A 285,045-nucleotide genomic window follows, 5' to 3' on the forward strand; every position below is an offset into this window, starting at 1 on the left:
AAGGGACCGGTGCCGTATTAGCACCGGGTCTCGGACCCCCCAAAAAAAATAAAAACTCTTCGGATCTACACGATTCACGTGGATGACATTTTCCCATTCAAAACGGCGATTTTCGCCGAAAAGCGACTAGTTTGCAGGTATGCTGTATTGTGGATCTGGAAAAAATCTTCCGATGACGTAAAACGACGATTTTTGCGTCATTGGAAGATTTTTTGCCCAGAGGCAATGGACTACAGCCAGTAGTAGGAGCTACTTCCGCATGTTTTCAACCGCCCATAGGGGGTTGGACTGTCGTCTTTCTCCGAAGATTTCTGAAGCTTGCTTCTGAGCAGAAAACTGATTGATTGATTGATTTATTCATCCCGAAGGAAATTTTAGAACAATTATGTGCATTCAAACTACTGCACACGTGTACCACCGGGATACATTGGTACAGATCGGAGAATATGCAAGACACTTTATTACAGACGGAATACTCAACACACTATGCAAGCTTCGCCCGTCTGCTATGGAGACCAGCGGTGTTGCTCGTTGCTCGGTACATGCCTCTGGCCGGTAAAGGGACATCATCAGCGGGGAACATTGAACGAGTGTGCCGGTGGAAAGCTAACGCTAGCCGGCCACCTGTTCCATCAATCCTGCTTGCAAGTGTCCGCTCATTAGACAAAAACTGGACTACATCCAACTTCAACGAAACTCCCAACACGAGTTCAGAGACTGCTGTGTTTTTGTTGTTGTGGAAACATTGCTGAAAAACAGTGTACCGGACTATCCAGCTACCAGGCCGGCTTCTCTGTCGCCGGGTAAGATAAGTCGAGGTGGGCTGTGTTAACACGGACTGGTGCAGAAATGGGCTGCTTGTATCCAACTAACTGCTAACTGCTGGTAGAGTTTGTGACTGTTAAATGCTGACCATTCTACATTCCACGCAAATTTATGGCTGTGTTTATACTCAGTGTGTGTTTACAGCCCACCAAGAGCTAATGCTAGTAGCTATGTGTTAGCTGAACTTTACGGAGCATATAACGCGTGTGCACTAAATGTAGCCTGTTTCATATGTCGTTTTATATAGGGTCGTTTTTATATATTTTAATTGTGTAACCACTTGAGCCACGGTGAAACGTCGTTTTGTGTTTATGGTTGAAATGATGATAAAACACACTTGAGTTGACTGTCTCTCTGTCTGTCTGTCTGTAAACGGTAGGCGTGGCTTGGGAGTAGACTCTAAAGCAGTGAAGCAAGTGCATTCTGGGATTTGGTGTCTTTCCACGAGCAAAAAACACATTTTCTGGCTTTTCTTGGCCTAGAAGCCACCAATTTCTAAAAAAAATAAAATAAAATCACATTTCTACTACATAAGTGACCCAATTTAAAGATATATTCATCTTTCCAACTGTGAAATATCCCTTTAAACCTGTCAATTTTTGTCTCTGTTTTTGTGCGTCTCACCTCAAACTTTTGTCGTAGCTCCTCATTACCGTCTTCTCCATCTGGCTGAACGGGAACATTGAAGTATTCTCCTTCTTCCTGAGACAGCATCTTAAACCTAAACCCCAAAATAAAAACAAAGAGATAATATCCAGGATTATCACTACACTATGACAAATGAGCCCTTAAACATTCACACCCCTGTTCCCTCTGCCTTTGTTATTTATGTCTACAGCTGTATAATTGTTCCAGTTATACACCATATCCTGACATCTTACCATCCATCTACCCCTTGTTTCTGTAGCTCTGAGATCCCAAAGGACAGGGATCCCATGAAGTCATTCCTGCTGGTCAAATCCCAGTCCCAGATCTCCACTGACAGACGGCGGTCCTTGTCGGTTTCTTTTAGGTTGCTAAGAAATGAGAGATAAAAAAGGGGGGGGGGGAACACAGTCAGATGAAGGGTGTTCTAAAAAATTGTTAAAAAATGAAAACCAAGATCACAATTTGATTTCAAAGCCACAGTCCTCACATCTATCTATATGAACTGGTAAACACCTCAGCAGGTGACAGTTGGTTCATGCCAGTGCCTTTCCTAGCAGACACACAGCAACCCAGAATAGCTTGAATAGCAACAAGCAAGAACAGGAAAAGGAATGGGGACAAGGTCACTTTCTCATGAGCTCCAGTTAGCTTTGTGCTTTTGTGACTGAAAATGGGGCCAAGAGAGTAACTTATAACCTAAACAAGTCAAGTTCAAATGATGCCGAATATAAGTTGAAGCCTCAAAACTCATCTGAGATATGACTCACAAAGTGAAGGTCTCGTTCCAGGTGGGGTTTAGGCAACATTTGATGGTCTTGGTCTTCTGCTTGCTCTCACTCTTGGGATCTGGAATCAGCTTGAGCTTGACATAGGGGTCTGACAGGCCGTTGGGGTCCATGGGCACCAGGTTCCTGGCCTCTTTGACTGCAAGGGGTTGACGAGGACATGGTTACAAAAAGTGTCAGATAAAGAAAACATCCCAAGATAATACACACTTTAGTGCAACGTCTTTTTCTGGAATTTTGTCCTTTCCAGAGGTGTTGGTGATGCGAGTCCTGTCCTAAATAACTCTGGCTACATTTGACAACACTTAACAAAGAGTTTAGTTTCTGTTCCATAATCAATACACGGCTGTCTGTGAGAGGATGAGCCGGCACGTGGATGCATGTTCCAGCGGCCATTTGGGTCAATCGTTGGATCATTGATCAACTAATGGACTTTCCAGTTCTGGTCTTAGGCTGATAGTTTGAGAGACACTCAGAGTGTGTGTGTGTGTGTGTGTGTGTGTGTGTGTGTGTGTGTGTGTAAAGAGACAGAGTGCACTCACTGGTGACAGTGAGAGTGTCGTCAGCGATCTGGGCAGAGATTTGGAGGCGTCCTCTCCTCTCGGTGTGATCTGTCCCACACAGGCTCGGGACGTTGGTCACACACCGCTTGTGGATGTTCATCATACAGTCTGAACGCAGACACACAGAAATGCACAGGTTAATTATATTTATATAGCCCCAAATCACAGTACAACCCTCAATCCTTAAAGTGTTCATTATCACGATGCTTTCAGTACTATATAACCAGATTAAAGACTCTTCAGTAATTCAGCGTTACACTTTGATAAAATGGGGGACTCACAAGAGAGAGAGATTGAAAAAAAACAAAAAATGGCCAAAAATGAAGCAGCAAAGGCTGAGAAACCTGAACTTTAAGTCCCAAAAATACTGGATCCTACACTTCCCATAATGCAACTCAATGGCATCGTTTCATTAGACCCTCCCCGCCTGATAAACACAATTTTCATCTTAGATTGCTGTTGATTCATTTGCATTGAGTAAACCTACACAGGAAAACATAAAACACTTTAAATAGTGTATGTCATAATGATGAACACTTAATAAAAAAAAATACCCCAACAGTCCCCAACAGACATCTGGTGGTCAGTCCACCAGATGTCAGACTGCTCTGATGTACAAAGCTCCACAATTTACTCCACTCAGAGGTGGAGAGTGAGAAGGTAATCCTTTGTATGTTTGCCTCTCCATGATGACCTTTTTTTTATAACATCTTTTGATTCATTGTATTTTATATTTCCATCAGACAGAAGAAATCAGAAATATACATACACATACATACATACATATATATATAGCTTATACAGTCCTATCTGGCTCAACTCAGCAACACTCTCCATTAAAACTTTATAGAGGGAAAAAAAACAAGTGTATCCTGTGGCAGAAGAACACATTTCATCATGGTAGCAAATCTAAAATATATGAATCCCTTGCTTGTGTATTGAGAGCCTTGGGACACTGTTTTAGGTCCCTCCAGTATAAAGTCAGCAGACCGAAAGTTGGTAGGGACTTGATTCGAGTTGGTGACAGATGAGAAAACCACTGTGGCTTCCTACAACTCAGAAACTTAAAATAAATATTGACCCTTCAAAGAGGCAACTCCTGTCAGCCATCAAGAGGCATGTCGTCATACCGTTTGTTTTCCAAGTTCAAATTTAACCAAATCATGATCGTAACCAACGAAAAGAGTTTTATTGTGCAGTTCCAATTAAAAAAAAAAAAAAAGTTTGTTTGTTAATATGAATACAATTTACCCTAGTCAGATGTTTATGTGATTAATATACACAGGTGCTGGTCATATAATTAGAATATCATGAAAAAGTTGATTTCAGTAATTCCATTCAAAAAGTGAAACTTGTATAATGTTTACATTCATTCCACACAGACTGATACATTTCAAGTGTTTTTCTTTTAAGTTTGATGATTATAACTGACAACTAATGAAAACCCCAAATTCAGTATCTTAGAAAATTAGAATATTACTTAAGACCAATACAAAAAAAAGGATTTTTAGAAATGTTGGCCAACTGAAAAGTTGGAACATGAGAAGTATGAGCGTGTACAGCACTCAATACTTAGTTGGGGCTCCTTTTGCCTGAATTACTGCAGCAATGCGGCGTGGCATGGAGTCGATCAGTCTGTGGCGCTGCTCAGGTGTTATGAGAGCCCAGGTTGCTCTGATAGTGGCCTTCAGCTCTTCTGCATTGTTGGGTCTGGCGGATCGCATCATCCTCTTCACAATACTCCATAGATTTTCTATAGGGTTAAGGTCAGGAGAGTTTGCTGGCCAATTAAAAACAGGGATACCATGGTCCTTAAACCAGGTACTGTGTGCAGGTGCCAAGTCCTGTTGGAAAATGAAATCTGCATCTCCATAAAGTTGGTCAGCAGCAGGAAGCATGAAGTGCTCTAAAACTTCCTGGTAGACGGCTGCGTTGACCCTGGACCTCAGAAAACACAGTGGACCAACACCAGCAGATGACATGGCACCCCAAACCATCACTGACTGTGGAAACTTTACACTGGACTTCAAGCAACGTGGATTCTGTGCCTCTCCTCTCTTCCTCCAGAATCTGGGACCTTGATTTCCAAAGGAAATGCAAAATGTACTTTCATCAGAGAACATAACTTTGGACCACTCAGCAGCAGTCCAGTCCTTTTTGTCTTTAGCCCAGGCGAGACGCTTCTGACGCTGTGTCTTGTTCAGGAGTGGCTTGACACAAGGAATGTGACAGCTGAAACCCATGTCTTGCTTACGTCTGTGCGTGGTGGTTCTTGAAGCACTGACTCCAGCTGCAGTCCACTCTTTGTGAATCCCCCCCACATTTTTGAATGGGTTTTGTTTCACAATCCTCTCCAGGGTGAGGTTATCCCTATTGCTTGTACACTTTTTTCTACCACATCTTTTCCTTCCCTTCGCCTCTCTATTAATGTGCTTGGACACAGAGCTCTGTGAACAGCCAGCCTCTTTAGCAATGACCTTTTGTGTCTTGCCCTCCTTGTGCAAGGTGTCAATGGTCGTCTTCTGGACAGCTGTCAAGTCAGCAGTCTTCCCCATGATTGTGTAGCCTACAGAACTAACTGAGGGACCATTTAAAGGCCTTTGCAGGTGTTTTGAGTTCATTAGCTGATTAGAGTGTGGCACCAGGTGTCTTTAATATTGAACCTTTTCACAATATTCTAATTTTCTGAGATACTGAATTTGGGGTTTTCATTAGTTGTCAGTTATAATCATCACAACTAAAAGAAATAAACACTTGAAATATATCTGTCTGTGTGGAATGAATGTATACATTATACAAGTTTCACTTTTTGAATGGAATTACTGAAATAAATCAACTTTTTCATGATATTCTAATTATATGACCAACACCTGTATAACCTAATAACCCCTTTGAGAACTGTATTATATAAGCTACCACAGTATTTTCAGCACCAAACACTTTAACACCAACCTATTTCCTTTTCCTTTTTGCATACATCTGGTGACTACATGTAAATGTATAAAAACTGCTTCAAAGGCCAAGTCAAAGTCCATGAGACACTGTGTACTACTGCACACTGGTACAACGAACTGTCTACCCACTAAATAATGTTGGTGATTGCTGGAGATTGCATTACAGTGATGTAGAACACTTCCTGTTAATGTCTTTGTTGCCAACAACAGGGAAAAGGTCAGCAATATGTATGACAACAGCATTTACTTACGGTTATGAGAAGCTGATAATATCTATTTAACTGTCTGTCTGTCATTATGCCTCATGAGCAGGTTAATTATTTCAAATGATGTATGCAAATGTAACTCAGAATGTGTTTTTCATTGAAAAGTTTTAGCTGAACTACAGTCCACATATCACAAGCAAGGAAAACAGTATTAATTGGAATGCCTTAAATTACATTGTAAGCAGTCATTTCTCTGATGTCCGCCCTATGGCCTAGACACACATTCAAGTTTTAAATCTATTGTCAATAAGTGTGTCAATATGTGAAAGAGTTCAAGGTATTTGTCTAAGAAGTAAATAGTTTGAAATCTATACATTTGTGCAGCAGGCAGCATACGGTCAAGAAAGCAGGTAAAATGACAATTTCCGTTTATGGCCCTCTAAAGCACAAGCTTTCATGGGTGTCACATGCTCAATCTGTGTGATCACACACACACATTCACAGATATTTGTGTACGTACGGTCACATTTCATGCCCTGGTGTATCAGCCCGTAGAGAAGGGAGCCACAGTGGTCACAGAACGTCGGGCTGGAGTAAGTGTGGACCTTAAACTTGTGTTTACTACGGGGATCCTGCAGAGGCACAAACACAGAGAGGAGAGAGAAGTCACTTAAATTCATTATTTAAAGTAATTCCGGTCATTTCATTTCGTTGTGCTTAGACCCCACTAAACGATTAAAAACTGCAGTTTCAGTTGTTCCCAGTCGTCTTGTTAGGCGGTTTTCAAGTTACCAAAACAAACATGTCCTCAGTTACCACTAGTGGTATCTAACCATACTAAACAATAATGCAACTGTATAACGTCCACTCTTCTGGAAAGGCTTTTTACAACATTGTGGAACCTGGCTGCAGGGATTTGCTTCCATTCAACTAGAAGTGCATTAGTGAGGTCGGCTAATGATGATGGGTGATGAGGCTCAAATTCATCCCAAAATGTGCTGGATGGGGTAGAGGTCAGGGAGGTTTTACCACACCAAAGTGGGAAAGAATGTCTTTATGGACCTGGATTTTGCACATGGGTATTGTCACGTTGAAACAGGAAAGCATTTTCTATTGCCATAAAATTGGAAATTCTTCATTGTCTAAAAAAAAAAAAATTGTATTTTGCATCATTATGATTTTGAAACTTTTTACCTACTTGTCCCTCTCCGAAACACCTGTCTCATGTTATAGATGTGCAACGTATTTTTCTGTTCTGTATCATTATGATTTACCTAAGGGGACCAGAAGTACACTCATACTATACCTTTGACCATTTAGTGTGTGATGAACCGATCCTTTAAAATGTTGTTTCCATTATGACAGAGAGCAAAAGTAAAATGATTGAGAGAGAGAGAACGCAGTACTGATTGTGTGAGTTTGGAGGATGCTTAGAAATAGGGAATGATGAAATAGCTTTGGTGATGTAAGAGACTGGAAGGAGTAAGAGATTAATAAACATCAGTTATACGACTTCAAAATCTATGCTGCTGACTCACAAAAAATGTGCGTGTGTGTAAATGAATGAGAGATGTTGTCTCATTAACTTGAGGCAGCCAGGCAGCACGTTCTCTCTCTACTGACATTTGTCAATGTGATATGGGGCTGACCGCTCAGCAGGAGCACGACTGTGTATGTGTTCATCTAGCAGCAAATACAGGAACTACACACGCACGCACGCACGCACGCACACACACACACACACACACACAAAGCTGACCATGCTAATGTTATTAATAAACATCACTCAACAGCAAAAAATAATCACTTACTGTGTGTTTAATAAATATCTAACTTGACCACCAGCGATCTGCTTCACTGTGGACTCCCATTTTCTGTACTTACATCGGAGGCAGGTCCCTTGTCGGCCCCCGGACAGGAAAAGGTGACAAATTCATGACAGCGCTTATGGACCACAAAACAGCACACTGGTGGAGGGAAAGAGGGGGGAAAAAAGCAAATGTCAAACTCAGGCTTACTTGCAACGCCAAATGAGGCGACACAATAGCAACAAAGAGATGAATCAATATGTCAATTATGTGGCATTAGTCATTGCACGACAGGCTACACATATTTCAGCAGTTCCCATTCGTTCCTTCCTTGCTGCAGACATCTCTGTTTAGTTTTATGGCTTCAGTTTAAGACGGTTTTAAATTTAACCACAGCATGGTGGGACATCTCCTGATCACACCTCATAACATTAAAGCTGCTACAGGAAACGTCTCGCGGAGGCAGCAGGCTCCACACACCTGGTGACTGTTTGTTCCTGCTCGCTGCTTGAAGTTGTGCTAAAATCATTCAGTGTTGTGACGGACCGAAATAAATACCCTGCATTCTATCAGCATAATATAGCACGTGGTTGCTGACTCTGAACCCCTTTGTAAGGAAATCATTTTTATAAGGAAACTAAATAGACAAAAAGATCTCTGGATGGGTGCTCTTTTGCTGGCGGTTAAAGGGTAGCTACCGTTTTTTCAACCTGGACCCAATTTCCTATATTTTTGTGTCTAAGTGACTGATGGGAACAATCTTTGACATTGGTCCATTATTAAGCGAGATCTCTGCAGTCGGCAGCAGCCAAACAAGCTACAATGGAAGTTAATAGGGCAATTGTGCAGCTTGTATTTATGTTCACAAAAGTGCTCGTTTTGCCTCTAAAAGGCTCAGATTACTATTCTAAGTGTCTGACAACATTATGGAAAGGATTTCTAAGGAGGTCAACCTTTCTGTTTAAACATAAAAACATCCGTGAAATTGTGGTCGCTAAACCCACCAGACTGTAGATGTAAATAAACAAAGTCATTTTAGCATCGTAAAATACACTCGATTCAAAGTCGACAGCAACTAAATAAAACTATAAAAAGCCATTTTGGGTCGTCTTTCCACTTTTCCAACCATCACAACTCTAGTTTTGGTTGAAATAAGCACATAGTTTACCAATTTACATGTGAAAATATGTTGGCTCTATACACGCTAAAAGTATTGTTTTTTTTAAATGGAGTCTGCTGGGTTTAGCGCTAGCGACTTAAGAACCATTTCTGGTTAAACAGAAAGGTCTTAAAGCGGTTTTAAAAATGTCTATCTCTGTAGGGATTCTTTCCATAATGTTGTCAGACACTTAGAATAGTAATCTGAGCCTTTTAGCGGAAAAAACAGCACTTTTAGTGGACCAAACTGACGCTGAACATTTGCCACATAGGGTAACATTGCAGCCCGGTCTGTAAGCTGCCGGGTTACAGCGGTCACGCTCAATACTGCACCAATTTCAAAGACTGTTGTTCCTATCAGTCACTTACACACACAAACATAGGACAATACCAGGTTGAAAAAAACGGTAGTTACCCTTTAGGACAGAAGTTTTGGGGAAGTCTACGTTTTCCCCAAGAAGTTAATTTGGCTGAGTCGGGGACCGTCTATTGCGCTACAATCAAGTAGAAACTCTGCTCAAAAGCAGGGAAGTACATTAGATAAGATGGATGGGAGCTGAAGCAGTGGTGGAATGTAACTACCGTACGTGAGTACATTTACTTAAGTACAATGTTGAGGTACTTGCACTTAACTTGGGTATTTCCATGTTATGCTACTTCATAGTACTTCATTCATTTCATCACTTAACTAGTTACTTTGCAGATGCGGATAATTAAAACAAAATATAAATCAACTAATGAATGATGATGCATTGTTATAGATTAGGCTACCCAGCAGTATATAAAGTAATTAGAATTAAAATAAACAGATATTAGGGTGTATTCAGTTCTGCTGCTTTGAATTTACTTTTACTTAATTTACTTGATATTGCGATGAAAATACAATATATTATGCAGCCCTATTTGACTTGTAACAGAGTATCTTCACACTGTGGTATTACTATTTTACTTAAGGATTATTATACCTGCTGCTGTAACACAGTCATTTCCCAGTTTGGGATTAATAACATCCATCCATCCATCCATCCATCCATTAGATCCAAATACTTTTTCCACCACTGAACTGAAGTACATATAATACATGTTTCTAAAATGGTCTCGGGCTGCATTCTTAAAGTTGATGATTTAAATCGTTGGTCAGGGAGTTTAATCATTTCTTAGCTGAAGCATCAGACTTCTCGCTTGCATCATCGTCCACAGTTAACTGTGTGATAAGAGCTCAGGCAGACTAATGAAGCAATAAAAACCCAAATCTTGTCTTAATAATAGGGGTGTAAAGATACGAGTCACAATTTTAAGTTCTCAATACGATTTTCTCACGATTTTTTTAAACAGAATGAGCTGCAGACAAATGACTGGAAGTATTCCTGTATTTATAACAACTGTACAAAACAACATACTTATCAAAAGTTCAACTGAAAACGAAATAATAATGAATTGAATAATTGAATCTATAAAACAAATCCCACACCCCGACAGGCCTGAGAAGCTGAAACGCAAACTTTGGTATCAAGTAAAGTAAACATTCCAGATGTTTTACATGGGAGCACACACAAAAAATTTTCGTGTGAATTTCTGTGAATCATTATTTTACACGTGATACATATGAACATTTCAGACAAGACGTAGATGTTTACAAGACATGTCTTATAAATGCTGCAGACAGAGATCCAAACTGCTACTGTTGACAGGAGTTGAGTAGGAGAGAGGGACAAGCTGGTCTGATCAATCGCTGTAAACTTTACCATGGCTGGAACTAACAAACCACATTTTCCCAAAGCCCAAGCTGACACACTCAAATCGCTTGTTTTATCCAACCAACAGTGCAAAACCCAACGAGATTCAGTTTGCTGAACGACAGCAAATATTTTCACATTTGAGAAGCTAAAGTCAGTGAATGTTTGGCTCGCTTTTGCTAAAAATGACTCAAATAATTAACCGATTATGAAAAGCATTGTCATTTTCTGTGGCTCAGCTAATCGATTAATCAACAAATAATTTACAGTTGAATGTAGCGTTAAAAAGTTTGGAGACATCAGTAATAACATTACACTAGAATGACAGCCTTGCGGTTGTATGCCTCCGCCAACCAGTGCAACTGTTACAGTTTACATCCATGTCCGTGCAGACATAATATACAGTGCGTAGTGAAGACTTTGAAGGAATAAAATAAAAAAGGTATATGTAGGTGTACTGTCTGGCAAAACGTGGATGCTTTACACACATCTTTAAACCGGCAGCACAGAAGATCTACCGTAAACAATCACCAGTTTCAAGACTGGTGTCAACAACTCAGTACCGGACCAAATGTCTCCCCTTCTATTCCCGCGTATAGCGCTTAATAATAGACAGAAAAGCGTTTTTTGCTGAACATTATGATGTCACAGTGAAGTTGACCTTTGACATTTTGGAAATTAAATGTCATCACTTCATCATTTTATCCTATTAGACATTTGTGTGACATTTTGTTATAATTAGCCAATTCATTCTTGAGTTATGGCCAAAAACGCGTTTTGTGAGGTCACAAGGACCGACAACCCAAACACAATGCCTCACAGCAGAACATTTTACTAATAAGAAATAAAACTACATAAGTCGTCAAATCCACTTCTTGTTTAGATGTGAAAACAGCCACAGCAGAAACTGTTCCAAACTATATGTAAGCTGTTAAGTTATTAATTAGATTAATCACAAAATGAATCAGTAACTATTCTGATTATGCCTTAAGTCATTTATCAAAAACACCACACATTGTATTGTTCTAGCAACCTAATGGATATGTTTTGTAGCGTTGGTTGAACAAAAGAAGCAATTTGAATTATTTGAAGATATTTCAATACATATGTGATATTGTAGAGATAAATCAATAATGAGAATTCCTGTAAGCTGCAGCCTACAGGAATTAAAAAGTGACAGTACTAATGAGTATTAAACATTCAGAGGTGGAGAAGGTATGTTTGATATCTTTGAGCAGAGCTGCTACTGATCCGTTAGACATCCAGCTGAGCAAAGATCAGATGAACCTAAACCTGCTAAACCTTTAAACTGCACACTCTGGGTCAGATGGAAATACAGTGCACTCCATCCCTTTAAAAATTTTAAAACTTTCTACATAGGAAGACATGAACATGACCAACACCAAAACTCCATTTAGATAAATAGGGCAAATCAGTCTTCTGTACTGTAGCCAGACTTTGTGGTTCAGCCTCATATCACTGGTGTAGCAATGCTCATTTAAACCACTTTACAATGAACTGACGTATCAGGAAAAGAATTAAGACATCAATACGGTTCACATTTCAATACTACTATGACAAGATTATCCCACATGTTGCAACAACAGCCAACACACACACGCACACACACGCACACACACACACACACACACACACGGTGGCATTAAGCTCTAGTTTAATCTTAATTATTCACATTGTCGTTACATTTTCATGAGACACCGTGGCAACTGGCAGCACTTTCCACGTCTTTCTAGCAGTTAAGCAACAGAGTGCTTATGTTTATTCATGCGTGCGTTTGTGCAGACGAGAGGGTGGGTCACATGCGTGGACACCTGGACTTACTGTAAATTTAGAGTAGTGGAGTTTCAACTCTAAGGCCTCAACATATCAACAGATGAACACAGATAAAACAGAGGCTGATGATAAACTGGGTACAACATGGAACTTTGTCCATCTGTAGTGCTGCACAATGCAAATAGAACGGATAAAGACAAGAGGAAAAGAAAGAAAGAGTGAAGAAGAAAATAAAGTCAAACAGAGAAATACACGTGCATGTGTGTGCGTGTGTGGGCAGGAAGGGATGGGGCACAGCTGGGTTTGAGGCGATGTGAGGGGGTGGAGGATTCATTTGTGTGTTTGCAGTGTGTCAGAAAGACAGAAAGAGAGAACTGGAGCAACAGAAAACACAGTGAAGGACAGTGCAGTCACACTTCATAGCTTTTTGTTCATAAATCTGCTCTGTCACTTACACACACACACACACACACACACACACACACACACACACACCTGTGCACGTACACACACACTACTGAAAGACAGGCCTAGTGACCTGCCGAGGAGGTCTTGCTCTGTTGCCTAGCAACCACGCTGAGCCCTACAGTCGAGTCCACACACACACAACCCCGTTTTATCCGACTGACAGCGATAACAGCAAATCAGAGCCGATCCAAAAAAGACTCCTGCGATGGACTGCCAGGATGACAGCGGGCCGACAGTTTCACACCAACAGGAGCATCAGGAAGTTCCTCCATCTTGGATGATTACCAGTCCACAAACCACAGACGGAGACACTTGTAATAATCATCATTCAGGCCTGAGCTTGCCTGAATAAACTGAACCGCAGAGATAAGATCCTGCTAACAAACAGCTCTCTGAAGACTATAATGCTAACGTTCACATCATATCGTTTAGACCAGGGGGTTTCAAGCCAAGGACCCCTTAACTGAAAGAAAGATGGAGCAGGGACCCCTTACTACATATATTGTATAAACTGAAGTTGCATATTAAACTGGGCCTACAATAACCTGTGGGGCCACCTAAAACCGTTATACATAGATTTTTGCATAGAATACTAAGATATTATAATCGCTAATCATTTTATAAATCATGTTTTAATGTTAAACATACATGTGGCACTGTATCTGTGGATGGCCTTAGTGACTTCCTTACCTATAGGCCAGTAAGCCTATCATCAGTGGGGATTCATATTTGATAATAATATGTTGAATTCATTTTAGGACTTTTTAATTTTTGAAAAAAAACATAACAATAATTTGGACTCTGAGGACCCTCCAGGGGTCACGGAACCCCTGTTGAAGATCCCTGGTTTAGACCATGATTACGAGCAACTGAGCCGGACAAAACGTTCACGTCAGCCTTTTAGTCGTGAATTAGTCGGGAATTTCTAACAGTGACGATATCGCCCACTTGGTGAAAAGAACTACATTAGTGTCAACACACAAAATCGCTGTCAGTTACATGTAAAAGAAAATTCAATATTAATAAACATAAATGGGGCGGCCTCTAGCTCACCCAGTAAGCGTGTTCGCCCCATGTTGGCTAAGTCCTGCAGCAGCGCAGGGTTCGAATCCGACCTGCTGCCCTTTGCTGCGTGTCATCTCTCTCCCCCTTTCTATCTCCCTTCTCTATCCCCTATCAATAAAGGGAAAAGCCCCAAAAAAATAATCTAAAAAAAAAAAACATAAATAAGACCAAGTTAGTTGATTTAAAAAGAGCTTGTTTGTATCTGGTTCTACTTCTTAAATAACTGCCACAAAAACGTAGCAGTAAAAAAAGAAACCAATCTAAGGTTATTTAAACCTAGCCTGGCTCCGCCCTCCTACGTACTTCCGCTCAATTTTCATTTCAGTACTTGCGGTATATTCTTGGGTTTTCTCCGGTCAAATATTTGGCTGAGAACGATGACATTGAGGACGTGCACTAGAAAGATGCGAGTGAAGCCATTCGGTCCGTTGTGGCAACGCTGCCGAATATCCAGAAGTTAAAGCCCGAGCAAGAACAAGCTTTGCTGGGTTTTGTTGGTGGCCATGATGTTGTGGCCCTCCTCCCCACGGGGTTCAGGAAAAGTTTGATTTTACAGCTCTTTCTGTTTGCTTACCAAAGCTAAAACAATGGAGTTTGGACTGCTTGAATGACATCCGTGTTAGCTGTTCTGCAAAAGGGTGGGGAAAATGTGTCAATCCAATGAGAAAGGGTTAACACATTTGCAAGAGGTGTCTTCTGCTCTGTTGAGACAGTGATGATGAAAACCGAGTGGATCCCAGTTTCTTTAAGCAGGTCAAAGCAATCAAGACAAACTGTAACCAGATTTGTTTGGCCACTTGGGGGCAGCGGAAACGAGCTTTTCTGTGTGCGTTGTGAAGACTTGATTTTCACAATCGAGACTTTTTACACAAATGTGCGAAAACAAAAATTCTAATTGATTTTTTTTCGATACATCGCCCAGCCATACTTGAGTATGGGTACCAAAACGTGGTATTAAACGAGCACTGGGGCTAAATTATTAAAGACCGTAGTATTGATAAGCTCTAGCGTTACTGGTTCTGTTATCGTTACTTTTTAACATTTTGGTGCAATTGATTATCACGCTGCAGCATCTCCTTTGCTCTCTGTGGCGGAGCTGAGCTCCTCCAACTACGCTCGGTACCGTAAGTGCAGTAAAACCTTTGACCTCTCTCTCTCTACCAGCGGTACCTGCAGACAGTGAATCACCTCGGCAGAGGGAGGACAGAGGACAGGAGGACTAATACTGACTGATGTCTGTGCTCCCCATTCTTTCTAAACTCCGTACTGGGATGTCAGTTTATTGATATTTTAGATTTGTTTCCAGTGAGATATTATTGAGCTTTTAAAGTGACTTTGCTGTTGTAAACTTTACTGTTACTGCTTTAGAAACATTTTGTTATATTTAAAATATGAATAAATTCCAATCCTGTTCTGAATGTATTCTTTTTTTAAATATATATATATTTTTAAAGCAATTATTTAGTTATGAAAACTAACCGATAAGGAGTATCGATAAGAATAGCAGTATCGATGACATCTACAATACCCATCCCTAGCCGTACTTTGAGACCGAACAGAAAACACCTGGGCCCTGTTCATATACTAATCTAAACTAATCCCCACTAACATGATTCTGTCAACGAGACATTTCAAATTAAATATTTTTTATTACTAACAGGAAGACAAAAAAAGGTCTTTGGAGATCCATCATCTCATCTCAGTTATAATGGATATCATATCCATCATAACTGTAGCTTGCAAGCAATGAACAGACAGTGTATTCACTGTTGTTTTTTTCCCCTGGTGGTGATCAAGGAAACAGGAACATACCAGTTAGACACACCTAAAGACTACCTGAAACCTACAGAGACTTTACAAACCACACAAGATTGGTTCCACCAACTGTATACAGTGAAGAGTATTAACGGCTATATAACATGCACAGTGCTTGTGACATGACCAGGGTCAGTTGAGCTCATATTGACAGTTATCGGCACGTAAATCACTACACTGTGTGTGTGTGTGTGTGTGTGTGTGTGTGTGTGTGTGTGTGTGTGTGTGTGTGTGTCAGGAATGAGATTATTGATAATTGGTCACTTGTTTAGGATCAAGCTTTCTGTGTTTTACTCTCTTTGTAAATTAAATGTTTGGTTTTTGGACTGTTGGTAAGACAAATTAAACAAATTGAGGAGAACATAAATAAATCTATATAAAGAAATGTAAGTTGAACAGTAAAAACAATAATCTGTCTATCCCTAATACAGATTTTCTTTTTTAAAGTCATATCCTTAAAATTATCCTGAACCCCAAAAACTGGGTGATGCTGAACGTCAATCTGTTGTCGTTTGCTGTGATTTGTTCATTTCATCGTCATCTCACAACATTCTGTGTAGTTCTGTAGACATTTTAACATCCAGTCAGCCCATCCTGACATTTTCAGAGCACTGGCGCTGAAAAGATCTGTCGCCTTTGCATCGTGAAGGAGTATACTGACGAGCAGGCGCTGGGCTGTGGACAGGCATACTCTAAAATACGCACTTGATTTCTCGGCCACAGTGTCACAAACGTATCTTGTAATCAATATATTTAGACTGGCTGGCCTATCATCCAATCAATATGCTTTGGGGCGTTCGGACAGCCGGGCAGGCAGTGAAACAGCGAGACTATCAATTACAATTTACCAAATGATAAAGTGTACTAATTTCTGCATTTCTACTGCTTTCAGTATTCTGCTAAAATACAACACATTGCTTGTTGAATTTAAAACAAACGTAAGGAAATCATTTCCAACATTCTTTTATTGAACATTGAATTGAACGTAAAAGGCACCACTAAAAAAGAAAATGACAGTTAACATTTTAAAGTGCAGTTTTCTACTGATAGTCTCTTTCAACTAACACAAAAATATCTGTGTGTCTTTCTCGATATGTCGCAGCCTTTCACAATGTGTATATTGCGCCGGTTGAAATCGTGATGGTGTTAAAAAAAAAACTATATATTGTGCTTCAATAGGGAAATAAGTCTGGTTGTACTGTTCAGTAATTTGGGAAACAGCCTTAAAAACCAACATGAAAAAGAATTGTGATAAGATCGTCAATCGTGATCCTGCCTGTAAAAAAATAGTGAAATGATATTATATAGTTCCCACTCCCATTACAGAGCCATAATTAAGGTTATTGTTAACATGTGCAGTTTTCAAACTATAAGAAATGAAAATGTCTGCTGTGAAAAAAGCCTTTATAGAAGCGTAATAAAACCAACCACTTCTAAAAGCTGGTTTCTTGAGAAATGCTTTTTGTCCACATCTTTTTTCAATGTGGAGGAAAAAAAGTGGTTTGTACTTTCCAAAATCAGAAACCTTCTTGTGAAACTTTACCTCAACTCATCTGATATGAAAACCCAGAAGACAGACATCTGGATCTCTATTAAGCAGGAAATGACATGAGAGTAACTTCCCCTTTTTCCTGTCAGTGCACAAAGGTGTGCACACACATACAAATGAACACCAATAAAAAGAAAGCAGAAGGCATGAAAGGAAGGAGGATGAATCTTAACCCGCAAAGCAGGTATTCAAAAGCACACCCAAACACAGATATAACCACAATCTGCCGCACGAGTCAGAACAAGTCTCTACCACATGCCTGACATTCCTCCTGACCAAGAAGTGTGTGTTGATGATTTGTATATGAGTCTGTGCTCCTCCCATGCATACTGAACTATATCTACACCCTTCCAGGTTCTCTAACTCTCTTTAAGACACCACTGTTCACACAAATCTTCAAACTTTTTTTTCTCATGTTAGGTACAATAGAGGGAAAGAAAAAACACTGGTATGTACACGTTTCAAATGAATATAATAGTTTTCCACTGTTTCTGGTGGTTCAAAGGCTGGTCTGATGACAGGTTGAAATGTGAACCCTTTTGTGATTAAATAGCATTTAAATTACCATATTTCAACGTGAAGTAGGTCTGTACAAGTTGAAATATAGTCATCAAATGCTGTTTAAACAACGGCACAAAATCTGCCCGGTTTAATTGTGTTATGATCTGCAAGTCACCAAATCAAAGCCTCATGCCACAACATGTTCAAACAAACATTACCACTGAGAGTTTCAAGAGTGAACTTCCAATCTCAACTTTAAAGCAAACATGAGTCATTGAGGGGACACAGAGTACGTTTACATGCACACCAACATTCCACTTTTATTCCGAATATGACAATATTCCGAATTTGATGCAGGTCATGTAAACAGCATATTCCGAATAAGGGCTTTTTTCTAACATAGCATTTTCCGTTTAAGACGTGTGGGATATTCTGGTATTATTCGGGTTTTAGAGGCATTGTTTGGACAAGTATACAGCGCATTCAGAATATGCGTCTCAATCAGGGTTTTTACCGCAGGCTTATGGTTAGCTCTGAGCGTTGCTATGGTTGCTGTACACAAATCAACCAGCCAACAGTTCACAAGGCTGCAGACCCGATAAGAAGGAGAAACACAGCTTTTAAACCTTATCAAAGACTTGGATATCAACAGGTTTGTGGATATAAGCACACATCGCTACGGCGACCTTTTCAAAAAGCTGGTTGAAGAAATGAAAGAGGGAGGCTGTGTTCGCACGGTCCAACAAGTCTGCCGCCGCTGGTAAACTTATTTTGAAATCGTATTTTGCACGTCTCCATGTAAACGGGAATATTAGTGGAATATTCACTTCCATTAGCCACGTAAACAGCTTAGTCAGAATATCGTCTTTTTCGGAATAAGGGCAAAAAAACGGAATATTATGTGCATGTAAACGTAGTCATTGTTTTACCAACCAAATCCTTAAGTTCTTGTTTACTAATCTCTCTACCTGACTCTCAAATTAAAGGTTCTGTACTCGATATTTAAAACTTTCATATAGCAGCAAACAACCGTTTGCTACTGTATGTAAAGATATAGTGGAGTAATGGCTTCCTGGGCAGAGAATGAAGTCACACTCTCTCTGTGTGTTGTAATCAGAGTTTCTCTGTAGACAAAATAGGATTCACAAGCTGTCTCTCATTGTTTCCTACTTATCATGACAGTGGAATCACATTTGGTGAGGGTCTGAAATTTGGACCCACCACTGACAAAAATCGTCAGGCCATCCAACAGAAAACCATGTTTAGTAAGATTAGCGTATGATTGGACAGCGCTACACATTTGAAAGTCGCTCGCAACTGCTTTATAAAAGCAACAATATCTATTTGTTTGGTTAGTCAAAGTTCACCAAATTCTTACCAATACCCATCAATAAAAAGACGTGCACACACTCATTACTGTATCAACTTTACCAGCTACATCACATATCAGTTTCATCTGAAGGAATAGCTCAGTGTATAGCGTGTGTGGTCGAGCGACAGAGTGGCGATGGTTGCCCTCAAAGCAGACAGGAAATTAACAAAGTTATCTAGTGGTAGTAAATATGTTTGTTTTTTGTTGGCCAAGGTCTGTATGAACTGAAATGTATTGATGGTATATTCTTGCACATAGGCAGGCATATTCATGTATGCGCGTGCATGTGTTCAGTACCCTCCAACCCTCCAAAAAATAGGGTTCCCCTGAAAAGTCAGTGTAATTCAAAACACTGTGAACTACCATGCATACAATGCTTTTTTTGTAAATATACAGTATCTAACATTGAACAACAACAACATTCTCTACAGTAAATGATGTCTAAATGATCTAAAAGCTATTCCTTCATTTAGCGCTTAGATTTCAAAAGTGGCAGATAAAATGTCTGAGTGGCAGACAAGTACTTACTACCTCAGTAGCAGGCACTGAAAAAAGCTATTTTCCGACCCTGGATTTGGTGATTTGAAGGTTAAAGCTTAAAAGGTCTTTTTATATAGGCCTCAGTGGTCCCCTAATACTGTATCTGAAGTTTCTTTCCCGAAATTCAGCTTTGGTGCAGAATTACAGCCAGTAGAGCCAGTCCCACAATGAGCTTTGCTTAGGACGCGCCATTTCTGTGTCTGTAGCATTTCCTCAATAGCATTTAAAGCTACAGAGGTGGGGCAAGGTGGAGGGTGCGGGTGTGGCCTTGACCAACTGCCATGCTTCGCTCATTTGCAAGCCATGATGTCTCTCTCTGGGCGGGCAAAGTAGAGAAAGGGGAGGTAACCTTTCCCCTTATGGGGGACCATAGGCAGGCTGGGGGAACTCATATTAATGTTTAAAAAACTCATAAAGTGACATTTTCATGCCATGGGACCTTTAAATGCTGCTTCAACAGCATATAAGGGTTAATATTTCAATGTAAAGAAGGACTGCAACTAATGATTATTTTCATTATCAATTAATCTGTTAATCTGTCAATAAGACATTTAGACTATAAAATGTCAATAAATGCCCATCAGTTTGGTTGGCATCTTGTTTTGTCCAAAACCCAAAGATAATCAGTTTACAATGGTATAAAGCTGACTCAAACGATTAATCTGTTATAATAGTTGACGATTAATTTTTGCCCTATCAACTAATCTATTAATCGACACGCATCAATTTTTTTTTAAGTTGTTTAATTTGCTGTTAAAACAACAGTTAAATTAGTTAATTTGTTTCTGTGTCATGCCAAACATTTGGGATTATAAGAAACTGCTGTATGTCGGACACAAAAACAGACATCAATCCTCAAAACATTATATTCACATGACCATAACTTCAGGTATTATAATATTGTATATTTATGTACACAATTTCCAATCAACTGTGCACCGAATAGCAGAAGAAAGAAAAACAGCTGCTTTTATTCTGGTAAAAAGGTTTTTTTCCATTATTGCCCAGGATTTCTCCAACTACAATGTTTCAGTTTTGTAAGTGAACAGCTAACTCAGTCTTTGTGCAGCATCCATGTTCAAAAATCTATTTCTGTTTTTATCTAACTGAACAATATACTAATACTACTAAAAGGGATCAAAGCAAACATAATGGTCCTCATTCAGTGAGACTGCACATTGGACACGTGTGTTTTTTTTCTCTTCTTTTCAGGTCAACATACAGTTACAGCATGAAGTGGTGCTCAGAGCTCAACAGTGTGAGTCCACATGTAAAAATCCCATTGATTTTCTCCATAAGTATTTTGATTATCGGCCATAACGTCTAAACCATCCGAGGTAGACTGACAATGACCTACGTGGTTGTGAAACGAAAATTTCCGCTCCTGTACAAGCTAGAAGTCTGTATGAAATCAACCTTGTTTTACGAAAAACATGTTTTATCCGCGATCTTATGGAGAAAAACTATACTCCCCACAATCCTAAGTAACAGCAACGTCTGTGATTGGTCCAACTCGCTGTTACCACAAAAACGTTTACCGTACCCGCGAAACCGTGAACGGCTAGGGCGAGCTTCTGCATTTGTCTTGTACCTTTGCCCTTTTTGCCGTTTTCAAAATGTTTTTTACGCCGAATCAAATGTTTTATGCTCACTATTCATCTCGTAGCTGGTTGGCTTGGTAAAACCCTTTATATACTGTAAGTAATTTTTGAAACGTCAATGAAACAATTGAATGGGGAAAAACACTTCCGGAACCAGAGCCGTTAAAAAAGTGGGCGGTCACTGTTGAGCTCTATACCAGATCTCAGTTATATGTAACCTTAATATCTAAGTTTTAACCTACATGTCTTTTGTAAATCACCAAATCAACACTTACTGAGAACTTAAGATGAACACGTTTGTTTTTAACATCTTATAATTTTACTCTTGTGTTAGGTTTCCCAGGTTAAAACTCACAAGCTGTGGCCGGGTTGGTTCGGTGGGTGGAGCAGGCGCACATATACTGAGAGGTTTATGCCTTGACGCAGAGGTCAGGGGTTCGAGTCCGACCTGTGACAATTTCCTGCATGTCTTCCCCCCTCTCCCTCCCCTTTCTCACCTAGCTGTCCAGTCAAAAAATTAAAAGGCGGAAAAGCCCAAAAACTTTTTAAAAATAAAAAAAATAAAAAGCTGCTCTCACAAGCTTAACTACATGACCATGTATCCTGATTTGCACATCGCCAAATCAGTTCTAAATGGGAGGTGATGAGTTGTTGACCTATATTTAAATGAAAATGATGTATAGCTTTTAGCTTCAATATAAACAATTAACATTTTGACATGTTCACAAAATCTTTAAAATCTATACCATTTCTTGTTTACTAATCTTCAACTATTTTCTTAAATTAGATTAAATTACACCTATAGTGCGCAACTATAACGTCTGTTACATTCAAGCCATTGCCAAATGAGTCGATACAAAGCTAATTAAGACTATCAGCTCCACACAACTCTCTCTGTATTTCTCAGTATGTTTACAAAATGGTGTAGTCTGGCGACGTTCGCGCGCAGCAGCTCGAGTGATGCGTTTTACGTCACCGCTGACATAGGACAACAGCAGCATTCGACTTTGTAGACGACAAGGACACAAAAAGTACAAGATAATTATCTCTCCTTAATCCTCCGTGTTCTTGATTTGATGGGCTAAACGCTACTAGCAACTGTGTGGAGGAGGGGTGGGTGTGGTGCACCGAAGGCTCGTATCATGTGGATGCGCCGTGTTGTTGTCATTACTTAGAATTTCTCATGGAGGTGACAGAAACTACGCACTATAGCTTTAAGGCCTCTTTTCACTTTTCTGACCAAAAAACTCACTTTTATACACTTGTTATACTGTAGCTTCAATTTGACCATTGATTTACAAAATCACAAACAAGCTTTTGACCCTCTTCATGCAACCAACAACAGCAGCAAAATCCCAATTTATTATGAAATACTACAAGTAGCAAGTTTTCACATTTGAGAACTACTTTTTTGGACTTTGCTTGAAAAATTACATAAACAGTTAATCATTTATCAAAATACTTGCCAATTAGTTTTATTTCAATGAATTAATCAACTAAAGGGCAGAGTCGAGACTGTCTGCACTACAAGTGCACCAACTACAGATACAGTAGATTGGACGCCTGCTTGTATTCCCCATCCATGGTCTTATTCGTTACTGTAAGCGGACACACACACACACACTTTTTTGACTTGTTCAGAAAAATACAACAAACAAGGGAGCTCTTTTTCTTGCTGTCAGGAGGTCGCCATCACGTTTATTTCTATTGTGCATGTGTGGAACGTGTCTGGGTAAGCACACCCAATCTTAGTTTGTATTAGGGCTGGGCAGTATATCGATGTTATATCGATATCGTGATATGAGACTAGGGACGCAACGATTATAGATTCTGTTGGTACAATCACCTGAAGATTAGTTAGTCTGAAGAATAATCACGGTTTCAGGATTATCACGATTATTATGCATTAATTAATTTCACTACTAATGTATGAAATCACATGAACACTCTAGATTTGAATGTGTTATTTATTGCTGCCTTTTGAAACAGAAATAACACAGTAACAGAATTGATAGAGCAGTAACAATTTCTAATTTTGAAAGGTTGTTTAATCAGCGGGTTTGTCAGGCAGATTTCTGACCAGAAACACAAGCATGTTAAATTTCTCTGGCTTGAGTCAGCTACGCGTTATTATGGTAACTTCTAGGCAAGTCCAGCTCTACGAAGCAGCCCGATTGGTTGGGGTTAGGCATTGACCTTGAGAGGTTAAGGTTAGGATAGCCGATTGGCCAGGCGTCCATGTTTATGTTACCTAGCGTAAGCATGGACGCCTGGCCAATCGTAGTGTGTGAATGCTATTGAAGGGCGGGCCTTGCCTCGAAGTTGTGTGGGTTCCATAATAACCATAGACAGTATATAAAATGGACCAACAGATCTCGTTGCTCTGGACGGAGACCAGTGAAGGATATTAGAAGCACTTTTCCAGTGAGCGCCGAGCGTTACTGCGCAGCCTCCAACTGAGAGAGACGACATAAATGTGACGTGAGCAACCTGTCTGAATGTTGTAAGTCTTCTGGTAGCTGTGCCAAGAGAAATCTCAATCATTCCCAATCTTGCAGAGACGGAGAGCGTAGGTATATGTAAGGAGATAACATAGGCACAGGCTAATTATTGCTAACTAAAATGCTAGTTAACATTAGTAATTACACTTAAACAGCTAATGTGAGACGAAACTGCCTGCGAGCTTCTCCTGTACTATACGGTAATTCCTCTACTATGCGACAGTAGGTCGCGTGGTTATGACACAATCGTTAGCCTATTTTTACAAAAACGTCTGCTACGGAGCCATAACGTGAGGTACAAGGTAATGGAGCCTTTTACACATTGTTGTTTCTTTAGAAATAAACAATGGATAAATAAAGTCTTTAAACGCTTCAGATGTAAAGTTATTTGCTGTCAAAGTCACGTCAAAATGAATGGCAGTCAATGGGATGCTAACGGGGGGTGAGTGCTTGTTAGCATCAAAATGGCGCCATAGGATCTACGCGTTGTGAGGAGAAGCTTACCTCCTTGATAACAACGCGTCAGCTACAGCCCAGGTTGTTTGGAGTTGCTGTGGCAACAAGTGAATCCCTAATTATTGTCATAGATTTTGGATATCGTAATATGGTGATTTCTTTTCCTGATTTTAAAGGCTGCATTACAGTCAAGTGAATTTTCTGAACTCTGAAAAAAGATAGTAAGAGGGCCTGAGTTCACCACACACTAGCTCACTATAGTCCAGGAGGCAGTTCCCACATAAAGTGCTAATTTTCTCTAACCACCCAATGCATTTTCTGTAAAAAACACCAAGCCTGTAGCCTGAAGATATGAGAGGACTTTTTTTACTGCTAATACAATTACACAACTTTGCACAACTCTTCCCAGTAAATGAAGTCTTAAGTAAGAGCACAGTGTGGAAACTTTGGTCATTTTCTTCATAAATCTCACATGACTGGAGCCAGATGAGTTCAGATGGGTGTCTGAGATCAGTACAGAGGAGGAAGTAATACTGCCACAACATTTGCTGCATTACTGTAGCATGCATGTCATTGAGGGGTGTCACTATATTGTGAGGTTTATAAAACCATTTTGTGCAGAGGTCTGTGTCTAGACTGCCACCCCTCACCATGAGCAGCCGCCCACCCACGGACACACATCACCACCCACACACAAACCCACCATTTTACAATTCTAATCAGATGCCAGGCTCGGTGTTAGGGGAGAAAAGAAGCTAGAGAAATCTAACTTCCTGGTCTGTCTTCCTCCCATTCTCCTTAGTCAAAACCAGACATGTCTGCTTTCACCACTCCACTGACTCTTCTACTCTTAAAGCTCACACTCTCTTCAGCCTGAGCCTCTTCACAGTGTTCTCACTCTCATTTATTACTGTTGGCAAGCACCTGCTTTGAGTTTGACACCTGCCTGCCAACACCAACACGCTGTCAACAAAAGAGCCCACAGGTCACTCTAACAGTGTGCAGACCTGCGGCCCCTGAACACAACAAACACACAGCAACACTCCTTCAGACAGTGAACATCCGTCCACACACCCACAGCCATATGCAGCAGAGGGATTTGTGAATGAGCCACAGCTCTTACCTTGGCACTGGAATCCCTGTTTCCCAAAGCCCCTGTGGACAGAAGACAGGAATGTGAAATTTGGGGAATTCACAAGAGATGCACTGACAATGATGCATGCACACACATACAGATATCGAAGCACACATGGACAGACACACACACACACACACACACACACACACAGCTACAGCAGCAACAACAGTGGGGCCCTGTGTCTCTGTGTCTCCAGCTGCATTCCTCCACCAGACCCATTTCAGAGATGGGTGTCGGGTCGATGCGGTAAACGCCGAGCAGCAGCGACTGCTCTGCGGCTGCCGACAACGCATCCCCAACCCCCTTGACAGGCCCGCGGTGTTGTCGCATTGTGGGAAAACTGGGGGAATGGCGCATCGCAGTGTTTTTGACAATGACAATAAATGAAACACTGCGGTGTCTGAATACTGTCAGTGTGGCAGGAGGCCGAACGGAGCCGCAGCAAGTGATTCACCTGTGTCCTTTCCCCTCACTCGCTCACTCACTCACTCACTCACACACACACACTCACACTCTCACACTCTCACACACACACACACACACACACACACTCACTCACTCACTCACTCACCAGATGAAGTCCGTGCAGTGGCTGCAGAAGGTTGGTTGCTTGAAGAAGCGCGCGATAAACTTGTGGTTCTTCACCTCGTGCACATTCTTCTGGCGGAGAGCTCCCTGACGGGCGAAGCCGCGCGCGCTCTCCGGTGCCTCTCCGTCGCTGCTGGGGTCAGCCATCTTAACGAGGAAGCGGCGGCGGCGGTCCGAGAGGAACGAGGGGCGAGGAGAGCGAAGAGAGAGAGAGAGGGGGGGGGGAGAGACGACGGAGGCAGCGGAGGAGAACGAGTCGAGGTGCAGGTTCCTCCTCCTCTCCGCCCCGCTGACCGCCTCGGTATCGCTCGTTCTGCCGGTGTTTTCTCGGGCTGTGTCCAGCTCGCGCTGAAGCTGCTGCTGCTGCTGCTGCTGCTTCTTCCGGCGGGTCCCCGTAACGCGCGCCTGCTGCTTCCCTGTTCTCTCCAATGTGTTGCTGCTTACAACTCGCTCTCTCTCTCTCTCTCTCTCTCTCTCTCTCTCTCTCTGATACCCGTGTCAAAACTACCACGAGTGTGCGCGCGCAGTTGTTCACACACCTATGAAGCAATCCTTGTCAACAGCAACACAAGTACTGCATATTTTAGGTGAATGATGACTATCGGACGGACACACGCACGCACGCACGCACACACGCGCACACACGCACGCACGCACACGCACGCACGCACGCACGCACACACACACACACACACACACACACACACAAGGCTGGATCACTGACCTGACAGTGGCCCTTTCAATTGGTTTTATAGTTTGATAAATTACAAATTAGTTTAACTGGGACACACACAGAGGCAGAATGGGAGTCAGTGTGGTTTCTTTTTTTTTTTTTTGGAGCTACAACTGTAATTAAAGGTGTAAAAGTGTTCGATGCACCAATTCAAACGTTTTGCATGATTTCTTACGCCATCATCTGTGTAATGTCACAATTAAATTTGTGTAAAACATTGCTGGTATGATTGCTTGGCGTTGTGGGCAGGTGACAAATGACGAACACCCTTTTAAGCCCCTTTCTCACATTAAACCTGAACATAACAGGTTCAAATATTCGCTTCTGTCATTCACACATAACCTCCTACACATAACATGACCATTCCAGAGACATTAAAGGCACAATCCGTTACCTAAATGTAATCAAAAGGGACACCCCAGCACCTAAATTCATGACATATTGGAAGACCTTTTAATAAAACAGATTAACTCATTTTTAGTTTGTAAGAGGAATGTGTCATTAACCTGGGATTTTTACTTGGCCCTGGCTTTATGTGTGCTATTTTCAATTAACCACGAATTAATTTAGGAATATGCAACTAGTAAGGACACAACTTAAAAAACAGCAGGTCTTAAAACTTTTGATAAAAGGACCCTCTTTACAACAAAGCCTCAAGATTAGAAAATAATGCTGTGCTGACTTTGAAGCCCCTTATCAGTTGATATTCTGCTTTTGTGTTGCATATTTCCAAAGTTTACTGTCTCAAAACTATAGATTAGGTTCCTATATAACGTTGTAACAGGATTTGGTTGCTGCAATCATTCCTCCTTTTCATACAGGTCATAAAGTAAACCCTTCCTAATGCACTTCCAATGTGATGGGGAAAGAATCCACAGCCCTCATTCTGTGCAAAAATACACTGTTTATCTGAAGTTAATATGAGGCTTTAGCAGTTTGATACTCAAACTGCTAAATATATATATATATATATATATATATATATATATATATATATATATATATATATATTAGGGCTGTCAAAATAACGCGTTCATTTCGATTAATTAATCTGAGAAAAAAATAACGCGATAAAAAAAAAAATTAACGCAGATTAATCCATTCCATATTGACGTTTGCATACAGACGAAAATGAAAATCTGGTTCCACTGATATGTCTGCGCTTCTCTCTGCTGCTCTGAAACAGACGTTACAGGAAACACAAACACCGCTGCACGTGAAGCTAGTTAACACAATACTCAACAGCAGCTAACGTTAGCCTACCGCTAGCTAGTAGCTGGATTAAACATGGTTACAATGCTGACAGCTAACGCTAAACGGTGTAAAGTTTGACTGTGTTTTACTGTAGAGGATTCAACACCGGGATGTAACAATCTGCAGCTGCCGTCGGAGAAACAACACAGACGGTGCGTTCAATGAAACTGGTAAACTACAGGCTCATGGTGCATTTGAAGTTATTGTAAATGTCCTTTTCCTATCTGGTTGTTGTTTTTGTCGTTCAACAGCAATTTACTAGTGAAATAAGTTATTGTTATTGTTATACATTATTATTAAATAATTTAATTTTGACCATATGGCCTTAGCAATAAACAAGCCGTTCTTTAATTAACTGTTGTTTAGTACCCTTTTTTTTTCTTTTCTTTTTTTACTTTCTTAAAAAGTATCGGTTCAGGTACCGTTAATTATGTATGCAATTAATTTTGATTAATTAATCACAGAGTATGTAATTAATTAGATTACATTTTTTAATCGATTGACAGCCCTAATATATATATATATATATATATATATATATATATATATATATATATATATATATATATAATATACTCAAATGGTCCTCTTCTGAAGTTAGAGTCTTTTTAGTACAAATCCCCCTCAGTTGTTAGCAGAACCAAAGAACAATGTTCCATTCTTTAGATAAAACTATGCAGTATTTCACAAGTCAAAAATAAATTCTTGAGAATGAGATAAAATACACTTGATTGTTGTTAATTATCTCAAGACCACTCTGATTTGTCTTGATACAACTGCAGAGGTCTCGGGGTCGACCACCAATTTCCCCGGTACTCGTAATTTCCCCATTGGGAATCAATAAAGCGTATACATTATAATTATATATATATATATATATATATATATATATATATATATATATATATATATATATATTAGATTTTTTTTGTATTGATAATAAACAGGAAAACTTTCAATAATAGTACAGGTTTAGACTTTTAAAAAACCTCACAAAACCTTATACCTCCCAAATACAGAACAAACAACCCCACCCTCCCCCATCCCATGGCGACCCCTGTCCCCGATCTCTCGACCTCCCCAAGAAATAAAAAGGAAACAATACAAACATACAGGTATGATACCTGACATGATCAAAAATTTGTCAAATACATTTATGCTGCACTCTTTCTTTAACCAAGGTGTAAGCTTCATCCCATGCATGTAGAGTTTTCTGACTAGCTCCATGTACCCGAGCCACCGATCTCTCCATCATAACTATGTCTAGAAAAGAGTTGGCCCACTGCTGCCACGACAATGTTTGAGGCGGTTGCCATCGCAAAGCCAACATTTTCTTTGCTGCACTGAGACCAGCCCATAGCTTCTGCTGTAGAGACAATGCTAAGGCAGAGTCATCATTAAGTAAAAGCTAGGTCGGTGACAGTGGAATGTAACTCCACGCAGATCACTAAAAGTGGGACATATACAGTATGTCTCCAAAAGGCAAACACATTGGGACACTCCCAAAACATATGTAAAAAAAGACCCTGAGAAATTAAGTGTACATATGGGATGATTTTTATAGCATGACGTTTTCTTGGAGTAAGATACATTCTGTGTATACATTTAAAATGTATTCATTGGTGATCAGGGTTGTTGGAGGTATCCTGTAGATTATAATTATAAATTACAATATTTTTTCCAGATTTGTTCCTGATTTTTTCAAATGCATTGTCAGGGACCAAGCAGTAAGACAATTAGGAAAACAGGAGTTTGTTGAAAATAATGGGTTTTTATTTACCCAAAAAAATGCACAAACAATATAAAACCAAGAACTTAATATATAAACCTCTAAAATAGGTCAACTCAATATAACTTACACCAAACATAACTACAATGAAAATAAATGTACTCCAAAAAAAAAAAACTGCTCTCCCTGAATGAGACAAAAGGGAACATATATATATACTAACTGGGCCAAACCAAATAACACACACAGGGGAAAACCAAAATGGACATATTTGAAACTAATACAAATAAACCCAACCTAAACCTAAATCCCCCCTCCAGCATGGCATCTGATGGTACGGCCCAATTGGCAGGCCATAGTATATAACAGTCCTTCACCCTTTTCTGCACTGGAAAAGACTATTGCTGGCTGTTTAACCTGTGTGGCTTAGGCCATCACATGCGTTTGACTACTTTTCTGATATTTTACAACAAGTTAACAAACTAAGTATTAATACAAGGTATTTGTAGCTGTTTGGCATTTTTCTGAGGAATTTAATTTCCCATTTGTTGAGAAAATGAAGGAGTTCATAGAGAGAAAGAAAAGATTCAGGTGAATGCTCTTCAAGTCTTCATGTGCTCACCGATTTGTAACTTTGGGAAAAACCTCCTTAGTTAAAGTAATGGAAATGAGCTTTTTCACTGCTTCAGACCTTCGGTCTTCACTTTCTGCTGCATGTAACAAAGCAGAATCTTTCAGTTTCGACCTGTTTATTCACAAAGGATATTATCTTTCCACTTTTAGAACTAAAAGTTTCAAGCTGAGAATTTCCTCTTTTTTCACAAAGCTGCTGAGAGAAACTTTTAGTAAATAACAAAGAGGATATCCTGGTCCTACCAGACTCATTTCATCACATTTCATTTGTACGGAGAGTCTGGCCACTCTGACAACGCAAACTGGCGCACGACCTCAACGTCCTCGTTCTCAGCCACTCCCTCTGTTCGCTGATTGAACCAGTAAAGATTTGATCGAAGAAAACCCGCGAATATACCGCAAACCTAGACGTAGTACTGAAGGAAAATGAAAATTGAGCGGAAGTACGTAGGAGGGCGGAGCCAGGCTACAAAGAGAACTCCTAAACTAAGAAAAGAGATGGTGTTGACCCCCCTGCTATATGTATGACATCATATTTCATGAGTGAAATTCCTTACAATTGTGTCCACAAGGATTTGTTGCCAGGTGACTGGTCCATGTCAGTGAATGCAATATTAATTGTAAATCCATCAAATAGGCTTTTGAAAAGGTTTATCAATGTTGTAACAATACTACAGTGTGAAAATACCCTGTTACGAGTAAAAGTTATGCATTCAAACTCTAAGTAAAAGTAGGGGAGACCGGGGATAGTTGTAACACGGGTCAGTTGTAACACGTCCAATTTCTCCAATCAGGAGGAACACGTTTGGAATCATCTTATTCAATCTAAATATGCTCTGTATAGTCCTTATTCCACATGTGAAGAAGCAGCACCCTGTAACAGAGACTGCATATATTAAAAATAAACTAATTTTTAGGTAGGAAAGTATTTTTTTTAAACCTAATTAATTTTTGTGATAGCATTGCCATCTTTGTAGTAAAACTCAACAAACCTAAATCTTGTTTGTGTGTCTATATGGATATCTATTAGATATTAAGAGTCTGGGTTACAAAATGTTACAACCTCCCCCTACCTTGTATTTATGTTTTTTCTTGGAAAAGAAAGACAGACCGATGGGTGCCTCTCAACACATACACACACAGATATTATGTTCAAAAGTCATTTAAAAGGTGCTCTAAGCGATGTTGGGTGACGGCACTTCTTGTTGACGTTCAAAGTATTTTCAAACAAAACGAGGCTAGCTCGCCCCTCCCTCCTCCTCATCCCGTCCCCTCCCCCTCCCTTCCGTGCTTCCGCGCACTAACCCACCAAACCCCAACCCCCAAAATCCTTCTTGTCGGTTATTGGCTGGAACACTTTTTATGTTTGGTGGTGCAGGTTGGCCAGCTTGTTTTTGTTGCCGTTTGTGGAGCCTGGGCTGTCTACAGAGACCGTGTTTTTTTTTTGTTTTTTTTTACAGTGTGTTCAGGGGACAGGCAGCTAGCAGATAGTGAGTAGATGTTTGCTGTATGTGACAAAAAAATGTTGCAACCTAAGAAACGCGTGACATCACTTAGAGCACCTTTAAGTGTTGAATAAAAGTGTCAATGTCAGGTTCTTGTCACAATCCTAATTTCATGATTTTACATTTCACCCCAATGTATATCATAATGTTACATTTTACCTCAGGGTATGGTACAACTAACCCGGACTATGGGGTAAATTGTAACATCTTACTCCTTGTCTTGGGAGTAAACTATTCATTTTCTGTAAGGGTTGCAGATATAACAGCTACACAATTTAATAGCAGACACGTGTCACTAGTTTGTATCACATTTTCAGTGCACTGGCTTAAAAGAGCTCCAAGATGCGGACAGAAATGTCAAAAATGTTACAAATATCACCGGTCTCCCCTACAAAAGTATTACCATCTAAATATATTTAAAGTACCAAAAGTATTCATTATGCAGAATGGCCCAGTTGATTTATCCTTTGTATTAAAAATCTAAATCTTTAAAGTTACAAGTAGCTAAAGCTGGCAAATAAATGTTGTGGAGTAGAATTAGAAAATAGCATAAAATGGAAATACTCAAAGTACAAGTACCTCAAAATTGTACTTAAGTACTGTAGGCCTACTTGAGTAAATTATACATTCCACCACTTGTAATTATAGGCTAGGAGTTAAATAAATGTAGTGGAGCAAAAAGTACAATATTTCCCTCTGAACAGTAGTAGTAGTCATAGCGCACCCCCACCCTATCTCTGCTTCTCCCCATAGAAAGCTTACATATACTTAGGGAGTAATGAGTCGCAGCGTTAGCCTCGACCGATGGCGGAAGGTGTGTAGCCACAATCACGGAACACAGCCTCCCTATCTCCCCTTCTCTGCAGCTCTTAGTTATGCGGTTATAGTTTTAGACTACCGGGGTACCTCCTTGGACACACTGAGCTTCTCTCTCCTCTCTTTTTCCATCTGTGTGTATTCGTGTCACAGAAATGCTTGTTACTAACATAGCTCCGGGGAGCGTATTCCCAGGAGTCCTTATGTTCTTGTTCCGTCCAGCATCATCATCTTGGATCATGATGGCACCTACATCATGGTGGCAGCTGTCGCCGTGGTCATGCCCTACGCCCTGCTGTGCCCTATTACACCCTGCTACGCACTACAATGCCCAGCTTCGACTTGCCATGTCCGGCCAACGCCCTGCCACGCCCTGTTACGCCCTGCTGTGCTCTACCACACCATGAACTATTATAACTATTACAATATCTTTATTGTGACTATTATTGCCATTGTTCATCATACCCCCAACCGGCACCTTCAGACACCGCCTACCAAGAGCCTGGGTCTGTCCGAGGTTTCTTCCTAAAAGGGAGTTTTTCCTCGCCACTGTCGCACTTACGCATTCATGCTTGCTTTTGGGGGAATCACTGGAATTGTTGGGTCCTTGTAAATTATAGAGTGTGGTCTAGACCTACTCCATCTGTAAAGTGTCCTGAGATAATTCCTGTTATGATTTGACACTATAAATAAAATTGAATTGAATAGTAGAGTTGAAGTATAAAATATAATATAACATGGAAATACTCAAAGTAAAAGTAGGCTACCTTTAAAATTGTACTTTAATACTTGAGTAAATGTGTTTAGTTACTTCCACCATTACAGTCATTTAAAAATAATCTATGTTGGGGCGGCCTCTAGCTCACCCAGTCAGAGCGCCCCATGTTGGCTGATACACACGAAAACGTTTCCAGTGTTGGTGTAAATTACAGGTTATCACAATGACTGATAAAGCTACTACAAATGACTTATCCCCTTCCAAATAATGAACAGTTAAGATGCTGCTCTCTATAAAATAATTACAAACATTTCCAGAAATTGAGTAGGAAAACTCATGGTAGCCTACTCATACTCAACGTGTGCGCAGATCAGAAAGACATAGCTTGTTTTAGTAACTTTAATCTTGCGCCCTCTTGTGGCGGAGTAGAAGAATGACAGGTAGATCTGTGGTTTGTGTAACCAGCTGCAAGGCCCGCCCACCAGACCACGTCCTATTGGTCAGCACAACGCATAGAAACACGTTGATTGGACAGCGTGTGCTTTACGTCAGAGCTCCCGGAACACAATGTACACATGGAAATATTAGTAGCCTACTGTCCGTGTTTTGCTTGTCTCCAACTAACAGAGCAGTAAGAACTAGCCCTCACCTTCTAAATGTTCATTTAAATGAAGTCTTAGACTGTGGAGTGAATGTGTGAGGCAGGATAAAAAGTGTAACGTAACATTGTCATTCAAACTGTCTCCAGGTATGCCGACGTCTCCTGTTAAAACGCGGATCCCCCTCACCAGTTTCGGTCATCTCATAACAGAGATGAAGGTGAGAACAGGATTTGACTTTTGCATGTCCAGGCTGCTGTAGTGGGATGAAATCAAATATGATGATTGAGATGATTAATAGACTGGAAATGTATCAGTTTTGACAAATCGATTAATTTAGCAAATACTTATTTGCATGTCCCTGTTTTATAGGCTATATCCTATATTGTAAATTAGGCTTCAATAGCCTACCTTTTGTTTGACTCATGGTCGTGTTTCTGCTGGGAAAATGGGATATAAGGAGATGGCATATGTTACGCGAGGCACAGAACTGTTGTCACTTTGTAACTCTGTTCATTGTGAATTGCTGTTCTTGTCATTTTTGATTGTTCTCTCGAGACAATAATTAAACCCTTCCACCGAATACCTAAACTTTTAATCCAGTTTGCAGCCTGTCTTTATTTTGTTTCAACAAGGTCTCTTCTTCACCCAAATTCCTCCCTCGCTGAACAGAAACTTCCACCACAGGTTTCGAGAAAATAAACCCCTAATATCACTCTCTCTTTTTTCCTTTTTCTTTTCCTCTGATGAATTTACAAATGTGGAGCATCTTTTAGGCTACGCCCTGAAAAAAAAAAAAATCTTTATTGATACGATAAATAAGATAAGGCTTTATTGATCTCCAGAAGTGAAATTCGCTTTGCAGCAGTACAAGACACAGTCTAGAGGTAGGAAACACATATGGAAACCATAAAATAGCAACTATGTGGGCAAATATATGTACATAAGTAAGGAAGGATACCAAAACAAGTATATTGAAAGGAAAAGATGTAGGCTAACATTAGATAGATATGTTCTCTGATAAATACAGGCATTTGTCATATTGTTAAAGGTATGAATTACAAAAAATAAACTTAATTGAAAACCCAATTAATAAAACATTAATTGTTAGATGCAGCTGACCTAGACTGACATTAGGGGTGAGACCAGCAGGTATCCACCCTGCTAGGGAGGTAATGTAGCCTATTCTTTTCATGAATTCATGAAATGTAGGCTACACATTTCACTTGCTAAAAAATAAATCTTATACCGGCCCTAACTGATTTTTTTTTTTTTTTTTTTTTCGGCCACTTGAGGGCAGCGGAAACCAGTTGAAACCATAGGTTTCAACCATAAATGCAATTCAACCTTGAACTCTTTTCTCTTGTAAAATAGAAAAGTAATTTTTGAAAACCCTTCTGATGAAGTATAAATCTCACCTGTCTGTCAATTATCCAAGTACGTTTTCTAGTTTTGGCTTCTACGTTGCCTCATTGTGTAATGGGCACCGTGCTTCCCCCCTGAGGCAGAAGGGCGGGGAACACCCACTGCTACTGTACGGTTGGTGAGAACTGCAGTTGTAGCGGATGGTTTTATGGTTAGAAATCTGCTGGGTAGATTGTGAATCAAAGTTTAAATAATAATAATAATAACAGAAATATGGCATCACAATTTATTTGACTAGCCTATAGTTAGTATTATTAATCAGAATCTGCAAAGTAGCCTAACTAGTGGGCAAATTCATGTTATCGAGTAAATGTAGTGGAGTAAAAATGCAGAATATTTGCCTTGGAGTATAAAGTAGTAGAAAATGGAAATACTCAAGCAAAGTACAAGCAGCTCAAATTTGTACAGTACTTGAGTAAATGTAGCATACTCTTGTTTATAGAGCCTTTTCACTGAAGCAGCTGCCTACTGTGGGCAGAATCAACGCTATGAGACCTGGGAGACTTTTCACTTTTGAATTCTTTCCCTAAGCAGTCTCAAACACAGAAAAGAAGACTGGAAGTTTTCAGGATACTTAACAAATATCTGTCTATAAATATTACTATTTCAAATATTATGGGTATATCTTAAAGGTGCTCTAAGCGACGTTGGGTGACGGCACTTCTTGTTGACGTTTGAAGTATTTTCAAACAAAACAAGGCTAGCTCGCCCCTCCCTCCTCCTCATCCCGTCCCCTTCCCCTCCCTTTCCGTGCTTCCGCGCACTAACCCCCCAAACCCCCACCCCCAAAATCCTTCTTGTCGGTTATTGGTTGGAAGACTGCTATATTTCGTGGTGCAGGTTGGCACAATTTGTTTTTTGTTGGCGTTTGTGGAGCCTGGGCTGTCTACAGAGACCACTTGTTTCAGCTTGCAGATAGTGAGGAGATGTTTGCTGTACGTGACAAAAAAAATGTTGTAGCCTAAAAAAACGCGTGACACCGCTTAGAGCACCTTTTTAAACATTGTGATCTGTGACCGAAAAATTGCTATACAGAACCCTCATCCAGTGATGATTCAAAGCACTCCACCATAGTGACAGATGTGGGTGTTAAGGATTTTTAACAGAGGTGTTTGATATGCTCATTTAGAGCGTCTGATTTCAGCTCCATCTAAAAGGAGACCGTCATTGTAGAGTATCCATGGTGATAAGATTAGTCAGTTACTAGTAATTTAGAAATAAAGGGTAATTATTACACTCTCATGACTGAACCTTCTCTCCCAGCATATTTAAAATAAAAAATTAAATAAAAACTCCAGCCTAATATTTAGCGCACAGCCTCGAGTGGCATCGTTTTTCCCCATCCAACTCTTGACAACAAAGGGAAGCAGAAAAAGCATGTGTCTTGTTGGTAAAAATCACCTGTGTTAACATAATATGCCACAAAGAAATGTGATTACTTTTACCGTGCAAAAAACGTGATATTAAAAATAAATATTTAGTGTGTAGTTTGTCTTTTAAGAAGTGCCCTTGAGCAAAGCGCTGTCAGCTGTAGGGCCACTGCTCTGCAGCCACTGCCACTTAATGTGGGTGTTCAAGGTATCAGTTTGTCTGCCAAAGTGGGACACAGATTTACATTTCATTAAACTGTTCTCGATCAAATCTTAATAGAATCGGGGGGGGGAAACGAGCAAAGCTGCTTTTTTTCGAAAGGATTTAAACAACCGTATTCCAGCCCATCATGCTCCAGTCAACAACGTGGTTTCACGTAGATGAATCTGTATCAGGCTTGAGGGGGAGAAAGGGTTTCCACTCTACTCGGCTAATAACCAATGCAGAATAAATCAGCATTACTGAGCAGAGCAACCTCGTCAGCACTCTGCTTTCGCCCATGGCACGCTTCATGCAAGTGTAATGTTCATAATGCAAATTATTCCTCCGTTTTCACATGAATCTTAATATTCTGCATTCTCCCCCTCATGTATCAGATGTTAAGATGAACACTTCACTTCATGGAATTTAGTGTTCTTAAATTTGAGGGGCAACGTAAGAAGATGACAAGCGTCCAACTACATTTTTAAAGTGATGATTTCTTTTCTTCTTCTGTCATGTAGTAAGGTGGAGCAGGGTCTGGCTACACCACACATACATTCTGGGATAGGATACTCTGGGTTGTTTGCATTTCTTTAAACCAATCACAATCGTCTTGGGCGGAGCTAAGCTCCAGACGCAGTGGCGGTGGCTCTGCAAAACAGTCTCGGGAAGGAACTTGTTCTGGTGGAACATTTGCACCCCGCAAAAGAAAACACCACATACAATATTAAATGAAGTGAACTGTCCGCTGTGACGGCCCCTGTGTGATCTGGTGGGGCCTCTCTGTAGGAGTGATACCTCTCTGGTCTTATCCATCTTTGTTTGAGTTGATTGCAGAGCTGGTGCACCTGGGAGCTGTGAGCTGATAAAGCTCCACCTGGTCAGACTACAGGCTCTCTTCGCTGCAATCCAGACATCAACCATGGCCTGATCATCCTGCCTGCCACATCTTGTTTTGAGTTCATTTAAGTTACAGAGACACACTTTTGCACATTACAAAAGATATGTTTAGTTTATTCTTTTGTTAAATAAATCACTTTTGATAATTTACGATGCCTCGCTCCCTCTTTTGTCATGGCCCTTGAGCCAGGTTATGATACCGCACAATACAGTAATGTGAGCTATTTAAATTAGCTGGATATATATATAAACTAGGGCTGTTAAACGATTCATTTTTGAAAATCGCGATTAATCGCTGAAGTTCTATAGTTAATCGCGTATTTTATCACATGATTAAAATTCTATTATTTTCCATTTCAGAACAGTTTTTAAGTACATATTAACAATCGAAAGCAATTCTTACCAGTGTATCTTGATTGGGAATCAAATGAATGCAAAGAAAGTTACTTTATGAACTTGATTTTAAGATTTGTAATTATTTATTTACTATAAACAAAAGAAAAATGTGTGAATCTGTCATTATTGCCCAATTCCTCCAAGTACCTAACTAAAAAACTCAAAATCCCTATCCTTACCAGAGTCGATATAGTGTTTAGTAACTCCTAAATGTTGATTATTCACTGACGTGATCACCGGTTAATGAGCAGCTCATTTCTGCACAAGTCCGTGTTAACGCAGCCCATCTCCACTCTTACCCGGCGACAGTATAAACAGGCTGGGTAGTCCGGTACACTGTTGTTTCCACAACAACAAAAACACAACAGTCTCTGAACTCGCGTTGGGAGTTTCGTTGAAGTTGGATGTAGTCCAGTTTTTGTCTAATGAGCGGACACTTGCAAGCGGGATTGATGGAACAGGTGACCGGGTAGCGTTAGCTTTCCACATAGCTAGGTTATACTCCAGCCCCCGTTCGCGTTTCACTGCTGAGGATGTCCCCCCGTGATCGCCCGCTCCGGCCGCTGCCCACTCCGGCCGCCGCAGCTGCTACATTTTTTGTTTTTATTTGAAGGCTGAGGCTTCATTAATAAACACAACCCCAATTATCATCATTGGTTTTGAGATGTTACTTGCTGTGAATACCTTGTCTGATAGGCTACAGTATTGTGGCATAGTGTCAGGACTTCCTGGCTAGTGTCTGTCGCACGCGGCTAGGGACGAATGGCCGGATGATGGGCCTGTTTGGGAGAAAGTCCAGGGCTGTTTTTTAAGTTAGATAGTAAATACCGTAAACTTATTCTTTGTAAATCTTTACAATCCTTCCCCGAAAGAACCACGTTTTCTTCAAGTCTTGCCATTTTCAGCGTGTAGCTTGCTATCTCTAAGTTTGTTGTTGTGTCCCGAAACGAACGGAGTTTCAGAACAGCAACACGCAGAGAGTGGAACATGATGCCAGGCAGTTATTCTGGAAATATACTTCTGTAGATCCAGACTAACTGTCATGTAGCATACACATAGAGATCATTTACAGGAATAATATTACATTTTAAGGAATGCACTTTTCCCTTTATTGGTCAGAGTTCGCAGCTAGCCTGGCTAAAAGAAAGCTTTAAACACATTCTTAATTTTTAGTGACAGGATTTAGATAAATATATGTTCAGCAGACAAAAGCCTGGCGTTCGTGATTTTTTTGTTGCATCTGACGTTGGAGAATTCAAACTTTATTGCCATACACCATTGTTGTTAAGTAGCTCAACACAGAAAAAAAAAAAAAAAAACAATTGCAGCATAACAATCAAGACACATAATAAAAAAAAAAAAAAAAACATAACCCCCCCCCACCCCATAAAACATTACATACATCCATGCATGAAGGATTGTAAGAGTCCAAGAGGAAAGTCTGGTGCAAAATTGAGATATTTTGTTAATAAACTCAGCATATGCATTAAAAGAAAAAAAAACGTCAAACTCTTCAGTCAAAGGGAATTACAGCTTTAAGCTTTTATCACAAAGCTAAACTCTCATGGCAAAAAAGACTGTGTAGCGTCTGTGGAGAATGAGCTCTGTGCTGCCAGCGAGTCCAGATGATTAGCTGGAGCTGTATGAATAATTTAGTTTATTCTAATTCAAAAGTGTGGGTTGAATGTGACTTGCATGACCACAAACCAGTTTGTCATCCCAGTTCTGCCTGGTCATGCCTCTCAACAAACTGTTTAAACAAGCGAAAGTATTTAAAGTATTACTTCTTTTTTGTGCTTGCAGCTCGAACTGGCTCTGACATTTGTGAAGAAATGGCTCAATTTCTTATCACATAGTTTTCAAATTAAGTTTGTGTTTTTGCCTTAGTTATTGATGTTTTATAATGTTTGATAGACTGATTTCCATCATTTTTAGGTGCTACTTTTATTTTGACTCTGCATAGCTCTCAGGCTACCTGATATGGGTAACTGATGTTCTGCTTTCATATTAGAGCCCAACCGATAAAGGATTTTTAAGGCCGATATCGATACAAATCTTTGGTGATTTAAAAATCCGATATATCGGCCGATATATATATATATTATTTTTTTTTTAAATCCAGAAACGCATAACAAAACAAACAAAAAAAATAAACTTGTTTGTTTTATTGTCACAACAGAACAGAGGAACATCAAAATATATTAAAGTACTGATAAATAAAATATACAAACTTATGATATGAATCTTAAAGGGTTAAACACGAGTGTGGCCAACAGGGACGTTGTAGAGCGCCCTCTGGTGGACAAACTATGCAACACCAACACTCATAACATGGTTGAAGGGTGTCGGCCATTATAAATGCCGATACCGATAGTTTAGAAAATGCCTAATATCGGCCCGCCGATATATCGGTCGGGCTCTATTTCATATAGCACTTTTCTACCTTAACAGAGGAAGCTTTACAATTTTGCCTGTCATACATTCACCCATTCACACTTTGATGACAGAGAAGCCATTGGGAACATAGGGTTCAGTGATTGATAATTGATAATCAAACTGCCAAACTGCGTTTATTGGACGACCCAGCCGCCCAGGGTTCATTGACGTTGCATTTTGTGGTTAACTGCTTTTACTTTGATTTTAAAATGTGGCTTTTTTCATTTACTACTTGTTTTGCTACATTTATATCTTTGAATGCACATTAAGTTTACTTGCAATGCAAAGTGGTTTTTTAAACCACATTTGTCTATAATATCCTTAAAACTACATTCTGATATATCTTTAATATCATCGAGCCCTGTGTGTACAAAAGAAAAAAAATCAAGTAGTCTAGTTGGAGTGCTTCCTCTTATTGTGTGTGGGTGAGCTGTTTGGCATTGAGGCCCCGGCTTCTGATTGGTTGGAGGAAATACTTTAATAGCTAGGGTCGCAGAAATGTACATCATACACACACATATACACGCACAGGCCCCATTCAGTATGAACATTTATTATGTTTTTATATATCAAGTGCCCTCAGTCAGAAATATGTCCTTATCCGCTTTCTTACAGTGTGTCTTGGCTACTTATGGGATCTTTGCTGTAACAGCTGCTGCCTACTGGATGCACAGACAAAACAACAAAGAAAAGCAGGCGTCCAGCTCCATGGGCTGAAACATGGACCTCTAACAGTCACGTTCACTAATGATCAATTATGATGTGAAGAAACAGAAGGAGACGACATGACACTACTTCCGAGCGTGAGAATGTAGCTGCAATCTACTTTGTTAATAAATGCTTTGTTAAAGCTCAACACCGTCTGATCATTATTCAGTGATATTATGAGAAGCTGGTTACCATGGCATCAGAGAGAGAGAGAGAGAGAGAGAGAGAGAGAGAGAGAGAGAGTGTGTGTGTGTGTGTGTGTGTTCAAAAGTGAACTGCATCCTTGTATCCTGCACATGAAATGTATTTTGCATTTAATAGTTAAGATAAGTACAGTAAATTTGCCTATAAGCTGCATGCAAAAGTATTGAACTACTTTTGTGTCCAGGGCTCAGCTGTCACTGACTGACTGACACTTGTTTGGCGAAACAATATATTGAATTATATTGAACATGTTCCAATGCATCAATCATAGTTTCACATTCATTTTGACATTTTGCATAGGCTATTCATTTCTGTGACGTTCATTCCTGTGTTTTGCATAGGCTAGTTCAAAAGTAAAATGTGTGAGAGATCTTTTAATGATGCACATTGAATGCACCTTGCATTTAATCGTGTAATTAAGTTAGAGTTAGAGAAATATGTAAAGAACTGAAGAGGATCAAAACACACACACACACACACACACACACACACACACACACACACACACACACACACACACACTCCGTCTGCTGGCAGATCACGTGATTTAAGAGAATCCACTGGTTGAAGTGAAAGCGAAAGCAACAGCACCTGGACATTTGTGTGCGTGCGTGCGCGCGCGTGTGTCTAAATGAATCTCTCCTGTAAGATTGGAGAGTCGCGCTGTTACTAAAGTAGCAGCCCCGCCTCCAGCATAGCACTATCTTTAACCGAAAGTAAGTTGTTTCTTCTCATGAAGAGCTGCGACCTCCGGCAGGAAAGAAGCTGACTGAAGCTCACTGCTGCTCGGACTCGACTAGACTCTGACGGTCAGTCATTGCAAGTAAGTGAGCTGTTTCATGAATACACATTTCACTGCAGCCTACAAAAGTTTTTTTTTTTTTTTTTTTGTGTGCCAGTCATGACAAATGTTTCTCCTTCATTCACGTAAACTCAACAGGTTACCAAACTAGAATCCAGAAAACACACACAGTCATCTGAACCCGACGCTCTTACTGTAGGCTCTATAACTTTAAATGGGTATTGGATTTGAAATAAGCTAATCAACCCATTCTGATTTCCGTTAGTGGTGGAAAGTTATGACAACCTCTCCCAGTCACATCAACTCATATTTTTAGATTAAACCAGACCGATCCCAGTGTCATTAACATGTCATATCACCCCATTCAAATTCCATAATGACATATTCCTTTGTTTTTGTTTTTTTTAGCACTTTTTCTTTGATGTTTGCCCACTCTTTGTTCTGAATTCTGAATTTTTTTGGACACATTATTATACACGTGGGGAATATTTTTCTGATGGTTTCTAAATTTCAGCACGTTGGATATCAAGTGAAACTACTAGGTAAAGGGCTGGCTGACTGACTGACTTGAAAGTCCACGTTGAGTCAAGAGTTAGGTTACTTAAGCCAGAGCTAAAGCCGTGTCCATTCCCTGCTGCCCTGATTCAAAAAATCTATGCACTGTTCATTCAACATTGAGTGTAAACCTGCTCGTTCCGCTAGAAGTTAGTCATTGTGTCCTTTTAAATCCAGTGTGATTATGTACACAACAGAAACAAAAGAAAGTGTTATAAATGTTCTAATACTATCAGACTGCACTGTGTGAGCTGAGAAAAAAAAAAAAAGATCCCGGAGTTACACGACTTACTGGAAATTGATTACAATTTGATGCAGCCTTCCTCTTCACAAAGGTGACCAATCAAGTTCATGAGATTTAAACTGAGATTGAGATGTTTGGTCAAACAGCCAGATAAAAGAGCGATATATTCACGTGAACTCTTCCAAGTCAGCAAAGAGGTTAAGTAAAAAGTAAAATAAAACACTGACTTTAAGTATCAAAGGAACAACCAATAATTACCTTTGAAGCAGTCTTGTTGTGAAGCATTTGAACCTAAAGTATAAATAATATATTAAACTTTATTTATACAGTAAAGCATTTCTTCACAAATGTTGTAAAATGCTTTAAAACAAGGCAGTGCATTATAACAGAAAACAGAAAAAAGATGCAACTATACTTATATCCTTATATAGTACTTACACTATTCAGAAAATCTAAGGATTATTAAGTACAAAAACTTAACAAGTTAGGTTTATTGTGTTTGTATTTTCAGTCTGCTGCTTTTATCTTCTTTTTTTTTTTTTTAGGCACTTTGTGTCTTTGCTCTGGAAATAAGCTTTTTAGTAATGCACTTTTTAAAACTTGACTTACTTTTTATGATAATTACAATGTGTGTATACTAACATGTTGGAATATTTGTAACACACAGGAAAACAGAGGAAATCTACAGAATTTCTTTCTTCTTTTGTCTTGCTTGACTGAGAAAGTGAAAGCGTTTTTGCTGTCATCTATTTTTCGTCCACCCTTCCCACTGATTAATGATATAAAAACATGTCACGTGACCTGATCATGCATTGGGCGCACACACACACACACACACACACACACACACACACACACACACACACACACACACACCAAGGGCCTGTAATTGATATATTCGTAGTAGAACTGTATCAAATGATGTTGTGAAACTGGTTGTTTGTAGTGATGAACCTACAGAGAGTTATCAGCTGAATGAATCTGCAGCCCCTTTTGGCTTTACAGAGTTTTATAGTGAGTTCCAGTCGCATCATCAGTCGTGTCATTTTCTGCTGCAGCAGAGCAAAAAAGCTCTAAAGCCCCACTGAACATTACCTGCTCTGCACCAAACAACAGACAGACACAGTTAGAAACTAACTGGTAAACATAGTGGAGCATAAAGAACAGATACAATTCCTCTGGAGTTGGTGAAGAAGGAAAAAAACAGAGTTTTAAGAGAATGAGTAGTGGATTTAGAGCTATAATCTGGCCAAAGAATCAGGCTCAACCTAGTCTATATGCACGACCTTCCACTTCCGGGATTGCTCCGGTGCCGTTGGAAATTCCACCGTAAATCCTTCTTCTCGGTCGGATGTCCGTTACCTTCCGCTTCTTTTGTGTAGTAATTCTAAACTCTGGTGGATTTCTGAGGACTATGGTTAACTGCTCCTCAGATCTCTGCAGGGTAAATCCAGACAGCTAGCTAGACTATCTGTCCAATCTGAGTTTTCTCTCACACGACTAAAAAAACTTTTGAATGTACACATGTTCCACCAAAACAAGTTCCTCCCCGAGGCTATTTTTTAAAGTAAAACTATGATTCCAGATTCTTAAATGTGAATATTTTCTAGTTTCTTCACTCCTGTATGACAGTAAACCGAATATCTTTGAGTTGTGGACAAAACATCATCAAATAATTTGAGGACGTCATCTTAGACTTTGGAAAACACTGATCAACAATTTATACTATTTTCTGAAATTTTATAGAGCAAACAACTAATTGATGAATTGAGAAAATAATCAACAGCTTAATCGACAATGTTAGTTGCAGCCCTATCATGGGATCTTAGAATGTGATATGTCAACGTTGTGTTAACTGGTTTCCACCATCCTCAAGTGCCCAAAAACATGACTTATTGCAGGTTTAAGAAGCTCATCAGTTTCTTCAGTGACAGTCCGTCGAGGACAGATGGCTGAGCAGCTAACCCTCCAGAAGTGTGTGATGATTTTGATAAATCTTGATTAAAGCCACATGGAGTCTGTAAGAGGACTGAGCCACAGATGAACAACCAGAAAGGCGTCAGGGATGGAGGATCTGCCAGTGAAAAGTGGAGGAACTGGTGCAACGGGTGGTCAAGAGGAGGATTCTCCTTGGTAGGATGGTCAGAGACAATCACGATAGAACAGTAGTACAAGGCCAAAAGCAGAGCTGCACAGCTGAGACACAGAACCAAAGTCAACCCGCTGAAGAACCTGCAGGACCAGAACAAGCCCAGATCCCGGAGACAGTTCCACCGGAGAGCCGAGAGCAGACAGAGAGGCAACCAGATTTACTGCACTGGAAAAAACTCGAGGAAGAAGCTGAAACTTGGTGCCAGGTTAGTACTCAACGTTTGCTCACAGTTTGTAAATTGTATTGCTTTGGGATATAGATTTTTAAACAGTGCGCAGATGGCTGGAGCGAGATAAAGTCAGAAATCAAACACCAAGATTTCATTCTTAAATGTTACTTCCAATTGTGGAAGAAGAACTCAGATTGTTCACTTATCACATAAATGGATTATACTTATTGATGCCTAATGTGAAAGCATCACTTTAATGTTGCAGCTGCTAAAGTTGGAGCTATATTTTCTTCTATCTTAATGGTGTTTTCTATGAATGATATGAATCTGCAAAGTAACTACAGCTATCAAGTAATTGTAGTGGAGTAGAAGTAGAAGGTAGCATAGAATAGAAAGTAAAAGTACCTCAATATTGTACTTACGACAGTACAGTTTCCACTACTGGTTACATGTTTTCTGTTTATTTTTGGAGGGAAAACACAATATCATACTGTATATGTACATTTTTTTTACATTTGGAAACACTTTTTTTAAAACATGGTTATGAGATGATTCATTACTTTTTCACTGACATAAATATAATGGACATTCCATGTTTTGGCTAAGCATTTGTAGATTTTTGTTCCAGCCAAACACTACATAACAACAACAACAACAATACTTTATAGTATTGATTTGTTATCATGCAGGTATGCGTGTGTGCAGACATGTTCATATGAATGCACTGTTTTGAGTGAAAAGTCAAATGAGTTTATCTTTGGACTTTGAATGTTGGCATGGAAACTTTGTGGCTTTTCTTTTTTGGAAAAATCTGACCGCAGCGTCTGAACTTTGTGAAGTTTCAGAAACTTGCAGATTACATAATCTGCAAGTTTCTGTCACAAAGTGACAGACTAAAAGTGACTAAAAGTGACTAAAACAATTTGCAGAGCATTATTATTGTTAGTATAAATAGTACGAATACATTATAATTGTTACTCATACAGTACAGCTCTCAAAATAATGGTTAGAAATTATATATATAAAAAAAAACTGTGGTAGGATAACAAAAACTTGCTAAAATCAGATAAGTCTTGTTTAGACACATACTTAACTTTCTGACAGATTTCATTTAATCATCTGCAGTCCTTGGCCAGATTTTACAATAGTCTCCCTAAAAAGCAACGATAGGCATCCTAACATCCATCCATCCATCCATCCATCTTCATCTGCTTATCCGGGGTCGGGTCGCGGGGGTAGCAGCTCCAGCAGGGGACCCCAAACTTCCCTTTCCCGGGCCACATTAACCAGCTCCGACTGGGGGATCCCGAGGCGTTCCCAGGCCAGGTTAGAGATATAATCCCTCCACCTAGTCCTGGGTCTCCCCCGAGGCCTCCTCCCAGCTGGACGTGCCTGGAACACCTCCCTAGGGAGGCGCCCAGGGGGCATCCTTACCAGATGCCCGAACCACCTCAACTGGCTCCTTTCGACGCAAAGGAGCAGCAGCTCTACTCCGAGCTCCTCACGGATAACTGAGCTTCTCACCCTATCTCTAAGGGAGACGCCAGCTACCCTCCTGAGGAAACCCATTTCGGCCGCTTGTACCCTGGATCTTGTTCTTTCGGTCATGACCCAGCCTTCATGACCATAGGTGAGGGTAGGAACAAAAACTGACCGGTAGATTGAGAGCTTTGCCTTCTGGCTCAGCTCTCTTTTCAGTCTAACGGTGCGATAAATTGAATGTAATACCGCACCTGCTGTGCCGATTCTCCGACCAATCTCCCGCTCCATTGTCCCCTCACTCGCGAACAAGACCCCAAGGTACTTGAACTCCTTCACTTGGGGTAAGGACTCATTCCCTACCTGGAGAAGGCACTCCATCGGTTTCCTGCTGAGAACCATGGCCTCCGATTTAGAGGTGCTGATCCTCATCCCAGCCGCTTCACACTCGGCTGCGAACCGATCCAGTGAGTGCTGAAGGTCACAGGCCGATGATTCCATCAGGACCACATCATCTGCAAAAAGCAGCGATGAGATCCCCAGCCCACCGAACTGCAACCCCTCTCCACCCCGACTACGCCTCGATATCCTGTCCATAAATACTACAAACAGGATTGGTGACAAAGCGTAGCCCTGGCGGAGGCCAACTCTCACCTGAAACTAGTCCGACTTACTGCCGAGAACCCGGACACAGCTCTCGCTTTGGTCGTACAGAGATTGGATGGCCCTGAGAAGGGACCCCCTCACCCCGTACTCCAGCAGCACCTCCCACAGTATCTCCCGGGGCACCCGGTCATACGCCTTCTCCAGATCCACAAAACACATGTAGACTGGTTGGGCATACTCCCAGGCTCCCTCCAGGATCCTTGCGAGAGTAAAGATCTGGTCCGTTGTTCCACGACGAGGACGGAATCCGCATTGTTCCTCTTCAACCTGAGATTCGACTATCGACCGAACCCTCCTTTCCAGCACCTTGGAGTAGACTTTACCGGGGAGGCTGAGAAGTGTGATACCCCTGTAATTGGCACACACCCTCTGGTCCCCCCTTTTTAAAAGGGGAACCACCACCCCGGTCTGCCACTCCTTAGGCACCGTCCCAGACTTCCACGCAATGTTGAAGAGGCGTGTCAACGAAAACAACCCCTCCACACCCAGAGCTTTAAGCATTTCTGGACGGATCTCATCAATTCCTGGGGCTTTGCCACTGTGGAGTTGTTTAACTACCTCAGCAACCTCCACCAGGGAAATTGATGCCAATCCCCCCTCATCCTCCAGCTCTGCCTCTACCATAGAGGGCGTATTAGTCGGATTTAGGAGTTCCTCAAAGTGCTCCTTTCACCGCCCTATTACCTCCTCAGTTGAGGTCAACAGCGTCCCATCCTTACTGTACACAGCTTGGATGGCTCTCCGCTTCCCCCTCCTGAGGTGGCGAAAGGTTTTCCAGAAGCACCTTGGTGCCGACCGAAAGTCCTTCTCCATGTCTTCTCCGAACTTCTCCCACACACGCTGCTTTGCCTCTTTCACGGCAGAGGCTGCAGCCCTTCGGGCCCTTCGGTACCTTGCAACTGCCTCCGGAGTCGTCTGGGATAACATATCCCGGAAAGACTCCTTCTTCAGTCAGACGGCTTCCCTGACCACCGGTGTCCACCACGGTGTTTGTGGGTTACCGCCCCTTGAGGCACCTAAGACCCTAAGACCACAGCTCCTCACTGCAGCTTCAGCAATGGAAACTTTGAACATTGTCCACTCGGGTTCAATGCCCCCAGCCTCCACAGGGATGCACGAAAAGCTCCGCCGGAGGTGTGAGTTGAAAGTCTGTCGGACAGGGGCCTCCTCCAGACTTTCCCAATTTACCCGCACTACCCGTTTGGGCTTACCAGGTCTGTCCAGAGTCTTCCCCACCCCTGACCCAACTCACCACCAGATGGTGATCGGTTGACAGCTCCGCCTCTCTCTTCACCCGAGTGTCCAAAACATACGGCCTCAGATCAGATGAAACGATTATAAAATCGATCATTGACCTTTGGCCTAGGGTGCTCTGGTACCAAGTACACTTATGAGCATCCCTATGTTCGAACATGGTGTTCGTTATAGACAATCCATGACTAGCACAGAAGTCCAACAACAAACAACCACTCTGATTTAGATCAGGAGGCCGTTCCTCCCAATCACGCCTCTCCATGTGTCTCCATCATTACCCACGTGCGCGTTGAAGTCCCCCCAGCAGAACTATGGAGTCCCCGACTGGAGCCCCCATGCAGGACTCCACTCAAGGTCTCCAAGAAGGCCGAATACTCCGAACTCTTGTTTGGTGCATATGCACAAACAACAGTCAGAGTTTTCCCCCACAACCCCGCAGGCGTAGGGAGGCGACCCTCTCGCCCACCGGGTTAAACTCCAACGTAGCGGCGCTCAGCCGGGGCTTGTGAGTATCCCCCACACCCGCCCGGCACCTCACACCCTGGGCAACTCCGGAGAAGAAAAGAGTCCAACCCCTATCCAGGAGTATGGTTCCAGAACCAAGACTGTGCGTAGAGGTAAGCCCCACCAGATCTAACCGGTAGCGCTCCACCTCCCGCACAAGTTCCGGCTCCTTCCCCCACAGAGAGGTGACATTCCACGTCCCCAGAGCCAGCCTCTGCTGCCCGGGTCTGGTCCGTCGAGGCCCCTGGCCTTCACTGCCACCCATGTGGCAGCGCACCCGACCCCAGCGGTTCCTCCCACAGGTGGTGGGCCCATGGGATGGAGAGATGTCCACCACGTAGCTTTTTCGGGCTGTGCCCTGCCGGGCTCCGTGGCAAACCCGGCCACCAGATGCTCGCTGACGAGCCCTCCATCTGGGCCTGGCTCCAGACGGGGGCCCCGGGCTTCCTCCAGGCAGGGTCACTTCATCCCTTCCTCGATGTTTCATAGGATTTTTGAACCATTCTTTGTCTGGCCCCTCACCTGAGACCACTTTGCCTTGGGAGACCCTACCAGGAGCACAAAGCTCCAGACAACACAGCCCTCAGGTTCACAGGGACACACAAACCTCTCCACCACGATAAGGTGATGGTTCCCGGAGAAGATCCTAACATGAGCATGACATTAAACACAAATATAAATACATGTACATAGTGTTGTATTTGCAGCTCGATGACTAAAAACACTCTGCATTATTGTTCAATACAAATGTCTTTTTAGGAGAACAATAATGAATGTTGGCAATAACTGTATTTATATTGAAACTATTTATTTATAATACCTTCTCTGCTTCTCTGTAGCCAGTCACTGGAGCTGATGCTGAGAGTTTGCCCACACACCTCCGTCCATTCAGCAGCGCAGCAGAGTACAAACTAGTGAAACAGACTTACCAGCGGCTTCAACACAGCGGTTACTACTGGGGATCCATGACCATGGAGGAGGCACACGAAATACTCTCACGGGCACCCCTGGGTACCTTCCTCATCAGGTAATCTACCACTTTCATTAGAACGTTTTTGTGTTGTTTTACAGTATCTTTTCGACAGATGTTTTTGTCTGCAAGAACACCTAACTGGGATTTATTTGGTTAACCCTCTTCTATCAACTTGTCCTTCCGGGTCAAAATTGAAAATTAGCTTTTTTTGTCGCTTTTTGCTGGCGTTTTTTTGTCGCTTTTAAACCGTTTTTCTCACTTTTTTCAAAGTTTTTTTTTTTTAATGGTCAATAAACCTAATTTATATGACATTGTACCTTAAAGGAATACGCCACAGTTTGTTGAAATAGGGTTATTCACCGTCTCCTCTATATTTATATAGGTGGGCAAATGCATTTTTGTCTCAGTGCGTGCATTGTCTATGTCCGGCAGCGCCGCTGCTAGCTTAGCTTAGCATAGTGAGTGGAATCCTATGTTGCCGGTTAGCATGTCGTGAGTAAAAGTGACCCAACAACAACAAAAACAAAACCTAATTACTTCTTGTGGCCTGCGTATTCACAACGAGTACAAATAGCAATGCAGATTAAGAATAGACGATTTCCTAGGCAGATATTGACTATATTGGGTGGAAGGAGGCTACTGCGAAGCACTGCCATTTTCCTCTACTGCATGCCCAATAAAAAGCAATACACACAAAAATAAACTACATGAAGTGTGCACACAGTGATTGTATGTATGCTGCTGTGTTTTTTGCAGAGACAGCGGCCAGCCGGATGTTTTCTTCACTCTGAGTTACCAAAGTGATGACGGCCCGACTAGTGTTCGTGTCCAGCTGAACAACCTGCTCTTCAGTCTGTACGGCAGCCACAGGACTTTTGCTTCACTCTTTGCTCTGCTCACTTATTATACCAGCTCATCCTGTAAGCTGACAGTGCCCTATCGCAAGCAGCGTCCGGAGCGCCTGAAGCAGATGTGCAGGAGAGCTCTCATGGGCTCTTATGGAGCAGAAAATATAAGCACCTTACCTGGACTCAGCACTCAAGTTAAAGACTATGTTAACGCGTACCCTTGTTGTATATAGACATGTGTGGACAGAGCGCCTGTCACTGTATCAAGATGTTGTTTGTGATTTAAGTTAAACAAATATTCAGTATTTGTGTTATTTTTTTTTTTTATTTGATAAATAACACAGGCACAGCTTAAGTATTTCTTCTGCAAGTTTACAGAGTTTACAGAGAATTCATGGTACAATTTTCTGAGTAATAACAACACACAAATGTGTATCTGCTGCATTACTGTCTCCATGATACATATCAGTTGTAACATCCATATAAATGTAAGATTTGCTGCTGTTTAAAGCTGCAGTAATTGTTGTTTGTCCATTAGGGGGCACAGAAAACATCAAATGAAGCTGAAATATCCCCGACTCAGCATGTTATTACTGAAATATTAACAAACATTTGTTCCTGGCCACATGAGGGATCAAAGTCTAACAGAAGCCACGAGTTGCCCGAGTTCCAAGCTTTGAAATCCGAGCTCAGTGGGCATGTTTCCGACTTTGACCTCGGAAAATCCAGGTTCTGAGTACAAATGGAACGCGCTATTTTCATGAGAGAGCAACTTAATCTGTTTTCTTGAGATTAAGTTATCACAAAATTAGAGCCCAACATCTACATATTTTGTAATTGAATTAATCTCATACAGTATTCTGTCAACAATATCTGCGGTATTACTGAAATATGCACGCCTCGTTTCGCGTATCATAAGTCGAAATAATTAACCTGTTATAATGACAAAACAATTTTGTTATTCCAAGATAACATGATAAAGTAGCGCAACCACATTTGCTCTCAGCTTCTGTAGTTTTGGTCTTTACCCCCTCCTAAAAAATATCTGTTTCTCGCTAACTTATTTTCCTAGCTAGTGAGTTACTTTAGGTAACTTTGTCTCCTGTCTGCCTGACGGCTAAGGGTGATGACAGCAGTGGAGACTCAATAAGTGCTGTAAAACCAAAACAATCTGCTAATTAGGCTAAAAAGCTCCACAGTAGACACAATAGAGTTGGTGATTATTCTCCGTTGGTTTGTCACTAAGAACGAGCCCTTTCCCATTACTTGTACCCATTTGATTTAGTTTTATTAAAGCAATATTGATTAATGCAGTTTTAAAGTTTGGACTCCGATCACCTTTTCATTACCGCTTGAAATTAATCATTAATCAATCAATCAATAATCAATTCATCAATTTTATTTGTCACAGCAAATCTTACAAGGTACAACAGTCAAATGTTATCCCATCAGCTGCTGAGTGAGCAATGGAAAGTGAGCGCTGTATGTGGCCGTCAGATCATGTGTATGTATGTCTTCAGTTCTGTGGTACAACCAAGAGTTGTACAAGAGTGTGATGCTTTGCGAAATGTTGTTCATGTTGAATAAATTAGAATCTTTACTATAATGCATGTGAACACAGGCCAGGCTCTCTGAGTATTTGTGTCCCTGATTGTGTAGCAAATAATTTGAGGTATTAAGATTAATTGTCTTTTTATTAGGGCTGTCAAACGATTCATTTTTTTTAGGGCTGTCAGCATTAACGCTTTAATCGCGATGCGATTAAGGGTCGAGCATAACGCGTACATTTTTTTTAATCGTATTAATCGCATGCCGCCATTTATTAATTTATTTTCACTTCACTCGGCTTTGCGTCGTGCCTAACGGGCTACTATTTTGCCGTACTTCCTCGTAACACATCCTGCTGCTGCAGGAATAGCAACGCGGATTTCGGTGCCTCATTCTGGTGCCAATGATATGTCTGCACTTATCTCTGCTGCTCTGAAACAGACGTTACAGGCAACAGAAACATCCTGCACGTGACGCTAGTTAACACTATACTCGACAGCAGCTAACGTTAGCCTACCGCTAGCTAGTAGCTGGATTAAACATGGTTAAAATGCTGACAGCTAACGCTAAACGGTGTAAAGTTTGACTGTGTTTTACTGTAGAGGATTCAACACCGGGATGTAATAATCTGCAGTTGCTGTTGTCGGAAAAACAGTGCGTTCAATGAAACTGGTAATTTACAGCCTCGTGGTGTATTCAAAGTTGTTGTTAAATGCCCTTTTCCCATCTGGTTGTTGTTTTTGTCATTCAACAGCTATTTACTCGTGAAATAAGATATTGTTATAGTGATTACATTATTATTAAATCATTTAATTTTGATGCTAGCAATCAAAGCAATAAACAAGTCATTCTTTAATGTCACCAACTGTTTGGTACCCTTCTTTTTTTAACTTTCTTAAAAAGTATCGGTTCAGGCACCGTTAAGGCCCCGGTACCGTTTTAAAAGTACCGCTTTAGCACCGATATCCAAACCAAACAATACCCAACCCTAATATTGACTCTAGATTCAAATGTGTGACTAGATTAAATATATAATAAACAAATACAAATCTTAAAATCAAGTTCATAAAGTCATTTTCTTTGCATTCATTTGATTCCCAATCAAGATACACTGGTAAGAATTGCTTTCCATTGTTAATATGTACCTTAAAACAGTTCTGAAATGCTAAATAATAGAATTTTAATCATGTGATAAAACGTGAGAAATTCAACGATTAATCGCGATTAAGAAAATATATATCTTAATTGGGACTCAAATGAATGCAAAGAAAGTTACTTTATGAACTTGACTTTGAGATTTGTAATTGTTTATTATTTATTTCATGTAAACAAAAGAAAAATGTGTGAATCTGTCATTATTGCACAATTCCTACAAGTACCTAACCTAACTGAGCTATAACACTAACACTTTGCTTATACAATACAAACAAAATGGTCCAAAAACCGGTTGCCACAGCAGGACATTTGTAACCTTTAAGTTTTTCTAATAAGGAATGTAACAATTCTCCTGGACAGAAAAGGGGGTGGACAATGTCCCAAATGACAAAAACAGTCAAAAAAAACCATTACAAACGACACAGTCCTAAAACCGAATGCTGATATACATAGTCAATATAGTGTGCAGTAACTTCTAAATAATTTTGATTACTCACTGACGTCCAGTGATCACCGGTTAATGAGACAGCGTTTGCAGCACTCTGCAGCAGTTCCAGTTGGGCTGCTTTCTCCGTGGAGTACAGGCTGTGTATGCGTGAAACTACTGTCCCCCTCGACAACTTTTTAAAAGTAAACTTTCCATTCAGAATCTTATTGGCATCCATTTTGGCGTCTCGCGCTCACCATCCACTCAAAACGTAAGGTTAGCCTGCTACTCTTTGGCCGGCTCGCAAGCCCAAACAAGTGTGTGCAGCGTGCCTGTTGTTTTGTTTCCGGTCTAGCTAGATCCAGTGTGGTGTTGTAGTTTTTCTAACGTTACTAGTTGTGAAAAAAACTACGTTTGCTAGGCCAAAAAGATCGTTAATCTCGCAAATAAAAAAATTGACGCCGTTAAAATGGGTTTGCGTTAACGCCGTTAATAACGCGTTTAACTAACAGCACTACTTTTTATTTCTAGCCATGTTAGTGGTGGACGGCAATGTCGGTCTGTCAGTCCACCACTTTGGTCCAGACCGAAATATTTCAACAACTATTGGTTGGATTGACATGAAATTTGGTACAGACATTCATGTCTTGACTAGCGCCATCTTCAGGTCAAAAATTTAATTGTCAAAATTCTTCCGTTTATGACCAAATACCTGCAAAACTAATGAAATTCATCCGCCTCAGTTGTACTTAGTCTTTAGTGTTAATTAACAAATGTTGGCACGCTAACACGCTAAACTAAGATGTTGAACATTCCTGCTAAACATCAACCTGTTTATTTTGTCACTATTACCATGTTAGCATGCTTATTTTTAATTTTTTTAATTTTTTTTAATTTAACCTTTATTTAACCAGGTAGGCCGTCGAGAACAGGTTCTCATTTGCAACGCCGACCTGGCCAAGAAAAGCATAGGCGTGCAAGACAACAAATAGTTTCACATTCAATACAGTACAAGAATACAGAATACAATATGCTACATAAAGTGCAGAATAAGTGGGCAATTACAAATGCCCACTTATTCACAGACTCTTCACAGACTTGTTAACATGGCAGTAAACTCAGTCACAATTTTATAGGCCTAGATAGTTGTATAAAGGGTGTATAATATACTTATCTTTAAAGTATGTTTTTGGCAGTTAGCGCACAAGAAATCAACACATTTTATTATTTTATACTAACAGGAAATTGCACAATAAGTGTGCCATTGGAAGTCAATTGAAGTGTGACTTTGGAAAGCCGCTGCATGCCAAAGATTTAATACTGATTCATTTTTTGTTTACCTGGATCTTCCCGGAGCTGTCTTTTTTGCAACTCCTCCATTGCAGCACACCTAAAATCAAGCCTTTTTAGTGCTTTAGCCTATATGCACACTGAGTTTTTACCTAATCATTTTTCCAGTATAAAACACTACACACTTGCTTAAAATTACATAGTATGGCATAGGATACAACGTTAATTTGGTTATTCCAAATAGCCTACATTTTGATTAATCTCATTGTAAACAATAGGTTGATGTGGGGGGCTGAAGACGGGATCCATAGTGGGTTATTCCGGCCATGTATGAAGCTGACTCTCAACTGAAGTTTCCCAACACAAATATACACAGCTTAAGCAAAGTTACAAATATACAGTTTTGATTGAGTATAGTCATCTGTCATTTGTTCCACTTCCTGTCCTAAATCTGTGTGTCAGTGGCCCCTTTAGTCTAAATTAGCTCTGCACGAGGGACACACACACACACACACACACACACACACACACACACACACACACACACACACACACACACACACACACACACACACACACACACATGTTTCCTGTCCTCAAATTACCCCTGCCTTTTTTAAAACATATAAATGGTAGGATAATTATGAAAAGATGTGAAAGTAGGCTAATATAAATATAGGCCTGGCCTATATATAGGCTAAATGGTTTAAAAAATTAAATAATTTGAATAAAACTAAATAAAAGGGCGTAACCAGTATGAATGAATAATACCAGATTTAGTTAACAAAAGCCAGTGTTAGTTAGATGTAGCCTATCTATCTGAGTGTCATGGATCCGCGCGACTGAGTATAATTTTATTACGATGTCAAACGACCTCTCCTGACTTGTCCGCACGCACGCGCGCAGACACGCGGAATGGGATTACAACCACTGGAGTGGCGCGCGCGCAAGTAGCTTGTGTTTATGTAATGCCATATTTGACTCTGTGTGTGTGTGTGTGTGTGTGTGTGTGTGTGTGTGTGTGTGTGCGCGCGCGCGTGCGCGCGCTGGAGCTGGCGCTTGCTGGTCCACCACCGCGAGAGCGGTCACACGTTAACCATCGGCGACCCGTGCGTTTTATTCTGCGGATTGAGGGCTCGTGAGATTTCAGGGGTGCGGATTTGACCCAGTTTATAGGAGGGCGCTCGAGCTCCACCGTTTTCACGCACGGTACGTACGTATCTATAGACCCGGTGAAATCGTCACGCGGATAGAATCATTGGAATCTGTCGCGAGTGTGTTCCTGCGCGGCCGGACAGCATCCCGGCAAAGAGCGAGGTCCGGTCGGTCGGTCGCTGGTCGGTGTGAGCCGGTAGCACTGTTAGGAGGGGAGGTAGAGCGGGACGTGCGCTGGACTCCTGGCCGAATCGGAGCATCCCACTCCCGGCAGCATCCATCCCTCCGCGCCTCAGCTACAGCGGGAGGCCCGGAGCGGCGGCAGGATGTAGCAGCGGATTAACGGAGGAGAGAGGGGCGCTCAGAGGAAGAGAGCGGGACCGAGCGGACCGAGGCGGGACGGAGAGGACATGGGGAAGGACCAGGAGCTACTCCAGGCCGTGAAGACCGAGGACTTGCTGACAGCTCAGCGGCTTCTACAGAGACCTCGGCCAGGGAAAGCCAGTCAGTATCCCTCCATTCTCCTATCTCCCACACACACACACACACACACACACACACACACACACACACACACACACACACACACACACCCGTCATTACCAGGTCAGGACAGTGCAGGCTAAATATGATGTGATGCCATTTAGCCTAAATGGTGCACTGTGTGTGTGTGTGTGTGTGTGTGTGTGTGTGTGTGTGTGTGTGTGTGTGTGTGTGTGTGTGTGTGATGATGTTGCACAAGTATGAGAACAGTCATCAGAATGAAATTTGAAATTAGGAGGATGTTTTTGTCAATTATTTTACACTATTCAGTGTGTGTGTGTGTGTGTGTGTGTGTGTGTGTGTGTGTGTGTGTGTGAGAGAGAGGTTGAAGAACACGGAGGTCCTCCTGCTCTCGGGACAGGGGGATTATTGGTGTGTGAAGATGCCAGATGTTAGTGCTAATAATGTGATGATTGTAAATGTACACATGCAGACATGTGCACAAATGTGGCGTGTGTGTGTGTGTGTGTGTGTGTGTGTGTGTGTGTGTGTGTGTGTGTGTGTTGTAAATGTACACATGCAGACATGTGCACAAATGTGGTGTGTGTGTGTGTGTGTGTACATGTGTGTGTGCGGGTGTTTGACGTTGAGTCAGCTGGGACTTGAGGTGATAATTAGATTTCAATTACAGCCTTGAAACTGCTCTCCTCCTCTCCCATTTCATCACCAGGCCTTTCCTCTTGTTTCCTCTTGTTTTCCGCCTTTTCCCTCCCCTCCTGATGCCTACACTCCTCTTCTCTCCACTCAGCTCCTATTTCCTTTCCAATCTCTTATTTCCTTCTCCTCTATCCTTGTCTCCTCTCCCCTTCTCCCCTCTCCTCTATCCTTGTCTCCTCTCCCCTTCTCCTGTCTCCCCTATACTTGTCTCCTATCCTCTCATCTCCTCTACTCTATCCTTGTCTTCTCCCCTCACCTCTCCTGTATCCTTCTATTCTCTCCTCTCCTTTCCTCTCCTCTTGTTTCCTTTCATCTCCCTTTATACTTGTATCTCTTCCCCATCCTCTCCTCTTTTCTTTTCCCCTCCCCTCTATCCTTGTTTCCTCTGCTTTCCTCCCGCTTCTCCTTTTCTTTCCTCTACTCCTCTCCTCTTGTTTCCATTGCTCTCCTGCCTCCTCTCCTCCCTCATCTCCTCCTCTCATGTATTTGTCTCTGAACATTCCAGCAGTGCCATGGAAAAGAAAAATGCTGCTCCTCAAATGCCAAAACAGATCAGCTCTGAGTGCTCAGTCCACTGCACACTGACAAAGAGAAAGGGGGAGGTGGGTGGAGGGTGAGGGAGATGAGGGGTGAGGAGGAGGGCTAGAATGGGAGAGAGAAAGAATGAGAGTGCAAAACAGAAGGAGGAAAACAGCGAGATATAAATGCAGGGATGTAGAGACAGGAAGTGATGGAGAGAGGTTAAAGGGTGAGTTGTGGAAGGTGTGTGTGTGTGTGTGTGTGTGTGTGTGTGTGTGTGTGTGTGTGTGTGTGTGTGTGTGTGTGCCTATATGTGTGTGTGAATCCAGGTTTATGTTTGAATAATTAAACAGGAAGCTGGGTTCCTCTGCTGGAGAATCACACACACACACAAAGACCTCTCACACAAACATTTACAGGCAAGGGTGCACAGAAACACACTCAACACATCAGTATGCTAATGATGTTCCAAGCAGCAGGTGAGAGTTGCTGTAGTAGTTGTTTGCTCTGTCAAAAAGTCACAATTTGATGAAGGATGGTTTAAGGAATTGAAATGGTGACCGAGACGGTGACGTAAGGCCACTTCACTTCACTGTCGGACAGTGGAGCTCCTTCTCCAACTAATTAAAGCAATAGTTTGACATTTTGGGAGATATACTTATTCGCTTTCTAGCCAGGAATTAGATGAGAAGATTGATACCACTCTAATGTCTTTATGGTAAATATGCAGCTGAAGCTTGCAGCCGCTTAGCTTAGCTTAGCTTAGCATAAAGACTGGAAATAGGGGGGAAAAGCTATCCTAAATGAAATAAACGTGTACAAAAGACGATGGCCTTCAGGAAATGTGTGAACAAATCTAGTCTATAGAAAATCCCCCTCAAAAATGTCAGAATTCCAGTCAAAATACTTTCTAAATAGGGCAAATACACTGTAACAATACTGTGAAAATATGCCCAAAAATAGGGTTAAAATACGGCAGAAATAGCCTACATGATGATACGCTGATATATCTAAAACACAGCAGTGACTCCTCTGCAAGAGAAAACATAAAAATGCAAAACACTGCCTGTTAGCATACAGTATGTAAAACTGCAAATTGTTGTTTCCTACACTTTTGTTTTTATATTTCCCACAATGTTTAGCTTTTTCTTTAAAGTAACAAACACAGCTCAGTCTAAACTGATATTTCCTTGAGGTGTCTTCAGGATCTCATAACCAGCAGAAAGTTGTAGAACAAAATCAACTTGAAACAGCTTCTACTTGCCTTTCTGATGCCAATAATAATATTTTAGTAATTTTCATATTAAGACACCTGTGTATTGATAACTAACATGTTTTAGACATTCAGAAGATGTAAGTTATTTAAACAGCTTTAAAGATAGTGCTGGTGTTATTTTTTCTTACTGTAAACAAATCCAATTAAAAAAACAAAACCGACAATGTGATAGTCCGTCTCAGTACTTTCCGACATCACTCAAATATATAGTTTCTTATTTTGAGCGACAGTAATTACCTAAACAGCTGGATATTGTAGTTTTTCACAAACGTTACTGAAATGAGAGGAAATTATATACTACTACTTGTTAGAAGCATTAATTCATTGTTCATTCTGGTGTTTTCGTTGGATTTGTTTTCAATAAGAAAAATGTAGAATTTGACCAGACTTATCCTTTAAGTCTATAGTCTTGCTACAATCACTGAACTCACTGTTTGCTGTCTGAAGCTTTCACAAGTAAGGCGTATTGCTAAACCATTTGGTAATGGTTTCCTTATCTTTGGCTCAGTTGCTATAGAGCTCTTTATCTTAGAGATATAAGAACATCCTTATCATAATTGTATCTATTTTATGTAGCAAGCAACTGAAATGGGCACTAAGTAATTTATATAATACATATGCCCCTATCGACGATCAAGGAAGTGCAACAACATTGACCGTTTTTTGGCATAGCCAGTAGTTCATAAAGTATTAAGGTCTGGTATTCCCATCACATCAAGTAAATATGTATCTAAACTCAGCAGTACTGTGATAGACCAAGAGTAAACCAGCAGAAATATTGAGGGAAAACAAAATACTTTTCATTAGCTTTTTTTGACTGGGCAACAACAGGCGTACATAAAGTGTTACCTCCTTAAAATACTGTCCTCCAACTTTAAACTTAAAGAAACTAAAATGCACTGAGGGGCGGTCTGAAATAAAGTAAAAGCTGCAGTTATCAGGGAGTCATCAGCACTGAAATAATAGTTGCAGCCCTTTTACTGAATGCACCATTAATTGTGTTTCATTTCCTTAAAAGGTAGCCACATAGATAGGAATGTGAAGGGTGTAACTCACAAGAAGGTACATTGTCCTTCTCTTGTCATGTTATTTTTTGTGTTTGAGAAACAAATCATTTTAAAAAGCTTTTAAAAATGTCAGGGTCTAACAAAGATTCTTATTATTATTATTATTATTATTATTATATATTATGATACTACATTACATTCTAACATATATCCGCACATTGCTTGTTTGATTATGGCCCTTGCAGCACTCTCATCATGGCATTTTGCACTTTTGATGAAAACGTGCTATAGTTCCTGCACTATTAGCATAGTGTGACCCTGAGTCCGGTCACTTTAACATATGTGTGCAACCGTCTGGAAACAGAGAGAGAACAGAGTCAGCGATGGCGTTTGTTTTAGGCTACTTGCAACACTGAAACTCTAAATGCGTAATGACAGGCGGAAGTCAGAGGGGATAAAAACTGGACTTCAGAACATTTCTGGTAATGAGAACCCTTGAGAAACCCTCCACTTCACCTCTCTGGAGGTTTGGGAATGTGCTCTGTTACAGTGAAGGTTGCTTTGCCAGCAGCTGCAGTAAAAGCTTGTTTGTACTCTCTATTAAGACTGAAGGGTTTCACATTAAATAGTGAATGACACAATTTCATGTCATATAAACTCTTGAATAGCTACAATTTGAGGGAGATGTTGCAAAACAATATCATAGTAATCCCTGCCAAGTGATTGATACGCTGTGAGAATGGCACTTTAAGGGGTTACTATGGTAACCGAGGCTCGGTTGCAGTGTTATGCCCTAAAATTATCATAAAAAAGGCAACAAAAAAAAAAGAACCCTGGTCCAAGGACACCATCGGAGACACATTATGGTAGTGATCTTAAACAAACATTTCATGTCAAACGAGGAAAATACATAAATCTTAAAATTGAAGGTAATACATTTAAGTAACTGATACAATTAGGCAGACGGTCATGAATGAAATAAGTTTTCAAGAGTTTCAAGATGAAAATCAGTTTCGAGAGCGATCCTAGAGAGCAGAGGGATACCCCCGTCTCTGTCAGCTGCATCTGAGTATTTTGTATTAAATATACATCGTGGTTTTGGGTCAGAGGGGAAGTGTTATTAAGTAACGTCATGATCTAGACTCCATGTAGTAAACAGTATTGAATAATTCTGGGTGTTGGATGTTGTGGATGGTGACACAGATATCTGCACTCATTGATTCATCTGCTGGGGGTGGGGATGACTTGTATTTTTAATCCGAGATAGATAGGGGAAACCTACACATGCACGTTTACCAACACACACACACACACACACACACACACATGCAGGAGAATGATGTCAGCTGCAGAGTGTAAACTGAAACAGCAGAACTACCAATCAGCACGCGCTCTTTAGCAAATTACAGTGAAAATTAGAGTGTGAGAGCAGGATGAAGGGATGAAGTGCAGATAGAGCTGCAGAGAGAAGGAGAAGCTTTCCCCCAGATTACAGAACAACTACAGATTACGGCCTGTGGATTAAGAGGGTTTGACCAAAAAAAAAAAAAAAAAAGTGTTTTCATCTGTGTTCTTTCCTTCCTGCTGTCTGGTGTCTTTATCTTTCTGATTCTCCAGTCAAAGATCAAGGTTATTACATACACACATTTGCACATTCACATAATCACAAGCACAGTGAGACCCATATATTTACACCCAAACATACTACAAGTAGTCTCGGAGAGAAAGCAAATAAGCATATTTCCCCAAATTTTGAACTATTCCCTCAAGTGTACTAATTTCTGGAGGGCAAAATTCAACCTGACTCCACCCTAAAACTTAAAGTCCGAACTCTTGATAGAAAATGTGTATCTCTCTCGGGTTGATTGACAGGTCTCAACACTCAACAACAACTAAATCAAAGTTATTCATGTTTCTGGATGAAATAGGTTTGTTTACACAAGTATAAGATAAGATAAGTGTATGCCTAACACTGAGGGAAAACAAGACTATATTACAATTATTATCAACTGAGAAAAGCATACATTGCAGATGTTTCATGTAACTTAGGCTCAATTACTGAGCATGTGAATATACCTCGAAAAATACAATTCCTGATGAGTTTTCCAGAATGACTCTTTGTCTTCCTTACCTTGTCACTTCTCATTGACCTCTGCTGCTGAAACTTGTTTTAGAGCGCTCACAGGTATTAAAGTGTAGCTGTCAACTCTACCTGCAGGGAATGAACTATTAGAATATGCACAAAGACAAAGAGAGAGAATACATTCATCACTGGATTCTGAATAGATTGTAATGAGTTTGTTACTCCACTTCTTTGCTCTCTTTTCTCTGTTTGTTTCAGAGCTTCTCGGAGCAACAAAGCGAGTGAACGTCAACATCCAGGATGCAGATGGGTGAGGGATTACAGCTCATTTTGTTCATGTTCTCCGTGCTATTGTTCCGCATTGTCATCGTTTTTCTTCTTTTCTTTTTTTAAGGTTAATTTTCTTCATCCTCTTTTCCAGTCTTTCTTTCATTGTTTCCTTCTTTCCTTTCTCTTTGTCTTCTTGCAGGCTATTCTATTACAGTGTTCGTACTTGTACTTATGAAAAGTAATGCACTGTTTAATGCAGCTATAACCCACGTAATCTTAAGCCAGGATGTGCAGGGCTCCCTCTAAGGAGGAAGTCCTAATTTTAACCCATAAGCTTGCATAGGCGCACTGATCGCATGTGTTGCTGGACATTCGTAGGATATGCACGTGCATTGTGCATAACTTTTCATAAGATATCATACAAACCTGTATAAGGATACGTTGCTTCTTGACATCATATCATGCCGTTACGTTTCATGAGAGTGTTATTCATTAAATTGCATCGTAGCTACAGAGTTGAATCCCTGACTCGATGCATTAGATTTGCATAGATTTTTCAACGGTAAAAAACATTCATATTTTATGGTGTTGTGGGACAATACGACCTGTTGCAAACACAACACACTATTTAGAGAATTGGTTCCTAACTTGGAGGACAGAACCCCCCAACAATTACAATATGTATCTATAATCAATATTTATGATGCACTATACTAAATGACAACATGAAAACAATGTGAGCATGTGAAAGGGGTCGCTCGTATTGCATGTTATTGCTAACAGGTTCACCATATCTACTTAAAGAGTAACTTAACACCCTATTTTGTGCTGACCCTACAGTGGTTTCACTTTTGGCCTTGCTGAAGTGATGTACAGGAGCACTGCAGGACCCCGTGACATCAAAACACCAAACTCTTACATGCATCTGAGACTTTATTCTGTAGCTGACACACATTTTGATTATTCAATTGTCAGAGGCAAGCAAAAAGGACATAATCTCCTTCTGAGATGGATATAATATCACCCATATCATTTTACACATTACCCTCAGCCTAAATCTATCTTTGAAACATGTAGCCAGCTGAAGACCTTAAAGGAAAGCCAACATCTCTCAGTTCTTAATTTGCTCAGAAATGTTCCCTTTACAACTCTGAATGTACTACTATGGATTTTGGCTACATTCAGACTCTAATGTTAAGCTTTTTATGTGCACATGCTTGGTTTGTGATTGTATTCCATTTGGCTCTATCAGAAAACAAATATCTTTTTATTGTGTTGATTGGAATCAGATAATTGGACTTAACGCATTGTGTAATGACTGATGATTAGTTGATATGACTCAAGGGCCCGGCCCTTATATTCACCAGGGATCCATTAGACACACACACAGAGGCGCGCTTGGCTCGGGGGTAGAGAGATTGCTTATTAATGGAAGTAGGTCATTTGCCCCCTCCCGTCGCTCACACAGAGCTGTGGGGCGGAGCTGCTCTACGCTGAAGATTATTTCGGCAAAGTTATGCTCTGGTTTTACACTACGTATACGAATATATGTATTTTTAAACCTAATCTGTGTCTGTGTGAAGGTTGGCACCGCTGCACCATGCTGCTCTGAGTGGTAACAAGGAGCTGATCTCTTTGCTGTTGGAGGCCCAGGCAGCAGTGGATATTAAAGACCATAAAGGTAAAAACACACACAGATTTACTCAGAATACAAGTGTCCTTACAAGTCACTATGTTACCATAAAACAGGTACAAAGCAGACCCGGATGGCCAGAAAACAATCACACAAAAAACAGGGAAACAAACATTTCTGGCTTCCCCTGCGTGACTGATAATGCCTCTTGTGCAATAAAAGGTGAGCTTGTTGGAAATGCAAAACAATTTCTCTCTGTGTAGTACTCTGTATTTATGAGAGGTGACAGATTTGTGTGCACAGCAAACAATAGACATTAAAAGAGCTTCCTTGCTGCAGGACTGAGAGCCAAATGGAGGCAGAGCAGCAAATATTTCCATCACATATTGCCAGATTCCAGAAGAAGAAATCTCAGGGCAGATGGGAGATATAATCCCTCCAGGATGTAGGTCTACTGTCTACACATTCCCAGTCAGCCCAGTATGGCTCTAAATAGAGGGATACAACTGTCAGGCATCCTCACTAGGTGGGCCCACCTCCTCAACTCTCTCTGTGAAGGTGGTAAGGAAGAGGAACTGTTTTCTGGGATTCTGAAGTTCTGATCCTTACCATGTCACATCCATCTACAAAATGAGCTTGTGCAAGATGTCAACTTAAGGATATCCTGCAGGCCTGTGCTTCTAGGCTTGATATCCTGTCCAAAATAAACAGAAAGGGGGCAAACAACTGAGTTTAGTAACTCTGCCAGGTCCTGAGAACACAGTTGAGGGAATTTCCAAAATCAGAAAACTCATTTGGTAGGGATTATGAAATTTCTGTGAGAACTTTATTGGTTCAAAAATCAAAAATCAAATAGGTCCACTGTTCTATGATCTGCTCATGATCCACATACTGGCCACCACTGCCTGCGTAATAAAATCCTATTCCTGGAATTCACACAGGACATATGAATCAAAATATCTTAATAACTGACTGAGCTTTCAGAATTTCAGGATGAGCTACCACATTGACCATTGGAAAGGGAAATGGGCTCATATCACTTTCAGCAATCCTTCAAAAGAACCTCCTTAATTGAGGCAGTGTCCATTGCTGAGTTCTCCCCCCATTTACAAACAGGTCAAGTCCAGTGTCGCTTTTTCCCTGCGGTAAAATCCTCTCTTCTGCGTTACATGTAACTCCTGCAGCTGCTGTGTCTCTTTCTCCTGTCAGTACCTTTCTTCTGAATCAGTACTCCCTAACATAGACAGTTAAAGAAAGCTCATTCTGAATTGCTACAACACAGACAAGTTCACCATAGTCTACAAAAGAACTACTTACATGTCCCTTGTCTGCAGGTATTCCACGCAAAGTTGGAAGAAGTCTCCTGGCTAATCCTGCCTTGTACTAACCAAAGTTGTAGAAACAAACAGCTATCTGATGTGATCCTTACCTAGGTACTGCGCATGTGCGCCTCCCAACAAAGATGGGGTAGAAGTGCGATGCCTCACTCTGTAGCTAAAACAGAGACCTGAACACACAGGATGAAAAGAGGAGCTGCAGCAATGTGCAGTACAACAAAAATATGGTGTTTTTTGAAAATTAAACCATGTAAACCTATTCTGGTGCAACCTCAAAATACAATTATGAACCTGAAATGAGCATAATATGAGCACTTTAACTTGACGATTGTGGCTCATCGCTGGTATTAAGACTGGGGGTCTTGGGTCGCTGCCATGAAAAGCATGCTTCCTGCTTCTTGCAGCCACTACTACAAAGTGGGGTTTAATGTCTTCTATTAGAGGCCTTGGCAATGACTCCATGGTGGATTTTTGTGCTGTGCTCGGTTGTACTTTGCATCGCCTTGCATTCCTGCAAGCTTCTCTAAGGACATTTTCAGCCACTTATAGGGGATTTCTTGTCTTGACCTTTTGTCTGAAAGCAGTTTGTCTGCAACGTCCCATGAGGATGACGCCTGCACAAACAATTCTCCGACGGTCACACAGGGTCACAAGCATGTCAACCACAATAACATTGCATTTCCAGGAGGGGTACTGAGAGTCTTCGCCTGTAAAACAGATATTACAGAAATGTTTGCAAAAATTGCATTCACATTATGGGGCTGAAACTAACGATTGTTGTCATTATTAATTAATCTACTGATTGTTTTTACGATTAATCCATCCATCATTTGGTTTATAGATTGTCAGAAAATGGCAAAAATGCCTATCAGAAGTTCCCAGGGCCAATACTATCATAGAAGACTATAAAACAGAAACATTTTACATTTGAGAAGCTTGAATCAGTAATTACTATTTTTTTGTTTGAAAAAATTACTTAAACAAATAATAGATTATCAGTATGGTTGCTGATTAATTGTCCGTCTATGACTAATTGTTTCAGCTCTAATGCATAAAACCATTTCTATATTTATCACATCTTTATTTTCAATATCTGTGGCAACAATGGAGGAAATTAATGAGTTTAATAATTGAGTTCATCCTGCTGGATGGCCACTAACAAACTGATCTGTCTATAAAATCACAATAACAGAGTGTGTGTGTATTTGCATGCATTTATGTGTCTTTATATTCTCATGTTCTTGTATGTATCTGTGTGCATGTCCTTGTGGGGTCTTGTATGTCTGTGTTTTATTGAGCTGTCATTTTTGTGTGTTTTTGTACGTGTGTGTGTGTGTTTTGTGTAGGGATGCGTCCTCTGCATTACGCTGCATGGCAGGGGAAGACTGAACCAATGAAAATGCTGCTGAAGGCAGGTTCATCAATCAACGGACAGTCAGATGAAGGACAGATCCCTCTCCACCTATCCGCTCAGCACGGACACTATGACGGGGTAACTGTGTTTGTGTACTGTAGGTGTATGTGTGTGTGTGTTTTGGTGTGTTTAGTGGCCATGTGTGTGTGTTTTTGTGAGGTGTTTGTCTGTTATGTGTGGCTGATGACGCATGTGTGATTTGTGTTTGTTACAAGCTAGGAAATTCAGAAGCGGCAGTAAGATTTGCGTGTGTCCGTGCATGCGTGTGTGTGTGTGTGTGTGTGTGTGTGTGTGTGTGTGTGTGTGTGTGTGTGTGTGTGTGTGTGTGTGTGTGTGTGTGTGTCTGTTATAGTCGGAGATGTTGCTACAACACCAGTCCAACCCGTGTATCTCAGACTCAGCTGGGAAAACACCGCTGGACCTCGCCTGTGAATTTGGACGTGTTGGAGTGAGTAGAAAACCAGAAACAAAAAGATACATTTTTATTTCGTTTTATTTAACCTTTATTTGACTAGGAAAGCTTCACCTACAGTGGCCCTGAGAGCTTAACGCACTGTATCTTAAAAGAATACATGCAAAGTGACAAAACACAACCAAATATAGAAACGTGCTGCAACAATGACTTGCCGACATATAACATATGACAGATAACACAAGATATGCCTTAGAATTAAACAGAAATGTATTTATAAAATCATGAACAAAAGTCTGCTACGAATCATATCAAAAATTAAAACATAGAAAATAAATAAATGACACCTTAAAACAACCCATACACAGTCTACTATACTACTCTAAGATATCCCAAAACTTCAGCAGCCAAGGGAGAGAGCGCACAGTTTCAGTAGCAATGATTTGAATTCACAGAGAAACCAAATTTTAAATCTAGTATTGCAGAAGGTTACTCAAATTGGGAGAAGCACACATAAAAGCTTGGTTACGTAGTTCACTGCAGACTTTGGGAATTGTTCATAGAGATGACTCTATACATGAATGTATAAGTTATGTGTGTGTCTGTCTGTGTTTTAGGTGGTCCAGCTCCTGCTCAGCAGTAACATGTGTGCAGCCATGCTGGAACCAAAACCCTCTGACCCCAACGGAGTGTCCCCTCTTCATCTTGCTGCCAAGAACGGACACATTGATGTCATACGGTCTGAAAAACTTGTCCTCTTAGTCTGCCTCTCTTATTGTGTGTTTGTCTTGATACCTACTTCATGTACCTGTCAGTCTATCTATCAATCTGATTCACTCATCTAATCTAACCTTAACTCCAGGGTCACAATTATGATCTAAAAATCTGTTTTTGTATTATATAATATAAGCATTTTAATTAAATGATGGTTATGAAAGATGCCATATAGATAAAGGTTAATACTATTATTATTATTTTGTGCTGCAGGTTGCTGATTCAGGCTGGTATAGATATCAACAGACAGTCTGAGTCTGGCACAGCGCTACATCAGGCAGCCCTCTGTGGGAAGACAGAGGTAGTGCGCCTGCTACTGGATGTAAGTCCATCTGTCTGTCTCTCTATCTCTCTGTCTGGCTGTTTAATGTGTTTACAAAAGCAACTGTTGTTAAAGCTGCCTCCCTCTCTCCTCAGCTGAGCAAGTTTTACACCTCAGCACTTGGCATCCATCCCACTGAGCTGTGTGATGAAGCCTGTGGGATACGTTGTTACATAAAAGTGTAGCAGAGTATACTACTGCGGGCATACTACTTCTCATGCAATATTAAAACCAGCTCTGTTTTGTTTTTTTAACCCTTATGTCACCTTTTTGATGTTGTTGCGGAGCCAGCACACACACAACCAATGTTAGCAGCAGGCTAGTACACACAGCCAGAATGTACAGTATATCCCTATTATTAATTTCCCATTCCAGCTTTAATCATTTTTCTTCTCCACTTCCATCCAGAGTGGCATCAGCGCAGGGGTGAGAAACACTCTGAGTCAAACTGCCCTGGACATTGTAAACCAATTCACCACCACACAAGCCAGCCGAGAGATCAAACAACTACTTAGAGGTGAGTGCCACCAGTACTAACTCTTAATTTATTACACAATCCAATAAATAATAAGTAATACTATGCCCTGAATGACCACATGATTCAGTTAAACATGAAAAAGTGGTTAATTTACTATGATGTATGGGAGAGTCATGTGTCCTGATTCAATCACTAATACCGGTAGGCAACTTCTGAGTTTCATTGCCACCAAATAGTCAATAAATTAAGAATTTATTTTTATTTTAATCTATTTATGAATTACTACATTACAGGACAATGTTAATTATGTGAATTTTCTGAACTAATTAGGTTTTAATTACATGCATGCATACATTTACCAGCAGCAGAGGAGCAAACAGTGCATGCACCTACCCCTACTCCTTCCTTTCCATTGTCTTCTGCTCCCTCCTGACTTTCTGCTCTATTTTATCCCAACTACCTGAAACTCTCTGCTGGTGCTCTTGTCCTCTACTTGACTCCACTCAACTCTACTGCTACACACGTACTATACTCTTGTCCTGTAGATGCCTCGGCTGCGATGCAGGTGCGTGCGCTGAAGGATTACTGCAACAACTACGACCTTACCAGCCTCAACATCAAAGCTGGAGATATTATCACGGTACATAGATCTTACAATCGTCCCAAAATACAATATATATTTCTCAACCTGTTCTCAAAGTGCTGCACATCTGTCTACTGAAATTCATCAGTAAATACAGAAAATATGCAGTGTAGTTAATTATAATCTTTATAGACATATCATCATAGTTTATAACCTTATAAGTTCAAACGTAGCCTAGTTACCGTATAACATAGCTAAGTTTAATAAGTGGAGATAAACACATCACTGAATTAAAATGGATTGCACCACACAAACTAGTTTTTACGTAGTTGTGACAAATTACTTAAAACCATTAACTGCTGCATAGCTAACTAAACTGAAGTAACTGACAAAGCTAACATTAGCTTGCTAATATATGTGATACATTTAGATTGAAGCGTAAATGAGATAAAGATATATTTGACGGGACACTTGATAAAGTGCTGTTTTTTCTATGGGCCTTTCCACCTTTTAATGATAGGACAGGTCAGACATGAAGGGGGAGAAAGAGGGGGAAGACATGCTGGAAACAGTCACAGGTCAGAGTTGAACGCTGGACCTTCTGCAGCGAGGAATAAACCTCTGTATATGTGTGCCTACTATACCAACTGAGCTAAATGGCCACATAAAGTGCTGTTTAATAATGATGTAAACTGGGAAAACTATGTTTCACAAGAATAACCTCAAATTGCAATGTCTAATGTAAATTTGCTAATGACGTTAGTGTCATTTAGGTTAGCATAATCGGATATCTCCCACTCATTTTTTAACAGGACAGTGTAACAGTGTACACAATTTTGCAGTGTACACATGATCACACATGTTCTTGTTGGCATTTGATGTTAATACAGGGGATTTTACATAAAAACTTCCTCTGCACAAAGTTAGCTTGTAAGGCCACATCTTCTACAGTCATTGCTCCCCCACCCCTCTGTAGAATTTTTTAAATATGATGGGTAGAATTTGACGAGGGTGTACACTGGTATCCCGAATTACCGGTAGTTGACTTTACTAGAAATTTGTGTGGAAACCTGTTGCCTTAAACCATCTAAATTTTACACAAGGTTTAACTTAACAGGTCAAGTTGTATTAACACAGAGCGGTAAGTTGATTCAGTAGACAAATCAAGTTTACATTAGTAGTCATTACTAAAAATCATTACTAAACATAAATTATTTTTTGTTGTCTAAAATTAGCATGTTAAGTTTAAAGTGCCCATATTATGAAAAAATCACTTTTTCTGGGATTTGGGGTGTTCTTTTGTGTCTCTGGTGCTTCCACACGCATACAAACTTGGAAAAAAAACATCCATGCTGTTCTGAGTGAGATACGGTTTCTGAATGTGTCCTGCCTTCAGTCTCCGGGTGAGCTGTTCAAAATCGGCAGGGCTTTTTACGTCACCAGCCGAAACAAGGTGGCTAACCGTAGCATGCTAGCGCATTCCGAATGGCAAAACACTGCTACAACATACTATTCCCCATAATCTACAAAAGTTGGAAGTGCGCCCTCGTTTAGAAGAAGTCTCCCGGCTAATCCTGCCCTGTACTACTGAAGTTGTAGAAACAAACAGCTAGATGATGTGATCCTTACCTAGCTACTGCACATGTGCTCCTCCCAACAAAGATGGGATAGAAGTGCGATGCCTCACTCTGTAGCTAAAACAGAGACCTGAACACACAGGGTGAAAAGAGGAGCTGCAGCAATGTGCAGTACAACAAAAATATGGTGTTTTTTGAAAATTAAACCATGTAAACCTATTCTGGTACAACCTCAAAATACAATTATGAACCTGAAATGAGCATAATATGGCCACTTTAAGCTTTAGTGCGTAACTTTTTTTTTATTAATGAACATCCGTTACATTCAAGCCATTGCCAAATGAGTTGCTACAAAGCTAATTAAGACTATCAGCACCACCAAACTCTCTCTGTATTTCATGTATGTCATGGTGCAACAATAAATGTAGATAAACATGAACACTAAATCAACCATACAAAACTAAAATCCAGTTGACATAAATGCACACCCAAAACAGTAACGGAATATTATTAAAACACACTTCAACTAGGACAGAAACCGTTCAGAACATATATATTGTTTCCCGTGAGCCTTTGCATCGCTTCAGCACAGTATAGTTCAAATGACCCCGCCCCTCTCATACAGAAACTTAACATCCTTAGTTGTCTCTGCTTTATATGATCTGTGCACTGAATGCTTAAGCTGAGTATTACAAACACCTAATGTGATTTAGTAATGAATATGGTTTATAACAAAACATGAAAGAATAAGTAGTGACCACTAAAAAGTTGAATTACAACTAAACAACTAAAACAGTAGTTACCATTTAACTGCATACTAACTCTGAAGCACATATTTCTTCATTTATGCAGATATAAATTTAACAGTCGTACCTACGTGTACAAAGGATGCCCCTCTAAAACTGTTTTTTTTGGAAGTTAATTACAGCTCATGACATTATAGTACATTATAGTACATTGACTTCCTGTTTACATAGCTGATTGCTTTTGACTGTATGGCACTTCCCTAGTGTTTCCTAGCAACCTATTTACAAATTACTAAGGTGCTTAGCTAAAGTTTTAATGCTGCTACCTGATTTAGTAGTAGTAAAACCAGGTTGCACTATGAATTTAGGTGGTGTAGCTCAGTCCAGCTATTGTTTTCAAACTGTATACAGGTTTTAATCTTTTCTTTGTAAACTGTATGTGTTGATAGGTTTTGGAGCAGCACTCTGATGGCCGATGGAAAGGCTGTATTCATGACAACCGCACAGGAAATGACCGTGTAGGCTACTTCCCCTCCAACATGGTGGAAGTCATCAAGAGGGCAGGTGACCACCCACATCACAGCTGTGTGTGTGCGTGCGTGCGTGCGTGCGTGCGTGCGTGCGTGTGTGTGTGTGTGTGTGTGTGTGTGCTTTTTGTTTAGCAGCTGTTTTGCAGCTATAGCTGATCATTAGCTAGCTGCAGCATCATCGGCATCTTTAGGCTGTTTTTCCCAACCTGTCAATCATCTCCATTGATCAATACTGTACCCTTTTGGCTGTCGACCCCCCCTCCCTCCTCCCTTCCTCTATCCTCTGTCACCCTCCCGAATAAATAAACCCGTCCAACCAACCCGCTCTGCTAGATTGTGATGCTTTTGTTCATATTGTTTGTTTGCTTTGTTGCTATAGTGATATTATATTTTAATTTATAGAGATATATTCCTTGTGGATATATGGATGTAATCTTTTCTCATATTTTGATTTTAATCAGTTATTATTTTGACATTTTCAGATCTGATTAGATTTGTTTTATTTCAAATGACTGATCAGTTGTTGTTTTGCACCTCCCTCCCCCTGGCTCGTGTCCAGGTCACTCCCCCTCCCAGCAGTGCCACACCCTCCTGCTCCGCAGGCCCAACCCCTGTCCCATTGCCGCAGTCAACGGACACTCATACCCCCCCTCCAAAGTCCTCCCCCTGCATCTGCCTCCTCCTCCTCCCCTTCACCCCAACACACAGTCCCTCCCTCGGTTCTCCTCCTTTGGGTACGTTCCTCTTCCCATCTCTCCTCCTTTTCTGTCTACTCCTCCTCTGTCCACTCCTCCTCCTCCTCCTCCTCCTCCTCCTCCTCTCTCCACTTCTCAGGAGCAGCAGAGTCAGACAGGTACATACTGTAGGATCACTTTAAATCACAGTTAGCATCCTTTCCACGCTGTTTGACAAGACCATGTATAGAATATATTATCTATCGGCTTGTTCCAACACTTCACTGCAGCTACGTGTGTGTAAATGTATGTCAACTGTGTATACACATATATATGTCAAAGGATCAGTTCACCCCAATGACAAAAAGGTATATCTTCCCACTTACACCAAATGCCGATAGAGTTCTGCTGCCTATTTTAATAGGAACTATTTGGAAAATGGAAACCAACCAGCGATAAATGTATGGATTATTCTAATCGACCAGGACATTTTCTTTTCAGTTTTTATATATGTACTGTGTATATATATATAATTTTTATTTTTTTTATTTCAATGTGGCATCAATTTACTTCAATTGTACTGAAATAGCTTTCTTGTAATTTGAGTGAACTGACCCTTTAACTGAAATAAGCAAATTTATGGCATCATTTTTATAACTTCACATACTTTACATATTATATGCAATTTGAGAGCCATTATTCACCATTTTATACATGTTCCTATAATTTTGCTTGAATCATTGGATGTTTTATTTAGAATAAAGTAATTTTGTTTTAAACAGTGCTTACAATCCTTATGATGAACTTGCCTAAGGTAATTATGGGGCTTTACAAGTCTCACAATGATTAAGACTTAGAGAGAGACTTAGAGACTGTGAATAATTCTGTGTTTATGAAGGTGTAGGTGAGTGAGTGTATCTCTGTGAGTGTTTACTGGCGTTCATTTAAGAGTTAAACGTGTGTGTGTGTGTGTGTGTGTGTGTGTATGACAGGTACGCGGACTGCAGAGCTGAGTCCTCAAGGCTCTCCAACTCTGGGACAGCAGAGCAGCACCAGTGAGGACATCTGGGTGCTACGCAAACCGCTGGCAGGTAAACTCACAAGTTTTCTTTTTTGGTTAACCGGGTAAAACTATGTATTTGAGGAATTTTCTCTATATAATACTGCGTCCTGCAATATGTGTGTGTTTCTATGTGAAGGTGGTGAGCGCAGCGGCAGTGTGGGCAGCATTGGTAGTGTTCGGTCATCCAGCAGCTTGCAGAGCTCTGGAAACACACATGTTCTGACCACCCCTGCACCCAGTCCACACCCGGCACCCACAACAGGAGTCAACACACATGGCCTTAACGCTCCTGGCCTGCACGCACAATCTGAAGGGGTGAAGGTGAGAGACTTGTTGCATTTATTGGTGTGCATGTGTTTGCACAGGTTTCCATCACATTGCTTCTTGATCTTCACAAATCAAAAAGCACCTGTTTCTGGGAAACAGCAAAACATGTTCAGGAAACAAACCCAAGTCTTGTTACCAGGTTAACCACAATTTTGTTTCCTGCTCAGTTTGTTCTTCCGTTGGAGAGATCAGCATCGCTTTCTTTCAAAAGTAAACCAGGTGCATTAGGATGGTGGCCTCCTGGTTTTTCCTTTTTATCAATCACAGGGAAACCTTTTCTACCTAGACAAACTGTAACAGCTTAATTCTACTGTATCTATCCCTGAATATCATTTGTGTTAGATTAGTTTAGTTAGATTGGCAGGTGAATAAGGGGAATGTTGCCTGTATCTTGGTATAATGATGAAATATGCAAGTGCAAATTGTCAATAATAATAAAAAAAATAATGTTTATTAACCAATGCTGTGTGGAAAGTTTACAACAGTGTAAGTTGCCCTTTGACTCATTGGCCTGACGTCAGCTGCACTAAATTGTAATTTGTGTAACCTTATACTGTTGTTTTTAGTATTTGTATGGTTTGAGTCTGATATTTAATTATTATTATATGTAAGTGCCCCATGACGTGAAGAAAAGCTTGCATGTGTCATGCATGATATTTAAGTATTATGTATTTTTAATGAAACAAATGATCAATATCACATGCAGTTGGCTCCCACAACAACAACACAAACTTGCCAACTAGAGTCAACATAGTGAAGTGTCTTTAGTACATTTTCTGGTCCGTGCATGATGTTGATTTTTTTCTATTAATTCTTTTTTTTCTTATAATCTGTGGTGTCACCCTGCAGGTCTGCTATCTAACACCTTTAGCACATTCTAAATTTACTTTTATCACCGGATATAACTGGTCTATTTTTACGTAGTGCCTTAGAAAATACTGAATTTGCAATTAGCCAAATTGGATGGAGTTCCCATATTGGAGTTAATTATTAGTAGTTATTTATTTGAGGATTCCTGCTGCATTTATCTTGGTAAACTGCAATAAATACAGGAGGAAAAGGGTCAGAAGCCAGACTCTGTCTGTTATATGTGCACTTAGTCCACTGAGCTGAGTCACAAGGCAACTATGGGATTTAAATGATTATGCTTGAGTAAATGTTTCATTTTGTGTGTGTGTGTGTGTGTGTGTGTGTGTGTGTGTGTGTGTGTGTGTGTGTGTGTTTTAGCTCCTGGCCACCGTGCTGTCCCAGTCGGTAAAAGCCAAGGAACATCTCTTAGAGCAGTCACAGTCTGTTGAGCAGTCAGCGGGTAAGCACACAAACCCACACAAACACAACATAAAAGCTTCAGCGATAATCTGTGCCATTTTTCATTTCATTTAAAAGTCTGTTTTGCTGCTGCCTTCTGCTAATTGATCAAACAGCAGTGATTTAAATGGATACTACAAAGTCTGTCCTCACTTGCAAATAAAAAAAAATGTTATACCACTGATCCAGTGATTCAAAAAACATTCTCTCTGTAGTAAAGTGAAAAGAATTTCAAAAGCTCAAGGCGGTGTTCGCCGGTACAACAAGTGCCCCAGGGCTTGTTTTGATTGCTGTTGTTATGAATAATTTTTTCTTCATTTCACTTTTAGTCAACCTGGGCCTCTAAAGACCACCTGTCTGTTCATATCAGACACAAGCAGCATTCCCCGCCCCTGCCCTTGTATAATAGTAATTTAAGTTATGCTTTATTTATAAAAGCTGCTCTAAAACGCTGTTGTAAACAGCCAGGGACAGGTCGCTCTGTCTGGGGATTAATCCTTTTTGGTTCTCAGGATGGTTTTATACTATGCTCGTAATATGCAGAATAAAAACTAAAGTGTAATTAGTTACTGAGCAGCGACAAATGCTTTACTGTAACATCCAAAGAGAAAAACATAAAAAAGAGGAAAGTGCAATAGGATAACATTGACCTTAGAATTAAAGGAACAAAAAACATATAAAACCAGTAAATCTAGTTTAGACTGGCAAGTTTTGCAATAATTTATTAAACACAGCCTATTGTAATAACTTTATTAATGATTATATTGGATCAGGGACCACAGGTAACGTGTTAGTTTTTACATATATACAAGTTCACATCAGTCTAAGCAGCTGCACACTTCTTCTTCTTTGAGTTTTTACTTGGGGCTAAGGAAAGTTGTACATTTGCACAGGGTCTATAAAACATGTTTGATGTATTTATGTACACATACAGTGGCATTAATATGGTGTCTCAGGTATCCCACTTAAACATGGGCACTGTGCTTGTAGTTGTAGTGCATTTGTTAATCTATCTTTGAAAGAAGCATATCCATTAGCATATTTTAGTCTGCTGTCATTCTACTGGTTTAAGTGATACGTGGGAAGTGTAGTGCTAAAACAGCACCATAGAGCCAGCCAACCCTAAACGCTGTTGCCAAAATTATAATGGACTACACAGGCAATATAAACCTGGCTTGATTTAATTCCTCCACCGATCCTCATCCTGCACTTAATCACTAGATAACACAATTGCTTGGCTTTGCAACAAGGTACCATTTCAGTTTCAGTTCCTTAAGTTGTTTTAATCATTTATTAGAATGGAATCGTAGTAAGAATTGATGCCAGGGGAAGAAGCTGTTCATTAACCTGTAAATAATTAACTAGAAATAACTGCAAAAGTTTGAACTCATAAGTAAATGGAAACACCACACAAGCGTCTTCCATTTTCTTTGATCAAGGAAGTACAGTACTTGGTTCCATTTTCCTTATAATTTGTATATAAGTACATGTTTCTTTGTAATAATCAGTGACAAACTCTGTTCTAAGAAATTATTAAGAAACTCCAGGATCCAGAAAGACAAGCATTTTATAAATAACTAGTTTGATGCATACCACCACATAAAGTCACCAGCTAAAGTCTACTGAGGGCTACTGGGGCTGTATTTGAAATACACTATGTGTGGTTAATGGCTTATGTAAAATGGATTTCATTAACAAAATATAAAAGAGTAAAATAACAAAATTGCCCTTTACTGCTAAAAGTAATATATTTTATTATTTTTCTTCTTGTTTCTCTCCCTTGTCTCACCTTTCATGTCCACCCTAAGGCTCCTCCAGTTGCACAGTTCATGAACAGCGGTCGTTTGAGCGGAAAGCAGAGGAGGATGATGGGAAAGTGAGTTCTTGGATGGCAGATTGGTTCACTCTGGAGCCTCCTCTTTCTGTTCTTTCTGTTTCCTCTCAACCAGTGCCTTTGTTTAAGAGAAAGCCATCTACAAGGGTGGGTTCAGTGGGCACATGTGGTGTCTGCCAGGGTGGTTGTGTTGCACCTGAACAGATGACACCCTGAGGATGGGCATGCAAGTGTGTCACCATGGAGACAGGCAGAGTGACAGACACATTGAGTAGTCAGTTGCTGTCTTGCCTTCTGTTCCTCCTCCCACCCCCTGTCCTCACACCACACTGAGACACCCACATGCTGCCGCTCTGCTCGAGAACCAGCACTGTGTTCTGTGACGCTGAGGGTCAAATTCTCTGTGTTGTAGAAGCAAGCAGACGCCGTATATTTATTGGTTGCCAGGCGACAGCAATGTTCCATGACGGAAGCAAAGCAGTAGTGTTCGTTCCTGATTGGTTGATCTCATCCAACAGTCTTTGACGCGTAATTAATTCACAAAATATAGCATCGATGCCAGTGGTTTTAAAAAAAAAAAAAAAAAATCAAATTTGACCTGTAAAAAGGTCCGTCAACCCAAATTAGAAAAGCACTCTTTCCCACTTACTCTAAGTGGAGTAATGTGTATTCTAGAGAGATCCATTTATAGTATTAAAACTGAAAACCTGAAGTGTATTTTAGTAGCAGTATGTAACAAACAGTATTAAACAGTTATGTTTTTGAGCATAAATATAGGCGGTATTGTTCTTTGAATTTGTGCTGGCATTGTGCACCTTGGTTATTGTTCTGTAAGCTAAAGACAGCATTACAAGTTGAACTGCTCTCTATAATGTGTTCCAGAACAGGTTCCCTTTCCTTGCTGGTGAATGCTTTCTAGATTTTGTTGTAGTGCAGGGTTACATTTTGGGATTACAATGAAATTTACTGTGCTGGTTTTCTAGAACAGTCTGCTCCCCTGTCCTCTGTTCTAGATCAGGCTGCTACTGTATGTTCTGTTCTAGAACAGTCTTCTCCCCTGTGTTCTAGAGCAAAATGCTATGTTGTGTTCTACAATAGTCTTCTCCCCTGTGTTCTAGAGCAGAATTAGCCTGGTTGACACCAGACCCCGAGGAACGTTCATTAATAGTCCTTTTCCAAAGGGCCGTCACCAACGGATGCCGCTCAAATACCTCTGGGTGCAATTGGATAGTCCTTCAACCAGTCAGACCAACGATCCGGGTGACGTAGCAGCGACAGCGGCATCATTGGGTTGATTCGGTGGCCGTCATGTTGAATGTAAACAAAATGCTGCTTGCCGTCGCTGCACTATCGTCATCGTGTAAAGCCCGCCTCAACGGTTGTGATTGGTGCCTTGATTTGGAAAAATTGGAAATGGGCTTGAATGGGCTCTTGGCCAGACTGACAAGCAGAGCAAATCTCAAATTTGCCGGGAGTTCGTTAGAGTTTTCCCAGGCTAGAGCAGAATGCTATGTTGTGTTCTACAATAGTCTTCTCCCCTGTGTTCTAGAGCAGGCTGCTATGTTGTGTTCTACAATACAATATGATACAACTTTACTGGCAGTTTACACTGAAATGTATTTTGCGTTCCAGCAGCTCCGCTCAAAAAAGGAAAAGAAAAATACTATAGTCTTATAATATAATATGTCTTCTCCCCTGCGTTCTAGAGCCGACTGCTATGTTGTGTTCTAGAACAGTCTTCTCCCCTGTTTCTAGAGCCGGCTGCTATGTTGTGTTCTAGAACAGTCTACTCTCCTGTGTTCTAGAGCCGGCTGCTATGTTGTGTTCTAGAACTGGTCTGTGTACCGTGCTCTAGAAGAAGCCTGTGGACTCTTCTAGAAGCAGGCAGTAGTGTTTTGTGTTCTGTGTTCTAGAAGCAGGCAGTAGTGGCGTGGCTGGGTGAGTTTCAGCTGCAGTTCTACACCACCCACTTCCTCACCGCGGGATATGATCTAGACACCATTAGCCGCATGACCCTTGAGGTAAGGTCATGACCCCTGACCCCCTCACGCCCCGCCCCTTGTCTGTCAAGGCTCTGCCCAGCACAGCTCTTAAATCAGCTCCCCACTGACGTGGATGATGTCATCATGACCCTCCTGTCTCTGTCACCTGATCCTCCGGTGTGAGTCCTGAGCCTCAACCAGTCACTTCTCATACTCTGTCTGCTTCATTTACATACCTGTGTTCACACATGGCCGTGTGTTGCTGTCTGTGCTGTAAACACTACCCCATGTTTGTCCTTGAGTGTGTTTTTAGTACCAGTGTGTATGTGTGTGTTTGTGTATTGAAGCAGACACAGTGGTATGACGTAAAGCCCCTAAGGGCAGGGGATACTCATCAGAGATTATCCAAAGCAAAAATATTCCTTAAGGCATATCACACACAGCTCATGTACATGTAAGAGAAAAAACACCTACAGTAGTTGTGATGAATTCCTGATGTGACTAGTAAGTGTGCTTTGTATTGTATTGTAAGGACCTGACGGCAATTGGGGTCATGAAGCCTGGACATCGAAAGAAGTTAACATCAGAGATCAGCAAGCTGCCCTCCACAGACTGGCTGCCAGACCACAAGCCTGTAAGGCTCTCACGTGTACTACACAAATTAGAAAAAGGGGGAGATCTTGAGTTTAGGCAGCTGCACTAACACAAGCATACAGTATATGCACACATGCAACTGTTCCAGTCTGTAAAGAAACTACTTTTTCAGAATTCTACTCTGTGTCTTGTAACCTGTGCACAAGCATTTTATAATGTGCCCATGTTTGTGTGTCCTTGTGTCTGTTTTAGGCCAATCTGGCAGACTGGCTGTCTCACCTGGGTCTTAATCAGTACTACCAGGTTCTGGTGCAAAATGGGTATGAAAACATTGACTTCATCTCCGACATCAGCCTTGAAGATCTGCAAGAGATTGGCATTACTAAACTCGGTGAGGCACAACTACATTATTAAGAATAGAAGTAAGCACCCTTTGGACCCTGACCCTCACCTAGATCCTGAGACTTTTGCCCCTGTACCCCAGCCCTCTCCATTGCGTGTCCCCCCCAAACTTAACTTAACTCCTGATCCCCCTTAACCCTCTGGCCATCAATGGTGAATTTGGAAGGGACGGTCCGAAATGTGCATGACACATATCTGAAAAAGCACACACAACGCTCACATTATAGTGCAGTAATAATATAATGCCTTTATTGTCATTGCCCATTATACAACTAAATTTGCAGTGCACCTCCTGATAAGGTTACATGATCATTCCACACATGCTCGCAAACTTACACGCCACATACACACATATGCGTACCTGTCATGCAGAAAAACTAATAATAATAAAAAAGAAAGATAAAATAATAATAAAATTAAGCAATTAAAAGAAGTGCCATTTTGTACATTATGGAAAATATTAATCCAGTTTTAGTCCTGTGGTGTGGAGTGTTGTGATAATGTTGAGGGGCGTGGTGGTAGGGGGGGCCATTGTTTTGTGGAGTTCACTTCAGTGATGGCTCTGGTGTAGAAGCTGTAATAATATGTTATATTTGTATATGAAGGTCATAATAATTAGTTGTCATTTTGTTACATTTTGTAAGCTCTCTCCAATTATAGTAGTGGGGTGAATAAAATATTATAATAACAAGGCAAGAAGAGATATAAAGCCTTTGATTTAGTTCACTTGATGATTGTCAAAGTCACAAGTTGTCACAAGTATGATTGTCAAAACTTATAAGAATAAAAGACAGAAGTCCTCATCCCACTTGTTACCAATCGTTTTGTGCGCTCCACAAAACATACCGTAACTATTCCTCTCCTCCACACCTCTGCCTCCCCTCAGGCCATCAGAAGAAGCTGATGTTGGGAGTGAAGAGACTGAAGGAGCTACAGAGGGTAGGAAGTAGCTCTGAGCCTCCTCAGAGCCCCTCTACACCTCCATCCAGCCCAGGTGGCAGCACCGGTACAGAGCCCCGTAGGGAGGTGAGGAAGCAGAGGGACGGTGCCCCCAGTCCGCTGGCCAAACCTCGCCCAGGTCTCACACATTCACAGACCTCTCCCCACACACCGACACAAAACCCACCACAAACCCCCCCACATGGCCGGACCCAGCAGGCCTCCCCCAGGGCTCGACCGCGCCCCTCCACCCAGATGGTAGCAGATTCGTCAGTGCCGCTGCTCCGCCTGCCCAGTGAGGAGGAAGAGCGACGGAGAACTCACAGTCTAATTGGCTCAGAATCAGACTCTAGATACGCCACTGTGTGCCGCAGCAGCTCCGCACATACTGCCCCTAATGATGCCACTGTTAACCGCAGCCAATCATCTGTCACCCTCCGTCCCCGTCGGAAAGGTCGGCCCCCAACACCACCTAAACGGTCCTGTTCTTCCATTACCGGGGGTGACGAGGAGGAAGTGGGACAGGTGGAAGGGCTACTCGGGCTGCCAAGCTATCGAGAGCGGCGAGCCAGTGACTGCGGCAGCCTGGGATCAGCTTTAAGATCTCAGGACTCAGCGGGCCTGGAGAGATCAGAGGGGGCTTCTGGGAGTGTTCGCAGCCTCGCCGCTATGCTGGAAACATCTATCGTGGGTGGAGCCAAAACCCTGCCGAGGAATCTGGGAGGCAGCACCAACTACCTACAGGTGTGTGTGTCTTTGTGTTTGGTTTGGACTTTGAGAATCAGATTTTAAAATGTCTATTAACTAAGTGCATATGTAACAATCATATGACTTCCAGGTGAGTCCACCTGTACTTCGTCGGCAGGCAGGCGCAGGCGGTCTTGGATCTGAGGAGGATGATGTCTTAAGTCGGCGCAGGACCATCAGTGGAACAGAAAGTCTCCTTGGTGATCAGATCAACCTGTTACCTCGGCAACCAGCCCAGCAACGTCCAGAGCCGCGGCCCCGCTCGACTGTGGTATCCTCAGCATCAGAAGTCACAGACGGCACAGCGACGCTTCGAAGGAGGCCGCGTCCTCTGGCAACAGACTCTGAAGCGCCTGCATCCATGGATACCAATGCTGTTACTATGAAAACTGGCTCTGACACCATACGCAGGAGACAACGCACGTCTGAGAATACAGAAAGTGTCATTCAAAGCAATAACCAATCAGACTCTCCCGGCAGTCAAACGGATAGCCAGAAAAACGGAGGCGAGCCGCAGCAGAACGGCAGTGTGGTCCTGAGGCGGAGGCCTGTGTCTGAGCTCTCTGATAGGACGGAGGCAAACAAAGAGAGCTGTGAGTGGATGGAGGCTAGGAAGTCTCTGAAGCCGCCGGTCTCACCCAAACCATCCACAGTCACCCTGAAGAAGACACAAACTGACCCCCCAACCCCGACTCGCAGGGTCCCCATACCAGGGCCCGATAATACTGAGACAGCTCAGAGCCCTGGTGAGATACACATACATGTACACACTAAACTGATGATTTGGCATCTAGTCTAGTGAGTTTAGCTTCTCTGTGTATTAATGTGTGTAGTCCCTCAGTAGACATATCACTTTAAAGCCACTATGTGTAGATTGTTAAGGTGATTATAGTGTTCCGATGATATTGATTTTTGTGTTTCCTTTTAGTCCTTTTACATCAGAGTCCTGGTGTTGAAACTGTGATGTTAAGTAATGGGATTATTGATCTCCATTTCTATATTTTATTGGCATTTTGCCTCTATTTGATAGAAATAGTAGAGATACAGATAGGAAATGCAGGGAGATAGGGCGATGACATGAAACAAAGGCCCCCAGCTGGAGTCAAATCTGGGACGTCGCAGTTATATCGTATGCGTCTTTACTACTACATAGGCGCTTTAAAGCAATAATTTGTAATGAGTTTAGTCAATCGACAGAAAATGAATCTGCAACTATTTGATAAGCAAATAATTGTTAAATAGCTTTACAAATATGTAGCTCTGCTGCTTTTCTTTTCTCAGTTTGATATAATTGTAAACTGAATGTTTTGTGTTTTGGACTGTTGTTCAGACAAGCAAAATATGAAAAGACATCACCTTGGGAAATTGAGATCATAACATAAACCTACAGTACTTTTATCGAGGAGACTCCCGTGTTGCTATGTTGAGCAACAGGGAGGATATCCTCAAAAGAAATGCGTGATAATTCTTCATCTGATTCTTCTGATCCCTAGACGATCTACCAACATTGCAACATGGAACGTCGAGGTTGTTATCAGAAAGTTAGTAATTGAAGGTTTTGTACTGCTAGCTCAACTAAGTAATAATCAGAGCTCTCCTGAAATGTTTTGTTATTGGTGACATTTGGACCAAAGATGCTCTTCATCCGTATAATAGATATCTTGCTAGATATCCAGTACCAATCTCCTTCTTGTCTTTTAGATGTGTGAGTATTCCAGTCTATAAGAAAACTGACAGCTTTCTCTCTGATTCTCTCTGACCAGAGCCGAAGCGTGTACCTCCTCCTGTATCCCCGAAACCCCGTGGGCCTCCAACAGCACCTAAACCAGGCAAAGCAATAGTAGCTTCAGCTGCCATGAGCCCAAGTCCTGCTGCTACCAGCCCAGCTGCAGCCAGCCCCACCCCGGCCCCCAAACCCTCCTCTCCACTCTCTGCCGCCCCTCTTCCAGCTCCTGACACCCCCTCTGCTCCCTCCCTCTCTCCGGGACTCCCTCTGACTTCCCCCTCTCCGGCTCAAAGTCCCTCCACCCCCTCGCCACACCCTGTCAAACCTCCCCGCTCCTCCATCGCCGGCCTCTCCATTGACCTGCTGGGAGGACGGGAGGTGGAGGAGGAAGAGGAGAGGAGGAGAGAGGAAGAGGAAAAGAGGAGAGAGAGAGAGCACAAGAGGCACGAGGAGCAGGAGGAAGAGCGGAAGAGAGGAGAGAAAGGGAATTTGATGGAGCCGGAGAGTCAAGTAGAGGAAGTGGAGGAAGAGGAGGTGCAGCATCGTTTGGAGGAGACCAGTGCCTCCTTGGCTGCAGCTGTGCAAGCTGTTGAACATAAATTCAAAGAGGAGGACGCACAAAATGAGTGAGTTTTTATGAAGTTAATTATCAGATTTTGCCATTTGAATGTACCATTTATATCCAACAACAATCTCTTGGGACCACTTGTTGGCATCCACATTGATGAAGAGAGGATCCGAGCATAAATTAGCTTCTCCTCACACAATGTGGAGCTCCGAAGTGGGAGGACTTGTTTCAGGCAATGGTGTTGGGGAAATAAAAGCATTTTCTGCATAGATATTGTTTTGATAACTGACAGTTGGGTCACATCCAAGGCTTGGATTGATATAATACTCCATAACATCTTAATGAAATATTACAACATTTTGGAAAATATGCGTATTCACTTTCTTTCCGAGTTGGAAATTAGAAGATCGATACCACTCTAATGTCAGGACGTGGTTAGCCTAGCTTTGCATAATGACTAAAAGTGTGTGTGTGTGTGTGTGGGGGGGGGGGGACAGCTAGCCTGTAGCTACAATTACAACAACTGTAAAACTCATTAATTTACACATTCTATCTTGAATCCATGCAGTGCCCTGCACATTTACATTTGCATGCATGTAGCCTATACAATTTTATTGTATAGTTTCTGGTATGTACATTTCACATCTATTTCTATTTTTTTGTCTTCGAATTTCTATCATTTATATTTCCTTTTTCACACTGTCTATTAGGTGGGCCCTCATGAGTATGCCACTTTGCATTTCATAACACATATTGTTTATGGATGTGACAAATATAACCTTTAAAGCAGAAGTGTAAAACAAGAATTTGTGGTTTCAGGAGAGTCCCCTACTGTAACTGTTGTTTGGGGAAATACAGCTGTGGTTCAGTGGAAATGGCAAGAGAAGAGACCTCTACCAAAACCTCTGCTTACACACAACTATTTTAACCCTCACCTCAGTAAGAAAGTGATTTAAGCATATTTATTTTAAATGTTGAAGTGTTCCTTGAATGAGAGAAGCCCATTACAACGCCCACGAGTCATTCACTGAGGTTAATGCAGCTGAATCTAAAGTTTACACTTTGTAGAAACCTGAAAAACATCCAGCGTTATAAATCACTTGATAATTCTGGGTCAGTTGTAGTTTTGTTCCCATTTGAAACGATGAACTGTTCTAAATTTTCCACCGCTCTGATTTGTGCCTGTGGCTGGCCTCTGTGCCATAGCAACGGTTGCTAGGGCTGATGTGTACTGTAGAATTTAAAGCCTTACGTCAAAACAAACAGACAGAAACAAGGTTGGTCGATGGGGTATTTATAACCGATTGCCATGACGTAAACTTGGTTAATTTGGCAAAACCCTTGATTACCGTGGTAACAGCCAGGCCGTTTTAAAATACTTTGAGCAGCTAATTTCTCAGAAATACAACAGAAGAGCAACGGAGTGTCCTTTTACAGCACAACCAAACAAACACATTGCATTTCTTGTGGCTGCTTAACAGTAATGTTTCTGATGTGAAGCAGCGGCAGCAGGACTTGTAATGCACACCATAATTAGAATCAAAAAGGGGGTTTTGATTTCATGTGTGAAGTGGTTTTAATCGTTCCGTCGTTCATGCAACAGGCAGATGTGTTTAGCTTCAAAGCTCTAAAAGCTCACCGTACACTACCTGGCCAGCACCAAATAACAAACGGACAAAATGATCAAACTAGCTGGGGAACATAGTGAAGCATTAAGCTGCTTGAGAGCAAGATATTTCCCTCAGGGGTTGGTAGAGACCAATAGCAGAGCTAAAAGAGTCTGGTTATTTGACTTATATTTGCCAGGTGGCTAGAAACATGACTGCAAATGAATGCTAATGTTGCTCCAAAACCAGCTCACACTCACTTTACATTTCTAAACTACTGCTGTGACTGTGCTGTGTCTGCCTCACTATCAGCTAAACTCTTCTTTCTTTTGCTATCCATCTCCCAGCTCTCTTTCTAGCAAAAAGTCTACAGTCTCCATCTTGGACGACATCGGCACCATGTTTGACGACTTGGCAGACCAGCTGGATGCAATGCTCGACTGATCTCTCGCCCACGTCTCATCTCCAACAAGCCCTCCCCCCCCATCATGTGTAGGTGTATTAAGAAAACTCTCCCAAGGCTCGACGCTGGCGCTCTGAGAGTGTGTGCGTGTGTGTTTGAGCATGTGTCCCTCTTGCGTGAGCGCTTCTCATGTAGCCTTGTACAGTATACCGAGGAGGGCGTCCTCTTCGTCTGGCGCAGTAGCTCTAGTACTCCTCCCAATGCGAGGAGGCCGCTCCCACACAACCTCTGACCTCTGCAGCCCAGCGAGTCGTCCCCGCCGCCCAGCCTCAGATGGCTGTGTGGAACCAGAAGCACAATCATTTTCCTCATCCTTTTATCTCTACAGACTCTGACAGAGATGCTAACTCAGTCAGACAGAAAGGGAGGCATACAGATAAGCATATTGCTTGCAAAAAAATAATAAAAAATAAGCACATAAACTGACTGATAGACAGATAGCTAGATAGATAGACAAGATGCATACAGATGAGATACCAGAGAGCGTTTTTAAAAGCACATGGAGAGACAGGCCGCTTTCTGAGTCTGTCCCACTCCTGCGATGTCAAAAGGATGCATTTTTCCAGATGAATCGTAGCCTCTATTTCTCTTCTGTGTGAGTGGAGGATTGTGGTTAGCCGGACTTCCTGACCTGTGTGTTGTCTCTCTTCACGTTGTTGTTGTTGTTGTTGCTGTTGTTGTTATTGTTGCTGCCGTCGTTGTCGCTACGAGTGTGTGTAGTCCCTGCTGATGCTCACGTCAACGTCCTCCCACTCGTACAGTAGCTATTCTAATGATCAGAACGACAATATAGATGTGTGTCCATGAATTTTGAGACACTCGCACACAAACATACACAAACATACACACACACACACGCACACACACACACACATTACATTACATTACATTACATTGGTTTTAATCTCGCTGGTGTTCCGCTTTGTTGGTGTTTAGCTCCATCTATGGAGGCTTGCTTGGAAATGAATCTACACATTTGCATACACACATTTACATGCAAAGACACATATATAGAAGCACACTCATGCGGTGTATCCCTTTGTCCTGCTGCAGTGAACAGTGTTTTTAAAAGATAATCCTATATTTCAATGCTTTATATAGTACATCCAGTTACATACATAGTTTATAATATACCTGGGTATTTGAGCTGTTAGAGCTCTCTCTAGTGTTGGTTAGTGAAACTGCCTCTAATCTGTCCACCTTCCATCTTGTCTCCCCCCAGCCCTTTTTTTATCCCTCTGTGTCCGTTTTACTAAGTCTGCATCTCTCTGTGCCTTGGTAGTGTTCTTTTATATATTCAAAATTATTTGTTGTCTTCTTTTTTTCTTGTTTTCCACTCCAACATGTTAATGTTTTTTCTTACAAACCCTCGCTCCTTCCTGTGTCTGTTACGTCAAAAGTAGCTTATAGGTTGAGTTGTGAGTCCTATATGATCCCTAAATCCATCAACCTGTCTGCAGTCCTCCTGCAACCGTTGAGAAACCTTGTATGAGCCTGTATAAGCCGCCCCCCCCGTAAGCTGTAATAAAATTTGCTCTGCTCTTCCTCGGCTCCCCAGTTTTCAGTGGTCCCCCATGTAGGCCAGACGGTGGATCAACCACCAGTGTTCATCCCAATGAAGAGTCCAATTGTATTTTTATGCTCTTTGAAAACAAAGATATATTTGAGAGACAGATTGTTCTATGTGAATAATAATGATGATAATTATAGACATTGAATTGAGGTGAGCTGATTGAGCCTGTACATAAATTCATGGTTGAGTTCTGGATGTGTTGTGATGGCTGTTGTGCCATGGTTGGGTTAAGGTTGTGTTTCTGCTGTGATGATGCATTCCTGTACAGCTGTGATCAGAATAAATGTATAAATTAAACCTTACATGACTGTTTAAGTCTGGTTCTGTTAGATTTCATTTGCTAAGGAATTGCCAGAAACTATTTGTAGACTCTTTGTCTTCAGCAACCTCTGTTTTACATGAATTGCACTCTTAGCATCAACATTTTTCTATTCAGTCACAGTAGATTTAGTGAGGTTGGATGAAAAAAAAACACTAAAATAATGTTAAGTGAAATGAGGAGTTTACATTCTACAAATATTACACTGTTTTTTTGCGTGGAAAGCAGTTGCCTTAAACCGTTTAAGTTTTTAGACAAGGTGAAACTTAACAGATCAAGTTGTATTAGCACAGACCGGTAGTTTGATGCAGTAGACAAATCAAGTTCATATAAGTAGTCATTACTAACAATCATTAGTAACCATATGTTACTCGAAATTTAATAAATATGAAACATTAGGCTCTACTTACCAAAACTATGATAAGAATTAAAACTTATAAATATGTTTTTGTCTTTATAACAGTATAATACTAAGAAGAATGTATTCAGCACATTCATTCCAGTAAAACAGAAAGGATGACATTGCATAGACTGTAATTTCCAACATGCTCTGCATGGTTGTTCAACCGTACATTTCCTCACTGTCCAGACCACATCAGTCCCCCCGGGTCTCAGTCATGGTGCAACAATAAAAGTAGATAAACATGAACACTAAATCAACCATACAAAACTAAAATCAAGATAACATAAATGCACACCCAAAACATTAACAGAACACTTTAACTGGGCCAGAAACCGTTCAGAACATATATATTTTTCCCATGAGCTTTTGCACCGTTTTTAGTCAGTTTTAACAGTCAAATGACCCCACCCCTCCCATACAGAAACCTTATGTTCTTAAGTTATCTTAGGTCCAATATGTAGAAAGTTCTCCCATCTAGCGTTGAGATCATATATCGCAATCAACTCTCTCGCACCACGCAGCTCAAAGTACGTATTACAGCTACGGTAGCCTTCACGCTTCAAAAAGCCGGTCTCTTGCTCTTTCCAATATCCTTTTTCTTTTTCTGGGCGAAGAAGAAGACTCCTCTTCCTGAAATTTGGATTTTGAATATGTGTGGTCCCCTCCATGTTTCCTTTTTCAAACTTTTTTTTAATTAATTTTTTTTTTTTTTTTTGAGAATTTTTTTTTATTTATTTATTTTTTATTGCAGAATACATTTTTTACAATTTGTCAAAAAAGGAAATTGAACTTGTACAACACAAATCATTTTGTTACAGACCATGTTTTCATAAAGAATAAAAAAATAAGTAAGAAAGTAAAAAATAAAAATGAGAAAAAAATAATCAGTCAATAGATATACAGATGAAAAAAATATCATATAACAAGTAGTCAGTAAAAAATGATAAACAACAAAAGTACATAGCCAGAGTATCAGACAGTAAAAATCAGTCAAATTAATTATAAAATTAAATCAGATTGCATACATTTTGATGCTGATTTACCCTCTAATCCAGAAATACAATCTATACATTTTTTTTAAGTCAAGTTTAAAAACATTGAAAAGGGGTAAGGTGATGATCCCATGGGGTATAGCTCTGGTTACAATATCACATTCTTTTCTTGGAGGATAGAAATTAAATGTATGGGTGAAGTCGTCATAAGTTCAAATTTGATTTGAGTTATTTAATAATTGGGTTACCAGTAGAATATCATGTTTAAACCAGTTTTCTATAAAGAGAGTCTTGTTTCCATATATGATGTTCATGTTGTTCCAGATAAAACATTTGTGAGGGGAGAAATTGTGTTTGTATAGAAGAGACCAATGAGTTAGAGCCTGTTTATGGAAGTTTGACAATGTGACAGGCAGTCAAATGTTAATGGAGTATATGGGCATTGAAGCAAGAATGTGATTTTACCAAGTTTTTCAAAGATAAAGTTTGGCACAATGTTCCACAAACAAAAAAATTCTTTTAATCCAGTTGATTTTTAATATCTCATTGAAGAGTGAGAAGTCAATAACCGATAAACCCCCCTCCTCAATTTTATTAGTCAAGATGTTTTTCCCAATTTTAATGGGGCTTCTTCCTCCATATAAAGTTATATAATAGTTTGTCTAGATTGGCACATTGTAACTTAGGTATTTCAATTGAAGTAAATAAATATGCTGCTCGTGAGAGACGAGCCACGTATTTGACCCAAATGTTTATTTTTAAAAGAAAACAGCTCACATTTTGAAAGATTTAGATTCAAGCCTGAGCTTTCAGAAAATTGGTTTACAACATTTAGTGCAACTCCTATTTGGGATTCATTTGTTTAGAAACAGGGTTGTGTCATCGGCCAACTGTGAAATTTTTATTTCTCTTTCATTTAATGTAATTCCTTTGAATGTACTCTTGTGAATTAAATCACAGAGAATTTGAGCTACAATCAAAACTAGAAGAGGCGAGGTGGGGCAGCCTTGGCGGATACCTTTGTTTATGTAAAATCTGGGTGAGGTTCCATTAGCCAATTTAACACAACTGTTTCCTCCCATGTACAGAGTTTTAACAGCATTAATACAATTCTTACCAAAATTTCAAAAGTTTAAGGTGTCAAAAATAAATATGTGGCTTACCGTGTCAACGGCTTTTTGAAAGTCTAAGAATAAAATAAGGTGTTCATCATCTAGAAAGTCTTTGTCCTTCTTCAAACTTGCTGGGGCCGGGAAGCTACGATACCCATTAGCAGCATTAGCAGCACCTGTGAGTTTATCATGTGACAGCGAAAACGCGAAAGGTGGAGCAGTATGTCCTGTATGTCCCTTACCGGCTAACGTATTTCAAGATGGCGCATGAATATGGAGCAAGGGGGTCAAGGCATAGACATAATATAGAGTAGACGCCGCATCAACCGCTACTGCCTACTGGCGCTGATGAGCCGTGGGGCTGCCATCTTGGACCGGTCACCCGCTCCACTCAGTGTAATCTGTTCGGCGTATTTTAATATTCACATATTAATAATATTATTCGTGACCAGATGTCCGAGATCAAAACTGGGAAAAGGGAGAAAAACGAGGACATTTCCAGTTGTGACTTCAAAAACAAAACGGGGACAGAGGTAGTTTTTTTTCTTTATTTAGCCAGGGACAGGCAATCAAAAACGGGGACTGTCCCCTGAAACCGGGGACGTCTGGTCACCCTATGATATGTGATGTAGGCTATGATAGGTATTTTGCAAATCACACACTATAAATATGATAGAAAAGCAGAAACAGTGTTATACTATATTATGTCTATGGGTCAAGGGGATAAGCTTTGCTTCAGAACTCAAACCTCCTATGGCGCCATTTTGATGCTACCAAACGATCACCCGCTGTTAGCATTCCATTGACTGCCATTCATTTTGACGTCACTTTGACAGTGAATAACTTTACATCTGAAGCGTTTAAAGACTTTTTTTGTCCATTGTTTATTTCTAAAGAAACACGACAGTGTAAAAAAGGCTCCATTACCTTATACCTCACGTTATGGCTCCGTAGCAGACGTTTTTATAAAAATAGGCTAACGATTGTGTCATAACCACGCGACTTACTGTCATGTAGTAGAGGAATTACCGTATAGTACAGGAGAAGCTGGCAGGCAGTTTCGACTTACATTAGCTGTTTAAGTTTAATTACTAATGTTAACTAGCATTTTAGTTAGCAATAATTAGCTTGTGTCCATGTCAGCTCCTTACATATACCTACGCTCTCCGTTTCAGCAAGATTGGGAATGATTGAGATTTCTCTTGGCACAGCTACCAGAATACTTACAACTTTCAGACAGGTTGCTCACGTCACATTTACGTCATCTCTCTCAGTTAGAGGCTGCTGCTGCGCAGTAACGCTCAGCGCTCACCGGAAAAGTGCTTCTAATATCCTTCACTGGTCTCCGTCCAGAGCAACGGGATCTGTTGGTCCAGTTTATATACTGTCTATGAAGGGGGTAAGCCCATAGATAGGTCTTTTTTATTTATTTACATGCAGTTGCACATTTGGGTTCAGGGTTTCAAAGCTATCCAGATAGGCCAAGTGCTGAATATTATACTGGCATTTTGTGTTGTTCATTTTCTTAGCAGATTGCTACACACTACTGTAAATAAATAAATAAATCAACATTTCCCCATTTTAACCAACATCAATGACTATTATTTTGGTAGCATTCAAAAACTGCAACTACCATGAGGCTTTCACGTAGCTTCTGTGTCTGGACTTTAGATTTATGGTATGGGAAAATGAGAAGCAAGGGTGACACTATTCTCTGCAACCACAGGTTTAAAAAGCCAGGTATTGTTATGGTGAGAGATTCTGTTAAAATATATAGGCTAAGCCTTTACCCTAAGGGAAAATTAGCCTATAGGAACTACATTTGATCGCAAAAGTAGTTTTCAGTTTTAGGGTGAGAAATGAGTCCAGCCGTACACTCTTGGAAAATGAACCAAGAAGAACATGGTCGTTAAAGTGACTTCCTGAGGAGGGCAGTAACACGCCTAGGAGCGGCTAAACTGACATCATTTTACACGAAGAAGAAGATTCACGGTATATGTTTTGTTCAATGCTAACAAAATCAGAGTTGTTTTATCTTTATTAAAATGACTAGTTGTTCAGATAATAGTGTCCAGTACATTAACGTTGGTCAAATAAGCAAATAACATGGCTTGAACATCCTGTAACTATTTGTCCGCTTTTCAAAACGTCCGACGAACGATGTAGCTAGCTAACAGTTAGCTAGCTAGCGATGTGTAACGTTCATTGACATATTAGGTAACGTTAGCTAATTAGCTAGCTAACAAAGGCCAGAAAGGGGAGGGATTTCCGTTAGACGGAAGCCGTATATGTTCATTTTGGCCTCTTGTCCATACAGCCATGCTCTCGTCCTCTGGTTCATCAGTCCTCCGCATACGGCACGACAGAAGAGATGAACCCTCATTTCACTCTTCAGCGGTGTCTCCAAACGTTAACGTTACCCCTGGCAGCAAAGACAAACCGAGCGGGCCACTTTATCCGAAAGAAGTCTGACCGGTGAGTGTTGTGTTGCTAACATAAGGAGGACCTTGTATACTAACTTAATTTACCACGTTGGTCTGAACAGCAACACGTGCAGAGGTTCTGCAAGGGCCAGAGCTGCCACGTGGTGTTTCCACTTATAAAACGGAGGAAAAAAAAGTGATTTGGAATATTAACTATGAATATTTTAATAAGGAATCTAACTTTATTCCACAGAACAAGTCTTTGCTAGGTCGCGTCTCACATTTCAGCCCTATCTTAGTTTAATTTTCTCGCATAAGAATTGGGTGTTGAATAATGGCCTTTCGAATCGGTCGACGTTATCCCTCACATTGCGTTAAGTAACGTTACCTGAAAATGTTATGTCTGAATTGCAGTAGACTATTAAAATCGTGTCTTTTGATGCCTAACGTTACTGTAATAGGTTGGACATGGGAGTTTTGGAACAGGGACTTAAAAGCATGTGTTTATTGTCCAAGTTGTGCGGAAATGAAATGGCTGAAAATATCTTAACTGGTGTCGGAATTTATTCATGACCCTTGCCTTTTCTTCCATCTTTCTAGTTAGCCACATGGAGGCCTGCTGGAGCTGATGCCTGCCTGGATGACTTGCATTAAGTCAAAATGCAAGTCACGGTTGAGATGAAGAAACTGGAAAATAAATTTGCCTTAAAGATGGCCTCCACTGGATAAAAGCAGATGTGAGTTAATCTGCATCATTAAGTGCAATGTGAATACATTAAAGGATAAGATTTACTGTTACTACTTAATATGTAGTAGGGCTGTTGGAACGAATACCGAAATTCGAATAGTAAAAAAAATCAATACTATTCGAATGTGATATATATATATATATATACGCACGCTAGCTAATCTTCCTTCTCGCCATGGCCTACCCGCATGTGTGATTCATGTCATATGAACAATAACTTAGCGGGAGTGAGAAACAAGGCATTGTGAGGTCTAAGCAACATTACGGAGCTAACGTTACGTACCGAGTAACGTTAGTACACGGGGGAGTGACAGGCTGCGGCTAGAAATCGTAAGGACGGGAAATAGTTTTAACATGACTTTAAAATCGACATCCACCGAGCCAAAATGCTTAGGTTAAGTTAGCTAGCTCGTTCTGGTTTCCTAACTGCGTCGCGAGGTATAGTAACGTTAGCTTAGCTGGGAGCTTCATGGAGAAAGCTAAAGTTTATGTTAACTGCCCTACAGCTGTAAATTAGCTTCCACGTCATATTACCTTCTTACAGCTGTATTCTCAGTAACGTGACAATCTGCTGGAAACGGGTTGCTTATAAATCGCTAAAATAGTGATAGCACGGTTTGGCTTGGTTATTAATGCAGTTAGCATCGTTTGTTACTTACCTAGTTTATGACAAATCGTTTCGGCTGTGCTTCCTAACATGATGATATTGTGCTAACCGAGCACCGTTAGCCTTTACAACGGAGCCACTTCACTACACTTGTTAGATAACGTTTCATTACAGAGTTCTCTGTTGATTTGTGTTTGTTGCTGTGCACTCGTGGTGGAAAATGAATGTAAACAAAGTTGCGTGCAGGTCGCCTCAAGGCCAGGCTAATGTTAGAAGTCCCTCTAGGGGACATAACGTGTAACAACAACCACATGCTTATAATGGCATTGACAATGCATGAGCCTGAGTAGTACGTTATTTAACAGGCTGCAATTGAGCATTAAATATTTGAATATTAAAAAAAATATATCAAATGGAATTCGAATAGTATTATAGAGGAAGATTGACAGCTCTAATATGTAGTGTCCTGGTGACTTGCCCACACTATCGATCGTAAATGGTTTTGACTTCCAACCCACATGTAATCTTCATGTTTCACAGCCAGTAATGCCACACAACCTTTTTCCTACACCTTATGAGAGCTCAACGGCAGCTCCTCATTTTAAAAACATCTAGGGCTCCATTTGATTTTTAAAACTTATGTAATTTTTTTGTCTTGCAGTTGAATCTGGTGCAGGTGAGAGTGGGGAGACTGAGGGATGAATGCTGTGTTTGAGCAGTCGGAAGACCAGGACCTCACTGGGTCTGAGCTGGTGAGTCCCTGCAGTTTTTTTTTTTTTTTTTTTTTTTTTTATATTAACTTATAGCCTGTGATGACAATATCAAATAACTTTTCTGACACCTACTATGAGAGCTGTACTCCAGCTCCTGATTCTATCTTTATTCTGAGGCTCAGTTATCAGTGCAGTCTTCGCATCATAATTGTCCATTTTCACTAACGTATTCCCTCACTGTTACAGGTAAGAATGTGAAGACTGAAACCATCCGAGCTGGCTGGACAAAGATGTGAGGTCGCTTTGTTTCAGGTGGTCCTGAGATCAAGTCTGTTATTGACCAGGACCTCACTGGGTCTGAGAGCTGGTGAGTCCCTGCAGTCCCTCTGTTTTTTATTAACTTGTAGCCTGTGATGACAATATCAAATAACTTTTCTGACACCTACTATGAGAGCTGTACTCCAGCTCCTGATTCTAACTTAATTCTGAGGCTCAGTAAAAAGTATTGGTACAGTCTTCGCCTCATAATTGTCCATTTTCACTAACGTTTCCCCCCCTAATGTTACAGGTAAGAACAAGGAGACTGAAAACGTCCGAGCTGTCTGGACAAAGCTCTGATGCCGCTGTGCTTTTAGATGGTCCTGAGATCAAATCTCTTATTGACCAGGACCTCACTGGGTTTAAGAGCTGGTGAGTCCCTGCAGTATGTCAGCATTTGAACAACGTGTAGCCTGTGATGACAATATCAAATAACTTTTCTGACACCTACTATGAGAGCTGTACTCCAGCTCCTGATTCTAACTTTATTCTGAGGCTCAGTAAAAAGTATTGGTACAGTCTTCGCCTCATAATTGTCCATTTTCACTAACGTTTTCCCCCTAATGTTACAGGTAAGAACAAGGAGACTGAAAACGTCCGAGCTGTCTGGACAAAGCTCTGATGCCGCTGTGCTTTTAGATGGTCCTGAGATCAAATCTCTTATTGACCAGGACCTCACTGGGTTTAAGAGCTGGTGAGTCCCTGCAGTATGTCAGCATTTGAATAACGTGTAGCCTGTGATGACAATATCAAATAACTTTTCTGACACCTACTATGAGAGCTGTACTCCAGCTCCTGATTCTAACTTTATTCTGAGGCTCCTGCAGTAGACTTACAGTATGTTTATGTGAATTAAAACCGATTTTCTCTTTTACAGGTCGATTCATGACTCGACAAATACAGAAGTAACTCTGTGATCCTGCTGATGATTTGATCTAGTTATTTTAATGGTACGTCTGTGTGTATGGGAGCTCTCAGCTCTTCATTCTAACTTTTATCTGAGGCTACAATTATCATATTTCTGTTTGTCAGATTGTTCCAGTCTGATCTGTAGTTGTCTCTTTCCAGGTGCCTTGCGTTACTGGCCAGAAAACTGTTTCCAACGCAGCAAACCTGAATGAAGAAACAACCATTTAATACTCAGAAAGTAATGGGGGTTTTGTATAATCAAGCTATTGCATCGAACGGTCACCTTGTATTTGTTGAATAAACAGTAATTCAGTTAACCATTCTCTCACTGGTCTGTTGTACTTGGAAACTGTGGTACTGTTGTGTTTTATATATGCGTTTGATGTATTTATAACCATAATGTGGCTTATAAAAGTTAGTCTACTGGCTAGAAAAGACTAACTTAAAAGATGTGAATTGTATGGTCCAGTTGGCCAGACATGCTTGTCTTAAGATGTGTGATCACAACGTGGAATTAGTTGACACCACTCGTTTTCAGGATATATTTACATTATCTACATAAGAGTTTCCAGTTACAAATGGGAGTTAGGTTATTAGAGGGATGTATTTCCCCTATAACTAGTGTTAAACAAAACTAGGACAACTTTTAATCTGTTTTATTAGCTTAAATTTGGGAGGTCCAAATATTGTTTTGACATTTGGCTCAAAGATTGTGCCTTTGACAGCATTGTTACACCGCTACATAATTACACCTAAAAACAGCCTGCATTTACATAAGAGATGTTCAGGGAAGAATCAGGTTTCACACCTCCAGACACGTTAGTCTTTACAGCACAGTGAGTAGATATAACACTGATGGGTGTCAACCAAATTGACCGAGTTTTCTTTTTGTGAATGGTCTTTAACCTCACATTTCTAATTTTACCGGAGATTTCTCTGGGGAATCTGCTGTACCCTACATAGCAGCCTTTATAGTTTCAACAGAAACCGACATCTCGGGTCATCTGAAATAGTTTTCCCTTGGGCACGTGTCCTCATTTGCGTGTTTCCTGCCTCTGCTCAGCCTCCGCGCGTGTCCGGATTTCCATACAGGTGCGTCCTGGGCTCCAGCCCTCGTTTGACTGTCAAATCAGCGGCGCGGCTCCTTTTCTCCGCCCTGCGCATCCCGCATCCAGTCGCTAGCAGAGAGGAGCGCAGGGGAGTGCCCTGCACCGCGGCCAGCCGACACACACACACACACACACACACACACACAGCCGCCTCCTCCTCCTCCTCTTCCTCCTTCTGCACTGAAGCCGGACTCCTCTGCCCGATAAACTCTACCGACTCTCAGCTCTTAACTGTCGCTGGCAAAGCCCCTTCTGCATCTTCATCAACCGTCTGCACACAAATCGACCCGCGGTCCTCTCCGGTAGGCCTGACGGTAAGAGCGGTTGTTTGTGTGGGGGGTTTCATGCGTTTCCATTGACTTATAATCACGATACAAATGCGTTTGAACTGATGTGTCGATGTTTTAGCCACACAGTGACCATCTTTACTCACTATGTCCTCCTATTGCTGATGTTTACGTTAATAGCGACCTAATTAAAATGTAAATGTGTGAACAGCAGCCTGAAATAGCCCTGATTGCTGAGTGATGGAGGCTGATGTCACTGTTAACACATTTGGAGGTTATTCTAATTAAATGAAGGCCTTTTCATGGAACAGCTGGCTGCTGGTGAGCCACAGCAAGGTGGATGCTGGTGGAGAAAACCGGCACCATGAAGCCGACTTAGATCCATTAAAATGATAGATGATAGAGGATGAGAGAGGAGGAGGAGGGAGAGAGAGAGAGTTTCCAGTAGAGAGGACTAAACTGATCGCTGCTCGGTCTGAACTCTCATCTGGGCCTTCTCTTTCTCTCTCTCCTCCCCGTCTTCCTGCTGTAATATGGCCTGAGGCAGGGTGGGGCACACTTTACAATAAGTAGGCTACAAATAAATAAAAAGCAAACACAGCCAGCGTACTTTGTTTTTACATCTCTGGCTCCTAAAAAAAAATAACAGAGTAATCCAGTGGATTTCGAAAAGTACTGTATACTTAAGTTGACTATCAATACCTTGCAATTGTATTTGAGTATTTTAATATGGTGCAACTTGATAGTTTTACTCCACATTTACAGTAAGCACATATAAACAAAATGCATTTCGTTAACAGCTGTATCTTCAAGGTACTGTATTTTAGTGTTTCCATTTGGTGCAATATTTATTACTCTACTCTGACAGTTACTCTGCAAATATACAGCAAGTATACACTCAGTCACCAGTTTATTAGGGACACGGAGCTAAAACCAATGCCGCCTAATACTATGATAATTCTCCCATGAAGGTTATAATGTTGAGTTTATTGTTTGAACTGTTGACTGAAGTGTGATAATTTGAGGGTTGTCTGTTATTTAGCCCAGGGGTCTTCAATGTTTTTTTAAGTCAAGGACCCCTTGACAGAGAGAGATGGAGCAGGGACCCCCTACTCCATATACTGTATTTTATAAAATGAAGTTACATAAACTGGGTTTTTTAACTGTTAGGGTTATGCCTAAATCCTTTAGACATACCTTTCTTGCATAGAAAACTAAGCTCTTAATGTTTTTTTTTATAAATCATGTTTTAGTGTTAAACATACATGTGGCACAGTGAATCTTTAGGATGAACTGTATCTGTGGATCTTAGTGACTACCTTACCTATAGGCCAGTAACCTTACCAGTCAATGGGGATTTATAATTGCTAATATGTTGGATTTATGTTTAGACTTTTACATTTTTGAAAAAGAAATTAACAATAATTTGGAGGCCCCCCTGCAGTAACTCTGAGGACCCCCTAGGGGTCCCGGACCCCCTGTTGAAGATCCCTGAACCGCAAACTAAACCCTCCAAAATGATCACAGTTGAATCAACTCCTCTTTAAAAACAGTTTGAACAAAAATTCAACATTAAAACCTTCATGAAGGTGGGATTTATTGCAGGACTGTATATTAGACTGCATTAGTTTTACTTGGTGGGCCAAATAAACTGGCAAATGAGAGTGTGTGTGTGTGTGTGTGTGTGTGTGTACATTCACACACAAACTATACATATTTAACATATAATCATTTTAAATAGTTGTATTTAGAGCAATTAACCATAACAGCAATACATACAATAAATTGTTTTCAGTTGAGCACCAAATATTTATTAGTCCGCCAGTAGTCTCTCATTGCCAGACCTTTCTCTACAGCGCTAGTCCGCCAGTTAAAATAGTCCCCCAATAAATGGGCTTATTAATTGAGTTTTGGTCTTTTTCTGGGATTTCCTGGCAATAAGACAAGTTACACTTTGTGTGCAACTAGAGTATTTCTACTTTTGCTTAAAAGGTTCAACAACTTCCTCCATCAGTTACATAAAAGACGATGTCCTTCACTAGTAGAAGTACTGATACTTCAGTAGTTAAGATTAGTTTTCAAAAAAACAAAAAGTTACATATGGTCTCAATTAATGGGTCGACGTGGCATTTCGACAGCAACTATTTTATTATGGATCTGTCCCACTTCCCTCTGGTGTTCAGGGAAGCTCTCCAAAGTGGTGACCATCTGGTCCTTATAACGGTTTCTCAGAAATGGTCATAAATCTATCAGACAGAGAAGTGGTTCCCACCAAGGGGGTCACAAGATTTTTCTGAAAAGGTCACAAGGTGACTTAATAAGGGAGGAAAAAATATATTTCTGCTCAGAAATAAGCTTTATAAAACCAGTTTATAAGACTCAAGTTACTCTTATCTGCTCTTCTCTTCTTTAACTTATTAAAATAATATTTAAATAAAGTGAAGAGAAACACTCTTTGGTTGCATAAACATTTGATTCATTTGGATTTCCACTTAAATTTGCATGTGGCATCTGTGTGTCTGAACTCTTAATCTACTTGAGCTGTTTTTGTTGTTGTTTTGAATCCGTTTTTCTTTCGTGTGAACAGCAGTAGCATCATGGAGGAGTTAGACGTTCCACAGATGAGGAGAGAAGTGGAAAGCCTTCAGTATCAGCTGGCAATCAACAGGGAGAAATCCTCCATCACTGTTACTGAGTGAGTGTGACGCGCACGCACACACACACAAAGGGGTACAGAAATATTGTACGCTTACGGTGTGTTTTTTTTTTTTTTTTTGTAGGCTGGTGAAGTGGATCGAGGGTTGCGTTTGTGAAGATCCATTTCTGAACCCTGAGCTGATGAGAGCCAACCCCTGGGTGGAGAAGGGCAAGTGTGTGATCCTCTAATGGTCACACATACTCACACACACACATAAAGACTCACAATCACGGATGCATATAAACTAAAGAATCATGCACTCCCACACACAGTCACGCTGCACTAACTCACCCATTCTCTCTCTCTCTCTTCCTCTCTCTCTCACACACACACACATTATTGCTATAATCATGTTTATTTATTAGGAGACTCCTGAATGCTTTTAATTTATGTGAAGACTACTGTGTGTGTGTGTGTGTGTGTGTGTGTGAGAGTGTGCAGCACTGAGTAGCTTTCTAGAGGTTTGTTTTGATGGACTGCTGAGAAATGTTAAACCACACGTTTTTATTGGCTCTTTACACTGTCAAATCAAAATAAAGACTGTTTTGAATTTAACAGCTGGATTTTAGATTTATTCAGATGCTTACATATAACATACAGGCAGAGTGTGTGTGTGTTACAGTAGTTCTCTGATGCAGACATTTCGTCTGACAGCGTTGGACATGCCCTCGTTGAACCGGAACCACACGTCACTGTTGCCCACTGCCGTTCCCATAGAAACAACCTCACAAATCTCACCTACAGAGAGGGAAAGACCATTTTTAGGTGTTTTATTTTATTTTTTTCAAACTCAGAAACAGGTTTATTGCCAAGTAGGTAGAGATGGTCCGATACCATTTTTTGCTTCCCGATACCGATTCCGATACCTGAACTTGCGTATCGGCCGATACCGAGTACCGATCCGATACCAGTGTGTCATATATTTTAACAACTGTATTCTACTATCACTGTATGGATGTGATATGATTTCTATCTTTGTTGTCGGTCTGGCTCAGGTTAAACTCTTTGTGAAACATGAACAAACACAAACAATGAACGCCCCAGAACTTTCTTTTATTCTCCAGTTTGACAGTCAGTTATAACGGAAAAAGAACATAAATAAACTACTTTAACGTAGATTTTCTTTAGGGCTTTATTACGTGGTATCGGATCGGTGCATAAACTCCAGTACTTCCCGATACCGATACCAGCGTTTTAGGCAATATCGGAGGCGATAGCGATATTGATATCGGAACATCTCTACAAGTAGGTTTCCACATATAAGGAATTTGCCTTGGTGATTTGGTGCATAATGAAAAACAAGTACTGAAAAAGTCAAAGACAAATATGAAAAAAATGCAAAAAACTGTGAAATGTTTTTTTTTTAAAGTAATATACATAAAGTTTAAAGTGGCCATATTATGCTCATTTTCAGGTTCATAATTGTAATTTGAGATTGTATCAGAATAGGTTTACCTGGTTTAATAAAAAAAAACACCATATTTTGCTGCACACTGCAGCTCCTCTTTTCACCCTGTGTGTTGAGCTCTCCGTTTTAGCTACAGAGTGAGACCTCGCAACTTCTGTAACATCTTTGTTGTCAGTCGCACATGTGCAGTAGCTAGGTAAGGATTACATGAGCTAGCTAGCTGTTTCTGCAACTTCGGCCTGTACAAGGCAGGATTAGCCGGGAGACTTCTTCTAAACGAGGGCGCACTTCCAACTTTGCGTGGAATACCTGCAGAACAGGGACATGTAAGTAATTCTATACAATTTATTTTGTAGATTAAGGTGAATTTGTGTGTGTTGTAGCAGTGTTTTTGCCATTGAGAACGAACTAGCATACTAGCGCTAGCATGCTAACGGTTAGCCCCCTAGGCCCCTCGTCTCGGCTAGTTACATAGAAAGCCCTGCCGATTTTGAACAGCTCACCCGGAGACTGAAGGCAGGACACATTCAGAAACCCGTATCTCGCTCAAAACAGCATGGATGGATTTTTTTTCAAAGTTGTATGCGTGTGGAAGCACCAGAGACACAAAAAGAACACCCCAAATCCCAGAAAAAAAAGTGATTTCTTTCATAATATGGGCACACTACAAAAAAAGCCCCTCTAAAGTGACCACTTGACCAGTGCTCAAAAGATTAGTCACTTCATCAAACAGTTACTTGACAGGAACGAGATTGAAAACAAGTAAAATCATTGTTTAATCTTAGGCTGCAACTAACAATTATTATAACAATTATCTGGCGATTGTTTTCTCAATGAATTGATTGGTCTATAAAATGTCAGAAATCACAATTTTCCAAAGCCCAGTGTCACGTCTTCAGATTGCTTGTTTTGTCTTGAAAGATATTCATTCATTTTCATAGACGAGTAAGAAAACCAGCAAATATTTAGAATCTGAAACCAGTGAGTATCTGTCTGTAGCTTAAAGCACGACTCAACAAACCATAAACTGATTATCAAAACTGTTACTGATTAATTTGATCAACTAATCGATTCAGCTCTAGTTTAATCCTCTGAAGTGAAAAAAAAATAATGACTTCCCCAATGTGAGGATTTGCAGCGCTCTTATGTAATTAGAAAAAATACCTTTAGTGCTTTTTCCAGTTTCACCTGCTCATCAGCTTCACTCAGGGAACTTGAGAAAGAAACCTTATTTTCTGACATTTTATAGACTAAGCAGTTAGTTGAAGAATCAATAATGAAAATGATCATAAACTGGAGCCCTACGTAGAACACAAATTCTCCTCTCTGCTTTCACATAGCCTTAAGAGTGGGACTCAAACTTTTTGAACACATGTACTTGTGCACATGAACTTCACATATACATCAAAATGTCCATTTATTCAGAGACAGTGTACTGTACTGTAGATCAGCGACTTATCTCCACTCAGTGCATAATAAAAATGAATGTATGATCATCTCTATCAACCACAGTCTCACCAAAGATTGTCGCTTCAAAATTGCAGATACAGTTGCGTGCCCCACAGGACTCTCTGATGCTTAGTAGGGTTGGGTACCGAACCCAGTACTTTTAAAAAAGGTACCAACCGAATCACGTCGGTATTACAGAGTATTGGTTCATGTAAAATCAAACGATGCCACATTTCGGTACCTGAGAGTAAGCTCAAGCTTATCTGTCCTCTCTGCATATTGACAGAGAACAGAGGTCCGACACACGCGCGCGGTTAATAGGTTGTAGGGACGGGTTTGGGAGGAGAGAGGGAGGGGTTTTATTTTTGTTTAATTTCTGTCAGTGTAAAATATTTTAAATAAATAACAATGTTCTAAGTAAATAGGTTTGGAATTATTTTTACAACAGAATTTTTTTTTTTTAATTACAGAGAAAAAAAAATAAAACCAAAAAAGTACTGTTGGGTACCGGGAACCGAATTTCAGGTACCGGTATCGGTACTGGTTCAGATGTGAAAGGTACCCAACCCTAATGCTTAGGAAAGTATGTTGTTTGCTTTGATTAATGAAACATGTCAACATTAACAGGAGAGCTGTGCCTGTTTTAGTCAGCAGAACCCTGTTGTTCCTGCTTTGACATACAATACGGCATTTCCATCCTGATTACTCTGTTGATCAATTTCTAGAATGCAGTGCGTTCAGGCAGGTAATAGGATTTTAATGGGTCCACTTTTCCACAAACACGAGCACTGAATCTGGGCCGATGTTAACAGAATAAAAAGGTATAAGTATTTGTGCAAAACATGTTTTGAGTCACAATTACAGCTATCATCTACCTGCACACCCGTGAGCCAGCAAAATAAGACTTCAGAGATTTAAAATGAGAGGCCTTTCACTAGCCTGGGAAAACCCTGACGAACTCCCGGTAAATTTGAGATTTGCTCTGCAAGTCAGTCTGGCCAAGAGCCCATTCAAGCCCATTTCCCATTTTTCCAAATCGAGGCACCAATCACCAATCAACCGTTGAGGCGGGCTTTACGCGATGACGATAGCGCAGCGACGGCGAGCAGCTTTTTGTTTACATTCAACATGGCGGCCACCGAAACGCAGCAACTCGTTGATGCCGCTGTCACTGCTACGTCACCCGGATCGTTGGTCTGATTGGTTGAAGGACTATCCAATTGCGCCCAGAGGCATTTGAGTGGCGTCCGTTGGTGACGCTCCTCTTATACTGAAGTTGCATGAAACTGTATGAAAATCTATATACGCATATAAAGAGAAATTAAAAAGTAAGAACGGTGGGACCGGCCCGTTCTGGGAACGGCAAGGATTGCGGGTGGATTACGTGTATAGAGCAACGGCTTATACATTGTCCCATACTAGCACCATAACATTTCGTATTTTATCTGCTTTTATATTTTTAACTGTTTTTAACTGCTCTTGAATGTTTAATTTCTTATGCTGCACTGTAACTTTTATTCTTGTATTTTAATTGTTTTTATGTAAAGCACTCTGAATTGCCCTGTTGCTGAAATGTGCTATACAAATAAAGCTGCCTTGCCCTTTGGAAATGGGCTGTGAATGAACCTTCCCCAGACCCACTCTCAATTACAACCAGGCTAGCCTTTTTCACAGAATATTTGTAAAACACTTTATGCACTTTATGTTTATGTATATTTGAGAAATACTGCATGTAAACAAAAGTAATAATGGGGTGTCTATTGCTGGATATTAGTCACAGAGGAATATTAATACGGGTTTCCCCAAGTTGTATGCACTTTAACACTGCAAGCTAAACTGGAAAACACTATTCTGAAAATATTTACGTCCCCAGGTGGCCATGTTGAGAACAAGCTACACAATTCTGCTATTGTTTATCCAAATGTGCTATTTTTGGTGCGATGCATTTGAAAAGTCAGTCAGCAGTCATCTTTGTTTCCAATGACACAAAGCTACGGGCAGGCCAAACCACAGTTACTTATCTGCTAACTCTTATTACGTTTCTGGAGCAACAATGACTATATAATAACAGTAACAAACTAAGCCATTTAGGCAGAAATGTACATTTTCATACATAAAATATGAAGATTGCTTGTTTTATTGGCTGGTGTCCAAATATATGAAGGAGGCTGTAGATCAGGTCGCGTCCAGCCTTTTATGTTGCTGATAGAAATATGATCACACCAACATAACGGAGGGAAAATGCAGGTGCTGTTGACAGTTCAGATCTTCTCCCTGCAGTGTGCCACACTCTAAATCGGAAGCGTTGCGTAACACATCGTCAGTCATCACCTGTGGTGCGTTTGGACCTGATGTGCCTTCAGGCATGTTTCCCTGAACAGCCCGTGTTCTCAAAGGGTTTGAATAAATTAAGCTTTATGTCACATAGCACAAAGTCTCTACAGCAGTGATTCTTAGAGTGGGGCCTGTGTAAGGTTTTCAGATTCATTCATTTAAATGATCCAGATAACTTTTCTTTTTCTTTTCCAAAAGGTTTAATGGTTCAACAAATTATATTTTAATTCTTTTTAAAATCTATAATAGTTCATGGATTACATTCTAATCTAACAAATCTATAACTCTTAGAATCTGTTTAATACATGTCTAATATCTTTCTAATAAATTTCTCAATTATACAGAGGGACAGACATGAGGAGGTCCCCGCCTGGTATAGACTATCTTGTAAGGGGTCCTAAACCGAGAACCTCTGGTCTACTGTACCTGTCTCTGAAGTGGTCTGCAGTCTCTGAGGTTTGGGGGCAACAGCTCGACCAAAGAAATCCACCTCCGGCTGCAAAACACAAACACAGAGTGCCGAGGAGGAAGAAGTTAATAAGGAAGTTTCTGAAACACTGTCCTCAATAAGCAGGTCCTCACACACACACACCTCATTAGCCTGATTTCCTAGTTTCACCATTAGGGACTCTATCCCAGTGGCTTGTCATTGTCCTCATTTCTGCCCTCTAGAGGTTCACTCTCTCTATCGCTCCAATACTGAACTAGTCCAACTGTGCAGCTCACCAGAGAGGATCTGATGGTCAGGGCAAACAGATGTTGGCTCATCCACACATACAACTATGGGAAGCTCAGTACTGGTAGAAAGACAGTGCTACTACCCCATACAAGGTGCTTAAATAATCAAAGAACCACCACGTGAGAACTACATGTAGAAATGGCTGCCTTGTAAAAAAGGAGGAGCACCAAAATGTTTTTTTATGAAGACATGTTGAGCAGCAGCGAACACCTGCGTGAAAGCTACACAATGAACTGCTACTCATCCTGTGGTGGCTTTGTTATTTTTTTTCAGGAAGGTATGTACTTGTATTAAATGGTATTGTGGACAAAACTTTCACACAGTCAAATTATGGAGATTCACTTCCCCATGTGTGGATAAAAGGTAAACCATCACTTTTTATTAAGATTCAGTTTTTGTTTACGGTTAATGTTGGGTTTAGGTGAGTACTGGTTGTGGTGTGGGGGGGTGTGTGTGTGTGTCTGTCTCACCCTGGTCTCCACTGTGGTCTGTTTGACAATGTTCTCCAGCCTCTGTTGATGGTTCCTCACTGGTTTGGGACCAGCTCTCTTTTTTTCGTCCTCTTTGTGCTTCATATAGACACGGCAGATTATAAATACATTAGATTATTAATACACACACACACACACACACACGATGAGCTGATTATCTACAGGCTGCAGTGCATGTCAGTCTCACCACTACAGGGTTTCGTTGCAGCATCAGTTGCTCGGCTCTCCTCATCTTCTCCTGCTCCATCTCTCTGCTGATGGTTTGTTTGGCCTGATACGTCAGCTGGCGGCGCGGAGGAAGGCCCGGAAACCTCACTACCTCCTCAACACGCCTGCAAACACACACACACACACACACTCTAAGTAAATAACTTTACACAAACCAGAAGAGACACACACATCGTTGAAACACAAACATTCATAACAGTGTGTAGCTGACACAGAGGTGAACCTTGTTAGATGACAAACATATGAAGCTTCCTCCATTGGTGCTATGGTTTATGTTTTCCAGAATAAAACCCTGAATCTCTCATTCTCTAAAACCTTAATCCTCTTACAGCTGATCTCCATCTCTCTCTCCAACACACACACAGTGCATGCCAGTAAACTCTCTCACTCAGTGACTGCTGGACATAAATAAGACAACACCAGTATTTGTGACTGTGAGCTATTTATTGCAAGTTATCACTATAAAATATCAGCGGTGTTATCATCAGAACTTGTCAAACTCTAATGAAGCTGCTCAACTCCTCCTTTAACATGATAGATTACTCGCTATGGAGCTTATATTAAGTAGTATAACCTCATAACACAATTACAGCATCAGTATATAGTAGTTTAGTTATTAAAAAGAACCGTCCAATTAAATAACCCTGTTGAGACTGGGGGCGTATCCGCTGTCTGTGATGTTTATAATGTTTATATCCACAATCCAAGTCTTTATCCATGAGGTATCAGAGTGAGGTGTTGTGGTGAGCCAGAGACGGCAGGTACAGGAAGTTGTAGACCAGTAGAAGCAGCAGTAGAGCAAACACTAGAGGCAGGCACCAGTCATTGGTGACCAGCACACTGTCACAGCGAACCTGCAGGAAGGAGCTCCTCTGGGCACCTGGCTGCTTCATAATCTGGGTCTGCATGGCTCAGCTAGTTAACAACCAACACCAGAGTTACTGCTGTCCTCAGTAGTCACAAAAATAAAAAAAGGTCAAATGAACAAAAGGTCTCCCAAGTTGAAGTGTTTGCACCAAAACCTGCTGAGTTCTACTCGCTCCTTTCAGTTTTTTTTTCTCAATATTTCAGATCATCTCCTGTTTTCTCTAAAACTTCTGTCCTCCTAAATGTTACTGCTCTGTTTCTCTATCCACCTGTAACCCACCGCTGGGGCTTTGCAGCTCGTAACTCTGCTCCCACAGCACTACAATCAAACACACACACCTAAAAGGTGATAAGGGGATTACTAAGCCACCATGCAGAGAACCACAGAGCAGTGACCTTCAACACCCCAGAAACACACATCTGCCCAGCATGTGTCTACATGCAATATACAGTTGAGTGCAGGTGTGTGTGTGTGTGTGTGTGTGTGTGTGTGTGTGTAGGTGTGTGTGTGTGTGTGTGCACAGGTGTGTGTGTATGTGTGTACTCACGGCTCCAGCATGTATGTGTACTGCCCCTCTGGCGTGCGGTCCTGCCTGTAGGAGAGGTTGTATGCGAGCATGGTGTTGATCAGCTCACACATCTGTTCCTTCTCTCTGCTGCTGAACAGCTGCGGATTCACCTGGAAGAAACGCACAGGATTTGAGATTACTGTCACTGAAAGTTTTGCCGACATTTTATGGAATACATTTAACTCACAGACTTCATTCAACAGCTTTCACCATTTTCAATATTTGGTAAAAGACACTCCCTGAGTATACATTTGAATACAAATGTTCTGTCACAAAGGAGATTATAATGCTCAGTTTTTGTTGACACTGTCAGAGGAAACAAAGCTGCAGTAGATAGAAAGCAAGCTGTTGTATTGGATTGCATTAGATTTTACAGGTGTACCTAATAAAGTGGCCACTGAGTGTAAAACTGGGTACCTTAAGTAACCAGGATGTTACTAAATGCTTAAATGCAATGCCATAGGAAAATAAAATTGACATGGCTCCATTGGTGTTGATATAAATATGGCCTTGTCTAATTGTTCCTACATTTACACACAGACACAGGTTTACTTTCACTGCTTTTACATACAGGCCGTAGTTTGGGACAGATGATGTCGAGGAGCAGTGTGAGAATATCGAGGGACAGGCTGAGCTGGCTGATCCTCGTTCTGATGCATGCTGGGATGTCGGCCAACATGGTGGCCAAAGCGTTCCTGCTGCTGAGGAGTCTGGTGGAGGCCTGGAGAGAACAAGACCAAAGAGAACACAATCATCTCAACTGTTTTTTTATCTAGACTTTCCTGCCTTAAAACATGTCTTGTTTGTTTCTATTGAACCCCTATTTTATTTGTCTCCATTCAATATAATTTGCCGTTTCCTCTGTTTTTCTATGTGAAACACTCACTATATTGTGTTGCTACGTACCTCATGCTGGCTGTGCGGATAGCTGATGCGGGGCACGTGTGTGTGGGCAAACAGGAAGTGGAATGTGACGGACAGGAAGGGCAGGTATCTCATCAGGGTGAAGTTCTGGCCGTGCATAATCACGTGGTTCAACCTGTCTGCGAACGACAGCCAATCCAGAGCCTCACACACACTCTGCAGGTTGGGGTCCCTCACACGCATGGACAGATAATTATCATACAGACCCTGAGGAAAAGAGACAGGGAGGTTAGGGTTAGAATATTTTTAATTTAACTTCTGCTAGTAAAGCATGGGTCAGTGTACTGTATGCGTCCTTTTCTGTGCACTGATGAATTGATTAAAGTGAAATATTGAGAATGCGTGTTCATTACCTGAGAAACCTTCTCATACTCTCCACTAGATGAAGCCAAGTGTAGAATGTGCTGAAACCTCTGAGCTCCACCTCCTGAACCTGGCGCCTCATCAAACTCCTCACCAATACGTTTCCTGAAAGAACAGATGTGAATGTTTAGTCACCGTGTAGTTAGTTAGGACCCAAGAGGCAGAGAGAGGTAACAGATGAGACAGTAAGGCTGTAATTAAGATCATGTCACCTTGGATTTGTACGTGTAACAAGCTAATGTTTGCCGCCCTCTTAAACATCCAATATACCTGCTGAGCCTTTTTATTGTGCCAATGGTTTTACTCTTTAGTCATGAACGTGGCCTTGTTTCATTCATGCCCATAGATCAAAATACAAAATAACTGTCGCAGACAGCAGAAAGGACAGGCTTGTGACTACAATAAAGCTCTTTGTCTTGAAACGGGGTTTCTGCAGGGTTCACTAAGTTAAGACCTTTAAAGACATTTTAACACCACAAAGAAGGGAATTTAATACTTGTTTCATGATCATACAGTCCAGCCAAAGTATGTAAGATATCAATGTAAACCAGTAGGGATGATGAAGCTTATAATTATTCACATATTTGTATCACACTTTTGTCAGATTTTCCCAGCAGTATATAACAATAATCCCTAATAATATCTTGAAACACAACTTGAACTTATCTGGATAAGCAGTAGAGAATGGATGGATGGATAAATTTAAAAAAAATAACTAATTTTTGGCTCACATGTTTTACATAAAGTCAGGAGGTCTGGAACAATAATATACTGGGAAATTTGTCAGAAAGATTTTGCTAACATCACATAAAAAAAAATAAAAAAAACATTTGTATAACTAACGTTACTGCAGCAGGCAAGAAAAAATATATTTTTAAGACTTTTGTAAAATATTTAAGATTTTTTTTAATTTTTTATCAATACTTTAAGACGTTTCAAGACCTACGAGTACCCTGACAAATTTAGCTTCCAGGGCTTCAGCTTAGGCCGCCGCCTTAACAACTCTGTCCTGTTTTCTCCCTTTCATTCCAAACCACACAGTTGACAACCTGCAGGTGGAGGCGGTGGAGACAGGCTCAGACATAAACGCCACGTGCCGTTGTGGACTTGTCAGTCTCACAAGTGGTTTCAGGAAAGTGGCTGCATGTGTCCGACAATGCACAGAACATTAACCGGTACAAGCCTACAGCTGTCCGCGGACACGGAGTGCGGAAAAAGTGTCAGAGCCTCCCGGACAGGTGAACTGAGACTCCGTTTCCTGCTTATCGGTCAACGGTTAAAGATCGGTTAACATTTCATTTCATTGTTCACCATCGCGCAGTACTTACATACTTTAAGACTGAAAAACAGAACTATTTTGGTACAAACATTTACCGGCCATGTGGCAGATAGCCACATAGATATAGATTTATATAATTTATTAATTATATATTATTATTTCAATTTAATATTTAGGGTTTAATAAATAATTGTTAAATGTAGTACAGAGTCTGTAGTCCCCCCGGTCTGACGGCAAACCCCACCCTACCACCTTCACTAACAAATTTTCTGCGGGAAACCCTGGTTTCCAATTTCCTGTTGGTGTTAACAGTAAATACAAACTTAGAAAACAGTCACGTATCTAACCCTTACCCGGACAATGCAGGGACTCTGACTATTGCATTGTAGTGGCAGCACCAATCTCTTGTTCTTTTGCAGAACATTTGCTTCATTTCAACATTTTTGACTAAACTTAAAACTTTGGCTGCCTTTAGTAAATGTAGCTGTTTTCTGAAAAAGGTCTCGGCATCTAGAAAATACAGCAAAACATTCCTAATTTCATGACAAACTCCAAGAAAAACGGTGGCAGGACATACTATACCGTTTTGTACGTTGTAACTGGAAGATTTGCTGCCACAAATGGAATAAGCCTTTGTTCTGGTCCTTCTGCCCCACAGAGATGCACTGGATGGTCTTTGTGCTCAGCTGCTTGTGGCCGCGACGGTTGAGGAACTGTGCAAACAAGAACACATATTGTGATATAACTACACTGTATATCACTGCTCATGCAACAAACAGACTTCCCTTAACAGTGCTGCCACCCACCTGTAGTGTGTTGATGCAGGACCTGATGTCGTTGTCAGTCTTCTCACACAGTGACATCAGAGTGCCCGTATCTGTCTTCATCCCCTGCTGGAGTGAAATCTGCAAACAAAAACTCAACGTAAACCTGGATTGTTGGTGCGTTTGCAAAATATTTCTGTACCCTTATGTGTGATTGTGTGTGTGTGTGTGTGTGTGTGTGTGTGTGTGTGTGTGTGTGTGTGTGTGTGTGTGTGTGTGCTGACCTCTGCCAGTCTCTGTGCAAGGCGGGAAGGCTGAGTCTGGGGGAAAACTAGGAGGAAGGCCTGCTGCCTGAGAGGTCTGAGAGCTGGAACATAACTAAAGGAAAGGATAATATATACTCTCAATAATAATAATAATAATAATAATAATAATAATAATAAGACTCAATATCCACAAGTAAGACAATTTATATATTTAGCAAAGACCATTCAGTTATAAGAAAAATCTATTTCCACTTTGTTGAACTGTTAAACACCACAGTCTCTCTTACAGGTCATTACAGATGCAGATGATTGGTCGAAGCAGGATGGACTCCTTCTTCTTTTTCTTCTTCGCAGTCTCCGTACCAGCATCCCCGCCGTGGCCTTCTTTCCTGTTCAGAGTTGCTAACAGGATGTTGATGGCAGCCTGTCACCCACCCGAGATAAAGAAAAGAAGAAGAAAAAAAATTTAAAAAAAAAAAAAGTATAAAAAAGATAAAAGGAGTGCATTAACACGGTTAGTTTTCCTTTTGCTGTTGTCCAGAACGTACCGCAGGTGCTCCGTCGATCTCATCAATAATGAGGCAGTTCGGCCTCTCATTGGCTCCCAAAACTGACTTCATCTGTGTTGCCGTGTTGATGCGTTTTTGGAACACCTCTGCACTGCGATCGTCACTGCAGAAACATCAACACAGTAACTGAGGTTCACGACAGGGGGGCCTACTTTTTAGAATTTACTACTATTACTGGGTCAGTTTTAAATTTGGTTCGTCTAACCTGGCATTGATTTCCACCACATTGTACCCAGCATGCTTTGCTATGACATGAGCCAGGGTGGTCTTCCCCAAACCTGGAGGACCAGACAACAATGCCACCTAGAAAAAGACCAAAATAAATGAGATCTGGTACTATAGAACATCTTTAGGTCTTTAAACTGAGATTGTAATGACAGTTAGTATGCAGGTGTATTAACCTTATATTTGGGTCGTTTGTACTGGTCCAGCTCAGCCTCCAGTAGCTCCTCAGTCACCTCAATCTTGCTCTTGAAGCGATTTGGATTCTGATTGGCTTGATTGGGTTTGAATGAGTTCTGGTTGGGAGCCTGTCTGTCAAACCGGGCAGGGCGGGACTTCCTCTCTCTTCCGAACACAACGGTGTCCCAAAGTTTCAACCACTTCAGCAGACAGCGGTTGGTAAACTAAGATGAAACAGTCGCACACAGCTGGCATCAGTATGGGATACATGGGCTTATCACTACTAAAAAAGGGGTTTCATTCACTTTATGTAGACGTAAAGTTACACAGAAACACAAAATGCGACGTACATCATCACTGAGAAGCTCTGTGTAGTGTCGGGGAGAGTAGCGGTCCACCCAGAGTCGAGAGGTTTGGCCCTCTGGGTCTTCGGGATTGTCGTTCTCTTCATCTTCTCTGCTTTCGGGCTGAACAAGCACATCGTTCACACTGCTGGAATGTGACGCAAATTCAAAAAGGAAAATCAAAAACCCATGTACTGCTGCATGTAAATCAGATTGTCGATGTGTCAGTGTGAGAGAGACAGGCGGCGAGTTACCTGGCCAGCAGATCTGCAAGCCGCTGAGATTCTTCTACAACCTGCTGGTGGCGCTGCACGATTTCAAAGAGACAAAAAATGTAACCAAGTTTGCAATCCTCATTCTGTTGTGCAATGAATTTACTAAATACATTTCAAAATATAGGACGTCTGAAATGCATCGTACAGGTACATCCATAAATAAAGTAAATTACACAAAAGGGGTCCCCGATATATTTTATTTCAGTGTAGGGCTGGGCAATATATCGATATTATATTGATATTGCGATATAAGACTAGATATCGTCTTAGATTTTGATTATCATATTATCGTAATATGGCTTAAGTTGTCCATTTCATGGTTTTAAAGGCTGCATTACCGTGAGGTGATGTCACTTCTGAACTTACCAGACTGTTCTAGCTGTTCTATTATTTCCCTCTAACCACTTAGTCATTATATCCACATTATCGATGATTATTTATCTAAAATCTAATTGCGAAGATATTTTGTTAAAGCACCAATTGTCAAGCATACAATATCGTCGCAATATCGACATCAAGGTATTTGCTCAAGAATATCGTGATATCTGATTTTCTCCATATCACCCAGGCCAATTTCAGTGCTTACATTATTATCTTATATCATCATTTTTTTCCAAATTAATGAACGTATGAATAATAATTTAAAGTTACGGATGCCATTGTGTAAACATATCAAGCATTTTTGCTCGCGGAAGTATGCACTGTTTTGTATCAGACAACAATATAACAACCATGCTGCAGATACAATAAATAATTTGTTTGAAAATGGCAGTTATATTCTCTGTATTTGGCTAATGTTTGTACTGTTTGGATTTATGGAAAGTGATTATACTTTTAGCATGTGCGATTCCTGAAAAGTCAACAGTGTGTTCCTGTGCAGGTTATTTGGCAGATTATACACAAACAACAGCGGCCTGGTCACTCACCCTCTCTGCCTGTTGATCTCTCAACACATCTATTGGCACTGACAGCAGCCCCAGTGAACCATAGGAGTTTGGTACCAATCTCAAGTCCACTACCTGAAGATACACCGGTAAATGCAAAGAAATGAAATGTACAGAAGTACAGTATTACATATATAGGCACTGGATCCCGGCGGTATGTATGCTGACAGTGAATCAGGATTTAGGAAAAGATGCTGCCCAAAATGTTTCATCAGCATCATTCAACATGGTTTCACCTTTGACCCTGGGTCTTCGGTTTGTTTGAGGTAGACCCGGCTCCCCGATGAGTCTGTCACACTGACGTACTCGCCCTCTAAAGGAGGCCGCCTCAGCACATGCCGCGATGCTGACGCCGCTGTGGGAGGTCGCCTGGGCGTCTCTGGGATCGTAGCAAAGCCACTGATATCCAACACGGCTGGGGTAGACCTGAAACACACAAACGTGTTCAGAAGTCTGTGTTTTTTTTTTTTTTTCAATAATAGATATATTGTTCAATCTATCAAATGTGAATAATGATACAGTAAATGCCCCATAATATGTTTCAATAGTCCAATGTTAGGTCTTTAAAATTCCTACTTTTTGTCTGAGCAACAATCAAAACAGAAAACGGTATTCAAATTACTATCATAGAAAATAGAAAAACAAAAAATCCTCAGATTTGACACACTGTATTAAGCAAAGGTTTGATATTTGAATTTGATACATTCTCTGAATTATTAATCTAAATGCCACAATTCTCATCAATTGATTTTCTGTCAATGAAATGATTGACTGAATCATTTCAGTATTTCAGTAAGGAGTGCCTGAAAAGCACTAGAATGCAAAAGATTGTTTAAAGAGTTCAAAATAAATAAAAAATGTACATAAAAAGACAAACTTCAAAGGAATAGAACAAGAAGATGATTTAATAGTCAGTCTACACAGGTGTCGTGTCACCAGCTGCAGTTCTTCCTCAGGCAGGTAAGTGCTTTTGTGTATCTATAAATAGTAGCCTGCCATGTTTCATCCTTGTGATGTATTGCTTGGAACTGCCTCTTATTTGTTTGTGATTTGAGTATTAGAGAAATGGGGATGAAATGGGGATGAAATGCCCCATTGCTTATTTTGTTAAACTTTTTTTTGGCTTTTAATAAAATGTTCTACATTCCCAATAATGCACCAGATAAAAAAACAACAAGTATTTAGTGTAAAAAGATCTAATGCACAAAATGTCTGCTCTATACTGATGTCTCCTTTCCCCTCACCACGTTCCAGGACATCAACAGTTTCCCCTTTCAGCTCATAGTGTGTATAACACCAGCCCATGCATCTCTCCTACCTGAAGGTGTCAGGGGGTTCATACTGCTCTGGAGAGGACGGCGGTGAGATGTCATCACTCTGTGACGGGGCTTTGCTCTCTTGAGTCTGCACTGACTTGAAAAGTTGCTTGGCCACTCCGGCATCCTGCTTCTGCCGCTTTGCCTTTGGGGCTGCCAGGGCAAAGTCAGATTTAAGGTACAAACTTACAACATCAAGCGAACACAACAAGGACATAACAGATACTGTACTCTCAGGGGGAACTCACTGATGGGCTGATCATCCAGCAGATGCTCTATGTCAGAAATGTCACCTCCTGGGCCCTGCTTCTGATGTTTCCCCGGCTTGAAAGATTCTTCTAAGCCATTCAAGAAAAGACATCATCTTGAATCTTGACATTGTGATGGGCAGGTTTGACCACTTTCTGACATTAGACTAAATGTTTCCTTGATTTACATAAATAAACAGCCGAGAGATGAATCGCTCCGTTATAAAGGAGAATGTCACATATCGTAAAATGAATGCAGACAACATCCCATAATAGGCTTGGACATTACTTTGCAGCTTCAGTCCCACTGTCCCAAACAAGGGCTGCGTGCAGCCAAAAATGATTGAAATATTTCAAAAATGGTTAAAACCCATTTAATTCGAGCGAAAAATCAAAAAGCTTCCAAAGGATATGTCAAGGCTGAATTTGGATGCACATAAAATCAAATGTATGCACATTTATGATGATGCATTTTGTCACGCGGCCCATGACAAAAACGTGAATGACACAGAATGCCAAACTAGTTTTATATACAGTCTAAGATGCCAAATATAAGTTATTTATTTATATAACAAAAAGCCTATAAAATAAAGAACATATTCAAGTGTGAGATGTGTTAGGTTGAATATTTCTATCTGATAAAATTGTGCAGCAATAAAAAACATGAAATATTGGATTTGAATTGTTCATGTGTGAATGTACACGTTATGTAGCTCGGTGGGAAATTAAAGGGGTGATTGAATGCAAAACCGAATTTACCTTGTCATAGTTGAATAGTGACAGTTTAGTGGGTAACTAGGACATACATAGAACCTCAGAATCCCATTGACACCTCTTTCCTCTGCAAATCTCACAATTTGAAACTGCCTCTGAAAACGGGCAAATCTCAACGAGCCGCCTAGTTGACGTCAACTCGGCGGCTCCTCCTCATTTGGCTCTAGTCTCTATCTTTGTCACGCCCAAACATTTACGTAGGCTACACCTCTGATCTGAGGTCAGCTTAGTCTTCTGAATAGGTCGCGTAGATCTCAGACATTGTAAACATTGTTAATCTGCTATTTTACCACTAAATTCAATTCTGAGACTTTTTTATGCGAGAAATCAACTATATAGAGGTCAAATATGGGCCTGCAGCTCTTCCTGCTAAATGGCCGGTGTGTGTGAGTGAGAGCGCGGTCAGCGAGCTTGTTACGCAAGCAATCTCTTACCACAGGTTCCAGTTAATCTTATAATGTGTGTAATTATAATGTGTTGAGTTATTTAAACAAACGATCGGGGAAATAAACGCCTCTTGTCCTCGAGTCTCATTGATAGAGCCTGCGGCTGGATGGAGCTCTATCAATGAGAGCTAGCTAGCCTCCTCTTAGAATTCCTCTGGAATTCACAAAAATTCATTAAATTGAAATCGGACACCATTGTTAGCTTTATAAGAACTTGGGGTAGATGTTATATAAGTGGCGTGATGAAATTCAAACTGTAAATATAGCTACTCTAGTTATGCCGGCAGCTGGCAGCCAGCCAACCCCCGAGTATTCCAGTAGTCCAGTACCCAGGGAAACGGTGACTTTCACTGGGTATGGAGGTTCCCGCTTTCTCGTCAGACTGTGTGGAGCTCCTAGCTAAAGTCTGACACGTCTTACCAAATTTGCAATTAGCCATAAATTTCCGTAAAACGGCCCATATTTGAGCTTTATATAGTTGATTTCTTGCTTAACAAAAATCTCAGAAGTGAATTTAATAACGAAATAGCCCGACAAACAATGTATAACTTTGCAGTGTCTGAAATATGGGACCTGCTGTCTCATCTCCAATGTGTTTCTATGTGGTTCGCTCAAACCAATCAGCGCGCAGCTCATCTAAATATTCATGAGCATACCATATGTGGAAGAAAAGCTCTTGTTCCAAATAGAGCCATACTCACAGGGTAGTTAAGGACCCATAAAATAGCATTCGGGCAATTTTCAGCCCAACCAATGTTACATACCCTATTAGGAGACCTTAAGGAACAGTGTAAAATACCCTATATAATCACTTAATCACCCATTTAAAGCAAATTGGAGTTAAGGGGTTAATCAGACTGCATAATTTTACCTGCATGAATAATGATCCACAAGTTTGTTGCCTACTAAAGTGAGTGCCAAGTTTTGTCCAAGACGGCTGTGATTGGTTTAAAGAAATAAAAACAAGCCAGGGCGTTTTTTGCTCTATCCCCAGAATAGCTAGGCGTTGTAACGTTAGCCCTTATATACAGTCTATGCCGGTGTAGCCAGACACCAACAGATCAAACAGAGGCAGAGGTACGTGTGTGTGTGTATTTGTACGTAAGTTTATGAGGAATTTACGCTCCCAGGTCAGTAAGTGGTTCGGAGAATAAATTAACACAACTAACTAAATAAAATGTAAGGCAGGCAAACGCCTGCTGTTTGGGAACATGCAATAAAGGTGCTGCTAAAGTTTGTTAACTGACGTTAGTTCCTCACCCTCCATATCCGCCATCGCTTCCAGCTCGTCAGCGAACTGGTCCTCGAAGTCGTCCTGTATCTCGAACAGTTCGTCATATTCGTCCATATTGGCTCGGATAGGTACACGACACAACCAGAGACACAGTAATGTGTTAACACTCTTTTCACGTGAATATGTACTTCGCTATTTGAAGAGCCGCTTTGCCACAGCCCTTGAAGTTTCCCGGCAATTTTTGTTGTGATGCGAAGTATTACTTCCGGGTAAAGCGAGTCTCCCGTCCTCTGATTGGTTATTCATTCATTTCTCGACTCCCGTCATGCACTAGCGCGACATTTGTTACAGGGATGCTGACATTAAAAATCCAAGTTTGACCTGAAGGTGGCGCCAGAGGAAAGACGACCGGTATGTTTATATCTTACTGTAATACTGTAATTGTGCATGCAGACACTAATACATGAAAATAGACAGTAAGCATGTCTTTGTCCCACTATTCGGATAACACTATGACATAATGATAATTGCCATGTACTGGAATGAAGAATGTTCAAACTTTTGGAATAACAAACAAGCAATGCAAGCAATTCCCTACTGAAATTATTCTAAATGACTTACATTAGTACATACACATATCTTTACTATATTTGCTCTTCACATACATATTTATACTCCTGTCCATACTGTTTATATCTCACCTATAGAGTATTTATACTTACACTACTTTCCATACTTTATGCTTTGTATATATATATTTTACACTTTATATTTTGATAACTGCGGCACATGTTTATAAGCTACTTATATATCTTTGTGTATTCATATCCCTCACTGTCTATTCTATATATTACCACTATACATCTGCCCGATACTGCTTTTTGCACCTCTGGTTAGATGCATTTTGTTGTGTTAGTAGTAGTACTCTGTGCAATGACATTAAAGTTGACTCTTATCTAATATAATCTAAAATTGCAACTCTTGACTTTTCAAAAATAACTTTTTGTTGCACGCAAAAAACCTTTGTTCATCTGAAGCTTTTACATCTTTTAAATGTTGTTGTGTGTGTGTGTGTGTGTGTGTGTGTGTGTGTGTGTGTGTGTGTGTGTGTGTGTGCGCGCATCAGCGTGTGTGAGAGAGAAAGAGAGAGAGCGAGAGAGAGAGAGCGAGAGAGAGATTGATGATGATGTGTGTTACGTCAGGGTGTCTCCATCACCACCATCTGCTCCTTACAGTAGACAAACACTGGCCAGCAGTTTGTGTGTGACACTGAGTTAATTTCACATCAGAGAGCATGAAAGCAAAGTCAACATAACAGCCTGTGCCCCTTCCTCTCAGACTTCCTTCTCATGTCCCTCAGCAAAAAATGTCCAGATGTGTTAAGAGTAAAAAAAAAACTTTTAAGTGCATGCTGCAAGGTGCTGACCAGTGTGTGTGCGTGTGTGTGTGTGTGTGTGTGTGTGTGTGTGTGTGTGTGTGTGTGTGTGAAATAAGGTAAAATGTAAGAAGTCACACTTCTCTAGCATACCATGCCTTATTCTGAAAATGTTTTCAGCTATTTAACCTTTTTACGATCATTGAATTAGTTAGTTGTGATTTATATCTGTATGTCTTGAATTTTCAGTCATCAGTTAACAGTAAATGTATACATATGTTAGTGCTAGTATTATATATATATCATAACATTATATTACATATATGATAACACTATCACATACATTACATATTAAAACTACATACTAAACCTTGCTGACTTTGCTGGTACTAATCATGCCACCTTCACTTGTGCCTTGTAATTTTGTCTTTAATCGCTCTTGTATAGTTTCTAATTTTACTTCTATTCCTATTTTAGTTGTATATAGGCCTACCTCTTATTATTTATGTTTTACTTTCTCTATTTATCTGTACTTATTTCTGTCTTTGTGCTGCTGTAGCAAGTGAATTCCCTCTCTGGGGATCAACGAAGGCTTATCTACCTTATTTTGAAAATATAATAGTAATTTATGTGAATGTAAATAGTTGTTATGTGTAGTATGTGTGATCATTTGTAAGTGATGTAAAAATCACATTACTATTAGGAAGGATATATTCAAAAGTCAAAAAAAAAATCCTTAAAACTTTATTACAAACCCCTTCCATCTAAAGATATTTCCCCAACCTGGTACTTAAAAGTATTTCCAAGTGTTTCTCGAGGTTAAATCTTCCACATAATTTCTCAGTAGGGCTGCTGTAATAGTTCCAATAAGTCAAGAACCCAGAGTACTTGCAGTCAAATAGAGTGGATCAGGCTCGATAAGAAATTGTAACACTTGTCCAAAAATACCAGTGAATAGGTATGATATCTGCAGTTATATTGTAGGATTATATTCTAAAGCATTATTTGTGTCCATCGTCAATCAATAATGTGAAACCCCAATTGGATTTATCCTCAAACATTAAATTCTTCTTAAAAAAAGACTAGATTGAAAAACAACTTGTGGCCGCACTCATTTAAGATTAGGTGTCATGGTTTTCAAATATTTATTGGAGTAAAAACTTTTATACAGACTGATTGATTCCTTCCTAAAAGTTACTGAATGAAACTATAAACAGTTAAGAAACTGTTAAACTAATTCTTTCACACACTTTCACAGACCCTACTTAGCACTTACCAGCAGATATGTGTGTGTTTAGACGCTAATGATTATAAATATGCTATCGCCAATGATTGACTGTGTGTGTGTGTGTGTGTGTGTGTGTGTGTGTGTGTGTGTGTGTGTGTGTGTGTGCGCATCAGCGTGGACTGTGGTCCACATGAGTATCTGCTGTACTCCACTGCTCACCCAAATCATGCACTCTTATCCATTATCCCCTAGCACAGTGTGTGTGTCAGCGCTGCAGCTGCCACATTAAGGTGACGTGTTTAATCATCAATTCAACCAGGGGACTGCCCTCTTCACACATCCACCAAACACTCACTTTGGTAACAGCGAGATCAGCTTGTAGTTCAGCCGAGAAGGGACTTTTACCAGGGACTGGAGTGTGTGTTTGACTGTGTGTGTGTGTGTGTGTGTGTGTGTGTGTGTGTGTGTGTGTGTGTTAAAGTTAGTCATTTTTGTATATGTGTTGGAAGGGAAGTGAGCAGTGTCTGGTGGTTTTTAAGTTTTTAGGGAGTGTAAAGTGGTTATCTTGGTGTTCAGTGTCAGGTTATGAGAGGCGGTCAATGAGAGTGACTATACAGGTGTAAAGGTTGAATTCAACAGGTGTGTGTGTAAGTGTGTGTGTGTGTGTGTGTGTGTGTGTGTGTGTGTGTGTCGCTGTAAGGAAAGGCCATTGCAAGTTGGTGTATTTTTAAGTGTGTGTGCATTGTTGTGAACATTGAGGATGTCTAACTATACCATCAACTTCTACGCTATGTCTGAGTCCTTCAGCTCCTATGACATTATTGTCATAGTTACCTACTTTCTTCTGAACCTCGCTGTCGGCATCTGGGTGAGAGTCAGAGGTGTATATTTTTGTGTGTGTTTTTGCCTGTGTGCATGTTCAGTTTACGTGTGTGCGTTGTGGATGCCTGAGTGTAACAGCTTTCTCTGTCAGTCATCATGCAGGGTGAGCAGGAATACTCTGAGCGGATATTTCTTGGCTGGACGGGACATGGCCTGGTGGCCGGTGAGTGAGTGAGTGAGTGTGTGTGTGTGTGTGTGTGTGTGTGTGTGTGTGTGTGTGTGTGTGTGTGTGTGTGTGTGTGTGTGTGTGTGTTCTCTCGCACCATTTTTCATCTCATGACCCCCTTCAGATCTATCTTGTGACCCTTTGGAGGGGGCCCGACCCCTAGATTGGGAACCACTAGACTAAACTAAATGAAGTAGTTAAGTAGCTCCCCCTAGATCTGCGTAGCTACAACTGTAAAACGATGCTTATACATTGATGCATAAACAACAATGTCATGTACAATAATATATTAGCCATTTTTCTGTAGAACAAGTACTTTTACAATTGATACTTTAAGTAGCTTTTAAGTAAGCTTACGAATGCAGGACTTTTACGTGTAATAGTATTCAAACAATACTTCTTCCATCACACAGATTGGAGCTTCTCTCTTTGCCAGTTCAGAAGGCTCAGGATTGTTTATTGGTCTGGCTGGGACCGGAGCTGCAGGAGGCATCGCTGTCGCTGGTTTTGAATGGAATGTGAGTGCACACACACACACACACACACACACACACACACACACACACACACACACACACACACACCTGTCTAATAAACAAAACATTATGAGATGCTATTCTAATTTATCTATTAATAGCAACGCATTATAGTCTGGAATGAAGCAGAGATAGCCTGCTAATCCATGTACATGTTATTTCTTTTGTGGTTTGTATTGTATTAATAGGGCTGACTAGACATAAACTATTTGTGTAAGAAAACAAAACATAGATCTACAATAACTAATCTCCCTTTTATATCAGAAAATAAAACAATTGGCATCAGCACTCATAGCTATTTCATCTAATTATACCTTTGAATGTGTCCAAACCAAAGACATAAAATGAGTTTGTACTTGTTTGTGTTTTACCTTCCTTCAATGGCTGTTGCAGGCAGCCCGCTGCAGGGGGCAGGAGCAGAACGTTTTTGAATATCAAGCTGTATTACATTTTTGTTGTACAGAACATGAGGCTCAAGTCAAAGCAACACTGCAAACACAAGCTTGCACATGCAGAGCACTTAAAGTTTCAGTTTTACTTCAGTTTGACCCAAAAGATTAGGGTAAGGGTTTCTTTATCTCCTGATGCCACTGTTGACAATGACAATCTGGTCAAACCTCTCTGTATTGTTTCCCTCTTTTTCTCAGGCCACATATGTGTTGCTGGCTCTGGCCTGGGTATTTGTGCCTGTCTACATCTCCTCAGGGGTTAGTTTGTGCACACACACACACACACACACACACACACACACACACACACACACACACACACACACACACACACAAATGTGTGCATGCCTGCTTGTTAAGGCTGGTTCAGCAGGTACATTTAGGTGCCAAAAGACATTCTCCTTACCAGCATTCCCCGCCTTGAAAATTCCCCAACAGGGTGTTACACTACACAACACCACACACACACACTATTTATGTCCGTTGGTACAAAATTCTAAGGGAAGTGTCGACTAACCTATGTTGAGAAAAAAAAATGTTTTCACTTAACTTCATTTCAGTGAGGACTTTTGTGTCATTATTAAACAATGTTACAAATAAAGATTGATTGATTGATGAAGATGTGTGTGTGTGTGTGTGTGTGTGTGTGTGTGTGTGTGTGTGTGTGTGTGTGTGTGTGTGTGTGTGGGCTTGTTTAACTATATTCGTGGGGTCCAAAAACCGAGAGTCCAGTATACTTGTGGGGTCCCGACAGCTTTGTGGGGCCAAAATGCTGGACCCCACAAGTTTAAAGGGCTGTTTGAGGGTTAAGACTTGATTGTAGGATTAGGGTTAGAATTAGGTTATGGTTAGGGTTAGGGTTAGGGTAAGGGTTAAGGTTAGGCATTTAGTTGTGATGGTTAAGGTTAGGGTAAGGGGCTAGGGAATTATAGAATAGGCATTATGTCAATGACGGGTCCTGTGTGTGTGTGTGTGTGTGTGTGTGTGTGTGTGTGTGTGTGTGTGTGTGTGTGTGTGTGTTTGCATGCGTGTGTGTGTGTTCAGATCGTGACAATGCCGGAGTACCTGGGCCGTCGTTTCGGAGGAGAGAGGATTAGAACCTATCTTGCTGTCCTCTCGCTGCTGTTGTCCGTCTTCACAAAGATATCCGTACGACAAAGTCACACACAAAGACTCAGCATCACACTCACTATTTGGCTGCATCGGCTTTCCAGCCTTTAACATCATCTATGAGACTGAAACTTTGCTGGCATTGTTGACAGATGTGTTATGTTTCCGTCTCCAGACTGACCTGTTCTCTGGAGCCTTGTTCATTCAGGTGTGTCTGGGATGGAACCTCTACCTGTCCACTGTCCTCATGCTGGTGGTCACTGCTCTCTACACTATTGCAGGTACACAAACAACCATACACATTTACACAATTACATCCTGTAAAACTACTTTCATGTTGTTGTATTTTAAATACATTGAAAAGATTCTCATAACACACACTCACTTCCCTTCAGGTGGTCTTGCTGCTGTCATCTACACCGACACTCTACAGACAGTAATCATGATTATAGGAGCAATCATCCTAACAATCACTGGTATGTACAGTTATCATAAATTATAAACAAACACAACAACTGCAGTTATTTTTAAGGATTTTATAGTTGGAGTTGTGTTCCCCATCTACAGCCTTCAAGGAAATTGGTGGCTACAGCAACCTGGAGCATGCGTACAGCATGGCGGTGCCCAGTAAGATCATTCCCAACAGTACCTGCCACCTGCCACGTCAGGATGCCATGCACCTGTTCAGAGATGCTGTGACTGGAGACCTGCCCTGGCCCGGCATGACTCTGGGGCTCACCATACTGGCCACCTGGTACTGGTGCACTGACCAGGTACATTTATACACACATACAAACAAAAAGCACAAACCACCACTGCTGCAGATGTAGCTTATAGTGCAGTTCCTTTAATGGCCACTAGAGGCTTGCCACAAAACCCCTCACTGAATTGAAGTAAAGTAGGATACTTTAAATTTTTTACCAAAATGAATCTAATAATTTAATCTTTTGATAGGTTTTCTGGTGGCACTGAAAATGATTTATTCACTAAAAATATACAAAAGGATTATTTTAGTGCTGTCTTTTTAACCCTCATGTTGTCTTAGGGTCAAATTTGACCCGTTTTCAAATATCTAAATATTTTCTATATCAGAAATATGGGTTGCTTTAATTGAATTTGGGGTATTTTATTTCAATTTATAGAATCTATTTTCTTCCTAGACCACATATGTGATTATGTGCTGCCATTAAGAATAATAAAATGGTTTCAAAATAGTATCCTGACTCAACTTTGACATCTGTTGAAGTATGTGATAATCCATCAACAAATGTTCCTCTGACTTTAACTATTAGTTTTAATAATTCATAATTTCTGCTTTTTTTAACTCCAAAATGACGTAAAATGTCATGTACATTACATGCATTACATGACCATTGAACATGAATTCCAAAAATAATTGTAAAACTAGTGGTAATAACTTGGTATGAAGTTGGCTAAGAAGGTGTAACACAGAATTGGGTGATAATACTATTTGCTTTATAAACAGTTAAAACAGACCGGGTTCATTTTGACCCAGGAGGAAAAGAAGTACATGGTCGACGGGAAGACAATACAAAGGTTAATAGTTTTGGCAGTGAAAAATACTTTGCACATCTATAACATGAGACGGGTGCATCGGAAGGGGACGAGTAGGTCAAAAGTTGCAAAGAAACTCCCGCACACTGTCTAACATGCAAAGATAAATTGAATAGCTGGCAATGTTGCCAGTTTCTTTGCGGTTGTTTTTTTAACCCACCAACTGTTGAAATCTGTGGACACAGGCATGCAGCAATATCACCACTTTGCCGTACAGTGGTTTGTTTCCTATTCGTAAATTAAACATAAAGTGAGCATGTCCAAAATTGTGTTTACTCAACTTCAAAAAGTGCAATTTGGTCAAAGTTGATGAAGGAAGTTGCTGCAAAATGTAATATGATGTTTCCAACAAACAGTTCTGGTAATTCTCTTAGTCTGTGTCTTTGTCCTCCCCCTAAGAAAGAATGGTAAAGTACTAAATCTCCAGAAAGAGCAACTAAATGGACCTTGTGGTGAGATTGTTTTGACTACTGAACTTTCAATCTCATTGTATAATTTGTTTGGTTTTGTTCATACCACTTATACGATACAACACTCTATTCTAATAATTTGGCTGCATCCACAAATCTCAGCAAAAGGAAAAAAAAAAAAAAAACTCTACACTTCAAAAATCCCCTGAGAAACCTAAAAGCTACCATTATACTTTTCTGCAGTCTTTGAGGCAAAAGCAGACATACTTAAAAACACTTCACTGTGCAAACACACTATGATCCAACTCTTCCGGATTATTTCCAGAATAGTTGTCTGGGTGAAGATGCTGTAGGTTTGAGTTATGTACTTTCCCTTTCAGTATGATAAACTTTCCTGAAATATTGAGATGTTAACTGCTGCATGATTCTTCAATCAACTGTGACCTGGTTGAGGCAACAACAGAACTGGGTCAGCAACAATTTGTATTTTTTTTATTTACAACATTTACTTTTGGTCCCACATCAGTGTTTCAAATTGCATTTGTACCAGTTATCAACACAGAAGCCCTACCCTAACACCAACAGTAACCAATCACAGTGGTACAGTATCAACACCAGAGCCTGACTGTAATATCAGTGGTAAGACATAATCGGCTAATGTCACAGATACACCGCATCTGTGTAGGTTGGATATGGAAAAATACATTTTACAGTGTTCTGAAAAAAGAAAAGCAGTTGAGGTAATTAACAATATTTGTTCATAGGATTGTTAACAAGACTGAAGGGCCTGATTTGGCAAGGCAGAATATCACAGCTGACCAATAGCTGACTGGTTATCATCCATAAAATACCCTACCTCTGTTGGAAATCTTAGCACAACTCTTGCTAAAAAAAAAAACTCTATTTAAAAGTTTATTTCCTCATAATCAGGATCAGCCTCTTAAATTCATTACCCCTCCCGGACACTACTGAAACCCTCCAGTCAGACACTTTTAGCCATGAAGCATTGGTTTTGAAGTTGATGTGATTCATTTACAGACAATACCTCTTAAAACATATAATCAGAACTGCCAACTCTTGTTGACATAGTCAAAAAAATCCCAATTAAATATATCTGTTGTATGTTGAGCCTAAGGGTTCAAAAACAGAAAATGACACACATGCCAGAGACAGAATAGATTCCACACTGAAGAGTCACTACTTTCTCAGCAGGATGTCTGTATCAACAATCATCCTTGTATAGCTGTGCTGGCCCAAAGTTCTACCGGTCAGCCTTGTTATTTTGAGACCCTTTCTTCTGCGGCACTCCACCTCGTGGCCTCAAGTGTCTAAAATTGCTCAGTTTTGAGAAAGATACTCCTAGTAACCCTGATTGGTTGGCTGGCTGCTGTGGCGTGGCGTGATCAGTCTTCCTGTAACTCGGGCTGTGGCGTCGTGGCGACCGGCCGGAGCGTGTCTCTACACGCGAATTAGGCTGCAGCATTTGACCCTGCCAGTAGCGGTGTCCTCCAATCACAGGGACAGCTGCTCGGGTGGGGCGGTGAAAACTTCCTGGTTTGGCGATAATTACTTTAGGTCCTCTCTGTCGGGCATCACGACCTGGAGATTTCGAGGTCTGAAACAACTAGACAGAGAGAGGAAGCAGAGAGATGAGAATGGCATCATGCAATCCAGAAGAGTTACACATGGTTTCTATTTGTGAGGCTACAGATGATGTAGACTGGCTTATGTATTTCACCAAAATATCCTCTTATTTCGGATGAAATCTTTTATTTTGGGGATTTTACCTCCTGCCTGTGTTTTGCGAGTGTGACTGTGTGTGTGGACGTGGTCAGCTCGATGACGAAGGTATGTGTGTGCACGCTTCGGTTCAGAGCCGTTACTGATATGACCGGAGAGGATCTAACCAGATGTAGCGACCACACAAGTTATGGCATGTCTTTTTTGTTGAAACTACAGAATACACAAGGTAAAGCAGAAAATCCAGCACTGTCTCCTGCCTCATCTGTCGCCAGAACACAACGCAGAGATCACAAAAGGGCGAAGCACACACGGATTACATTGGTGAATGTAAATCCTATAAACTACCCATTTAACACAGAGTACCTCAGGGAACAATGCTCGGCCCTTTGCTATTTTCTGCTTACTATATGCTCACATATAAAAACAAATTATGATACTCCTTTAATTCAAATTATGCCATAGGGCTTTTCACACTGTGTTCTCTTAGCTTAGTGGGTTAACAATGTGGTTAACCGAAGCCCAGGGCTATACGATTCACACTGCACTTCTACTAGCCCTGGGCTTAATGTCAGTTGGAACATGTAAGTCATGTTAACATTCAAGAATTATATTGCATACTAAGCATTGTTTCACACTGGCTTCACACTGTGACATTTGATAGTAGTTTGAAATAACAGCAATGAAAAGTAACGTCTTTATAAATCCGTGCTAAAGTTAGCAAGCTAATAATCTTCCACTATCAAAGGCTAGTTTGCCTTAACTTAACAACATAATGGGTCAGACTCCTACCAAGGCTACAGTACCAATGCTATGTGCAATGGCTACAGGGCTATGACCACAAATATGTCTGAAAATGTTTTTATCTTCTTTTGAAATATCGACAAATATTCACTTTAGCTGCAGTCCATTTTTATTTGCAATCCATGCTTTATTACATCCTGATTAGACAACTGTAACTCTCTTGATTCCTGTCTGAGTCAATACAACCTATTCAAGCTTCAACTAGTTCAGAATGCCACAGCAAGGCTGCTCACAAGATCCCAAAGAAGATTGTATAGAACACAAATTTTAGCACCTTTTCAGTAGTTGCTTGTGTGTGTGAGTCAATTAGAAAATGGGGCTGGCTCTTGACTATATTTCCTAACCCTGCTTCTAGAAACACATTATTTAAGAATGGCATTTTCTTAAGTTGTTTTTATTATGTGCTTTACAGCATTTGTTCTTTTAAATGTTATCTGTTAAAATGCACTTTATTTTAATTCTATTTGTGTATATTTCATATACAATTCTTGTCTTTTGAAAAGTGTTGTATAAATTAAGTTAGTACTATTATAGTTATTATTTGTGTTTCTCTTTATGTAGGTGATTGTACAACGGTCCCTGTCTGCTAAAAACATGAGTCACGTGAAAGGAGCATCTATCCTGGCTGCCTATCTGAAGATGCTCCCCTTCATCTTCATCATCCTCCCTGGCATGATCAGCCGAGCTCTCTATCCAGGTGCGTGCACACCCATGTGGGCGGACACACACACCTTTTAATTTGGATTGAGGAATGACATGTTTACTGTAAGCAGGTAGTAGCTTGTTTAGACTCTTCTGGTGAAACACACCCATTTTAAGTGGGATTTATATAAATCTCGTAACAAACTAACATACGGCAGTGTGTGTGTGTGTGTGTGTGTGTGTGTGTGTGTGTGTGTGTGTGTGTGTGTGTGTGTGTGTGTGTGCGTGCGCATCTTTCCTGGAACTACCTACTTGTTCATGTCAAACATTATACCTGGGAACCTCCACCCTTGTTTTGCCGGTGATTACTTATTAATCATTTAAAAAGAAATTCAGATTAAGACGAGCATTGTCTCAACATCTACTTGTCAGTGTTGTCTGCGGCTGCAACTAATAAATCCATAACCGAAAGATATTCATTTTACAGTTATATAAAACAGAGAAACAACATGTTGAGAAGCTGAGACTTGCAATTTTTCCTGTAAAAAAAACTTATATTGATTGATTATTAAAATTGTCAGTCAATGAATTGACTCATTATTTTACCTCAACAATTAACTTTTCTTTTTATTATCAATTAATCTATTGATTATTTCAATTCAAATAACTGCTTAATTGTTTAAATCGTTGTTTAAAATGTGAGTGAACAGTACGAAATGGCCATCACAACAGCCAGCCAGGCAAGCGAACAACCGTCACATTTGACAACCTGGAATGAGCAAATATGTGTAATTTCTGCTTGATAAATTACTTAAAATATGAATTTCTGGCCATGAATTATCCGTCAATTGACTAAGCTATTGATCAACTAATTGTGTCAAGACCAGAGGATTGGAAATACTGTCCTATATAACATAATACCTGTCCTATGTGCCTATGCGGTGATGCGTGTCCTTGTCTACGGAGCTGCTGTGATTCACGGATGAGGGCATTGCTGTCGTCTGACTGGCTGGGCTCCCGTAGATCCAGCATGCTCTGGGAGAAGCGTGCCATCATGTTGAACCCGTCCCCTTGGCGAAGCCCACGCCCTGACCCTGTCGTCACTCCGTTGGTCAACGGGTCACTTGGCCCTGGCTGGGGACATTCATAAAACTCCTCTTCTGATGCCGTGGAGGTGCTTGATGGACCATCATTGGCTGCTCGGTCACACATGACCTTCGTGCTGTCTTGGCTGCCTTCGCCGGTGCTGACAGAGTCCCTGCTGTCAGCCTTTGATGTTATGCGGCCACGGCCTGGCGGCAGATCCTCCCGGGTTCCCTTTTTTTTGAAGCCATCCAGACTTTCCAATTGGTCCGTTTTCATCAAAATGACCTGTGGTTGGCCAGGCTGCTCTGAGGGGGCGGGGTCTATGACTAGCTGCAGGGTGCGGCGTTTAGGAACAGGAGGTGTTGCAGTTTGAATCTCTGGAGTTTGTTCAGTATGGTCTGTTGGTTGTAAATCAGCAGTTACATTGGATGGTGATGGTGCATTTGGTTTGTGTGTGTCTTGTGTTAAAGGTGTGTTGGGCTGCTGAGGAGGCTCCCTGGAACCTGTTGCATCGGTTTGGTCTTTATTCGGAGCTGTGTGCGTTTGCTTTTCGAGCTGTTGGTTGGTTGGACTCACAGGAGTAGAGGCCTCTGCTGTTGTATTCCCAGAGAGATTTTCTGCTGCTCCTGTAGCGTTTGCATCCCGAACTGAAGCAGTTTCCTCAGTCTGTGGTTGAACTAGCGTTAGTGGTGCGCTAAAGCGTATAGCCTGGCTGGTCTCAAACCTCTCCGACCTCTGTAAGTGAACCTGATTAGCTCGCTTTTCATCCCTGATGTTGATGAAGCCAATCACGTCGCTTGGTGGGTCTGGCTCTGGCCAGGTGGGCAGGTACTTGACCAGGTACACTTTCTCCAGATGGGCTAATCCTGGATGTAAGGGTGGCTCTTCGATGACATGCTTAAGACGTCCTTTGGTAATCTTTAGCTGAGTGGGATTCTGGGAGTTCTTGTTGCTTGAATTCTGGTCAGAAGGAGTCGGACTTGTGTGGGTTCCCGCGGCAACAAGGGCGTATTTGGGATTGATGAGTTTTCGAGCAACAGCAGCTGACACCGGAGCAGGAGCCGCATGAGGGATCGGGTCAGGGATTGGTTCATCTACCATGGGGACGTGGTTGAGAGACACACCTCTGGACCCGAGATAAAGATCATGAAACTGCAGGTCGAAGGTCTCCACCGCCTGTCCTGTGATCACAGTGATGAGGTTACGGTCCAAACGAGATGAGGTCCAGGTGAAGCTAGAATAACACAGACATGGAAAAACATAAATGCGGTGACTCCCCTATTAAGTGCTTATCTGACGGGTGCTCAGACTTCTTCTATGTCATAACTCTTACTGAAAAAGCATAGTTTATGGTTTAATCCTAATTGAGCACTGCAGAGGGTCATCAACACTGCACAGAAAATCATCGGCTGTCCTCTCCCCTCACTTCAGGATATTGCACACACCCGCTACCTTTCCAGAGCACAAATACATTGTTAAAGACAGTTCTGACCCTGGCCACCATTTCTTTGATCTCCTGCCCTCAGGGAGACACTACAGGTCCATCAGAACACAAACCACCAGACTAATGAACAGTTTCTTTCCAAACGCCATCAAGACTACACACATAACGTCTCTGCCCCCATATTCACATTTCTTATTAGTGTTTTTACAATCCATTATATTGATCTGTGCAATATATTATTTACTTATTTAATGATATGATGAATGTCGAATGAATGTTGTTGTTTGTCTTAAGTTATATATGGATGTGAGCACTATAGTTTTATTTTAAGCAGCGTTGGGAGGGGCACACGTAATTGAGTTGTATTCATTAGTGACAAAAGGCTTCTTATTTTATCTTAATCATTACACCAGTGGTCATGCATCACATTATGCTCTTCTCATGATTTCCCTCTTCCCTTCAATATGTATTGGTAAATATGTAACTATAGATGACAGTGACAAAACTAAATGTATGTGTGTGTTGAAGTGAACGTTTATAGTTGTGGATGATCTGCCTAGTTGACAAAAATTGGCACTGGCAGATAAAAGTCTACATGCTGCAACAATGCAACAATGTCAGCCTTTTCATCTCAGTGTTCCAGTTGTTATGATGAGCGAGTCAGCTGACAGTTGTTATTTACACATCCAGCAGACATGGAGCATATTGGCATTCAATTGGAGTGGTGTTTCTGGCACATTTCTCCCTGCTGCTAACTTTAACTGTCTGCTGTTTGGCGCTGGGCAGGGAGTGTGCCTGCTGCTGCGGGAAACTGGGTGAAACTAGCTGAGAGCGGAACCAAAACAGTAAAGTTGTGAGCCAAACAAACCAAAACAATAAGCTAAAATATACAAAAGACTCTGTAGAGAATGTGGAACTGCAGAGTCCGGTGACTATTCTACGTAGGTTTGTCTCTTCGTGTGACCCCTTTCACATGTCACATAGCAAATTAAAATATTGATTAGAGTAGCTTTAAATACACAAATAAACGATACGCAGAAGTGCGCAGAGTTCACGCACACTCACAACATACTGTGTAGTACACTGCTCACCTATATGAACCAGAGATAGCTTTGTCTCCATCTACCAGGATGAACTTCTGGCTCAGTGCTCCACGCACCTTCTGTGCTGTCCGTGTGAAGAACTCCACACCTCCACAGCAGCGTACGCGCAGATTCTACACACACACACACACACACACACACACACACACACACACACACACACACACACACACACACACACACACACACACACAGGGTAAATGGTATGTAAAGAGAGGCTCTTGGGGATTTAGTGTTGATCGGAGGAAGGATTTTGGTGAATAAAAGGGAAATAAAAGCCACAAGAGATTAGGGAGACCGAAAATAATGAGTTTTCTTGTTGCTCCAGAACAGTTCCTCTCTATTAACACCACAATGCTATTGTGCTGGCTGACTCTACCGGTTAGAGCACGGACTGTATCTATGTATGTACATGCTTGTACGACACACCCTGCGATGTTTGTCTTTAGCACTGTGATAAGGGTGTGGTTCCTGGCCGAGCATTACCTCGTGAGTAAACGTTCTGTGCGAAATCTCACAGGGGACACTAAGCACAGGAGTCGCAAATGATCATGATTACAGCAGAGATGGCAGATAAGAAAGAGGTTGAAAGAGAGGCGAGGTCAGGCGGTGGAAGCTATGGGGAAGGAAGAAGGAGAAATGAAAGGGAAACATGTTACAAAGAGTAAAGTGAGAGTGTGCATGGTTTATCTAATTGTCTAATGGCATGAGAGACAGGAATGTGCTCAGTGTTTTCCCGGTCCAAAGCATTTAGAAAGCCGCTCATTAAAACATTTCCTTTTACTGCTTAGACCAGTTACTCTCAGAGAGGCAAAGAATACCAAAGATATTCACCCTATGGCAAAACAACTAGCCGGTGCATGCACCTCAATCATGTGCCCTTCTTTCAAATACCGCAATATACGTATTATTGAAAATGTGTCTTAAATGAAACACATTTTATTTGAAATGTTTGAACTGGAGCGTTTTAAAATATACAGTTTTATATTAATTATATAGTTATCAAGAGTAGCCATCTATTCAACTAGCTCATCTCCCAGCTTATCAAAGCATCATCTGGGTGTGTGTGTGTGTGTGTGTGTGTGTGTGTGTGTGTATGCATACCTTTAGGTGTCCACGGTGCATATCAGCTCTGCCACACATGGAAAGAAAGCAGGGGACTGCAGCCGTGTCAATGATTATGTATACAGGGACTTTGCGTTTGTAGGCAGCATCCAGCAGGTCTCGAAAGATATCCACGTCTGTAAACACATCCATCACCACGGCTATCACCTACACGTATGCACGCAAGCGCGCACGCACGCACACAGACACAAAGAAAACACACAGAGGAAATCATTAATGGCGTTAGTGTTTCCTGGTCTGCGAGGGAGGGTTCGATTTAACAATATTACACCCATTAAATCATCAAAGGAAGCTGGGCACTTGTGAAAACTGCACCTAAAAATGCAACTGCATCAATTAAACCCTCAAAGACAAAGAATATCGGACCACAGATGTTCCATTAAGAGGCTGCAAGAAAGAAAGATTGCTTTGCAGAGTGGTGACAGAGTGTGAAGTGTCTGGACAGTGTGGGTTCAACACAATAGTAGTGACAGCGTGGTATTCTTCACACAGCACTGTCTATTCATTCTTCACCTGACCCAGTTTTATTTTTAAAACTAGGCAGAGTTCGGTCCAAAAGAAGGGAATAGGGAATAAGATGGTCAAGAAAATAGCTCTGGAAAAAAAGCTAGTTAGTGAACCTTGAGGTTAGAATATGTTACCATAAAATTTCAAATCAACTTATTGTCATTATACTTGAAGGATGAAACATGGTCTTGTCAAACCTATAGCAAAAGTTAGAAAAAGTAGAAGGTAAAAGAAGATAAATTGTAATATAAAGCAGTAGAAAGTAGCAAATACTACACAACCCCTACATAGGGATACCAGTTTGTTGTAAGCTGAGTTCAGCTGAATAGCAGCTTTGGAAAAAGTTGTTGGCGTAGTGCCTTCCAAGCAAGGAGAAAGTATTTCACTCTGGAACTGGGTCTAATTCATTAAAGTCTTTTGTTGCCGTAAGGCACATCTAGGCTTTTATATGTGCATGTGCCAGAATTCATGTATGTGAGAGGTAAAGATTATGTATGTGGGTTCTGGCATGTAACCTATTCATTTTTTTCCACTGTCGTGTCAAGATCAGACTTGTTTTATTAAAACTTTGTTGTGTGAGTGTGTCACACATGAGAGAAAAAGGGGAAGAAGGTTTGTAAGACAAGACAGAGGCAAATAATGAGGTGTAAATTAGGGAGACACTGGATTAAATTCAGTCCAAAGAAACCCATGTCAGATCATTTTTAGTAGATATGATTTAGCCTTGTGCCCAACTGCAGTGCTGTCAGCAGTGTTTGTGGAGAAAACAACAAAGGAAGTCAAACCTCTGATCAAAACAATCATTCTTAATCTGACAGTGATTTAACATAAAACAATGTAAACACAATTCAATTTAGGGCTGCAACTAACTACTATTTTCATTATTAATTAATCTGCCTGCCAATTGTTTTCTCGATTAATCAATCAACAGTTCCTAACCTAAATACATGCGGTCTCCTATCATACGACAGAGAAAACTGCAAAACCTGACATCGGAGAAGCTGTAACTACAGAACGGTTGGTGTTTTTGAGTGAGAAATGACTAAAACATTATCAAAATAGTTACAGAGTTGTTTCCTCTCGATCTACGAGTCAATTAATCAACTAACCATTTCAGCTATAATAGCTCTGCGATGCCTTTGTGAAGCTTATAAACTGCTTTTCTTTGCTGTGTCAGACAAACACTGCTTTGCAGTTTAGTCTCGTGGTAGTAAACTGCATTATACACTGACCAACTAGAAAAGTAATAAAAAGCCATGATGTATTGTGGTGCATTCAATAGCAATGCAATAAATACAACCTTACTTCATTTTTTTGGTTGAGACTATTACTGTAGTTGTTTGTGTGTTGACTCGGTGCTGTGGTACATTTGCAGTGGTGTTTTTGTAATTGATTGTATATTACATTTAATTCATTTGATTTGTCCACCACATGCTACATATACATGGAAGAACATTCCATTATAATGAAATCCTATTCAACAACACAAGTGTAATCTTAAAAACAAAAAAAACGTCGAATCAACGCCTCTTTGACACAGTGCCAAAAAAAGTGTAAATTACACAATGAGAGCAGGCTATTTAATAGGCCTACAGGGGTGTTTTGCTGGATTATTTTGTGTTCAGTATTTTTTTTTGTTTTCTTTTAACTTAAACTTTGAGGTGTTTCTGATCAGGTGGAGGTCCCCTGAACCCCTGACCTCATTAATCCCTGCATTATTTATAACACCATGCATCATCATCATCATCTTCTTCACTACCTACCCTCTGCGCTGATGCAATGGTCTTGCGCACCACCTCCTTGATGTGCGTGTGCCCTTCGGTTGGAGGTTGGGTGTACACGGTCACGCGCGTGACCCCACGGTATGAAATGGCATCGGGCCAGCCGAGGTCCAGCTCCGCCACTGAGGCTTCCGAGCGATCTGGCCAATACTGGAGCGACACCTCACCGTCTCCCCAAAACTCCCCGGACCCCGGGGTGAGGTTCCCCGGCCCTGGGGTCTCTGGTTTCTGATGATGGTCGTGACCAGGCCGATAGTCCTCCGCTGTGCGTGCAATCCGCTCCAGCTCCGGTTCCGAGAGGAAATCCCGGACGCCACTCTCCTGGATGTACTGCGTGAATGCATCGCGGCCCTCGGTGACTAGAGCCTCGAGCGCCAGCCGTTGGTCCTCACTGTAGAAAAACTCCGGTTTGCCCTCGCTCACGCGCCAGTTGACGTGGTGGTTGTCCAGACACTGGATCTGAGACAACGCCATGACCTCGATATATTATCCACCGGTCAATAAATAGTTAAGTACCGAAACCACTCTGACCCAGTTTGTTTCCACTCGATCGGTCCGTATAGGGTCAAACCTCGAATCTGTCATTACGGTCCATAACGTGTCAGCGTGACCTGGGTCAGTGATGTGATAAACAGATCCCTAACAAACAAGATTTTCATCTGAGGGAAATAATAAACCGCTAGAACAGTTCCTCAACGCAGACTCCCAGCTCACACACACACGCACACACACACACACGCACGCACGCACACACGCTCAGGTGTTGAGCGTTAAAGCACTCCCGCCCAGCGCCACGCCTGTCACCTGAAAGGGTCCGGGGGAATCCAGCTGCGGCCCGGTTCAGCAGCTCCAGCCTCGAGGCCCGGCAGACATGGAGGCGGGCACTGTGTGGGATGATGAATGTTATGTGTGTGTGTGTGTGTGTGTGTGTCTGGTGTCTACCAGTGAGTCAAACCAATAAGCGGAACACGTACTTGAGATAGAGAAAAAAAAGTCATTAATCCTCCTTTATAAGTGTTGAAACTGTTGGTGACTCAAGCTAACTGTTGCGCTGACGAGTCACTTTTCTTCTTCTTTTTTTGTTGTTGAAGCGTCTGTCCGCCAGTTCACAGCTGTTTTAAAGCACCAAACAATGGTAACTGTTGAGTTCCCCGAAAACAAAAAAAAAAGCCAAAAGTCGTTAATAAATCACTAACGTGGCGCGTACGTGTCTCAATTTTCACTGGTTCCGAGTCCACGTCGGTTTGTCTTTCCGTTTCCAAAACGTTCGTGCAGACAGAAAGTTCATCGAGGTGCAGTGTGGAGTTGCCGGTATGTGCCTGCCCCTGGAATTCGGCAACGGAAGCTCTGTCACTGGAGGGCAAAAAGGCGGAGTGTCCGGTAGTTGGTTAGGAAAGAGAGGCTGTTAACTCCACCCTTTTGCCGGCGGGACATAGGGAGAGACATTTGTTTTTTCCTCCCAAAACAGAACATTTACAAAAGACAGAGTAACTAACTATGGTAGGCTATATATATAATTTTTTATCTCTTGCATATTCTGGTAGGCCTATTCGGCCAAATTTCAAAAAAATAAAAGAAAAAGAAAAATCATATCAAGTAGGAGGATGTTAGTTGGGCCAATTTCCTATTTAGGTAATGCAGGGCAGATGCCAAACGTTTGCTAATCATGCCATTAGACTTGTCTTACTATAAAGTCTGCTGAAACATTTTGAGAAATAACATCTACATCAACGTTTATTTTTAGATTAAGAGGTCAAGTTTAGGGTAGATAGAGATGCACCAAAGAGACAGGTGACCCTTGGTCTGAGTCCACTTTTGACCTAATAGATAGTTGAACTATCTAAGAAATAAATTATATTTATAGAGATTGTATCGTTATCTTTTGAAGTCACTGCCTGCAGATCACAGGTGAATTACTGATGGACACTTCTCTCCATAAATCTGATGTCCCATGAAAGAATGTGTATTATTATGTTACAGGCCAGGGTGGTATTTTATATATGTAAGTGATACCGTGGTTGTGCACACACCTGCATGGGGTTTTGTACCTGCACGTATTTTCTCACTGTGCAAGAAAAAAGGGGTCAAATTACCAGTAACTTCAGCGGATTTTGTGTAATTATACATGCAGCCTACAGCTTGTGTTGTTTTTTGGGCGGAAATATTGTAATTTTATAAATTATAATCATAACAATTAGCCATATTTAACTGAGAATAAAATACCAATGATTTAGTTTAATTTACACTCTCTAATGGCTAAATAAATGAGTTCCTTTTGTGCTCGTATTTTACTCCAGATCCTTTACCTCTTCATAAGTAGAAATTAGAGCAAAGAAACACAAATTCTTCATGAGTAGTATATTTTGTTACTTATTCCACCCCTGTGTGTGAATGACCTGTAATTTCATATTTCAGACACTGTAGGATGTGTGGATCCAGAAGAGTGTGTGCGAGTGTGTGGAGCTGAGGTGGGATGCTCCAACATCGCCTTTCCCAAACTGGTCATTGAACTCATGCCAAGTGGTGAGAATACTGTTATTTCTAAATGTGTCAACTGCTTTGATACACTTTCTATTTTTTACCTGAATGCATGTATTTATCTGTGTCATGTATTACAGGCTTGCGTGGGCTTATGATAGCAGTGATGATGGCTGCTCTGATGTCATCGCTGACCTCCATCTTTAACAGCAGCTCCACACTCTTCACCATGGACATCTGGAAGAAATATCGCCAACGGGCCTCGGAGAGAGAGCTGCTACTGGTCGGCAGGTACGTCACTCACAGATGGAGGGCCAGTGGTCAGAGAACATCTGTCCTTAATCCTGGACGGTGCCAGCTGACATATGCACTCTGATCATGCCGTTTAATACCAGGATCCAGAAAGTAAAAAGAGAGTGCCTAGAGAAAGTGAAAGAGATGTACTCTTTGTTCCAGGATCGTGACTGTGATCTTGGTGGTGGTGAGTGTGGTGTGGATCCCCATCCTGCAGTCAGCCAATAGTGGCCAGCTTTATGTTTACATCCAGTCAGTGACGAGCTGCCTCGCTCCACCCGTCACTGCTGTCTTCACCCTGGCTATCTTCTGGAAGAGGACCAATGAACAGGTAACATGTAAATATAAATGGACTGTATTTATATAGCATTTTCACAGAGTACAGGAACCATTAACCATTCACACACATTCATACACTGTGGCCGAGGCTGCCATCTAAGGTGCCACCTGCTCATCAGATAAACATTCAGATAAACATTTATACACATTCACACTCCGATGGCGCAGCATCGGGAGCAATTCGGGGTTCAGTGTCTTGACCAATTACACTTTGACATGGTACTGCAGGTCCAAGGATCGAGCCACCAACCTTCTTAATTGGTAGACGACCTCTCTACCACCGGAGACACAGCCCAATGCATTGCCCACACAAGTTATTTTAATTTTTTTGATTGATCTATCAACAGTTTTGTTTATAAAAAAAAAAGAGAAAAGTGCCCACCAAAAGTTGCCACAGTACAATGGGACATCTTTAAATTGCTTATTTCGATGATCAACAGTCCAACACCTAAAATATAATGAATCCACACTGACACAAAAAAGCTCTCCTCATATTTGTGGAGCTGGAACCAGTGATTGTTTGGCATTTTTGCTTCAATAAATGACTTAAACAACATTGACAGAATTTGATAATCAATCAGTTTCTGTCAGTAGGGTAATCCAATTATCGACTAATCTTTGCAGCACTACTTACAGTCAGAAACAAACAAGTACACGAGTATTATATGATACAAATAAACACAATTAAATCTCATTCCACAACCTTTTTTGGGCTGCTTCAAAGAGATTTTACTTTTTTTTTTAACACATACGTGAAACAGAGATAAGTCTTGTTGTTGTAAACATAACCAAACATAATTCAAAGTTTACTCCATTCTGGAAACCAAACTATTCATGAGAACATACTGGAGTTTTGAGGCTTTCTGGCACTCTGTGTCCTTTCTGGTGGTTTTATTAGCTTCACATTGGATCCAGCTGCCAACACCCCCTCGCTGCTTGGTGTGGAGCCCATGCATGTGTGAATGTCTTTGTGTTACTCTCTCATTTTATGATGTGTATTGTATTTTTTTTATTTCCTCAGTAGGAACCAGCATGAACCTGTTGCTCTTTCACTTGAATAAATTAAAGTGATTGACTGATAACAGAGTGAAAGTGAGAGAAAGTGTGATTATTAGAAGATAAAGATTAACAGAGAGAGGTAAAAGAATACTGCTGTAGTAAAATGGGTATTGACCCAGAGCGAAAAACACTTGTTTAAACATTGTTCAACTGCAAGTAAAGACCAGTCCACTGGATAGTTCAAATTAAATCCCTGTTTTCATAGAGCAAGTCCTGGGTGTGACTGCTCTCTGTGGACACGCTTTTAAGTACTAAAATAAAGAGGACTTTCTCAAGATTTTCAGAATGAATGGGTTTTTCTCCTTTATTGTAATGTAAATATCATCTTTTTCAACTCTGAATGACACTACAAAGAGTTTATTTTAGTTTACTTTATTACAATGTGTTTACAATGAACTTGCATAGGGTTGCAACATGGGTTTCGCAACATTGCAGCTAACAATGAGTCGGCAATTTGCCGATTAAATAAACACCTCTGTTGCATAAAATTGTTTTTAGCCAGGCTAGCTGCTATATGGCAATGCAGTCTGTCGGTCTGTTCCACCACTTTGGTCCAGACTGAAATATCTCAAAACTACTGGATAGATTGCCATACATACAGTATTTTGTACAGACTTTCATGTTCCCCAGAGGATGAATCTTTTTGACTTTGGTGATCCCCTGACGTTTCTTCTAGCTAGACCCACCATCAGGTTGACATTTTTAGTTTGTATTGAACTGTCCCAACAACTATTGGATGAATTATGTGAACCATAACATCTGGCACAGACATTAATGTTTCCCTTTGGATGAACTGTGGCTTTAGTGATCCATTAACCATAGACTGTGGGTTTAAACACAGCTTAAAGGTAACCTAGATGTCTAAAAACTTTCACATTTACACACCAAATTTAGCATAGTTTAAATATATACAGTACATCGATTCTAGACGTCTTTAGACCTGCAAAATCCATGCTTACTGGAGGGATTATAAAGTTCTTGAAAATGGTCAATAGCACTGTTACAAACAACGTTTTATTCAAACACAGTGAGCATAGCTGTAAGAATCTGAATGACGTTGACTCATTGGGTCAAAGAGCACACATTACTGCACAGGATATGACACACGTTGATAAGTTTAATACAGAGAGCAAACAATACAGAACTACAGTATTTAAATGGGGACATGACGTGTGTAGTCTTTGAACTAGAGAGGCAAATGTAACTTGTAAAAATACCAATTAACTCTGCAATTAGTGATGATGAGTTATGATGTATTTGTTTCTATCTCCCTTTTTATGAATCCTAGAATTACACATTTTAGGATTTTAATCCCAAAAACTATATATATATATATGTATATGTATATATATATATATATATATATATATATGTATATGTATATATATATATATATATATATGTGATGTTTTAAGATTTATATGAACTAAAAGCTGAAAAACAGTTGTCAATGTAACAACAAAATAACGGTTAATGTAATTTTTTCCACATGTAGTACTTTCACATCAGAAAGAAAGAGAAATAGTAAAGTTGGAGTAAAGAGTGTGAGGAATGGGAACGGAGAGAAGAGGAAAAGTGAGTAAAATATATTTTGGCAGTAAAATAGAGGTGCAGATGTTTGCGTGCTGTGACAGGGTGATTATTTTCATGTGTGTTAAGTTCAACCACACAGATCACATTTTTTGCTGAAGGCTGAACAGAGACGGAGACAGAGACTTATTTGTGTCACTGCACGTGTGTGTACTTAAGTGACAAGACGATGACAGATTATCATGGTGGGAAAGTGAGAGCGTTACAATCTCGAACACACCCAACACAGTGATGCTTTTAACGGAAGGGTATCAACTCAGGAAGGCATGTAATGAAATGTGTGTAAATGTGTTTATATGTGTGTTTGTGTGTGTTCAGGGTGCGTTCTGGGGCCTGATGGTGGGTTTGGCGGTGGGTGTGTGTAGGATGGCACTGGAGTTTGCCTTCCCGCCTCCCAGATGTGGAGTCGAGGACTTTGCACCTGCAGTCCTACGAGGCGTCCACTACCTCCACTTCGCCATTCTCCTCTGTGGGCTCACTGGTATCGTGGTTGCTATAGTATCACTGCTCACACCGCCGCCCAGCCACGAACAGGTGTGTACGCACAGATACAATAAATAACAGAATCATTAGGGAAGTAATACATATGCATTGGCACAGGTTGGTACACCTGTATTGTTATCTGTTAAAAATGAAAAGGAGTTGACTCTGAGGTAAAAGGAACAGGTTTTATCTGAAGGTTTGCCTCCATGTTGCAAGACAGTCAAAGAGAACATGCCCATCTAAATCCTAAAGATCAACAATCAACCAAAGAGCAAAATCTTACAGTACAGAAGAACTATTGTTGCTCACAATAAAAAAAAAAAAAATTCTTGCTAAAGCCCAAAGTGACCCATTTGTTACATTTGACGTTATTCTGGCCTGTGTGTGAACTCAAAATGCAAACAGAAGCCTTTCTGATATCATAACACATTTCAAGAGAATGTGTGCAGACCTGCTTTGTGCCCTGCAAAACTAGAAAACAGGCAGATTGGTTTAACCTCCCCTGTACACACAAAACTAATCACAATGTTTGACAGTACTTTATATCCATTAACAATGCAGAAAATCTACAGTACTAATAAATATGTGATTTAGGTGAATTTTGTTGCATAAATAGAATCCACGCTCACTGTGATGCCCCTGTGTTATCTAAGATGAAGAATTATTATTAAGAATGAACGTCAATAATAAACTCAAATCACAAATAAAACTGAGTTACACTTCAGATTGGCGTGACTGTCTTGCAAAGAGAGTGTAAAACGCTGGTAATGAATAAATACAGTATATCATTAATGGAATAGTTCAACGTTTTGGGAAATGCGCTTATTTGTTTACTTGCCGAGAGTTAGATGAGAAGATTGATATCACATGTCTGTTAAATATTAAGCTACAGCAGCAGCTGGTTAGCTTAGCTTAGCATAAAGAATGAAAACGGGGGGCTTAATGTTGTTACATTTCCATTTTATACTCTCCTAGTTGTGTAACCTGACCTGGTGGACTCTGACTGAAGAGCCACCAAGAGAAATTCCTCTACAGAAAGTGTCCTCTGTCAGCCACCGTAGCTCCCAGGGTAAGAGTCAGAATATGCACACCACTTGGAATAAAACCAGCCATCATGTGATAATCACAACACACACACAGAGCTGACATATGAAGTTAATCAAATAATAATTACAGCTGTGTGTGTGTGTGTGTGTGTGTGTGTGTGTGTGTGTGTGTGTGTGTGTGTGTGTTGTTGCAGGCCCTGAGCCAACACGGCGGGTGACATGCGGTCGGGGGACAGGATTGTGTATCTCAGCAGCGCGGCAATCAGAGGAGACTCCAACTCCCAGAGTTCAAAATGTTAAAGAGAGTGTGTTCTGGTCCAGGTTCTGCTGTGTCAATGCGATCCTGGTAGTCAGCATTAACATTTTTCTCTATGCATACTTTGCCTGAGTAGAGGATCAGATTTAACATCCTGTCCAACCCTCCTGTTGAGCTCTGCCAATCTCTCCAACATGAACTCCACATCCAAGAAGGTGGGGAAACAAACTGTGATTTTCGTACTGATTGTACATGAATCCTGCAGATGTAGCTTCAGGTGTAAAACGGAAAAAAAAATAATAATAAAATAAAAAAATAAAAAATCACATTTCAAACTAGAAAACACAGAGAGTACAAACCTCTAACCACAAACCTCTAAATGTAGCCTATCATTTTAATAAAAGAAAAAAAACTTTTTTAAACCTGCATTTGGATCCCTATTTATATCAAATTACACATAATCATAGATGACTATGGGCGACACAAGGCATGGACACTTTCAGTGTTCAGAGTTTTTTCATTGAAGGAAATGCAAAGCGTCACACAAAAAAAGTTAGGAAAGCTCCGTCTCAAAATCCGTTTAAAAATCCGGAGCAGCTCAAACTGAGTTCAGTGTTGTCTTTTTAAAAAAATCACTTTATTAGACATACAGTAGTTCTACAGATGTTATGATGTTATCTTTTTACCAGTGCTCCACTAGAGGCTATTCGTTTGTTCATATAACCTTTCCCTCTTATTTGATGTAACCTAGTTTTAAAGTTTTCAAAGGTTATTTACAATGAAGCTTGTGGCTTGTAACAAGCTAACATGAATGTGCAACTAGTGTTAGCTAAAACATGACATCTAAATAAAAGGGCATCACACATCATCTGAAATGCTAAGCATACAAATATATAATAAGATTGAGGTTGTACATTACTCCCATAGTTCCTTTTTAGTCTATATGCTTGATGGTAATTATATAGTTATGTTGTAATGTTTTAAAGTTCTTTCATGCTATTTAGCTTGTTTATGATTATGAATCAGAATGTCTCAATGTTCAACATGTTCATGTTGTCATGTCAATTTAAATTATACATGAATACACACACGTTTGTGTATTTAAAGTGCAGTTGGAGGATCTAAATTATATGGAAATAATCATCCGTTTATGTTTACTTTTTTATTATCACAAATATATCAGACAGAATTCAATGTATCAGTACTGCAAATTGGCTATGACTCCTTTCTGATTAATAACAAAGTTGAGAAACACTGTTATAATATCTGTGTTGTTGTGCATTTGATTTTTTTGATTTTGATTTTGGTGGTGAAACTGATTAAGTGTTGAGAAGTGAAGATGGTTGGATGTCAAGAATCTCATGTCAATCAAAAGATAAAATATCTTGACAACTTGCATATTGAATGTTTTTTTCTTGTTGTATCTCAAATAAATTAAAGGTATGTGCATCACAGCTACAAGTGTTTGTCCACAAATGAATGCAGGTTATAATATTTATAACCAGATAATACCACTCTTTATTTGTCTTCTGCACAGTTTACTCACATTCACTAAGGAGGCGGAGGTTAGGGGCACAGACAATATGGTGAAACAAAGCTAACATAAAAGGTCAATTCCACTTTTAATTAGTAATTTTAATATAAGCTGTTGGTGAAAGGAGGACGTTAGGGCTGTGAAAGTTTCACTCTAGGGCCGCAACAATGATCTTCATTATCGATTCATCCATCTATCTATTCAGTTTTGAATAACTGATAAGTCTGTGAGATGTCAGAAAACTATGGAACCCACAGAAGGTGACTAAATTACCCGTTGTGTATTACACCAACAGTCCAAAATCCAAATGTATTCAGTAAAAAGGTGGAGTCTGCGATTCTAATCCAACACACTTTTTGTCAAATTCAGCAATTATCTCCTAACGTTCCACTAGCTGTCTGTTAATGTGTGTGTGCTGAACAAAAATCCCGTAGTTAAGAGAAACGAACAAAGTGGCTCGGACCGAGCCACACAGCACTATTCTGGATAGAGGACGGGGGAAAGGCCATGTAAGAGAAAGGCAGCGGAAGCGTGAGGGACGCTAAATCTGCCACATGCTAAAATTCAGAAGGAGCACTGACGGTACGGGTGTATTTTGTTTGGTTGTTGAGTTCAAATATCAACAATCCAGAATCACAGACTTCACCTTTAAAAATAATATAAAAAAGAGAAAAACAACAAATCATCATATTTTGGGAGGCCGCAAACATTTTTCTGATACTTGAACGACTAAAGCCCCTGAAAACGTGGTTACAAATCTGCACCTATTTATCACAGGGCATTTAAAAAAAAACTATCAGATATCCTTCTTCCTTGCTCAAAACCTGGCACCTAGATTACCCACAATGCAATTTGACCGCTGACAGTTTAGTTGAAGATTCGGGTGCATAAAGCTAGTAGTGGCTAGTATAGTGTCAAGCAGAGATGAGGAGCGAGTTATAGAGGTCTGGTAAGCTTCTGTCTAACTACACACCCCCAAATTCTTGTCATTTTCAAACTCGTAGTCTTAGCTCACTGACTCAAGTGACATCACTTGAGGCAATGTATCACATTGCACGTTGCTAAATCCTGATTGGTGCAAGTATGTGACCTCACCTTTTTTCCAACTGAATTCCCGCCCACTTTAAACCAGTATAGAAGAGTGCAGGAAAAAAACAGAAACAAAGAAATATTTCATGTGTAATAACAAAAACTGTACCAGCTGAAAGAAATGCTGTTCTCACACAGGACTCTGAAGCTGATTGAGAAAATATGTTTTCGAGCCACCAACAGCTTTATGCAACATTTTTCACATCTGCAGTAGTACTTCACAAGATCTGTAAACAGACGTTTTGATGTGTAAAATCGCTGCAGTTCTTCTTTAAAGGTCCCATGGCATGAAAATGTCACTTTATGAGGTTTTTTAACATTAATGTGAGTTCCCTAGCCTGCCTATGGTCCCCCAGTGACTAGAAATGGCGATAGGTGTAAACCGAGCCCTGGGTATCCTGCTCTGCCGTTGATAAAATGAAAGCTCAGATGGGCCGATCTGGAATCTTACTCCTTATGAGGTCATAAGGAGCAAGGTTACCTCCCCTTTCTCTGCTTTGCCCGCCCAGAGAATTTGGCCCACCCATGAGAGAGCGAGAGACATCATGGCTTGCAAACAAGCAAAGTGGCAGTTGGTCAAGGCCACAGCCCCACCCTCCACCTTGCCCCCCCTCTCTCCTCCTCAATAGCATTTAAAGCTACAGACACAGAAATGGCACATCCTAAGGAAAGCTCATTGTGGGACTGGCTCTAGTGGCTGTAATTCTGCACCAAGGCTGAATTTTGGGAAAGAGACTTCAGATACAGTATTAGGGGACCACTAAGGTCTATTTACAAGCATCCAAAAAGCAGCATGTCATAGGACCTTTAAGAATTTCTTTATAAAAATCAATTATTCATAACTAATGTTGCTAAATCCTGATTGGTGCAAGTATGTGACCTCACTTTTTTGCCAACTGAATTCCCGCCCACTTCAAATCAGTAAAGAAGAGTGCAGAAAAAAAACAGAAACAAAGAAATATTTCATGTGTAATAACAAAAACTGTACCAACTGTGGCTGAAAGAAACGCTGTTCTCACACAGGACTCTGAAGCTGATTGAGAAAATACGATTTCGAGCCTTTCAATCAATAATGAAAATTGAATCGGTGGATTAATTGGACTAATTGTTTCATCACTAGTTGGATCATTGCATAAGAAAGGTAAGTCCCTACAGCGTGACCGATACGTGTCAGTGATACAGCGGCTGGACAAATTCTGGCGGAAAGATTCCCACTCGGCCTCGACAGCGCCCTCTCCAGGTCCGTGAGCTCGAGCAGTCCAGCAGGTCGATGATATCACCACGCAGGAAGTGGAGGTGGGCGGTCTGAGGGGGGGTGTAGTCACAGAGGGCGTGAGCCAGGCGGGGTTTCTACACAAAGACAGAGCAAAGACATCAGACAAACCAGTGTGTGTTCAACATAAGCGGTTTGTTATGAGTAACGATGCTCGGTGATTCGTCATACCCCCACAACTGATTCATGCAGACGCTGGGAGGGCTCTCTTTCTGGGTGAGAGGGGTGGGAGTGGAGGCGGGCTGAAGGGAGGGACTCCTGAGAGCTGCTTTTATAAGGGTTGGGGTACGGGTTACGCCCAGGCTGGGACAGCAGGCCAGGGGATGCAGGAGGGTCTCTGAGGTAGACCACTTTTTCCACGCCGATGCTGTGAGTTCTGTAGAAATCCACCAAACGGTTGAGGGAGCAAAACGACTCGTCCCAGATGCAGTACTGACCGCCCCCCTCCAGCACCCGAAAATGTTCCACCCTCTCTCCGTAGCTGCAAAATAAGAGAGGTGAGAACGGTAAAGGGGATAAAGGCAGGAATGCACTTTACTGCTTATTTATGCTCCAACAGCAGTATGAAGATGAAAAGGTTATTCTTCATTCCTCTACCTGTTTCTTTGTTTAGGAATTCATGCAGAGGTGATGTGAACAACTCCGTCATTGTGGGAAATGAGACTACAGTCCACACACCACACACACGCACGCACACACACACACACACACACTCACAAACACACAAAGCTTGCCGTAGTTAAAGGTGCAGTAGGTAAGCCTTTTAAAACTAACTTTCTGTCATATTTGCTGAAACTGATCCTATGTTCCAGCAGAACTACATGAAGCAGGTTTAAAAAGAAATCCAGCTCCTCTGGCTCCACCTACAGCCTGTAGTGTGATTTGCAAAAATCCACCGCTCCCTGTTCAGATGCACCAATCAGGGCCAAGGGGGGGGGGGGGGGGGGGGTTGTCTAACTGAATGTCAATCACGGCTCATGCACACGCATTCGTTCTCCCTTGTGGGGGGAGGGTCTTAGGAGAATGTTTTGGGCTTTAGCGGAAAAGGGGGAGGGACTGAGAAGTTGTCGATGTTCAAATTTTTTGACTGAGTCCTGGATCTTCACAATCCTACCTACAGCAGGATTGCTGCTTACTCACTACTAAGTAGTTTGTTTCACACTCATAGTGTGCAACTAAAGCCTGTTTTACAGTTCTATGGAGGGTCCACGCAGAGCTTTTTGCCATAGTCTACGGTAAGTGGCCTGATGTTTATACTTATGGGCTGGTGTAAAGTGCTCGAGCCGACGTGTGTGTGTGTGTGTGTGTGTGTGTGTGTGTGAGAGGAGTGGTGAGCGAGGGAGAAGTGAGAGAGTGACTACGATCAGCTCCGGAGCGAGTAGCGACTCTAGAGTCATAGTGAGAGAAACAAAGTGTCTCCCCTGTGTTTTCTGACCAAGGTGGGAAATCTGTAGCAGGAAAAGTTAACCTCTCCTTGATTTCATGTTGTTTATGGAGAAGGAGAACCAGGAAATGAGTCAGAGGGAAATGCAACGCTACCAAGCCACGGCCAGCGACGTGCGTCGCCACGACGTGTAGTTACATTTTTCGAGAGGTGCAGTCAGGCTACTGGCTGAGGGTCCGGCGTAGACGCAGAGGGGTCTGCGAGTACGCCGCCGATTCTACGCACGACTATAAAACGGCCTTAACTGAGTGACGATATAAGCAGTACGATCGACAGAAAATATTTGTCAGCTGATCATTGATTAATAATTGCTTCAGTCATTCTTCAAGCAAATAATGGGAAACATTCACTGTGAGAATTAGCTCTGTATCTGTTTTATAAAAGAGCAAACTGAATATATTTAGGTTTTGGATTGGTGGACAGACAAAAAAATGTGAAAGATGGCCACTATTTTATCGCTACGTTTTCACATTTTATAGATTAAAGCTAGATAATCAGCCTTCCTTATCAATTCAACTGCTGTTTATTTTCTCAATTAACCAATTAATCATCCTCTTCATTAGTCTCTTAACTGTGAAACGATATTGAAAAATTCTTCAGTGACCAAATTAATGTCTTCAGACTTTATTTCGACTGACCGAAAGTCAAGTCAAGTAAAAAGGGCAATTGGCTTCCCGTTCTTCCTGTTTTTAACACACTACACTCTCAAAACATATTTAGAGTTATGTAGCGTGGAATTGGGACACCAGTAATGTGTGTTAGCCCTGTGATAAAAGAAAGAGCAGCTAAAGCATGGATAGTTCAGAGGAAGTTCACCTGTCTTAAATCTCACTAAATAATTGACATTGTTGTATTAGTCGTCATGGTGTCATCATGATGAACTGCAGACGCGATGAGGATGAAAAACATCTCTGGAAACACCACTTGTGACTTTTAGAATATCATGTGTGGTTCCTACTTCAACCACACATGTCATTCAACACCCCTAACACACATATCTGTCACACTGCACTTTTTTCTAGATTTTAAAAGGTTCATTGCTTAGATTCTGCACTTTTTGTTATGGTTGAATATTTTATTTCTCTTATTCCAATCCTGCCTTATTTTATAGTTTGTAAAGACATACGTGTAGTCAGTAATACATTATCGCCCTCTGCTGATCATTCTGAGGATTACACTCTGTGGTAATGTTTGAGTATGTGTGCATAAATAAAGCAAACCTCTTATCTCTCAGCCCTTGCAGGCAGGCAGACAGATGTTGTGCTTTAGATCATTAATATGTGCACAGTGTGTACATGCATGTCTGTGGCATGTGTCGATTGCATAATGTACCTGTGTTTAATTAAAGACTGAGCGGTGTTATGCAATGCCCCAGAATATTGGACACATTTAATTTACCCTCAATGATTAAATGTGTCCCACGTCACTTTGGTGACCCAAATTACATCCCCTGACACACACACACACACACACACACACCCACACCCACACACACACACACAAACACACACACTCTCTCTCTCTCTGCAGCTATTTTTAGTGCAGGTTCTCATACAAAAATATGAAAAATAGTCTGACTCTCCCCTCCACCAGCCCTGATACACACTCAAAGAGACCTGGATGCTGTAACTGTAACTTGCTAATGTGCTCAATGGGAAGAAAACAAGCATACTTCTACACAAATAATATAACAAGGAGATGCTGCTGCCTGCCTGTTTCATGCAACCCTTCTGATTGTAAAGTGTATTCTGTCAGCCAGGTGTTACATTTCTTTTGAGGTCAGACCCTGGGGCAGATGCTCACCTCTCCGCTCATTAAAGACACTAGGGAGGTTTGATGGGAAATTACAGCAGTACAGCAGATTCAACACATGCAAATATAACCGCTGCAACACAGCACACAAACATTTTGGAACTTATTAACATCCCGATGTGTAAATAGACAACAGAGGAAGGTTACGTCAGTCTGCAGCATGAGATTTGTCTCTTGTGTCTGTGTGTGGTACGCTCACGGACCTAACGGAGACCGAAAACTCTCCAGGAGCTGATTCACTCTCCCTCACCAGGAACACTCCAGTCTCCTGCCAGCACAGACGCTTTTCGGCATCAAGTCTTGACACCCGTCCTGCAAACCACCTACAAACAGACACACACACACATGCAAATTATACTCTTTTCTTGAGCTAATATATTTTTATATTTAGAATTACGGTTTACTCATGTTACTCTTCAAACTGACATGAGCATGAACGCATTTTGAATGAAAAATCAACTCATTTACGGTTCAGTGGTTCCCAACCAGGGGGTTGAGACCCCAAAAATGGTCTCAGAATAACTCTGAGGGGGGGGGTCACAATGTTTTTTCACCTTTTTCTCATTTTTGCATTTTGTCTTTTGAAATACAGAATACTGTCACCTCTTTAGGCATCGCAAATTCCTTCAAATGAATTGTTTTGGTTAAACCCACTATTGGAGATCATAACCTGTCATGAAGAGTCACAAGTAGACAACACGTTTGGGAACCACTGATGCCAATCCACATCTATAATATTGTGTTTGCAGGAAACAATGGCAGTTTTCTGTCCTAAATTGATTTGTTGTTAAAATATGTGGACCAAATATTATTATTTTTTTACGGATAAGGAAGGAGGGAAATGTAGTTCTCTGGCACGTAGCCACGCTTCCCCTGGATCTCTGCCGTGACCCAGCAAGAATCATCCTCCATTTCTGTCACCTAAAACACACATGCACAGTTATTCTTACTATGTAAACATGCAATCTTTTTGTTACCTTTTAAAACCTCTAAAATGCATCAACCTAAACAATTACACACACACACACACACACACACAATTACCTTGATAATATCCCCTTTCTGAAAACTGATCTCGTCTGCTTCTGATGCTGCGAAAGAGAAAAGAGCCACCGCCTCCATCCTGCAAAGGAGAGTCAAGTCCACCACAAAAATAGTTTCACTTCATGAATGAAGAGACAGAATGGGGCGATGCCACTCTATTACAGGATGGGATAATCTGTGTGTGTGTGTGTGTGTGTGTGTGTGTGTGTCTCTAACATCCTGCTCATTAGTTAATGAGCGGAGTTTTTTTTTCTGCATGTGTCCCTCTGTTCCTCCATGTGACTGAGTTAGAGAGTGTGTGAACACGTGGAGGTGGCGACCGCCCTCTCCATCTCTGATTTCCACACACTTTAAACCCTGGAGCTTTAATGAAGCATTTCCACGTGGGAAATCAGTGACAGTGGATGGAAGACACGAGAAGGAAGGAATGAAAATAACCTCAAATGGAATGTGATGACCTTATGATGAAGTCTTTGCAAAGGTTCCAGCCAATTCCCACATCATTTAAATTAGCAGCTGACATGATGAAAAGAAACGGGGACCACTCATTAAAAAGGTGTCGCCAAGTCTATGTATCATAAACCATCTTTCTCACCAGCTACAGCAATTGTGATAACTGGAATCCTGAGATTGAAACTGCATTTTACTTGCATAAAAAGTTCTTCTTTAGAGTAATGGATTGTATGGATAATTGGTAAGTCTCATTCTAGTACAGGTGAATAATTAAAAATGATCAGCAACAGTCAACACAACAGCACAGGTTTAGAGGAAGCAGTAGGGGATGTGGCTGCTTTTCATTGGTGCGCCTCTTACTTACTGGAAAGTTACCATCAATGCTGCGTTCGCAAAGCCCCCAACCCCCTTCCCACAGTCCGTTTTCCCTCCTGCTGTCTGGGAAGAGGTACAGGAGCATCTGTGCCAAATGTTATTAGTTTGTTTGCAAGGGACAAGTACTGTTCAGAGAAAGGTTGACAGCTGCAGAAGCAGTGTCCGATGTACTGTAGCTAAAGCTAATTTCCACCACCAGTCCCTTGATGGGCAATCCAGCAGAATGCTAAATAGCTTTTTTTGTTGCACTACTATGGACCTCTGCTGGAAGTAAAGACGAGTGCAACTGCATTGTATCAATGTATCTTAAAAATCAATAGAGACATTACATCATGAAAAAGCAAAAAAACTTCCGGTTTGGTATTTAATAAAATTGTAATATTTAATGTTATGTAATTCTCAAAACTGTTACCAGAAACAGTTAGCCTGGATGCCAGCCGAACGTATGACGACATCCGGCTAAGAAACAGTCCAAACACACGTATAAATCAGTCAAATCAGGGCAATTCCTCTTTTACTAAAGTAACAAATACATCACAACATCATGAAGGCAGATGTATCCTGAGTACTCATAACAAACTAACATAAGGCAGTGCAGTGTGTGTGTGTGTGTGTGTGTGTGTGTGTGTGTGTGTGTGTGATTGGGCATCGAGAACAGATTCCTACTTGGAATCGTTTCAAAAATTACGATTCCAGTGGAATCGTTTCTTTATTGGAATCGTTTAGAGGATTTGGGTTCAAATCCGATCATTGCTTCCCAATTTAATATGTGCAAGTTTTGGTTTCCGAAGCGGCCAGGCGCTTGTTGTGTTGCAGCCTTGGAGGACAGTAAGCAGCGCTCTAGTGTGGCTTTATTTTACGTTGAAAAAGCCCTGTAAAACTGCAAAACCACCACTGACTCAAAATAAAACTGCCCTCTTATTTGTGTAAATAGGCATGTGACCCGTTTCAACTCCACCCCTCAAAGAATCGGAATCGAGAATCGATAAGAACCGGAATCGAAAGGAAGAATCGGAATTGGAATCAGAATTGTTAAAATCCAAATGATGTCCAACCCTATGTGTGTGTGTGTGTGTGTGTCAGTAGCAGTCCACTATGACCTCTTGCCCTGGCTTTGTGTCTGGATGAGTGTGAGCGGCACTCGCAGTCAGTATGTCCTGCAGCAGAGAGAGGGGAGAGTTGTGGATGTGGTCGCTGCTTTGAGTCAGGACGTCCAGCCTCTCGTCTAAACCCAGAGACCTCAACACCTCGCACACACTCACAGTCACACTGTCACCTCCCCCGTCTGCTCCGCTGAAACTTCTCTGTGCCGAGATGTCCGCCTCTCTGGCCCGATCGCTCTTCTCCATCCCCAGTATCTTTGTGATCTCGTGCCCCCAGCCCCTCCCAAGCAGTTCACACGATACTGTTGCCATGGCAGAAGTTGCATCCAGCGCCCCTAGCGACAGAGGGCAGATCGTCTCTCTGAGTGTTATCAGCAGTCGACAGGCCTTCAGAGCCACAGGTCTATCGCAGTCAACCAGACCACTCAACAACGCTGAGATGACTCCCTGCTCGACCACACGGGCCAGATCTGACTGCACGCCCTCTGCGTGTGTGCCAGTGTGTGTGTGAAGCGTGTAGGCCTGATCAGAAACTACACCATAGGGGTGCTGTAGGGCACAATGTGCATCTGACCCCTTTCTGTAACCGCGGTGAGCTGAAAAGGCTTGGTCCAGCAGCAGCTCAGCCAGCTCCAGCGTGTGAACTTTGACCTCCCAGTCCAAATCGGCACTGCCTTGGGAGAGGATGGTGCGCACACATTGCATCAGGAGAGAAGTGGAGGAGGTGGATGACGATGGAGGCGAGTGTGAGGAGCGTGAGAAGAACCAGGAGATGAAGTATTGTACGACGGCCCTCCTGGGGAATCCCTCTGTGTCCTGGGAGAGGATTTCAAGCAGCCGGCTCACTATTTCAGTCTGCATAGGAGAGAAAATCATCGATATGTACATCTGAAATCACTGTACCTCCTGTTTTTATTTTTGTCCTTATCTTTAGAGGCCCAGTACACCTACACAGGTAAGTAGGTAGGTATGTTTATTTTGAGGGTGAATACCCTTCACAAAATATGAAAGGAGACTCTTAAAGAAGGAGAGGATAATAACAATGTAAAATATATACAAACTCTAATATATGTATAAACAACAATTATGTTTCTATTGCTTATTTACAGGGATGGCAGTAAAAAAAAGGAACAAAGGTAGCAATTATACAATTAATCATAAGAGCGAAGAAAAAAGTCTTGATTTAAAAATGTGTTTGCCTCTTTGATCGGACAAGGTAAGAAAATGCTCTGACACCAATAGATTGCTTATTAATCTGAGTGTACATGGGTGAATAATAATAATAATAATAATAAACTGTATTTATATAGCGCCTTTCATAACATAAAATGCAGCTCAAAGTGCTTTACAAAAAGAAAAATGCTGATCTCTTACTCAGTCCTAAGAAAGTAGCAGCTTATGTTAATAATCCAAAATGTTACACAATTTTAACCTTTATTTTACCAGGGGAAAAAAATCACATTGAGATTAAATCTCTTTTAAAAGTGAGCCCTGGCCAAGAAGGCAGAATTGACTGAAAGGATAGAAGAAAAACTATAATTTGATATTGTATCCCACACCACAGCAAGTGCTTCCCTGTAGTTTTGTGCCAGAGTCAAATGTACAACAATTTGTGCCTACCTGGTCCTGAGTGAGTGCTGCCCCCTGTTGCCAGCTGTGCGTCAGTGTCTTTGCCAGTGCAGAGATGGCGCTGGCTCTCACATAACTCTCTGTATCCTGGAGGGCCTCCCTCAGGAGAGGAGTAGTACAGCAGCCGCCCAGCAGAGCCTCAGACGCATCACACACCTCCTCGCCTGATGTCACGGAGACGTGCACACCGGCCAGGTGTCCCAGAAACTCCACCGTCGAGTCTCTCACCTCCCAACGCATGTCACACGCACGCTTCTTCACTACCTCCACCAGATCTAATTCATGTATACACATACATATCATTTCAGTGACACATTACTTAATGTAGCCAGTAGAAATACTATAGCCTAGTATTCATGAGCTTGAGTGAGGAGGCTGCTGCTGAACTTTACCTTGTCTGAGCTGGTCTGTTATTAAGGAGAGGTCAGTGCACACTCTGATCCACTTTACTAAGGCCTGGTAGGACTTGTGGAGTACCTACAGTAAGAAACACAAACACAGTCATTTCAATGATAGTAAACAACAACGATTTACACATATTTTGTAGCTAAAGTTTGTAACCCTCATGAGCAGACTCAGACTCTCATTGTGACTTAATGAAGTCAAAGATGGAGCCGTCAGTGGCTAGAGACTCTCATGTGACCAGACAAACAGCCAAAAAGCCAAAGCATACATGCCTGTCTACCCGTCTTTTACTGAGACATTAGCTACTTCCCATTCCTGGAGAGTGCTATAATCTGTGAGGTAACATATATATCCCTGTGTGCATACTGAGGCCCCTACTAATTATTTTCATTATCGATTAATTAGCAGATGATTAATCTCTTGATTAATCTTTAGATCTAACCATGACTAGAAATTCCACCGGATGACACTCTTTTCGGCCGGATGTCCGTTACCTTCCGCTTTCTTTGTGTTGTAGTTCTAAACTCTGGTGGATTTCTGGGGACTAAGGTTAACTGCTCCTCAGATCTCTGCAGGGTCAATCCAGACAGCTAGCTAGACTATCTGTCCAATCTGAGTTTTCTCTCGCACGACTAACTAAAACAACTTTTGAACGTACACACGTTCCACTGAAACAAGTTCCTTCCCGAGGCTATTTGGCAGAGTCACCGTGGCTCCGTCCGGTGCTTAGCGCCGCCCAAAACGATTGCGATTGGTTTAAAGAAATGCCAATAAACCAGAGCACGTTTTCCTCCCATCCCAGAATGCTGTGTGGACTAGCCAGACCCTCCTCCGCAACGCTGTGGAGGAAGGTCGGGCAAAAGCGAGACTACTCAACTAACCATTTCAGCTTATACATTATAAAAAACTCCACCAACTCAGTGACAGCTAAGCAAACTGATAATGTGGCAGAAGGTTTCAGAAAAAGCTACTGTGGAGTGGACCTTTAGTTAATTATTATGTCATACTACTGTTTCACTCTCAAACATATACAGTACATGTAGCCTCTATACATGACAGAATGTGTGCATCAGTATGGAAAAGAAAGATCTAATTACAAGTTTTGAAAAGTTCTTTAAGACTTATTCTTGCAATATTTCAGTATGACTTTATTCTTGAACTATAATGACTTTTTCTGCCAAAATATTTTGACTTTATTCTTTAAATCTCTTTAAACAATCAATGCTGGTGTCTTCTTCTTCATCACTGCTCCCCAGTAGTAGTAGTAGTAGTAGTAGTAGTAGTAGTAGTAGGCACAAAATAAAATAAAAGAAGTTGTAATCAAGCATGTATAGACAGGAAACACACATAACTTACAGTGGGGTCAGAATCAGGATTGTCCAGATATTGTATCAGAATTGTGAACACTTCACTGATCTTCTCCTTCGCTCCTGAAACGCACAAGATGGAGGATAGGTGCTAAATGTTACATCCTAAAAATCCTTCTCTCGTGTGTGTGAAAACACACATTATAATGTTCATATACTGTAGCATTTCTTTTGTGTCAGTATAGGATATTTGATCTAACTTTCTTCTATTTTGTTGGAAAATTCTGCAAATTATTTAGACCAGTTTACACATTTTTTATAGTTATATTTACTTTTATACTTATACTACTCAGTACCGAGAAAATAACTTATGATATTCTGTACTGTTCTGCTGCATGTGTCCGGTATTTACTTGAGGAGTTAGGTTAATAAAAAGACGATTTTAATCTCTTTCCAATAAAGTTTCCATAAAAGTGGTTAGGAAAGGAAAGAGAACAATATTTCTATTTGGATCATTCCACATAAACACACAGTGTCACCTGGGCTGCTGTTGAGAGCCGTCAGAGCCTCGAGGGCACATTTCTGAACTTTGCCACTGCCGATTACGTTCCTGCAAACCTCGCTGCAACCAGTGGATGAGGAGGAAGAGATGCCACTGCAGATCCTTAACAATGACACAACGGCAGTGACAATCAAAACTGGAGGACATGGGAGGACGCCAGGAGGCTGAGAGGGAAAAGAGAGAGAGAGAGAGAGAGAGAGAGAGAGAGAGAGAGAGAGAGAGAGAGAGAGATGTTAGTCTGCTTCACATAAAGAATACAGTTTCCTCTCTGTGTTCTGTTGTCTTTACAGCCTCACCGTGAGTGTGATCTGTGGTGTGTTTGTCAGACAGACACAGATCATAGAGATGCAGGAGGTTTTACTCTTCAGCTGCTCTACCACTGAAAACGGATGCTTGTCTGCTGCAGGGACAAAACATATTTAGTTATAAAGATGCAAATATTTGTCCATTCTTTTTGGTGAACTGTGTATATCTGTGTGTTTTACCAGTGGTGTTTGTGCCCAGTAGAGTCGGACCGGTTATAATGTCGAGGGGGAGCAGTAGTATTCTCACAGCCCGGGCTGTGTGGACAGTATCACTGCACAGAAGAAGAAGAAGAAAACAGCAGCCATGGGTAAATACATCCTGGTTTTCTACGACTTGAACTAATATGTTTGAAAACAAACTGAGAACTTCCAATAGTTGGGAAATGGGAGCGAGAGCTGAGCCCTAAGGGGAACGCAATCAATTGAAAACTAAAGTCATTCCCACTCCCTACTGCACGTTCTGTCAACCTGAACAAACTGGAACTTTCCTGCACATGGTCTGGGAGTGTGAACAGGTGCGTGAGTTCTGGAATAAAACATCATCAATAATATCTGATGTGATAGGATGTCGAATTCCTACTGACCCGATTGTTTTGTTACTTAACGACGACTCTAAATTACACCTGCTTGGGAGACAGAGGAAAGTTTGGCTAGCCGGCTCAACCGCGACCAAGAAAATGATAACTCAGCGCTGGCTCCCCCCCACTCGCTTTGTATAAAACAGTGGTTGGCTTATTTTCTAGACATAGTTATGCTTGAGCTCTCTACAGCAAGGATTAACTAAAACTAAATCATCAACTATCAACCTATGGAATAGTGCAGCAGTACAAATACCAGACCTAATGACCTCAGCGCCACAAGAACTAGAGGAGAGTAACTAGGCAAGGTGGGATTTCTGTTTGTTTATTTGTTGTTGGTTTTTTTTTTGCCTCGAGCCCGCAGAGGGTGGGGGGTGGACGAGGGGTTTTGTTTTTGTCCTTGTGCAGTTTGTATTTCTCTGTTCTGTTCTGTATGTTTGCATAAAAAGAAAAACCAATAAAAAGTTAATCTAAAAAAAAAGAAAAGAAAAAGAAAACAAAGTGAGCTTGAACTGGTGATGGTGAAGCCATATTCTGTATGAGAGTGTGAAATGGTGCTGTGATCAGATGCTTACTGGTGACCTCTGCGAAGCAAAGCAGCTGCAGCATGACAGAGGTCAGCGGCGTTGTTAATGCTCAACATGGACGATAGAAGACGGGCGACGCGTTGGTCTGGGACACGTCCATCAGGGCCGCAGCTGCTGAAGACAAACATGAACATTGTTTAACACTGAAACCACTCATTATACACATGTTTTATATCTATGGTATACAGTGCGTCATTTGTTTCTCTCTTTCTTTTTACATTATGTTCATGCAGCAGGTGCAGCAGTCGATGCGGCTTCTCTTGAACATTTCTCTATACTGTATTTACTGTGAATACACGAAAATGTGTGTTAACTTATCTACAACCACAGCACAATTCTTCTAAACTACTAGTTGTCCACTGTAGAAGCAGTATAAGCGCAAATGTAGTATGGGAAGTACAGTATTATTCACAAGGTAAAGCCTTTGTAACATATGGAGCTTTAAGTAAACTGGCTTGCTGAAACTGCCTATCGAGCCAGTGGGGCCTGCCGATGTAATTGAGCCTAAGCGGACACAATGTAGATATAAAGACTGGCTGCGTATCTGCTATTTGCTTGAGTAAAGGTAGGATTCAAAGACAGTTTAAAAGGTACGTTAGGTTAGGTACGTTAGCTGGAAAACATCATTTAACATTAATACTGGGCTTTCATAGGAGCGCTAAAAACCTTCTGGCACATTTAGATTTTATACGAGAGGATGGAGCCTTGTAAAAAAAACTGTAAAAATAAATGGCAGTGTTCAAATTAACACCATTGCATTGTTAAAGTCATTGTTAAATCCAAGCTCCTTCGGCGAGGAAGATGCCTTCTGTCTGATCTGTGACGATAATGTTAACTTGTGTATTATTTGTGGCCGGGTTGGGTCAGCGGGTAGAGCAGGCGCACATATGCTGAGAGGCTTATGCCTCGACGCAGAGGTCCAGGGTTTCGAGTCCGACCTGAGACAATTTCCTACATGTCTTCCCCCCTCTCCCTCCCCTTTCTCACCTAGCTGTCCTATCCATTAAAAGGTGGAAAAGCCCAAAAAATAATCTTAAAAGAAAACGTGTGTATTATTTACATTTTTTGTATTTAATGTCATTGTATTTATTGGTGGATTTACTTTTAATATGACTGCTGTCTGTAAACTGAATGTTCCCGTGTTACACTGTGTTTGTGTTCATAGGAGAGAACCAGTGTACCTGTTTGCAGCCAGAATGACATCCATCAGAGGCAGCGTGAGCTGACTGCAGCCTGCTGTCACCAGTTCCTCCAGAGAGTCTATGACTGTCTGGAGCAGCTTGTCCCGGAGAGGAGGCCCGGCCTGGGCCAGGAGCAGGGCCAGAAGTTTGAGTATCTGCAGACTCTGATGGAGCTTTGTGTTTTCTTTGGGAATCAGAGACTCCTTGAGGTACTCTGAGATCCCCTTAACAACAGCACTGTACTCTGCGCTGGTTTCCATGGTGATGGCTGGGGGTTCTAAGTCTTCTTCTTTCTTATTGACGCCTGCGGACGAGACTTTCTGAAAGAAGAGCAGGATGTGGGCGAGCATTTGATTGGCAGCTGAGGCAACAAATAGACTCGTGTCTGTCTGGAGTTGTAGGAGCGAATCAATGAAATCTGGAGAGTGAGAAAAACAGATTTCAGCTATGAAGTGGTCAAATTCTTACGTCTTTATTCCTAAATATTGCCTGTCTCCATCTCATCAAATTGTCTTTTATGATATACAACATATGAGGAAAGATGGTCTCATTTCCTACATTAAGTTTCACCTGATTGTACAAAGAAACTGAGAGCCTTTGGGTGTTGCAGTGTGCTCCTTAAGCCCTGGATCCAGCCGATCCGTAAACAGGGATCTTCCCAGAGTCCTGCTTCTTGCCAGTGCTGTAGGTTGAAGACCTGGTTCAGAACAGATCGTTCCTGCAGGTGGGGGGGGGGCATCATCAAAGTCAGAAATTGTTTGTAACAATTTAGTAAAAGTACAAGGTGACACTAACTCTACCTGAAGCATTTCGAAGCCGTCCTCAGTGGCAGCCATTAAGCCGGTGAGTCTAAGAGTGAAGGAGAGGACACCGGGGTCTGAAGCTGTGTTGTGAACCACAGTGGATATGAATTTAAGCAGACATGGGCAAGCCTCCAGCAGAGATCCTCCTTCATCAGGAGAAAAAGGTGGACGTGAGACAGTGGTACAGATCTTTAATATCCATCTATCCATCCACAGCTGGAATAACCCCCAAGGCAGATCCCCCTGTTCCCCTCACTCTTTACTGCATTTGGTATGCATCATTTTGCCTTTGCCAGACTTCACATGACAGCTTCACTTTTATAAATACATTTATTTCGGAATATCCACCATGTAAGTATTGTATCAAGAGAAATGAAAAAGGGTATCAAAACTCAAATTTAGTTTAAAGGTGAAACAATTAGTTGTTGTTTAATCAATTAGTCGACTGACAGAAATGAATCGACCAAATGGGACAATGGCACAGCCCGGTGTGCCCCATGCCACACACACACTACATTGTGTTGTGGCTTTTGTTTCTTTTTCTTTGTTTTTACAGAACGACGTCTATTCAGCCGTTTTTATTCATCGACTCCATACAATACCGACTACAGAATCCTCCCATCTATTTGTTTTGATTATGTTTGTGGTAAATGAATTAGTTTATTATTTAGTGTAGCTAGGTTAACCGTATGTCTCCTGTTTTATCCAAGTCTAAGAGCTTGGCTGTGACACTTTTTTATGACATTTTTTGGACAAACCAGATAACATATGACAGATAACCAAACTATCCCGCCAAGTTTAGTACTAACCAGCCTCGGTGAGCCCTGTAAACCAGTCCAACAGTTTCTCCAGGCTGGTGTCATCGGGCACAGACCTCCCTGAGTCCGCCAGCACCTCACACACACTGGGCAGCAGCGAAGCACACGCTCTGTCCATGGTACTAACGTGTGTGTGTGTGTTATGAGCATTTAAGATAAACTGATAAGTTTACAGCTGAATAGTTACATTGAAGCATAGCTACATAGTTTACTCCGACTCACGTATCTGCTACAGCTAGAAGCAATGTAGTATTGAGTGAAAGGTAACAGCTAACGTTAGCAAAAATAACAAAATTAAGTTATTCCTTCTAGTTTAGCTCAACGTCCATCTCGCGGGAAATTGTTTCGGATGTACCGGTTTGTGGCGTCCCTCATATTTCTTTCAGTGTAAAATGTGAGAGTCATAACAAGGACACTTGCACAGTTTACTGATCTATAAACGTGGGGGCAGGTTAAATCGCATGTGCAGGCCCCAGATAGTACCGGTCCCTATGTTTTACAACTCTAACTTCTTAGCGCAGCGCTTCCTTCCCTCCGAACCAGTTCCGGTGTTGCGTTTCCGTCACATCGTCCATTTTCACATAATCGCACATGGTGCCGCACCGGTCGATGACCGTCAGCCTCTTAGTTTTTTGGGATTCTGCTCTGTAGTGGCGAGAAATCCGTCTCGTAGTACCTGATAAATGCAAGATACGGTGGATATGGTGGACGACCCCGAGTATGACGAGGAGGAGCCTTCCTTCAGCGACCCGGAGGACTTCGAGGATGACATCGAAGATGAGGGTGAGCGGCAGCAGGAAAACTGCCGGCTTTCTGGCCTGTTGCTAACAGTTAGCTAGCTTACAGCCGTATTAACGTTACTAGCTACATATGCTACAAAGCTAGCTATCTTGTCATTTTGCCTTCTCGCCCGTAATGTCTAGCTAAACGTTGAGGTCGGATTATCAGGAATTAAACGGATACATCGCAGTTTTGATTAAAAGTATTCTCAACCACTAACACCGTTTATCGTTAATATAACTAACGTTACCGTTGTAGCCTCACCCAAACCACTCACTGTGGCCTTGTCGCTGTCATTTGGAAAATTGAAACAGGGGGCAAAGCTCACTAAAGATGCCCATTTTCTCGTAATGTTAGCTGTCGGAATAGGTGATTGAGACCAAGACCGTTGCTGCGAACCTGCAGTCGGTGGTTTGCATGAAGCAGCTGGTAATAGAAGCTGTCTTTCACATCAGTGTATCATTAACGTTAATCCTAACGCAGAGAGTGGAGCGGAGTGTGGTCCATATTATCCCTCAGGTCTGCAAATAAAACGCGAACAAATGACACATCAGCAAAATGTATAACACTTACACACTCAGCTGCCAGTTCATTAGGACCCTAGCTAAAAATCTATTAAGTTTAATACAACAGCTCTGCAAAACATTCCCGTATGAAGTGTATAATGTTCAGTTTTCGTTCACATTGGTGTTGGTTCAACTGTAGTCATTTTGAAGGTTTGTGGTGCTGTTGAATTGCATTGTTAATTAAGAGCAGTTTTTTTTTTTTATAAATTATGTCCACCCCTTGTATATCAATGAAGTTAGTCTAAACATTAGAAACCCCTATTAGTGTAAATGAATACAATTCAACAGCACCACAAACTACAGCCTCCAAAATAACCATAACGTTGGATTAACACCTCTCTGAAACATGAGATTGTATTAGTTTAAGATAGATGTACCTAATAAACTGACAACTGATTGTAGTGCACTTCTGAAACGTTATTTAATTCAAGCTGTACATAACTATTTCCATAGTGCACCATCTTTTAACCTGCCAACTGGGCATGTGAAATTTGACTAGTGAGTGGTATATTGGTAAAGGCTCATACTATGTACCTACAATATCACTAATTGAATTCCATCCGAGAACCTTTGTTGCATGTATCAAACTCTGTCACTGTCCAATATAGGCAAAATCATTAATAAATAATAGCTATGATTTAAAAAAAAAAAGAAAAGAAAATGAACCCAGTGGTCGCATTGCAGTTTGAATTGAGAGACATTGGGGCACGCAAATGTATTTGGAAGCCCAGGCTAACACAGACAGATCAGATAAGTTACTTAACGATACGGTTTCCCACCCTGATCTTCTCACCCCTCCCTCTCTTCAGAGTTCTTGGAAGACATCCTGAGAGAGAAGCCCCAGGAGGCTGACGGTATAGACTCGGTGGTGGTGGTTGACAACGTCCCTCAGGTCGGCCCGGAGCGTTTGGAGAAACTCAAGAATGTCATACACAAGATTTTCTCCAAGTTTGGCAAGATCACCAACGAGTTCTATCCAGATGCTGATGGCTTGACCAAAGGGTATGTGTATCACTGTCTACTATGTTATGGCATTATAATGCAAACGTGTTGTATTTAAGATGTAACACGGAGCCATATCTTACACAGGTACATCTTCTTGGAGTATGGTGGTCCTACCCAGGCCCTCGAGGCGGTAAAGAACGCAGATGGATACAAACTCGACAAACAGCATACATTCAGGGTCAACCTCTTCACTGACTTTGACAAGTAAGTCTTCAGTGTCTGATAAGGAATGCAGCAAATGTGACGGCAGATATATGTAAAACAAGTAGATTAATTCAGTTTGCTTATTTCCCCAGGTACATGAACATCAGTGATGAGTGGGAAACTCCAGAGAAGCAGCCATTCAAAGATTTTGTGAGTTATTTTTTTTTAAACAAATACTTCTTTTTTTCTAATCATAAGTAATTTATTACATATAAGGTGTTTTATTCTCAAAGGTTTTACTTCTATGCAATCCTTTACAATTGGCCACTTAATGTCTATTCAGGGTAATATGCGCCATTGGATTGAGGACGCAGACTGTCGTGACCAGTACAGTGTGATCTACGAAGCCGGAGAGAGGACCGCCATTTTCGCAAACGATGCTAAGGAGCCAATCACAGCTGAAGAGAGAGCAGTAAGTAGTTCATCACACTTGGAAATGCAGGGTTAATAGGCTCGTATTAAATGTAAATCAACAGTAGTGGTTGGCTTGCAGACTACCGTAATAACGTTTCTGTGTCCTGATGCAGCGCTGGACAGAGACATACGTCCGCTGGTCTCCAAAAGGCACCTACCTGGCCACCTTCCACCAACGTGGCATTGCATTGTGGGGCGGCGAGAAGTTCAAACAGATTCAGAGGTTCAGCCATCAGGGAGTGTCCCTCATCGACTTCTCACCATGTGAGAGGTAATCAATATTCTGTCTTACCACCACTTATAGACACTTTTCTGTAGCATTAGTCATTACCCGATCAAAGTGTGTGTGTGTGTGTGTGTGTGTGTGTGTCCAGTGGGGAAGTTACAATTAGTAAATGGATGCAGTGTAATTGAAATTGTCATTCTAATGCAGCTGTTTGAATACAACTCTTAACTGTAATTATGAAATGTGGCAAAATTCTTCTTCTGTGGCATCCCCAAGAAGAACCGCAAAGAAACAAAGTCCCCCTCTAACTTATCTCTGCTGTTCATTTGGCACCACCTTATTAAAAATGAGATAAATATGATTCACACTGAAAAGAGCAATGTAGATTTTTAGCTAGATTCACAAGTCTGAATGTTTTGCTTTTTAATGAAGCGAGACATGTACAGATGGGTTTTAAATCTAGCTGCAGCTGCATCAGTGTGAACAATTCTTTATTTAGATTACAATAAACTAGGGATGTCACAATCAGGTTTTTTGCGCTGTGATTATCGTTGGGCATCTGCTGATACATAGTCTGATGCTTTTATCTACCTACATGTTGATGCGATATCCAAATACTGAAGGTCCTGGCTCAAAACTGTTAAGCTGATTATCTTAAATTATTATCAATGTTAGATGAACTGCTTTGTTTCTGAATCGTCTGAAGCTCCATGTGCGGGTTTTGGTGCCTTCCAGGTATGTGGTGACTTTCAGTCCACTGATGGACACCAAGGAGGACCCACAGGCCATCATCATCTGGGACATTCTAACCGGACAGAAGAAGAGAGGTTTCCATTGCGAGAGCTCTGCACACTGGCCCATATTCAAGTCAGTACTCTGTGCCTGTTTCTTTCTCGTTGTAAAAATCACATTTGCTTCAGCGATGCTTTCACATTTGTTGCTCCTGCAGTCACTTGAATATATATATATGATAATGGAACGTATTGGTTCTCAGATGGAGCCACGATGGGAAGTTCTTTGCCAGGATGACCACAGACACGCTGAGCATCTATGAGACTCCAGTAAGTACCCTTACCAAAAATTAAAAAAAAACTATAGTTGTATTTATTCATGTAAAGTGTGCAAGTGATATTAAAGCCATGTTTCTGCTCCTTTCAGTCTATGGGCTTGCTTGACAAGAAGAGTCTCAAGATTACCGGAATCAAGTAAGAGTCCTCGATGATGCTTTTATGATTTTATTTTTTCTTTTCTTTTTTTTCCCAGTTGTAAATTGCGACGGCTTTCTATCTGCCGATATTGACAATGATCTGTGTGTCTACAGGGACTTCTCATGGTCTCCTGGTGACAACATCATAGCATTCTGGGTCCCTGAGGACAAGGATATCCCAGCCAGGGTGACTCTGATGCAGTTGCCTTCCCGTCAGGAGATCCGTGTCCGCAACCTCTTCAATGTTGTCGACTGCAAACTGCACTGGCAGAGAAATGGAGATTACCTGTGTGTGAAAGTGGACAGGACTCCTAAAGGAACACAGGTACACAGGTGGAGAGAAAGAGGGGAAACCGCTGAGACCTCACTGGTAAAAAATAAAATAAAAAATCAATTGCTCAATATATGTTTCAATCCTTTTCAGGGTGTGGTCACCAACTTTGAAATCTTCCGCATGAGAGAGAAGCAGGTTCCTGTTGATGTGGTGGAGATGAAGGGTAATAACATTATAAACACACAGAGTAATGCAGATTGTTTCCCATAGGAACCCCCCTCCCCCCCCCCTCTGATTTATTGTTTGTTGTTTGTCTATCCAGAAGGCATCATAGCGTTTGCATGGGAACCCAACGGCAGCAAGTTTGCTGTTCTCCACGGAGAGTCTCCCAGAATCAACGTCTCCTTCTACCATGTCAAAAACAACGGCAAGATCGAGCTCATAAGTGAGTAAATCGTGCCATCATGCCAACTGTCCTATTGACAGGTGCACAGTATAGGACGCACTGTGAACCTCCACTGAACTTGACAATTTGTCCTCCTTTTTTTTTCTACAGAGATGTTTGACAAGCAGCAGGCCAACAGCATCTTCTGGAGCCCCCAGGGACAGTTCTTGGTGCTGGCTGGTCTCAGGAGGTCAGTTAAATATCTGGGTGTGGGGGTGTATGTGGGTGTGAGACACAAGAAGCCGCTGATGACAAACTAAATAACTTTTCTGACACCTCGTATGAGAGCTAAGCTCCTGATTCTAACTCTGACCTGAGGCTCACAGTATTCTACTGTATATTTGCACTTGTGTGTGTCAGTTTTAAATGAATTTCAGTTTGTGTGTAATCTTCTCTTTTCCTGTGTGTGTGCGTGTGCAGTATGAATGGAGCTCTCGCCTTTGTGGACACATCAGACTGCACCATGATGAACATAGCGGAGCACTACATGGCCTCCGACGTAGAGTGGGACCCGACCGGCCGCTATGTCGTGACCTCCGTCTCCTGGTGGAGCCACAAGGTGCATGCTGCTCCGAAATTCCTGTCTTTTTCTTTCCCTGCCAGACCAATTCACCGTCGGTGGGTGTAAATTCATACTGAACTTGCACTCACATCCTATTCCTCCACTTTTTTTTATGTGCGTGTCTAGGTGGACAACGCCTACTGGCTGTGGACGTTCCAGGGCCGTCTGCTTCAGAAGAACAACAAGGACCGCTTCTGTCAGCTGCTCTGGAGACCCAGGCCTCCTACCCTGCTCAGCCAAGACCAGATCAAGGTACCATTTAACTATATATATATATATATAAATATGGGCTGTCAAAATAACGCATTAATTTCGATTAATCTAAGAAAAAATAACGCGTTTAAAAAAAAATAACGCAGATTAATCCATTCCATATTGACGTTTGACTCGGAGCCGTTCTAGCCACCATTGGACTGTAAAATGAAGGAGGGAGACGAGAATGTTCTGCCTGGATTATTAATTGGAACATTTACTTGTAAAAAATCTTCTTCCTGCCAACCCTGGCTACCGAAATCTGGTTCCACTGATATGTCTGCGCTTCTCTCTGATGCTCTGAAGACGATACCGGCAACATAAACATCGCTGCACGTGATGCTAGTTAACACTACCCGACAGCAGCTAACGTTAGCCTACCGCTAGCTAGTAGCTGGATTAAACACGGTTAAAATGCTGACAGCTAACGCTAAACGGTGTGAAGTTTGACTGTATTTCACTGTAGAGGATTCAACACCGGTATGTAACAATCTGCAGCTGCCGTTGGAAAAACAACACAGACGGTGCGTTCAATGAAACTGGTAAACTACAGGCTCGTGGTGCATTTGAAGTTATTGTAAATGTCCTTTTCCCATCTGATGGTTGTTTTTGTCGTTCAACAGCGATTTACTAGTGAAATAAGTTATTGTTATTATAAAATCATTTCATTTTGACCATATGGCCTTAGCAATGAACAAGCCGTTCTTTAATGTCACCAACCATTGTTTAGTACCCCTTTTTTTTTCTTTTTTTTTTAACTTTCTTAAAAAGTATTGGTTCAGGCACCGTTAATTATGTATGCGATTAATTAATCACATAGTATGTAATTAATTAGATTAAAATTTGTAATCGATTGACAGCCCTAATGGTGGACTCTATATATATATATATATATATATATGAGTGTATGTGTGGAGCCAGTGATGACAAGCTAAATATTTTCTGACACCTCGTATGAGAGCTGCTCTGCAGCTCCTGATTCCAACTCTGATCTGAGGCTCACAACTACATCCTGTGGACGAATGCCACACATACTCGTTATTGTATTTGTCATCTGTTTTGATTTGTTGCTGTGGAACATTCCTTTGCGGTTAATATCCCTCTTCCTCTTCCTGCAGTTGATAAAGAAGGATCTTAAGAAATACTCAAAGATCTTTGAGCAGAAGGATCGTCTGAGCCAGTCCAAGGCTTCTAAGGTTTGACCTGTTCATTTCTTGTACATCTATTATTTTACCTTTAGTAGTTTGTTGGGAATGATGCTCACACAACTATTTTGGCCCTCGCGGTATTTTCTTCTTCCTCATTAACCAGTTATTACGGTGTTTACATACAGTATGATTTATGTGTGTTTAAGCATAATTTAAGTTGTGACTCAATATTTTTTGTCTCTTGTGAAGAGATTTAAAGGATCTCAAGATCTCTGTAGCATAATTGTAGTTTTCATACTAGAGACTAACAAGTGATTTATAGAGCCCCCTTAAACCCTCAGAGAAGTGATACAAGCTGCATGTTTACAAATCACGAACATTATTCTGTTTTCTTTGTGAGTAGGAGCTGGTGGACAAGCGCAGGTCCATGATGGAGGACTACCGTCGCTACAGGGAGACGGCGCAGCAGACCTATCAGGAACAGAAGAATGTCCGCCTGGAGCTCAGAGGAGGTGGGAGCTTTCTCGTGTTCTGTGCCCCTGAACCTTTACCTCTCCTACCTGTCTTTATCTTTTAATAATAATAATAAAAAAAAATTTAAAAATCAATGACGTTTGTTTATCTCGTCTTCCAGGAGTGGACACTGATGAGCTGGATAGCAATGTGGACGACTGGGAGGAGGAGACCATTGAGTTTTTTATCAACGAAGAAATCATTCCCCTCGGAGATCTGTAGTCCCCCACGCAGGTAACGCACACAGACGGTCTGATATGTCCAAATCCTCATTTCTAGATTGTGTCATTGTGTTCATTGTTCGCAGTCAGTGGTTGGTCTCGTCTTAACCGCATATTAGGTCCTGTTTAAAGGTCATATCGGGGCGCCTGGGTAGCTCACCTGGTTGAGCGTGCGCCCCACGTACAGAGGCTCGGTCTTTGAGGCAGCGACCGCGGGTTCGATTCCGACCTGCAGCCCTTCGCTGCATGTCATTCCCCCCTCTCTCTCGCCTTTCAAGACTTCTCAGCTATCCTATTGGAAAAAAAGGCCCAAAAAAATGATCTTTAAAAAGTCATATCACATAAAGAGATCTTCTCATTTGCCCCTAGTTGTGTCTGAACATGTACATAGTTTCAGTTTTATGTGCTCACGGTTTTGAGATGAAAATTCTGCCACTAACTTTCCCAATACAATGGAGGTGATTGTACTTTAGGATGCTGCTCAAAGCACTGAAACTGCTGCTGCAAATCTCCATCTTTCAGCAGAAATGTCTTTTTATTCGATGGAAAATGGCTGCATTGTATAACTGTTATGTACCAACTCATTCATTCTTTGTACAGCTGCTGAATTTGACGAATGCAAGTTGTACATGTTCTGTGTACTCAAATAAAAACATGGGGGGGAAATTAGTCGCATTCCTGTTTCTGCCTTGTATAGTGATTGTAGCCGTTGACATTGTCTGCCTGTCTGTGTCTCTCTCTCTCTCTCTCTCTCTCAGTCCATCCGTGTTTGTGTGGAAGGAGGAGAGAAGAACTGCGTCATTGATTGGAGAAGGTCGACGACCACGCAGTGAATTTTGGGGTTCCCAATCACGAGCCCCAACATTCAACTTTAGTGACATCATCAAAGCACGCCTTGCGGATCAACAACTACATCGGGGGACAAGAGAGGATACTTTGTATTTGATATTTTCTCTTTGTCTCTCACCATCATCCGCCCCATTTTATTTTTTTTTTCTCTGTGGAACTTGATATTTAGTACTGCCTATTTTTTTTTCTATTCATTAATCGCAGTCACTCACTCTAATTCCAGCCCCGTGTCTCTTATCGGACCTTCTTTTTTCCAGGGGTTGTTTTATGAACTAGCCTCACCATGCTAGTGTGTTATCACAGGGCAGCACAGAGTGCCATACCAGTGGGGGGTGAAGGCGTTGTGACTAAACAAGTAGCCTTCTTTATAAATGTGCTGATGTGGCGCTATAGTGCACTGTATCCTCCTCCTTTCAGACTAGGCTTTCACACAGGGAGGGGGTGCGCAGTGGGAATAACTTTAAATAAACATTCAAACACAATACTATCTGACTATGTCTTGTGTTTGGTTCTTTATTGTAAGGGAATAATCTGTTGTCTAGTTCTGTTCTTACCAGCCTAAATGACATGACCAACCATTTTGATAATTATGACAAACCAAAAGCCTTACATTCTCTGGTTCCAGCCTCTCAAATGTGGCTACTTGCTGCTTTTTATCATATTAAATCACTTTAAATGATATCTTTTGGCTTTGGACCGTTGTTCAAATCAAGCAATGCAAAGACGTCACCCACAACTCTAGGAAACTGGTGGGTATGTGTTTAACTAAGGACTTAAATTGTAGCTAAAATGTCCTTGGGTGGAATTTCTTTCTGCTCTGATGATTTATATATTTCTATCTTTCACCATAGTTAAAAATATTTGTAAGTGACGGTCACTCACTGCTTCATATCTACTGTGTATTGTGGTGCTGAAGGATTTTATGCAGCCAAGATCATGGGGTTCTCTTCTTCTGGATAGCTGTCCTGTCATTAAGGTGAAAGTCTTCGTCATCCATTTATCAAGCCATCGCTACCGTGACCCACAAGTCATTTAATGTGCTTTTGGAAAGTAGAATACAGGATAATTTTTGTGTGGAATAAATAAACGTTCCGAAGACTTTTGTTAGGAAGTTTTCTAGCCGGTTTGCTTGACCTATGTCCATAATTACAGTAACACAGTGTGTGTGTTATATTCAACATATTGCATCACTGTTATCAAGACAAACCATTTCTGCAGCATACAGGGAACAGTTAGTTCTTGATGTGCCAGCACCATTTAGCTTCATTAGTTATTCCCGAATGGAAATGTGGGATCAGACAGTGTTGTTGCACTCTATATAGTGACTCTATAGGCTGCAAAGATCTTTTCCCTCATTAACCTAATGACCTAATGCATGAACAGATGTTCACTGTGATGTTTGACAGGGTAGACACCAGTAGCAGTAGCTCAGTCAGTAGGGAGTTGGTTTGGGAACTGGAGGGTTGCTGGTTTAAGTCCCATTACGGACTGGTAGCTGGAGAGGTGCCAATTCACCTCCTGGGCACTGCCAAGGTGCTCTTGCACCGGGGCACCTTTCCATGGGCATCCCTCTGACATCTCTCCATTAGTGCATGAATAGGTACTAAGCATGTGTGTAATAACAGAGTGAAAGCATTGCAGGAGTAATAAAGTATACATTATTATTATTCATAGTTACCATCTGAGCCATGACTCAAATTTAAGATTCTGCAACATTTGACTCTTCTAAAATCTACAACAGGTCTTTTATTTGGATTTAGAGAAGATATAAATCAGTTTTTTGGTTCCACCAGTGGTGGAGGAAGTACTCAGATCCTTAGCTTAAGTAAAAGTATTTTCAGCAAAATGTACTTAAATATCAAAAGTTGTGCATAAAGGCTTATTTCAATTGAAATTGTTATATTATTGTTGTCACTGACAAATACCTGTACGAGCATCTTAATGTGGTAGTCGGCACATTTTAGATACTTTGTATACCACTGGGTAGATAAGTAGTATAGTACTGCATCATATCATGTAAGCATATCAGGTTTTTTGTGTACAAACTGTGTCAAATAGTTGTAGTGGAGTAAAAAGAACACATTTTCAAAGTGTGAAATATAGAAAACTCAAATTCAAGTATTTCAAAATTGATACCTAATCACAGTTGACACGTGCAGTATAGCATGCTTGTGTGTTAAACAGCTCGATCAGAATGAGCTGGCAGTGATTTATCCAAATATTGATCCACCGGGGTGGTAAAACTATCAATCTGATGCTCTTGTTGTGGCACTGTCTAAGACTTTCTACCTTCTGGGGGAAATGCCTTCACGAAAATTTCAGACTGTTTTTTTAGTAACAGGATCCGTGTGGTCTTAACTTTCAGTAGATTGCTGCTGCTGCTGCTGCTGCTGCTGCTGCTGCTGCTGAGCCGCCTGGTCCTTTTGATGTGGAGACAGCGGCCACATCATCATTTTCACATCAGCTCACAGATGTTATAAATACTCATTAAGAGACAGCTCTTCATTCAAACATGATTGATACCATGTTTAGACATGTATGGCTGACAAAATACATTCAGAAAAGAAGAGAGCATAAACACTGAGTTACCAGAAAAATAGAAACACCTGTACCGCATAAGGCAAGTCAGTAGAATAGCCCTGCAATATATCCTTACTTAATAATATTACTTTGGTTGTTGGTGCTTTGACTCAACTTTGTTTAAGCTGTACTTTATGGTGGTGTTGTGTTGGACTGTATTATATTAAAAGTGTTTTTAATATATTGTACACCTCCTTCACTACACATATGGAGGATTATTTGTTGTTTTGTTGGCCCAAAAGTTGTAAAATGGAAACGTACTGAATCAAAATCTACTATCTATGTGTACATTTTTGTTTATGGTTGCTAAAATCCACAAATTCACAAATAAATTATGAAATACCATTTTTAGGTAGGTCAGTGCTATAGGAAAGCCCATTGCTGCCAAGAAGAGAAAATGAAATATATGTATCATTATCATTGATGTATGTATAAGTATGTGGTTATTTTGACTTACTTTCTCATAATAACAACTTACTGTCTTACAATACTGACTTAGTATTTCATATTCTGACTAACTTACTATCTTATAATTTTGATTTAATATCTCATAATGTTGACTATTATATGACTATTTAAATGTCTAATACGTTTCACTTAGGCTACTTTCTCATAATAACAACTTTATTTCATATGTTGATTTGTATCATAATGTTGACTATATGACTTTGTATCAGTTTTTTTTTAACTTACTTAAACCAGTGTCATAGGCGTAGACGGGTTTATGGTTTCAATCTGGGCAGCATCATAAAAACATATGTGGTGTGTAAAACTGGAGAGTGCGTGCGTGCGTGAGTGCGTGCGTGTGTGTGTGTGTGTGTGTGTGTGTGTGTGTGTGTGTATGTGTGTGTCTGTAGAAGAGTAGTAGGCTGGAGAGTTTCCCAAAATATCGCGAGACTTTGCTTCATTCTGTGGAGAGCGTAGACCCGCTACAGTCCTGTCGTGCCCACCCAGTCTCATCACCGGTTTGACGGACAGACAGAGAGAGGGACAGCGAACTAGCGACAAAGGGCTGGCCGAGCATGGAGCTCATCTGCCGGGTAAGATAAAACATTTTCAGGTTATTTCTAGTGTTAGGTTTAGTACCTAGACAGATTCATGTTCAGACTGGTTTAGCCTAAATGTTGCTGTGATGCTCCCGGTAGGGCATAAAGGAAACAGAACCGGCTTTCGTGCACCTCAAATGGAGCATGGTAAGGGTGTTCGTGGGGAGAACAGAAGCAGAGGAGACTGTGGAGGAAAATAAGTTCAGTCGTTCTGTCGTCGGCTGCTGCATGTGGAGTAAAAAAAAAAAAGTATCCGTTTGCATGAGAGAGGGACAGTGTCCGCACCGGCCGGTGAAAGGGCATATTGTAAACTGTGTACTGTATAAATTAAAGTTGTTGTCCAAGCGAGGAATGGAAAGAGGTAATGGTTAGTCCTCTGTGAAAAAGAAAACATAACTGAAATAAACAGTCTGAACCTCCCTTTAAAAACAGCAGCTTTTTCTTTTTTCAAACAAAGTAAAAACGAAGGAGTATAGGCTATTAAAACGTACTAGCTACACTGCAAACTTGTCACTGAGCTCCACAAACACATTACACGTTTACATAGGAACATTTTAACGCGTTTTCCCCCGTTTTGCGCGTGTGCGGGCATGTGTGCTTGTGCAGCGCGTGCCAAGACACGAGAGAGTTTGTGGATGTTGATTTCTCAAAATAGGCCCCTCCAGTCAACGTGGAGTTTAGATTTAAAACCGAGTGGAAAGAACAAAACACCACAGAAAAAAACAATAATTTTCTAAAAATACGAGCAAAACTTTCTGTTTTGCTCCCCCGCCCCCAACTCCCATGTCTGGCTCTTGTTTCTGGTTTTATTAGGACCGTCATTTTTTCCACTATATTCCCCAACAGCAGATGTTTTTATGGGACAGAGATTATAAGGGGATGTGAAACTAAACCCTCCAGCAGGCACTGGACCGAAGCTGCTTCCACCCCCACAGCTCCGTTTGTTCACATCTCTGTGACAGCTGAACGCCCCGGGCGGAGCCTGAGGTTCCCACGGCCCCTGTGCTAATTCACACATGTCACAACCATAATACATACTTTAAATAATATGTTATTAATGCTTTGGACTCGTAAAGGATTAGACTAGGGCGAATGTCCAATCACAAGTTGGATTAATTCATGTCTTACAGTTATATCCCAGGAAGAAGTATTGGGATCTTTTACTTATAGGCCAAGTAAAAAGTATAGCCTAATACAAAACATAAGGTAATGATATTAGGTATTTTCATGCCAAATTTTACTACTTGAGTAATTATTTTTATAAAGTAACAGTCCTTTACACAGGTATTTTAAGCCACTCTGTCATTTTATATTTTTCTTTACATCCGTAAAGCAAAAGCTTTTTAACAAAGTTTGCTTCAAATGTGAAGAATTATGGAACAATAACATAATAAGAGCATATCATCATGGTGCAATTCTGCAGAAAGTCTATACATGACATTATGTAGCTACTTGAATTGTTGCCCGTTTTTTCTACTACATGTATGTAGAATACTAGCTCACACTTTTCAGTGTGCTAGTTTGATCACTGTGTTGGTGTTGCTTAGAACGGTTTTTGGGCTTTGTTAAACCATTTGCATCCAAACTTCTGTTTTAGTATGTCTGTTTTAGTATGTCTTCTCCGGGAACCATCACCTTATCGTGGTGGAGAGGTTTGTGTGTCCCTATGAACCTGAGGGCTGTGTTGTCTGGAGCTTTGTGCTCCTGGTAGGGTCTCCCAAGGCAAAGTGGTCTCAGGTGAGGGGCCAGACAAAGAATGGTTAAAAAATCCTATGAAACATCGAGGAAGGGATGAAGTGACCCTGCCCGGAGGAAGCCCGGGGCCCCCGTCTGGAGCCAGGCCCAGATGGAGGGCTCGTCAGCGAGCGTCTGGTGGCCGGGTTTGCCACGGAGCCCGGCCGGGCACAGCCCGAAAAAGCTACGTGGCGGACATCTCTCCATCCCATGGGCCCACCACCTGTGGGAGGAACCGCTGGGGTCGGGTGCGCTGCCACATGGGTGGCAGTGAAGGTCAGGGGCCTCGACGGACCAGACCCGGGCAGCAGAGGCTGGCTCTGGGGGACGTGGAATGTCACCTCTCTGTGGGGGAAGGAGCCGGAACTTGTGCGGGAGGTGGAGCGCTACCGGTTAGATCTGGTGGGGCTTACCTCTACGCACAGTCTTGGTTCTGGAACCATACTCCTGGATAGGGGTTGGACTCTTTTCTTCTCCGGAGTTGCCCAATGTGTGAGGCGCCGGGCGGGTGTAGGGATACTCACAAGCCCCCGGCTGAGCGCCGCTACGTTGGAGTTTAACCCGGTGGACGAGAGGGTCGCCTCCCTACGCCTGCGGGTTGTGGGGGGGGGAAACTCTGACTGTTGTTTGTGCATATGCACCGAACAAGAGTTCGGAGTATTCGGCCTTCTTGGAGACCTTGAGTGGAGTCCTGCATGGGGCTCCAGTCGGGGACTCCATAGTTCTGCTGGGGGACTTCAACGCGCACATGGGTAATGATGGAGACACATGGAGAGGCGTGATTGGGAGGAAAAGCCTCCCTGATCTAAACCAGAGTGGTTGTTTGTTGTTGGACTTCTGTGCTAGTCATGGATTGTCTATAACGAACACCATGTTCGAACATAGGGATGCTCATAAGGGTACCAGAGCACCCTAGGCCAAAGGTCAGTGATCGATTTTATAATCGTTTCATCTGATCTGAGGCCGTATGTTTTGGACACTCGGGTGAAGAGAGGGGCGGAGCTGTCAACCGATCACCATCTGGTGGTGAGTTGGGTCAGGGGGTGGGGGAAGACTCTGGACAGACCTGGTAAGCCCAAACGGGTAGTGTGGGTAAATTGGGAACGTCTGGAGGAGGCCCCTGTCCGACAGACTTTCAACTCACACCTCCGGCAGAGCTTTTCGTGCATCCCTGTGGAGGCTGGGGGCATTGAACCCGAGTGGACAATGTTCAAAGTTTCCATTGCTGAAGCTGCGGTGAGGAGCTGTGGTCTTAGGGTCTTAGGTGCCTCAAGGGGCGGTAACCCACGAACACCGTGGTGGACACCAGTGGTCAGGGAAGCCGTCCGACTGAAGAAGGAGTCTTTCCGAGATATGTTATCCCAGACAACTCCGGAGGCAGTTGCAAGGTACCGAAGGGCCCGAAGGGCTGCAGCCTCTGCCGTGAAAGAGGCAAAGCAGCGTGTGTGGGAGAAGTTTGGAGAAGACATGGAGAAGGACTTTCGGTCGGCACCAAGGTACTTCTGGAAAACCGTTCGCCACCTCAGGAGGGGGAAGCGGGGAACCATCCAAGCTGTGTACAGTAAGGATGGGACGCTGTTGACCTCAACTGAGGAGGTAATAGGGCGGTGGAAGGAGCACTTTGAGGAACTCCTAAATCCGACTAATACGCCCTCTATGGTAGAGGCAGAGCTGGAGGATGAGGGGGATTGGCATCAATTTCCCTGGTGGAGGTTGCTGAGGTAGTTAAACAACTCCACAGTGGCAAAGCCCCAGGAATTGATGAGATCCGTCCAGAAATGCTTAAAGCTCTGGGTGTGGAGGGGTTGTCTTGGTTGACACGCCTCTTCAACATTGCGTGGAAGTCTGGGACGGTGCCTAAGGAGTGGCAGACCGGGGTGGTGGTTCCCCTTTTTAAAAAAGGGGGGACCAGAGGGTGTGTGCCAATTACAGGGGTATCACACTTCTCAGCCTCCCGGTAAAGTCTACTCCAAGGTGCTGGAAAGGAGGGTTCGGTCGATAGTCGAATCTCAGGTTGAAGAGGAACAATGCGGATTCCGTCCTGGTCGTGGAACAACGGACCAGATCTTTACTCTCGCAAGGATCCTGGAGGGAGCCTGGGAGTATGCCCAACCAGTCTACATGTGTTTTGTGGATCTGGAGAAGGCGTATGACCGGGTGCCCCGGGAGATACGGTGGGAGGTGCTGCGGGAGTACGGGGTGAGGGGGTCCCTTCTCAGGGCCATCCAATCTCTGTACGACCAAAGCGAGAGCTGTGTCCGGGTTCTCGGCAGTAAGTCGGACTCGTTTCAGGTGAGAGTTGGCCTCCGCCAGGGCTGCGCTTTGTCACCAATCCTGTTTGTAGTATTTATGGACAGGATATCGAGGCGTAGTCGGGGTGGAGAGGGGTTGCAGTTCGGTGGGCTGGGGATCTCGTCGCTGCTTTTTGCAGATGATGTGGTCCTGATGGAATCATCGGCCTGTGACCTTCAGCACTCACTGGATCGGTTCGCAGCCGAGTGTGAAGCGGCTGGGATGAGGATCAGCACCTCTAAATCGGAGGCCATGGTTCTCAGCAGGAAACCGATGGAGTGCCTTCTCCAGGTAGGGAATGAGTCCTTACCCCAAGTGAAGGAGTTCAAGTACCTTGGGGTCTTGTTTGCGAGTGAGGGGACAATGGAGCGGGAGATTGGTTATTACATTCAATTTATCGCACCGTTGTGACGAAAAGAGAGCTGAGCCAGAAGGCAAAGCTCTCAATCTACCGGTCAGTTTTTGTTCCTACCCTCACCTATGGTCATGAAGGCTGGGTCATGACCGAAAGAACAAGATCCAGGGTACAAGCGGCCGAAATGGGTTTCCTCAGGAGGGTAGCTGGCGTCTCCCTTAGAGATAGGGTGAGAAGCTCAGTTATCCGTGAGGAGCTCGGAGTAGAGCCGCTGCTCCTTTGCGTCGAAAGGAGCCAGTTGAGGTGGTTCGGGCATCTGGTAAGGATGCCCCCTGGGCGCCTCCCTAGGGAGGTGTTCCAGGCACGTCCAGCTGGGAGGAGGCCTCGGGGGAGACCCAGGACTAGGTGGTGGTCTGTTTTAGTGTCTGTTTTAGTATGTCTGTTTTAGTATGTCTGTTTTAGTATGTCTCTCATGTGTTAATCATGAAAGCTGAGTGACCTTGCAAAGAGCACAGGATGTATCAGGGCAGAGCGCATAATGTGGAGGAAATGCCGGGCATGACCAGAGATAAAAAGAAAAGTTACTGGATTGCATAACCCGAATAACTAACTTGAATCCCAACTCCTTTAAAAAGACACACTGTTGTGAACAATCTTCAGTCATTTCCTGTACTTATGCTGTGAGTGCTGTAAACTTACTTACTTACTCTACTTGCAAGTAAACAAGCTTTTAAGGGAACTCCAGTGATTTTGTCCATTCTTTGATAAATAATTATCCTAACAGTTGGCATTGATAAACACCATCCCCTCATTAATTAATTTAGCTTTGTTATTTTAAAGGTCCCATGGCATGATAATTTCACTTTATGAGGTTTTTTAATGTTAATATGAGTTCCCCCAGCCTGCCTATGGTCCCCCAGTGACTAGAAATGGTGATAGGTGTAAACCGAGCCCTGGGTATCCTGCTCTGCCTTTGAGAAAATGAAAGCTCAGATGGGCCGATAAGGTCCAGGAGGTCATAAGGAGGAAGGTTACCTCCCCTTTCTCTGCTTTGCCCTCCCAGAGAATGTGGCAAGCCCATGAGAGAGAGGCATCATGGCTTTCAAACGAGCAAAGTGGCAGTTGCCCCCCCTCTCTCCTCCTCAATAGCTACAGACACAGAAATGGCACATCCTAAGGAAAGCTCATTGTGGGACTGGCTCTAGTGGCTGTAATTCTGCACCAAGGCTGAATTTTGGGAAAAAGACTTCAGATACAGTATTAGGGGACCACTAAGGTCTATATAAAAGCATCCAAAAAGCAGCATGTCATGGGACCTTTAAGTAAAAACAAACACCTGTCACATAAGTTATGGCCACTGTGTTTAACTCCCCAACACATTAAATATCAGCCTGCTTATATGTTTTTTTTTTTTTATGTCTGTTAGTTTGTTTCTGGTGTGTAAAAATGTCACTTCAGGCTGTTACAAATTATAAGATGAAACGATGCCTGAATGGTTGTTTGATGAAATCCCCCTGACTATACATGTGTGAGGCAGTCATCTGAAGGCCATATGTTATATTTTTTATATTTTGTTCCATCTTGATTTTCATTGAATTAACCTAACCATTGAATATGAGACAATGAGTGCCACTGCTTGCTGTTGCCATGGTAACCTGGCAGCTCACAGAATTATAAGCCATTGTATAAATAAATAAATAACTGTTGGTTCTACATTCTGGGCGTTCTTTATAAAGGGTTTATAATAGTAAATAATTATAAACGAGTATTTGCTAATGTTTTAATGACATTTATAACTGCGTTATTACCAAATAGAAAGAATAAAAACCAACCACAGGGATTTTTCACAACTGAAAAAGTTGTTCTTATTAATGGCTTCGAACTGATTTATAAGCATTAGTACATTATACAATAATTATTAATTAAGCTCTTAATTACTAATTATAAATCCTTTTTTAAGGGTGCCTCATTATAAAGTGCTACCTAATAGTAGGAAATAAAGCTGATAAAACGCAGCAGATGTCAGGCTTTATGCCCACACTGTGTATAATAATACACACTATTAAATTAGTGACTCAGGACTGTCAGATAAACAGCATCAGCTCAAGTTATTAAAGTTTGCTAACATCAGCCGCTGTAAGCTACTGGTCATACCAGACCAAGCAACGCTGTAGCTGCAAAAGTGTATTGAATTGAGCAAGGGTGTGTGTTACTTATCTTGAATTTAACGTTTCATTTTTAAGAAGAAGATTTTGGTATTTCTTCTTTCAGAAGTTACATAGACTCACTTTTTATGCTGGGTAGTTTAATCTGTAACAAAGCATTCGTTTTTATAAGATCACCATACATTTTGTATGCCAAATCTTGGAGTTTTTTTCTCTGAAATGTAGTAGAAGTACAAAGTAGCACAAAAACAGTACTTGAGTAAATGAAATGTACTTGGTTATATTCCACCCAGAATGTGTTCTGTGAGGGAGAGCTACTGTGAATGCAACCTCATCTTTTACTTACGAAGACTAAATCTGGTATTACACTGCTTCTGTCTGTAAGTTGACTTCCTTTAGACTGTGAAAGAACAACATGGGTCTGAGTTACATTTCCTCCTCCTTTCAGTTACAGCTAGCAAGCAGGAAGTTTGTCCTTCCGCAGTAGATGCCACCATGGAGCTGAGATAACATCTTCCTCTTTTCTTCACCAATTACGGCTCTGAAGCAAGAATAACTATGGGAACATGGCGTGGTCTCCGAGTTGCGTTCATCCTTGGGTCTTTGTTTATGATCCTGCTGATCATCGTGTACTGGGACGACGTCGGGGGCTTCAACCTCTACCCGCTTCAGGAGCCCAAACACCAGTCACTGCACTCTAATTCTCACCCTCAGACGACAACTCGGCCCTCACACTCTACGCCCACCGGCAGAGCCCAGACCAATTCTTCCTCCGCCGCCCCCACTACTGCTGCCCCAGAGGAGACAAGAGGGTCGGCTGAGGAGCAAATAGAGGAGGAGGGGAAGGAAAAACAAGAACAGAGGAAGGAGGAAACAAGGGAGGATGAGAGGGTGGAGAGGAGTCATGCTGCTGTGGATGATAGAGAACAGGAGGCGAGGAAGCAGAGGATCATGGATGTGTGTTCAGGAATGGACGCTGTGGAATTCCCCGGGAGGACTCGGGCGTTTGAGCAGATCCCAAACAGGGAACTGGACCACCTGATAGTGGATGACACTCACCAGATTATCTACTGCTATGTTCCCAAGGTACAGCTGCCTTGTGTTTGTGTGTTGTTTGGCAATGGGGCCTCTGAAGCTGGTAATTGTGTGTGTGTGTGTGTGTGTGTGTGTGTGTGTGTGTGTGTGTGTGTGTGTGTGTGTGTGTGTGTGTGTTTTATTTGTGTAAACATGGGGGCGGTGGTATGCATGGGGGCGGTGAGTTAGTTCACTCTGTGTGGATGTAAGTGTAAGAAAAATAGCAAGAAAGACACAAACATCTTAAAATCACAGTTCTTCATTTTTCCTCTAGCTTTTTCAACTGGTCAAGAAGACACACATTCACACACGCGTTTATAGTCCCTCGTCTTTCTGAACATCTCGTCTTTATTTTTCTTTCCCTCTCTCGTTGTTCTCCGTTCAGGTGGCGTGCACCAACTGGAAGAGAGTGATGGTGGTTCTGTCTCAGTCTCTGATCTCGCCCTCCTCAGGAAAACCTTACACTGACCCAGAGGCTGTACCTCCTGACCTCGTGCACAACTCCTCTCTACACCTCACTTTTGCCAAGTATGACACACACTTACACACACAAAGATATGTACATACTCACAGAGATGAATTGATGACAATTTTTTGAATTTTTTTTGAATTTATTTTTCATTCCTCCACACTTCACAGACATAATTCGATGTGGATAAACACTACATCTCTTTATAGTTTGACTTTTATTGAATATTTTGTATCTAAAATGTTCCCATTAGACGTTATGGGCTCAAAAAAGTGTATGACTCAGCTGTAAAAAGCTGCCATATGGTATTTATGTGTAATTGCAGAATGGCGTTGGTATCAATTGTGCCTACTTTGAAATTGAGTTTCTTATTTGCAACACTCATCATCGTCGCATTATAGTGATATTATCGTTAATGCTCCAGGCAGACGTCAATTAATGAAGAAAAGATTTTAAAAGTAACCACAGACATTTATTTTTTGTAATTAATGGGCAGCAGACTGGGAAAACAGACGTGTTACGTCTCTGTGTTCATTGGCATTCAAGCAAAAAATGATTGAGTGCTACTTAAATACGCAGGTGATGGCCATAGTAATCAAAAGGCATCAAGTGACAAATCTCTAAGTATTCTTTATACCAGACATGTATTATGTTTCTAATTAAGAAGAGCACTTGATGTTGTATTTAGTATATTTGAGCAAAAGGTTTGGCTATACCACACACGGACAATGTTTCCACAGCAACATATTGAATTGTATTGCAGAACATTTGACCCGTTTTCAAAGTTTTTTTTATATCAGGGTTTCTTTCAACCAAATTGCCTAAAAAAATAACATGGATGCATGGATGTATGTTGTATTGAACCCATCCTCTGATCTTAACTATTAGTCAAAATAACACATCATTTCTCCTTTTTTTAAACTGAAAAATTAGGTATAATGTCATATGAATTAGGTTTATTGAACAGGAAAATAAAAAGCGTTGAAATAAGTGACAAAGAGATTTAAACATGTATCTAAACAAGACTGGAATGCCAAACAAACCAAACACCTCCATCCCACAATGACAACAAAGAAAGTATCGAGCGGCGAATCGGGGTGTCAAACCAGAACTTAAGAAAGGAAACTCGGTTTGTAAATGACCGCGTGATTTCTCTCTTTAGCAATTCTGTCTCTTACATTGTGTTTCTTTTTTTAGACAGTTCTACAATAACACTTGTCGTTCAGTTACACTGAAACTGTGTTTGAGCAACCATCCGTGAGCTAAAGGAGTTAGTTATTGGACACTTGGAAGAGGAGAGTGGAAACGACAGGCGGGGAGTTGCTGCTGCAGCGCAGACTGACCTTTCTCTGCCTCTCAGGAGTTGTATTTGTTTGGATATAATTATCTAAACATGTGTTATTTTATCTGCACTGATGTACAAGGCACATCATTTTCCCCTTAAGGACTGATCTGGCTTTGTTTCCAAGTAATTTAGTGGCCAAATGTTTTCCATATTGCATGAGACTAAACTAACTCAAAAGCATTACAATCACGACACTAAATATCTGGCTCTCATGGTGATGTGTGCTGTTTGTGTCTTTTACCAGGTTTTGGCGCCATTATGGTTCTCTGTCCCGCCACCTGATGGCACTCAAGCTCAAGCATTACACCAAGTTTCTGTTTGTACGAGACCCTTTTGTTCGCCTTATTTCGGCTTTCAGGAACAAGTTTGGAAGGTGTGTGTCTTATTGTGGATGGTTAGATAGAGAGTGGGTTTGTGTGTGCCTGTGCCAGTGTTTGAGTTGAGGGTGAGGCTGACAAATGGGCTTCACTTTTGATTGAACAGCTGTCCTATCATTCTTGAATCGCTAAAGCGTGTGTATTTATGTTTGTTTTAAGGCCCAACGAGGACTTCTACAAGCAGTTTGGTTCTGTCATGCTGCGTCGTTATAGTAATGTGTCTGGCAGTTTGCCAGAGACAGCGGCTGAGGCGTTTGCAGCAGGAATCAAACCGACGTTTCAGCAGTTTATCACATACCTGCTGGATCCAGAGACCGAGAGGGAGAGTATCTTCAATGAACACTGGCGGCAGGTATTTGTCTCACATGGCACTGTAAGGCTACACTTGATACACTTTGGCAAAATGTATGAGATGAATGGTTTTTTGTGAGATAGCTAGATGCATACTATCCCCTTCTGTTGGTCATATGCCACTTCTACTTACAACTTTGGGGAGTTAATATGCAATAAGTTAATGTATCATTTTGTGTTAATGAGAAAAGATATAAGGATGACTTTGGAACATGACAACATTTCAATTTGAATATTTGACAAAAAGACTAACATTTCATTTCTACTGATCTATTTCTTAATTTGTTTTGTCAGCTGTTGGAGCCATTGCCTTTCTTTTTTTTTCTGGTTGTGAGCAGTTCTTTTATTTTCTCTGTGTTGTGTTTATGCATCCATCAATTCCACATTAAAAAAATCAAACCATTGGAGTCTTCATGCTGGGATGTTTTAGCATACAAATGTAAGCATGAGGACCTACTTAATTGTCTTAGCATTAAATGTCTCGGCTCAGAATTTGCTCTTTTTTTCCTACCTCTGCTATTTATGGAATTATTGATGACACACACACACACACACACACACACACACACACACACACACAGTAGAAACAACTATGGAACAGAGGCAGTTATTACAAACAAAGTCACAAACGGATGCAGTTCTCAAATTGTAGGCCTGCTTTCTCTTTGTTTCAGGTGTACCGTCTGTGCCATCCGTGCCAGGTGAAGTATGACTTCATTGGACGACTAGAAACCCTGGATACAGACGCTGAGCACCTGCTGAAGCTTCTGGAGGTGGATGATATGTTACGCTTCCCTTTAGGGGCTCGAAACCGCACTGCGGCCAGCTGGGAAAGAGACTGGTTTGCACAGATTCCCATAACAATGAGGAGAGAACTGTACAAGCTGTATGAACCAGACTTTGAGCTGTTTGGCTATCCCAAACCAGAGAGCACGCTCCACCAGTAGACCACAGCGAGCTAAAGGAATGGGCACTGCACTGTGTGTAGAGCCCACACCTCAACTACCTGTGCATAGCCAGCAAATGCCTTTAAAGACCAGTATATGATTCTGTTTGTTTTGTTTTGTGCATACCTCAAATGACAGAAGTGCCTGCCGGTATTATTTTATTTTTGCGTTTCTGCGTTATCCCATCTGTCTGTTTTCCCCATGTAAAGGCACTTTGAATAGTATTTTCTGATGAGTATTTTGGTAATTCATCAGGAAAGGACTGACTGACATCAGTCTGAAGGGAAATATGTTGCAGAGAAATAAAGTGTTTTTGTAAATGCTTGACTTTTTTTTTTTACTGTGTATGTGGAAAATATATTCAGATATTTTACTTAGGTAAAAACTGCAATACCACAATGTAAAAGCAATCCATTGCAGGTAGAAGTTCTCTATTTATTTTTTTATTTAAAGGGCTACTCCACAGATTTTACACATGAAGGTCAGTTTAATAGTCTGGGGAGTACTGCTCAACTGTGGAGGACCTTTATCAATGCTGAGATTCTCAATTTAGGCTTGGAGACAACTTATTTTTAACAAAAATCTCAAGAGACTTTCTAATGTTTGTGGTTGTCAATGGCACTGCCAGGGGGTCTGTGAAAAGTTCTCATTTAAAATATGAGAATATCATTTTTTTTTATTTCTTTTTTTTTACAAAAGGCTTCAAAGTTATCAAACGAATAATCTCTTAATTTTTAAATCAAAAATACATCATAGATTACTTTCTAATCTAACAAATCTATCACTCTTAGAATCTGGAAATATGTTTCATACATTTCTCTTATGTTGTTCTTTCACATAACAAAGATATAAAGTGTATATAAGTGTACTGTTTCCAGTATATTCTCTATATTGTATGGGGTCATTGGCTAAAAAACAACTGAGAAGTAGAAGTAGGAGAATATCAAATTTAAGTAATTTGGAGATACATGATTTTCAATGGACAGGAAGGGTATGAAAAATTGTAATCTGAAAAGTGACTAAAGCTGTCAGATAAATGTAGTGGAGTAAAAAGAACAGATGTTAATTGAGGAGGCCTATCCAGGGGAATGTACTGAGTATATGGGTACCAGGCCCCCAGGAAGTGCGCCAGGCTTTAAAGCCAATTTTACATAGTGGCCAAAATGTGCTCCTGCTCTATAGGCCTATTAGTGCAGACGCACAGCTGACCATCCAGGTAATTTTATACGTGGAAACTGAAGGATTTGGCTTGATTTCCCACTGAGCAACTCTCATAGGAATGGAAGGGGCTCCGCCGCCAACGCTGTATCCGGAACAAAGAACACTGCAATATAATAAAGCTATTTGGGTATAAAAAAGAAAACAAATCCACACAATCTGTCTCCCATTTATTGTCTATGGAGCAGCTCCAGACTTTATACATGATGACATCACCAGTTTGAGACTTGCTTCTCTGGTTTCTGGCTTTGAAAGAATAGCTCATGTTCACAAATATTGATTGACTTTCCTAGGCCATGGAAACAACATATTGGAATTCTTAATTTAGGTGCCTTTAAGTACAGAACTTAAGTACATACACTTAGTTACAGTCAACCAGTGCTGTTGTAAGGAGTGTAGAGAGAGTGAACAACAAACAATGACGCCCTCCACTACTTTCTATTGCACAAAAAAAACACTCTACTCTCTTGTTGCGTTCACAACTGTCCTGCTGTCTGTTTCCACGTGTTCCAGCCGTTTCTACAGCTCCTCCCCCTTTGTTTCAAACCTTCTTGCCCATTGGCTGAGCCTCCTGTCACTCAGCGCGGAAGAGGATAGTCCCCACCCCTCTCTCTGCTTGACAGTTCCCTCCTGACGTCACCGGTTCCGTCCCAACACGGAAATATGGAATAGCGACACAAACGGCTGCGCTGCTGTTATTATGGATTGAAAGTGGTACTGCTGTCTTAGCTTTCATCGTGTTTGTTGACTACCCGCACGGCTTCAGCGATGTTAAACGGCCGGTGCTAACTTTCTGACAAGTGGGCGCCCACGCTGGAAATGGAGAGAGAGTTCGACCTCTGTTGTTAGTTCAATAGCTTTAACCCTCCGTTTGTTTAAAGCCATGAAACAAAGTGTTTTGAGGGTCATGGGGGCTCTGGAACGCCTGCTGCTTTCTCTCCTGCTGCTGTCCTGGGAAGGCAAGCTATTTCAGGTATAAAGTTTGTAACGTTAAAGTGTGGTGTTTCTGTTGTTGTTGTTGTTGTTGCTGTTGTTGGTAATACCGTTTGGGTCTTGCTATTTTTGCGCAGCAGAGACCGCAACTGGCCTCCCACTGCGCTTCTGTGTCTATTTCAGGCTCGAGTATAGTTGCCATGTTATGATGATAGGACGTTTGTCCAAATTGCTTGAAGAAAGTTAATACTGTGTGTGTGTGTGTGTGTGTGTGTGTGTGTGTGTGTGTGTGTGTGTGTGTGTGTGTGTGTGTGTGTGTGTGTGTGTGTGTGTGAGTGAGTGAGTGAGTGAGTGAGTGAGTGTGTGAGTGAGTGTGTGTGTGTGTGTGTGTGTGTGCGCGCGCGCGTCTCTGCACGTCTTGCAATCGCTTGCAATGGTGTGCTCGTTCCACGGAGTGCGGTTCAGTTTTCTGTTGCCAGTTGCCACCCCCCGTAAGTGGGTACATAAGGGAGTGGTGAATACACACACACACACACACACACAGTCAGACAAACAGACAAGTTGTCAATATAGGGTTGGGAGGAGGAAAGCAAGCGATAAGGAAATCCTGTTAAGGGAGGAACACAGTATAATTATTAGAGCAGAAACTGTGTGTGTGTGTGTGTGTGTGTGTGTGTGTGTGTGTGTGTGTGTGAGTGAGAGACACACACACGTTAGTCAAGTCAAGGCTGAAATCTCAGATACATGACATGGTGACTGTTAGACAGCTGGCTTTAAGTCTTTCTCTTTGTGGTTACCCATCAGGTTGGAGGGGTCAGATCAGTCACCCTACCAGAATCCCTCCTGTTCGTCTCCACGCTGGACGGTAGTCTGCATGCTGTCTCCAAACAGTCAGGAGACATAAAGTGGACCCTAAGAGAAGGTTCATACAAATAGATGTCAATATTATTTCCTCGATCTTCATTTTCATTTTTCAACATGTCTTATGAAATTGTCCTTTTTTTTCTTTCAGACCCTATTATTCAAGTACCAGTCTACTTCACAGAGTGAGTAACACACATAACACATGTAGGGCTGGACGTTATAGCTACATTTCCTATCCCGATATAGGTCATTTCATATCTCAATAATGATATATATCAGAATATTGTTGTAAATATGTTTTCTGGTAATTTAATAAATAAATAGTCTATATGAAATAACTACATGGTAAAGCCTATGTTTTGTATACTCATGTGTGAATTAAATACTTGACAAATGAAAAGTACTGAGTATTTTCTCATTTAATAAGAACTTTAGTGCAAAATGAACATAATGTGCAAGGAGCGGGATGGAAAGCGTCGTCCAAATGACGTAAATATTGCCGTAACGCAGTCCGGCTGCTGGTTTTTGGTCGCGATAAAAATGCTATATAAAATGTATATATGACAGACATTTTTATAGCGCTTTTTACGATAGTGTATATCGTCATATCGCCCAACTTATGCAAGTACACATACACATATAAACATGCACACAACACATAGGACTGAGTGTTTGTAGCACAGAATCGAAAAAAAACTGTCAAGTACCAAACGTTGGCAGATTTGTAGTCTTGTTTACTCATTCTTGGATTAGTTCATTTCATTTATTTATTCAGTCTTGTACCGCTGCTTTTTAATTATTTAATTTTTTTGTATAAACACATTGATTAAAGCAAAGTTACTGGAAAAAGTATTGGTGCTGAGAGAGGCAATAGTTTTGACATATTTCAAATAATCAATGGACTGATGTATGAATGTTGTTTTTGTAGGCCGGGTTTTCTCCCAGACCCCAATGATGGCAGTTTGTATGTGCTGGGCGGCAAACACAAGGAAGGCCTGATGGTAAAGATGTGTGTGTGTGTGTGTGTGTGTGTGTGTGTGTGTGTGTGTGTGTGTGTGTGTGTGTGTGTGTGTGAGTGTACTTTATGACCCATTGTTTGGATGTGCCTGCAGAAACTGCCCTTCACCATTCCAGAGCTGGTTCAGTCGGCTCCCTGCAGGAGCTCTGATGGTATACTCTATACAGGTGAGGCAATGAGGCCTACTTTATCGGACATGTGTGAGACAGACATTTGTCAGAGACGAAGAATGACCAACGTGACATACTTCAATGCTGTTGGCTAATATTTGTGTGTTTGTGTGCACATGAAGGGAAGAAGCAGGATGTGTGGTTTGTGGTGGATCCTGAGACAGGCGAGAAGCAAACCAGTTTAACCACCTCCTCCTCCGAATCCATCTGCCCTAACACTCCCCTGCTGTACATTGGACGCACAGGTATGTTGTACACACACACACACACACGCGCACGCACGCACAGGTGGCTGAGGTATTATATGCAGCGTGGATTACTGTTTATGAACCTTGCACGTTTCTTTCCCCAGAATACATGGTTACCATGTTTGACACCAAGACACAAGAGCTGCGATGGAACGCCACATACAATGATTACTCTGCTCCACCTTACGATGACAAACAAGATTACAGTACGTCTCTCACACACACATCCCTGGTACTGCACACACATTCAGTCACTCAGACTGACATGGCAGGCTAAAGTAGCTGCATTGCTTCATTGTACATATGAACTGACAAAAAAACATGTATTTGGAGACATCTATGTCTAGAACAGGTGCATTTGACGAGAGTTAGTACTTTGTGGATTGAAACTAGAGATGCACCGATAGACCGGCCGGTGACCAGAATTGGCCGGTTTTCACGTGCTCGGCCATGACCGGCGACCGGCAGGTCAGTCTGACATATGCCGATTTCATGCTGGTCATTGCTACAATTAACGAGTTACAGTTCTCAAGGACGCACGCACACACAGACGCGACAGCACAGTCTCTTTCTCTCAACTATTCCGCCGTGTGTTGCGCGTACCCGCTCGCGCTGTGAAGCGTTTTATAGTGATCCATTATCTGTTCAAAAAATGTTCTGTGCAAAATGTTCTATTAAAGAAAAGATAGAAAATAAATATTTGTGTGTGCTGTAAAGTGGTTAGAAAAAATGAAATCGGTATCGGCTGGCCTAACTCAAAGGAAATCAGAATCGGCCTAGAAAATTGTAATCGGTGCGTCTCTAATTGAAACACTGTACTTCTTCACTTATAGTTTCTTCATTAAATATAACATTTCAATCAATGCAAAGTTTTATTTTAGTTTTTTTTTTTTACAACTTCAAGACTCTTCTTGACTTTAACTTTAGTTGTTCACATCCACCAAGGAGTTGTTTTCAGTCCCGTTTGTTTGTCCGCAGAATGTCTGTCAACAGATTTCAGTCAAATAAGTAACATGTTAAACCATGAGTAATTCATATTTTGATGCAGGTTTGTCTCCAGGAACTATTTTAAGGATTTCCCAACATTTTAAAATAGAGTATTTTGAACTTTATTCCTATTTGCTCATGAACTACTGCACTTACTTAAATGAAAAAAATATGTTCTGTTTCTGATTTTGTTTGAGGTATAGATTTACATTTTTATAAACATTAAAACAATATATGACAAATTTAGAGGATTGCGCAAGCTTGTTGGAGGTATGTGTTCTGTGAGTGCTAGTTGCTGGTTGTTTAAAACAACCAGTTCAAGTGCAAAACCTGCAAGAATGTGTGTGTAAAAACCTCCCAAAGATGTGACATTCCAGCTAATGCAAAATTGACCTGTGACCTGTTACACTTCCAGAGATGGCCCATCTTGTGTCGAGTGGTGATGGACTTGTTGTGACAGTTGACAGAGAGACAGGTAGGGGAAGGTGTGTGGTTTTTACTCTGTGAATATTTTACCACCACTTATATATGTATGAGGTCGATGGGCTTCTTTATTTTCATCTCAACACACTCGTAATGCCGTGTGTGTTTTTGTCTTCCAGGTGACGTCTTGTGGAGTCAGAACTATGGATCGCCCGTCGTAGGGGTCTATCTGTACTCTGGCGACACACTAAGACATGCCCCCCACCTGTCCCTCGCCATGGAAACGCTACGCTTCCTCACCTTCTCCTCTGCCAACGACCATGAAGACGCACACTCTACGTTAAAGTGGAGCTATCAGTTTGTGAAGGAGCAAGCCACCGCTCAAACACAACTCGTGTAAGAGAAAGTGTATGAACATGCACACGAAAGAGCTTTAAGATCCTTGTGATGTTCAGTCCAACAGTGATGCATCTGTCTGATTACACAAATTATGAAAGTGGTAACTACAAGGCTCTCCTTCTTTCAAGTTTGTTTGTAGTCTAGTACTAGTACTAGTACTGCAGTTTAATATACAGTACCTGGTGCACTGATTTACAGTGGTTGTTAAACTCTTGGCTGGAACTATGTTTAAGGTGTCTGTTTATATGTTTGAATGGACACATGCCACTCAATCAAAAAAAAAAGGATTTTCTGTGGCAATACTATGATGAAAAAAAACAAAAACATACAACTTTAATTCAAAACTAGTCTGCATCTTCATTTTTTTCCGTTAATTATATATTTCTAGAAATCCCAAGATCCAATCAGTTCTTTCTAGTCCCGAGACCAATTAATCCATTCCATTTCATTAAAATCTTTTTGTACATATTTGAGTTGTCCTCATAAATAAATTAAAAAGTCACTGGCTGAGGGAATAACGTTACTTTTTTTTTTTTTTACTATTTAAGACCCACTCTCTATGTAGGAAAGTTGGACTCCCACCTCTACGCCTCCACTTCCCTTGTCCACCATGGAATCTCGTTAGTGGTGAGTTTAAATATATAATCAATTTTTTTTTTATCACATAACTGCATTCACACAACCTGTTACCTTTCACATTCAAGTCATGCACCTGTGGTTATTCTCCCTCCTGCTTTAACAGAGAACATTATAAGTTATTACAGTGCATCAGATCAGGTGTGTCGGACAGTGAGGAACTGATAATGATCAAAGCGATAACAAGATAGCTGTTATGTGACTGGTTTGTGCTTCTTGTTGCCATGGCAGCCTCGGGGACTGACCTTGGCTCGAATTGAGGGTCCAGTGACGGCCGGAGTGACGGTCAGAGAGCGGGGGGAGTGTGAGATCACACCGTCCACTGATGTACGCTACCCACCAGGGAGCACAAACAGCCGGAAAAACCACTGGCTGCTAATAGGTACACGCTCGCTCGCTCGCGCGCACACACACACACACACACACACACACACACACACACACACACACGTTGATAAATGGGTGTATTTCACTACTGAGTTTCCTGGTTACATGTGCTTACAGCCACACAAAAAAACTAATATAATTATGTATTTCCAAACCTCAGAGTAATTATCAAGGTTCTGTAAAAAATATTAGATGAGAAAAATGTTAACTTCAAAATGACCATCAGGTATTTAATCCCTGTTGTTGCTGGGTTACATGGGAATCTAAGTTTTAAGAAAAAATAAGCTTCATGTTCAGCTTGAAAGCTAGAACTCTGGCTAAAGAAGAAAGGTCACAAAATTCCCTCAAAACTGAAATAAGTCTTTGATTTATTGACCAGACAGAAAAGTGACCCCTCACCATGCAGCACTCAAGCAGCTCTAAATGCATTATATCTGTGTTTTAGGTCATCACGAGCTTCCTCCAGTGGCTCACACCACCATGCTGAGGGATTTCCCAGTCGGCCTGCAGCGGTCCGGTGAGGCAGTCATCCCCCCCCGCCCTTCTGCCTCCTCCGCCTCCCATGCCTCCTACTACCATGAGCGCTACGTGAGTCCCAGCTCCAAACTACTTGTGTCACTGTGGCAGTCTACATCCGGAAGTCAGTCAATTACAGGAATGATATCAGACAATAATCCTCTTCTATCAGGTTTCTACTGTCTGTTATAGCACACGTCAAGCTGTCTCAGAGCCCAAGGCTTTGATGTGAAAACTACTAAATGCCCCTTTTAACTTCCATTTATTATAAACTCATTAACAGAGTACAATGACGACAAACACAGATGAAAAACAAGTGAAACCTCGTTATATTTCCATTCTTTCTTATCCCTGTTGTCTTGTCGTGTCCTTTCAAGTTTCAGACAGTTGCTGGTAGCCATAGCGACACTAATGCTAATAGAGGAGGGGTTGATGCGAGGACAACTGAACAGGCCCAGAGACCGGTCGCTGTGCTGCCTGTCTATATGACTCCGGACAGTCTGACTCTGGCTGTTCTGACACTGCTGCTGGGAGGATGGCTGGCCTTCGCGCTCACGTACCCCGTTGTGAGTTTGTGTGTCTGTCTGTTGTTAAGATGCATGTGTTTTAAGATGCAGTTTTTTTTTTTTTTTCTCCAGATGTTTTTCTCAATGATATGAATAAATAGTGGCAAACTGCATCGATATCAAGCAATATTAATGGTGCAAGCAAGAGATTAAGGTTATCCTGTGGAGTTAATGAACTCTAGTAGTGCTATGGGGCTGTTTTTCTATATGTGAATCCCTGTTTTGTTTATCTTGTGCACGCTTACAAGGATGCACATGCATGCGTGTGTGCACATGGGTGACACATGTGGGTGGCAAATGGTTTCACACTATTCCACTGATTAGGTGGCAGTAACACTCCTAATATATGCATCAATGTACCAGAAAAGCCAGGAAGAAGAAGACGGATTGCTAGTGAACGTGGATTAAAAGAAAAACCGGCTTTGCAAATGTTATATGAGAAAGGAAATACAGTCAACACATTTTTTTTTTAGACCTTAAGGATACACATAGTGAGTATCAATAAATGTTAACATAACTTTTGTTTGTTTATAAGAAAACTCCCCATGGCGTCTTTAACTGTAGCTGAACTAAAATGTAATCTCTGTTTGGCTGCATTTCTGTTTGGTAAAATTTGCTATCACAACATTTGGGCTAAATGTTAGTTGCTGTGTTTAAGGCCCTAAACTCCAACACAGGTGTTCTCGCTGATTCTACCTGTTCCTAGGACTGTGTGGGTGTGTCTAGACTGATTGATTGATCTCCTGAGGCCTGTACTATGAATCAAGATCAACATGCCCTGGATTGATTTCAGTTACCCGGCTTCACTAACCCTAACTACCGCGGTCCCGCATAAGCTGTTTCACAACGGTGGTTAACAACTAGTTAACAGGCAACACACGGCTCAAGATGCCGATAGCCTATATGTAATTCCCTCCTATTAAAATCTATATATTTCATAAAAATACCCATCAGGGAATGTTAACGGGGTTGTCGGTCTCTAAATGTTTTAACTTTTATGAGCGCATCCCTCCCTCTCTCTCTCTCTCTCTCTCTCTCTCTCTCTCTCTCTCTCTCTCTCCCTTTCTCTCTTTCTCTCCCTTTCTCTCCCTCTCCCTCTCCCTCTCTCTCTCCGTCCCTCTCTCTCTCTCTCTCTCCCTCTCTCTCTCCGTCCCTCTCTCTCTCTCTCTCTCTCCCCCTCCCCCTCTCCGCGCACTGAGCTCCGCCGGATCTTCCAAGAATGGTGACGGCGTTGTCAATCGAGTATTGATTGGTCAGTAGGTGGTGCTTTAACACCGGTTGGTCTCTAATCTCCAACTTAACCTGCTCCCGACCAGGTTAGGTGTTCAGCATAAGTTACCACGGCGATTGAACCCGGTAACAACAGCCACCGTCGTGGTACAGAAAACCTGGGGTTGAACCTGAAGTTACCTCGTTAACGCCAAATCTTGCTTCGTAGTACAGGCCTCCTGAGTCTCTTGTTAGCTTTGTTGCACCTGTTGGGGTAGACAAGATTTGTGACCTAATAAAAGCTCTGACCCACTTCAATCTGAGCATAGGTCTAATCAGCCAGAATATCTGAAATCACCTTTGTGGGTGTTCAGAGGCTTTATCAGCATTGCAAAGGAGATACTTATTACCTTTTTATAATCTTTTCTCAAAGAAGATCATCGTCCTCTTCAATAATCTCAATACTGATCTCTCAAACTCCATCTCTATCTGTGTGTGTTTCTCCAGCGTGCAGCTCATCAGCTGAAAGCTCAAAGGCAGCTGGAGGAGGCCTTTGAGTCTCGCCTCCAGCGAATGCATAACAACATGCAGAATAACACTCAGAACAACATGCAGACGAGCATGCAGACCAACATGCAGAGAGGGACCTCAGTTTCTTCGGAAACAACCCTTTCTACTGACACAAACCCCTCCAGTGGTAAGCATCCTAAAACAAGTTCTCTATTATGCTGTTTCTTATTTACCTTGGGGTCCAGTTCATTGATTGAACATCTTTTCTTTGCATTGCGCAAATGAATAATTATTAAAATGCATAAAGTAACGTTAAAGCATACTTTTTCTCAAAGCCTAGACATCTTGTAACCAATTATTCATTCTTTGATTACATTGGGTACAGAACAAGAGCCCCATTCATACTGTATCCCTTCTCTGTATCCAGACTCTCAGCCTGCATCTGCTGACCCTCCACCAAGTCCTCACGCTCACAGAAGCGGCAGCTCCTCAGATGTCGATACAAATGGCACCACAGGGCACAATCCCACAGCAGGTAAAACACCAAACTGTGTATTCTTTCCTTCCTGTCGCTTACCGTTGAGATGAGATGAATTCCATGCTGCTTCATTCTTCCTGTCCTGTGTCTCTCAATAGGAAACGGTGAGGAAGTGCGGGTGGGTAAAATCTCCTTCACTCCATCTGAGGTGCTCGGACACGGCACAGCGGGAACTTTTGTCTTCAGGTACAGTACGTGTATTTTAAAACGGCGCTATTTCAACAGTTAATGAAAGGAACATAGTTATGGATTTGCATGTTTTTGATCATGAAGTGCAAAACAGGTGTACTTTACCTTTCTGTCAAGCATTTTCATAAGAATGATTTCTTACCATCCAGGAAGACTTTTGTTTATTACCCCCTTTATTTGGTTATTTGTTGTGGTGTTGTCGAATCTCGGATGTTGGAGCATCAGTAAACACAACATCAGATAAACCGTTTTCTAAACAGTCCCTGCTTGAAAAAGGCAAACTTCTGTAAAGAGTATGTTACGTAATCTTTGTCATGGTTCCCACAGGCACTTGAAATCCTTAAAAGTTTGTGAATTTCAGGGGGGGGGAATCAAGGCCTTCAATGTTTTTGAAAATAAATGTAAATAGACACGGGTCATTGAAAGTGCTTGCATTTATATATTTTGTGCAAGAATAGAAGTTGAAGTTTTTTTTTATATATATATATTTTTTTAACCTAACATCAGAATCAGAAAAGCTAATTGCCAAGTACATTTTTTTACACACACAAGGAATTAGTTTTGGTGCTGTAGGTAAGCGTCACACAATCTCTAAATACAAGAGGGCTAAGAGAATAGGTGTTAGAGGCTGCGACCACATAGGCTGCCATCACAGTCATCAGCAGCACTGTCTCGCACCATGCCGTGTTGGGACTTTGAATTTAGGTCATTGGGCCTGAATAGTCCCTGAAAAGTCCTTGATTTTGATGTTGACGAAGGTGTGGGAACCCTGCTAAAAAGACTTAATGGTCACTGTGATCTCAAACAAATTGTTTGCTTCAGCAAAAGACCTTCTGACTAGTCACAGTAGGGAAAGCACAGGTGTTGCTAATAACATTCATAATGGCTGTTCTATTCAATAGTCCCAGTGAGCCATCATGCACAATACCAACACCCTGAAACTGAAGCAGCTAAATGGAATTCAGCCATCATTCATTTGATTATTTGTTTTTTTTCTACTGTGTCAAAATGTCTCTAATGAAAAACACCTAGTTGGTTTTCATACCGTAGTGAAAAATCAAAATAAATATTTCTTAGTAGTTTTGAGTTAATGGGCTAAACCATACAAAACCTGCGAGATAAACCATATTGTTCCGAATCACATACAGTACTGTGCATAATATGTTATGGCCCTCTTTTTTTTCGGGACTATAGGGGTCATTTTGATGGACGCCACGTAGCGGTGAAGCGAATACTGCCGGAGTGTTTCGAGGTAGCAGAGCGTGAGGTGCAGCTCCTCCGAGAGTCTGACACTCACCCGTACGTCATCCGATATTTCTGCACAGAGAGAGACCGCCTCTTCACTTACATCGCCATCGAGCTGTGCGCTGCCACCCTGCAACAGGTCAGCACCTCAGGGCCTTGTTAGTTGACTTTTTACTATTGTTATAAAGCTGTTGCCCATTTGCATCCCATACTTGAATGCCATTTAAAATTACATCCCGTAATAACAAAACTAACATATATTTGTGCATGTTGTTGTGTGTCTGTATTCTCTGCAGTATGTGGAGGATCCGTCTTGCTTTCCTGAGGTGAATCCTATAACTCTGCTGGGACAGACCATGTGTGGCCTCTCACACCTCCACTCGCTCAACATAGGTCTGAGATACACACACATACAGTACATTTACATGTAAACACACAAGTGCATGCACAAATTCAGTTTCGAAGGGATTCCACTGCTTAACTTGGACAGCTAAAAGCTTCTCCTCCTCCTCATTCTGAAAAACGTCTATCCCTTTAGTCCATCGTGATCTGAAGCCTAGAAACATCCTCCTTTCTGGTCCCAGTGCGCTGGGTGAGGTCCGAGCTCTCATCTCTGATTTTGGACTCTGTAAGAAGATCCCAGACGGTCGGAGCAGCTTCTCCTTGAGGTCAGGAATACCAGGAACTGATGGGTGGATAGCTCCCGAAGTACTGCGAGATACTCCGGGCAACAAACCGGTAGAATGCACACACATCACAATTGTCTTTCTTTGAACATTCAAGTCAACTTGTTAGCTAAAATGGTTTGGAAAAAAATGAATAGATGATTAAAAACAGGTTCATATTTAGCTTGAGGGTCTGTGACCCAGTTTTTAGTTTATCATGCGAATTTGAATGGTACTGGATACTTTAATGGATACTTTGGTATTTTAGGTTCAAGAGCATGGACCACATGTCCTATAAAAGAATAATTCAAACCACATTTTTTTTTGTCTAAATAAATTCATATAAAACCAAAAACTCAGCTGACCCCCAAGGTTGAGGAAATGCGAGGTATCATGAGTCTTTTGTGTTTCTCCTCTTCTCTGTACAGACAGCAGCGGTGGACGTGTTCTCAGCAGGCTGTGTGTTCTACTTTGTGATCAGCAGGGGGCAGCACCCCTTTGGTGATTCATTAAGACGGCAGGTCAACATCCTGTCAGGAGAATATTCACTCTCACATTTTATGGACGACATACATGGTGAGAGAGGTCATTGCGCATGTCTTGGCTTGGTTCATGTGTAATCATAATTAATTTTTTTTCCAGAATAAAAGCTAGTTCAGTCAATGCCTCCACAATACTTCTGCATAAAAGAAGAGAGACTTTAAATGTACCCAACCACCTCCATGTCCTGCATTAAAAGATCCAGTCCTGTCCGCGAAATCTTTTTTCCTACTATGGCCACGCTAAGACCCGCCCTTCAATAGCATTCACACACTACTATTGGCCAGGCGTCCATGCTTACGCAAGGTAACGTAACCCGATTTGTACAGGTCCTATCCCCTGACCAATCAGCTATCCTAACCTTAACCACTCGAGGTCAATGCCTATCCCCAACCTATCGAGCTGCTATTGAAGGGCGGGTCTTGGCGTGGCCATAGTAGGGAAAACACATTTACGTCCTGAACCACCATGGTCAAATCGCACCTCAACAATCCAATTTCCTTTAAAATACGCTGAGTAACCCAGTGGTTGTTTTGCTATGACTTGCGCCTCTTGGGTAGAACTACCTTCCAAGATGAGTCCCTTTTAAATAATTACAATTTCTTTATGGTTTACGTGTAATTTTCAGACATTGTCGTAATTGCACAAAACCCCCCAAAAATGTTGCAGGCTGTATTCTGTGTATAATGTCTGCTGCCACTTACTCCACCCTCACCACAGCCTAAACTTTCTGAAACTCGACTGCAATAAGTCAGAAATCCTAATCATTGGGCCAGATTCACTCAACATCAATGGCTCCATTGTCACCCCCTCCACCCAAATACGCCACCTTGGAGCCACTCTTCCTCTCGCCCCTGGGGTGTCAGGACGTTTTCAGTCGCCACCCCAACTCTCTGAAAATCATTACTAAACCACATCCAAAATGCCCTCACACTGTCATCATTCAAAAAGGCCCTCAAAACCCACCTTTTCAGACTCACCTTCCCCAACTAAGACGCTGATCTTGCTATTTTATTTCTATTGCAGACTGATCTCATGAAGTCGCGTATGTATGACACGGCAATTCGTATGCCATTATTAGCGTGTTATCAAGACGCATACTCGTTTTTTAGCGCGTTTATCAACGCCGTTTGGCCTCCATTGACTTGCATTACCTTGCGATTGCGTGTGAATAGACGCCGTAGCGAGTAGTATGAAAGGGCGAAAATCCGCGTAGGGAGATTGGTCGGGGTGGAGGATGGGTAAAACACAGGACTTTCAGCCAGGAGAGCGGGGATTGCGTCCCGCGTGTGACTTTGTGTCCCGCTTGTGATGTTTCCTTTCCACGTTTGTTGTTTTCCTAAACCCAACCCCGTTCTTCTTTTCCTAAATCCAACCCGCGTGTGACGTTTCTTAAACCCATCCGTAGCCTCGCGATAACACGCCACGCGCCTTTAGAAAGTGCCACGTGGCGTGTATGTTTACGCTGTGACGTTGCAGACTGCCGTCCGCTGTATAGAGCATAGACATATACGCGGATAGCTCAAAATGCGTACAGATAACACGCCCCTTGGCTTTAGGAAAGTGGCGTGTATGTTTACGCGAAGTCATGATATCACGTTGTCCGTTGTCTTTATTAAAATGATTACTGCTTATTTGGCTTATATTTGTGTGTAAAGCGTCTTTAAGGACTTTTATATTATTATAGTAATAATAATAATAATAATCATAAAAATCTGCTGATGGCACAAACAGCAAAATAATAAATGAAAATTTGAAAACGGTTTCTCCCTCCAAATCAGATGACGTCATAGCACAGGATCTGATCGAGCAAATGATCAGTGGCGAGCCCTCCGCCCGGCCCTCCACCGCCTGTGTGCTCAAACATCCGTTCTTCTGGAGCCCCGAGAAGCAGCTGCTCTTTTTCCAGGTGTGTTAAATCAGCTGCTGTCTCTCTTGTGATACTAAAAGGTCCTTATGACCATGACTACTAGTCATTATTTTTCTTCTGGTTTAAAAGCTCTTATTAGATGTTTGTTCATCATTTCCCGAGCAGGAAATGTGTAAGAGGAGTATGCATGTATACCTGGGTAGTGTAGTGTTTCCTCCTGTTTTGCTCAGCCCAATCTCTCTCCATGAAACAATGTGTTTGTGTTTTGTGTGCGTACGAATGTAGGACGTTAGTGACCGCATAGAGAAGGAACCAGCAGACAGTCCGATTGTGGTCAAACTGGAGACTGCAGGAAGAGCAGTGGTTCGAACCAACTGGAGGATGCATATCTCTGTGCCTCTACAGACAGGTACACACGTTACACTTAACTTAAAGGCCTTTTTATGGTTCTGCAGAGGCTCCACGCAGAGCTTTCAGCCTACATAAGTGGCCTGATGTTTATACTTGTGTGTGTGTGTGTGTGTGTGGGTGTGTGTGTGTGGGGAGTGTGAGGGAGCGAGAGAGAAGTGAGAGAGTGATGGCGATTAGCTCCGGAGCGAGTAGCGACTCTAGTGTCATAGTGAGAGAAACAAAGTGTCTCCCCTGTGTTTTCTGACCACGGTGGGAAATCTGTAGCAGGAAAAGTGAACCCTCTCCTTGAATTCATGTTGTTTATGGAGAAGGAGAACCAGGAAATGAGTCAGAGGGAAATGCAACGCTACCAAGCCACGGCCGAGCGACGTGTGTCGCTCTGACGTGTAGTTAAATTTTTCGAGAGGTGCAGTCAGGCGTAGGGTCCGGCGTAGACGCAGAGGGGTCTGCGGGGGTACGCCGTCAATTCTACGCAGAAGCATAAAAAGGCCTTTAGTATCACGTAGCTGCACTGTTTACACCTGTGCAGGATGACAAAGACATCAATGGTCCCTTTCCTGTGTACGTTCCAGACTTGAGGCGGTTCAGGACGTATAAAGGAAACTCAGTCCGAGATCTGCTGAGAGCCATGAGGAATAAGGTCAGCATGCTTATTTCAACACGTATGTTTCTTTATACAAGCAGGCCCACTCTGACACGTGTTATGTTAACGTTGCATGTTACAGAAGCATCACTACCACGAGTTGCCACCGGAGGTGCAGGAGACTCTCGGTGAGCTGCCCGAAGGCTTCATCAGCTACTTCACCTCACGGTTTCCACGGTTACTGATGCACACGCACGCAGCTCTGCACATCTGCTCCCATGAGAGACTGTTTCACCCCTACTATCTGCAACCCAACGCCAAATCGCAATAGCATGACTCTGCACTCCATACTCTGTGTGTACACACACACACACACACACACACACACACACACACACACACACACACACACACACACACACACACACACACACACACACACACACACTGGTGAACTTACAGTGCCCCTTTATTGCTTTTGTAAAGCCCATACTGTTTTGGGGGAAGATACAGTGCTGTGAAAAAGTTTTTATATGGCTTGAGTTTTTAGATTCATTAGGGTTTTTTTGCAGCTCTTGATCAAGAAACAATTTTAAGATTAAATTACAAAGCACTCCGACTGCATACCTCCACAGAAGCTGCATACATTTGTCATATTAATAATGGTAAATGTTTTTAAACTACATTTTTAACGTGTAACTCCATCGGAATGTTTGTATTCGGAATAGTTCAGCAACGTGTTTCCTCTAAACAAATTCAGGAAAAAGGCTTTCGGTGAGTTTTAAAAAAAGTCACTGACATGTTCAAGACATTGGGGGATTCTGTTACTGGAGCACTGCCTGATTTTGGTTGAAGGAAACAAACACAGTGCAGTTCTTAAATGAGGAGACCTGGAGAACACGGTCAAAGGAAGAGCTTTTTAATAAGTTGCAGCAAAAAAAAAAAAAGATATAACCATGTACCGTTAGGGCACAGGTTTAAGCTCTGAGTTGGCTGATGTGTGAAGATTCCTGCATCCTTACTCTACATTACAGTCCTTTTTTTAGTTTTTAAAGCAAAGCAACCAACTCAAATTCAGTCCAGGAGAAACGCAGCTGTTTTCTCTCAAGTGCTATAGTAATTGGAATAAAGCAAAAATGTTCCATAATGGCCAAAAAGAATGACTTTGCACGGCACGAAAATCCATTTTGCCAGGCTTCAAGTAATGTGTTTGTGTCCGGACAGCAGTGAACCGGACCAATCGGCGTCCGGTGAGGAGCTACTGGCAGCTCTGTGTGTGCGGTTTGTGTGTGTGTGTGTGTGTGTGTGTGACGGCCTCGAATGTTGGCAGACGTGATAGACAATCACCTGCCAGGTATTTTTTTGAAAGGTGCCTGACTTTTCCCAAACAGTTTCTCAACGACAGCTTCTCACATGGTTCTGTGTAACAAACCATCTGGAGCGTCAGGTTACTAAAGAAATGCCCTAAAATGAATCCCTTGTCCCTTGGCCCATTGCACCAGATTTAATGGAAGTACGTTTACAATTTAGCAGTGGTGGAGGAAGTACTGAATCGCAGTATTTAAAGTGTAACTCTCGCCAAATTTCGACCTAGGGTCTTTTTGTGAATGTACCCGAGTCAAACTTCCGTTTAAAAGCATATTTAGGACGGAAGCGCCACTTTTAAGATTTACCGTATTTTCGGTCAAATGGCCTTTTGAATGGGAGTGCTAGGGGCACTTTTATGCTAGCCTCAAAATAGCTATTTTTAAAAACACTAAGAAGGTTCGACACAACATGAGACTTTGCTCGAAGTATCGCCAGGTGCTCTACACCTTAACTACACCGGTGCACAAGGGATATACTAAATCTGTGGCTACTTGTTTTGATATCGACTCGTTTTGACTGCCGAGGTGTTAGCAGCCGGAAACAACACGAGCTATGGTGAGTTGTTAAAACCTTTCTTTTTAGTAAACTCTGTGTACACAAACACTGTTCTCAACGCTGGAGTTCATGTGTAGAGCCCCTGGAGATACTTGGAGCAGAGTTTCATGTTGTGTCGAGCCTTCTTAGTGTTTTTTGATGCTAGCATAAAAGTGCTCCTAGCACTCCCATTCAAAAGGCCATTTGACCGAAAAACGAGAATACGGTAAATCTAAAAAATGGCGCTTCCGTCCTAAATATGCTTTTAAATGAAAGTTTGACTCGGGTACATTCACAAAAAGACCCTAGGTTGCATTTTGGCGAGAGTTGCGCTTTAAGTAAAAGTACAAATAACCAGAGACACTTTTACTTTAGTAAAAGTAGAAGTACCACAATGACAACCCTACTTAAGTAAAAGTAAAAAGTACCTGATTTTAAATGTACTTTATGAAAAGTAAAAGTACTTGCGTAACGATTTATTCTATATTCTATTATAATAGCCATAACCGTGTTCTTTTGTTACGATTGCTGTATGTCAAGACGCATTTCGCAAGATTGCAAATTTGAAGGAGAGTTCTTGAAGGCCAGCAGCTAATTTTTTCGGGGCAGGCATAGTTTACATAGGAACCGCCACGAGGCGTTTTTTGCTCCTGTGATTTTGAATAATTCTTGTAAATACGGCCATTGGTGGCTTTTTGATTCAGGCTCAGACTCCATCTGCTAAGGCACCACACCAGACTATGCAGCCGTTGGAAAAGCGGAAGGGGCCGGGCTCTAGAATCTTTGGTTAGAAGGATCATACCTGATTTGGTCCAGAGCCTTATAGGGCTCTGATTGGGTCAAAGATTAGCGTTCTAGAATCTTTGGTAGCAACCGCAACCAAACTTCACTGGTGAGACAAACGTGTGACGGTCAGGAAGTCGTTTTGGCAGGGGGAAAAACTGATCCGAAAATGAAACGGAACGTTGTAGAAATGTAGTGAAGTAGAAAGTATAGATAATTGCTGCAAAATGTAACAAAGTAAAATTTAAAAGTATGCACTATTGATTCTATTTAAGTAAAGTACAGATACGTGAAAAATGTACTTAAGTACAGTAATGAAGTATTTGTACTTCGTTACATTCCACCACTGCAATTGAGAGATATCCTGCTAACAAACAGATGGAAAACACACCCTCTTTGTAACTTATTTGAAGGTATTTTTTTTAACTTTATGACTGGATAATTAATAGCGTAGACAGACCATAAACAAGGGGAGAGAGAGAGAGTTATCATGTCCAACAAAGGTCTCCAACATGAGGCACCCTAATTTTTTATTTTTTTTTAAAAACCTTTGTCTGTAATTTATATAATGTTATATCATATGACCTTAAAATCTGACCGGTCTAAATGGAACCATGTTGTATTTTAGGGTGTCAAATGAACTCTGATTTGGTTCACGCGAGCATATTGTGAAAGGTGACGTTCACCTAGTAATAGCTCTGGAGTCCAGATTGAATCGCACCACAAACCACATGTCGGGCGCACAAACTTTGTCATAGCAGTTACACAACACAAACACACTGGACAGAACGTTTTATAAAAAATAAATAAAGCTTGTGTTGCTATTCCAAGGTCTCATGTCATAGAAGAGATCTCCGTGGTCCCTTTGCCAGTTTACTTCCCCTCTGTCCCTGTTGCTGCTGTGCCAAAGACTCTTTGCTGTTTCTTTTTGTATTTGATATGTGTGTCTGAATGTAGCTACACTGACTGAAGAATGTACTGAGCCTTGTTTTTCACTTGAAGCAGTACATGGAGCCTAATAGTTAAATATCATTGGCACTTAAATGTGGGCAATGTGCATATGCTGGGAAAATATGATTTATCACAAATTTTGCCAATTTCATTTTCATTTTATAGACATTTTTTGTTTACCCTTAACAAAAATGCAATACATGTCACCACTCCTGAATGTTGGCATTGCTTGAGGTTTTGAGCGTCTCCAGCTTTACAAAATGTCACTAAATGCTCTCATTGGTCTGTAGTAGGATGTGATGAAGAATCTAACTTTTGTACTTTCTGGAATAAGTGGATTAAATTGACGCTTTGGGTGTGCCAAAGAATGAATAAATCAAGTCTTGTCGTCTTTAGTTTTCCCAGTTTTAATACAAATGGGTTTATGTTGATTGAAAGAAGCAACACGTAAAAAGAAACTTGACAAATATTTATTGACTTTATTGCTGATGTAGACTGTGAATGTATCTTTAAAGACCCTGAAAACATTATTTCTCATTTAGCTTCTTACTAGGAGCGATGGGGTCCTACAGAACATGAACACAACCATTTTTGATTATTTCATGTGAGAGATATCTTGTGTTTTCTTTTTGTCTGAGCTCTTCTTACGGGTTGGGAGGAGGGCTGGGCTCAGTTGGAAAAACATGATGTTGTGTACAACATGCCCAAACAAACTTCATGACTTACAAACTGCATCTTTAAGCAAAGATTAGTTTAAGGATTACAGGGCTGGATGCTTTAAGCTCCTTGAGAGTGATCAATCTCTTTCCCTTTTTACTCTGTCATCCTTTAAGGTCATTAAACAGCATGGAGATGTGCGATAGAGCAGAGAGGGAGAGAAAGACAGAGGGAGAGGGTGAATCTGATTTTCTGACAAGACCTCCTTAGAAATCCTTTCCATAATGTTGTCAGACACTTAGAATATTAATCTGAGTCTGTCAGTGGCAAAACGAGCACTTTTGTGAACATAAATACAAGCTGGACAATTGCCCTATTAACTTCCATTGTAGCTTGTTTCTCTGCTGCCGACTGCAGAGATCTCGCTTAATAATGGACCGATGTCAAAGGTTGTTGTTCCCATCAGTCACTTAGACACAAAAACATAGGAAAATAGGGTTGAAAAAAACGGTAGCTACCCTTTAAAGAGGATGATTTATCACCAACCGAAATAATAACCTGACTCGGATATTGGCAGATGGGAGCCTGTAGCGGTAACTGCACAGAAAATGTCCAAGTGTATGATGCAAGAAGAAGCTCAGGACTTGCAGGAGATGCAGCTTTCTGACAAATTTGACTAGTATAATTTGATGAGTGTAGATTCTAATATTTAAAAATGAAATGCAGAGATGAGATGCGATGCTATACGATTTTTGGTTGAACATTTGTTGACATTTGCCCCAAAAATACCTCTTGTGGCTGTGTGAATTACAACCATTGTCTGTGAGCAGCTAAGGTGGATGCAGGGACATCTCTGGGAATACATCTAATATATATATATATATATATATAAAAAATGAAATGTATCTATAGAGCCCCTGCTTCTTTCAGTCTGTGCACGCTAAAGAAGTTCTTTTTGATACGTACAGCATTACCCCTCACTTTAAAAATGTATTAATAAAAAAAAAAAAAAAGAAGAGGTGGGGGACAAGACAAAATACACTGAGGAGCATGGGAAAGGTCACACTGGTGTGAGGAGTGCAGGAGCAGAAAGCCAGGGCTTTGTACTGCACACGCAGGTGTTTCTAGTTATTCTGGCTGATTAGATTCTTGGTGCGGTGTGGCAGCACTTAGACCGATTGACTACTTCTTCCTGCCTCCTGTGTGCTTTGTTGCAGCTGAAAGGGCAGGACAAAGGACCGCTTTATCATTCTTATATGTAGATAAAATTTGTGACCCAATGAATTCCCAAATTTGCTCCGGCCCACCTTCAACCTGAGCAGAGGTCTCATCAGCCAGAAAGACTGAAATCACCTGTGTGGGTGTTCAGAAGCTGCTGGGGACACAGCTGTAACACAGAGGTTTTTCTGCAGTTAGGGCACAAGTCTTCTACACGGTCAGGCAAACGGTGTTTATGGATGCAGCCCTCATGTAGCTTTTTCCTTAGCTGCTGTCGGCGGGTTGACTGATAGATTATCACTTTCGGTTCTACACAGCCACCTAGAGCCTTAGCCCAGGCAAAACAGCAGGTTGATCTAGCTTCTTATTTCCTCCTTGAATCAGGTGAGGAGCCATGAACGACCACAGATTTGACTTCTTTCAACTCCTATTACTTAATCCAAAATTGATGTTATGCTTTCAGTCTAATGAGCATCACATGTTGCCTAATTTGAATTCAACAAATTCCTTTACATCTTTTTTGCACTTAAAATATTTGGACTATTGGCTTAAGAGCTGCTGCCTCATGTCGCTTTGAAAAAGTATTGTGCAGATATTTTTATATATAGTCGATATACCTGCAATTAATGGTATTCAACCTAGTTTATCCACCTTCACTTAATTTTACTTTATACACACACTTCCTTCCTGGGTTCTGACTACGCATTGTGGTTTGTTAACACCTGTGACTGATCATTTTATTATGAAGTGATCATGGGTTGGGTTATAGGCAGTGGCTTTTCAGTGTGTTCACATGTTGAACATTGACATCTTATTATACAAATACATTTTTTAATTATCTAATATAGATATGTAATGTTGGTGCTGTGAAAATCTGTTCAAAATATTACACAGCAGAAATATTAAAAATATTGTGGGAGCAAAGAATAGTTGACTGTACTTTAGCCATGTTGATCCTTGTCAACACACCCGTTATGTTTTCCATGACATGTTTGCCTGTTGTCTAGTCCTTGTATTTATGTGGCGTTTAAGCACAAAAATGTTTTTGCAGGTGTTAAGTTGCGTTATCCAACAATAGACATACCAGCACCCTTGTATTCTACAAGGATTTCCGTCTTGTCCAATGACTGCTACTGAACCTGACAAAAGACGTAGCCTTTTAAAATGCCATCTCTCTGCAGACACCTTTGTATGAAATGAGTTAGAGCAGACTTCGAGCTTTCACGGGGTTGAATTTTTATTTGCAGTTCTTTACATTTAGAAAAAGAATCCAAGGATTTTGCCTCCTGTGTGTTTCCGTCTGGCCTCTTCGTGGTCCATGATGCCAGCTGAGGTGGTCAGCACAATGTATCTGTGGAAACAAAGTCAGCACGTTACCATACAACCCATAGTAATTCCTGATAATGAACACCTCGGAGGGCATTAACCTGCTTATACCATGGTCACTTGCCAAAGAACTTTTTTTTAGAACATTCATTTTCTAATTTTCATGCATTTTGCAATCAAAATCTGGTAACACCTGAGGATGTAGGGTTCCTATGCAATGGAAAAGTTTCCTGCTCCAGTAAATAGGATGGATCTTAGATACGACCCAGCAACGGGAATTCTAGTCTGCTCAGCTACGAGCCAGCTGTTAGCAAGCTAATGTTATGCTAGCCAGATTCAAAGTCTGAACGGTTGACAAATATAATTTTGACAGTATGTTTAACAAGACGAGCTAGTTATCCAGCCATGCAATTGTCTCAGAATCAAAGATTTTCACAAACAAATGATACACCACGTGTACTGTCGGCGGAAGCCTAAAGAGCGAACACTGAAGGACTACAATGCATTTATTTTTATGTAGCGCATTCATTTAAAAAAAAAAAAAAAAAACGGTAAACGGGCACAATTCAGAGGAGCAAAAAAAAGAGCCCCACCGAACAAACCTACATTACATCGGAAAGACTTCAAAAAGCCACAGAACACCTTCATAGTTGACCATCTGATTAAACCTACTCCGTTTATGAAGAATGGGCCTTCTATAATGTTTGCCAACGTATCAACTGCTATGAAAACCTATTTTATGAATCCCATTTTATTTATGAAATGTATGAAGACAATTTGAACTATAGAGGAAAAGATGGGATGATTCTATTAGTCTGCAGGATACGGTAGGTAGTATACTCTCCCAAATATGATCATTTTCATCTCAAACTGCAACAGTCATATATGCCTCCACAGGTAGTTACTCAAATCAGCTCAAGGGAGGTTGATTAAATGGTGTGCACATCAGACGGAAAAGCTTTTCCGAGTATGTTGGGGCCACCATCAAACCAAACGGAACAGGTGGTAACACTGAAAGTAAGCCAATATTCAGTAGGTATCATAAAACCAATCACTCATTGATGACCATCTACAGGCGACCAAGTCAATGAACAAATCTGAGAAAAACATTTCCGGGTACAAACTTCCTACTTTGATTGAGAGAACATGCGAAAACCATGTTATATCTAAGCATAATAGATGTAATCATCAATGTGAGCTTCAGTCCAGCTCATGACCTTTACATGCCACTCCCTGTTGTCTCTGCTACATCATCTGATAAACAGAAATGGCACTTAAATGACTTCATAAGACCATCCATAATAATCATCTAGGGCAGCATCAATAAATGCTGAGCGCTTAGGCTTTCACTTTCACTCGGAACGAGCCAATTCAGAGCTCCAGACGAACTTCTTTTCACTATATATATATATATATATATATATATATATATATATATACATACATACACACACACACATATATATACATATATACACACATATATATATATATATACACATATATACATATATATATACACATATATACATATATATATACATACATACATACATACACACACACACCTCTCAGGTACCGAAATTTCGACGTTTAATGTGTAAAAAAGGGGGCACATTTACTGGTCGACATGTGCGACTGGATGTAAAATTCAGTCGCACACTCAAATTTGGGTCGCAGTCTGGAGCCCTGCAATTGCTTGGTTCCCAGCATTTGTTCCCCACAACTTTAATTATGAGGGTGGTTCAATCAGGCGCTGCTCAGCTCACCTACAGATTCAGGTAGCTATAGGGCCCGGGCGGAGGAAACAGGGAGCCCGGCTCAGCCTGCTGGGGAAGCTGCTACGAGCACGTGGGCCGGAGAAACCTCAGGCAACGTGCTGGAGAGCCCAAGAGCCTGGGCGTTCATCTAACATGCGTTTGTGTATGATTAATTTCATCATTTACATGTAGGGTAGACAGCAATCAGTTTTTAGCGCATTATTTCTTTTCAGAAATCCGGAAGCCCACTGCAAAAACATGCTTGGGCAACCCCTTCTCATTCCCAATTCGTCAAATAATGACGCTTGGTCAGTGGCTCTCAGCGGCAGATACGGCACAAGCACCCTTTTGCACCTGTATGGGACACACCAGGCATAACAGTAGCTTGACCGGGTACTGTAAGATTACGTAGTAGGAAAGACCGAAAATCCACGCAAGGAAGCAGGTTGGGGTGATGGATGGGTGAAACAGTGCAGGTCTTTCACCCAGGAGACCGGGGTTGATAGCAAAGCCAGCGAACCACAGTCAATGAGCCGTCTAGGGATGTAGCAACTCCCCGCTGCTGTACTGTGCATGCACACACGCACAGATTCCTCGATTTATAGTTAGATGAGCACAAAATCATCAACACTACCTTCAAATCTCTTGAACGAAAAGACGATTAAAACTAATTTCCCAATGCAACAGCACAGGACAACCAAGCAAAAGCAAGCATCACAGCAGGCAAGTTGAGCATGAAACCAAGCCACTGCCGTTAACATTGGGACCAAAATGTCTCCTCAGTGGGTTCAGCACTACATCACTGCCACCCAGTTTCAAAAGTTGGTGTATGCGATTCTCACCCAAACTGTCTTGAAGGCAGCAGGTTGTTCTGCCACTTCTCCAGGTCCTTGAGCTGGAGATCAAAACGCGGACTGATCACACCACACTGAAAGATTAAAACAAAAAAAAAAACGCTGGTTAACACTCCACATTCAAACAAACTAGCAAGCAGGAACTAAATCTAAATACTGTAAGATGAACCACCTGCGATAGCTTTAGTAGTCCTCTCAATTGGAAGACTGTTTCATTTACCACTTTCCAAACAAAAAAAGCAAGGCACACCACTCTTTAAATTAAGGAGTTTAAAAGAAAGTAGCTGCTTCGAAAACATTTTATGTTTGAAGGTCTGTTTATGTCATTTGGAAATGCAGACCTGAGGGAACTGTTGCAAACAGCTACCAACGCAGTGACATAATGGTAACTGCAGAGTTGGGCCGACTAAGAGACTTTACCTTGTTCAGCCTGCCTGTGAGATTGACGACAATTTTTCCGGCTCTGTGGTCGTCAATGATCTCGAACTCACCAATGTAACCTGAAGGTGTAAATGACAAAGAACATCAAATCATTACATCACTTCAAACTATTACCTGATGAGCTTGGTGTCTCAGATATTTACATCTCAGCTATGAGGCACAAAGCTCTACAGCCACGACCACTCTTCAAACCTGTTCAGCTAGTGGCTGACCATACTTCTACCGACTACACTTGCATGTAACTTGCATCTCCTACCAGCTTGACATGGCAGTAAATGAATACATTGACTAGACCATAGCGCTGCCATTGTCACATGGACAGATTGTTAACTTGGTGTTTCATGATAAAAAAAAAACACCACTCACCGTGCTTCATCATGACGGTTAGGAAGCGCACAATAACCTTGGAGCAGGGCCTAAGGAGGACCTGGCGTTTCCCACGCTTCTCAGCGTTGTTGATGCATTTCAGAGCATCTGCGAGAACGTTCATGCGCACCATGATGCCTGCATACACAAAGATAACCATTAACTGATTAGAGTGACATATGTAAGCTTAAACTAAGAAATGAAGCTGTGCCTAATTTCACAACCCACTGTGGGACTGTTTTTCCAATGCCTCCAAACTACTTTTACAGTTAATGCTTTACAGACTATAGAGTGAAGACCTAGCCTGTGATTCCACATCGTCAATTGCTGTCCCTCCATATCTACTTATATCTCCATAGGTACTTTTTTTATTTTATTTTTTAATGTAGGGTCATACACTGACTGGAACACAATTTAATCTCGCATCTCTTAGGTACACATGGAAATAATGGTTCAAGAGGTGAAGCTCAAAGTTATGCCCAGTTAACAAAGCCTAGCTAGCCCCAATTATGGCACGAAACGCAACATTTCAAACAGGTAACGTTATTAGCAACTTCGCTAACATTAGCAAGTTACGTTGTGTAAATACTTTTGATTCCAACAGAGTTTTATTCGCAGCAGTAAACGTGGCGTTTGCTTGAGTGACATTGAAGTAAAACGCAGAGACTCGCCAAAGCATGGTCCTTCATGAGCACACAGAATAGTTAACGTTACCTAGCCTAGCCGAATAACGTTACATTGGCAAAGCATCTCCCAACGCTTGCAGTTGTAATGGTCAACGCAGTGTCGACCATGTACGCTACAAACTGTGTTAAGCACGTATATCAACGAACAGCTTACAGGTCTTATTTGTTCAAAGTAAAAAAAACAAAAAAACATTTATGTGGTCGCAAAGCTAACAGTTATCAAAGCGCCATGAACGCATCGATTCCCAGGGCCGAGCAGAGGGACTGCTAGATGAAATTTGAGGACCAGTTGTGTTAAATTCGTCTTCTCAATCGAGGCGATAATCCTCCCAAATCATTAATATGTACTTTAGCTTCAATATGATCGCATAAATTGGATATTTAACATTTAGATGCTTTAGATACTTAAAAGATTGAAGGTGACAGTGTAAAAAGGCATCTTACCGGTTCTGCAATATGGCGGAAAGAGGAAGTGGAAAAAACAGCAATGCATTATGGGAAAAAATCCAAGATTTTTCAAGTCGAGATGACCCACACCAGCACGAGATTCGACATTTTAATCAAACCACACTCCTATCTGTAATTACATTTTAATTCCATAATAGCATTTCTCATAGTCAAAATTGTTCTCTCACTAGTCAGAATGGTAATTAAAGATATTCACAATAACATTCTTACATTCTTACTACTAGAAATAGTTTCAAGATATCTACAACTTTGATTGTACTTGTCAAAACTATATTTAAATCCTTAAAAAGAACAAGTGTCACCTCCTCCTAGTTTTTTGTTTAAGCTACTCAAATGTTTACTGTTAAAAACAAATTATTCTCTAGGAGTAACGGTTACATATAGTCAGCATGTCTTTCTTTCATACTATTTTATTAATATATATATATAGTTTTTTAATTATTTATTTTTTTTAACCTTTTTAATTGTATTCTTTTCTATATACTAGATGTGCTGTATTATGCACACCAACTGTGTTCCCAATAAAAAAAAGTGGCCTTTTTAACATTTAATAGCTAGAATTGCTAACTGGTTAAAGGTCCAATATGTAATATATTTACTGTAATAAATCCAAAAATGCCCCCAATGCGTCATCCGATATTAAGGAAACGTGCTAAGTTGAAACACTATTTTCTGACAACAATGCCTAATGCCAGTATTTTCTCCTTTTGAAATTCCCATTGACCAGTTTGACAGCCAGGCCAGGTTGCCAGATATACATATACCTGTAAAAACGTAAACCCAGCGCAATACAGCTGTAACGTTAGTACAGCCATGAAAGCAGCAAACAAACGAACAGGATCAACGGAGACAGATTCTACCTGACCTAAAAAAACCCGGCATGTTTCTAACAGTTGCGTGACCAGAGACCAAACCCCGGGTAAATATTGGAAATATTTTGAATACATCTTCTTACCAGAGCAACGTATTTATAGTCTACTGTGTGCAATCAAAGATTTGTTGATGTCCCATAAGACATGCAATATAATTCAGCAAAGCCAAAGGTTTCTTAGTTCATGAACAACACATTTTTAGTGCAAGAACGGGAGGATGTGACCATGATAGCAGCAAAGGAAGGTGGACAAGTTGAGTTTAAAAGATATTTTTATAGGTTCAATAATAGGTTACATCACCCACTCTCCTGTCATTTCTGCTGGTCTCAGATTTGCTAGCAGTCTCCAGAGTCATGATGCTCCCACACAGAATGTGTTCAATCTTCTAAGCAGTGGCATTTACACATAAAATGCCCATTGAAGGAAATGTGCATATCCTACTGCACACTGTGATTAACATATAATCAAATCTAAGAATTCAAGTTCTAAAATATATCAAGCACCGTCTTTTGTTTCTTTCAAAAGAAACATATTTTCTTCTTTTCCTGTTCAAGATTTTAACACTCAACAAGTGTTTTTAGATTGTCACTTTGATTATACCAAGCAGTTGGTGTTGAACAAATAAAATGTCCTCTTTAATCCACATGAATGCTCTACAGACCGTTTGAGTATGTAGGTCCCTGTGGCTCCTCAGATGGTAGTCAATCATAAGAAACTCTGTGCTGCTAGTTCAGTCTGTTAGCTCTGAGGGCAGAGACGTACCAGTGTAAATGTAGCCATGCCCTATGCATCTTCTCATTTCACCTTCCCACATGTGTTACAATAAAGATGTCAAGAGAATGAACAAATAGAATTGGATGAACCACAAAATAATTAATGTTAGAGTCCATTTATATCTTTATTCGCCGTTTCAACATGAGCAACAACTCAGTCTGATACTTGTTACCAGCAGGTACAATTTTTGTCAAATCCTTATCGTTTGACACAGTGATTACAGTACCTAGATGAAAATAAAACATAAAGTAACATCTGTAAATGCCTTGCAAAACATACATGGCATTGTTAAAGAAGCATACATTTTTTACAACATTAAAAGAATTGCAATACATAGTCTGTATTATGTCCACGTATGTCACTAGATATTGACTATCCTGACAACTGAGCGGTGAATAACCACAGCGTTGTTGCTTTTTTAGGGAGTTTTTTTCTATTTATCGCACACTTCACATGTCAAATAGGCAAACTCCTGCTGGTCTACACAGAAAAATATCAATAACTAATCACACTATTTTCTTACGTGCACATGAAATATGTATATATATTACGTAATATATATAAGTTAGCATAGCATCAGGAGCTAAAACTAAGTCACAAAAATCACAATCAATGTATTTGGAACTGTGCAAAACATGATTGAGTTAGTGTGAGTGTAGTTTTTGTGTTCTCTGAGTTTGATTTTATGTAAGAATCAGCAATTTAGCAGATCAGATTACTATTGTATGAAAAGTATGACTGCTAGGTAGAAAGAGCATACATAAATCTTTCTTTGTTAACAACTACAGAACGTGTGGTACAAATGTTTCTTTTTTTTCACGAGTCCTGTCAAAGCAACATGTTTGTTTCCCTCTTTGCGGGAGCCTTTGTTCATTAAAAGTATCCAACGCTACTGCTCTGAAGTTTGACTTTCATGTAGAGTGATTAGGATAAAAGTGTGTTCGAGGAGGTACAGTATGCCGGGTCACCTGGAAAATCTCAAAGCTATTCAACCAGTACAACTGAATCCCCTTTGATTTAGACCCAAAGCTCTTTCCTCTAGTGTCCAGCAGAGGGACAGCCAAACCACTCAGACTCAGACACAGTGACACACCCACCAGTCAAGTCACCAATTTAACAGACACATGAAGCATAATGGAATGCTGAGCAGCACAAGATGTAGTAACCAGATTTCAGTACTAATTCTATGGTTACATTAAAACTTCAACAAATTCTTTCCTCTATTAAGCCTTTTAATGGCTTAATCTCTTAAGCTGCTATCCACGTTTACACTTAGCCACCATTGCTGACCATGCTGGCCAGAGAATCTGCGTCTCCCTGGGGATCCAGCCCCAGTTTCTGGAGGTCAAGGCCCATGGCTACCAGCATCTGGAGCAGCGTGAGCTCCTGCTGAGTGGCCTGGTCCACCAAGGCTGGGCAGGTGGGGTTGCACTGGGGCCACTGGCAGGTGTCCACCAGGTGGAAAGGACAGCCTTTAGCAGGAGTTCTGTTGTTGCGTGTTGCCTCCAGACTCCTGTCCCAGCAGTGCAGGGCCCGTGGCAGAGACGTGCCTTTAACTTGGAAACTCATCCAGTTGCTAGAAGAACAACAAGACAGGGAAGATATGGATCAGAAATAAACAGAGGGATAGGTATAGAAAGAAAGAAAAGGGAAGGGAAGGATTGGGAGAAAGCAAAGGAATTGGTCGCTGAATTGTCTTCAGTGATGTCTTTGCCTGATCACAAGGTTTGTAATTCCCTTTGGCAACTTTTGGCTCATTATCTTGGTACAGCAAATGTTAGATCACAAAACAGCAACTGCTAAATTACTTACACTGACCTTGGACCTTCAGCTCCTCCCATAAAGAGTCATCACCATCAATAAACACACCTAACTTAGCTTGACTCTGTAAACCGATCTAAGACTGCACTGACCCATCAATGCCCATCTGTGCAGCAAAATAATGAGTGCGTTCAAGGGGTACCAAGGGGTTAGGGAAAGTGTGAAATGGCATTTGGTGACATGAAGAATGTAGGGTGATGAACGAGCGAACAAAATCAGCAGCATGAGCTCACTTGGTAGAGATGACTACTGGTAGAGGCGAGAATAAAGTGCGGGACAGAAGGCGTGAAAGTGCATTTACCGCCACAGGAGTCAAATGTCCAATCTTACCTTTTAGTAATCACTGTGTGGGAGAGGCAGGACGGAGCAAACACAGCCCTGAAAAACACACACAGAACAATGCAGCCATCTCTACATGTTAGCCCATCTGGTGCATAGAAGATCTAGTTATCACTTTATGTTTTATGTTGCTCTTCCAAATCCATTTTTGGGAACTCACGTAACATCTGTCAGTGAGTTCTTGAGCTCCCTGCCCAGGTTCTGTATGTACTGCCACTGCTCCTCGGACAGGCTCTGTCCTCCCATGTAGATGTTCTCCACTCTCAGCTGCTCCTCATCAAACAGCCACTGAACGACAAACAGAGGGGCTACAGGGAAAACAAAGAGTTTAGTATTAAAGATGATCTAATCCATATTTTTATTTTAACAATGGGGCATATGATGATATATGTGCAATGTGAAACGGGACGCTCATAGGGATAGAATGTACAGAGAATTGTCAACTGACTGCAGTTCCCCTCAGCTCTACATAGCTTTATAGCTCTTTTCTGCTCATTGTTTTAGTTTTAGTGTGCACAGATTTATTGTTTTGGCTCAGTCTCACGGCTCTCATCCGCCAGAAAAGGCAGCGAGCAGCTGTTTTTAGCGCAAAAGCTCTGATAAACACGTTGTACACTACCTGCTTAGCACCAAACGGCAGACGAGCTAAGTTAGAGTCCAGCTGGTGTTCACCAGTGATGCACTAGTGAAGCATTTAGCAGCTAAGAGCCAGATATTTTTCTCAATAGTTGGTGATGAACAAAAACAGAGCTAAAACGTGAGTGAATATCAGACTTATAGACTTACATCAGGTGGCCAGAAGCATGACCCAAAATGACCCGATAATGTTGCTCTGTGTCTGCTGGATGTGTCTGCTGTTTTGCAAGTTTGCCAAATCAGCTTTATAAGGTGATAATACAGTGTGTCGATGTTTACAGCTTGTGGCGTTGCCCCCAAGTGGCCAAAGAAATATATAATTTTGAATCTTTGTTGCTGTCTCTACAGTGTCTTTTCTGATAGTAGCACTCAGAGTCGCAAAGTCAGAAATTGTCAAATCCCACACATGAGGGCTTTAAAAGTTAGATGTTTTAGTTTTTTTTTTTTCCACTACTGTCATAGTTCAGTTGCTCAGGAATTGATAAAAAAAATGTCTTTCAACCATGTTTTTATACATTTTGTCCTTGTGGGTTTTTGATTCAAGACTTGCAGACGCAACAGTAAAAGCATTAAAATCACCAACATTGGGCATCAGCATTTTTACAGAGTCGGTTCACTTTTCAGCTTCTGAGTAAGCTCACATCTCTCATATTTCAGTGCACATAACTTTTAAACAGCTTAAAGAGATAGTTCGGATTTTTTGAAGTGGGGTTGTATAAGGTACTTATCCATACTCAGTTTATTATCTACAGTAGATGGCAGTTGGCATGCTCCCAGGTTGGATAAACACACACACACACACACACACACACACACACACACACACGATAGATATATATATATATATATATATATATATATATATATATATATATATCTATCTATCTATATATATATATAATATTTTCCCTGCTTTTACCTTGCTGTCAGACACCCATTTTCTTTGGCTCTACATTTTCTCAACCATAAAACATCCGTATTCCTGTAGGTAATACACTGATTATGGATAAGTACCTCATACAACCCTACATCAAAATACCTGATCTATCCCTTTAAGTCAAATATAAAACATACTAATCCAATATAATTAAATATAGGAAGCACCAGCCAGCACTCACAGGTCAATGTAGAGTACAGTTTGTGGCCAAAGAAACACTGCCATTCCTCTCCTCTCTTATAGAGCTGCCGACATCTATCAGGCACAACCCCATTCCACAGCCTGAGAAAACAACATACACTGTCAATACACACAATTTTTTATATATATATATCAATATAGCCAAATATACATTAACAGCAATACAATATACAATAACCAGCACTGTATAGGAAAAGATAGATCATTCCAAATTCTGCATCAGGCCTATAAAAAGTGTTTTGTTACATAAAATCTATACAGACTGACTTTACCTGAGTCCTATCTTAATAGCATCTTCAGGTGAGCAGGAAATAGTCTCGGGGCAGTTAGGTGATCTCTGCTGTTTACTCTCTAGAAACCACCCAGAGTCCACGAGGCCTCGAACCTGAGCCTCTGCACCGAGCTGCTCCAGCTGACTGGCCACCCTCTCAATGTTTAGCAAAACACCTGTTCCACCAGCACTGCAGGAGCCAAGAAAATCAATAAATAGTTTGGCTTTGAGAGTCATTTTCGTTAGGGGTACCAAAATGACAGCATGCCAGCTATTCACATTCAGACAGTGGAGCCTGTTTTAGGGCTTGGGGGAGTCCCAACAACTATGTTGCTAACCTGGGAGGAATGTTCACCATTACAGGGCAAGGCCCTTTAATATACATTATATCATTGTTCACAGTTGACTGTAAACATCTTTATTGTTGACAAGAGGATGCACCCAAAATAGGGCTTCGCTTGTTGAATGTTCGGCACGGAGATGGCCTAGATGGTACAGAGGATGCAGGCTCGTGTCCAAAAGCTGCGGTCAGCATCAGAGTGCGAACGATAAAACAAACTCACCTCGTGCCAGACAGCATGACAACCTTGGCCTGCTTGATTCCTTTGGGGATGAGGTCTTTGATGACCTCGCGGATGATCAGGGATCCCATGAAGGTGTACTCAGCTAATAACAAATACACACGTCAAATGATTGGGAGCGCCGCACTAAACAGAAAGTTAGATCAATCATGTTTTTCACAGATGTGTCATTGTTGTAAGGGACCCTAATTGAAAAAAATCTCAAAGGACGTGAAGAAACTTACTTGCATTTGTATTTCTATCTCTCTCTTTTTCTCTGCCTTGTCGTGGCCTTGGAGGAGGGGTCGGGGCAGGCCCAGTGCCACTCCACACATCACTGGAACAGTACGGGATGAATCTGCAGTAAGGGATACAATCACATTTGTTAGACTAAAGCTTAAGGCCATCAAAACAACTCCCCCTCTCCTTCATGAAAGTCAACTCTTCTGTCATATATCACAAATTAGTAGACCTGTATCAGCCATTATAAGCTACTGGTCATACTAAAACAAGTAAGGCAGAAGCAGCAAAGTGTAGTGAATTGAGCAAGGTTGCATTCACTTGCTTATGATTTTTTTTTAAGAGGAAGATTGTGTTTAAAATTTTCTTTCTTCACTCTCACCATTCTCATAGTGCTCTTCCAGACACAGCATTCTGCACTACAAAAACATCAATTAATGCAGCTTTAAGTAAAACAAAATCAAAAACAATAAGATGCACAAACAAAACTGGGTTCTTGCTGTTTTAATATATAAGTAGCCTTGTATAGAACTTTATCTTGTCCAATGAGGATGGGAAGAAGTCCCTGTCTCACAAACGTTTACAAATGAGGATTGTCTGCACGTGGCACCTCCAGTAGCCACAATAAGACACACAGTGAGGATTTACAAGTACTTACACAATGTTTGCATTATGCCAGTGTGGGTTTTCCTCCACTTGAGAAGACAATATTCCAGTTCCTGGTAAAAATGCAGCAATTTAGAGGTCATACAGATGCCCTAATGTCTCATTAAAGATGAAGTAAAACAAGCAACACTATGACGTGCATTTTAAAACCTGACCTACCTCTTTTTGTTTGGGGCCATCTCGATGAGCTCATTAGTCGGGGTATATTTTGGTACCTGGAATCACAGGTCTCTTTGCTGTGGCAGCACCAGCCACCTAAAAATAATAGAGACTAATATTAGACATTCACACCAGGCACAGCAAGGGAGACCCTTGTTAGCCTATCATAGAGGCCCGTGAGGAATGGAATGCACCTGTAGCCTGGTCTGCTAACGAGACTATATATTCACTCAGAGTTGGACAAAAAAGACAAATTACTCCTCCTTTAATTTGCAAACTGTCAGTCCCTGATTTGTTGATTGACTTTCAACTTGTGCAAAGTGGTTTGACATATTGGCTCTACTGCTCAGAATAATACACTCATAAATCTTACAACCTGTTCAAGAAAGTCCAGGTAAAATGTTTGTGCTTGGGAAATGTGATGCATACCTCTCTTACACACGCATGCACGCACGCACGCGCACACACACACACACACACACACACACACACACACACACACACACACACACACACACACACACTGGTCAATCCACGTATATTTCCCCCATCCTAAGTCTATCAAAGTGACAGGCAGCAACCAAAAAAGGAGAAAAACAGAAGATGACGGGACAAGATGACATCCCCATCAAAATTCCAACAGGGGCGTCACGCCAAAACAAGCTGACCTTTGGGGACCAAGTTAAACAGTTGGGTTTTTAAATACTCACCTTCCAGAAATAACTGCCATCGGCGGCTTCCTCTGAACTCCTTTAGGTAAAACCTGTAGAACCACAAATAAACAGGAATGAGGAGATGGGGAAGATAAAGCAGCTATGTATGGACACACTAATGCTCTATGTAGCTTCTAAAATCACTGTATCCATCTGCAAAACAGACAGAAAATGCCCCCCCCCCCCCACCATAAAAATGTATAATTATTTCAAGTTTCAGGAACAAAGTAAGAAAAAAGATCCAGAACGTCTCACCCAGCTGCTGTTCCATCATTACATGTCACTTGGGTGTTCTTGAGGAAGTGCAGCCTCATATCATCTGTCTGTTGTCCAGCGGCTCGAGCTCCTGCAGCACCCTCCTGTGCTGCTTCAGCTGTGCCTCCAGTGCCTCTCGTGCCTCCAGTGCTTCCAGTGCTTCCAGTGTTTCCATGAGTCAGATCAACCACAGGGAGAGACTGGCCAACATCACCTCCTTGGTTTCCACCAGACTTCTTGGTGGACTTGCCACCAGCTTTAGCATTACGGTTGTTCTGACACCAGATTCCCCCGAGCAAAAGCAAGAAAGCAACCTTGCCCAATATCTTCATCTCTGAGGCAACATGAGATACATGTAATGCATCATTACTCACTCATAATCTCGCTATTTACATACATTATGCAAAACAAGAAAAATCATTGGACCAAATCTTCATCATCTTCTAGACTAATTGTCCATTACTTGCTGTCTAAATGAAATCCATCACTTTTCAACAGGGGAATTTACTTACTTCTCTAAGACGAATCAGCTTTGAAGATTGTTGCTGAGGCACCACAGGGGTCAGGCAGATAAGCGCCGGTGCTGCTATGGAGAGAGTGAGAAGTTCAGATCGCAGGGGCCAGGTGTGAGAGGAGGATGCTAGTCGTGAGTGGGGATGAAGCCTTGACCACGTTTTGATGAAGCCTGCAAATCAGCAGTGAGCTTTATAGTGCCACCATATGGATCAGATTTCCTCCCATTTTCCCTCACAGCTCCAGCCAGGCCCTGAGATAAACTGCTGACGACACAACGCGAGGGGAGGTACTGGACAGCCAGTGGCAAGGAGAAAAGATAACACACGCATCTCTTCAACATATTTCAAGTCTTTGTACACACCCACCACTTAGCTCTCTCCCATCTGACCATGGCTCAGAAACAAGCTCTCCTTCCCCCTATCGTCTCTCTTCTTCTCCCTCCCACCATCCACCTCTGATTGCCAGGGTTTTGATTTAAACATCTACATGGTCAGCAAAACGGCATAGCCCCTTTGCGTGGTATGTGACCCCGAGGTCATTGGCGCACACACCTCAAACACTTTCCGACACGGGAATGAAAAGGTTCCCGCGTGGTCAACAAGTTAGTGGACACTCTCAAGACACAGGTGGTGGACACTCTAGTTAGCTGTGGCACCAAGCTCAAAACTAGTTTTAAAAGTCTCCATATTATAAGTAAGAAAAACTGAAATTTGCCAAATAACGGTTTCCCTTTATGTGTTCATATGCTGGAGAACTTTCATTACAAGTATAAGTACAGGAGTTTGATTAGGTTTCCTCTTTTTAAGCCACAACCTTTTTTTTCCACTACAGGAGAAGAAGCAAATTTAAGATGAAATATCTGTGCAAAATTGTCCATATTCCATCCTTGTGCAGATTATACTATTTAACACTGTCACTGAATCTGTTTAACAAGCTATTGAGAAAATACAGTTGTGCTGTAATTCATTACATAAGCCTTTTATTAACCTTAAACTGGTTCAAAATTAAAATTAAATTAAAGGTATGCTGTTTCTGAGATCCAGAGATAGAAATGACAACAAAAGGAGGATTGTTGAAGCAGATTTATGGAGATGTGCTACCTCCACTCTTAGGCCCTTAGATCCTGTTTACACTTCTAGGCCTAGGTTCAACACTGGGGATAAAAAAATCTCCAAACGGTGAGTTACAATAGAAAGGTAACTTAGTTAGTTAATAGTTCAGATAAATTAGATACCAAGTCAAGTTAAAACAATCCTAACCTGTAGAATGAAAGTTTTTGGGCAGTGTGCGATCAAGTGTCTTTACCTCCGGTTGTGTACCTCTGCAGACTCCTGGATGGCAGGTTAGATTAGTTTACCTCTGGTGAAAAAAAGGGACAGAGCATTTGAAATTGATCTGTGACTGTTCCCCTGCATTGTCAGATAAATCTCCAAGGGGAGGGCCCCAGGGCAAAAAAATTGCTGTTGGGCCCCTATTGACCTCCACTTTACATGGCAGTTTCAGTATATCCACAGGCACTTAGAAACCAACCACTACTGTAGAGCAGAAGGGATTAGTTGATTAGTCTGTTGACAGAAAATTAATTTGCAACAATTTTGTTCATTAAACATTTTTAAAGGTACACTGCGTAGGAATTTCTCCCATCTAGCAGTGAAATTGTATTTTGCATTCAAACGAATAGTGCTCTCTAGCGCCTCGCTTTCACAAATGCGTGTTGCAACTACGGTAGCCGTTATGTACCAAGAAGCTATGACAACATGTCTTCCAATAGCGCTTCATCAAGTTTTCTTTCGGGTGATGAGGTTCGTTATTTCAAACAAACTGCAAACTGCACTGAATCATTAGTGGGAGCAAGTAATTACCCTTGTAATTTAGATCGTAACATTGACTTACCTGTCGAGAAGAAAGCCGGCAACTTCAGCATCCCTTTGAAAGTCTTTCTCCTTCATTAGCTCTTTCCACCTGGGAAAGGCTACCCCGATGTTTACCCTCGTGTTTCGAATTCGCCGGTCACGTTGCCTTTTTAATTCCCTTTTTAATTCCCTTTTTTGGCGACGAGGATTCCTTCTCCTGTGGCTCGGCATAAGTATGATCCTCCGTTATGAACTAAAGTGCAGTGCAGGCTTTCAAATTTGCCGGGGCAGTGACAAGCGCCTCTCACTGATCTCATTCTCAGCTGGTTTCAGTCATGTGACGCTGGCTCTGAACAAAAACGCATTGTGGATTAGCTAGAAAGGTAGGCTTTATGTCCCTCTCAGCGATTATGGGTTTTCAAAATGGCGGAACGACATGGAAGCCTCCTTGGACTTATCTGTCCAATGTAAATACAGATAAGAAATTCTTCGCTTACGAGGATAAGATCACTGGCAGAGGTCATTTTACACCAATGAGGACATATTTATGAATGAAGACATTGATTTTAGCTAATAAAATACTTAAAACACTACATAGTGTACCTTTAAGCTAAAAAGAAGAAAACAAATCACTGGTACCAGCTTCTCAAATGTGACTCTTTCCTGGTTTCCCCTAGTTTTCTATGATACTAAATTCAACAGCTTTGAGTTTTTGATGATTGGTTAGACAATTCCAGAGTGTTAACTTGGGCTTCAGGGAATAATGATGGGCCTCTTTCCACTATTTTCTACCATTTCATAGAATAAACTATCAATCAGTTATTAAAGCAAATAATTGTCAGATACAAATAATTATTGGTTAAAGCCTTTAGTTCTCCTATGATGGATCAATACTACCTTGCCCGAGGTTTTAAAAAAAAAAAAGTAAGCAATTTACACTATAAACACTTTACAACAAACAACGGCAATATAAACTAAAACAATTAGGGTCGTAAAACTAGATTCAGACACAGGGTCCCTCTACAAGACAGGGCCACAAGACCCATCACAGCTGATATTCTACTTCAGTGGTGTGAATTTCTAACAAATTTGCCATTAATTCTAATTGTGTAAATGATATGTATTAAACCGTTGGGTCATTTTGGGGCCACGAGCAGTTGCCTCTGCCAGGTTGGTAATAAAAACAGCCATCCTTTCGCCCCAAGGATGGCTGTAGGGGAGCATAGCACTGACCGCTGCAGGATCACGAGGCCATAGGGCTTTGAAATCAAATATCAAATAATAATAGTGTTGAAGGCCAGAGGCTGCTGGGGCTGAAAGGACTGCAGGGTGGCAGGATAATGAGTTAAGAAGAAGACACAAATCCATTACAATCAAAGCAATACACCTTTAGTTCACATCCTTCTTAGGGGACTGGACACACTGACAACAGCACACACAGTCCACAATCAAACTTGAGATATGACACAGATAAAGAGCCGTACAATGATTTCGATTTTAAAGGCAATAATGACCTAACCATTTAAAGACTTATAAACAAAGCAGACAGATTTATCAAGGTTTGTCTCATTGCATTGGCAGACAGAAAAATGGTATTTCTGTCTCATTTTCAAGCATTTCATGCTATTTTAGTTACTTTCAACTATGGCCAGAAAGAAAACAAAGCTACTCAAAAATATGTCTGTGAGATCGTATGCACCTACAATAAAAATGTACCCTAAGGACATAACTATACTGAATTTGATCTACCGAGCTGAACAATTCTTCATTCCTTCAGTTGTCTTGAAGCATGCACACCACCATCTGTCTTCCCAGAAATCGATGCAACAATCTGTTTAGCAGATACCTCAAATAGCTGAAAAACGAAAGAAGTTGCTGTAAATCTATCAGTATTTCGCTAGAATGTCACGAACAGAGAGATGGCATTGCTGCTATTTTGTTTTTCTTTGATATGGGATTGGACAGAATGATACGTTTTTCACAGCAGGCTTCAGATCAATGGATTGAAGTGAATTTGTGTGCTACACCTCCAGTGATTCAACTCCCACAACTTGTCACAGGTCAAGCATTGTCCCTCTTAGCATCTTTAACAGTCTATTACATGTGTCTCTATACTTTTGAAAAACAAACTTTTTACATAACCCATAAGGGGCTCATGAGACATGTTGAACTTCAACCAGACAGGGGCAACAGCTTGGCCCCTTGTGCAGCATAGGAGGCATTCTTTCTCCCCTTGTGTTGTTATTTTTCACAGCCAATCTCCAAGGTTAGGACACCTAAAGCCCGGGTGGTCCGGGCACTTTGTCTGCTGAGCATGTGTGTCATCACCAGCCTCAAAAGCTAAGGGCCCGGCCGGGAGCTAGAATATTTGTCGGCTGATAGCTTCAAAGAACAACGAACCAGAGACAGCGGTCATGTGCTGGACTTATGCCCCGCACCACAGCCCAGAAAGGTTGCAACTCATAGGTAACAACTTCAAAATTCAACAGTATGAACAACTTATTCAAATCATAGAGTGGTTCAATCAAGAACCTCCTGTTTTAAGACCAATCAAAACATACCACAATCATGCCTTGCAGCCTCCCCTGCCATGTTGCGTGTAATTTGACAATCTACAACAACATCACTCTGAATCTATGTTGTCACCAGCAGTGGAGAGCATAGCTGGGAAAAGAGGCCCATGATTAATAGGAGACAAGAGTGGCATCTTTACAAGCCACATGAAAACGAGCCTCAGGCGAGATATGAGACCTGGTTGGAGTAACACCGCCAGAGCGCTCCATTCAATAAGTGAGGACGACAGGCAGGGTCTTATCGGGATCGGTGTAAAGTGCTGGGCCACTGCAGGAGGCTAGCAGGTGGGGTGCGCTAAACTATCCCTAAAACCAGGTGTAAAGAGGCCTTGCGTGGTAACCTTCTGCAGACTGCCAATGAAACAGTGTGATAGATGGAGGAGGGGTCGATGGCAGGAATACAAGGTGTGGGATTTAGCAGGGGTGGGGTGGCGATATAACAGGATAGCTGACAAGTAAATGTTTTGTGTGCTGCAAGAAGCTGCAGCTCACTCTCACCTCACAACCAAACTATGCGTTCTGTCCACCTTATTGGCGTGCCAGACGCACCTTCATCCAGGCAAATATGTTCCGCCTCGAGTATGAATGCCACAACCACAATCCTAAACAGTCAAAGATGTCTAAAGGACAAGTTGTGACATTAGAGAACTAAGAGCATCATGCACAAATGTTAGTGTGTTGTGTGCCTAAAGTGAAATAAATATCAGGTCATATCAGGTAATGCAACTTGCATATAGGCTGTTTTTCCCCTTTACAATTTTGGCCAATAAATTATTACCTTTTTTCCTCAGGGTTTTGTTCTCTTGCGTAAGTGGGCCACTGGTTCTGAAGGGGGGTGGGGTGGATGCATACTGTGCTTGAGTGCACAGCTTGTCTTTGGGACTCATGACACAGTGGAGCAGCAACGTGGCCTTGGAGTCATGCTGGATGAACCAACATGTCAGTGCAGTGATGGATACCAGTGGTGGGGTCACGTCATGCTAAGCTCGGGCACTCGGCATTAAGTCCTTGACATAAGTCTTTACACCTGATCAACAAAACGACTATCGCACAACACAGAGTGGAAACAGCTGTGCAGGCCTCATCTGATAAGAGAAGATACAGACAAATGTCACCTTGATGTCTGTCTTTTTGTCCATTTGATCATGGTTGTTATTACTAACATTTGAGTACACACATCTGTGATTTGTGAGGAATATGTAGGCCTGGATGATTTAATATCTCACTAAAGTGACAAAAAAGTCTGTGTAATGTTCGCTGGAGCTCGTGTAAAAAGAGTAGGTCTTCCAAAACCGGAAGAAAACAAACACCTGAGGGTGAGGAAGAAGGGTGATTTACCTGAAGACAGCAACAAAAATGTCTAACTGGAGTGACAACCAGATTCTCAACTTCTGCCGGTAAGGGCCGACAATTAAAGAAACATGAGACTCGGTTGTTAATGACCAAATTACGAACCGGCTAAGTGAACGCGGTGTAACTGGCATCATGTCTTGCCTCCTGCACGCTAGGCCCCACCCCTCACCTAAACCAAAAAGAGCATTTCCAGTAATTGAGAACACGTCTGAGACGAAGAATCTCCTGTTGTGTGCTAAATAGAAGAAAGGGCAACTTTGGACATTGTCCGGAGTTCATATGAGAAAACGGCTATACTGATGTTTAGCAAGTATAATGTTTACCATGTTCATCATCTTAGTTTAGCGTGTTAGTATGCTAACATTTGCTAATTAGCACTAAACAAAAGTACAGCTGAGGTGGATGGGAATGGCATTAGTTTGGCAGGTATTTGGTCAAAAACCAAAGTATTAGACACATTAAAACTTTGACCTGATGGTAGCACAAATGAAAAAAGTTAAAGTAATAATCTTTAAGATTTGTATTTAAATGTCTATTAAGCTACAATCTATCGCAGAATGAATTAACACAATGGTGACTGAGCCGATGGCCCACTGATGAAAGCAAAAAACATTCTGTTGCGACATTCCTGGTGAAAAAAATCACAAGTTAGTGACGTGTTTTTTTCCATCACCCAGCAGTGGTTGCTCCACCAGAGAGAGTAGGTAGTGCTAATGTAGCATTTTTATTTTAGCGGGGAAGAGTGTAATGCACTGAAAACTGTTCTGTTTTTCTAGTCAATTTCATCATATCAGTACGCTCAGTTGAAATAAGTTGCTGTATGTACTTTTGTTAATTTATAATCTCTTTATGACAAATGTTGTACTTGCCCATTTGGAAGGAAGCACTTCATCTTTAAGAGAAGCAGAAGAGCATTGTGTATACGCACATAAAGACATAAACATGCTTGTACGGAAACGTGGCTATTTCTTCTATTAAACGTTGCAAAATGAGGATGGACGTGTTCCTGGCAGTTCCTTCTGAGGGCGCAACACTAACTAACTAACTAACTTTGACCTGCTGGTGGTGCTAGAAGGAAAGTAAGGGGATCACCAATCAGGATTCATCCTCTGGGGACAATGAATGTCTGCACAAGATTTACTGGCATAGTTGGGACCAAAGTGGTGGACTGACAACATGATCAGACAGAAAATGTGTTTACATGCCATTTTGTTTGGTGTGTCAATTTAATGTCATGACTTGATTGTATATACCTCACATTTCAATAACAATTAAATCCACACACTAAAAATGGATTTGTTACGTGCACATGCAGAAAAAAACATCTACATTTGAGGTGTAACCTCACTGAAAAGAGCCACTTAAAAATATATAAATTATGACGAGAGTTCCTTTATTAGTTATTTTTTGCATGCCTGTTCTGGTCATATGAAAATTGCGCAACACAGTTTCTGATCATGAAATTAATTTTTGGAAATTTTGTACCGATGAACCTTCCTCCAGGACTGACCTTGGTGTGTTTTTTCTTTCTCCAAAGCGATTGGTAGATGGCACTGTGTGGCAGGCCGTAAATCAAAGATTCCAGCTGAAGTGATGTCAGCCCTTTGCATCATGTGTTGTGAAGACATGTGGACATGTGGTCACAGTCACCCAAAATATTTATCATGGGTTTAAGTAGTCAGATGCACGTGGACATGCACACATGCATCTTTCAGCAGAACAATTTAACATACAGTATAATTTCACAAGCAAGAAACAAAGAAAAAAACGGCGTAAAACCATGAACCCATTATCAACTGTTACACAGTAATCTAAAGCATACACTGACATCACTCTGCAGGTATTTATATGTATAGACATACCACAGAACAGTAAAAATGTTTACTATTTATAGAGTTGCCTGTCTGAGTGTGGCTCATGCTGCTCTATGTGAATAGTTGACCTGGATAACCAAAAGTATATGAAAAGCTCTACTGAGTCTGTTCGAAAAAATAGCCTCTTACTTCTGAGAACTCCTTGTTAAAGGGTCAAGGCAACGCATACTCTTAAGTATGCACATGATTTATGCATCCAATTTATGGTGACATCTGTGTTAGCTTTATCGCCCCAGGCAGTCAACTGGGCTGAGCTCATCAGATAAAACCTAATATCATGATGTCCATGCTTAGTCATATCATGTCAGGATACAAAGCTAGTCTTTCCCAAGGTTGACAGACTTTGCAGCATAATGGGCTTAAAGTAATGAAATCCCTGGCAGAACAAATACAGAAAGTGAATGTGGACACTTATTAGTATAGTTATATACTAGATAATTGTATATATATATATATATATATATAAAGATTATTATTCTCTGTATTTGTGATATACTAGCAGATGTAGTATCAGTACCGAAAAGCAATAGTAAGACATCTTGGGGACTGCGCTTGCTTGCTTTCTTGCCGAGAGTTCTCATTTAACTCTCGGCAAGAAAGCAAATAAGTGTAGTTCCCAAAATGTCAAACCCATAGCAAAAGAATGACAGTAGAATGGACATTCCTATTCAAATCAACACAGCAGGATGGTCAGAGCGACGGCCATTTTTATGCGTACCATTGCCATTGCAAAGAACTGTGACCGTTGTGGTGGGCTACTTCCGCATAAATAGTATAAATAAATCATGAAGAGGTGTGTTTTGTGCACTATAGAGAGGCGAAGTCCCTCCCCTTCCGGTGGATCACCATTTTTAGTTCAGAAAAAAGATGTACGGTAGGGAATGGCATGAGACAAATTATTTTTTGATCCCGTTTGGATTGTGCCATGAACTACACATAAAATGTTTGTCAGTTTAAAAGATAGTTTTTGTAAGTCATGAATGGCGCAGTTTGATGTAAAACTGTTGAAGTATAAGACTGAGAAAATATGTAATTAGAAAGACTTTCTTTTAAATTGACAAACAAGTCATGGCCCAATTCAAACGGGATCAAAAAAATGTTTTGTCTCTTACCATTGACTACGTACATATTTTTTGCAGAATAAGGTCCCATGGTGGACACCGAAAGGGGAGGGACTTTCCCTCTTTATTGCTGTTGCCTTTTTCCTAGAGAGGAATTGAGGATTGCTGTATTTAATTGCTTCAATATTTCTATTGGTAAGTCATCAAGAAAACACTCTACGTGTGTTGTCACTATAACAACTAACAACAATCACCATTTTCTCTTGAACTAGTCAAATGACAACGGCAAACAATTCTATGTCCATTCTACTTCTCATTCTATTTCTATGATCGAACTATTCTTTTAAATCCTGCCAGAGTGGGCCACAGGTTTACACATGATTTTATATTATGGTTGAACATTGAGAAAGCGGTTTAGGTTGCAGAGGACACTCTGGCTGGAATATTTTTTAAATAGAAATATAAGCACTCACATTGAAATACACAAAGATGGTTACAACATGACCTCAAGGAGAAAGGGAACAATACTGTGTCTTGTGTCACTGGGCCTTCACCGTTTCCCTGTGTGCTGTTTTTTTCTTCCAATCTGACTTCCCAAAAGGCTCTTATATCTCATCAACGAACAGGAGATGATTATTGTTAAGGGGATGATTATTCTGTATATTCCACCATTGTGTATTTACAAAGTCAATACTATTTTACGGTGATTCTAAAGTGAAACAATACCTACTAATTCCCCTGAGGCTACTAAATGCTACAGACGTTATGGACCCTATGCTATCTATTAGTTACCATAAACCCCAGAAAGGCCTGCTGACTGACAGTCTGCATATACCCAAGCCAAGAAGCAATACAATCTGTATCCGAAAGCTTTTATGACTTATAAGGATTTGTATTATTCGTGCTGCTCAAAATTTACAACCGCAATTATTCACGGGTAGCAAGACAGTCCCAGTTTAGTTTAGTTTTATTGCCCTTTTCAAATTATTGTTGCCAATTTCTCCGTCAGTGTTTCAGCAGATTCCTTTGAGTGATTCTGAGAAAAGAACCTAAACAGTTCACGTGAACTCCTGATGGCCATAGACGGACGCAGAAAATATGTTTCTGATTTAGTGAAATTAAAAGTGATATAAAAAAAGAATTATGTCTATAGTTAAAACTAAATGGCAGTTAATGTAGATGTAGAGTTGATGGTTTGTGGTTATTAACACCTGCATGTTGACCGAGTCATCACTCCTGTTTTCACTGACCGGTAATTTCATCACCCAAAATGGTGCTACAGATGGAGCTGTACTTTTGATGCTTTATTTAAACAGTTGCACCTTGCTATAAAACTGTCAGCACTATTAATCTGGGGCAGAGAGAATGTATGATGCTCTACCTTTGATTTGCAGAGCTGCCACTGTCTCATATTGCTTATGTATAGTGGGGTGACCTCTTCTGACTTTTGAAGTGACATTTGTGCCTTTTTGTTCTCGTCATCAAGCAAGAACATCCTATTCTTGTTTATTTAGTGCAGGTAATAGTGAGACAGCTTTCATAGCTTAGAAAATATAGAAACAATCACTGCAACACACAGGGACCATAACAGGGACTCATTGCAATGAGCAAAACTAACCAATGAATTAATTCATTAATTAATAGAACAGAGAAATTATTAGTACAATTAAAAGGGCTTAAGGAATTACTAGATGCCCTCATACAGTTGAACTGACTCATTTTGATTAGCTGAGAAGAGAAATGCTAAGAAGAGAAGCCTATGATCACTCAACTAGACTTGCAATACACAGCATTTTATTTCAGGTTTGCACTAAACAATCATCTCATAATGTCCACCATCGTAACAAACATGGCGGGTTTGGGGTTGTTTAACTTCAGCTTTTACTTGGGCTGATGGGCAGTAAAAACAAGCAGGAAAAACCTATTTTTAAGGAATGGAAGCCATACGGCACATTAGGTCTGTTATGCAAAACCACCCCAGCTAAAATAACTCCTCTGACTTCACGCTGGGCAAAATAGATCAGAGCCTGCGAACCTGGGTAACATCTCATCTCCGTGAGACACTTCTAGTACAGACATTGATATACAGACAGGTGATGAATTAAAGGAAAGACCCTGAATATATCAGTTGATCTAACGATTATTTTCTTAATCAGTAAGTATTGGACAAATGGAAATGTTGATCAGGTGATGGCATTATTTGAAAGGTCAGGGGATCACCAGTCAGTACAATTTGTCTGATTAAATGACAATCCGTCCAATAGTTGTTGAGATATTTCACTTAAAACCCATAAATGCTCACCCAGTAGACCGTGTGCTTCATAGAGTCCTTGGCAGCGGCCCAAGTTTGTTTGCTACGTGTCATCTTCACTCTTTCTTCCCCCTTTTCTGTCATTCTCCAGCAGCTCTATCAAATAATAAAGGCTCCTTAAATAATCTTAAAAAAAAAAACAACATAAATGTGAACCTCATAATGGCGCTAGAGCAAAACTCATCGGGGTCAACAAAGTCATCAGGATTCATCCTCTGGGGATCATAAACAAAATGACATGGCAATCCATCCAATGGTTGTTCAGATATCATATTTCATTCTGTTTTCGGCCTACTTTAGTTCCAATGACCGACCGACCATTCGGCCAATATTGCCCTCCCTAGAGCAAAGTCGCTAGTATGGCTAAAACTTAAACTATTCATCGACTTATCAGAATAGTTGCAGACTGATTTTCTGTCGACAGGCTGATTAATCAACTTATTGTTTCAGCTGTACATTGATGAGTATGAAAAGTGAATCATATGCTATGGCCTTCGCAGTCTGCATTGAATACCTTTTGAACCAACATGTCAGACAGGGCTCTTCACTATCATCAAATGTTTTGGAAGAAGTGTGTTTTCATCCCTCCAGATTTCCACAGACTGGTAGATTGAGGCTTATCTTGCGGACCAACCAATTGATACATTATGTTGGTTTTTCTTTAATTTGTCACCCGTCTGTGTTCATATATATTGTATAGGATGACGTTTCAATTTAACCACCCTTACTGCCTGCTAGAGCCAAGAGTCAAATTACCATCAAAAGATTTCATTTGAGTACTATCATCCACAGCCACTGGCCATAAATCATTGCATCATCTTGTCCCCAGTGCATAAAAAAGACCAAACCATGGGTAACAAGGCTTTGGGTCAGAACCCAATGTACAAACTGATATTGACTAGAACTCTTTACTTGACTTGCTAGTGGCCTAATAGATTAGGGGGCCATGGACAAAGTCCCTTGTCAATCTCTCTTTCTCAGTGATCTAATGCACCCACAACAGCTGTGTGAGGGAGCTTAGCAGTTAGGCCAGGATGACAAGTCATTACTCAGCTTGATATATGAACTATTACATGTGAAACAGGAGAGTTTGTTGAAGGGTATGATGGCTGTGTATGCTTGTAACAATATGTCCTCATTACATGTATTTTAGGTATTTATGTTTTGGTGAACGGCAGGCGTATAATCTTTGTCTTTTGTCCATTGCTGCACTGGCAGATACAAGAATATCTTAAGGAAGAAAACAAACATTAATAAGATCTTATATTAGGTTTTTGGAGTATTTCTTCTGTAACCTCCCATTAATTCATTTATTGGATCATCAAAGTGATCTTAATGCAAAGGGGTTTATTCCACCTATTTTCAACATCACTTATCAGGCAGGTGTAGCATTGAGACAAAAAAGTGAGACAGGATTTATACACAACAGTGTAGAGAAAGGGTTACCCATAGAAATTTTATTTCTATGGGGTTACCTCTACCTACCTAAACAGTCCACGTATTATACAATGTACAAAGCAGTAAAATATTTGTTCAAGTAGGTAACTGGGCATGTTTGTATACAATATGTTTAATCTTGCAATAGAAAGAAAGAAAGTGCTTCATTTACAATGGAGCAGAAATCAAACTGTCATTCAAATTCAAACAATTTATACAAGCTGAGTCAACACATCAAACAAACATTGGTGAAATGTTTCAATTATTCTACATACAATATTAGACACGTTGAGAAACAAATATTGCAGCTTTGCAGCCAAGCTGTATTGCATTTTTTATTAGCCAGTATCCAGGTATCTAAAACAAAAACGCAGATCAAACATTCTTAGATTGCGGTGCATTTAATGGCATTCATTCAAAATTGCAATGACAGCTAAATACTAGTATATATGACTACTGATATTTATGTGTTTTGTACTTATTTTAGTGTACTTTGACACAAAGCATCCTTTGATCAAGGTTTTGAGAAATCACAGTATTTACTGTATGTAGATGTTGCAGTAAAAGAGAAGTGATATATACTTACTTTTTCAGCATCATGCTCCAATCCTGTGTCATGATGCTCCAGCTCATCATCTCTGAATTCCTTTATAACCTATTAAAAAACACCCCAAGACCATGCATTAAGTAATTACACTTATTCAGATGTCTTTGCATCATTGCTCTGCTTTAATTAGACTAATGTGCCAAGCTATTTTAACAAGTTTATGATGTTCTTTTTTTTAATTGTTTTATTAACATGGTTCACATGTGAATGTTGTTCCAAACCACTGGTTAAACTGAAGCTATTTTTCCTAGTTCCATTCATATTATCTGCATGATTCAACCATTCAGCCCAGTAAGAAATGTCAATTGCCACCTGGTGATGTAAGTGAAGGCAAACACACTAAAGACCAAATGTCAGAAATCCTACTGTTTAACCTGGGAGATACCAGTTATACTAAAACCTGGACCAGCTCCATGAAAACATGCAACCTACCTTTTAACCCTCTGTTTAAAGGCGACAGATTGTGCTGGCCAGTGTGCAGGAACGGCAACAATCAAATCTATCTATGGTGCATGCTTCTTTATGGACATAACCTCATTGTTCTGACTGTGCAAACACGGCAATCTGGAATTGGTCTGGAGAACACTTCCAGCCTTCAGGACAGGTCGTGCTTTTGAATATACAATCTCAATAATCACGTAGCCATACTTTGACTATCACGACTTTCATTTCATTTTGTTATTTTATTCTTGATCCCCTGTATAACAAGTATGTTTGGCATTTATGCTTTAATTTGTTCAGATGCTTCTTTGTTTCTGTGTAATACTTAACCATGAGTAAAAACAAAATCCACACTAACATTCCTTCACATCCTTAATGAACCATCACAGAAAGGCCTTTGCCAATGGCAGAGTTCCAGTGACTCACTTGTAACAGTTCAGTGTATCTCTCAGGGTCCCTCTCCATCAGAGCTCTTATCTGGCTATTGTAGTGCTCTGAAATACTCTCCTCCACCGCCACAGTGCAGGCCATGGCCCCCTCTTTTCCCAGTAGTGCACTGGACGCACCTGGAGTAGATTTAAAAAACAAAAGAAATACACATTTAGGATTTAATAATAAAGCAACAACTGACTACATATTGCCTAACAACTACAGCAGATTATTGAAATAGTGTTCAAGCTCACCAACCTGAAATAACGTGTTTATACACTTGTAAATACTGTCAACATCAAGTTCTAATATGTGGGTGGACAAATGCAAGACAAAGGCAGCAAAACTGTGGCATTTGTTGTCAAAGTAAGTTATTTTATAACTCTGCTGTATGCTTATGGGCTGTACCAACCTAACAGAAAACCAGCGATGTTCCAGAGGGGTAACAGCGCTGTGGGTCGAACTCTGTTCTCTGCCAGAATTTCATTAAATTTTGAAAGGTGGAGCTTTTCTTGATCCCACATTTCCTAAAGAGAAACAAACATGAACATGGAGTGTCAAATATGATGCAGTTACTCTCATGCTGAACGCACAAATCATTTTTTTTCTTTTTGTGGCTCCCAACAAAGCAGGCAAACAAGGTACAGTTTCTCTATGTCCAATACTGATCATTTTGAATTAAACATTTAAGCCACACTAGTAGGGCTGGGTATCGTTAAACAATGTCCAATACCAATACCGTGACTTCAATACTGGTTCCTAAACAATACTTTTTTTGGTACCAATTTTACAAAATAAAAAGAAATTACAACATTACAGCACAAATCTTAGTATTTATTTCTCAGCTCCTAATACCAGTCTGTGCATAACGTAGAGTTTTTCCTGCGTGCTTCTACGACGTGTAACGTTATACAGCCAATCACCAGCATTATTAGATCTGGATAGAAGCATGCTGCATGTTTATTGGCTCACTGGCGATGATGAGATTTACTCCTTAGGTATTGAATGACGAGGCATTTTTCAATACTTTAGAGGCAATTCGGTCGGTGCCTAAAAAGGTTACTAGGCCAGATTTGTAAGTGAAAATACACTACAACTTTCCAGTTTCACCCTATTACCCAAATCAAATTCTAGTGTCATAACTATTGCTGTCAGTTAAACGTGTTATTAACGCCGTTAATGCAAACCCATTTTAACGGCGTCAATTTTTTAATAAAGGACGCGCTCTGCTGTGGACATGCTGCGTTAGATGTGTCCCGTTTGTGCTCTGTGTATTTCTGCAGTAGGTCTAGTTTTCGGTTTTCCACCTCCGATGTAGTTCAGCCACGTCCCTAAATTTGGTCTCATTCAGAGACCAGAGTCTCAAACGGGGCTCTGTGCCTGTCAGACGGTCTGAGATCTACCGTATCAGCAGAGCAATCACGTAATGCACAGCAGACTATGTTGCGGGTGGATTATTTTCAGAAATATTGTGATTTCATTCTTGTAATAGCATATTATCACTTTATTTTTCTCAAAATATCATGACTCCTCCAAATCTCAGAGAGCACAGATGAGATATATTTTGAATGTGCACAAAGTTTTGAACATGAGTAGAAATATTGCTCAAACACATCTGAAATATTACAGTCCAGAGGTTTATTAATTCCTTAAAATGAATTCATGTAGCCTATCACTGAGGTGATTAACTGTCATATGCACATTAAAGGAGGTTAATTCCCCAACAAAAGACGCAAAAGAGGAGGGAGGAGTAAATGATAGGCTACATGTTTGGTGACTCAGATATAATTAGAAAAGTTGATCCAAAGGAGAATAAATAGATGAAAGCAATACAGATTTCCTGAGAGCCTTACTGCAATATATTCCATTATGTTTTATATTTGGATTGTAATCTATGTTTCCCTTTACATAATGATATTGCCAGCATAAATTGATTCAGAAAAATGTAGAAATAGGTGCATAAAAATTCACCTGAATGCAGGAAATGAAGTGTTTAATGTTCAAAATGTTCAGGGGGTGGACCCCCAGACCCCCCCATCATAAGTCACCATGCACACAAATCTGGAAACAAAACACTGGCCTTTGGGTTGCCAGACCAGTTATGATTAGACCAAATGTTGATGCCATCTAACTTACATGGAAGTAAAATGTACATGCATTGGTACTCTATCGCTGACACAGCACTGTGGAGATCTGGCACTGCGAGACTGGGGGGCGCAAAACTCAATCTCGCCTAGGGCAACCAAAGGGCTAGAGCCGGCCCTGTCAACGATGATGGATTTTGAAAATCAAGTAGGCTAAACATTGTTGCCAGTGCAGACTTTTGTCCTACTTCAAAGCCATGTGTCGCACTCTGTCCATTTACCTGGATGAGAGGTCCAGTACTAGTTCGCCCCAACACTGCCATCTGGCCGGCGTAGATGCGGTTGGCCCCGTATTCACCCGCGTGGTCCACGCGCAGCATTCGGTCCAACATCTCCTTCTCCTCACTGTCGCATGGGGTCGGGACCACACTGTAGGCACGTGAGCTCAGCTGCGGGGGCACTATAATATACAGTCTATGGTTACAACCTTGTAACATTATAAGATAAGCGAACTTTACTGTGTGTTCATTTTAAGCTTTGATCATGCCTTTTGCTATAAGTGTTGTGAGAATTGGTTGCATGTCATAGGCCTATAGATGGAAATGTAGGTTAAATGTAGGTTGCTACTATAGCAACATGGCTGGTGATTTCCGTTTTCATATGTTAAGGAAGTTATTTAAATACAACAAACAAAATCTCAAAGAGCGGGTCCACGTTCAGTTAACTTTCTAGCTAACAAGTGTACTATGAAACATAGTAACGCCCATGTTACCCTGTGACAATGATGACTTATAACACTACAATAATAACGGAAAGAACAGTAGAGTGAAAAAGAAATACACAACATAGCTAACCTTCTGACGTTAGCTACATATAATGACTAGTTTAGATTAGACAAGTGTTTTAGCATTTGCAGCACTCTGTCGCTCATGAAGCAAACAACTGACCAAACGTTACAGTTGAGCTTACCTCTGCATTTCAAACACTGGCGAATCATCGCTGGCCCGAGAATATTAGACCAGTCATACAAAGCTGTGTGCGCGGCTCTGTGCATGGTAGTCACTTTATGATTTAACTACTTAGCCTACTGGTGTTATCAAAATAAAGCTAAAAGAAGTGTGCAGACAGAGTGCAAACTGTCATTGAAAACAGAAGCTTGACGTGGCGCAGACGTATGACGTAACCGCGTTACGACCGTAGGACTTGCGCACTGTCCCCCTCATGCATGTTTGTTGTTCTTGTTTGAGGGGCATACAAAAATGTCATTACCTACTTCGAATGTAGATAGAAGATAGAAACTTGTGTACTATTGTAAACATTTTTATTTTATTACATATTACATATTCACAAAGCTAAATGCTCTAAATCAACCCCGTGTTTTCATTATTCCTAATTGAAATTGTACTTTGAGTCTCTTAAACGTATAAGAAAGGCATTTCATAAATAATATCTATACAAAATATTCATTTAAGGAACACCTGCTGTCCCCACCTTAAAAAAGAGAAAAAAAGTCTGTCACTTTATCATTTACTTTTTAAATCCTATGTCTATCTTATTTGTGTGTATATAATGTATGGTCATGCACTGAGATGACTGACTGTAAATTTAATTCTAAATAAAGAATTTATTTTAAAAAAGTGTATTGACTTTTCTGGATGCTTTGTTTTGTTTTATTTTTAGATGTTACATCCAATTGTGTCATGTGTGAATAAATAAAGATAAGAGAATCCTTTATTGATCCCCAGAGGGAAAATTCAGGTATTGCAGCAGAACAAGACATACATAAGTACAGATAACTAGAGAAGTAAAAATAAAATAGAAAATAGAGTAAATAAAATAGGAGGTACTGTATATACAACTAGTATATGAGTTGAAGTAAAAGAGAAATTAACTATACAAGAGCAATTAAAGACAAAGTTACAAGGTAAAAGGTGACATGTCTTGTGCATTATCTATGTTCCTATATTCTAGTAAACTCACCACATTTGCTGTCATACTTTGGCAGTTGATTTATTTTTTCACATTTTACCAGCCTGTGCAGCTCAAGAGTTTGTCACTAGATGGCATTATGTTTCTTTAATGTTCAGCCTGACTTGAGATGTGCTCAAAGGCCCATGCAGTTCTTTGTGCGTGCAAAATATATGCTTGCATTTGTTATTCAAGGTTAAATTAAACCCAGACACTAACTCACTAAGATACATTTTAAAAGGTATGGGCTCAGTAAGTAAAGTAAAATAGGGATTCATTTGACCTCATATTTTGTAACTCAAAGTGTTTTTCTTTTGTTTTCTTTTAATATGGATTGTATGAATCAGATGAACCCAGTGAAATCTACTGTATAATCATCCATCTAGTCTCCATAGATGTTTGTTGCTGTGCAGGGTCACAGGGTCAGCATCCTGGACAGGTCACTAGTCTGCCACTGGGCTATAACACAACACAAACATATCCACACTTAGTAGGCATTTTAGAATTCAAATAGTTCACCTGGCTTATATATATTTGGCCTGTGGGAGGAAACTAAGCATTTAAAAGAATAAAGTAAATACTGAAAATTACCTTTTGGCCAGACACTCTGCTTTCCTGTGTCAAACAAATCACGAGTGCATTTTTTTGTTTATTTTTGTTATGTAAGACCAAACCTGACAATAAGGCAATTAAGCAAAGAAAAAGAGTGTGTTGAGCAATCAGTCGTTGTTGGTGGGCTGCAGATGGCAGTGTTGCACAGATTAAATGCCTAAAAGCCTCCAAAAATGTATAAAAATGTCAGCCTTATATCAAAATATTGGATGAGTTTACTCTGAGTCTTTGCATTATATGTCACTATTCACTTTGATTATATTAGTCATCATTATTTAGTAATGCCTGTATGACTCTTGTCTTCAAAAAAGCACAGGTCTTTCTGCAAAGCACACAAATAGTGCTAGGATGCAGGAATCTGTGGAATGATGGGGTTGAGTGCTGCAGAGCTGTGATGGTCATGAGTAAACAAGGCCAGGACAGTGAATGGCGGGGTGTGTCTGTGTTGTCTGTGTGTGTGTTTGTGGTGAGACACCGGTTAAGTGTTGCCTTATCTGTCTGTCTGACTGTGGGTGGCTTTGTATGTGTGGTTACTGCACATCGGTACATGTGGATTGCATTTGTCCACTCTGCGTAAGTGTGTGTATAGGCTGGATTAACAACAGGGCAAGGTGGGAAACTTCCCCAGGGACCCAGTCCCCTAGGGGCCCCAAAAGCCCCAGGTGTCTGTCTAGGGGCATAGCACAAAAATCCCCCCAGTCCGACGTCCCTGTGTCTGTCTGCCATTTGTTTCTGAGCGTGTACAGTGTTTTTATATAGCTGCCTGCTGCGGCTGAAAATTAAGTAAAAAATTGAGAGGAGCTGCAGATCCTCTTTAGGTTCATCACTACAAGTAACTCCTTTTCACAATTTGATACATTCATTTAATGTGTCTTTTATAAACCTCCCAACTTTGTGGAAGGGCAGCACATAAATGCTGCAGAAGACCTTTAACCCATATGACGCTAATTTTCAGGTTCATACTTTGTATCTGAGATTTCTACTAAAACATGTTGACATGCTTTAATGTTTAAAAAAAACCACATTATTTTTCTCAAACTCTCTGTCTGAATATAACTGTGTTCACCCTCTGTCTGAAACGCTTTAGCACCTGGCGTCTCTGTTCCGCCATTGCAGCCGGGGAATTACTGTAACGGCACTGTAGCAGCACCTAGTTGTGACATCACAACCGTACGTAAGTTCTGGCTCGTTTAAAGGCACCGTTTATGAATACGGGCTGTGAGCATTTCTCCGTAGTAGATTGAGAGTTTTGATACTTTCACAGTATTAATATAGCAGCTTGACTTTATAATAAAATAAATACATAAAAGACATGGAAATCTCACTTATTACACTAGGGACCTATAAGACCTTGATTATCTTTTTACTTTAATATTGTGCTCATATTCTTATTCTTTATTTATAAAAGGACAACACACATTAATCAACATTTCTGTAAATGTGCCAGTGTTAGCCAGCCGGCTAATTTTCAACTGTAGTCCTTTGACCAGATGATTTTAGACCAGAGCAGCAGGAAGCAGCAAGACATTAGTACAGGTTAAACTATACAGATAGAAGTCAACAAGACATCACATAAGCAGATAAGCTTTCTCAGTTATCCATGCAGAGCTACAGGAAGCAGCAAGACATTAGCACAGTCACACATCAAACAGTATCCACATTCAGTATAAGAAGCCATGCAAGCATCAGAACACAGCCAAGCAACATAGACCTAAGCCATCTTCTAGCACTGTTCAACCATGCAAAGCAGTAACAAGCAATAATGAAAAGATGAGATAGGCTACATCACTCGTGAGGGATGCGTTAATATAGCACAGGTTAATAAGATGGTAAAATAGTTAAAATACAAATTAATTATTCATACATATCCAAGAAATGCAGGGCGAGCTAAAATTGATACCGGGCAAGATATCAAAACATCAAACATGTTAGCAGCAGGTCAGCAGTAATAACAACAATAATATAAAAGATACTAGGAGATTAAAAATGTTCACAAGTCTGAATATCCAAGAGCCAGGCCTTGAGACTTTGTGTGAAGTTATAGTAGGTGGTGCAGTTTCTTGTTTCTTATGGTGCACATTCCTATATAAAATGGTGTTTAATCAAATAATCTTGAATTTTCACACAGAAAACCTGAGGCCAGTAAGTAATACTCCAGCACAGGAATAGTAGTTGTTTTCTGGGTCTCTTGGCTTATTATGAATCTGCGTTTATAGTCTGCTGTGTGCACGTACTCATTGGAGACAAAAAAGTACCTTCACAGTGCACAAAGGAGAGGCAGTGTGGGGGTAATAGAGGCCTAACAGCAGAATTTTGCCTAACAGATTAATCCCGTCATGGGTGTGAGGAGTCAGGGGATACATAACTGAACCTCACTTGATTAGATAGGGTGTCAGGTCTAATGGGCCTTTAAGTGTAGTTTGAGACTGGGGCTTGATGTCTGTGGACAGACCGTAGTGTGTCTGGCGCACTTGAGGCACACAGTTGGAGGATTTGTGGAGAGAAAACTGAGCCTTTCAAGTCAAGTGGTTTTCAGAAAGGCTTTGCAAAAGTGTCTGACAGGTGTAACGTCCATCCCCAAACAGCAAACACTCCCACTCAGATTACTGTATAACGGATATATGAAGTAATCAACAATTAGGTCTTGACTTTGGTTGCGATATTGAAGGACTGAAAGACCAAAAGAAAGTGCATGTTTTCTTGCTCCTGAGTGTGTTGTGAGTGGATTAAAGAGCAAACCGCAGAGCTGGAGAAAGTGTGAGTGCATGTACCTGTATGTATGTGTTTCTGACTGTGTTTGTGTAATGTTTGCATGCATCCATAAACGTGTATGAGTCTGCACACCCTTGCTCCGAGGCTCTGGTCAGACAGTGCATAGCTGTGGTGGGACGCAGGCTCAGCGCCTCTAGACTACAGTGAGTCAACAATGTCTGCTCTCACTGAGAGGAGACATGATAGGTCTTGTCTTGTTTGGTCCTTGACTGGTGTGGTAGGACACCCAAAGCTTGTGTGTGTGTGTGTGTGTGTGTGTGTGTGTGTGTGTGTGTGTGTGTGTGTGTGGTGTGCATGATTTTAAATAAAAATGTGTTATTTACCCAGATGTAGAATATATGACAGCAACATGCGTCAGTGTCTGCGCTTACACACGTAATATTGTTCTTGACAACCCTCTCCTCAAATTAAATTAAAGAATAGAATGGATTTGGTTAAAAGCTTTTTAAACAGGTCCAGTCTTTGCCCTTTTTGAGCCCTGATGATATTTTTCTTTGGGTTCAGCATCTCCATCACCTCAAACTGGAAACTTTGTGGAATTGGCCCTGTGTGTGTGTATTGGGGAACATTTTTCTCACACAGTTATGTAAAGCCCTACAGTGAATAAAGCAATGACAATTTTAAATGTCATGATGGCTAAAATTGTTTTAAAAGGCCCATGTGATTTAAAGGGGTACTCCAATAAGCATTAGCAATAATTAGCATTGCACTGCCACAAGAGAATGACAAGAGTGTTCACATTTGAAGGAGCTTGGGCTAAGAAATCCTGACTTTTGGTCCCTAGTATGGGGGCAAGCTCCAAAAATGCTGGATCATACATTTCCCATGATGCAACTTTATAGCATTTTTCATGAGACCCTCCCTGTCTGGTAAATGCCTAAAAAAAAGTTTGTAACACAGGCTTTTCTGTTAGTTAGTTAGTTAGTTTGTTTGTAGTCTCTTAACTTAAGCTAAAATTAACAAATAAATGACCATCATTATCCATCCATCTGAAAAATAAGACGTCAACAGTTCATTTATGCAATGAGCCAGCCCTGTCTATGAGTGCAGTTCAATTCCTCAATTCATAAATATTCTACATCCTCCTATTTAAATTCAGGGTCACAGTTGAGGGTTGGCCTCTATCTCAGGACGTAAAATGTTCATTGTCACACCTAAGTAAAGGCTTCAGTTCACCAAACCTATGTGTTTTAAGACTGTGAGTAGAAACTGGAGCACTCAGGAAATGTGACGGGAAGAACATGTAGATATGGTGGCTCAGTAGCACCTTCATCTGCGTTTAATTATTAGTCCTTTCTGCATGGATTTTGTTCATTCTGGTGTGTCAGAATTATTGATACTGATGCCCTCTTTATAAGTTTTCTTGTAAATTTGCTTTTGATTTTGACCCCTTAGAAAGTCCCCTTAGTGGCCGGGTTGGCTCAGTGGGTAGACCAGGCGCACATATGTTTAGAGGTTTATGCCTCGACGCAGAGGTCCAGCATTCAACTCCGACCTGTGACGATTTCCTGCGTGTCTTCCCCCTTTTCTCACCTGTCCTGTCCATTAAAAGCAGAAAAGCCCCAAAAAAATAATCTTAAAAAAAAAGAAAGTCCCCTTAGATGGCCTGTCGAGTTCGGGTTGCATGTCACTTTTATTTATGACCTTGGAGGAGCGTTGTTGATACTCACAAATATGGGTTAGGCTGCTCTTGAAAATATAAATTCTTTAACTGCATGGTATTTCCCTCGAAAACAACAGTTATTCAACCCAAATTGTTACCAAATTAAATTTATGCAACATTGTTTAAAAAAGCCAACCATTTTATGGTTTGGTGGTATCCCTCTGGAAAAGGCAAGATGTCTCATAAAATAGAACAAAAAAGACATTCATTTTCTGATTTGAATTCACCAAGGCTCCTAAAAAGCCACCACCTAAGCCTTTTTATAGATGGCTGTACAAGATTGAAACCAGAGGAAAGTGATTTCTCTTCCATTATTGAATTGTTTACACTCGAAAATCTATCTTGTGCACCGTACAGACCTAGTTAAATCACACTCGAAACCGCCTGTTTTCATGGACACTGGAGAGTGTATTTTGCTTCGTCTGGTACAAGTTAAATGGCCCTTGTCTGTCTGGCACTATTCTTTTGGTTATTTTTTTTTTTTACACCAAAGAGATGGGAGATAATGTTTAAATCTGTTCCTTATTGTGGGGGAATTGAAAACTCATGCATGTTCAGGCAATCCTCATAAAGACACTTACAGAGATTTCTGAATGAACCAGTTGGATAATAACTGCTATTTCAGATATAGTAAGCCAGAAAACACATTCATGGCCACCTGAGACAAGACTGTCAAGACTGACAAGAAGGAAGCATGTAAACAAGCTTGGGAAAATGAGTCAAAAGTACAGCTTTGTCAACAGAAATTAGATGTAACAATGGCAAGCTCAGGCATAGCTTATTTATATAAAGAAGGTGTGCTCAGGCCTCAGTATGAGACCTAATCAAGAAATGTGATTTACTAAAAGAGTCATTGCAAATGTCTATCATATATCTCTTGTAGCTTAGGATCATAGAAGGCATCACCGTTTTAACATATACACAGATTTTCATACACAGATGCAGATTCATTTCGGAAACAATCCATTTAAAGGGTGTGATGGCAAACCAAGCAGCCCTTCATTTGTGCAAACCTTTCATTTAACCAGCATTTCCTGTTGGCCACAGGATGTGGCTCTCTTTGCCTTGCCTTTGCGCTCCTATATGGTTTTCCGGAAGTCGTGTTTGTACTCTCTGATTTACAGAGTGCAAACTGTGGGTTACAAGTGTATGAGTGCATACTGTACTGTATAAATTGCCTTGCAACAGGAAGTTGAATGATGAGTGCTACTGTTGAATTTTGCTGCCATGTGGGCAGATACATGATTTACTATAGTGCATGGTGCTAATTGTCCTAGCATATCTATGGCTAAATTTAAATGGAGGAAAAAGTGACAGATAGTATGAACACATGGAAATAATGGCATGACTTTCTGAATGTATAAGCACATTGTTAACTAGTGCAGATGGAGTCCAACTTCAAGCATAAATATGAAAACAATTAGTATATTTCAGGGCCATTTTCAGGGCCTACTTTCTTCTGCTGAGATGGTGACTAGTGAGCACATGTTAACTTTCTTTGTTGCTGTTATTGTGAAACTGCCAGCACTTAAATCAGTGCTAAACAGCTGGACATAAAAGACAACAACAGAACTGACCAGAATTAAGGCTGTGGCTGAATTATGTGGTAGTCAGAACATAGAAATATGATATTATAACAACAGCAGCCAGTGGTAGAAAATCTGCTGGTCATGATTTGACCACATTGTACTCGTCCCATTTGTTTTCCACTCTGAAAAAGACAATGTTTTTATAGCGCGCCGGGAGTGGATGATTCCCTAATAAATGTCACAACCACGATCCAGGCCTCCCCCTCACTTTTTCTTTGGGATATTTTTAGAAGGGTTTGGTCTACAATCCGCAAGTGAAAAGGCAAGGAATTGTTTTTGTTGATGCTCGTCTTACCACTTCAGTGTGGTGACTCGTGATGAGCTGGTGCCTCCATACGTCACGAGAGGCCAGAGTGAGTGGGAGTCAGGCTCCGGGCTCTATTAAGGGGGGAGCCAGTCACCCAGGTTATTGGGCAACTAGTGACGGGGGACCGTCCCGTGGATTTCCACTCGCTGCTATTTTTGGGTAGCAGCAGGTCTGTTTTGAGTTTAGAGAGAAGCCACAATATCCTATTAAGCATTGTTAAAGTAATTGGGTTTGTTTTTTGTGTTTGCTCCGAGAGCATGCCTGGTAAAACAAAGTCTCCTGAGTCTCTGTATCTGAGTCTATGCGAGACAAATTACGGCTGTGGATGGATTATGGATGAATAATAAATGGATGAAAGATTGGATAGATGGGTAGATGGATAAATAGATGCATGGATGGATAGCTGGATGGATTGATTGATGATAGATAAATATGGATGGAATGGATTGATTGAATGAATGGGCGGATGAATGACAGATGGATTGGTGGATAGATGGATGGACTGGATGGATTCTGTGAACGAATGCATGAATTGATGGATGATAGATGCATAGATGGATGGATAAATATATAGGTGATGGGTGGATGGATAGATGAATTGGATAGATGGACAAACTAATGGATGGATTGGGTGGATAGACGGATGGATGATAGAGGGATAGATGTATTTTTGGATGGATGGATGGATGGATTCAGTAAATGGATGCATGAATAGATGGATAATAGCTACTGTCACGGCATAACCACAACCCTGGGAAAAACCTAATCCTATCGTTATGTCTAGAAGCCCTTGGTTATACTCGGTTTGCCAGGCCACAGGTAGAATGAGTGGGCTCAACTGCTGTCATTTGGCTCAGCGTTTCTTCAGCCTTGACAGCCGATCAGCCCTCTCCGTGCTTCGGCACTCATTAGTCTATGCTTCGTTGACAATTTATTTGTAGATATTTAAGAAGCGGACAAAACATAAAAACAACTTGATGGGGGACAAAGACGATTCATTACGGCGTTTCGAAACAAACACATGCTTCCTTCCTGTCTCTACTGACTCCCACATAGTCTGCTTCAACTCTGCTTTGTAAGCTCTGTGATGCAGGTAAGCCACACCTCCCTCAGCCTGGCGGCCAGTAGGAAACGATTGTGCCGTAACAATACATAGATGGATGGATAGATAAAGATATGGATGATAGATGAATGATAGTTTAATCAAAGAAGGATAGATGTATTGGTGGGTGAATGTATGCATGGATAGATGGATAAATAGATTAACAGATTGGATAGATAGATTTTTCATCTGTAGTCCCAGAATTGCACCAGAGATGAATGAGGGTTAACTTTGCCTGCAGCTGCAAAGAGTCCAGCCATGCTGTGGCCTCCTGGCTCACATCCAGCGCCTCCTACTTTGTTTAGAAGCTGTCTGAACTTAGTTGGACTGTGGCTGGGTCAGCTGTGAGGCACAGCCAGGTCAGACCCAACCAAAACTCACCACTGGCTGACATTTAAAGCACAAATACGCAACGTTGTGCCCGGCATGAATTTAGTCTTAAAAAAAATAGGCCGTCCTTATTGTTGTAAAAGAGTGCGTAAGTTTGGAGACTTTATCCATTTTTATTCTATTCACAGAGTAAATGGTGATGGCTACTGATGACAAACCATATTAATATGTTAATTCCATGTGTCTGATATTTTAATATTTTGAAATTATTTGGGGGGCTGGTTTATTACTGCCTGTTTGCCAAACTCATAGAGACGATTACTCTTTACATAGAGAAATAAACCTTTTTTTGGGATGCTTCAGTTGATTTATTTTCAACTAGCAGAGCCATTATACTGACAAAACAAGTAACTTTACATTTGGTTAATATAGAAAAAAATACATCAGATACGCTCACAATTTTAGACTTTGTCTAGTCTCTCATCATCATCATCATCATCATCATCATCATCATACACCTTTGTAGACTTTGTAAGCAAAACTTCTAATCACTGTCTTTAACAGGAAATAGATAGGAACTTTATAACTGCAAAAACTGAATCCTAAAATCAAACTTTGATAAACACATGGCACATGATGTACTCTGAATGGCCGATGCATTGCCAAACAGGTCTGTCAGTCTGGGAATCTGTGATGAAACTCGAGAGGAAGTGGAAAACAGACATTATTTTTGGGTAACATTCATAATTTCAGTGATGACTGTTTATTTGCATTTCCTCTTTTTTCAGTGATAATGTTATAAAAGTCATTGAACTTACAGTATAACCAAGCAGCCAACACAGTATATATAATATATATATTAGCAAGCACAATAAATGGCAAGAGTGACTAACATTGATGTGTTTATTTACATTGTTTGTCTGAGTGCTCCGTACCAATCCTTGGCCACTTCTGCCTCTCCTTTGGCGGGCTGTCATCCCGCGTGGTTTTCCTTCCTCTGAAGGGTAAACACAACACAGTCTCATTCAGACACCTTCTGGTTCCAGAGCAGTTAAGAAAATGATAGCAAGCCATATGCTGTCTGAGAAGAAAAAGAGCATCTTTACTGTGTCTGAGGTTTAGAGATGCCGGCCAGAGATTAGAAAAACAAAACAACAACTGGGGCCCACCAATTCTAAATTGGTTATGCAACCGTAGCATCTCTGAATGTTGCGCAAGGTGACTAACATTTGGAGTAAATATAAATTCCCCACAGACGAAGATGGTGAAGGTCGGATTCAGAGCTTTTCTGGTGAGCTTGGTTTTCTATGTGGCGTTAAAGCAGGAGTTCAACATTTTGAAAGCATGCTTATTTGCTCTTTGGTGGGAAGTTGGATGAGAAGATCAAGACTGCTTTCACATCTATCCGGTAAATATACGAGCAGCCTGTTAGCATAGCTTAGCTTAGAAAAAGAGGAAAACAGCTAGCTAGCAAGCTCTTTTTGAATGAATTTCCTCTCATCTTGTGTATGTTTATACAAATGTAAATTGGGGACTGCAGATGTAAATTAGCCTAAGGCTAACTCTGGTACAATGCTTCAAATGGTAACATTTATGTTTAAAATTGTACATGGTCCCTAATAAATAAAATAAATAAAAAAAAGCAGATTTATGATTTTTTCACTCAAACATTATCTACTTATACAGTCTACTCATGTCTTTGCCTCAGTTTCCGGGTGCATTTAGTGCCGACTTGCATCTTTCCATTGGCTTTATATGCAATCGCTTCTCCTCTAAAATTTGCCTCAGCTTTAGATGTGCTGGAGGCAGATGTTTCTTACCGTTGGACAGGTTTGTGAAGTTAGATAGTCTTCCTGGTTGAACGTACGCTAAGCTTCATTTGTTGTAATGTTCTCATCTAAATCTAAAAAAAGCATATTTCCCAAAACTTTATTGTGCGTATGTGCGTGCATGTGTGTGTGTGTGTGTGTGTGTGTGTGTGTGTGTGTGCGTGTGTGTTTGTGTGAGTGTGTGTAACTATTTCTTTAGCAGTATGTGAATAATCAAGCTGTGAGTATTTGGACTTCTTATGGATGTCTCCTCAGCAGGTGCCAAGGCAGTAAGGTGATAAATGCTTGGAGGCTCAAATCACTCACAGAGGCATGTGAGACGGATATGGTGTCTACACACTGAGGAAAGGTCAGACACACACAATTACACACAGTATCTTCCTCACCATCATATCTAGCAAAGCACAGCAATCCCGCTGACAGACAGGAAGCACGTCAGAGTCAAAGGTCAGTCTCAACAACACAGCGAAGCAGTGAGCACCGATTAAGATGGCACTGTGGGTAAAAGCCAGAGGGAGAGAAGCGGAAGACAGAGCCCAGTTATAATTGCTTGCGTAGGCTGACACAACAGAATTTACAGGCTGCACTGGAGCTATGCCACTCATTTAAGACTGGTTATTTAAGAGCTAAGAGAGAGAGAAAAAATACAGAGCAGATATTTTGTTCACTTGTTTCTTAATCTGTTTTAGACCCCTCCCTTTGCTTTGCTGTTGCTAAATTTGTCTCCCCTTGCTCAAACGTAAAAAGCCTAAATGACACCATTATTTTGACTAGACTGTTTTTCCTCCCAGGGAAAGAGGCCGGAGGAAGTGTAGGTGACCTAGACTGGTTAACCACCGCTTCACCACGAGTTGGCTGGGGCACTGCCACCCCCGCAGCCACCCTTTGCATCCACCACCTGCCAGGTCCACATTACTACTACTACACGCCATGACCACTAAGTGGCTTTGCTCCAGTCCCAGCCTCTCATCGGGTCCATGCTAGGGTGCTTTCTCTCTCCCCACTGGTGTAAACAGTCTAACATCTGGCCATCGGCTGACACGGAGCTCATTTTGGTCGTATTTGCAGGACATATATGTGTATGTTTGTGTATGTTAACCCGACTTGAGCCTGTACCAGCCGTTTGCACAGCTTTTGCTTTTTATTGCATATGCACAACTCGTACGTGCTTGTACGCGTATGTTGTTTTTGTGCTACTTTTTCTCCATATATTGCAACAACCCCAACCTCAAGCTACTGTCTGGGACCAATCAGCTGAGGAGTCTTGGCTGCTGCAAATAAGTTTGTTCTGGACTCAACAGGGGGGATATTGTACTCTCCTCCAAACAGAAAACCCATAGAATATATACACTCATTTACTAACGGGGAGACCACAGTGCACAGGGCCCCTTTCGAGAAAGGTTCTAAAAACCCCTAAACACCCCTAAAAATGTCCTCCTGCAGCCAAGCACCAGATGTTGTCATCTGTCTACTGTTGATTGGAAAACACAAACACACACGGCCACAGAGATTTAAGCATGTCAGCTATGGGAGTTAAAACAGAAAGGGAAGACACATTAAATCTCTCAGTGTTTGGACCCAAGGTGTTATTTGGGACAAAACGGTGTACCGTAAACACTGCAGTTCAGCCTGTGCTACAGTCACACAGACATACACACACACACACACACACACACACACACACACACACACACACACACACACACACACACACACACACACACACACACCACCCAACCCACTGCTTGTGGTACACTGCCTGAGGTGTTTCGGACCATTTCTTGGTGGTAGCAACACTCCACACATGCTGTGGGACTGAGACATAACACAACAGTCGGTTAGACAATGGATATCTTTTTTGTTTACATCTGTCTGACAGCTACATTAGACTTTGTCACACTAATTCATGTTCTCTTAACCATCCATTGGTTAATGTTGAAGCCAGCAGGATAAACGTTGGGGAGAGCAGAAAGTCATTTTGAACTTTCTGACCTTCTGACCACACCTCATAACAAAGCACACCCAACACAGATCATTTCAAAATATTTATTTCTGACCAATATTTTTTACCACAATTATAGTTCCAGGGTCCTGTCCTAATGTCACCTCCAACCATACCATAAAACAACACATTCAAATCCAACTTTTAAAAGAATGTCACATACAAAATGAGTCCACATTACATAATTCTCTTCATTTGGAGCTAGTTGAAGTGCTGAATAAAAAACACGTGCTAGCCTGGAGGAGAAACATAAAGTGATGACTAATTTTTAAAAGAATAATAATCTCGTATTTGCACATGGCAAGACACAGGGCCTGGTGGTGGTCTGCCTCTCTGCCGAACTTTCCATGTTTCTTCTCTGCGGTGTCGTGCTGGTGTTAGTCCCAGTGGAGACGTTGTCATACTTTCCTGCGCAGCTGCTGTGCTGAAGTTTTCCCCTGTGTCTTGACCAGAGTGGCCATCATCACGCTATTCGATGATGCTTTTCAGCAGACTACAAGGACCTTTAAGGACACACACTCATGTTTTTGTGCTTGTAGAGTGCATGGATGTGTCTAAAGGTGGATTTTGCTGTATTTTATTATTCAATAATGCAAGTTTGTTTCTGTAAATCCCTGCATTTCTATATACGTCAGACTTGCACAATCTTATGTCATTTACTGTTTCTACGCTGACAAAATGGCCACAGAGTTTAGAATTTGAAGGGGAACACTACCTAAATTAAAAATTCCAATATGTTTTTATATGACCTAAAGTTCAATCAGTATTTCTGAACATGAGCTACTCTCTCTCTCTCTCAAAGCCAGAAACCAGAGAAGTAATTGTAATGTCATCAAGTATAAAGTCTGCTCCATAGACAATGAATGGGATACTGATTGTGGATTTGTTTTCTTTTTTATACCCAAATGATCTTTATTCTATTATCGTGTTCTCCGATCTGAAAGTCAGTTTTTAGACTGTCTTAGACCATAGGAATACCATGTATGAATTTTGAAAATGGGCGTACTTCCCCTTTAACCCCTCTTTAATTCAACATGACACTTTGTGACAAAGTTGCATGATGATTTCACATTTTCCGATTACGGTGCAAGTTTCAGTCTAATACGATTACCTATTAACCAAATGCGTTCCCTCTCTTCCTATATCAGCAAGTAGTTTTGCAATACATGGGAAGTGCATGTGATGCTTTGTGCCATTGATGTGGCTCCACATTTTCCACTGAAACTCTGGACTGAAAAACATCATTTTGTGACTCACGCAGTATGTTGTAAATTAGTGCTAGTGTCCACCTGCAAAGGACTTCCACACATACAAGCAAATATGTTAAATCTTGCACCATGCTGGTGATACATACAGTATGAATAGCTTTCACACAACAGTGACTAAGGGCTGCCATTATCCTGGATTTGAGTTTAGTGAAGGTTTTTAAAACCATGGCATTTGTCTAAATGTTGCTGGTCTCAGTTTGAAAGGTATGTATTTGCACAAACAGACACTGTATGGTGAGACGATGGTTTGAGATGTGGGGAAAAGGGGGGAAGAAGGAGTGAGAAAGGAGGTAAAGGGCAGTGAGTGAAAGTGGGAGGAGTGTGTCTGGGTGTGGGACTGTCATCCCATTGAGGGGAGTAGCTGTGGTGTTTTGATCGAAATCCAGCAGATGTGGGAGAAGAGAGAGAGAGGGAGAGAGAGAGGGAGAGAGAGAGATATTTCCACCCACCCAACAAGGAGACACACTCATAAACAGCAGACAGACGGAGTGAGAGTCAGAAAGACACAGGATCTTAGGGCAGCAGCAGTTCAAACAGCGAGGCAGACAGAAGACAGAGTTTCATTGAGAGAAGATGTTTTATTAAAGGGGAGGAAAAGTCACGCAGACATACACTCAAACACACATACGTAGACACACACACACTAATAAACATAGAGCGTGCCACCCAGACAGACGGGCAGGAACCAGCTAAAGCCAAGATTTAGTACCATTAGCTAGAGAGGAAAAGTATAAGGACACACATACTAAACTCTTTCTCCCCACATCTCACACACTCACACACATACACACACACAAACACGTACTGGTGCTAAGTGTGTGCTATCCAGTGTGAGGAGCAGGGCTGATCGATCCCAACAAGTGGAGCATCAGGGAGGAAGGAGCAAGCGAGTGGATGGATGCCTTTTGCAGACTTAGCGGCCTGGACCCTCTATGGGTGAGTTTGTTATGTGTTCACTGACCCTGGACTATTTCCTGTGTGTGTTTGTGTTTCTTCACCAAAAACAGATCATGTAGAACCATATCTAGTTCAGTTATAAAGAGTTTGATATTTTGAGTGCCTCAGGCAAGTTTTTATTGTCACAAAATGCATGCTCATTTGATATAAGCCAATATTAATTGGTGAATGGTCATGCAAAAGTTTGTTTTTGTCTTTCTGAGCCTGCATTATGAGCACCCACGGTTGTTAAATGCATGACACATTGAGATCATTTTGATAACTTTTGCTCACTTACTCCTGTTAACTTGTTTAATCATCAGCACTGATTGATTTAGGGGTTAATGCAATTAGCATTGGCCACATTAGAATGCAGTTCTTGTGTCCTTGTCCATCAACAATGCTGCTCATTAGCATTCGACAGGTTTTTACTGTATATTACTAACAATAGAATGAAAAATAATAAGCTTGTGTGTAGAAGAGGAAGTGGGGGGAGAGTGGGTTAAGCTAAAATGTTAGCTGGCAGCATTAAGCAGTACAGGAAGAAAATCACCATAGCATACGCGTCGCTGACCTTCTCAGTTTGCAGTCTGTACGCATGCGAGTGCATTAGAAATCTAATCTAAAGCAAGTCTGAATGGGAGATTTTACCTTTGATGCGTGTCAGAGTTGTGTTTACCGTCACTCTGCTCCGTGATTCAGCACAATGACATGCTGAGAGGTGGAGATGTGTCACACTAAGTGAGCTGTTGTTGGAAAGGCTTTTTAGTCTTGTACATGAGCAAACCTCCACATTCTAAATCCCGGCTCAAAGGATGGCCGCGATCCAGCTAGAATGCCAAAACTATTAAATGCTCTCGCTCTCAACTTGCCTCTTTCTTTCTCAGTTTTTGCTCCTGCAAAAGCTCAAAACAATGGCTATCAAACTTTGTTGAGAGAAAGTGAAAGTAAACTGTTATCTCGTGCAGGTCTCTTTGCCACAAAGGTTCAGAAGTGCAGATGTGAGGTTCTCAGCCATATTACATTCATCACAAAAAGGATGTTTTATGTAACAGCTAGCTGCAAAGTGCTTTCAGTTATTAACTGTAGTAATCAACCTTTCACATACTTTCATGTACTTTTGGAACAGCATCGTTCGCACAGCCCTAGGGTAGAGATGTTGATTTATATGGCTTTAATACTGAACTGAACTTGCAGCTCAGCAGTAGATGTTTGATCCACCTGTGCATGCAAGCTTTTTAGGGTGGACAAATTAGAAAAGGGGCCAAGTTAGGAGCTAGCAGTGTACTTTCCTCTTAAATCGAGCCATCCTGTAATTTGAAAAAAAAAAAAAAACGGTCAAAGTCAAGGGGAAACTGTCAGGAAAGTGATCAATGCCTTCTGAAATTACAGTGTTCCTAGTTCATACATGTCACATACTCACATTAGCATAATGCTGTTTTGCTCACAAGCCAGTGTAAGATTTCATTAATTCGTTATGAGCCACTGAATTGCTCTGGATCTCTAGCAGATTTGCAGCACAGTAAAAAAAAGTCTCTCCCACTTTTCAAATTGCTGTGTTTTTCAGGTAAAAATAGACACTTTGCAGTACCCCAGCTTTTGGCATCTACTAGTTTACTGCAACCACTTCAGCCAAGGGTGAGAAGCAGCATAAGTACTGAGCAAAATGCACAAGAAAGTGCTTGGAGGCGGTTTGACAAGTTGGATTTCTTACATAAAAGTGTTCTGTTCGTCCGCCTGCCACTGACCGCAGGAGTCAGAAGGGTCTGCGAAAGTAGCCTCCCACTCACTGCCTCTCAAGAGATTCATCACTTTAATGGATTTTGGTACATCAGTGCTCACAGAGACCACTAGTATAACGAATGTGCAAAATGGCGTCTTCATTACATAACCACCTATATTTTAAAGAGTTAGGTTTTGTGACCCTGTGTGATTCGAAAAGGTAGCCTACAGTCAGACCATGATTCAGACCCTTGTGGCTCCAGAGGTTGGAAACAGTAGTGATTGCTAAACGTGAATTAATCACTACTCATGCTGAGACATACTGTCCACAAGAGTCTCACCTGATGTGGTTCACCGGCAGAGCTGCGTTACATAATGATCCTGCAGCTGCCACCAATTGTGGCCTCTGTCCCTTATCCCAGTTGGGACTCTACCAGCAGGGCCAGACTACTCCGCCATGCTAGAAGCTTTAAACCACTTCCTGTGGTGACTCCGCAGGGCAGCCTTGTTAGCACAGCCAGACACCCTGCCCCTCATTAGGCCACTGAGGTGATAAACAAGGGAAGCAAGACAACAACAAGCCACTTAGCCCCTGGTGTGTGTGTGTGTTTTTTAATTTTTTTTTAAAGGCAACCTATCCTGCCTCTGCTGCTGTTACATAATCACAAACGTTTGCCAGCATTTGTCCAACACACCTCGTCTGCAGGGACTTTTATTGTTTATAGGCTTCATTATTAGTATAATCCTTGACCTCACATTTTAATGTGTTGACAGCTTACATTGTCCTACTCAAATTAGTAAAACAAGCCAAAGACGTGGTAAAAAAAAAAACTGACTCAGCTTTTTAGCAAAAGGAGGACTCTTCCAACTCACACTCTGTCGGGATTGGGCACAGACACATTTTCTGTTGACTTGCTGTGGTTTTCACTCTCGGCTGCTTTGATGGATGAAAAGTAGGACCCGCACCAAGTCTGAATTCTCTGGACTTGGCTCTCCCATGCTCTGTCTGTCAGATGATGGATATAAAGTCACACTTTGACTCTCAGGCAAATTCTCTTGATCTAAACTTCTGACTTTATCTTTGTTGTAGGACTGGAACCGTACGTGGTACACAGCCAACCCAGACCTGACCCAGTGTTTCCAGAACACAGTACTGGTGTGGGTCCCCTGTATCTATCTGTGGTTGCTGGCCCCTTTCTACTGCCTTCACCTCTACTGCCATGACTGCGGACGCATTCGAATGTCCTGCCTCTGCACCGCCAAGATGGTGAGACTTGACACAGACTTTGGCCACTCTTCAGTTTATTGTTTAACTGAAAAGAAATACATTGGTAAATGTGACCGTAAAGGTTCTCCATTCAGTCTTCCATTACTCTTCTGTCCCGCTCAGGTGTTGGGTTTCCTGCTGGCCTCTTTTGGCTTTGTGGAGTTCTTTTACATCCTGCTGGAGAGGAGCCAGGAGATCCAGCAGCATATGGTCTTCCTACTCAGCCCCATCATACGCAGCATGACTGTGGTAAATACTGTGACTCTTTCCTGATTTTGATCTTCTTACCCATATCTGTCAATTTTATGAATATTTTGAGTGGTAAAAGCTTCTAACCTTTTGTGACACCTGCATTAGTGCATCAAGGGTGGATGAGCAGCATCCTGCAAAGTGATGAATCTATAGATCAAGGTCCATCTTCAACATGTATATTGGCTTAAGTCAGTTTGTAAACTCATCCACCTGAAACAACTAGTCCATGTACTGTGTGTGTGTGTGTGTGTGTGTGTGTGTGCGTGTGTGTGTTTGTGTGTGTGTGTGTGTGTGTGTGTGTGTGTGTAGCTCGTTACTTTAAAGTAATTTCACAACTTTCTAGAGAAAAGCAAACGGAATGTGCCCTGTCATTTGTCCCTGATCACGTTTTAAGAGGTAATGAAATGAGCGGGCGGAAGGAATTCCAAAGAGTCATGCAATTGTTTTTTTTGTGAGTAGGGTTAGTAAGTTTTACAGAGTCCCAGTGCATCCATGGTGTGTGTATGGAAGAAGCTTTAACTATTGAGCCATGCAACTGATTTGTAGCTCAAATCGCACATCTGACATCGCTCCTGCGTTGCTCTGGGTAACAGAGAAGTTTGGGAATATTTCAGCCCGGTTCCTGCTGGCTCACATGTCAATGTGCAGAAAAATGAAATAATATATAGTCTTTGTACTGTATGTTGACCAGACACTGAGGTGCAAAGATGCATATCCAGGGATAGATTTATAGTGCTGCAGGCAATGCAAATATTACACCGTCCAGTAAATGCCGCCAGTATTTGACCACCACTCATCAGGCTGCAGAGTACATGTGTAGTGACATCAGCTACTGTTTGATGTGGAATCGGTGTACGTACATACGTGCAAAGTTTAAATACAATGAAAAATGTTATGGGTAGGTGCTGTGCAAGTGGGAGACCATATATAATAAAGAAAGACAGTATAAAAACCACAAATATTTCAGATGTTTTACGATCTTTTCCAAAGTATATTATGTTGTTTTCCCCACATTATTGCCACTGCAGGCCAATTAAACTGTGAGTATGACTCACTCATGAACTATAGGGGGACGGACAGTGCTTGCCCAGTGAAGTTTTTCATTGATGCTTATCCAATCATTTAGTTGCATGCAAATGAGTTGTTCAGTAATGGCAGTGCCTTGACTAATCGTGTGTTTTAAATCAAGCTCATTTGAATCGCTTCCAAACTTTTTGTGCATCTTAAAAAAACAAACACACAAAACCACCAAAGGTGACAAACACAATTGTAGCCTCTGTTAAACCTAATTACATAGAAAGGTTTGGTCTTTATATAGGCTACAGGTGTGCTGTTGGACTGGAAGTTTTGAAGCCAGTTCCTTCTTTGAGCGCCATTGTTCTGACCAAAACTGTATTTAAGGTGCAACGTGTTTAATTGCAATGCAGAAAGGAAGAAGAGATAAAGGACAAAACATTCATCAAATTCACCTTGGAATAAGAACCTTGTGTTTTAAATAAACAAAACCATACCCAAAATCCATAGTGTGCACATTGATTTGCTCAAGTCTGAGGAAAAAACGGCTCACACAACTCAAATGTTTAGATCCAAATCAAACCTGTGCAGATTTAAGCTGTCTAGATCTTTAATCTTTCCAAAAGTTGTTTGTCTCGTCTCCCTCCAAACATCTTGGGTCTAGAGTGGCATGTATAGTGGGCTACAGAACATTATTTATAGAAGATAAGGGCTAGTGTGCAATCAGAGAAATGTTTTCAGTGGCTTGTGTTGATGGAAACAACCCTGAATGTTTCTCAGAACATCAATCCCACTCATTTTCTGCAGATTTTAAATGATGTTTAACTGATGAGTAAGAGCAAACAGAAAAAGGGGTGCAGCTGACAACATGGGTGGCATGGCAAGTTTAAAATGCTGTTTATCCTGAGCAGGAGTGATTTAAGAATTACAATGCAGTACCTGGATAGGAAGGGTTGCTGTAGCCCAGTGAGCTGTATAGCTTTACCCACAAAGCTTCCTCTCTCTGCAGCCTTATACAGGTGCTGCACAGTCTCAAGTCAGACAGCCTTGCCCAACTGTGGTCTTTTCAGACTCCTGAGTAAATAGCAGCACGTTTAGGTAAAAATACACTAAGACGTCCCTTGTATCAAGGGATATATTTCAAAAATAGGTCATTTATTTTGAGGATATCATTTATCAGACCAAGGGGACAGACAACAAACATCTACTAAATCCGATTAAGATCGTGTCACCGATCTTTAAATCTACTTGCCAGACCTCTCTTTATTAAAGGATATAATTTTCTTGATGCTGATTGTAGCCACCCACAACCACCACCACTACCCGTTCCCTGGGTGCAGGCCTGAAACACTGTGCTCTTGTTGCTCTGACTAACTTGTTTTGTTGCCCTTCAACTCAAGTTAATGTATGAGAACAGTTTTCAGGCCACGAACGAATCATGGTCACTATTGATGAAAAGTACTCTCATGACACTGACTATAATCAGCAATACCATGACGCAAAGTCCTATTCCTTCCCCAGCACTGCACACTTCCCATGTAATTATAAGGTAGGGGTTTGATTCAAGGCTGAGTGATGGACTTAGTTCCACCCACTGACTTCTACAAACAGATGGGCTGATGGTTTGCAGCAATATGGCAAGTCAGAGCGGAAGACTAGGAATAGGAGGGTCCTTGCCCTCAGATGCTGACCCAGGGTCAGCTTTACAAACCCATCACTTATGTTAAGGCTTGGTAGGGGCGGATGCAGCCTCAACCTCATCATCAGTTCAGGACATAAAATACCAGCAGTCGAGTACATTAAGTTCTTACCATGGGCTTGGTGCTGCTGACTCCTATAGAAGAGTCTATTGATCAAAACTAGGATATAAAATCAATGTGCAGTATTGGAACCTTTTTTAGCTTTTTTTTTTGGTAATGATCAAGTGTTGTTGATTTATTTAAATACTACTTGAAGCTGCAGTTATCTATATTTTTAAATCAACAATGGATCAAATGACTACGTGTAATGTAAAATGTATCGCTCATAGTGATAAAAACAGAGAATTATCACTGACTCTGCAGTTCCTATCAGCTCTACAGGATTATTTTTTTTATAGCATCTTTCGAATCTGCGTTGGTTTTAGAGCCTCAACCTCGTTTCCAGACACTGAGACAGCTCCTTTTTAAAAACCTCTCAAAAAATCCAATGTACGCTACATGCCAAGCCACGTATTTTCTTCAGGAGTTTGTAGAGACCAAATTAGAGCTAAAAGAAGAGTGAATATTTGACTCACATCTGGGTGGACAAGGGCATGACTCAAAAATAATGCTTATATTGCTTTATATCGGCTGGATGTGTAAAAAAGCGACTGTTTGCCAACATGTTTGCAATATAAACCATAAGGTGATAATAATTTATTATTTACAGCTTGTTGCATATGGCCAAAATCCATGAATGCAGCTTGGGTTGAAAACTAGTCATGTAAAATAGTGTAATTAAAAAGCAACTCAGTTACTAGTACGTTGAGTACTTGTAATTAGGACTTCTTCACCTCTAAAGCACATCACATTCTTGAACGTTCACAAGCTTTGAGTTGGCATGGTGGCACTGTGTTCGCATCCCCTCTATAGGTGTGCTTTTGGCTCCAACATCCAGTCAGGTGGACTGGAGACTCTAAATTCCCCATAGGTATGATTGTAAGTGCCTTTCTGTCTGTATTCATCCTTCAATAGACTGGCAAATGTCAAGTGTGTTGGAAAAATAAATGAACAAAAGAACAAATAATCAGTGTGTCACCACAGCAAGTAAGCGTGAACCCTGTATGTTGTTTACTGTATATCCACCGGACCACATTAACATGTTTACCCTCTTGGCCACCACACAGAGATCTGTACACATCTCCCCCCATAAAATGTATAAGGTTGTTTATGTGAAAAACATATATAAGGACCAGGCGCTGTGGTTTATAACAGGACAATACTGTGGCTCATCCCAAAGTAACCAATGTGGTACTCCTTATGAAACTTAAACCCGCTTTCTCCCCACTTGGTGATGAGCTGGCATGACAAAGTGACGTCTCACTTGGCCAACCACTCAGAGAAGGACCAATTATATCGTGGTTCAACGGCAGATGCATGACTCCTCTGAGTACAGACAGCCACATTCAAACACTGAATCAGGCCTATTTTAGAAAAAACATCATTTTCTTTTACGGAAAGTATATAATAAGTTTAGGCAATGTGTATTGGGCATCCGGCATACCATACATGTGTAGTTTCCTTATTGGCGGAAGTCAGCCAGATCACATCTGCGCCTGTGGCCAGGAAAATCCCAGAAACCCAAGTTCTTTCTCAAAACCACCATTGGCTATATTAGATCAGAATAAATCTGATTATACCCTCTTTGCTCTGTTAAGAAATGTCGGCATCTAATGCAGGAGAAATGGTGCTTCTTTTATTCTTTGACTGAAGTATCACTGAATGGCATTTGGAATAAAGTATTTCCCAGAGCAACAGAGCAGTTCCATCTTTACTAAAAATTCACCACAAAAAGAAAAATAGCTTGGTTCGAAGTTTAGAACTGATAGTAACTATCATAAAACGCTCATTGGTATGTCAACAAGATTTCATTTAGTTCCAAAAAGGCAATTCATACATGGAAATCACGTTTTCCTGTCCTAGTTGTGTCGTTGTTGAGTCGCTCCAGGTTGTTCTAAAACGTGGCATCACAGAATTGAGTGCTTTCTGGCTCAGGGATAGAGTCGTTTCCTCTGTGCTATAAGAAGCCTGCCTGTGAACTCTTAAATTAAGTATTTCTGTCTTTCTCTGTCTCTAGATCTTGGCCTTATGCATCATCCAGTTGGAAAGAATAAGAGGCTGTCGTTCCTCTGTATTCCTCTTCCTGTTCTGGGTCTTGGCTGTTGTCTGTTCCCTGGTGCCTCTCAGAGCGAAGATCCAGCTGGCCATGGATGAGGTATGTCTTTAGCTGATTAATGAATATGGAATTTGAACACTATATAATGCCATCTATTAGAACTATGATCACTGTGTCCTACTGTATACATTAACACGTGATGCTGTATGTTCCAAGCATCCAAAAAGCTCTCGATTGAAAAAAAAGGAATAATTCGGAACCAAAGTGAATGTGTTTGTCAGGGTTGAACTCAGTGAACTTTCAGGCAGGGCTGCAGGGATATCTAATCAGGTCCACTCCTACCCATAGTCTAGAGGCAAGACTCCAGCAGCACAGCTTGAGATATACCCTGTGTCAGCAAGAGTTTCTGTTTCATCCCCCAATTTCAACCAAGGTAACCGAAGGTTAACCAAGTGTTGGAGGATGACACTGCCAATTCTGGTCAAGCTCGTGTGTGTTTAAGTTTTTCTTTTCTTCCTGCGTGTCGTGTCAGACACTGCAATCATTGTTGTATGGGGTAAGTTTCTATTTAAGCGCACGCAGCCATGGGGCAGTCGCATTTGCATTTCTAAAAAAAAAACACAAACACACACATCCATATTTCTGTTTTATCGTCCTCAGTGTGACATTCCCACACTGCTTGGGGGAGAGTAATGATGGCCCTGGGATAAATGCTGGTGAGACATGGCAGCCCAGGGTCAGACCAGAGGAACGTCAGCGCTGTGTTTATGGGCCTACACTGCTGTAAACACAGCCAGATGGAAATCTATGCATCCGCACATAATGCGAGGCCATTTAGAATTTAGACACAGATGTTTTCATTTCATTCAACCACACGCGTGCACATAGGATAGGTGACCACACATATATTTCTCGACCATATCGTATATCCAGATCTTGATTAACCAAATTCATATGGGTTGTTGTGTTCATCAATTTCTCTAAAGATTTTATTACCATCTAGCGTCTTTTGTTTGGTCATGGGAGTGAATGGTACAATTATAAATTAGGTAGACTGACATGAAATGGTATGCTGCAGTGTCAGATTTGCAGAAGATGCAATCAAAGTTGGACTGAAGATTATGAAGACAACTACACAAAAAAAGGTCTGGAGTTCACTGCACCCTAAAACCAATAAAACAAAAGAAAGTTCTCATTGATTTAAGTTAAAGCTGATAACTCCTGTTGAAGGAATAGGTTAGTTAGACATTTGGATGAAAAATGCTCATTCTCATTCTTGAAGAGTTAGATGAGAAGAATTCTACTGCTCTCCCTTCTGTACGGTAAATATGAAGCTACCGCTAGCTAAATAAGCTAATTAGCTTAAAGCTGGAGTGTGGGACTTCTACATATGAATGACCATCCGTTACATTCAAGTCCTTATACATATAGCTAGGCTACTGCGCTGTTGTGTCTGGTGTCTGTGGCGACATTACCACACTGGCGGAAGGATAGGTTTTACCTCAACCAGCCAGAGCTCAAGGCTGGAGCTGATACAACACACTTTTACAGCTCCTGTACTGACACATTTTGTAAATATATATAAAGAAAGTGTCTCATTCATGTTGCAGCATTGCAAGTTGACTGAGTTCATGTTTGTGGAACATTGGCCATTCATAGTCGCTTGACCTACATTTTTCCCACCCACTCTCCGACCATGACCCTGTTTTTCATAGTGTGGCCGGATCCATTTGGCCCCTTCATATCTCCTTTCTGGGCACAGCATAACATATTCAGAGAAAGTCGTTATACTGTTTACTATGGCTCTGACTTTCATGCAAACCCATTCTGCTGCACAACAGACTGGCTGTGGCAGCGGCCCTGACCCAGTGGTAAACAATGCCCCTGCCAAACCCCAATTTCTGTACGTCAAGAATAACATGTGAGTCCTACGTTTCTCAAAAGTCTCTGAGTAGTTAATATCGCAGCTGCACGCTTGATTGAATGTAAGGGTGCTGGTTTATAAAACCACAATCTCCCTATTTACAGATACGGGCTCTTGGCGTGACTGAGAGGCAGCTTTAACTATGGCTTCATTTATATAAAGTATGCCATTAAAGACTTTGGGGTTTTCACTGATTTAGTTTTAAGGTCCAAAATAAGCTTTATTGTGTTTGTGATCTTGGTATAAACCATATCCTCTGCTATACATTGTGTAAGCATGGGAAAAGCCATGTAATGAATTTTCATGTTGTTGTGAAACACACAGCCACAGTGAAGTAAAATGACGCTGTATGCCACAGGATGTTATGTGATTTGTTAAGTAATGTTGAAAGTGACGAAACAACCAAAACACATTTTGATCCTGTTGAAAACCTTATGTCTTGATTTAAGAACACTGTTATTTTTCTGTGGCATGTGCACGGCCACAAAAGCAATTTATTGTGTCCCTAGCTCAAAATAAGAGTCTAACTTACGAAACTTGTCTGGAATAGCTCAAACCAAATAAACGGAAGGATCTCTTGCTAAAGACTGGTATTTTTCAGTCCTTTAGCAGCCTCCTTAATCTGTGCTTTCTTATTCCACAGGGCATTGCCTCGGACATTGTACGATACCTCGCCTTCTTCTCCTACTTCACAATCCAACTGGCCCAGCTCTTCTTGTGCTGTTTTGCTGACCAGCCTCCAGAGGGAAAACCCGTCTTGGAAAAGGTAGGCAGAGGAGAATGTATCCCACTTCCGTCAAAAACACCCCGATCCAATACGCAGGGAAGAAAAAGCCTGAGCAACTATCTTGTGGTTTTCAACTTTTGTTGTCAAGACATTTTTCCCTTTTGGAGGAAATGATGTGATTCACCTCCCTCCCTCCTTCCACTCTCACTTCACTTTTTTGGCTTCCTATGACGGGAGTGTGAATATGTATGTGTGTGTGTCTGTCTGTCTCTGTGTGTGTGTCTCTGTGTGTGTGTGTGTGTGTGTGTGTGTGTGTGTGTGTGTGTGTGTGTGTGTGTGTGCCGTTGTTCTCCTGCATACCATCAACGCCAACTCACTCACTTCAGCGTTAGACGACATCATGACCGCTGCTGCTGAGTCCGTGACCACACAACAGCACATCCGTTACTTAATACAGATCTCACTATCTCATCAAACATTAGCCTGACGACACTTTGGCAAGCTTGAAATAGCAAGTTGATTCAGGACAGCTGACAGGTGAATGAAAATGAGCTTCTAATCAATCAAACAGACGTGTGACGTCACATATTTCCCCGGTGATAAACAATCAAAATAGCTGGAAAAGTCCCTAAGAACCTCTTGGCCGGTGGTGAGGAGGCTGAGGGTGCAGAAGCCGCAGTCTGGCGTGGTGGACACACCCATTGGTCGGTCCTTGGTGTGTCCTCCTCGCCTTCCTCCCCCTCCTCCTCCTCCCCGCCCCAAGCTCTGGTTAGAGTTACTCACAGGAAGAGAGGAAGTGAGGGGACGAAGAGCGAGAGCGCTGGTAATGAACAGAGCAAACACTCTGGTGAGGGGGTGGCAGGGTGGAGAGATGCCATAAGGAATGCGTGAGAGGACAAACTTTCTGTGTGTCTGCATGCGTTTGTGTCTATCCACTTGTTAGACAATTTGTGATGACACATTTCCGCTCTGTTTGCACTAGACCTCAAAACGTCATCTTCCCCATGCACTAACACTGAACTCTATTTATCGTGTTGTGTGGGAGTTCATGGCCTCTACTCCCCACAATGGACCACCTGACTGTACACACATTAGCATCATTAAACACACTCCTCACAAGTGCACCATTCAACCATCAACAAACAGCCTCTGCGAAGCTGTGTATGTCCAAAGCGAAAAGTGGTGAGAGATTCACTGCGAAAACAACACTAAGTCTGGTCTCTAATCTGTTGCAGAATCCCTGTCCCGTAAAAGATGCCTCTTTCCTGTCAAAGATTCTCTTCTGGTGGTTCACTGGGTAAGATGGTTCTTTAAAAACCCCTCATTTTTTGCCTTTCGGCTGACTAACTACAGCAACAGTTTGTACTTGTTTACAATAATATGTGTTTTGTTGACGATTATATGTATGAATCATCCTCCTCAGGCTTGTTGTGAAAGGATATCGCACCCCGCTGGTAGCAGAGGATCTGTGGACCCTGAGGGAGGAAGACACGTCGCACAAGATCATCTCTGAGCTGGAAGAGGACTGGACAGATGAATGTGCCAAACTTCAAAAGTGAGAACACTTGATGATTGATGTCTGTTTGTTTTAACGTAGCGAATTGGTGTTTACTAGACTAACAAAAGACTAGATTAAAGTCTAGATTTAAGAGATTAAACAAGACTACGAGTCTACAACCATTGAAACTGCTCTGTGCGGCTGTGCTCAGGTTCTGTTGTGCTTTGAGCTAAATGCTAACATGCTCACAGTGACAATGCTAACATGCTTAGTTTAGCATATTAGCATGCTGACATTTCCTAATTAGCACAAAACACAAAGTACAGCTGAGACTGATGGGAATGTTAATATTTTTGCAGGTATTTGGTCATAAACTCAACTCTGTCAATCAAACTCCATCAAACTCCTTGTAACACAAACTTTGTTAGGAAGTTTTAGTCTCCAATAATCCTGATGACATCTTAACCCTAATGACATCATCTAGTAAATAGATTTTTAGCATACACTCTGCCCCTTTAATGAGCCCTGTGATTGGCTGCTTAATCCTAATGTTTATTAGCAAATAGTTGTAGCATGAAGAAACGTGCAGCAGAAGACAAATATTTACAAAGAAAAGCGATGCACACATTGACTTTCATATTTTCTCTGGCTTATATTGCTATTTTGACATAGGCCTGTAATCCACAATTTAGTGTCTGGCTATTGTCAAAGATTAACAGCCAAAGAATAAATTCCATTTTATTGCAATGTGGTCAAACGTCAGCATGGTGCTGGCTGAATTAATGACCTGAGCAGAGCATGACTTAGCCATCATTGCGGCAAATTGAAATCCGGGACTGGGCTCAGAATAGGTCCAAAGAGGTCCCTTGAGGACATACAGTACCATAATGTCAAGACAAGAGCCCTGTGTCAAAGCTTGTTAACATGACCCAGCGCTTTGAAGATCCCTCGTTGACTCCAATAATTATGTCAGTGAATAATGCCTCTTTACTGCTGGCGAATTCTTGAGTACACCAGTGATGGTACGAGTAGCAACACAGTTGCTTGTTTTTTTTACAGTCTGTTTTACATTAACGACTTGAAAGGCGCCAGCATCATGTTGAGGCATCTCTGACACAGATGTGTAGTCTGTAACTGCGTGCGTTCTCTACCTCTGGCAGGCAGGAGAAGGACTTAGCATCGGGTGTGGCGCTGGGGAGCCGACTACCAGACCAGGCTCAGCTCCTCAGGAAGCTGCAGAAGGAGCAGAGCTCTGGCTTCTTCCTACTGAGGGCGCTGGCACGCAAGTTTGGTCCATACTTCCTGACCGGTACCCTGTGTATCATATTCCACGATGCCTTCATGTTCGCCATCCCCCAGGTGCTTAGGTAAGACTTACAGGAAGAGTGCACCAACACCTAAATCTGCTCTCACCAGGAGTGCAATCTGGCAATAAAAAGCTGTGGTGTGATTTGCCAATGTTTGTAGATATTAGTGTGTACCTCAACCCAGTACCATGGAACTCAGGGGTGTCTTGTTTGTGGTGCAGACAGCACCCAACATGGCAAGATCATTCACACATGTTTGTTCATTCTGCATGAAGATAGAAATCAGGCTGCTGTGCTTGATAAAAAACAGAAGTTCTCAATAAAAGTGCTTATAAGAAGGTTGCTATCGCATGTAACCTTGTCATTATATTTGGAAAGAAATGTTGTTGAGTTTTTCAAATATAACTTTTTCATTGCTCCGCATCCCACTGGCCAAATGGCATTGCGTGCACTGTATTAAAAGAAAGTTGCAGCCAATATTTCCAAACCTCAGCTCAGAATTAAATTACCTGGATGGACTGCAGTCCATGGGTTTATTTGTGGTTTTTGGGTGGTGAACTGTCCAAATTAATTCAGATATTTAAGTGAAATAGCTTATATTTTCCTGCTATGATTTAAAGAAACATGAGTTTAGCAGATTGTGGGAAAAGAGATAGATAGAATATGTAACTGTGTAAGCAACTCTTTGTTTATCCCCTCAGATATCACCTTCATTGTCCTATTTTCAATGATTCGTGACTCAGATAATCAAACAACAACAGAAGCTGGCAGCAATGAAAACAGGTCATGGCTGACCAGCCACCCGCCACACAATCCCACTAGCCAGACTGGAATGTTGTTGTTGCACAGCACAGAATCAGTGGAAGTGTTAATTACGGTCATAGAGCTGTGAGCAGGAAAAGTAGACGAGACCACAGGCCTCTGTGCTGCAGTAAGGAGGACAGGCGGAGAGGGAGAGGAGGCTCTAAATGGCAGCAATGCTGTCGGACCACAATAAGGGAGCCGCTGGCCAAGTGTGAGGGCAGCCCGTCCACAAGCTGCGCACTGTTGTGCAACCCAAGCTACTTTGTGCTGACCAGCAAGCCAGCAGCCACAGCAGTGCTCACGGCCATTGGTTTAAGGCACACAATGAAAGTCATAAAAAACACCGTAAAAAAATCATGTTGACAGGGTGAAAACCTGTCTGTGTCTGCTTTGATTTGTTTCATTCATTACTCTCCAGGGAAAACCATACATAGAAATAGGGTTGTGATACAGTATAGCCATGACTCTTACATGCACAAAACAATTGAGGTATGTTCAAACTACTGAACATCCTGATCAAGTATTAATCTCTTCCTCCACAGTCTTCTTCTGGATTTCATGAGAGACGAAGACGCTCCGCTGTGGAAAGGCTACTTCTACGCCACTCTAATGTTCCTGCTGTCCTGTCTCCAGTCCCTCTTCAACCATCAGTACATGTACACCTGCTTCACAGTGGGAATGCGGGTGAAGACAGCTGTCATGGGCTTGGTTTACAGGAAGGTGGGTAAATCTGTATTCATGGAAATGTAGCCGCTAACCTGAACTGCATTTTAAATGGCAAACACACACAAAAGCTGTCTCTCCTTCCAGACAGGAAAACAGTGTATGATTACCAGCTTTTACCTCAGATGAATTATTGTCTGAAATCTTTACGAGGGTGTAAATTTATACTGGACAACTGAGTGCTAAAATGTCTCTGTCTCTTTTGTTGTCAATCCAGTCTTTGGTGATAAACAGCGCCTCCAGGAGGACTTGCACTGTGGGCGAGATTGTGAATCTGGTTTCGGCAGACACTCAGAAGCTCATGGACTTTGTGGTGTACTTCAACGCTGTCTGGCTGGCTCCTATTGAAATTGCTCTATGTCTATTCTTTCTCTGGCAGGTATGTCCGATATGTTTTCACAATGACGCTCATTCGTGCACAGCTTCATTTTAACTGAAAGGCCCTTGACACCATTTCATTCTTTGTTTTATTTAGCATCTTGGCCCATCGGCATTGGCAGGAATTGCCACTGTCATTCTCATTTTTCCACTCAACGGATTCATAGCAAAGAAAAGAAGCAAGCTACAGGTAAAAGCAGTTACAGGAATCCTTCACACTTTTGCTTCAGTAGCCCTGACACATCTGGCATGTTAGGTCAGGGATGCCACAGCTGGTTTAGATAGTGGCTGAAGAGCAGTGTGGGTGTTTGGCCTGGATGGTACATTCTCTCTTGTCCTTTTGATGTCTGCCCCATATAACGTGTTTGAAAAACAATGAAAGGAAAGGGTGGGCAGTAGGAAGACATAATTTTTAATTTCTTTGGAAAAGCAACAGACGGTTCTGTAAATTTGGATGCCAATTTAATCGAACTTAGTCTTGAATGCAGTGACCGCATTCCTGGCCCTTTGTTGTTTCCTTGTCATAAAAATCACTCAAATGTAACAAGCTATAAATTCTTTCTGACTTAAACAAGTTCTATGATGTTCAGGAAAACTACTACAGCTGTAATAAGAGCGGACAAACCCATGTTCACAAATGCATGTATTTGCTTTGGTCTGGTAATTGTCTTTCCACTGTGCCGCAGTTTCAGCTTTGGGTAGCTTATTTTTTGATAATTAAACCTCTCTGTCTGGCCAACAGGAGATCCAAATGAAGTTCATGGACGGCCGCATCAGACTGATGAATGAGATCCTGAATGGAATAAAAATCTTGAAGTTCTATGCCTGGGAGAAGGCCTTCCTGGAGCAGGTTTTGGGCCATAGAGAAAAAGAGCTCAAAGCCCTGAAGAAGTCTCAGATCCTTTATTCCATCTCCATCGCATCCTTCAACTCCTCTTCTTTCCTGGTAAGAGCTCTAAACTGAAAGAGCTATTAATGAAAAGGCTGCATACAGACCTCAAACTTTTTGTTTTTTTGTTGTTTGGTTCACTGAGCTTTGTACGAGGGCGGTTAGAATGGTAGCTTGGTAACAAATGAAACAAAACATGAAAGTATATATTTGTGACCTGTTTTTAAAGATTCATATCTTGAGTAGGAACAAATGGGCTTGGAGCTGAGTGCCACAGACAGGGCGGGGAAGTCAGAGAGAACTAAGAGACAGACTAAGGCATTGTTGATGGTTTTGGTCTTTTCATGAGATATATTACTGACAATTAGAGACATTTAGAATAACCCCAGCCTTATCCTTTAAATTGTGTATCTAAAGATCATCCATCACACAAGTTCTTTCCAGTAAAGGTAACATTTCACATCTTTTTTTCCCCTTCGAGATTGCCTTCGCCATGTTTGGAGTCTACGTGACACTCGATGACAGGAACGTCCTGGATGCACGGAAAGTTTTTGTCTCAATGGCGCTGATCAACATCCTGAAGACCCCACTCAGCCAGCTTCCATTTGCTATAAGCACAACCATGCAGGTCAGTGACGTTTTAATTGAATACTGTAATAATAATAATAATATGAATAGTGATTGCTCTGAGATGTTGTTTTTTTAATCTTAGGTGCCTGATGGTATATGTTCATGCTCCCATATGATAGATATAGGTCAGTTAACTAACCACTGACTCTGTTTCAGGCTATGGTTTCACTGAGACGTCTGGGAAAGTACCTGTGCTCAGAGGAACTGAAAGTGGACAATGTCTCAAAGACTCCATTGAGTTCTGGTAGGAACCCCACCCATTTCTAAACGTTAACATTAAATTAAAGTACTATTCTGCACTGTTTAATTTCTACAATTTTTCCCCATACTGCTAAACTCATAGGCTGTCATAATCAATATAAGCAGACCGCAAGATTTTGTTGTTTATGTGTGGAGTACCACAGCCTTGTATGGATCATATGCACTGTCACTTCCTGGGTCCCTGGCTGACTGGTAGACAGGGTAATTATAGGATGTTCCCATTTAGTGGTTGAACGTAAATCAAAGCATGAATTCAGACATATGATTCATAGAGAAATAAAAAAGGAAAATACTGCAGTTCTCTGTCTGTAATCTGTCAACACTTCCTAAGACAGCTTGTGAAAAAGCAACAGCTCTGTAATTTGTGTGATTAAGCAAATTCACTTGTAATTACGCCCAGGCTGCACTCTGACGAGTAACTTCAAGGGGGAATTTTGTTTTCAAAGTTTTGTTTGCGGCCCAGGTTGAAAGGATGTGTCCTGTCTTCAGTGTTTATTGCAGGTTTTGTCTATTTTAGTCAACCTTTCTTTCTTGTTTAGATGGGGAAGACATGGTGATAGAAAACGGCACTTTCAGCTGGTCTGCAGAGGGTCCTCCATGTCTTAAAAGGTATGAGTTATAAAAAGAAAAGAAATTACTAAATCTACGGTTAAAACAAAAAGAAACTTACAGGACACTTTCTTTCTTTCTTGACAGGATCAGTATCCGTGTGCCACGAGGTGCTCTCGTCGCTGTGGTCGGACATGTAGGCAGTGGAAAGTCCTCTTTGTTGTCCGCCATGCTTGGTGAAACAGAGAAAAGAAGCGGCCGTGTCACTATTAAGGTACTGAGCTTATGTTCCACGTGCAAAGTTCTATTCTTAGTTGTGGGTTTCATTTAATAAATACTGACTCTTTTCACATCTGTCTCCACAGGGCTCTGTGGCGTATGTGCCCCAGCAGGCCTGGATACAGAACGACACAGTCCAAGACAACATCATATTTGGCCGTGAGAAACTGAAGACATGGTACCACCGGGTGCTGGAGGCCTGTGCACTGCTGCCCGACCTGGACATCCTGCCTGCTGGAGATGCTACAGAAATTGGAGAGAAGGTATGGAAATGGAGATGTGGAAATTATATGAAGTTTTTCTTCAATCTGATTATATCTAAAATGTCAAATGATTATGTCTATGCAGGGGCTGAACCTCTCAGGTGGGCAGAAGCAGAGGGTAAGCCTGGCCAGGGCTGTCTACAGAAAGGCCGATGTATACCTCATGGATGATCCGCTGTCTGCTGTTGATGCGCATGTGGGTCAGCACATCTTTGACAAAGTCATTGGACCAAAAGGAGTCCTTAGAGACAAGGTAATACATGTAACAAAGCCAATCCAGCTGTAAAGAGCCAAAACATCGTTTTACAATGCCTAAACCACCTACAAGCATGTGGCATGCGCTGTTTTTATCATAATATGGAAACCTCCAATTTGCTGACACTTTTGTTTTGAAGAAAGCCTCAATTTAGTATTGGATTGTGCTTACATACTATTTTTCGGACTTTCTGCGGCTTGCTATAAAGACCCGCATCCTAGTGACCCATGGGATGAGCTTTCTGCCACAGGCTGACCTCATCCTCGTTCTGGGAGATGGAGAAATCACAGAGAGCGGCTCCTACCAGGAGCTCCTCAGCCGCCATGGCGCCTTTGCTGACTTCATTCACACCTTCGCCAGCACAGAGCGAAAAGAGAGCGCCATACAGAGAGGTAAGAAACATTCAGTTAAAAAATGTACCATACAAATAAACTTCAGTACGTGCAGAAGGGAGGACTAATATGTAACAAACATTGGTCTAGAAATGAATAATCACAATTAAAAACCAAAAACAAATCATTTTCTTGTAGCTGGTTCCAGGAGGTCCAATGCTCGTCTCAGCATGGTCGACTTCATGCCATTCTCCAGAGACCTGTCACAGGAGCAGCTCATTGGGTATGTAAACAAACTCATAAATATGTTTGGCATCCCAAACATCTTTTTTACGAAACTGACCTCTGGCCTCTCCATATCCTCCAGGGGTGACACCACGAATACCAACCTGCAGAATATGGAGCCTGTGTCTGAAACAGACCAGGAACAGGTACCAGAGGACTTGGGCAAGCTAACTGAGGCTGACAAGGCCCGCACTGGAAGGGTAAGTGAAAATTGTTTTTCCCTCAACTCTAATGGTGTGAAATTGGGCATCAGTGGCCCAAAAATCTGTTATTGCAGGTTTAATGACCATAAAACATAAAATTGCTGATACAAACCAAGTTATCGAATTCCTTGAGATTGACTGCTACATTTTGTGTTGTTCTACAACAGGTGGCGTTGGCGATGTACAAGAAGTACTTCAAGACCATCGGCTTGGCCATCATCATTCCCATCGTCTTCCTGTACGCTTTTCAGCAGGGCGCCTCATTGGCCTATAACTACTGGCTGAGTGTGTGGGCTGATGACCCAATTGTTAACGGCACCCAGAGCGATACAGACCTGAAACTGACCGTGTTTGGAGCACTGGGCTTTGTGCAAGGTCAGTTAGTTAGTTTTATGTTTTCTGGTGGCTCAAACTCTACAAATGAACAGACGACATTGGTTGGTTAATGTTCGACTCTGATTTGATCCAACATCTTTCCCCTTCTCTTCAGGTATCGCCATCTTTGGTACGACTGTCGCCATCTCCATCTGCGGCATCATCGCCTCTCGCAAATTGCACACGGACCTGCTGATCAATGTGCTGCGCTCTCCAATGTCTTTCTTTGAGTGCACGCCCAGCGGCAACCTACTCAACCGCTTTGCCAAAGAGATCGATGCCATCGACTGCATGGTCCCCGACGGCTTGAAGATGATGCTAAACTACGTCTTTAAACTCATGGAGGTCTGCATCATTGTGCTGATGGCGACGCCCTTTGCAGCCGTGGTCCTCCTGCCTCTCGCTTTCCTTTACGCCTTTGTCCAGGTACATCCCCCCCAATGTTTCAACTCACCACCAATGACTTTGATCTTTATTTTGTCTTTGAGAGTTTTGTGTTCAAGGTGGCTCAGCAAAAGCTGGGTCCCGTTATGGTGTGTTATTGGAAAGCTCCGGGCTCCAAAACCAACCCTGCTGATTTTGCCATTCACTTGTATTTTGTTACCCATGTGCTGACATACTGTAGATGTTACACACATTCACTATGAATTATAGGAAAAGCCCTCAGCGCTCCCTCCTGATTTCACTCATTAAAGCCGGTGTTTTACTTTTCCACTGTGGGCTACAGAGCTTCTATGTCGCCACATCCTGTCAGCTGCGGAGGCTGGAAGCTGTGAGCCGCTCGCCCATCTACACCCACTTCAACGAGACGGTGCAGGGCGCCAGCGTCATCCGGGCCTTTGGCGAGCAGTCCAGGTTCATTCTGCAGGCTAATGAGAGGGTCGACTTCAATCAGACCTCCTACTTCCCCCGATTTGTGGCCACCCGGTGAGATAATATGTGATTATAATATGCTTTCATTTCATTTATACATCCATTTTGCTCAGTTATAGTTCAGGAGGGATGGTGGTGATTCATAGCACCAAGAGTTGCTCTGGTTGCTTTATGTTACGTGGTTACATAAAAATGACTTCTGGCTTAAGTAAAGAGGACACATTTTGGTTCTTGCCTGCCCATAGCTAAATCAATGTCACATCCACAGGTGGCTGGCAGTCAATCTGGAGTTTGTTGGTAATGGTGTGGTCTTAGCTGCTGCCATTCTCTCTGTGATGGGAAAAGGCACCCTGAGCCCAGGCATAGTTGGTTTGGCTGTGTCACACTCCCTACAGGTAAGAGGCTCTGCCCACAGCCACACATTCTCACACAGTAGTTCTGGACTTGTGCCAATACCCAACTTACCAAGACTGCCAAGTTCATACAATGCACAGTATTGTGGGACTTCACTCCAGTTGCATGCTGCATGTGGCAATTACAGGTCAAACTGGAAACAGTGGAATATAAATGCATTGCTTTGCTAAATCAGCAAATGCATTTTCAGTGCAGGAAAGAAAATGAGTCAAAGTAAACCTCATTGCGACGGATATTGCAGGTGACTGGAATCTTGAGTTGGATTGTGAGATCCTGGACTGATGTGGAAAACAACATTGTGTCTGTGGAGAGAGTCAATGAGTATGCTGAAACTGCTAAAGAGGTCAGCATTCCCGCCGCACACACACATAAACAAATCACTGCTCAGGACATTTTATCCAACACTGTACACTAGGAAGGCTTTTTTATCTCTACTCACACTTTCTTGTTGTCCAATTCAGGCGAGTTGGAGTATCGAAGGCAGTTCCTTGCCCCTGGCCTGGCCCCAGAGAGGTACTATTGAGTTCCAGGACTACGGGCTGCAGTACCGTAAAGGCCTTGAGTTGGCTCTAAAGGGCATTACCTTGCAAATTCATGAAAGAGAGAGGGTGAGTCATCTTGTATGATAAAAACAGCTCGCAATTTAAACCAGTTTTAATCCTGGATGACTGAAATCTCTTGAATTGCAGAATTTATGTCCTACTTAAAAACTTTTTTTCCCCAGGTTGGAATTGTGGGTCGGACAGGAGCGGGGAAGTCTTCACTTGCCCTGGGAATTTTCAGGATCTTAGAGGCAGCAAAGGGAAAGATCTTTATAGATGGAGTCAACATCGCCGACATCGGACTCCATGACCTCAGATCACGCATTACTATCATTCCTCAGGTGTGAAAGTAGTAATAACAGAAGCTGAGGCCTGGCTTTCATCATATAAACTGTTTGCAGTAGCTGCAATCCGTATTCAATAAGCCATTCTAAATTGTAATAATACTCTTACCGCTTTGGACCGTTCGGTGATGAATAACATCTGCTATCCTCTCTGCCAGGACCCTGTGCTGTTCTCAGGCTCCCTCCGGATGAATCTCGACCCCTTTGACACCTACACTGATGAGGAGGTGTGGAGATCACTGGAGCTCGCTCACCTCAAAAACTTTATCTCTAATCTGCCTGATAAACTCAACCATGAATGCTCAGAGGGAGGAGAAAACCTCAGGTATAAATATAGGATTGATTGCAATGTAGATAGCAAAACAATTATCCATTTGTTATATTGTCATAGGGATATTGTCACAAAGCTTCAGATAGAATCTAATATATGTGATTCTATTGCTCTCCTGTCTGTGTAGTCTGGGTCAGCGCCAGCTAGTGTGCCTGGCCAGGGCCTTGCTAAGGAAAACCAAGATCCTGGTTTTGGATGAGGCGACAGCTGCTGTGGACCTGGAGACAGACACACTCATCCAGTCAACAATCCGCACACAGTTTGAAGACTGCACCGTCCTGACCGTCGCTCACCGCCTGAACACTATCATGGACTACACAAGGTGCATTACAGTCATAGTAGTCAATATTTGGTGTTATTAAGTGGACTGACAAAACGGATTAATGATCATTTGGATTATCAATTATACATTTAAGTAATTTATCAAGTAAAATACTAAATATTTGGTGGTTACAGTTACAGTTCTCAAATGTGAGGATTTGCTGCTTTTATCTGTTTCATACCACTGTAACCTAAATACCTTTGGACTGTTTTACTGTTGGTAGGACAAAATAAGCCATAGAAAGGCATTACTTTGACTCTGGGAACCTGGAATGAGCATTTGTCTTTATATTTGGCATTTTATAGACAAAACAATTGGTACAAATTCTATTATTTTATAAAGAAGTATTAGTCTTAGTTGCAACCCTACAATCACCTAACCACATTTAATCAAATGTTAATCACCTGCCCAGTTATAGGCCTGGACACCTCAAAATCGACAGCCTTTTTCCACACACATATATGTTAGATCAGGTGTAAGAAAAAATGCTGGATCTAAAGCCTGTCTTCCTCCTTTTTTTCTGCTTCACAGAGTGATCGTCATGGACAGAGGCCACATTTCTGAGATGGACTCTCCAGCCAACCTCATTGCACAGCGGGGACAGTTCTACCGAATGTGCCGGGAATCTGGGCTGATCTAGGTCTTCATTGGGCTTCGTAGCATGGAGCTGGTGTCCAGCTGTATAGATGTGGCACCTTACTTGTGTGGCTCTCCAGCACACATTAAATCGGGCCATTCCTTTGTGGCAGCTCAAAGCGCCTCTCCATGAGGGCATTGTCAATGAATCCCAAGAGCAGCTGCTGACGCAGTCCCTATTTGTTGGTTTTTTATAACACACAGACATGCTGTCCTAAAGACATTGTTAACCTCAGATGATGAACATTCAAAGGAAAGCTACAGTGGATTGTTGAGTCTCCAGCCAAACTATTAATATTGTATATAGAGTAGTGGAGTCAGTTTATTCCGAGGAAAGGATAAAGCCAAGAGTATCACAGAGCTTAAGGATTTTCATTCTCTTTTTGAATGGGAGGCTATATTATTTTTGTAGTTTTTGTAAGTGTTATAAAGCACATGATATATTTTTTCATGTTGTCTCAGGCTTAAATGTTGATGTTTACTTACTTTTTTAGCCTTGTATACCAAAAAAGAGGCAATTTTGTAATTGTAAAGAAGAAGTTTATTTTGTCTCCTTGTCCCAGAAACTGGGACAGGAAATACTCTGACACACTAAGCTTCAAAAGGTTCACCCTGGCAAACGCAGGAGAAGTGAGGTTTTCACTGCCTTCAAAATCTGAGCTAGAAGCAGCCAATGTGGAGTTTTATACGTCAGGGGAAAAAAGGAAAACATTGAAGTGAGCCAAGACATTAGCAATCGTCCAACTATGTTGCGGCTGTTGTTTATTTCTGTCAAAGTAAACACATAAAAAAAGTCAATAGAGACCTTGCTGGTCCGATTTAACCTGACACTGGTAGTGAAAACCACCATGAATGAAGAGAATGCCTCTTCAAAACAATGGTGATATATCTCTGTGTGATTGTGTCTCGGCCTCCACCACACAACTTAGGCCATATGCAGAGAAGAATAAAATCAGGATTGTTCTTATGGTGCTGACATGACAGACTGTAAATAGTCCACATTGCCCTTTACTCTCTTCAAAGAAAGAACTCTATGAACTTTTCAAAGAGAAGAGCCATTTACTGTTTTTGTCTTACTGGTTTAGACAATATATTGTAAGAGAAACCCTATAGTTTATTTATGTCATATGACAAAATGTATTAAGTGTCCTTAAGATTCTGAGGATTGTATGATATTTATACTTTTTTATAACAAGCTTGTTCATTTTTTTTCACTTTAACTGTTAATGTACTGTCTTGTTCCATACATCATGCTGAATAATAAAATGTATTTGAATCTACAATATGGTCATGCTTGAAATCATGTCTTTGTAAATGAGTGTAAGGACAGTTGTTAACTCAAATGCTCCCAGTGCTTTAAAAACACGTTTAAATAAAAATTATGAATGACCATATTTTCATGCATTTAAACAGGGATGCGAGTGATTGACTCTGAATCCACATACATTCAGCTTGATTGTCTTCTAATAATCATAAACAATAAAAAAAAAAAAAAAACAGTATTGACCATCATTTTTAAGGGACGTATATTTTTAAATAATAATACACATTACATTGACCTAGGAATATGTATGATAAGGTTTGTGAAGATGTGATGTTTGGTTTGGGGTCTGATCAACCAGTTAGTTGTAGTTACACACTTCCGTCACTAGATGGCAGAACTAAGGCTATGGTAGTATTCTCTGGTAGTATTGAACTGTGGCAGACAGGCAGTCGTTTGTTTACATTTGTTGCAATGGCGACCATCACTGAACTGAAGTGTGGTAAGTGCTCACTATCTTTCGTGATTTAGTCCACTTATGCCATTCCTAAATCAAACTGGAATATATAATCGACGGATCATTATACTGCACACGTTAGTTAAATTCCTGGTAACTCTAACGTTAGTTAGCTAGCTAAGTTTACTTTAGCTTAACCACAACAACATGACGCCCTCGTTTGTATGGGTCTCCATTCATAAATCCGACAATTGTGATAGCTAAGTGAACCTAGTTGTCACCAAGTTGACGCCTTATAGTGACCCAAGGTTGTATCTAATGCTAAAAATCTACATTTCAATTCGGCCTTCATAAATACAATTTATGTGCCACATAATTCTAGTTTTTTTTGTGGATTTAACAACACTGCTCGCCAGTTTAGTGGACTGCAGCCAGCTAGCGAGGTTAGCGGTAGCTAGCTAGCTAACTGTTAAGTTAAGGTTAGGTTACTTTTGGCCCAAGATGGTTGTACATAAAGTAACATTACATTTACGTTAACGTTATTCCGAAATGAAGAGTGGTACCTAATGATTCGGATACGAGATTGAGTCATATTTGAAGAGGTATTTAATTTAGGCAGTAAGTGAGAAAACATTAAATTCGCAAATTAATGAGTGGAGTAAGGCAAATATAATAAGAACCGTCCCAAACGTTTACGGTAATCTAGCTGAATACTGTAGCTAGATATTAACCTACCAGAACGCAACCAAGCTCCTAGTCATTTTTACTGAGTGTCATTTAACACACCTAATTTAATACCTGACTACGTATTAATCCATTAATCCAATAATCCAATAAAACCTGAATATTTTAGCCGTAAGGGAAACCCTGGAGTCCCGTGGTGTGATGGGCCAGCTGAAGGCTCGTATCCGGGCAGAGGTATTCAGCGCCCTGGATGACCAACGTGAACCTCGTCCGCCGCTGTCCCACGAAAACCTGCTGATCAACGAGCTCATCCGGGAGTACCTGGAGTTCAACAAGTACAGATACACTGCGTCAGTCCTGACAGCAGGTGGGTGGATATGAGCTGATCACTTTATAGTCAAGGAGTAAAAACAATAAGTTGTTTAAAGTAGAGACATATGTTCATGCAAAAGCTGCAGTATTATACTTAAAGACAATACAGTACACTCTTAGTATGATTTAGGATTCCAGCTGCTGTTTTTGAAACTTAACTCGCTCTCACTATTGGAGAGTAAAGTGCACTACTTCTAAACTCAGCTGTGTTTGTTTTCTCAGAATCAGGCCAACCTGAAGTCCCCTTGGACAGACAGTTCCTGGCAAATGAGCTGAAAGTCACAGAGGATACAAGCTCCAAGTCTGTGTACGTGCAGTACATTCTGCTGTCCAACACATTGTTCAAAGATTTACTAAACTCTCTGGGAGTTTGGTCAGTTACTTACAGGATAATCATTTAATAAGCTCTCTGAATCATTACAGTCTTCATAGCTCCATCTTGAACTACCTAGAGATTTTCAATCATTTCAGCTTGTCTCCACCACTGCTTTGGAAAAATATGATAGTGTGTACCAATGTAACCATATGGACCTGGGTTTGATTCTGGCCCAGGACCTTATCAGCCAACCCATTTTCTCTCACTCAGCTTTTGCTTAAAAGACATTTTAATTACAAGTCACATTTTTTTCCCCACATTTTACTTTGCAGACCTCTGCTCTATGGCTTGGTGTGCCACTTTGTGAACAGCAGTGATAGTGGTGGAAAGGTGTTTCTGCGGGGTGCCTCTCTGCCAGCTGGTACAACTGCCAGCAACACAGTACCTGGACCTGATGCCTAAAAGTTGATGCACTCAAGTAATGGTACAGGATGGAGTGAAAAGATGCTTTTTCACAGTTTTTGGGGAGATTTAAGTGACCCAATAATCTTCCATAGTTTTTACTGCGTTTTCAACTAAATGTTCACAGGCATTACAGCATGGACTATATGAATTACTACTGATACGAATGCACAAGTCATTTCTATTGCTTTATTCTGTAAGTTGCCAATGATACCAGATGGCCTTTTTTGTTTAGGTTTAAATATCTGACTTTACCAATGGGTTTAGTATCAGTCGGTTGGTACTGCTTGCATTAATCCATATTGCTCTCATTAATTCAGGCAAAATGTTATTCCTTGATGTCCTTGCTCTATTTTAATTTACGTATGTTTGATACTTTTATATTGTCTTTTAGTTGTTCAAAAATAAATGTTTTATATTTATGTATTCACGTCATTGAATCAAAAACATGTGTGACAATGCTATTTTATTGGCTACCACATGGTGGCAGCCTCACCAAAGAAACGGCTGAAGACTGCTATTGACAGAGGGTTGAGGAGTGACACTTTGTTGGTTGTGACTTGGTGAAGACACTGTGTGTTCATCTCTAGCATGTGGCATTGTGCATAAAAACAGGGTACTCTAATACCGTGGTTAAAATGATCTTGCTATTATGTCTGTTCAACTGTATAAATATATGAGGAGTTAACTTTATTTGACTTGAAAGTGTATTGTTTGTAATCAGAACTGTATTTGCAGTTGGTACTTTTGAACATTTGCTTTATGCAATGCAGATCATCACAGTACAGTTTAAATAGTGCTGAATAACCTGCACCTGAAAGGTTGCCACAGTCACGTTCAGTTACTTTCCTGTGATTGTCTTAACATTTTGGCACTCATTGTGTTGGTTTGTGCAGCCAAGCCCACGCATGTTGCCCCTGCCCCATTGCTACTTGACCCCTGTTTGTCTGTAATAGTTAGATACCTCTTGATTAATAAGATATTTTATCTTGGTCTCACATAGCTGATAATCCACGTTTTATGCTAAATGAAATGGGGCATTGGCCAGATATTTTTATGGGGCAACTCTCCTGCTTGTTCACCTCTTTTGCTGTGTTGTCTGCAGCTTATGAACCCGGGCTGTGAAGTCATTATGACATCCATAACTGCAATGTTAGCAACACTAAAATGATATCAACTGTTTCCGAAAAGGAAAGAGGGTCCTTGTCCTTCCTTTTGATTTCAGCAACTCATAAAAGATACATCAACAAAAATACATATACAGTAAAGAAACAAGACATACAAAGAACAACTACCATAGTTCTCCGTGCTGGACACATAAACATCTACTGCAACAAGCCAATACTCTCTCCATCTCACTTCCTCTCTCACCATTTAAGGGATCTTGACGTTCTTATCTCACACGACTTAAAGGCCTGAGTTTCTGTAACTGATTGGCCAGCCATTTATTTCTCAGCTTTATTACTGACGCATTAGTTGAACATAACCCATGTCTAAATATTTTTTAGGTTTTAGAAGTTGACTTATCCTATCTCCTCTACCATATCTGCATCTCTTATTCTTGATTGTAGAGACTTTGATAGATGAAGTCATAGCTCTCAAATTAGCTCATTGAAAGAATGAGGTCGTAATGTGCAGCATACAGTGTATTTTGCTGAATTCACCCGTTCCTCTGATGGAGCTAGTACCTGTAAAGATGAAATGTAACCATTTACCATCAGCACAGCCTGTGCAACATCATGTAATGTACACCTAACTGTACGTATGCAATGTCCTAATGTATTGCTTCTCAGTCCCATTAGAAACCATAATGTGTTGTTGCGTGCCTATGCATGCTGAAAATAGAGTCACAGCGAGCCTCATCTGGGACATTTGCAGTCTGATTTTACATTGCTTCCTTGGAGCAAACATTATTTGCCCTTAAAGGCTGTGGCCCTGAGGCGCCTAGTTTATTGGCACCAGTCAGATATGAGTGTTCTCTTGAAAATGGCTACATAAATGGAGGAAGTTGAACAATGGCACATGATTGTTCGATTGGCAGCCTGCCCTGTAAGAGGTAACATTTCTCTTACACTGTATAAATTAGTTATGTGTAAAAGAGGCAGCTGTATAAATAGTATTGAATGTAGTGGTCTTTTGACTGCAGCGGAGGGAACTGATGTTTGCTCTTGGGCTGAAATTAGAAAGCAATTGCATTCCACGAGTGTCAAACATATCCATAAACATATTTTCTCTCCAATAGATGGCCATCTAAGGACATGAAGGTGAAGAAACACATTAAACATACTATATGTTTAAGTATGTATGTGTGTTTAAGTGTTTATGTATTTTTAAGTTCAAGGCTCCAGCAGATTGGAATAATCTATCTGT

At 41.2% G+C, this 285,045-nt stretch overlaps 17 protein-coding genes, 3 long non-coding RNA genes and 6 other non-coding genes across 36 annotated transcripts in view; 17 read left to right on the forward strand and 9 right to left on the reverse strand.

Annotated features, from left to right (window-relative positions):
- Nucleotides 1–26,572, reverse strand: part of prkcba (protein kinase C, beta a) — a 39,645-nt gene extending 13,073 nt beyond the window's left edge. Inside the window, exons 1-8 of one of the 2 annotated variants that reach the window (XM_078263879.1) lie at nt 26,055–26,572; nt 25,469–25,500; nt 7,866–7,948; nt 6,502–6,613; nt 2,801–2,929; nt 2,241–2,397; nt 1,707–1,841; nt 1,450–1,546 (exon numbers count right to left, since the gene is read on the reverse strand). In XM_078263879.1, coding sequence (XP_078120005.1) covers nt 1,450–1,546; nt 1,707–1,841; nt 2,241–2,397; nt 2,801–2,929; nt 6,502–6,613; nt 7,866–7,948; nt 25,469–25,500; nt 26,055–26,218 — 909 coding nt within the window. In that variant the 5' untranslated portion in view covers nt 26,219–26,572. The remainder of the gene's footprint in view (nt 1–1,449; nt 1,547–1,706; nt 1,842–2,240; nt 2,398–2,800; nt 2,930–6,501; nt 6,614–7,865; nt 7,949–25,468; nt 25,501–26,054) is intronic. The other variant, XM_078263870.1, reaches the window with a different exon arrangement.
- A 7,438-nt stretch (nt 26,573–34,010) lies between these two features.
- LOC144526414 (uncharacterized) lies at nt 34,011–41,635 on the forward strand. Its single transcript, XR_013502750.1, has 3 exons — nt 34,011–34,090; nt 34,208–34,278; nt 41,403–41,635. It is a non-coding gene; the product is annotated as an uncharacterized LOC144526414 (long non-coding RNA).
- Nucleotides 41,636–42,378: 743 nt separating this feature from the next.
- Nucleotides 42,379–52,966, forward strand: LOC144526417 (suppressor of cytokine signaling 1-like). The gene is made up of 4 exons (XM_078263900.1): nt 42,379–42,522; nt 45,202–45,657; nt 50,364–50,551; nt 51,254–52,966. Exons 2-4 carry the CDS (start codon nt 45,439–45,441, stop codon nt 51,576–51,578), a joined length of 732 nt encoding a protein of 243 aa, XP_078120026.1. The 5' UTR covers nt 42,379–42,522; nt 45,202–45,438; the 3' UTR covers nt 51,579–52,966.
- A 3,835-nt stretch (nt 52,967–56,801) lies between these two features.
- LOC144526426 (caskin-1) lies at nt 56,802–89,203 on the forward strand. 2 transcript variants are annotated; one of them, XM_078263909.1, is made up of 21 exons: nt 56,802–57,424; nt 63,264–63,315; nt 64,859–64,956; nt 67,592–67,737; nt 68,012–68,107; nt 68,689–68,810; nt 69,059–69,167; nt 69,576–69,684; nt 70,191–70,285; nt 73,001–73,115; nt 74,748–74,846; nt 74,955–75,139; nt 76,373–76,454; nt 78,262–78,329; nt 80,201–80,308; nt 80,802–80,903; nt 81,116–81,254; nt 82,152–82,948; nt 83,043–83,697; nt 84,715–85,303; nt 87,200–89,203. In XM_078263909.1, the coding sequence occupies exons 1-21, from the start codon at nt 57,331–57,333 to the stop codon at nt 87,294–87,296; spliced, it is 3,957 nt and encodes a 1,318-aa protein (XP_078120035.1). In that variant the 5' UTR covers nt 56,802–57,330; the 3' UTR covers nt 87,297–89,203. The 2 variants fall into 2 exon arrangements, with proteins under 2 accessions (XP_078120035.1, XP_078120041.1); XM_078263915.1 differs by lacking the exon at nt 80,201–80,308.
- A 4,922-nt stretch (nt 89,204–94,125) lies between these two features.
- On the forward strand, nt 94,126–97,749 carry LOC144526441 (uncharacterized). 2 transcript variants are annotated; one of them, XR_013502757.1, is made up of 6 exons: nt 94,126–94,189; nt 94,738–94,874; nt 96,154–96,244; nt 96,452–96,572; nt 97,401–97,473; nt 97,592–97,749. It is a non-coding gene; the product is annotated as an uncharacterized LOC144526441 (long non-coding RNA). The 2 variants fall into 2 exon arrangements; XR_013502756.1 differs by lacking the exons at nt 97,401–97,473; nt 97,592–97,749 and adding exons at nt 96,774–96,895; nt 97,096–97,222.
- LOC144512064 (small nucleolar RNA SNORD60) lies at nt 96,297–96,385 on the forward strand. The gene has a single exon (XR_013500958.1). It is a non-coding gene; the product is annotated as a small nucleolar RNA SNORD60 (small nucleolar RNA).
- LOC144512070 (small nucleolar RNA SNORD60) lies at nt 96,611–96,699 on the forward strand. The gene has a single exon (XR_013500959.1). It is a non-coding gene; the product is annotated as a small nucleolar RNA SNORD60 (small nucleolar RNA).
- Nucleotides 96,934–97,022, forward strand: LOC144512074 (small nucleolar RNA SNORD60). The gene has a single exon (XR_013500960.1). It is a non-coding gene; the product is annotated as a small nucleolar RNA SNORD60 (small nucleolar RNA).
- LOC144512082 (small nucleolar RNA SNORD60) lies at nt 97,256–97,344 on the forward strand. Its single transcript, XR_013500961.1, has one exon. It is a non-coding gene; the product is annotated as a small nucleolar RNA SNORD60 (small nucleolar RNA).
- A 927-nt stretch (nt 97,750–98,676) lies between the features above and the next one.
- Nucleotides 98,677–102,081, forward strand: gng13a (guanine nucleotide binding protein (G protein), gamma 13a). Its single transcript, XM_078263993.1, has 3 exons — nt 98,677–98,855; nt 101,416–101,523; nt 101,609–102,081. Exons 2-3 carry the CDS (start codon nt 101,426–101,428, stop codon nt 101,712–101,714), a joined length of 204 nt encoding a protein of 67 aa, XP_078120119.1. The 5' UTR covers nt 98,677–98,855; nt 101,416–101,425; the 3' UTR covers nt 101,715–102,081.
- chtf18 (CTF18, chromosome transmission fidelity factor 18 homolog (S. cerevisiae)) lies at nt 102,014–120,023 on the reverse strand. 2 transcript variants are annotated; one of them, XM_078263947.1, is made up of 22 exons: nt 119,786–120,023; nt 117,306–117,392; nt 117,060–117,210; nt 115,978–116,167; nt 115,724–115,816; nt 114,777–114,829; nt 114,529–114,670; nt 114,178–114,402; nt 113,982–114,079; nt 113,756–113,879; nt 113,495–113,631; nt 113,226–113,319; nt 112,984–113,082; nt 112,760–112,890; nt 110,889–111,003; nt 110,518–110,742; nt 110,183–110,332; nt 109,591–109,721; nt 108,135–108,279; nt 107,927–108,025; nt 107,144–107,213; nt 102,014–102,264 (listed from the first exon to the last, which is right to left on the reverse strand). In XM_078263947.1, exons 1-22 carry the CDS (start codon nt 119,871–119,873, stop codon nt 102,143–102,145), a joined length of 2,769 nt encoding a protein of 922 aa, XP_078120073.1. In that variant the 5' UTR covers nt 119,874–120,023; the 3' UTR covers nt 102,014–102,142. The 2 variants fall into 2 exon arrangements, with proteins under 2 accessions (XP_078120073.1, XP_078120065.1); XM_078263939.1 differs by having other exon boundaries at nt 117,306–117,395; nt 119,786–120,022.
- On the forward strand, nt 119,545–146,417 carry slc5a10 (solute carrier family 5 member 10). Its single transcript, XM_078263980.1, has 14 exons — nt 119,545–119,602; nt 123,824–123,928; nt 124,594–124,653; nt 125,440–125,544; nt 125,681–125,786; nt 125,901–125,981; nt 126,073–126,278; nt 130,596–130,731; nt 140,138–140,245; nt 140,341–140,491; nt 140,657–140,825; nt 143,801–144,016; nt 144,941–145,034; nt 145,206–146,417. The coding sequence occupies exons 4-14, from the start codon at nt 125,449–125,451 to the stop codon at nt 145,397–145,399; spliced, it is 1,557 nt and encodes a 518-aa protein (XP_078120106.1). The 5' UTR covers nt 119,545–119,602; nt 123,824–123,928; nt 124,594–124,653; nt 125,440–125,448; the 3' UTR covers nt 145,400–146,417.
- On the reverse strand, nt 127,968–139,066 carry fam83gb (family with sequence similarity 83 member Gb). Of its 2 annotated transcripts, none has more exons than XM_078263969.1 (5): nt 138,697–139,066; nt 135,414–135,581; nt 134,298–134,422; nt 131,598–132,996; nt 127,968–129,114 (listed from the first exon to the last, which is right to left on the reverse strand). In XM_078263969.1, the coding sequence occupies exons 1-5, from the start codon at nt 138,718–138,720 to the stop codon at nt 128,752–128,754; spliced, it is 2,079 nt and encodes a 692-aa protein (XP_078120095.1). In that variant the 5' UTR covers nt 138,721–139,066; the 3' UTR covers nt 127,968–128,751. The 2 variants fall into 2 exon arrangements, with proteins under 2 accessions (XP_078120095.1, XP_078120086.1); XM_078263960.1 differs by having other exon boundaries at nt 137,705–139,066.
- Nucleotides 146,418–149,025: 2,608 nt separating the features above from the next.
- LOC144530407 (GRB2-related adapter protein-like) lies at nt 149,026–153,541 on the reverse strand. Of its 3 annotated transcripts, XM_078269991.1 has the most exons (6): nt 153,464–153,541; nt 153,243–153,340; nt 152,623–152,742; nt 149,496–149,644; nt 149,275–149,288; nt 149,026–149,240 (listed from the first exon to the last, which is right to left on the reverse strand). In XM_078269991.1, the coding sequence occupies exons 1-6, from the start codon at nt 153,539–153,541 to the stop codon at nt 149,061–149,063; spliced, it is 639 nt and encodes a 212-aa protein (XP_078126117.1). In that variant the 3' UTR covers nt 149,026–149,060. The 3 variants fall into 3 exon arrangements, with proteins under 3 accessions (XP_078126117.1, XP_078126110.1, XP_078126102.1); XM_078269984.1 differs by lacking the exon at nt 149,275–149,288 and having other exon boundaries at nt 149,026–149,242; nt 149,481–149,644; XM_078269976.1 differs by lacking the exon at nt 149,275–149,288 and having other exon boundaries at nt 149,335–149,644.
- A 1,100-nt stretch (nt 153,542–154,641) lies between these two features.
- On the reverse strand, nt 154,642–164,024 carry brat1 (BRCA1-associated ATM activator 1). Of its 2 annotated transcripts, none has more exons than XM_078264014.1 (12): nt 163,561–164,024; nt 162,749–162,897; nt 162,519–162,666; nt 161,949–162,366; nt 160,756–160,878; nt 159,783–159,874; nt 159,594–159,697; nt 159,275–159,461; nt 158,785–158,858; nt 157,416–157,500; nt 157,015–157,298; nt 154,642–156,249 (listed from the first exon to the last, which is right to left on the reverse strand). In XM_078264014.1, the coding sequence occupies exons 1-12, from the start codon at nt 163,685–163,687 to the stop codon at nt 155,371–155,373; spliced, it is 2,670 nt and encodes an 889-aa protein (XP_078120140.1). In that variant the 5' UTR covers nt 163,688–164,024; the 3' UTR covers nt 154,642–155,370. The 2 variants fall into 2 exon arrangements, with proteins under 2 accessions (XP_078120140.1, XP_078120132.1); XM_078264006.1 differs by having other exon boundaries at nt 160,756–160,881.
- Nucleotides 164,025–164,157: 133 nt separating this feature from the next.
- eif3ba (eukaryotic translation initiation factor 3, subunit Ba) lies at nt 164,158–172,717 on the forward strand. The gene is made up of 19 exons (XM_078264028.1): nt 164,158–164,352; nt 165,725–165,917; nt 166,005–166,124; nt 166,217–166,274; nt 166,408–166,536; nt 166,652–166,809; nt 167,500–167,631; nt 167,759–167,825; nt 167,923–167,969; nt 168,086–168,296; nt 168,396–168,468; nt 168,568–168,690; nt 168,802–168,880; nt 169,111–169,249; nt 169,379–169,504; nt 170,623–170,700; nt 171,056–171,164; nt 171,287–171,399; nt 172,145–172,717. Exons 1-18 carry the CDS (start codon nt 164,253–164,255, stop codon nt 171,385–171,387), a joined length of 2,043 nt encoding a protein of 680 aa, XP_078120154.1. The 5' UTR covers nt 164,158–164,252; the 3' UTR covers nt 171,388–171,399; nt 172,145–172,717.
- On the forward strand, nt 168,931–169,012 carry LOC144512087 (small nucleolar RNA SNORD60). Its single transcript, XR_013500962.1, has one exon. It is a non-coding gene; the product is annotated as a small nucleolar RNA SNORD60 (small nucleolar RNA).
- LOC144512060 (small nucleolar RNA SNORD60) lies at nt 170,420–170,505 on the forward strand. The gene has a single exon (XR_013500957.1). It is a non-coding gene; the product is annotated as a small nucleolar RNA SNORD60 (small nucleolar RNA).
- Nucleotides 172,718–175,745: 3,028 nt separating the features above from the next.
- LOC144526521 (carbohydrate sulfotransferase 12-like) lies at nt 175,746–187,297 on the forward strand. Of its 3 annotated transcripts, none has more exons than XM_078264052.1 (6): nt 175,746–175,855; nt 182,856–183,493; nt 183,867–184,009; nt 185,540–185,668; nt 185,832–186,045; nt 186,698–187,297. In XM_078264052.1, the coding sequence occupies exons 2-6, from the start codon at nt 182,966–182,968 to the stop codon at nt 186,968–186,970; spliced, it is 1,287 nt and encodes a 428-aa protein (XP_078120178.1). In that variant the 5' UTR covers nt 175,746–175,855; nt 182,856–182,965; the 3' UTR covers nt 186,971–187,297. The 3 variants fall into 3 exon arrangements, with proteins under 3 accessions (XP_078120178.1, XP_078120186.1, XP_078120195.1); XM_078264060.1 differs by having other exon boundaries at nt 185,832–186,024; XM_078264069.1 differs by lacking the exon at nt 185,540–185,668.
- Nucleotides 187,298–188,816: 1,519 nt separating this feature from the next.
- On the forward strand, nt 188,817–204,049 carry ern2 (endoplasmic reticulum to nucleus signaling 2). Its single transcript, XM_078264039.1, has 24 exons — nt 188,817–189,161; nt 189,926–190,043; nt 190,134–190,167; nt 190,914–190,986; nt 191,098–191,170; nt 191,296–191,418; nt 191,526–191,627; nt 192,824–192,883; nt 193,011–193,227; nt 193,779–193,857; nt 194,098–194,248; nt 194,699–194,841; nt 195,147–195,335; nt 197,052–197,241; nt 197,482–197,589; nt 197,691–197,778; nt 198,976–199,165; nt 199,323–199,419; nt 199,565–199,764; nt 200,120–200,267; nt 202,013–202,140; nt 202,387–202,510; nt 203,085–203,152; nt 203,238–204,049. The coding sequence occupies exons 1-24, from the start codon at nt 189,072–189,074 to the stop codon at nt 203,424–203,426; spliced, it is 2,982 nt and encodes a 993-aa protein (XP_078120165.1). The 5' UTR covers nt 188,817–189,071; the 3' UTR covers nt 203,427–204,049.
- A 5,776-nt stretch (nt 204,050–209,825) lies between these two features.
- rps15a (ribosomal protein S15a) lies at nt 209,826–214,531 on the reverse strand. Its single transcript, XM_078264081.1, has 5 exons — nt 214,484–214,531; nt 213,354–213,491; nt 212,967–213,046; nt 212,535–212,620; nt 209,826–209,957 (listed from the first exon to the last, which is right to left on the reverse strand). The coding sequence occupies exons 2-5, from the start codon at nt 213,484–213,486 to the stop codon at nt 209,864–209,866; spliced, it is 393 nt and encodes a 130-aa protein (XP_078120207.1). The 5' UTR covers nt 213,487–213,491; nt 214,484–214,531; the 3' UTR covers nt 209,826–209,863.
- Nucleotides 214,532–216,333: 1,802 nt separating this feature from the next.
- On the reverse strand, nt 216,334–223,742 carry notum2 (notum pectinacetylesterase 2). The gene is made up of 12 exons (XM_078270003.1): nt 223,464–223,742; nt 222,952–223,285; nt 222,694–222,746; nt 221,984–222,079; nt 221,817–221,877; nt 221,164–221,276; nt 220,922–221,024; nt 220,360–220,548; nt 220,068–220,168; nt 218,474–218,621; nt 218,305–218,352; nt 216,334–217,729 (listed from the first exon to the last, which is right to left on the reverse strand). The coding sequence occupies exons 2-12, from the start codon at nt 223,281–223,283 to the stop codon at nt 217,426–217,428; spliced, it is 1,548 nt and encodes a 515-aa protein (XP_078126129.1). The 5' UTR covers nt 223,284–223,285; nt 223,464–223,742; the 3' UTR covers nt 216,334–217,425.
- A 12,302-nt stretch (nt 223,743–236,044) lies between these two features.
- On the reverse strand, nt 236,045–240,672 carry coq7 (coenzyme Q7 homolog, ubiquinone (yeast)). The gene is made up of 6 exons (XM_078264092.1): nt 240,460–240,672; nt 239,772–239,950; nt 237,819–237,933; nt 237,404–237,543; nt 236,516–236,584; nt 236,045–236,286 (listed from the first exon to the last, which is right to left on the reverse strand). The coding sequence occupies exons 1-6, from the start codon at nt 240,542–240,544 to the stop codon at nt 236,209–236,211; spliced, it is 666 nt and encodes a 221-aa protein (XP_078120218.1). The 5' UTR covers nt 240,545–240,672; the 3' UTR covers nt 236,045–236,208.
- Nucleotides 240,673–250,045: 9,373 nt separating this feature from the next.
- LOC144526563 (uncharacterized) lies at nt 250,046–256,792 on the reverse strand. Its single transcript, XR_013502763.1, has 3 exons — nt 256,520–256,792; nt 252,049–252,157; nt 250,046–250,830 (listed from the first exon to the last, which is right to left on the reverse strand). It is a non-coding gene; the product is annotated as an uncharacterized LOC144526563 (long non-coding RNA).
- abcc6a (ATP-binding cassette, sub-family C (CFTR/MRP), member 6a) lies at nt 255,326–280,400 on the forward strand. The gene is made up of 31 exons (XM_078264106.1): nt 255,326–255,868; nt 258,681–258,857; nt 258,981–259,106; nt 263,940–264,077; nt 266,546–266,668; nt 267,865–267,926; nt 268,053–268,184; nt 269,288–269,494; nt 270,781–270,958; nt 271,179–271,340; nt 271,437–271,529; nt 272,082–272,285; nt 272,710–272,856; nt 273,015–273,102; nt 273,659–273,728; nt 273,816–273,942; nt 274,034–274,210; nt 274,296–274,463; nt 274,675–274,858; nt 274,997–275,081; nt 275,166–275,283; nt 275,454–275,661; nt 275,777–276,087; nt 276,389–276,588; nt 276,803–276,929; nt 277,190–277,291; nt 277,410–277,556; nt 277,673–277,831; nt 277,993–278,159; nt 278,293–278,487; nt 279,019–280,400. The coding sequence occupies exons 1-31, from the start codon at nt 255,827–255,829 to the stop codon at nt 279,125–279,127; spliced, it is 4,533 nt and encodes a 1,510-aa protein (XP_078120232.1). The 5' UTR covers nt 255,326–255,826; the 3' UTR covers nt 279,128–280,400.
- A 385-nt stretch (nt 280,401–280,785) lies between these two features.
- On the forward strand, nt 280,786–283,097 carry cep20 (centrosomal protein 20). The gene is made up of 4 exons (XM_078264125.1): nt 280,786–280,886; nt 281,695–281,892; nt 282,120–282,204; nt 282,546–283,097. Exons 1-4 carry the CDS (start codon nt 280,793–280,795, stop codon nt 282,673–282,675), a joined length of 507 nt encoding a protein of 168 aa, XP_078120251.1. The 5' UTR covers nt 280,786–280,792; the 3' UTR covers nt 282,676–283,097.
- Nucleotides 283,098–285,045: the final 1,948 nt, after the last annotated feature.

This window comes from Sander vitreus, chromosome 2 (assembly GCF_031162955.1).
Source record: "Sander vitreus isolate 19-12246 chromosome 2, sanVit1, whole genome shotgun sequence".
In the NCBI taxonomy this organism is placed as follows: domain Eukaryota; kingdom Metazoa; phylum Chordata; class Actinopteri; order Perciformes; family Percidae; genus Sander; species Sander vitreus.

Excerpts from the sequence above, each read along its gene's own strand:
- LOC144526417 (XM_078263900.1), top strand. The coding sequence starts at position 45,439 with ATGGTCAGAGACAATCACGATAGAACAGTAGTACAAGGCCAAAAGCAG. Across the intron at positions 45,658-50,363 it reads AAGCTGAAACTTGGTGCCAG|CCAGTCACTGGAGCTGATGC; the intron begins GTTAGTACTCAA and ends GCTTCTCTGTAG. Across the intron at positions 50,552-51,253 it reads CTGGGTACCTTCCTCATCAG|AGACAGCGGCCAGCCGGATG; the intron begins GTAATCTACCAC and ends TGTTTTTTGCAG.
- LOC144526426 (XM_078263909.1), top strand. The coding sequence starts at position 57,331 with ATGGGGAAGGACCAGGAGCTACTCCAGGCCGTGAAGACCGAGGACTTG. Across the intron at positions 73,116-74,747 it reads GGAAGTCATCAAGAGGGCAG|GTACGCGGACTGCAGAGCTG; the intron begins GTGACCACCCAC and ends TGTGTATGACAG. Across the intron at positions 82,949-83,042 it reads GCAGCACCAACTACCTACAG|GTGAGTCCACCTGTACTTCG; the intron begins GTGTGTGTGTCT and ends TATGACTTCCAG.
- gng13a (XM_078263993.1), top strand. The coding sequence starts at position 101,426 with ATGGAGGAGTTAGACGTTCCACAGATGAGGAGAGAAGTGGAAAGCCTT. Across the intron at positions 101,524-101,608 it reads TCCTCCATCACTGTTACTGA|GCTGGTGAAGTGGATCGAGG; the intron begins GTGAGTGTGACG and ends TTTTTTTTGTAG.
- chtf18 (XM_078263939.1), bottom strand. The coding sequence starts at position 119,873 with ATGGACGAATATGACGAACTGTTCGAGATACAGGACGACTTCGAGGAC. Across the intron at positions 113,320-113,494 it reads ATCTGCATCTGTAATGACCT|TTATGTTCCAGCTCTCAGAC; the intron begins GTAAGAGAGACT and ends CCTTTCCTTTAG. Across the intron at positions 108,280-109,590 it reads TACACATACATGCTGGAGCC|GCGTGTTGAGGAGGTAGTGA; the intron begins GTGAGTACACAC and ends GTGTGTTTGCAG.
- slc5a10 (XM_078263980.1), top strand. The coding sequence starts at position 125,449 with ATGCCGGAGTACCTGGGCCGTCGTTTCGGAGGAGAGAGGATTAGAACC. Across the intron at positions 126,279-130,595 it reads GGTACTGGTGCACTGACCAG|GTGATTGTACAACGGTCCCT; the intron begins GTACATTTATAC and ends CTCTTTATGTAG. Across the intron at positions 145,035-145,205 it reads CAGCCACCGTAGCTCCCAGG|GCCCTGAGCCAACACGGCGG; the intron begins GTAAGAGTCAGA and ends GTGTTGTTGCAG.
- fam83gb (XM_078263960.1), bottom strand. The coding sequence starts at position 138,196 with ATGGCGTTGTCTCAGATCCAGTGTCTGGACAACCACCACGTCAACTGG. Across the intron at positions 132,997-134,297 it reads GCTATCTCTGGTTCATATAG|CTTCACCTGGACCTCATCTC; the intron begins GTGAGCAGTGTA and ends GTGTTATTCTAG. Across the intron at positions 129,115-131,597 it reads CGCATAGGCACATAGGACAG|TTGTTTCAGACCTCGAAATC; the intron begins GTATTATGTTAT and ends CTCTCTGTCTAG.
- LOC144530407 (XM_078269976.1), bottom strand. The coding sequence starts at position 153,541 with ATGGAGGCGGTGGCTCTTTTCTCTTTCGCAGCATCAGAAGCAGACGAG. Across the intron at positions 153,341-153,463 it reads AGAAAGGGGATATTATCAAG|GTGACAGAAATGGAGGATGA; the intron begins GTAATTGTGTGT and ends TGTGTGTTTTAG. Across the intron at positions 149,645-152,622 it reads GAGTTTTCGGTCTCCGTTAG|CTACGGAGAGAGGGTGGAAC; the intron begins GTCCGTGAGCGT and ends CTTATTTTGCAG.
- brat1 (XM_078264006.1), bottom strand. The coding sequence starts at position 163,687 with ATGGACAGAGCGTGTGCTTCGCTGCTGCCCAGTGTGTGTGAGGTGCTG. Across the intron at positions 159,875-160,755 it reads TTGCTTCGCAGAGGTCACCA|TGATACTGTCCACACAGCCC; the intron begins GTAAGCATCTGA and ends TCTTCTGTGCAG. Across the intron at positions 158,859-159,274 it reads GGCTCTCAACAGCAGCCCAG|GAGCGAAGGAGAAGATCAGT; the intron begins GTGACACTGTGT and ends TGTGCGTTTCAG.
- eif3ba (XM_078264028.1), top strand. The coding sequence starts at position 164,253 with ATGCAAGATACGGTGGATATGGTGGACGACCCCGAGTATGACGAGGAG. Across the intron at positions 167,826-167,922 it reads TGAGCATCTATGAGACTCCA|TCTATGGGCTTGCTTGACAA; the intron begins GTAAGTACCCTT and ends TGCTCCTTTCAG. Across the intron at positions 167,970-168,085 it reads CTCAAGATTACCGGAATCAA|GGACTTCTCATGGTCTCCTG; the intron begins GTAAGAGTCCTC and ends GTGTGTCTACAG.
- LOC144526521 (XM_078264052.1), top strand. The coding sequence starts at position 182,966 with ATGGGAACATGGCGTGGTCTCCGAGTTGCGTTCATCCTTGGGTCTTTG. Across the intron at positions 183,494-183,866 it reads TCTACTGCTATGTTCCCAAG|GTGGCGTGCACCAACTGGAA; the intron begins GTACAGCTGCCT and ends TTCTCCGTTCAG. Across the intron at positions 184,010-185,539 it reads CTACACCTCACTTTTGCCAA|GTTTTGGCGCCATTATGGTT; the intron begins GTATGACACACA and ends GTCTTTTACCAG.
- ern2 (XM_078264039.1), top strand. The coding sequence starts at position 189,072 with ATGAAACAAAGTGTTTTGAGGGTCATGGGGGCTCTGGAACGCCTGCTG. Across the intron at positions 190,168-190,913 it reads GTACCAGTCTACTTCACAGA|GCCGGGTTTTCTCCCAGACC; the intron begins GTGAGTAACACA and ends TTGTTTTTGTAG. Across the intron at positions 193,228-193,778 it reads ACCGCTCAAACACAACTCGT|ACCCACTCTCTATGTAGGAA; the intron begins GTAAGAGAAAGT and ends TTACTATTTAAG.
- rps15a (XM_078264081.1), bottom strand. The coding sequence starts at position 213,486 with ATGGTGCGCATGAACGTTCTCGCAGATGCTCTGAAATGCATCAACAAC. Across the intron at positions 213,047-213,353 it reads AACCGTCATGATGAAGCACG|GTTACATTGGTGAGTTCGAG; the intron begins GTGAGTGGTGTT and ends TTACACCTTCAG. Across the intron at positions 212,621-212,966 it reads TCACAGGCAGGCTGAACAAG|TGTGGTGTGATCAGTCCGCG; the intron begins GTAAAGTCTCTT and ends TTAATCTTTCAG.
- notum2 (XM_078270003.1), bottom strand. The coding sequence starts at position 223,283 with ATGAAGATATTGGGCAAGGTTGCTTTCTTGCTTTTGCTCGGGGGAATC. Across the intron at positions 218,353-218,473 it reads AACTCACTGACAGATGTTAC|GGCTGTGTTTGCTCCGTCCT; the intron begins GTGAGTTCCCAA and ends TGTGTTTTTCAG. Across the intron at positions 217,730-218,304 it reads CACACAGTGATTACTAAAAG|CAACTGGATGAGTTTCCAAG; the intron begins GTAAGATTGGAC and ends TTGTTCTTCTAG.
- coq7 (XM_078264092.1), bottom strand. The coding sequence starts at position 240,544 with ATGCACAGAGCCGCGCACACAGCTTTGTATGACTGGTCTAATATTCTC. Across the intron at positions 237,934-239,771 it reads GTACTGGACCTCTCATCCAG|GAAATGTGGGATCAAGAAAA; the intron begins GTAAATGGACAG and ends GTTTCTCTTTAG. Across the intron at positions 236,585-237,403 it reads GATACACTGAACTGTTACAA|GTTATAAAGGAATTCAGAGA; the intron begins GTGAGTCACTGG and ends GTTTTTTAATAG.
- abcc6a (XM_078264106.1), top strand. The coding sequence starts at position 255,827 with ATGGATGCCTTTTGCAGACTTAGCGGCCTGGACCCTCTATGG. Across the intron at positions 271,530-272,081 it reads AGAAAAGAAGCAAGCTACAG|GAGATCCAAATGAAGTTCAT; the intron begins GTAAAAGCAGTT and ends TCTGGCCAACAG. Across the intron at positions 276,930-277,189 it reads CTGTGTCACACTCCCTACAG|GTGACTGGAATCTTGAGTTG; the intron begins GTAAGAGGCTCT and ends CGGATATTGCAG.
- cep20 (XM_078264125.1), top strand. The coding sequence starts at position 280,793 with ATGGTAGTATTCTCTGGTAGTATTGAACTGTGGCAGACAGGCAGTCGT. Across the intron at positions 281,893-282,119 it reads TGCGTCAGTCCTGACAGCAG|AATCAGGCCAACCTGAAGTC; the intron begins GTGGGTGGATAT and ends TTGTTTTCTCAG. Across the intron at positions 282,205-282,545 it reads GATACAAGCTCCAAGTCTGT|ACCTCTGCTCTATGGCTTGG; the intron begins GTACGTGCAGTA and ends TTTACTTTGCAG.